This window comes from Balearica regulorum, chromosome Z (assembly GCF_011004875.1).
Source record: "Balearica regulorum gibbericeps isolate bBalReg1 chromosome Z, bBalReg1.pri, whole genome shotgun sequence".
Classification (NCBI taxonomy): Eukaryota; Metazoa; Chordata; class Aves; order Gruiformes; family Gruidae; genus Balearica; species Balearica regulorum.
This window is the reverse complement of record NC_046220.1, coordinates 20143545-20387922: the sequence shown is the minus strand read 5'-3', so window position 1 is coordinate 20387922 and position 244378 is coordinate 20143545. Positions and strand designations below refer to the sequence as shown.

General features: G+C 39.8%; 3 protein-coding genes across 6 annotated transcripts; 1 reads left to right on the top strand and 2 right to left on the bottom strand.

Moving 5' to 3' along the window:
* Window positions 1-23437: 23437 nt before the first annotated feature.
* On the bottom strand, window positions 23438-53352 carry ZNF475 (zinc finger protein 475). Of its 3 annotated transcripts, none has more exons than XM_075740573.1 (3): window positions 52439-53303; window positions 44903-45083; window positions 23438-23574 (listed from the first exon to the last, which is right to left on the bottom strand). In XM_075740573.1, exons 1-3 carry the CDS (start codon window positions 53138-53140, stop codon window positions 23504-23506), a joined length of 954 nt encoding a protein of 317 aa, XP_075596688.1. In that variant the 5' UTR covers window positions 53141-53303; the 3' UTR covers window positions 23438-23503. The 3 variants fall into 3 exon arrangements, with proteins under 3 accessions (XP_075596688.1, XP_075596686.1, XP_075596685.1); XM_075740571.1 differs by lacking the exon at window positions 23438-23574 and adding an exon at window positions 29446-33447 and having other exon boundaries at window positions 52439-53352; XM_075740570.1 differs by lacking the exon at window positions 23438-23574 and adding an exon at window positions 41204-41436.
* A 46103-nt stretch (window positions 53353-99455) lies between these two features.
* Window positions 99456-113105, top strand: LOX (lysyl oxidase). 2 transcript variants are annotated; one of them, XM_075741211.1, is made up of 7 exons: window positions 99459-100656; window positions 101124-101232; window positions 102516-102653; window positions 104938-105094; window positions 107403-107498; window positions 107648-107763; window positions 109278-113105. In XM_075741211.1, exons 1-7 carry the CDS (start codon window positions 99927-99929, stop codon window positions 109282-109284), a joined length of 1353 nt encoding a protein of 450 aa, XP_075597326.1. In that variant the 5' UTR covers window positions 99459-99926; the 3' UTR covers window positions 109285-113105. The 2 variants fall into 2 exon arrangements, with proteins under 2 accessions (XP_075597327.1, XP_075597326.1); XM_075741212.1 differs by lacking the exon at window positions 109278-113105 and having other exon boundaries at window positions 99456-100656; window positions 107648-107767.
* Window positions 113106-117429: 4324 nt separating this feature from the next.
* SRFBP1 (serum response factor binding protein 1) lies at window positions 117430-207273 on the bottom strand. The gene is made up of 8 exons (XM_075740068.1): window positions 207005-207273; window positions 179055-179143; window positions 178038-178110; window positions 148319-148390; window positions 126254-126335; window positions 124574-125312; window positions 124112-124149; window positions 117430-118189 (listed from the first exon to the last, which is right to left on the bottom strand). Exons 1-8 carry the CDS (start codon window positions 207032-207034, stop codon window positions 118002-118004), a joined length of 1311 nt encoding a protein of 436 aa, XP_075596183.1. The 5' UTR covers window positions 207035-207273; the 3' UTR covers window positions 117430-118001.
* Between the last annotated feature and the right edge of the window lie 37105 nt (window positions 207274-244378).

Sequence of the window (244378 nt, the reverse complement as noted above, 5' to 3'; positions counted from 1 at the left end):
AAGTCTGCCATCTCAGATTCATGAAATTGCTACATCTGAAGGAACTGTGAGACCACATACCTGGGACTGCAATAAAAAGGAATTATTTTTCTGCTGTGTTTTCGTACTGTTTTCAGTGTTTATAATGTCTGAACCTGATCTGTTAGCCCACAATGGGGCAATCTGCTGTCGATAAATTTCAGAAAGCAAGACATTGCCTTAAAAAAGAATGCAGGTTTAATCCTCATCCATAAGAAGAAACAGGATTAAGAAAACTTGAATAATTAGTTTGAAAACATCTTTCAGTGCATGCGGTTCTGTTTCTGGGCTTGTGCAGGAAGGTATTTGCTGCAGTCTTAAGAGGCCATTTACTTGGCAGCTAGCATGAGGAGAGAGAAGTCTCAAGCCTAGGCTTTATTAAATGCTTACTGATTTGATCTGTTCTGTTGGGTGAACCATACAGAGAATTTCACAATGTGAATCCAACGTCCTGCTCACACATTCACCACAACCGTGTAGAAGAACTGAACGTAGTATGTATGGTTGGAAAGCTAGTACATGGCATTACTGGATGAAAAGTTCAGGGACAATTATCATCATCAGCTACTCTAATTTCTGGCATAAAGCTCCATAATCCCTGGTTGAAATAGAGAACGTTTTTCAGAAAGTGATCTAATCCTGATCACTACACTTGTAACAACATTGTTGTGATAGATAATTAGCTTCACTGTTAAATTATGTATGCTTGGTACAGCTTCTCATTCAGCTATTTGAGTTTTGAAATTCTGACACTGGCTTTAGTTTTGCCTTTGCCTGCTGTAAATAAGAAGCTCTCCATTCTCGTAGATTTTCTTGCCATCCATGTATTTCCAGTACATTTTCAAGCCCCATTTCAAAAGTCTTGCAGATGATAGATTATAAAGGATTTATTTTAATTCCCTGATATTTTAACAATCATAAAAGCCCACAACTTTAAATTCGTGAATATTTGATGTCATGGAATTTCATTCTTAAAATTAATGTTGACGAATTGGAAAGCTTTTAAGCATGGTCCTCAAAAAAATTACAGGTGGTAATACATCTTCTTTTTTCTATCTGTTATTCCTCTGCTATGTGTACAAAGACCATCTTTGGGTATGGCCACATAAGCAAGTTGCCAAAAGGCATGTGCTCTTCTTAAGGAGCAAGTGAGCTTGCACTCATCAGAAGGCGAGAGCATGCACAGAAGCAGATCCCATAAAGTAACTGAACCCCACCGGATCCTGTGTTAGCTTACAGCATTATAGTTTGCTTGTGGCATTACTCAACTACTGTTCTATACTAGGAATACATGGGCAGTTGGCTGTCCAGAATTACACTCTGCTTTTGTCCCATCCTGTATGTGTGACCTGCATTCTTTGATGTGACCTCATTGGATAAGAAAAACAAGGAAAAAAGGAAGAGTTGGTTGTTTATATGATTGAAATTTAAAGATGTTGTGTGGTGCCAATTTAGAGATAAGATAAAAAGTCAAAAGTCTTGGAGTTTAAGTTCAATGTCGATTTACACATATCCTTTTCAATTCAGTAGGGCTGTGAATGAGTCATTAGAGGAAATCCTGACTGGGCAACACATTAAATTGGATTAAGACCAAATATTATGTTTCACTTGAGCCTCAAGCAAAATCTGTGCCACCACAAACTTATTGTGCTAGAAGTGAATTCTAATCACAGCAACCCTATGAATTAATTAAAAACTTTAAAGCTGTAACCAATACATCACTATTAATTCAATTGGTTTGAAGATGCCCCCCATTGATAACATTATTCTGAGAAATTTTAAATCTGCACTTACTGCCAATCTCTTGGCAGAAGGCTGCATGTTCTCAGTTAGGTCAAAGCAAGACATTTGAAACAATCTTTAAATAATTGCTAAAATAATGATATGAAAAAAAACTGTCTGGAGAAATCTCTGGAAATGAGCTGACTGCATAAGAAAGGCCTACGAGGAAGGCAAAGTAAGACTTCTAGTCTACTTCATAATAATTATCTACATGAGAAAGGAAGATTGTTTCTCATCAAAAAATTAGGGTGGAAAAGCTTCAACTTTGGGAGTTGACCAAATGCCTATATTGGGGCCTGGTACTTCTCTGCTGAAATAGAGAGTTCTGCAGTAATTCTCTGTGAAGGCAACTTGGGATCCACAGAGACAAGACGAGGAGTTTCTAAGCAGTTAGAGAAGTGACTGTTTCATGTTTTCTTGTTCCGTTGGATCTCAGACAACTCATGCTGATACAGACATGCACACAGACATACACATCTATTTGCATCTATGTCTATATGAAAGGAACTTGTCACAGTGATAGCTAAAACTAGCCCTGAAAATCAGTCCTTGGAAGTAAACACCAATTCTTTATCCCTCTTTATTCTCTGTGAATCACTTAGAAGATAGGATCATTTGTTGGGTTAGCTCAATAAATGAGAGTATACAGGAGTCTGCTTTTCTTCTTATAAAAGTAAGGGTGCTAGCAGTGGCCACACTACACAGTTACAGATCACTCTCATTGCGATGCCTTCTTAAACAACCTCTCAAAATACTCCAGTCAAAATCAAAGGACTACTTTGGGTAAAAATAATAACAGACTTTCAACATATTGAGATGGATGATAACAAACAAACATGGCAGTTGCACAGAAATTGAGTACAGGCATTTTTGACACTCCTTTTGAAACTCAGGCTGGTCAGTCTCACCTCCATGCATAGCAAGATTGTGGAGCAGATCCTCCTGGAAACTATGCTCAGGCACATGCAAAATAAGGAGGTGATTGGTGACAGCCGACGCGGCTTCACTAAGGGAAAATCATGCCTAACGAATTTGGTGGCCTTCTATGATGGGGTTACAGCATTGGTGGATAAGGGAAGGGCAACTGACGTCATCTACCTGGACTTGTGCAAGGCATTTGACACTGTTCCACATGACATCCTTGTCTCTAAATTGGAGAGACATGAATTCGATGGACAGACCACTCGGTGGATAAGGAATTGGCTGGATGGTCTCACTCAAAGAGTTGTGGTCAACGGCTCAATGTCCAAGTGGAGAATGGTGAAAAGTGGCATTCCTCAGGGGCTGGTACTGGGACCAGCACTGTTTAACGTCTTTGTCGGTGTCATGGACAGTGGGAGCGAGTGCACCCTCAGCAAGTTTGCCGATGAGACCAAGCTGTGTGGTGTGGTCAACACACTGGAGGTAAGGGATGTCATCCAGAGGGACCCTGACAGGCTGGAGAGGTGGGCCTGTGCGAACCGCGTGAAGTTCAACAAGGCCAAGCGCAAGGTCCTGCACGTGGGTTAACGCAATCCCAAGCGTGACTATCGGCTGGGCAAGGAATGGATTGAAAGCAGCCCTGAGGAGAAGGACTTGGGGGTATTGATTGATGAGAAGCTCAACATGAACCGGCAGTGTGCGCCTGCAGCCCAGAAAGCCAACTGTGTGCTGGGCTGCATCAAAAGAGGGAGGTGATCCTGCCCCTCTACTCCGCTCCGGTGAGACCCCACCTGGAGTACTGCATCCAGCTCTGGGGTCCCCAGTACAAGAGAGACATGGAGCTGTTGGAGCGAGTCTAGAGGAGGGCCACGAAGCTGATCAGAGGGCTGGAGCACCTCTCCTATGAGGACAGGCTGAGAGAGTTGGGATTGTTCAGGCTCCAGGGAGATCTAATTGTGGCCTTCCAGTACCTGAAGGGCCCTACAGGAAAGATGGAGAGGGACTGTTTATCAGGGAGTGTAGTGACAGGACAAGGGGTAATGGGTTTAAGCTGAAGGAGGGTCAATTTAGATTAGATATTAGGAAGAAATTCTTTACTGTTCGAGTGGTGAGGCACTAGAACAGGTTGCCCAGAGAAGTTGTGGATGCCCCATCCCTGGAAGTGTTCAAGGCCAGGTTGGATGAGGCTTTGGGCAATGTGGTCTGGTGGAGGGTGTCCGTGCCCATGGCAGGGGGGTCGGAACTAGATGATCTTTGAGGTCTCTTCCAACCCAAAGCATTCTATGACTCTGTGATTCTATGATTCTATGATTTTGTGGATGAGTGTTGACAAGAGGCTACAGCCACATTCACTAAAAGTGTTGTGGAAAACAGCCAGTTCACCTGTAGCATCAGAATAAAAGGAGTCTCATTTCTGTGATCAGATGTTGAGGGTTTTCACCTCCTCAGTGGCTGACAAGATGCTTCTGAACATTAGAGTTCACTTTAAGAAAAAAAAAATCCCATTCCCATGACTTCTTATTTAGCAAATCTGTATTCACCAGAGATTATTAAAACCACCTCCCTGCCTGAACTTCTGTGTATAAGATCTGAAATAGTAATGTGAACAAAGAAAAGCACAAGAGAATCATGCTTTTATTTACCATAATTAACATTTTGAATTAAAGATTTTTACTTGGTGTTATCCTTATAAAGTTAATTGGTTTGTGAATCTTCAGACTGACAACCTGACTGCTTGATGACCATATAGGGAAAGCCTGTTTTTCTTACCCTTGTATAGAGGCAGTTACAATCAATCTTATTTCAGATGGTGTTTTCCTTTGGCTATACTATGTTGTATTTCACAGTTGTTTTCTTTCACTGTTGTAATTATTTATCTGTTTGCCATCTCTGATGTCAAGCACACATTTATTTAAAGTACTTTGAACTTAAGAAGAAACAATTTGTGTTCCTTTTTCTACAACTCTGTTGTTGCTACTAAGTAATAAATATTCCTATTTGTCTGCAATAAAACATTTATAAAAGAATCACAATTATAAAGGCATATTGGATTGTAGTACTCTTTGTAAATATCCTTGACAAGTAGATAGAGACTGTGGGCAAAATAGACCAAAACCTAATTAAGAAACAACATGTTGTCCTCCATAAGGAAGAAAGCATATTTTCAAAGCAAAAGCTGATCTGAAGTCTAAACTAACTCCCTTTAAACTCAGAATATCAGTTTTCCTGACATGACCAATGATATACAATTTAATTTCTCCCTCTCCCAACACTAAAACGTGCAATTATGAATCAACAATAACACAATTTGGTAATTATCATTTGAAGTCATCCTTGAGTTGTTCTGATACCAAATAGGGTTACTGCCAAAGAAAACTTTGTTAGTTATTCACATAGCATTTCATTAAACACTCAAAAGACCTTGAAAACTCGAAACAGCAGACTTATCCCATGGGATTCACAGCTCGTATTGTCAGTCCATCCTCTGTCCCATGATCATCACTGTGACTTACAAAAATAAAACCAGAAAAAACCTCTAAAAACCAATATGGGCCAAATCACAGCTGTGCTAAATTGTCATAGCTTTTTGCAGTCAAAGAAGAATGATGCTGATTTACACCCGTGGAGATTCTAACTCTGATCTTTCATTTTTTTCCTTCCAGTATGTCAATAAGGATCATAATAGTAGCCAATGATAACACATCTTACATTGTATTCATATTTGCTTTGTATTTGTCCTCTTAGTATTGTGCACTACACTAGAGTTATTTTTCTCTACTCTCCAGACATTTCCTTTTCTCCTCCTCTTTCTTTTGTGTCTTTTCCTTTGAGCTATTATTGTTATTTGAACTGGCAAAGAAACAGGTTCCAATTTTTTTTTCTTCAGAAAAAAACAGATTTGTCTGAATCTCTCTTGGTAGCATGTTCACCACCCATGGGCCACCATGAAAGTACCAGCCTCTGTGCTTAGTGACAATCCCATTGTTCTAGATATTTGTTGTTATTGTGGTGTGCCTGCATGATGAGGACAACTCCAGAGTACTTAGCCTGTTGAGAACTTGGAAAATGAAGATGTGAAATTATATCTTCTCTCCTTCTAGTGTCTTTGCCGTATTAGAGGAGTACAAAGGGACTTGAAACTTCTCAGCTGCCAGGACAGAATTTCTTAATTTCCAAGGAAACCTCATGTTAACATCTACCTTGTTTCTTACATACAATTTGTCCTCCCAGTGCAAGAACTGGAAGATGCATAATCAAGGCATTGGGATGTGGTAACCTGGCAGATGGTTCCTCTAGTGCAACTAGCAGCTGGTGTAGTTTAGAAATGCTTTTTGGTCGCTTTAAACTGTTTAGAGCTGGCATTGGACCAACATGAGGATCAGGCTATTCAGCCCTCCTCCCCACACACCCCTTTATGTGATTGCCAAGTCTGAACTGAATGCCTCAGAGAATCTGCATCAAGAATTTGGAGTTTAACCCAGAAACCTACTGGATCAGATGCTGTGTCTGTACTATCAGAATTTGTACAGTGATAGGCTGTCACATCCTTCACCCTGTGGAAAATTATTCTGGGCCAGATATGGTACACTGCAATAATGAAGCCTGAGGGCTCACAAGGTCATTGGTCATCCTAGCCAAATCTTCATCTGCCAAAACAGGCTGTCTCCTGGCCAGCCACAAAAAACAAGGTACTTTTGCCAACTGTTGCTTTTTGGGTATCTAGTAATGGTGAAGCATGAAAAGGCCAGGTTTAGAACCAGACCTAGGGGTCTGAATTCAGTTCTTGCACTGAAGGATGATATCAGCAAAAGTAAAATGTAAGTGAAAGTTCAAGCATTGGATATGGATATTGTTTCTTCTTATGTTCAAAGTACTTTAAATAACTATGTGCTTGACATCAGAGATGGCAAATGGATAAATGATTACATATATAACTGTGTCCTGGGCTGCATAAAAAAAGAAGCATGACCAGCAGGTCAAACGAGGTGATTCTGCCCCTCTACTCTGCTCTGGTGAGACCCCACCTGGAGTACTGCATCCAGCTCTGGGGGCCCCAGGACAGGAGAGACATGGAGCTGTTGGAACGAGTCCAGAGGAGGGCCATGAAGCTGCTCAGAGGGCTGGAGCACCTCTCCTATGAGGACAGGCTGAGAGAGTTGGGATTGTTCAGCCTGGAGAAGAGAAAGCTCTGGGGAGATCTAATTGTGGCTTACCAGTACCTGAAGGGGCCTACAGGAAAGATGGAGAGGGACTGTTTATCAGGGAGTATAGTGACAGGACAAGGGGTAATGGGTTTAAGCTAAAGGAGGGTCAATTTAGATTAGATATTAGGAAGAAATTCTTTACTGTTCGAATGGTGAGGCACTGGCACAGGTTGCCCAGAGAAGTTGTGGATGCCCCATCCCTGGAAGTGTTCAAGGCCAGGTTGGATGAGGCTTTGGGCAATGTGGTCTGGTGGAGGGTGTCCGTGCCCATGGCAGGGGGGTTGGAACTAGATGATCTTTGAAGTCGTTTCCAACCCCAACCATTCTATGATTCTATGATATCATGGAGGTAATTATGAATTAGCTAAGAAGGATTTGTGAATTTTAAGGATAAAATAGACAAAACAAGACTAATTTTGAGCTGACATTGATAGGTGCCAGAACCCCTCATCTCTCTTTGAAGCCACCTCATTTAAGGAAAGCAGGGGAATTTACAGTCTCAGCACCTATCCAGGTTAAACACTCTGACTTTGCAAAAATTTTCCAAACATAGATTGGAAAATGAACATGGAGAGAATCCTGAAAGCAGAAAAGCAAGGCACAATGAACAGAAAAAATAGAAAACACCCAGGAGAGGGATTGTACTGGGTCTAGTGTGGGTGGGTGAGAACTTGATTATATCATGTAAGAAGGCTGGGAGTACAGTCAGCAAATCCAGAGAGAAAATAGGTCATAGTGGTGTTAACTGCAAGAGAAATACCTTCAAGGAACTTCAGACCATATGGAGTAATTACAAAATGTCCTGTTCTTTTGTTGGCAAGAACAGAGTAGTGCCTGCATAGATACCCAACTGACATCTATAAGGTAGAGGAATTCTTCCATGTATTGTTTTTGTTTGTCTTTTTACATGAAAATCCCATGTCATTGCCAGTGTTAGCTTGTTGTTAACCGTATATTCTGACATTGCACAGAAATAGTGTGTCCCTGGCCTGCTGGATGGCTTATTGACTTAAAGGAAATAGTGAAACATTTAATGCAGTTGAATGTGAACTAATCCTGACCCAGGATGGAGATGCATTGTTCTGCATGCATCTCTGCGTTGTTCTTCCCCTTGCCAAACATTCTCTCAAACAGCTGCTATTTTAGATTTAATATGCTTGACTTGACGTATCCCTTCTGTTGGCTTTATTTGCTTCTTGTTTTCAGTTCATGTCATCCTTTCATATGTAACACTAACCAGGGATAAACAACATGAAAGGAACCTCAACAAGATTATCATCGGGAAATAGCAAATAAAGAAAATCACCTCATCTGATCCAAAAACCTATATATAACTACACATGTAATTGCTGTGTAGTTACATAAAAATGAAAACTTACTTGCCACTTTTAATTTCCCTGGGGTGGTCATGATCTATTAATCACTCATCTTCTCTCTCTTTTTCCTTACTTTAGCTCCTTGCATTTTGATATATCAGTTGTGGAAACCTGCATTTCCATACTTTCATTTTGTATGCATCCTGCATTTTCCTGCACAGTTAGCATCATGACACGTCATGTAATGATGAAGTACGCACGCCACTTAGAGCTGAATCTCTACTTCATTCTCATTTCAGAGTGGCTTAAGCTAAGTGTGCTAAGGATGCATAAAGTGTTTGATGAACATGCTGCAGTGGAATTAATTTAATTTCTAACCTACTTCAACTATTCCATCAACTATCTCATCAACAACAGGCAAGGCAAATTCATCATATTTTTAGATACTCATGTCCATCGGAAAGCCCTATCCATTATCACCATTTCTTTCTGAGTTAGAGGCAAACTAGATTTCCAACATAAGCAGTTAGGGGTACAGAATGTATTACATATATTGTGAACATCATGATACACTGAAAAACTATCCCATTAGGTAAGTGCGTGAAGGTTTAAGGTGAGAATTGTGGATGGCTACAGAAACCTGACTATTTTTAAGATTTCAAGAAAAAAGTAAGTATAGAAAACTAATATAAAGTTTCTTTGAGTTCTCTTAATCTTCAGTTGGTGAATTTTAGTGCACTGTTTCTGAATATTTTCATGCTTGAAGGTAATGGAAGAGTTTCACTTCCCTTTCCCTTTCCCTTTCCCTTTCCCTTTCCCTTTCCTTTTCCCCTTCCCCTTCCCTCTTCCCCCTTTCCCTTTGCCCCTCCCTTCCCCTCCTTCATATAGTAACATAGCTCCATCTTCAATATTTTATGGACCAATTCAACCTCTCAAGGACTACCTACTATCAATTTTCTGTTGTTAATTGTTGTTTGCTTTGTTGTTTTGACACAGCTGTTCAGAGTAAACTGCACACTGTCACTAAATCCATGGTGAAAAGAAGTGGGGCCAACTAAGTGAAAACAATCCTTTTTGGTGTGCTTCTCTTTTCTTTTTCTTTTCTTTTTTTTTTTCCTTCTTTTAAAAAAAAAAAGAAAAAAGGGGTTCAAAGTGGGTTGTTGAAGTGTTGCAAGCTCACATGCAGAGCATAATTCTGTCTCTACTGAAAAGAAAAAGACAAACTTTCCATTGGCTTCACTAGGGTCAGAATTTTACTTGAAAGGTGACACGTTTCCATATTGCAAAAGTCACGTCATTTGCCACTTAACCTGTATTTGCTTTTTGCATATCCTGTGAGGCAGACCCACAAAGTTCAGATCTTTTTGAGGGATTCAGAGAGTGCAACAACTGCTAAAATAGGAAATCTTTTATTTGATGTAATTCTATACTTCTGAAATCAAACTGTTGTCACTGTTTAGAATAACACATGTTCAGGTTTGTAGGAATGGGGTTAGCTTGCAAATTAATCCTGAGTTTCTGCTAGACAAACAGTTTTTAAAAAAATGCTTTATTTCAAGGTGAAATAAGTCTAGGTGCTCCTTTTTTTATTTTTATTTTTTTTTTAGATTTAGGGAGGACATTATGTGGTATGACAGAAAAAGCAGGTAATTGATGGAAATAGTCATTTATTCCATGAAGCTGTCATTCCTAAAACCAAGGAATAAGTTCTTCACCACTATATTTTTTTGTTCACGTACTTTTGATGTTACTGCGCATTTTCAATGTACATAACTCAGCCTACAATCTCACACAGCTACAGTTATAAATATCTATGTGCCTAGTTTAGCTAAAGCAAATTGTTTAAAACACATATATTTATGAAGTTTAAGAGAGATAAAAGAATAGGAGGGTGTTGTTGAAAGAGATAAGTGTTGGGAGAAATGCTGACAGATTTTTAGCTACAGAAGTATTAGGGAGCACTGCTGTGGTAATAGTATAAGCTATGCTAACAGAGTCTATAACAGGATCAAGCTGGATAAACCTTTCTCCTTACACATGAAAGAACACCTTTATAAGTCAGTGTTTTTCTCAGTTATAATCCTGGAAGTCCAATTCATGAAAAGTTTATCATATAAGGTTTTCACTCAAGGAGACTAGCACAGTCTGAAAAGTAGGGCAGGTGTTAGATCTATCAGGTCATGTTTGAACAAGTAAATTATTTGTTTAAAAAACAAAACAAAACAAAAAACCCCCAACAAAACAGAACATTAGACCAATCTTTTATTTTGCTGCAATGAATTTTGCTTTTACATAAGAAGAGCAAACTCAAGAACTTGTACTCTATGATAAGCTGAAATATTTGAAGACCCTAATGGTTGGGTGCATTAGGGGTTATTGGGGGTGATGAGAAACAACAAAAAGAACACCACTACTGCCTCCCCCAGCTCCCCTCCTGAAATGTTAATACCCCTGAGTATTGAGGTGTTGCAAGCACAGCAGAATTTATGTACTTTCTGGTCAACTGTAACAACCACAGCAAACTGGTGTGCCTTTGGAAAACAAAAATGCAACGATGGAAAGTTCACCTTTTCTGAAAGTATAAAATATCCAGTTACAGTATCCAAAAAATGACTCATTGTGTCTTTCACTATATTCTCCATGAAATTTGATTCAAAGTGAAATCCATGAAGTACACAATCACAACTCGGTTATTATAGACTAGAGAAGAAGGGGTCTCTGTTATAGGACGGTAGAGAAGACTAAAGGGATAACCAGCCAAAGTAAGCAGGCCACAAGCAAAATGGGCAGAAAAATGAAAGAAAAAATACCAAATAAAAAATGCATTATAGAAGAATTCAGACCAAAGTTGGACAGTATGGAGGTTAAAATATCCGCATTGCTGTTTGTGTACTACCCTTTGGCACATGGAATAAGTCTAGATTGAGGCATGGGGGTTTATTCTCTGTTCTTATCACCCAGCTTTTCTTCATGCCTGTAACTGGAATGAGTAAGGCTTTTCCATATTTCAGAACCTAAAGCTCTTTGCCTCTGGAAGTCTTTGACATGTTTTCTTTGTAACTTAAATCTCTCCTGTTACTTCCCCATTTACAAATGCAAATTTAATGTGATCTATTCTTTTTCTGTAAAGATTGTCATGCTAACTCCTTTATATCCATGAAGAAAAGATGATGAATTTTGTCTTTCCTCTGCTGCTGCTGGCCAATCTTCATTATTTATTTATAACAAATAATCATCAAATTTAGCTCTTTTTTGTTGGTGTGAATTTCCTGTTAAAAATCCTATGTGAATATGCCTATTGTTCAGGAGGTAACCAATGCAAAATGATTTGTAAGAAGTCATTACGGCCAACAGCTTATTTGTGAATTGTCCTCTGTAAAGACTGCTGTAAGCATTTGACAGTCACAGTCTGGTGTTTGAGTTATGCGATCAGTCCGTTCTTTTGTCCGTTCACAGAGAGGTCTAGAGCATTTAAGTGAGATAAAATGGAGGTAAGTACCAGAAAGGACACAACATGCTTTTCCTTTGCCTTTTCTGCAGATGTACTATATGCTGTCTGATGACATGATTATTAGAATCAAAAGCACCTTTCTACCTCTCAGATGAGAGAGACAGAAAGTCAAGTATCACTGAAAACAAGATTTAAAAAAATATATGGAGAAAAAATGTAAATTAACTTTTGTCACATTTATGAAAATTGGTAACCTTTTCTGAAAGTGTTTGGTCATTTTTGAGTGAAGTGCTCACCAATTTATATGTCTTGTGATTCATCTTTTCAGTACCATGTCTCTGGCCAGAGTCTGGGGTAAATTGTCTTATTGCTATGTAGGTTAGCACATGGTTGATTCACTGAAACTTTCTGCTCCTTCCACTGCTTCTTGTCCTTAAAATAGAGATATCTATCTGTCTGCATGTCCAAATTACTTAAAGCAGCAATTTCTTAAGAGTTGGCAAGCCTAAAAAACTCTTCATGTCCACCTCCAGAACTCACTTTCAACCTAAATTATTCCCTGTAAACCCTTTCCACTATTCAAATGGTTTCTGTTCTTTCTTACTCCTGGGAAAATCTGTGATGTAATAGTTGCAATTTCTTAAAGTTAAAAATACCAAATGAATGGCAAAATTAGGTCTACATTTCTGAGTTTGACTCTCAGAGCATGCCTGTATGAGAGGCTGCAAGGAGACCAATACTTGCTCTGGTTACTCTGGGTAGCTGAAGCTATATGGTGCTTTAGCATGGCAGTGGGCCTGAGATAATGTTTGCCTTTAAGCAAAACTCTCAGCAGGCCCTACTGAATTAGTTACAGCACTTGACTACCACTACTAAAATCACTTCCAAATTGGAACAGACCCATCACCATCTATCCTGGGTCACAGGCAGTGGGGTTTGCACCTGCATCAGAAGACACACTTCTCGCTTTCTTTCTAATAAGTGTTACGAGCGTCTGCCATTTCCAGCTACTACTTCTAGCATACCGCATTATGACACTTGAACCTTATAGTAAACACCAATTTAAACAGATCATGCAATTTTATTATAATTTTTCTTGTCATAATATTTGTAAAGACAAATTCTCATGCTTAAAGAAAAAGTATTTTGCAAGAGTCAGAGTTTTGACTAATATAATTTCATTGAATGTCTAGAGCTTGATGATGGTGATGAAAGGGTTGAGTATTTATGGGTTAGAGTCAGGGAAAAGGCGAGCAAGGCAGATATCATGGTGGGATGCTTTTATAGACCACCCAATCAGGATGAAGAGGCAGGTGAAATGTTCTGCAAGCAGCTGGGAGAAGTCTGATAATCACGAGCCTTTGTTCTCATGGAGGACTTCAACTTGCCAGAGGTCTGCTAGAAATAAAATGCAGCAGAGAACAAACAGTCCACGAGGTTTCTGGAGTGTGTGGAAGATAACTTCCTGAACTAGCTGGTGAGTGAGCCAACTAGGAAAGGTGCCTCACTGGACCTGATGTTTGCAAACAGAGAAGAACTTGTGGGTGATGTGATGGTTGGAGGACGTCTTGGGCATAGCAATCATGAAATGATAAAGTTTTTGATTCTCAGAGAAGTAAGGGGGGGGGGGGGTGTCAGCAGAACCTTGTGCTTCTGGAGAGCAGACTTTGACCTGTTTAGGAGCCTTGTTGACAGAGTCCCTTGGGAGGCAGTCCTGAAGGGCAAAGGAGTCCAAGAAAGCTGGACATTCTTCAAGAAGGAAATCTTAAAGGCACAGGAGCAGGCTGTCCCCATGTGCCAAAAGACACGCCAGCAGGGAAGAAGACTGACCTGGCTGAACAGAGGACTTTAACTGGAACTCAGGAAAAAAAGTAGAGTTTATGGCCTTTGGAAGAAGGGGCAGGCAACTCAGGGGAACTACAAGGACGTCATGAAGTTATGCAGGGGGAAAATTAGAAGGGTCAAAGTCCAACTAAAACTTAATCTGGCTACTGCAGTAAAAGACATTTAAAAATGTTTCTATAAATACATTAGCAACAAGAGGGCTAAGGAGAATCTCCATCCTTTATTAGATGTGGGGGGAAATATAGTGAGAAAGGATGAGAAAAAGGCTGAGGTACTTAATGCCTTCTTTGACTTAGACTTTAATAGCAAGAACAGTTCCCTGGGTACCCAATGCCCTGAATGAAGTCCCCATAATCCAAGGAGAAATGGTTAGAAGCCTGCGACACCACTTAGGCACATGCAAGTCTATGGGGCCAGATGGGATACACCCAAGGGTACTAAGGGAGCTGGTGGAAGTACTCACCAAGCCACTTTCCATCATTTCTCATCAGTCCTGGATAACCAGGAGGTCCTAGCTGACTAGAAGTTGACAAATGTGATGCTCATTTACAAGAAGGGCTAGAAGGAGGATCTGGGGAACTACAGTCCTGTCAGTTTGACCTCAGTGCTGGGGAAGGTTATGGAGCAGATCATCTTGAGTACCATCACATGGCACGTACAGGACAATCAGGTGATCAGGCCCAGTCAGCATGAAAGGCAGGTCCTGCTTGACTAACCTGATCTCCTTCTATGACAAGGTGACCTGCTTAGTGGATGAGGGAAAGGTTGTGAATGTTGTCTACCTGGAGTTTAATAAAGTCTTTGACACCATTTCCCACAGCATTCTCCTGGAAAAACTGGCTGCTCATGGCTTTGATGGGTGCATGTTTCACTGGGAAAAAATGGGCCAGATGGCCAGGCCCAAAGAGTTGTGGTGAATGGAATTAAGTCTAGTTGGTGGCTGGTCACAAGTGGTGTTCCCCAGGGCTCAGTATTTGGGCCAGTTCTGTTTAATGTCTTTATCAATGATCTAGATGAGGACATGTAGTGCACCCTCAGTAAGTTCACAGACGACACCAAGGTATGTGGGAGTGTTGACCTGCTTGAGGGTAGGAAGGCTCCGCAGAGGGATCTGGACAGGCTGGATCGATGGGCCAAGGCAACTGTATGAGGTTCAACAAGGCTCAGTGCTGGGTCCTGCACTTGGGGTCACAACAACACCAGGCAATGCTACAGACTTGGGGAAGAGTGGGTGGAAAGCTGCCTGGCGGAAAAGGACCTGAGGTGTTGGTCAACAGCTGGCTGAATATGAGCCAGCAGTGTACCCAGGTGGCCAAGAAGGCCAACAGCACCCTGGCTTGTATCAGAAATAGTGTGGCCAGCAGCACAAGGGAAGTGATTGTCCCCCTGTACTCTGCACTGGTGAGGCTGCACCTCAAATACTGTGTTCAGTTTTGGGCCCCTCACTACAAGAAGGACATTGAGGTGCTGGAGCGTATCCAAAGAAGGGCAAAGAAGCTGGTGAAGGGTCTAGAGCACAAGTCTTATGAGGAGCAGCTGAGGAAACTGGGGTTGTTTAGCCTGGAGAAAAGGAGGCTGAGGGGAGACCTGATCACTCTCTACAACTACCTGACAGGAGATTGTAGCCAGGTGGATGTTGGTCTCTTCTCCCAAGTTACAAGAGGAAATGGCCTCAAGTTGCACCAGGGGAGGTTTAGATTGGACATTAGGAAAAATTTTTCACCGAAAGTGTTGTCAAGCACTGGAACAGGCTGCCCAGGGAAGTGGTTGAGTCACCATCCCTGTAGGTATGTAAAAGATGTGTAGATGTGGTGCTTAGTGACATGGTTTAGTGGTGGACTTGGCAGTGTTAGGTTAACAGTTGGACCTGATGATCTTAAAGGTCTTTTCCAACCTAAACGATTCTTTGATTCTATGATTACAACATATGCAATGAAAATAACATTTTCTAAATTCTTTCAAGAAAGCACAGTTGGCCAGCCCCTCTCATTCCTTTTCTTTACACAGCTTGACTAAATGTGAGAATTGATGCCATTTGTATAACAATGACAGTCTGATGAAAAATTACAAGTTTCTTTTGTTGCAACATATTTTCATAGGTTTTGCATGAACCTTGATTTAAAAGAAGCCCAAGTGGATTTAACTTCTTAATATTCGGTATACTACTGAAAATTTGATTACTTAAAAAACCCTGACTTGACCTGAGTTATACATCTTATAACAATAGTAATAAAGTCAATCATCAGTTTATCCATATGAGGCAGAATTCCCACTTTTACTCTTCAAGCCCTGTTTTGAGGGCAGTCCTCTGGTCATAGGTGATGATGGGTACATTTCAGTCTCACATGAGGGGTTGAGCAAGTACATCAAATGAACTGTAAAGACAAAGGCCTCCATTCTCTGCTGGCAGTCTCTGCTAAAGTCTTTTCACACAGCACAGAGAAAGGAATTAGTGTCTGGGCTTTTCTGGTGCCTGTAAAGGTGGCAAGGCTTTCCACCAAGAGAGGACTTCTGAAGCAAGGTGGTGTCTGTAAGCTATTCACAATCTTTTTAAAGTTACCTTGTTGACCTCTTGCTTTATATGCAGACACCATTGTTTTAAAGTGGACATCTCCTGCCATTAAGAGTGTCATACAAAAAACAACTGACCAGCATCGGCTTGGGTTAGACAGAGCCAGGGATGCTTTGATACTGTGGATTCTGAAGGAAAGGAAACATTTACATCCAGACTGCGTCCAGAAACAACATGCTTTGTTTGAATTCCTGGGGGAAGGGCAGGCGGGGGGAAACCGTGACCTTCTGCTTTGCCTGCTTCTGTACAACCTAAATTCAATCTATAAGAAGGAATGAAACAGTCAGCATTTCAGAAGCTTACCAAATAAATTACTAGTGCCAAGTCTATTTGTAATTATAGGTCAGTTTTTAATACTATTGTAAACCTTACATTCCAGGGCTTTGCAAGCACTTAAGAGCATATTTTAATCTTTTTGCATAAAAGAAGCTGCCATTGGCAACAATACCAGAAATACAAAGTTCCTGAGTTCTTATTACAAAATTATGCTTTTCACTATTTTAAACAACTCCCCCAGCATACAAGCTGTGTGCACTCACATACCACCCATACTAAGTTATTTCTTGTGACAGTTTCAGCTACGTTATGGAAAAATTCAGTGATATACTGTATCACAGCACCACATTGACAGTGCTCTCATGATATCATGTCTGGAGAGCCTGATAATAATATCAGAGGCAATGTCTCATAAAAGGCACTCACTGTTAATGGCTCTACAGATGTATCAGATCCAAAGAAGCTGCAGGCAGGATACGGTGTCAATAGCAGGGGGTTTGCTTCCTACAGATATAACTTATCCTTCTGGATTGTGGAAGTTGTATCAGGACAATAAGAATAGTTTTTTGTTTACTGAAGATGCTATGTGCAAAAGTAAGGAAAAACTATATTAATTAAAGTTGATTGTCTCTTTTAAACCTAAAAAGGGAAAGCCATATCCTTAACTTACCCTGGTCTGGCAGCGTATTTCAGTATACACACTATATAAAATTACATCCTAACTGAGATACTTTTAATGTCAATCATTTTGGTACTTGCATGTGGAATATCTACAGTGCCTGGTTATATCAGGGCAAGTTAAAACAGCTTTTACTTCCTTTATGTGTTACTCACTACATTATTGTAATGTTATTATTTGTCATGTTTTAGTGCCTCTGACCCAGCACAGACCAGAAATCCCACTGTGCAGCCAACACAGGGACAGATCCATAGATCAAGGTGGAAAGGATGAGAGTGGGAGAAGAGGAGATGGATGGTGTGGGACGCGTGCAGGAACACCACCACCTTCCTGCTGGTACACTGAGACTTTCCTTTGCCCTGAACTCCCTCACTTCCTAAAAGCAGGCATGGGAGGCCACAAGTGGACTTGTTTGGGCTTCTCTAGCTCTGTCAGATGCTGCTGTCACTGGTGGGAGTGGAAGGCTCATTATGCCCAGCAGCTTGATAGGGGCTCAGGATCCTCAGCCCAGCTCTGCCTGACACCCTTGCTGCTGCTGTGCCCAGGGTCAGCACTCCATGTCTGTTGCCCAGGTCTGCCGCTGCCCACCTATTCCTGGTGTGAGGCAGCCTCCCAGCTGGGCTCCCTCTTGCCTGTGGGCATTGGTAAGGTGTCAGCTGGCTGGCAGGCAGGGCTTAATCAAGACCCTCATTAGTTTCCTTTGGGTTGAGAGAAAGAAGCACCAAGTTAATATGCTGGCTTTTATGTTAGAGACTTACTGAAGCCCTGAACACAGAAAATGAAGGAAAAGATGGACCTTGACATTTTAAACATCTAGTTTATCAATGCACTGCCTATTTAATAATATAATAAAAGAGGAAAATGATAAGTTTTCAACTATGTTTGAGGTCATGCAAAATCAGAAGGAAAAATAAAAAGCAGAGTACTTTTCCATCCTTTGTTCACTCCCCGTTTCCAAGGTTTGTTGTGCCTTTCCAGCATCCTGTGAGCACAGGCACCTGGCTGCTGATGTTACTGGCTAGTAGGCATAATTCTAAAGATTTGATCAGTGGTTGCAATGTCACAATTAGTGTGGCACTAAGTGAATAGTAGTATCCTTTTCCCTCAAGTATGATGTAGCTCATCCTGAAATGACTGACGAGTTCAGCTTGACACTATTCAAGCAGCAAATAGATTTGAATTTGGGTTCAGCTGAGCAAAGATTAGCCAAATGAGAAAGTTCATCTCCTCCCAAGAGAGATCATTCATGTTGTGTGAATGCTTGCTTCACAAAGGAGGATGCAGATGCTGTTTGCATTCATGGATGCCTTTGACGTTCTGTTGGGGGAAAGAACTTTTGTCTTCCAACAACTATTTCATGCTTTGTATGAAGTGGAAGACTTCGAAATAAGACTGCTCGCAAACCCTTTTCCAGCCTTCTCAGGTATTGTATTGCATGGTGCCTGGGATACACTAAAGGGAACTGTTGGTTTCCATCCCTGCAGGCAGGCAGTATGACTGAATGTTGAGGTGTTATGTCTTGGTGGATTTTCTGCTAACTGAGCTGCCATAAGGAAAGGATGCTGTCAGCCAGCCCAGCCTGTCATATCTTTTCCTGTTTTTTTAGTTTTAAAAGCACTCCAAAATGGAAATCCATTGTTTCTCACAAGTGTGGGTTTTGGTTTGATTTGGGTTTTTTTGACTACAAAACACACCTGAAATATTAAACACTGAGTATGGAGGGGTGTGGTTTCTTTCAAGAAAACTCCAAATATATTTGTCTTTATTGGGTTCATCTATTTTAGGTCCATCCAAGCTAGGATGATGTCAAGTCTTGCCTATCATTCTTAAGTATTAGAGGCTGGGCTTCTGTGATAAGCTACAGCAACTTTCGAGTTATTTTGTATCAGTACTTTGACACAAAGGAGCTGCAGGACAGGTTTTACTGTCTGGTCTTAATGTTTTATACAATAAGTCTAATTCTGTTCACACAAAATGCCGTTGGCCACTCCAGGGGAAGACATTAGCTGGAGTAAAGATAACTGCATGTCTCATAGCTTAAATGAGGGTCATGGCAATAATATAAAGTGTCATCTAGGAATCTTGGAAATGGTTTCCAAATCCAGGAAAAAAAAAAGGGTAATTTATTTTTGTGAATTATTTTCCATGTAATTATTATTGAAAGTCTGCCAAAATCATAGAATCATAGAATCATAGAATGATTTGGGTTGGAAGGGACCTCAAAGATCATCTAGTTCCAACCCCCCTGACATGGGCAGGGACACCCTCCACCAGACCACATTGCCCAAAGCCCCATCCAGTCTGGTCTTGAACACTTCCAGGGATGGGGCATCCACAACCTCTCTGGACAATCTGTTCCAGTGCCTCACCACCCTCATAGAGAAGAATTTCTTCCTAGTATCTGATCTAAATCTCCCTTCTTCAGCTTAAGCCATTACCCGTTGTCCTATCACTCCATGCCCTTGTAAACAGTCCCTCTCCAGCTTTCCTGTAGGCCCCTTCAGGTACTGGAAGGCTGCTATAAGGCCTTCCTAGAGCCTTCTCTTCTCCAGGCTGAACAACTCCAATGCTCTCAGCCTGGCTTCATAGGAGAGGTGTTTCATTCCTCTGTTCATTTTTGTGTCCCTTCTCTGAACTTGCTCCAACAAGTCCATGCCTTTCTTGTACTGGGGACCCCAGAGCTGGATGCAGTAGTCCTGATGGAGTATCACGAGCGTAGTGGAGTAGGTGGGCAGAATCACCTCCCTCGACCCGCTGGTCATGCTTCTGATGCAGCCCAGGATACGGTTGGCTTTCTGGGTTGCAAGCGCAGATTGCTGGGGCATGTCCAATTTTTCATCTACCACCGTCCCCAAGTCTCTCTCCTCAGGGCTTCTCTCAATCCATTCATTCCCTAGTCTGTATTGATAACGGGGATTTCGCCAACCAACATGCACGACCTTGCACTTGGCCTTGTTGAACTTCATGTAGTTCACACGGGCTCACCTCTCAAGCCTGTGAAGGTCCCTCTGGATGGCATCCCTTCTCTCCAGTATGTCATCCGCACCGCACAGCTTGGTGTCCTTGGCAAACTTGCTCAATCCCACTGTCCATGTTGCTGTCAAAGATGTTAAACAGCACCGGTCCCAATAGCGACCCCTGAGGAATGCCACTCATCACTGGTCTCCACAAAATGCAGACATTAGTCACAACTATAAAACTTGTTATTCATATGCTATAAATGGAGTGTTTCAAATATGACAGGCTAATGTACATGCACAATACTGCATACAGAGAAAAAGGGTGCTATGACTTCTGCTGTGCTAACATTTTCTTGTGGGTTGGTGCCTGAACACAGAGCAGTGCAGAACTGAGGTCTTAGTGGGCATAAATTCAAATCAGAAGAAAGGAACATGAGTTCCTACAAGGAATGAGTCAGAATGACTGAACAGTGAAATCAGGTACTTTCCACAGAATGTTTATATTTTTATTTTTGTTGATGCTGAAAAATGATGCTGTTTGGTTTGCCCTCTTCACTGAAGGAAGGACCAAGTGCCATTACCATTTGGAAACAAGTATGCTTTGGATAAACATTCCAAGGCAGCAGAAACACTGTATAAGCATAAAAGGAAAACAAGTCTTACTCATTTCCAACCTTTAATGAATACAATTCCTATACACACTGGTAAATTAGTAATATAAAAAAGCCTAATAAAAAGGATGAAATCAGAACTGTATTTTACAGGCTGGCATGAATCATACAGGGCACTGGTGCATTGAGAAAATGCTGAGATAATCTTTCACCACTGCTTTTTTGTTTTGCCTTTTAAAAATGTTATTTTTGAAGCTTCTTAATGTGCCACAAAAACATTTTAATACAGACCAGTATTGTACATTTATCTCACATAGCAGTGACTCGTTTGTGTTTTATTGCAAAGCAATTTAGGGATTATAGCTGTGCAGCATCACCAGTTGTTTTATTTCTCTGCCATGAAGGAGAGAAAACTAATGCACATGAAATACGTTAGACAATAAAGAGAAGAAAGGAAGATTGTTCAAAGGTACTGAAAAATCTCTTGCGTAAAATGCCAGAAAATAATTAATATAACTCATTGTCTTCTAACAAAGAAAAGGGCATGAAATTCTGGTTTGATTTGGAAAGAAGAAGTGAATTGATGCTTCTAGTATTTGAATTTGTGGCTTAAAGGGACAACTATTCACTTAGGCAAAACAATTCACATGTCTTTATGAGGTAAGATAATTACAGCAATTATTAAAAGACTGGTTGAAATGATATGGCAAGAAATTTTGGCCCACAGGAAAAAGGAGAATTTGAACCTTCAAAAATAACCAGATTATGAGTATTGTTTTGCAGATCTAAAGAGTTGCTTCACTTAGGCATTTATTGTTAACACATCATAACTTTTTTTGTGTGATGAGCCAAGATATTTTGCAACTCTGTGCCACAGAAGAAAATGATAGCTATTTCCCTGCTGGAAACGCAGAATATTATTTTAATGTTCACAGAATAATCAACTAATACAGTACAACTCAGTTAGAGAACTATGTTCAGGTAAATGCCCTAGAATCTTTTGGCTCCAACAAAATCAATGGCATTTTTTTTTTTTTTTATTGGCTTATAGGGTCGGGATTTTAGCTTTAGGGGTTTTTTGCTGCAAAGACTTATTTACACAAAAGCACAAGAGATACAAAGATAAAATTCAAGGCCCTAAAGAATGGCAAAGGTCATTTCAGTGGCACCAGAAAGTGGTATGACTTTAGCTTGTTATGCTTTGTGACTCACAGCAGCAGCACTGTAAACAGAACTTCTGCAATCCCCTCATTAATGTATGTGAAATAAGATCACTGCGAAGGCTGAGTGGTAGTATCTCACTTGGAAACTGAAGCACTACATTTCTGTAAAGTTAAATGGCACCCTAGTGACAGAGCTGAGATCAGAATCTCCTGGAGTGCTCCAAACAACCAAAACTCAGTCTCAGCAAACAGCCTTTTGCTTGCCATGGAGCTTTTGTCCTTGTTTTCAAACTACTGTATCCCTTCCCAGCAACGGCATATAGCTCATGTTCTACCAGAGCAAAAATAAAATGGAGTTGGTATTATAAAAATTAATCCACTAGGGAATGATAATCTTTTGGCTACTGATACTTTGCAACTTGCCAGGCTCGCCCAGTCCTTGTTTTTGATAAAATCCATTCTTGTGGTGTTTCCTGTTATATCAGCTTTTCCTATATATCAGCTTTTAAAGAATGACACATTTGTGTTGCACCCATAATTGTGAGCATATTTCATACTCTGTGAAAATATAGTAAATTTACTATATAATAAACAACTTTGGAGATGCTGAAACAAAAGCCTACCATACATATTTCACCTCCTTATTTCATTTCTGAAGTAATCTTTGGTTGCTAACATTTTTGCCTGACAGGCAACCTACACAAACATACAGAGGCACACTACTGCTGTGGATTAACTTGTTTACAAGAGTATAGCTATTAAATCTGGAAGTTGGGTGATTTTCTCTTTAGATATTTACTGGCTTTTAGTAATAATTGATTAATAAGAATATACATTTTAAAGAAAAATTTCTATGACTGTAAAGAAAAATATATTTCTTAGCCATAAGATAGAGAACAGAAAATAATACTTTTGTGTATTCCAAAGTCTTTCATGAGAAGTTTTCCATATATCCTGCAGTTATTAAATACATTAGTGCTGCATAGCGCTTTGTTAAGTAGTATTATTCCTAGAACATTTCACAGACACAAAGATTGGAATTCAGAGCTTGTGATATGGAAAAAGATAAAAGGTGAGTGTTTGGGAAAAGCTAGCTGGTAATTCAGTATTCTTAATTTCCAGTCTTCTCAGTTGATTTGTTGCAAAATATTTAACTGGTTTTCACTGGTAAAATCCTGACATTGCCCATTATATTTGTGGACATGTTCTTTCTTCAGAAACTCTTACAATGGAGTTAGAAGCATTCATCTCCACGTTAGAGGATAGTTTTTTTTTTTTCTCAAATATATATTTTTAGTGGTTAGGTCATGTATAGTCAACATTCTTGTAGAGGAAGAGGATGCATTTTATTTTAAAATATTTATTAGTTCTTTTTTGGAATCACTTTCAAATTTTATAGCACTTGCTTTTGTCACCAAGTTAGAAACATGACCAGAAGGCTCTGTTCCAGTGCTTGATCATCACAAGAGCATGTGCAGAGTGTCTGACTCTTGGAGACAGAGCCTGGCTGATGTGTATGGTGAGAAAAAAAAACAGCTGAAACTGACATACTGGCTTTAGCATCAGGGCGAGGTTGACACAGCAAATCAAGGAGAGCATTAGTTTGGACACCTGGTGAATCAGGAAAATGTCATCTCACTAGAGGAGACTGTAGCGTGGAGACCGAGGCCAGACATTCTCCCCATTTTAAACCGGTGACAGCTCTCAGAAGTGAAGTTGGTTAATGCACGCCTGTCTCCAACAGCTGCAGCTGCTCTTCCTGGCATCCTGAGACACTGGAGAGGAAAGGAATACAGGAGGACTGTTGGAAATTACCACTAATCCAATATCTAGCATTTACTTCTTCTAGTTAGATACTAATCCAGTATCTGGCATGTTTTTCTTCTCAAAGCCAGATTCAGGGGTTCTTACTGTATGTGCTCAGATTTCTTAGAAGTTTGTGTCTATATTCTTGAAGCAGAGTCTGTGGGGCCCTGAACTGGCCCTGCCTGTCTTCTAACACATCACAGGAACCACATCCTCCATTCCTGTCTTGAGTATGTAAATGGGGCAGAGATTGGGAAGGCTGCCTTTTAACTTTAACTGTATCTCTCACCACCCTTTAAAATAATATTCAGCTGGGTTTGCTGCAGGTATTAAGAGGTGAATGGCATTGCCAGGATAAAAATGAACCAGCTCTGTTCTTCAGTACAATGCAAACATTTTCTTCTCTTTGGCATTACTGCACAAGATGTGCTGTGTTTCTTATAGTAACCGAGAACTTGTAGAAACAAATATCAGGTGCATAGAGGAAACAGTGGAAATGTGGTAATCTCTGATTCTATCCAGTTGCTAAAAGAGGAGGTATTTCTTTAAATGAACCACGTGCAATTTTGTACTGGCTTGCATCAAACTGCAATATGTCACATCTGATATTTACAGTAGTTTATGTACTGAAAAAGGATGAGGTGAATTCAGGGTCAGGAGGATACTGTAAATGCTATTCCTGCTGTTCTCTGTAATCCTGCATGCATGTGTGGGGAATAGTCCAATTTCTTTTTACACTTGTGAATACTCACACTGGGTCATACCTAAATTGGTGCTGAGCACCTGCAGACATTTGCAGGTGCCAAACATCTTCCCTCAATCCATTTCTGCTCCATATTAGTTACATGAGCTTATAACCTTATAACCAAACCTTCCTTCCCAGCCCCAGCTCTTACAATGGTCCAGTCTGTACTTGAACTCTGGGGCTTTTCGCTGATTTTGACCATTAATTTCTTCCTTGTTACAGAACAGCCCATAGAGAATGGGAAGTTTGTATCTAGTAAGTCAGATACTTGGGGAGAATAAATAGATGTTATGACATTGCACCACCTGCACAGGAAAGGCAGCCTGATGGCTATATAATTGACCATTATCCCAAAGCTGACTGTGGTCTTCTGCCTTTGACAGAATACATGGCAACAGCCAAAGTCTCATCTCAGTTACACACACAGAAATGAAAAATAATTTCATTGTATTCTCTGATGTAAACAAGACCAAGGTTCACACTTCAGCCTCCCTTTTTTCCTTTCTTTTTTTTTTTTTACTTTTTTTGCAAAATGATATTCCATCAAGTTTCTGATCCACAAAAATTCCAACTCTGTGGTAGAGCGTACACAATGAAACTCTCCCCATCAAGATTTGGCAATGTTTAAAGTATGTCTGCTGAAACTTAAAGCAAGCTAACATAGACATGGTCAGATAGATAGATAATAAATGAAAATAGGAGGGATGAAAGAAGAGATGAAAGAGAGGGCTTGAAGAATGTAGTGGGAAGATATAATCAATACATGGTAGAATCCAAAAAGCTCACCTCCTTGCCTGCATTACTAGTATATCTTTTTTTTTTTTTCCAGTAGACACCCAGGTTATCAAACAAATGTAGGTCGGGCACTGAGTAATTTGAGCCTTATGACACTAATCCAATGAGCGTGACTTGGATTTCCCCTTTTAGGAAGAGGTGGACTTTGTGATCCTGCGATATACTTCAAAACTTGGGAAGCTGAATCTCTCTGGGACGTTCATCAGATCCCTTGCAACTGCTCACTGCGCAGTCTCCTGTGCGTGGGATCGGTGCCAGGTCTGTGGCAGGCTGCAGATGCCTTCAGGGATCCCCACGTAGAATGGAAATTGTCGCTGTTGCTGTGCGCATCACTCAGGGCTGGGGGGAGCCAAGTGGCGACGCAGCGGTGGCAGTTCTGGGCATGGGAAGCTGCCACTAAGCCAGCAAGCTCCTCCATGCAGCCTGTGGGTGGTTCACAGCAGGGAGGAGTGATGTGGGAAAGCACTGGAAGCTGCTGACAGTTTCCATACTCCACCCAGCACCCCCCAAACGTGCTGCTTCTCCCAACCACCTCCCACCTCCTCCTTCCCCAGGTTGAAACACGTTAGCCAAGCTGCATCCTCACTGACGCAGGGCTCCTGCCTGGTAGCTGAGGGTCTACATAACACTGGATAGCCAAGGAAAGGGTGGTGACCACCCAGCTCTCACTGGGTGGCCTTGCCTCTGAGTTGTTTTCATCAAACCCAGATGCTGATGGTAGCCAGAGTCCTGGCGCTTTTATTCCACAAGGGGTACCATCTGAAGGCCAGGCCCCAAGGCCAGGGAGTCACAGACCACGAGTAGTACCGTGATGCAGTACTGGCAGATTTCAGCTTGTCAGACTGTGGTCTTTTCCCATAAGGGGCTGTCAGACAGTCTGATTTAGAAAAAAGATGGTCTTCATCTGTCTCACTGGCAAGGCCTCAGCTCTTGTGGTAGCCAGCAGAAGCAACCTGCTCAGGTTCCTGATGCTGTCTCTGGGAAGACCTCTTAACTGTAAAAACATGAGCCCTCTCCTGGCATAGGCTGGCCAGAAGGCAGACAGTGATCTCCTCTGGAACCCATGTGTGACTAGGACTGGGACTAGGCCTGAGACAGCACGTTGTTTTTTGGTTTTTGGTTTTTTTTTTCTTCTTTTTTTTTCCCCTTTTTTTTTTTTTAAAGGAAAGAGCAAAATAGGAAAGAAAAAATAAATTCCCATGATTAGAGGCAAAAGAACAAAAAAATGTACCAGAAAGCTAACAGCTAAATGCTGAGAAAATTGCTGTGTAGCATGTCAGATGTAGGTATTTATAGCATCCTGTGAATTGTTCTCATACAGCATAAGGATAGCTTCTGGCTTCCCTGGCATATGGTGGGTTGGGAAATTATTGAAGGATTCCTTCATGAGATTTAGGGCCATCTGGGAGTCAGGAGGAATGCTTGGAGTGAATTCGTCTCTCATTCGTACATGGTTTGTCTGCAGTAAAGACATCTTTCACTCCAGATGCGTGACATGACTGTAAGAAGCATGAGCGTAACTGGAGAATAAAGGACCTGTTGTTGAGCAGGTTACTCAACACATTTCTCAAGCAACTGTACCACTGTGAGCAGAAGCAACATGTTCTACTCTCCATAACCCCTGTTTAGGACTGTATTTGCAAAGACCTGTTTCTCCTCAACATCACAGAAAATGCCAAAGATTTTACATAGGCAGATCGGTCTATCTGCATCTGGCTTATTCTAGTACTGGTCTTGCAATATTAAACATGAATTTTAATTTCAAGATTGCCTGCCATAGTTCAGAAGATCATGCTTCTGGCAAACCTCAAGTACCTAGCAAACAGCTTAGTCAGGGGCCATTTCTTGGAGGCCAGGGTGAGCAGAGGAAAACAGGACTGATTTGTAACTTTGCACTCCAGCAATCAGTTTCCCAACTTTAAAATAGCATTAATGAGCCTTGCCTGGCAGAGGCTGTAAGCCTTAACTAATGGCTGGTTTAAAAGCACTTGGAGAGCTCTGAATGGAAGGTGCAATGGGAGTGCAAAGTATTACAGTTATTAGAGTCTGTCAGATCTCTTAGCAGTCCTTGCAAAGTTTCCAGAGGCTCTCCAGCACTTTTAGTTCTTAATTTCACCCTGGGGGACTCTCCAGTTACTTCAGTACCCAGAAGCCCGGAAGAAAGCTTGATGTCCACTAGGCTCACTTTCTCTATATATTTCTCTAAGCACATACAGATATTCACATCACTTGATGAAAGTAGTTTATAGCTAGAAACACCTTCTTTAAATAAATCCTTTGTAACCTACACATGACTTTTTCCATGAGCTCTTTGTTTGAGTCTGTTTAGAAGTAAAACATTCTACTCCAATTTCAAGTATTTTCACTCATCCCTAAACAGTATACATTCATGTACAACAGTAACCGGCAATCAGTTAGCTATCAGGAGACTTGACCTTGAAGTCATATGAGCTTTTGAAGGAAGTTGATTAATTGCAGATATAGAAAAACCCTTTGAAACCTTAACCAGATGAGAATATTTACTTCATGTGACTCATATGTAAAAACCACTTAGAACAGCATTTCAGGGGAAATCTCTGATCAGAGCTCACTCTGTCAACTTACAGAAATAAAGAAAATATCTGAAGTGTGTTTCTAGATGTAATCTGCTCTCTGCAACTGCAAGACAGTCTGTTCAACATGAGATGAATGTAATAGTACTTGGTAAATCCCAAAGACACAAGAAGGATCCAGAGATGGAAAGAATGCCAGATTGTCACACGTGGAATTTGCATTATTTTAGAGAATAAAATCATCTTCAGTGTTGAGGCTTATTTTCCATGCAAGTCAGAGCTATAAATGACTAAATCATAATAATGCTATTGGACGACAAGAGTTAAATGATTTCAAATTACGAGAAGTGCTTATATTGCCACCTGCTGGGCTTTGTCGATTCACGAGCAAACAAAGCACATCAACAAGATCTTTCACAAATGTGCGCTGTTTTTCAAATGCCTCTTGCAGATATAGAGTGGACAATCATTTAAAATTAAATGATCAGACACAGTCCCTGAAAAAAACCCCAAAATCATCAGTGCTAATGGCTCCAACAGACTACTTCTCCCTATTTTACACTTGGGCTAATCCCCAAACATCAACCCTTCTTGACAAAACATACTAATTTTTCAAATAGTTTTTTGTTAAAATGTAAGTAAATCCATTTTTAAGGTGCATGTTTGGCAACTCTTACCACATATGAAAGTATCTGTTTGCAAGAAGGGGTAAAATATATTTGATGTACTGAATAGTGGGGTGTTCTTGCTACAGTACAGTATCTAACACTATGAAGAAAAGGTAACGACAAGTACCCAAATCTTTTTTTCTGGAATAATTGACTCCTTCATGCTGAATATTTTAGTCACTTCTGTGCTTATACAAATATTGTAGAGTGCTGTGTGTGCTACTGGGAGATTATATCAGTTTCAAACTGTAATCAACTGTGTCAATGTAGTTATTGTTTTGTATTGTTTTATGCAATGCAGCTCATCTACAAGATGATGTGGCACATTTGGTGTAGATGTAAGTGATGGCCAAAATTGGTGACAAGTTTGCAGCAAAACAAAGTGCTTTCCGACCACCTTTTCTCTCTTCAGATTTGGAAAAATCAAGAGAGTGGGGACTAGTAGGAAACTGCTGCATGTGGGACTTTGCCATTAGTGTCATATGTTCTGTAATAATAATACTCCTTCTTCCACAAAAATAAGTTTTGGGAAACAAATGAAATTAAATCTAAGGAGACAATGTATTTGGGGAATTACTGAATCTGAAAGATTTTTAAAATGAAATTTAAAATAAGGTGCAAAAATAAATTTTTGAAACTCAAAAAAAACGTTGTAGAAATGGTTCGATCCTCTATTTTTTATCCTAAAGTGATTTTTTCTCCCTTCACCATTACGCTATTGAACAGGGACAGAAAACAATTTCTTAAACCTGGCAAAAGATCCAGCCCTAAGAATATTCACTTTTCACTGGTGTATTGCTTTGTTTCTCCCACACTCCCCAGTCCAGAGGATTTACAAATGTTACATCTTTTCTGGGAAAACATGCAATTGAAAAAAATGTTTCACATATTTGGCATTCTTCAAAGGGTTCTACCTTGCTATTGCTCCTAGACTTAAGGTAATTCACACTGTGAAATGTCACATTGTCATGGTTTAACCCCAGCTGGTAGCTAAGCACCATGCAGCTGCCCTCTCACCCCTCCTCTGCCAAGGGGATGGGGGGGAGAATGGGAAAAAAAAACCCCAAACTTTGTGGGTTGAGATAAAGACAATTTAATAGGATAACAAAGGAAGAGAATAATAAGAATAACAACAGCAATAACAATAAATATAAAACAAGTGACGCACAAATACAATTGCTCACCACATGCAAAAAAAATCCCCAATGCCTAGTCTGTTTCCGAGCAGCCATCCTGCCTCCCAGCTAGCTTCCCCAGTTATATCCGGAGCATGACATTATATGGCAGGGAATATCCCTTTGGCCAGTTTGGGTCAGCTGTCCTGGCTGTGCTCTTCCAGCTTCTTGTGCACCTGGCAGGGCATGAGAAGCTGTAAAATCCTTGACTTAGTATACACACAACAACTACCTAGCAATAACTGAAACCATCAGTGTGTTATCAACATTATTCTCAAACTAAATCCAAATCACAGCACTATAACAGCTACTAGAAATAAAATTATCTCTATATCTCAGCCAAAACCAGGACAGTATCCACCCCTTATTCCACACCATCTACATCATGCCAAGGTCCTATACTTTGCAATGCATTCCAATTAATCACCATCAATTTTCCTGTCTTTTGATATGTACACACAGGTATCATTCCCTTAGTCTATGGGCAATCTCTCTAAAATGTCTGTTGAGTTCTTTTAGTCCATGATTTTTGGGCTCCATCTGTCATAACAGTCTCTCAGGGCAGGAGAGACGTGTGTGACGTTGGATTGTTGCATGCTGCATCCAGAGCTTGCAGCTGGTGTATCTGGTGTGGTCCATGCTCACAATCTGCAGGTCAAAGTTGTCAATCTCAAGGAAGTTGCTCGGTGCTCATTGCTGAAGCCAGTTCTGGTTTCATCACCTCTGTACTTTGCTTGGTTTCACCAAAGTTCATTCTTCATTAGTCTGGGTGATTCTTACTGTAATACCATTGTTATGGCATATAGCAATCATAGTAGTGATGACATGCAATATTATGTAGCAGTTGACATCGTACAATTTAAGTCATTGGCTATTCTCACCCAAAATCAAACCTCCTTGAGGTACACATCAGATTTCCCCATCCTTCCACATCACCCATCAAGTGCACCCTGGTCCTTGAGCAAAAGCAAATCCCACAGATGGGTTTGCCTTTGCATGAGGCAGGAGTAACCCAGACTGTCTTCCTTCACGTATTCTTTATATGCACTACAGGAACTTTATCTCCTTCTCCAGTACGTAAAAGTTTTGATTGGGCAGGGCCAACTCAATCGGTAAATCCCGTAATGTTGACTAACCACGTGGCCTTTGCTAAATGTGTATCCCAATGTTTGAAGGTCCCACCACCCATTGCTCTCAGTGTAGTCTTTAACGGTCCATTGTATCACTCCAGGTTTTATCACTGGAGGCTGGTGCATGACAGGGTACGTGATACGCCCACTCAATGCCAGGCTCTTTGGCCCAGCTGTCTATGAGGTTGTTTTGGAAATTAGTCCCATTGTTTGACTCAATTCTTTCTGGGGTGCCATGTTGCCACAGTACTTGCTTTTCAAGGCCCAGGATAGTGTTCTGGGTGGTGACATGGGGCATGGGATGTGTTTCCAGACATCCAGTGGCTGCTTCCACCACTGTAAGTACATAGCGCTTGCCTTGGTGGGTTTGTGGAGTGTGATGTAATCAATCTGCTAGAACTCCCCATATTTATATTTCAGCCATCGTCCTCCATACCACAGAGGCTTTAACTGTTTGGCTTCTTTGATCATAGCACATGTTTCATATTCATGGATAACCTGTGCAATAGCATCTATGGTCAAGTCCACCCCTCAGTCACGAGCCCATCTATATGTTGCATCTCTTCCTTGATGGCCTGAGGCGTCATGGCCCCATTGAGCCATAAATAATTCACCATTATGTTGCCAGTCCACATCTACCTGAGCCACTTCAGTCTTAGCAGCCTGATCCACCTGCTGGTTGTTTTGATGTCCCTCAGTGGCCCAACTCTTGGGTACGTAAGTGGGATGTACCTTTACAACCAGCTTCTCTAACTGGGCAGCAGTAACTTGCCACAATGGGGCAGCCCAGATGGGTTTGCCTCTGCACTGCCAGTTGGTCTGCTTCCATTGCTGTAACCACCCCATGAGGTATTTGTCACCATCCATAACTCAGTATAGAGACACAGCACCAGACGTTTTTCTTATTCAGCAATGTCTAAAGCCAGCTGGATGGCTTTCACCTCTGCAAACCGGCTGGATTCACCTTCTCCTTCAGCAGATTCTGTGACTCAATGTATAGGACTCCATACAGCAGCCCTCCACCTCCAATGCTTTCCCGTGATGCGACAAGACCCATCAGTGAACAGGGCATGTTGCTTCTCATCTTCTGTTAGTTTATTATACGGTGGGGCCTCTTCAGCAGGTGTCATTTCCTCCTCTAGTGATATTCTGAAACCTTTGCCTTCTGGCCAGTCCACAACTAATTCCAGAATTCCTGGGCCACTGGGGTTTCCTATTTGAGCCTGCTGTGTGATCAGTGCAACCCACTGACTCCACACAGCATCAGCTGCATGGTGTGTAGAGGGGACCCTGCCTGTGATCATCTAGCCCAGCACTGGCAGTCGGGGTGCCAGGAGGAGCTGTGCTTCAGTACCAACCACCTCTGAAGCAACTCAACCCCTTCATATGCTGCCTGTGTCTCTTTTTCAGCTGGAGCATAGCAGGCCTTGGATCCTCTGTATCCCTGACTACAAAACCCCAGGGGTCGGCCTCGAGTCTCCCCTGGTGCTTTCTGCCAGAGACTCCAGGTAGGGTCATTCTCCCCATCTGCGGTGTACAGCACACTTCTGACATCTGATCCTGCCCAGACTGACCCAAGGGCTACTGCATGAACTATTTCTTGTTCCATTTGTTCAAAGGCTTGTCGTTGCTCGGGGCCCTTTTTGCAATTGTTCTTCTTCTGGGTCACTTCATAAAGAAGGCTTACAATCAGACTGTAATTTGGAATATGCATTCTCCAGAAACCCACAACACCTAAGAAACCTTGTGTTTCCTTTTTAGTTGGTGGAGACATTATTTTTTTTATCATATCCATTGGGATCTAACGGCATCCACCTTGCCATTTTATTCCTAAAATCTGGATGTCCTGTGGAGGTCCCTTGACCTGATTGTGTTTTATGGCAAAACTGGCTTTCAGAAGGTTTTGGACTATTTTCTTCCCTTTCTCAAGAACTTCTTCTGCTGTGTTGCCCCATATGATGATGTCATCAGTGTATCCCAGGTGCTCTGGAGCTTCACCCCATTCCAGTGCAGTCTGGATCAGTCCATGACAAATGGTGGGGCTGTGTTTCCACCGCTAGCGCAGTCAGTTCCATGTGTACTGGATGCCCCTCCAAGTGAAAGCAAACTGCGGCCTGCACTCTGACACCAAAACGATTGACAAAAACACATTCATGATACCAACCGTGGCGTACCACTGGGCTGCCTTTGACTCCAGTTCATACTGAAGTTCCAGCACGTCTGGCACGGCAGCACTCAGCAGCAGTGTGACCTCGGTCAGGCCACGATAGTCTGCTGTCAGTCTCCACTCTCCATTAGACTAGCGTGAGAAGCTGAGAAGTCCTTGACTTAGTGTAGACGCTACAACTACCTAGCAACAACTAAAAATATCAGTGTGTTATCAACATTATTCTCATACCAAATCCAAAACACAGCTCTATCCCAGCTACCAGAAATAAAATTAACTCTATCTTAGCCAAACCCAGGACAAACATGAGTAGAAATACCCAGGGTATTTTTAAAGTTCAGGCAGGTACAGTTCAGAATTTGACCTTAAGAGCAAGGAAGGTCACATATGCTGCAAAATCTGCCTGCAAACAGAATATATTAGCCTATTTGGACTATCATTTTTTGACTGCTTTTGAGGTCAGATCTTGGTATGTTGAAATTAGCTAGACATTTGAATGCAATGCTGCAGACTGTAGCATAGCCATGTTGTCAGTCAGCTTCAGTTACAGCTTTTCTCTCAGAAATTCCCAAACCTCCTCGTTGGCCCAAGTGGAACTGATCTGAAACACCTGCATAACCACAATGTAGAAAAGCAGTGGGTACGTACTGGAACTTTGCTCTCAAAAAATGCCATCCTTTTCCTGCTCCACTCTTTATTCATGACAAACATCTTGCTTGCATCGGAGACTGCCACTCCCAATGCCAGTTAAGCTGAATTTTCATGACAGTTTTCACTAATGAAGGAAGCAAAGCTTTGCCATACCTTCATGCTGATTTTGTCCCTAAAAAATATCTCTAAATGCTTCTGCAAGGGGTAGTTCATTTTACTGGTATGGTACTGCAGCTTTTGGATGCCAAAGAACAGCTATTTCATATGGTTGTTTTAAACTAATTAGCTCTATCACTGTAATTGTACTGTGCAGAATTTTCTATGCAATTTTATTTAAATGAATGAAAATACATCAAGAAAAGTAAATTTGAAAAGAAAATATGAAAGTCTGGCCCATAAGTGAGCCAACAAAGTCACCAGCAAAACAACCATCTGTGAAGAGAGGTGGTATAATCAGGTTTTGGGTATGAAAAAAACTGTAGGAGTCAAATGGTGGATGATACAGACAGATGGAGGCTATAAACTGGACTAAGGAAACTCTCAAGAAGCAGAGAAAACAGAATAAGGGCTGTGTTGTGTTAAACTTTGGCTTCAGATAACTATGAGTTAATCTTTCCCTGGATTGCTGGAACTGCATTATAAAGCAGTGCCAGCTATTAGGGAAGAGAGTCCTTGAGCTTTTTGGAATGCTGTGAAACTCCTAGGCTTGCCTGGAATGTGCTGATGTTCAGTGTGCACCCCAGACATGGAAGTTAGCACTAGCGTTCTTGGTCTGGAATCACTGATCAGGGACCTTGGGATATATGCTACCACCTCCCCTTCTCTGCATGTAGGTTTTCTTTAAAATAGCACAGTCTAGCAATATTTGAGAGGGTCACAGTCAGGAAGAAATCAAACTATAGCTCTGATTAGACTCCAGAAACCTTTTCTTAATTCTAATATGAAACTTCAAGACATCTATAACATATATATCCTTGCTGTGAGCTCTACTGGAGAGGAGCTCCCTCCACTCTTCACTCTTAGAAATACTATGCTGCCTAACATTATACTTGTCACTTGTTCATCATCAAGTCCACAGATCATCTTTAGCTCCTTCCTAACAATGTGACAAACCTTTGCACAAGCCAACAACTCGCTCCATCATTTAGACAACTTACAGTTCTCTATCTAAGGACAGCTGGATCTCTTGATGTTTGTAAGCACCAATCTCCTTTGACCACAGACTCACAGATGAAGTAGAAGAGCCTCTTACCTCCCTTGAAAAGAAACTGCCTGTCCAGACAACTTCATACCACAGTCACACTTTTACTAACTGACTGGGGTTAATCCCTCCTGCATTCAGGTCAGCTTCACAGACCATAATGTACAGAAAACACTAGAGGACCCACTGATACTTCCCATTGACTGTTTCAGAAGAGCTGAGTTAGCTGGCCTGAATGTCCTCCTTTGTCTTTTCAGACATGCAAGTTTTGCTAAACCAGATATTCCAGAAATTTTACTGGCTATTTTTAGTGCCACACCAGTGAGGAATTTGGTATCTAGTCAGCTATGTTACCTAAATGAGATGAGTTTATAATACATGCACAGCATCCTGGACATGTCAAGGTCAAGTATGCAGAACTGGAATTTTGTGATTGTTAAGTACTCATTTCTACCCTCGAACTTGGTTTGTTTTTTAAAAATACAGAGCTTAAATACCACATGCATGACAGATCAAGCAGCCTCTCTGCCTTCCCTTCGATAAGCTGAACAGACTGAGCCTCTTTATTCTCACAGCCACAGCTGTGTTTTCCAAGCTGCGTATTCTTTTTAAATCTTATCATCCCAATGACATAATGTAAATATTACATATTAAGGGAGTAAAAACCCTCCATGTGGTTCTGCTGTATCATTTTGGTGCATGCAGCTTATCACTTTGTAACATGAAGAGCGCAGTGTGACCCATGTCTCTGACTCCTTCTTCCATGCTGCACAGATTTTGCAACCTCATGGCAATACACTGAGAAGTGTAACTTCTCCAAGAGGTATTTGGAGAAGATACCTCTGTCCAAATGCATCAAATAAGGCTAAACAATGGAGGAGGAGATGCAGGGAGAAAGACAACTACAAGGAAGGCTATGGTGCTTTTTTTATAGCATTCTTTGTACTCACCTGAGTCTGGGCTGCATGAGGCCCATGAGGTTCTCTTTTATAAGTAAACTACCCAAATTGCACAATGGACTACCAAGTTCTGGTACCATAGTCTGTGCTCTGAGCTTGCTCCTGAAACACTCTGTCTGCCTCCTAGACACTAATACACCCAGTACTTGTGCAAAGAGGGAGTAGACTGAAGAAGGAGGTCTTGGAAACCTGCTTTCTGTCACAAGCTGCATCTGGCAGTGCCCTTTCTTTACATCTTTCCAGCCTTTAAACCGGGTATAAATAGACAGTAATAAATATGACTTATTTTGAATTGTATGTATTACCAAAATAAAGTGTGAAACTAACCTGAAAGAACCATTTTCCTAACCATTTATATTTAAAAGTCCTACGAGCTAACCTAGGTAAATCTTCCTCCCTTCAGGGCACCAGAGAAAGTAAGGAAGGCAAAGCTCTTACTTGTTTTGAAATCAATCTCCTCTTTCTGACCAGTCTGGGAGCTTATCTTCCATTTGAGACTGTATCTTAAAACTTTTTGTCCAGAGATCTCTCTCACTGCTGCTCTGAAGACCTTCTTAACCCATTCTGACTTTGCAGTCTGATTCAACTTCCAAATCCAGGGACAAATCATATCGCAGGTCAACTGTTCTTGCCTTCAGAAGCAGTTTTCCCTTATCATTTACACGAGTGATGGGGTTGGGATCTACATTCTTAGAGAAATGAGGCTCCTGAAGATGCAAAGACTTTTGAAAGATATGTATCTTTCAGTTTCTACTTTTTAATTGCTCCCTTTGAAGTCTTTACTACCTAACTCAGAGATACAATCTACCTGTAATATATTTCTTAGACTTTTGCAAACCGTTTTTTTTTGCCTGGGCAGACAGGACCCCTGCAGAAAACACTGATTCAGACAAAAGCCTCCCTAGAATTCCTTTTGCATGGACCAGCTCCCTGAACTGGGTAATAAAAACAAGCTTAATTCTCAATTATGAAATTCTATTGTTAAATATAGGCCATGAAAGCTTGTGCACCATCATAAAAAACCTCCAGGAACTAATTTGATTAAGGCATATATGTGTCAATATCTGATCGATCCCTTAACCTTAATGGCTCCATCCTATACCCATATGCTAGTGTGGGACTTGGCTTCAGTGAAACCAAATTTTATGTTTGCAAATCCAGAACTAAAGCTTAAGCATACAAATTGTCAGTGGTCAGGAGGCAGTGCTGAAAGCATAATTTCTATACAGCGCTATATATTTTCCAGGTCTATGCCATGCAGAGAGAATTCACAGATCTATGTATTTAAATGAATGAAATTAATTTCATCTATTTTTAGATAGAAACTGACATCGCATTTACAAATTTTTTATTCCTCAAGCTGTGGTCTACTCAGTGCTGGTAGTCTTTAAGAAAAAGTGTCCACAAAACTGTTTTGTTAAGACCTGCTAGGCATTTTTTTGCTACTGCCCTTAAAGATGTGGGACCTTTTGAAGCTTGTATAGTAACTAAAGGACTGTGGCTTTCTCAATTTGCTAAACTATACCATTTCACATATAATGTTTATCTGCAGTCATGGGTTCTTTCATTAATGTCCAATTTTTGAAGTTTGAAGTCTTTTAAGTTTTTTAAATGCATCTAACTTGACTATGATCTTCAGAATTACTTTTCTAAAATGTTTAATTTTTTTATTGGAACTAGTAGGTTCAACTGGCTAATCTAAAATGTCAGGGATTTTGTTTATGGTCTAAAAGTGGATGCTCATTTGTTTAATGTGATTGAACTTTGCTTGACAACCTATGTTCTGACTTTCTGTATATGTTGTCCAGGAATAGTTTTAGGTGCTGTCATCACATTTGAGGCAAACTAGATGGAATGTCATTGGTTTTGAAGTACAGGAAAACATTTTTCAGCTCTTTAGATGTGTTGTGCCAGTAGGAAACATGGGATTGAGATGGAAATCAGCATGAGCCAACAGTGGACAAGAAAAGGTTAAGTGACAAATCACTAAAGTACAGAAACAAAGGAAGCAAAGTAGCTCAATTTCTCATTTCCTTTTCCTCTTCTGCAAAAAAAGTCAGAATGCCAAGCAATAATGAAAAATGCTCTTCAGATCTCATTTTAACTCTGTTGAGTGCAAACCCTGAAGGCATTATCAGTGTTTCTCCCAGTGAAGAAATCTTGCCATAGAACTCATCATCAGCATTTGCACAAACCAACAACAGGGCTGGTGAGCTCAGCAGAAAAGCTCATGACAGAGTAACCTAGAGATGTGAGTGACAGAGCTTTCTTGTCAGTGTTTGAAATGGGATGATATGCACTCCCATGTCAGTGCTTTTTATATTTCTACATATTTTGAAAATAATTGTACCCACAATGTTATTGAGGGAAGGGGATGTTACAACCTCTGAGATCTTTCTGAGGGCTGTTGCCTTCTGCTGAGTTTCTGCATGCTCTGGTCTCACCATCAGTGCCCTCACAGCCCAATATTGACTTGCTTCTCTGAGTGGTAAGGCTCACCGTTTCACAGATCTCACATTAAGTTCAGAGCTCATCAGCAATCACCTATAAGCAGAGGCAGCTCTAAATTTGCCACATCCTCATTTGACTACCTCAAAGGCTTATGTGGAGGCTGTACTTCAGGCTTATGGCTTCAGGAACTCCCGTACAGTGGGCAAGGCACAACAGCGCACTGAAAGTACGGTTAATATCAGTACTCTTGTGATTGTTTATAAACATTCTGCTCAGCTCATCAGGCAGATTTTCTTGCTTTTTGGGATAATAATTCAGAAAAGAAAAAATAGACAAGAGTGGAGCTGACAATGAAACACACAAAAACTGCTCTGGGTGAAATTTCTGACAGATCTAAAGTTGTTAGGACCCCGAATCCAACTTTCAGAATGATACAGAGACTGACATCTGAATCCCACCAAAAGGCAGGGCTCATTTTTTAATGCCAAAGACTGCAGTGACTCTGCAAAGGCTGTTTAGTTTCTTCAAAACGTGTTTCTGCTCTTGAAGTGACTCTGCAATGAAGCTCAATGACTCAGTGAGGCAGATGTAGCCAAAAAATGCTTGTTATGTCTGACAAAAGGCAGAGGGGTCATAGAAGAGGAAGAGGGTTCCAAGGAGAGGAAAAGGGGACACAAAGGTGGAATTGCATGACATCCATAATCCTCAACTACCAAGCTGCTCTTCAGTAGGCCAGTACTTGATGTGAATTACAACAGCCTCCAGGGTCTTGTAGTGTATGTTGCCTGCCAACAGCTCCTAGGAGCCGGTCTGGCAATTACAAACCAATGCCCCTGTTGTTCTTCCCTCAGGCCACATGCCTTCTCCCAGCCAAAAGGAGGAGGGATGGCACTGGTTCAGCTCCACCAGCAACTCTCCTTACATTGGAGACACTAACAAGGACAGATCTGCAGGGTTTACAGAGCTTTGCGCTGTAGAACAGAAACTGAACCTTTGACTTCTGAAGATATCTATCTTCAGACAATACAATTCTCATTCTGAAGATGAAAGGGCTGCCGAGGTGCCGTTGATTGTTTTGGAAATTATTTTCACCAAAGAATGCTGGTACCTCTCCCAGTCTGAATTAACAGCCCGCCAGGGCTGGAGCCAGGAGCGTTCGTCTAATAACAGAACAATGATATTACTTCTTATTTCACTTACGCCACAAATCACACAGCTTGATAGCTTAGAAAAGAAAAGTTGCTGGTACCCATATTTCATCTTAGTGTGTATGAAGACATCCACTTCATCTGATTTGTGAGTACAATAGTAAGTGTGAATGCTCTGAGAAAAGTCACATTGGTCACACAATACATAACAGCCAGATCTAGGCCTTAAGCCTGAAGATGAAAACATACTTGAAGTATGCTTTCTTTTGTGCTATCAGAAAGCCTGCATTGCTGGTTAACAATCTGTACTGGATTTTGTAATGTGTTTTTAATAACCTCACTGACTACTTAATAAAATACTTCAGAGTAAGTAAAATAATACTAAAAGTGCTCTCTGCTGCACCTTGTTAAAGTGACTATTAATTCCTTCATGTGTTTAACCTATTCACGGATGTGCTTTGGCACTGGTTCTGCTATGTAACGTAATAACATTTCTCAAAATAGCACATTCAAACACCTTCCTCACTGCTTTCTTATGTAATACCTACTCTTCTTGCCCATACTGGCACTCTGTTATGGTCACATTTGGTACCGAGGGCAGCTTGGTATTTTATTGAAGACATCTGGCAAACCATACTTGTTTTGGCTTGACATAAAAATATGTTTTCTTTTACTGAGTTCATGACAAAGATGTGCTCCTCTAACTTATAAAATATTGAGCATGATCTGTTTATTGAGCTGCGATAAATCACGTGGTCGGTATCATTCTTAAGGAAGAAATGCTCCAAGAAGAAGGCACTTTTGGGGTGCTTTCTAAATTCAGCCAGTCTCTGCTTCCACCCAATGGCTGGATCCCTTTACATGGGAATGTCCCCTTGTAGCAGTCTAGGGCTTCATGAGCTGCACTGTCCCACAAAGGTGTGAACACTGGAGTGTTCCGTGGACTTAAGCTCAGAGTGGGAGTCAGTGAATAGTCTTGTGCCAAAGATGGACAAGGATACAAAAAAAACCCCCAAAACCAACAAACCCAAAGGAGCTACTTGATTTCTCTGATGAGTCAAGTTCAGCTGGAAGTCCTTACACTAACTAGACAAGTCTTTGATAGAGGGAAAACAAAATTTTCAAATAATTAATTTTCCTGATCAACATCACTCTGGCTTTGCTTCCAGTCAATGAGTTACTCCTCATCAAAACTCTCATTTCCTAAAAGTTGCCTGAAGCTTCAGTTTCTGAAACAGTGGGTGAATATATTCACTGAGTAGAAGGACGTGTAGCAAAATGTCCCTGTGGACAACAGAGCTCCTGACATTAAACCACCTCTCCCAGTCTCATAGATCTGTTGAAAAGCCAGATCACAGGCTGGATCCCTGTGGGATACTCTCTTGGGGATCTCCGCAGTGAAAGACCTCTAACAGCTGTGGCTCGTTTCTTTCTCACCATCACTGAATACAAAAAAACAAACATGCCATGTAAAATTGGAAATGCATGCAGAAGTTAAAACTTCTTTCAAAGGTCCAGATAGCTAAATCTGAAAGACTGTGAAAGAAGTGGGGCTGAGAACATCCCACATTTGACTGACAGAGAAGAAGACAGCACAGCAATTCAGAAAGCAACCTGGCAGAATTCTTCACTTGGGTTCTCCTGCACCAAACAAAGCATAGGGTCAGGAGAAGGAAGATGATAGTTAAGATCCCTCTCATATGCTATCCCTCTCAAACTGTGGTTTCAAGGTGATGCTACCTGACTGACAGAAATGAAGGGTCATTTTTGCTACTGCTGGGCTAAAAAAATCACCATATTTGACCTTACACTACCATTTTACACTGGAGGCTTTTGGATCATGTGGACACACTGCAGTTTTGATGCTCATGGCTCTCCAGCTGGATTTTATTTCTCTCATAGCTTGAGTGAAAGGTATGCGTGCGTGTGTGTGTATTCATGTATACACCAACACCCTCCCATCCCGACAGATATGTGTGCGTGGGGTGGGTGGGTGTGAGCATGCATGCGTATATATGCATGTGTGTTACATCCACTTCACACTGCGGGCTTCGGTTTACAGGACTTCTGGTGGATGATCAGTCTGTCTGGAAGAAAAGTACGCCCACAAATATCACATGGAACTAGCTGGTTCTGGGCGCTGATCCAGGCAGCCTCATTTAAAGAATCAAGATCATAGAAACCTTTGGCTGGAAAATAAATAAAATAAAAAAAAAAAAAAAGAAAAAGAAAGTATCAGCTTTCATTTTGGAGACCCACATTCAACTCTTCATGGAAAATATTTTCAGGAAATACCTGTTGACTGAGCCTTTCAGTTTAACCAAACCATATTGCTTTTGAAAATGAAAAAGAAAGAAAAGAAAGAAGCAAAAGAGTAAAAAATATATTAAAAAAACTCTGCTTTTTGTCCCAGGGGTTGAATTAAATTAACTTCAAACTGAATCATTTTGCATTGTATGAGAGTACAGAGAAAACATCATGCTGTGTGTTATGATATGCATTCTCAGCTAATTATTAACATCTTTGCATACATACTATTATCAGCAAATTTCACTTTTTGGCTTTACTTCAAGTTCTGTTTAATGAGCATGTGTTATCTGACCATGGCAATGGGTGGGAGCGTATAGTGCTTGAGAACATGTTCTTTGTACTGCTCTGGACAAGGGGTCCAATTTTCTTCCTGTTGAAGTCTATGCAATTTTTGCCAAGTGGAGTAAAGCTTAGGTAAGCCTAAAACCTTACAGACAGAACCTACTGTTCTTTTAAGCCACAACTTCCAGTGAGGTCATTGCACTGATGCATCTATTGTCATCTAAACACTAATCCAGTCTTACCCTCAGTTATTTTCCACTCTGGGAAGAGTGACTAGTCTGAAAGCTCAGGAGTATTCTTCAAACACTCACATCAGATGTATTTTCAAGATTTTATTTGACTATAAAAAACCCTCTTGTTTACTTTCATCTTAAAATGGACTTTTACATAGTGTTGTTTCAAAGTGATTTCCAAAAAGGCCAGGTAGGTTGCTTAACACCTGGATTTAGATCTTAAGACTTTTCATTTGAAGTGAATGCATAGAAAAACCTACCTGGCTTGATTTGAAGATGTATTTGCTTTGCCCTTCTCAAAGGGTATGACAGTACAGAAGACGACTAAAAAACTGATTTTGTCTTAACTGTTAACAGCAGACAATTTTTAAAAGCAAAGAATTTGTGCATTTAAAAATATTCCATGGTTTCTGTCATTGGCACATGATGGAGCTCTTCATTAAAGGCCCATACAGTTTTAATATGATTCATATCCAATGGTTCACATAACCACAATAAGCCTTAGATCTCTTAATATGCCTGTTCCTAATGTTCTTTTTGTTAGAAGAGCAACCAAGTAGTGTTTCTTTTCTTGGCTGAGACAAATATCCCCTTCGCTTGCAGGAAATGAATGTGTATTTTCTGTACTTTGGAAAGTTTATTGAATATTAAAAAAAAAGAGAGAATGAGAGATGACTTTCTCCTTGCAGGCATGTGTTAGGCATTCCACAAACAAAACACTGTAATCAGGGCAGTGGTTGTCTTTCCGTGACACTTGAGTTTTCAGAAAAAGATTTATGTAAGATATAAAAAGTTTTATGTAAGCAGTTAATATTTCTGAGCTTTTTTTGAACATTGGCTGTTCTATTCAACAACAGGGGTAACCCCTCCTCCGTAAGGTGAGAAACCGTGAGACATGCAGTACATGTATGTGGTCTCAAGGTCAGTTATAGCATTCACCAGATGATCGAGAGTAAGTCTTATGGAAAAAGAACAACACTGAGATTTTTTTCTCAAGGCCAGGAGCACGAGGCAACTGCAGGGGGAACAACAACTTTAGCTCAAGCTACAGAACTGATCAGACTTGCATCAGCAGGCATTTAGAGACAGATGCTGGAAGCAGGTCAGTGCCCCCTGGGGAACTGTGGGCACACAACACCTCACAGGAGATGTGCGGCGCCTGATATGACTCATTGCATAAATGAGACAATTTTCTGATTCATATCTGGGACCCTTCTGCTGGATTGTTCTCTCAAAGAGTGGTTGTCTTTCTGCTTCCACTCCCTCAAAATAAGAATAGCTCATTTCAAAATAACCTGATTTGTTCTTTCACATCCTTCTCTTTCAGATGGAATTCTCATTTTCTCCATCTTTTTTTACCACACAACATGCAATAATTAAAAAAAGCTTAACAACAAAAAGAGCATTTTTGTTGTTAACTACAATGAAAATGTCTTTTGAACCCATCTTTTACTGCAGATTCAACTGCACTGCTTGGCATCTGTTAACCAAGTCCTGATTTGATATTATTTGAGCTTTGCCCATTATTATTTTGAACAGCTGGTTAGTGTTCTCAGTGATCCTGCTCTCTTCTGTGTGTGTCTTCTGGGGACATATTTCTTTGTACTGCTGTAAACTGATCTAGTGTATGACTCTTTCACAGTGAGTTGTAGGAGAACTTGTCTACTTTTCCAGACATCAAGTTGCTGGAAATTATGGGGAATATAAAAAAAAAAAAAAGGGTGAATTAACTGCCTTTGAGTAAGTGGTCCAAACTTGGCCAAGCTGGTAGTTCAGACCAGCTGGCAGGGCCAGGGAAAGCATCCAGCTGAAATGGTGAAATAACTTTACGTGGGAATGGGGAAGACGTGGGAGCAGCTTCCAGGCAAAGCACAGATAAGATTTCCTTTTGGTCCTTCAGTGAGCACACACCTCTGGGATAAATATGGGAGCCCAGCTCTGTTGGGTGCTGGGGACTGTCAGTTTTCATTGATTTGAAGAAGTGGGATCTACGCATCTTACAAAACAGAACTCACAGCACAAGCACACATAACTGGCAGAAATAAAATGTTTGGTTTATAATGCATATATTTTTTCCCCCACCGTGTTTATATTATAATGTCTTACAAAGAAAGCATCTAAGGCTTGTAACTAAAAAGGGACCAATAACATCCACTGGATGTTCATTGTAAAAGATACTGCATTTTTATCTATAAATATATTTTAGTAAAACCTTGAAACTACAATAAATGTTATAGGTAAGTTTTAAAACTACCTTATTGTCTATCTAGTATTGTATTTCTTATTTTACCACAGAACTCTTATTTTTGAGGCCATTCACTGTTTACCATTGCTAAGTGCTAATGTCAGGCTTTTTTTATAACTGACACTGTAGGTGTAAAACCTGGCTGAAGTATCTATCCCTATGTTGCCTGGAGGGTATTTTATTTTTATGACTGTATTCATCAAGTCTGCACTTGGATGAAGTTTTGGATCCAAGTTCTTGGATGCTTTTACTCATTTTAAAATATGCCTTTCTACAGCATTGAAAGTAGTCAAAAGGTAGTGATGTAGCTGTGAAGCTAATCTTTTTGTGTTTTGATTCAGAACATATTGACACATAAAGAGGACTGTCCCAGGAGGCATGTCCCACAAGGCAACGATTACTCTTACTTCTCATGGATGCAGCACAAAATAAGAATAGGATACTTAGCAGGAAGCTTAATGGTGATGGCTACCTCCTCTTCAGAGTAAAATGGAGAAAGAAGTACTTGCAAACTAAGCTACTACTTAAGATTCTTTTTTTCTTCCACTTTCTTCCTCCCTTTTCCTCATTTGGTCTGTAGCTTACCTTGTATGAGACTAACTTCAGGCTTTTTGGGCTCTGGCCTTCTCAAGTGCTTGGGTAGCATGTCATTCTCCTGGTGCCATTTTTTCAGGCATTGTGGCTCATGGATACTAATAGATTTTGTTCCGTACTCACGGCCACATATGTAACAAAGCACTGCTGGCGGATGTCTTATCACTTGTGCCTGCAAATAACAATTGGGAAGAATATTAAATATTGCTTTCAACATTAATTTTGAATCAGAACTACTTCAGATGAAAACAATCACGTAGATTAAGAAACGGATGCACATCTGTGAAATCTGTGTAACTGTTTCTATCAGTTTCATTTTGTCTGCATTCAGTCTTGTAAGAGATATTGCTTCATTTAACTGGCCACCTGGAACAGGTAGGGTCCTTCTGCAGATACTGGGCTGAAAATTAATGTATGTCACCTAATCAATACTTAGCTATGTAGGTTTTAGCTCTTTTATTTTCACACCATCAATTTCATGGTAATGCTGACTCTTCTTGTGCAGAAGCAACTCCTCCGCTTAACCAGGTTGCTGCAGCACAGTGTCCATCTTAAATGTTGCAGCCCTTTTTTTATCAACCAAACAGAAGTAACATGGAAAGCAGCAACAAAAGCTTCCTCAGCTAAACTGCCAATGTCTAGTGCAGTGGCAGAAAGACCCCATGTCCAGGTCGAACACAGTTAAAGCGCTGTGTAGAGCCTTACCATCTCTCTTAAGTTGGACAGTGAGGGCAGCTGTCTCAAGCTTGTGATTCTGGTCCCTAACCCCCGCGTTACTTATGCCACAGATCAGACAGATGGTGGAATTCTTGGCCTTGGAAGGAACCGATCCAGGATAGTTCAGGGTAGGGAAGCAAAAGAAAGAGCTGTTGCTTGTTTATCCCAAAGGCCTCAGTGTGAACTTTGCCAGCGACTGCAGTGAGGGCAGAACTGGACTCTAAGCAAGTCATTGTTTCTGCACTGCAGATCTGCTTTTGTTTGCAGAGAAAACTAGCTCAACGAAAGAAAAAAAATCCCTCAACCCCAAACCCCACAAATACATATTCTAAGCTTGAAAAATATATAATTACTGTGGCATTGCAGATTATGGACTCAACTGTGCCCTTAGGCATGTCCTGGACTAGGCGTGGTGTCAGTACCAGCCCTGCTCCAGGAGTGGCATAAAAACGTACTGCAGAGACAGCTCTGAGGCACGCTGATGGGTCTCGCAACTGCCAGCGCTTCCTGCCCTCCTGACTGCAAATACCAGTAAGAGATGAGCTATTCCCTGCCTTTCTAAAGGTAGAGGGACAGCCATGCCAAGACCAAACACAGGAAGCCTTTCTCACTCAAACAAGAGAGGTGGGGGTTTCATTTTTTTCCTCTGCTGCTGTGTAAGACAAAGCGTAACCTGTTTCAGTATTTCTGACTCTCTGTCAGCCCATCAATGTATTCAAGAAATTCTGGGCAGCTCTTCTCGCATTTATGCTACAGTCTGAAAATGTCATTAGTGAACAATCTGCATAAGCTTTCTTTCCTGTATCACACATGTAAACTCAATTACATGAAGAAATACTACTCTACAAAGTGTATTTTTGCTGGGAAAAGTTGGACTTCATCTGGAAAGTTCTCACAGTGAATTGAAATATAACTTATCCAAAGAAAGTCTTTCCAAGGACATTTTCATCCTCTTAGCTTTCAAATGGAATTTCCTTAGCCATCTTTGATAATAAGGTATTTTATATATATATATATATATATAAAACTATATATATAAAACCTTCTCTTCCTATTCATAGCTGGATATAGTAACAGCTGTTTTAAGAATGCCTTCTAATTTTTCATTATCAGTTTTTGCCTACTTTCTTACTTCAGGTCTTGAGCTAGACATTGTCTGATTGGGAGATAAGACACTGGGTCCAGATGCAGAGTCTTCTGAAGACAGTGTATGTTTTTTTGTAGACTCTGGAGAGCTTTAGATAAGGATACTATAGTATAAACTCTTGAGGTCCAGGGACTCATTTCGGTGTGCATGCTTGTTATAGGTATGCTTACACCAATGATTTTCTAAAAACATTCTAGGTGTGCAAACACTGGGAACACATTTTCCTCTCTAGTTTTCATTAGCTGCATTCCTGCCGTTCAGTCAAATAGATTATTTACTAGCTGAAAATTAGGAAAGAGCAATTTGATTTACATTCAGTTTGTAGGGACACTTTATATGCTACCAGAATGGGAAAAAGGAATCCCAGTACAAATGGAAATCATACTTACTTAGCCTGCACTGTCACAATCATTTCCACCATATGGGGCAGTATAATAAAACCAAATGTATTGCTTCAAGGAAACTTAAAGTCCTGATATGAGACAGGTGAAAAATCACTTATAAATTAAATACTCCCAATAAATTCAACAGATGCACAGAAACATAGTTGTTAAAATCAAATAGTTTTTTATCTTAGAAATCTTTCCCTAGTGAATGGAGATAGTCTTTTATCTCCAACTGCTTTGTTCAAATCCGTTACTCTTGTCCTAAAGTAGTTGTGATGTCCTGCTATTGAACAGCTGCCAGAGACCTGCAAGACAAAAGCTAGTGATCTCCATCCAGTGCAATTTGGATACATTCCCACAGTTCTGAGATGGTCTTTTTGTTAACCTAAAGACTGAATGAGCAGTACTGTGATCCCTTGAGATCCTGACACACAGTTCGTAGGTGGGGTTTCTGATGTGACTGAGCAAAACCAGGGCTACAGCTAAATAATAGAGGATTCTGTTTTCCAAAGTGATCAGTTGGGATAGATTCATAAGTAAATCCTAGTTAGAAAAAAAAAAAAAAAGTTTAAGAAATCTGTTCAAGTAGAAATGTCTCTGTTTTATAACTTCCACAATTAAAAACTGTACAGAAACAATAGAAGAGACCAGAATTAATTAAAAGGAATCAGATCACTCTAAGAATGGAATATTTTTTCCAGGAATGTAGTGAGTTTGAACCATTACCACACATTAAATTACATATACAAATCCTTCTCTGCAAATATACATGTTAAAAAACTGAAAAATAAAACCTGATGGAGAATATCCTTATAATTAGTAGTAACAGCTCTTTCGTTACTTAACTGTGGAATCTGAGGTATGATAAGCTTTATTTGGAATTTCTACAGCTGATGATATTTATCCTTAATTTCTTTTTCTCTTCAGAGTGTGTCTATCCCAAATGTCACATCTGGAGGCCTGCAGTTTGAAACTAAACTATTTTTGGAATCACCACAATTTTCCAACCCAAACTACTCACAGGCCAGTGGCTAGGCTGTCTGCTTACTGCTTTGTTTTTCATTTTTTAAAAGGGTTGTAGGGAAGGTCTGTTCCTGAGGATATGTGTTATTATAAAAATACCTACAAATACCTAACAGTGCAGTTAGGCTTTCCTCTGGTGTCTCAGTATTTTCTTTTTTCTCCAACACTGCTAAGTATGTCTGTGTGACCATGAATGAAGTTATTTAGCTCAGAGGGCTACGCAACTATGTATTTTCAATAGACCTGGCATTACTTGAGGTTAGCTCCAGGCTGCTGTTAGGGTGTTACATGAGGTCAAATCCTCCCAGACTGCACAAAGCTTTTAATTTCTTCTTAAATATACCCCATAAGTCCTACTCCCAAGCATCTCTCCATAAATATTTATCATCCAGGACCGCACACACCCCTGCCATTCTTATTTGTTTAATTATCCATGTGTTTTAATGGGAAGAGGGGAGGCCACCTGTTCCAGCCCAGGGCTCTTGTCATAGGCTTGAGTTGCCCAAGGAACAGAGAGGTTCAGGAAAAGATTGGTACAAACACTTAGCAACAGGGTCGTGTTTTACGAAAGCAGCCCTTCCCACACATTCCCGTCTGGAAAGTAAGAGGCATTTTGCATAAGGGACAGGGACAAGCTGTGGCAAGGCTCTCAGGACCACCCAAAGATGTATTTCATAGGCTTCTGGAGTGCTTTCAGCCACTGCCTCAACAAAACAGCACACTAACATTAGGACTGGTTATAACTCTGTGTATGAAATTTCCTTGAACAAGAAGGTAATTCTGCCAGATGATGCAGGTAATTAAAGATTTTTTTTACTCCACTTGAAGCCCTAGAATATCCCATTTTACTCCTGATGTGCTATCTTTGAAAATAAATACATCAGTGTAATGAACATGGCATTAGTGTAAAAGCAGAAAGGCAGGAAGTTCAATCATTCCCAAGTTAAGTTTCATTCACACCATCCATTCACTGTCCATTCTCATCTAACTTTCTGTTTTTGCAAATATCCCAAGAAGATGTTCAAAACTGCTGCAACTGAGGCAAAGTTTATCATTGACTTCCCACCTTCACTGGGGGGCGGTGGCGCCAGATGATCTCAGGGGTCCCTTCCAACCCCTACCATTCTGTGATTATCTGATTAGAATTACACAGCATCTGAAGGAGTTTTCATTTTACTAAGTGACTAGATGACTCTATGCTAGAGCAAAATACATCATCAACGTTTTGTTGTTACACAAGTTTTTAAGACTTACACTGTGTTAAAAACACTTAAAGTTTTTAAGACTTACTGTACTGTGTTACAATACAGTAAAGGAAGATCACTGAAATCTTATTTGTAGGTAGTTAACTCCATAAGAAGAAAACAGCAGATGGCAGCACCAGATGCTAGTGATATGTCTGATAGGATTTCAGGATCAGCGTTATCTGTTGTCAAAAAACCCCTGTAACATATACCCACAGCAACTCATTAATACTCATTTACATGTAGCAGACATTTTGGCCTAAGAATAAAAAACACACTCTGCTCTAGTGCAAGTCTGAGTTTCAGTAGTTCTAGACATCACTTTCATTGGCTGAGGTATCACAGCAAAATCTCAAACGGAACTTCTGAGCTGAAGTGACCCTTGAGAGGCTCTTAAGCATAGTCTGTTGTTTGTTTTACGCAGACAGACGTGATTAACTCAGATGTGTTCATGCATTCTGAGAGCAAGGACAGTTAGTGGAAGAGATGGCATAAGGAGGCTGTTGAGTCTCCAGCTCTAAAGGCATTTAACGCCAATCTGAGTGTTTGTCAGAAATGATATGGGTCTAGTTGATCCTGTGCTTGCTAAGGGAGAGAGAGCTCCAGGACAGAGGCACAGAGGCAAAAGTGCTTGCAGTTGTAAATTTAAAATGCCTTTCACATAGTGTATGATCAAATCAGTCAGAACTTATTTTTAAAATGAGGAAAATACAGCTTTTTAATTTAAGACTTCTTTCATGGCATAAATTAATTTGACAATAGCATTACAGTTCTTAAATACACTTATATAAGGGTTGTTTTTTTTTCAGTTATTCCTTCCCTCTGATGTTTTGCTGAATTAGGACTTTAAAAAGGTACTTAAATAATTCACGGTCACAGTGAGTAGATCTGTTAAGTGAGACATGGACTGCCCCAAATGCTTTCCTGCCAGGATCAAAGCAGATGGCTATTTCACTCCACTACTAGTATTTTTAAACAGAATTAATGAGCAGCTGAGTAGCTGGTAAGGTGAGCAAAATTAAAACCATATGCTGGAAAAAGATGAAGACTGTAGACGAGACCCAGACCTTGTCCCTGTTCATAGTGAATCTGCAGTCCTTCCGTGGCCTTAGCGCTTTTCAACATCCTTCAATGTGTGGACCTTTCAAAATTTTCAACTGGAGGTGGAGATCCTCACATAGAGAATTTAAACCTATGGAAAAGATTCTTCCTTTGACCACTTCTTAGGAGCAGTCTGCCAGTCCTGCACAGCCCCTGGGATCACGGGATATTTATTTCACTCTTTCCATTCCTATCTCTGCCTTTAATGCACACCTCTGTACAAAAGTACAGCTCTAAAAATACTAAAATAAAGGACCTCAGAGAAGTAAAATCCATCATCCCTTCCTGAAAAAGTCGTTAATAATAAAGGCCTTCAGAGTCAATTACAAACTGCAAGCTGTACAGCCTCATTAGTTCTGCTGCAAGAGATGAACTGTAACTGCTTGGAAGTAAATGAGTAAACCTGTTGTTCATACGGAAGGAAGAACAGATTTGAACACATTTCACTCTGGCTCTGCAGAGCTCACAGAAGTAAAAAGTTGTAATAATGTTGTTCAACAAGTCAGCAGATGTGACTGAATCCGCACAGGGAGCAGATATGTTGCGCAAGAAGACAACATTTTTAGAGTGACTCTCAATGCCAAACCACACTCTGAACTCTTTTCTTGTGACATTTTAAGTATGGACATGCTCCCCATACGCCCCTCCCTTTTTTTTTTTTTTTTTTTTTAAACATACAGAATTATGTGTGATGGACAAACACCTCTGCTTCATGCCCATGCCTTTCATTGATCACCTTTAGAGCAATGCCAGTTCTTTGTTAAATGGTACAATATAGTGTAACACAACTAGAACATCTCCTTCCTATAGCTATAGATGCACCTGTGCGGCACTTTGAACTGTGGGTCATTTGAAATTTGTTGATAAAAGACCTGAGGAGTGGACCTAATTTGCCAATATCAATCAATCAGTGGCCTCAAATAGTATAATATAAAAATGCCTCATATTGTCGTTATCCTCATGTTTGTTAGGGGGATGCTATTATCTCCATTTTATTCATTGGCTGCAGAACTGAAATACAGCATGCTTCGACTTTTAAAACATTTTTAGAAATGCTCAGCATAGCACTGCATTCCTTTGGTGACTGAGAAAGCTAAATCCCATTTTCAAAAGTAATGTAGGCAATCAGGAATCCAACCCCAATTGAAAAAAAAAAAAAAAAAAAAGAAAAGCCTTTTATTTTAGACACTGGGCCTAAATTTAGACATCTATCTTTTTACAAAACTCCTGGCCAAAAGACAACTTGTGCAGAAACAAATGCAGAAAAAAATGCCATTTTCCAAAACTTTGTGTAGCTTTTGGATAATGTGAATCAGCTTCTTTATTCTTGGATCTTGAAATCTTGAATCAAATTCAGTGGAAATAAATGTGCACTCTTATTTATTTTGTTGTTGTTATACTCTTGAGTTGCTGCCTTTGAACATGCAGTCCTCAGTAAATTTGTGTTCCATGCCAAAGTTAGGAATAACGGTAAAAAATAAAAATCACTGGAGTGCTTACAGGATAATGAGACATTGTATTTCATGTTAACTAAATAAAAATACCTAGTACCTGCTAAAACACACAACTTTCAGAGCTTTCCTAAGCTTCTCAACAGAGTCTCCTAGGGAATTATAGCACACAATGATCCCTTTTGGGAGCATAACTCTCACAGGACCGCAGCGTATGAGAACCTAACTACTCTCTTTCAACAGGAAAATCAAAAGAAATAGGAAAAAGTAGTTTCCCTTACGCACACAGAATTCCCCCTTCCTTTACCCACTATTCAGCAGAGAAACATTTGAATAGACCCAAAAGATCCTTCTGATGGAAAGAGATTTTAAATTTGATGGGAACCCCATCTCCCCTGGACTGCCTCGCATCAAAATGCATCCACACCCTTTCATACAGCACGTGCATACCAAATTACCTTGTCTGATACAGCTGGTGCAGCCCTGCTCTTTTCTTGACGGGTCTTAGATGGATCCTCACTTGCTGAGCCAGACCCTGAGCTTGGGCCTTTACCAGATTTACGGGGGCTAGAGCTTGACAGCCCCACACCACTGCTGCCTCCTCTGCAGCTCCTTTGGTGCACAATGAGAGAGTCAGGAAGGAAGGTTCGGCCACAGTTTCCACAGGGCAGGAGCTGGGCTTGAGCACTATGATAAGCTGCCTCATTTTCAGCTGTGAGCGTACAGGAACCACCAGTAAGGACCTCAGGTTTCCTGGGCTGCGCTCTTCTGAGATGCCTTGGTAGCTGATTGTTTTCAATATGCCACTTCTCTAGGCACTGGGGTTCATGTATAGAAATAGACTGTGACCCAAATTCTCTGCCACAGATATAGCATACCTTGAAGCAAGGTCTTCTTGGTGGGATAATGGGCCGATTCAGTGGCATCCGAGACATGTTTGAAGAATCTGACTGTTTTGATATTGCAGTGCCTGGTCGCCTTTTCTGGAGTCCAGCTTCTAGATGTACTTCTGCAGGCAAAATTCTGGGAAGATCTGACACGTTAGATGGTGAAACCTGCTCTGAAGGCAAGATGCTATTGACACTAGCAGGGGTCTCCCCAGCACTTGGCAGAGCATTACAGGTTTTGTTCACATGCTTTTTCTTGATGTTTTTTTCCATGAAGGGCCCATTTCAAGAAACTTCTCTCTCTCCTACACACAAAGAGCTTGGGAAAATCTGTTATTCAGCATGATGCTCCATCTTCTTAATTCAGTTTCATGAGCTGGAATATACTAGGGACTTCAAAGCTGGAAAACTGCACCTAATGAGCATTTCAGTAGGAAAAGAGGGTTTCTGTGTGGGTTTGCTTTGTCTTTTGGTTTTACATGATCCTGAAACAAATTAAATCAGTATATATTAATAAACACCATCGCTTCTGTAAAAGTTACCAACTAATGGTTTATCACAAGGATCAGTTTACTTTACTACTCTGCCATATTTTTAAATAGCAGACAAATAACATGAAATATATCATACCCCTAATGACCAGCTGAACCATATAAACCTGAAATTCTAGCCTCAGAGGGTGTAAAGTCATGAAGAACATGAAAGACGATGCATTAACTGAAGCTGCTGAAATACATATGGGTTTGACTATAATCAATATGCTTTATTTTCAGAATCGGCATTTCTGACACAGTCTAATTTCTAAACTATTTATGTTGATAGCTAAACATAATTTCCCTGCCTCCAAAGAAATTAACGTAAGTCCCTTAGTAGAGGGATGTTAATGTCCAGTCTCCAAATGGACGTTCAGCAAGGAAAATGTTCCCAGTCTGTAGGCTGAAGGAAATTATTAGGCCCCTTTACTCAGCACTTTGAGGTGGCATCTCAAATTCTCTGACCAGTCTTGATTGTCCCACTACAGGAGAGATATTAATGAAATGAAGTTTATCAATAAGGGCTACTGAGATCCTCTGGGGGCTAAAGCTCATGCCATATGAGGAAACGCTAGGGGCACTGTGTTTGTTTAGTCTCAAGAAGATGGTGCTAAACATATTTCAGTTTTTCAATTTGCAGTCTATCCCTGTCTACAGACAACTTCGTGTTGTATCACTTAAATGTTCATTTCTCAGAGACAATCTTTTGTGTTGGTCCTCCAAATATCAGAAAATAAAATTCAGACTGTAAGCATGTTACAGCAGAGGCTATTGTTTTATTGCAAGAATACGAAATAACTAGCAGGCTAGCTTTAGTCATAAGCAAGAGGTTGCATAGACATGTGACCACCAAGGACAGCAAGGTCACCATTGTCTGTCTATAACAGAAGAAACAGCTGATTATGCTTATTTTGCCACCAAGGACAGGGTCAAAGTGTAACTGCCACTGCTCTGGGATTGGCAGCTCTTCCTTTGACTTAAGAGTCACCTTGCCCTTACCAAATATTCCAAACTTTATCTCAACTCTTCCAAACTTTTAGGGAGTTCCCAACTCCCTTAAACTTACCTGTGCAGAGATCCTACCGACCCATCACAGGTCACTTTCTCTGCTGCCACCAACCAGCCTGGGTCTGCTCTGAACTGCTCTTTTGTCATGTCATCATGGGAGACTGCTCCCACTCAACAGCCTTTTCACCCTGATCACTCCCACCTCAGAACTCAGGGGTTGAATTTTACTACACCCAAGGGTGAAGACACAGTTTTGTCATTACCATTGAGATGACAAACTTAAACTTTGTGTGTGCCACTGAGAAGCACTGATCTGATTCTAGTCTCTCATAAATATTCTAGGGCATACCTTAAGGATATGGACAACAGCGAAAAAACAAGTTGTCACCAAGTTCACATGATAAGTCATCCTCTTGCCAGGCACACAAAGATGTTTAGATTGCCACATTCACACTACTTGCTTAAATATTCACAAAGCTGCATATTCCAGGGACACTTGTGACACTTTCTCATTTTACAAAATCTCCTGTGAAGCTCAGATTTGTTTGTAGGCAAATTGGAAGATGTGAAGACCATCAGAGCCAAGCTGTGATTTGTACTGGAACAAATCTCCATGAAAAAGTATGTTGCAGTTAGCTGTTAAAAATAAAATTCTTGAGGGACATTATACTTAGCACTCAAAGTTAACACCTTTAAATATTAGATAACTGTAGTCTGTGGAAAAACATAGTAAAGGACAAGGCTGTAGCATCCTCTTGTAACTGTGGGATAGGGGCCGTGAAACAGAAACTATAGAATCAGTTTGAGATAATTAGTTTGTAACCAAGGTAATACGTAATGATGCTAACTGACCATGGCAAGGTACAATGCTGCTATGTTCCATGTACAGTCCCTACCAAACCGAACAATAGATTCGGAGATATTAATCTTATGAAGTAAGTTGTTATGGACAGGTCCACCCACAGCAAGGATACTGCTCATGCCTGCAAGAGGGTTATCCAGCGGACACGGGTGTGCAACCACTGACGACCACCAGAGACGCCTTGAAGACCACCGACACAAATCACTGAGCATGTGTGATGGGGAGAATATGTAGATGAATTCCAAGAAATGATTATCATAGGACTGCCTTTTCTGAGAAAAACAATGAATATGTATGTTTTGATCCTACATAACCTGTGTGTTGGTGATCACCTGGCATGCACGTTGGGTGGAGCTATCCCCGTGCATCCAGCGCTGCAATAAAGAATGCCTGCCTTTTAACACTACATTGGTGTCACGAGGTTTATTCCCGGGTTTTGGTGACAGTCTCATGTCTGAAGCTATCAGATAAGTGTATAATGTACTTATAAGAATGCACAAAGCTGGAATTTTTGTATAAAAAAACCCTTTTTTTTTTTTTTTTTTGTCTGACTCCTACGCAATGTATAATTGTGAAATATCCGGTGGAAAAGCATACTACAAACTAACAAAGAAATGAAGGTTACAAGCAGTACGGACAGTACCAGTTAATAATGCTTGGGCAGCTAGCTGGCTTCAAACTGTTAATATGCCATTTTAAAGAAATAAATTTTGCCCTCACCAGTAATGTTCCCTTAATGCAAAAAACTTCACTGCGTAGAAACTATTACAAAAGCTACTTGTACAACAAATCCCAAAGCCTTCCCTTGTTTTCCTCTAAGACGACCTAAATTTTCTGATCTTAACTTTACAGCAGGCTGATGACTTTGTACCACGACTTGCCACTGCAGGAGTTTGTCAGTTTTGACCTGGTTGTGCATGTGATTCAGTTAAGTGAGTGGTTCAACACTATGTGAAATTTAAATTTGCAAACTAGCATTGAGGCTACTCTACTGTAAAGCCCTTTCAAAGACTGGGAGAGTTTCCAAGGAGGGTGGCCTGTTGGATGAATCCAAGTTGGGAAGTAGCCAAGCTCTTTAGGAGGATGAAGGGAACGGAGAGCCAGGGAAACATTAAAGGGTCATGAAGGCAGGGGAGATAAGGGTTATTGGAGGGTCACAGGAAGGGAGCATCAGAAAGTTCAGCTACATTTCAGGGAACTTGTGAACTTTGTATGGTCCTATTAATGTCCTATTTGTTGATTTATGTCAGAATGCTACCTGAGACAATTCTTAAAGCAACAGTGGCCATTGAACTGCCTGCCACATGAAGAATGTTAGGTGACTAAATCTGTTAGGATTAAGAATGAATCAGTCAATAAAAGATGCTATAAACAACCTATTAAAAAATATAACCTATTGTTGGATTTCCAAGCTTGCTATTGTAAATACTTCATAAGAGAATTATGCTTCCTTGTGGGGATTACACCATTTGGTCTACATTTATTACTGCCAAGTTGACCGTTATTATTTGGAAAGTTCCTATAAATTCAGTGTGAAATGAAAAGGCATATGAGCCATTCAAATAATTTCTCAAGCTCAGTGGTAAAGATATGGAACTAAATCAGGTTTGAAGAAATGTAACATTTCTTCTCAAAACATAAAACTTTCTTACTTTTGTCTTTTAAAAATGTTGTGACATGTTATTTAATAAAGTGGGAAGGTACAGTTGATCATTGCATATAGCAGTTGGAAAACATTCCTCTCCTCTGCAGTTCCACTAGGTACAATACTTAAAAAACAATCTCATGAACTGCAGTGACAGGGCACTTGCAACTAATCAATGAGTTCAATTTAACTAAAAGCAAGTGAGATACTATGGCTAGTTCATCATGAAGCTGAGAGGTCCACTTTACCCAAAATAGAATAGAATGACAAGAGTGCAAACAGCTCAGTACATCTCTTACCTTCTTGTCCTAAAGAGGGAACTGGAACCCTTGCTCACTGTTTTCAAGCTTATCCTAACCAGAAACCGCAACAATAGCATTATTATCCAGGCTTCAGTAATGCTGCCTTCTCTTAGCTGCCATGTGTGATTCAAACTATACAGTCAAGTGGAAACTTCTCCCCTGAAATGGCCTTCTTTATGTCTTCTTTCATGTCAGTGTTGGAACTTGGAAGCAAAGTGGACACATACGTTTCCTATTTCCTGTATGCAGCCTGTTCCTGAAGAGTGACCCTCTCTGTTTTTCATCTCTCTTAATTCTCTCATGTAAACAATTCCTCAAAACCCATTATAAGGTCATTTTGTAAGCCTGGATTCCTTGACCGAATTGAATAAAACATACTCGTGCTAGCTGGGGGATTAAATTGGCTGTTTCCAATGAATCTTCAACACTACTGCTTTTGACTTAGCTAGAATTCCACATGGAGACCTCCCAGCTGAGAAAAACAGAGTTTACGTTGTGGTGGAACACATTACATGAAGTCTCCTGCTGCCAGGACACAACCGTGCTTATTCAATGGACAAAACACAGGAACAGTTGTGACAACAGTTGTGACAATTTGCAGAATCTGTCTATGAATGCTGACTGATATCATAGCCCCTCCATGTGCAGCTGTATCAGACTGTAAACCCCATTTAAACTGTACAGCTGGCTTACTGTTCCCATCTGCCAGCACAGAAATGGACAAGATAAATCCTTGCACCAGGAGCTAAAGCAAAGGTCACAGAGCTTTCAAGCTTAGACATCTCAAAGAAATACCCCTTGGACATGCTTGACTCCCTCTAAAGGCAGAGCCAATTTTCATGTCTGGATTTAGGAGGGAGGACTATAAACAAGCAAAATAAATAGTGGGAACAACTGACTCCTTTATTATTTTAAAAACAGTGCTTGATAAAGCTATGAAAAGGATTTATATGAAGTACTCGGTTGAGGTGGCAGTGGCTTACAGCCAGCAGGCTCTTTGGAGAGGTCATCTGTAATTGCAGAGTGCTTACAAAATCAGGACTAGCATAACAGAGTTATAAGAATGTCTGTGTGTGTTGCTCTGCCTGAGGAAGTGTATGATAGGCCACAGAGATACATTAAATAAAAGGCAAAACATATGGTTCCAAAATGGTGGCATCCAAATACAACAGCCTGGTAGAAGCCCAGCTATGGATCAGGCTGCCAGTGTCAAAAAAGAATAAACCAATTTTAGCTTGCAATAGATACTGGTTAATCCAGTATCACAGATTCAAGAGTGCCTGGCTGTGTAAGCCCTTATTTATGCAAACCCTCACTTCACTCTGAGAAGTTTTCCCTTTGTTTGCCTTCAGTGCTACACTTGATGTTGTATGCTCATTCTGCTTGTGACATCACAGTGGTTGTTATGTGGGTCATTTAATAAAGGTGGTTCATGTAAACTGGACTAAGTTCACAAGTATTCTAAAAGAAATGTTATTTCAATTGTAATACCTAACTTTACTGTTACATAAATTACAAATTTCTCAAACAGCTTTAAACGAGAAACAACTTCTTGCACTACAGTATTATCCAGAGATCCAGGTTTCTCAATCTGGGCTGGACTGTGTGAAAAGACAGAACAATTCAGTCTAAGAGGACAAAAGATACATAGAGATGAAGTAACCCACTCAGCAAAGCAGAGCGAGTCAGAGAGAGAAGGAAATTAGATTTTCTAGCACCCCAACACTAAATCAGTCCGGTCACAGGATCTTCTAAGGCTGATCCCTAACTTTATAGTCAAGGTAAGATAGTAGTTCTTTTTTTTTTTTTCCCCCCCTTTTACTGGTTTTCATTATATTTACATGTAAAGAGGTGCCAGAAAGGACCAAACTGACATCCCGTGTTGAGTGCCAAAAAGCCTTGCTTCAGGCTCTTTCCAAATAAAATATTTTCTATGAGGCTTCCCGTTATTCTTTAAGGGAAAGCAAATTAAATTAAACCAACATCTCAGGCTGTATTTACTCTTGTGCTAAATGTTGTTTTGTACTGCTCAATTATAAATCATTTTAGAAATCTGTTAAGACAAAGTACTCAAACATAAGTTGGACAAAAATATTGGATAATTTGTAGTATCTTACTGTTGGATCTGTTTTTCACTGAAAGATAAAAGGAAAAAATATTCTTATGTTTCCAACAATATTTTTAGCAAATTAACCACACATTAAAACCCTCATATTTTTCCAGCACAGCACTGCATTTTCTCCACAGTTCCTGTCTGGAGGAGTCTCCTTTGATTAGTCCTAGAGACTAATCTTTTCCTTCAGTCATGTTAAAAGAATAATCTATTATTTGATTTAACTTAAATAAAGACCACTGAGATGTAGTTTTCTACATTAGGATGCTTTATCTTGACAGAGCTGAGCACGACCCATGTTTTTAATGTGTCCTCCTATCTCAAGAAATTATTTGCAAGCTCTGAACACACAAATATTGGCATGTATCCCCACTTCTGGCAGCTTCCAGACTTTGTAAGTCTGTAAAATCTAAAATCACAGCAGCCTGGCTTAAATGTCTTATGAGTAATGCACACTCAGAAACATTCAAGTATGAAGCTTGTTCCATCAGAGGATCAGCTGCACGTACCCTCTCCCCCATACTATCTGCAGACCAGAGGCTGGTGGTTACATCTTCATTAAACATGGATGCAGCCAGCTAAGGACAAGGCAAGAATACTCAAACCCACATACACCAGGTTTCTGATGTATACAAATGAGCTAGAACTGTCTGGCAATTTTGTAACAAACATTTTTCTCACTGTTTAAAGTGTCAGTGAGACAAATCTAAAACTTTCTTCAAAGATGTACCTGTATGAATTACACAAGAATGAGAAATCAGTATTGTGTGTGTATGCAAAGGTTCATTAGAATATAAGAGAAGGAAAATATATAACCCTGAGGTTTCTATATGATTCTAATAAAGAGCTATTTAACATGTTTTCTGTGATGAGACAATCAACCTAGTCAAAAGTTTTTGTAATTTTCCTCTGACCTATTAAATGCCCACATCTATCTTTGGATCTGATTCTCTTCCTACCTAAAACTCCATGGGTCAATCCAAAATTGACTGACGTCAATAGCAGTCATTGTACACTTGGCATTTGAGGAGACCCTATGTCTAATTATGCAGTAATTAAGTTTATTTTATTTAATTAACTTTATTTGATTTAATTTTATGACAGTGTTACCAGAGAAAGCTGGAGACTGGTTCTAGTGACCCAGCAGTTCTTTTGCATTACTATGTCCTCCTCTGCCCAAACATAAGAAAGAATTCCCTTGATTTGATTGAAATCATAACCTTATATGAAGGAATTATGTCTGCCACCAGTTAAAATATATGGAAAAAGTGAAACGTGTTTAGTTGGAAAAAAATTAATTTGTCAGAATTTTAAAAAATCAGAATTCTGTACCTGCTCCAGTAATGCCATTCTCAGATATCTTTATGCTCCACAAGCAAGGTTCTTGCTTTTTATATTTTACTTAGTGATGCATTATCACTTATCAGGGTGAGGATTACCTTAGTTTTACTCACATACAATTATTTAACACACTCATCTCATATTTTAAATGAATAATGTTAACCTGCGTCCACACTTAATCTTGTGCAAAAAGCAGCATAGATATATTTCCAGTTTGAGTGACATTGGGGATACTATGCATCACATTCTTATCATCGTCACTTACTGCAGTAGATCTGTGATATTTAACACTATGCAAATCATAGAGGGCATATCAGATATGCATCAAATAATGAATAAACTGGACATGTTCACCCTGCCCACAGCACAGGAGTAAGATAGAAAGCAGATGTTGAAGTAAGTTTACCCAGCTCAAAGTGAGCTACATGTACTTCTTAGCTCAGGTGTCTTTGTTCAATTTTTCCATTTGTGGGACTGATGTGTGCAGAATCTGGCTGATTCACAGTGATTTTGATGGTAAGTATGCAATTTGTGCAATAATTTCAAGAAAGTAGGCTGACCTTTTAGGGAGAAAAAACAGGTGGATGGATAAATGCATAATCAGTTATGAGTCTGATATACAAAAAATAGAAGCTAGGCATGTCAGCTTGTACAAACTGACACAAGACAGTGGAAATCAGAAAGATGACAAAGTACGTGTGGTGAGAGCCTGTCACTAGATGTGTGGAATGATTCAGTGCAGGAAAGACACTTTTCTCAATAATCCACATTAAAGCAGTTACATTATGCAGGATAAAATAATCAGAAGGGGTAAATATTCTCATCTTCCACAGTGTAAATCAATCTTAATGATTTTTCAATAGAAAGTAAGTGCTCCTGCTGACAAGTGACTCTATAACTAAGGTTTTTGGTACTTCTATTATGAACAGTATTATAACGTGATTACCATAGCAATTCCTATGCTCAGTACAATACACTAGCTATTAAAAGTAATATGAAAACTAAACGACGAGCAGAAAGCTACAGTAACAGAGAACTGACAGAGGGAATCTAGACAAGCAGAGGAAATGATCTGAAGTGGAAAATGGCTAGGACAACAGAACTCTGGACATCCCATTATTTTGTGAAATGTTGGTAATCCTAACAAGTTATTAAATACTCATTGTTGTATCTTGCATGAACAATACAGCACATCCTAACACTTTGCAAAACATTCCCTTGAGGGCATTATAGCTCAAGGCTGATGATGGCTAAGTGGTAGGGGAATGCTCATTTTTAAGGGGCTTGTTGGTAACAAAACTTAATAACATCATTCTTTTACATTATTGTTTATCTTTTCCAGATTAGATCAACAGTCATTTTTAATTGGTGTGAGTGCACGTGGCTGATAAACTTTATCAAGTTTTACCTGGTGGCACTGTAATTTGTTATGTTTAATGGTGGTCTTTTTCTCAATTTATATTTGAAGCTGTTATCCATGTATCTGTCTATATCATCCTGTTTCCTGTTTTATAATTCTTTAGTTAACAGAATATTATTAAATCCCAATAGAAATACATATGGAGTAGGCAATTAAGTAAATAGGAAAGTAAATTTAAATAAAAAAATACATTTGTAATAAAGTCAATTTATAACTTGAACAATCAGTTCACTGAGAGTATCTTAAGAAGAAATTTTGTGAATATCAGCTTTGAGATAAACCACTTGGAAACGACAGCAAAGTTTTCTGTTTCACTTGTGCTTTCCAAGTTAAAAAAACCCTAAAATCTGGCTTTTATAGTAAGCCTTCTCATTACTGTTGAGCCCCACACATTTTCTGGGAATAGAACTGAAAGAGGTAATTTCTGTGATACAGGATAGGTAGGGTTATCTCCTACAGAGAGTAACATTTCTAGCTTTCAATATCTAAACAATTGCCCATGATTCCAATTGTAATCTCCTGCCCCTTAAAACACACACGTAAATGAACTTCATCTACTTCCCAAGAAAAGTGAGGGGGGAATTAGGAAATCAGAACATCTGACCTGGTAAATGCTGTTTACTCACACACTGTTTTTGCCAGGCAAATCTCTGTGGAAATGAATTCCAGACAATAAATGCATTATCCTTGCAGTAAGCACTATTACACACCCATTTATTACCAGCTAGCTGATCTGATGGGAGAAAGTCACTCAAATCTTTGCTCATTGACCTTTTTACTTACTTATAACTGGGCCTCTGCGCTCTGCAGGAACCCGGCCATCTGGTAGTTTGGTGTCAGGCACTGCTGCAATGGGACAAGGACAGGACACAGGACTCTGTTATTTAGTCCTTGGCTTACTGAGGTTCAGGCCAGGCATGCTGTCAGTACCATCACCTGAGTTTCACAAGGAAATCAGGTGAAAAGCAGAAAAACTAGGATTCCATGCTCAGAGGATCCCAAATGCCTGTGCCCACTGGCTAGGCAGGAGAGTTGCTTGGACTTCAGGACTTAAGGAAAACCACAGTGCCTCCTCACCCAACCATTCCTCCACCTTCCCGCCCTAAGGAATTCCACAGGCTTATTCAGATTCAAGGCAAGGCATCGCATAATTAATGTCTTCCTAGACATTACCTTTGCTCCAGAGTGGCTCAAAAATCCCTAGTTTTCACAAGATTTGGGCTTCTCTGATGTTGCCTTTGGTTCAGTTTGTCCTTTATGAAAGAAAAGAGTTGAACAGCAAAGTTAGGCGAACACATTTCCCCCGCCACACACACACACACGTATATTTAGGTTGCCCCCCATTTTTTTTTACTTTCCCGCCCTCCCGCCGGAGCTGTCGGGGTGTCGCAGGGGACCGGCCCACGGCGGCGGCAACCGTCGGCTCCAGCGCCCCAGGGTTGTCACGGCAACGCGTCAACACATGCAATTTTTCCTCCGGCTGCCCGGGCGCCGATTGGCCGACGCCGTTGTTGGGTCACCGAGGGGAAGGAGGAGCCTGCGTCCGACAGAGAGCAGGCAGAACGGGCAGCTCCGCCCGCGCCCCCGGGGCGGTCGTTGTTTTGGAAGGACATGCGGAGTTCCTCCACTTTGGGGGCAAAACGTGTCTTTTCCTGCCAGGCAAGCAGCGGAGGTATAGGGGGGGAGGGGGCGGGAAAGGAAATCTATGTAATCAGTTTGACCCGTGCGAGCTGTTCCAAGGGAAGGGTCCCCAGTCGGGCTCGGCATCAGTGGAAAGGATCTGCTCTCTCAAACCCCTTCCCCTCCTGACTTGGTGAAAAGGGACAAATGGCCTTGTTGGGAAGCCCAGGCAACAGAGAAGAATAAGAGCATAAAGAGCCGTAATTCCGTCTCCTACACAGGCACTGTTCTCATTCAAAAATTCACACGTTTTGGCTAAATTGTTTCAACCTTCTTCCAAATTTAACTTTTGCAAGCTTCATATTTTCCATGCAAATTAATTATACGGAAACAATCATAAATAATTTGCTACAAGAAAGCACCACTGGTTCAAACATTCACGTGGCAAGTGTTCTCTGCTGGCAGCGCCGAGTGCAAGCCCACAGTGCTTCTTCAATTCTACCCCTTTCTACATAAGAAACTTTAGTTGACGGTTACTGAAACCCTTAAAATACACAACAGGCACAATATGCTTAGAATCTTGGCAAGAGCAAGGTCTTGTATTCTGCTAAGCAACAGAGATCTACTGCAAACATTCTAGTATTTGTTTCACACTGAAATTTTTGGTGTGGCAGGTACACTGCTAAGACAGATTTTAAGCAAACCTGTCAAATGGGTTTTTACAACTTCACATTCTTTGAACATCTTCCCCGGCAGTTTCATCAAGTTCTCCAAATCACATTAATTCCCAAGCCTGAAATACAAAATGGAAAATGACAAAAGGCTTTCAGAGTAGTAGAATTGGGTTACCTGACCTGAATGAGTTGCGTTGCAAAACACCAGCCTATATAGGAGAAAAGTGAAAGGAGGACAGACCTTCTGACACTACTACCAGTATGCCAAACAATTAGTTCAACTTTATGCTATACATGGAAAAAGTGTTTATCAAATGAATAACACTTGGATCACAAAGCAAATGGCATTTAAACTTCACCTAGTCTTAGGACTATTTGTACTGCACAAAAGTTATTGTCAGCATGACACAGAGCTCCTGCCTTTTAATGCACTTTAGGTGCAGACTGACTTTTTACCAGTATTTGCAGGATGCTTTGATGCCAGGAAGAATATGTGAAAAAAAATATTTCACCTTCAGCACTGATTGTCACCCTTCATACTTAGCTTCAAGTAATTTGAGGTATACAAAACTGTGATGTGACAGACATGTGACAGACAGGCAAATAAATACTAAATATTGCACTAAAATCCAGGAAGTACTAAGATTAAAGTTACCCTTTGCTTCATAGATCTAAGAGAAAAATTATAAAAAGAAATAAAAATGTTTGCATTTTGTAAACACATTCACTTATGTGTCTTCAGAAAATAGAAAAATATTTTTCTCCATTGTAAGATTGCAAGTGGAACCCATTTTAGTGGTAGACAGATAAGACGGTTGTTTTCACATAAGCTGTCTGAGATATCAGTGGAAATGCCTGGAAGTGGCAAAGGAAGTATTCATAGTACAAGATGATTAGGAAAACCTGCCCCCACCTTACCTTTTTTTCCTTTGCAAAAACCCCCTGCCTTCAGATCATTAGAAATGAGGAATAAACTAAACAATACTTCAATTTAAAGTCTATTACAAATCCTTAAAAAAGTTCTCATCAAGGTGATGATGGAATATATTTTATGTTACAAAAACAGTCAATAAAATAGGATAGTCTTTGGATAAGTTACTATGGATAAAAAGCTTTGTAGATTTTTACATAAAACCATTCATACCAACACTATATTAAAAATTGGTGACAATGTTCTAGCTAAATTCTTGGTTGGCATTTTATGTATGTACGTATGCTTGTATGCGTGTAGATGTTTAGAAATTTGAAAGCCAAAAATGTACAACCCTGAAAAATGTTTGCTATATTACATATGCCATACATGTGGTTTACTGCAGCTGACTGGTACAGATCTCTGTGCTACTTTAAATTGCATGGTACCAAATTGCTTTTAATCTCTTTGGTTTGTATCTTTTCAGTACTCCATCATCAACCCTTGCTGACTAGAAAAAATACAAACAAAACACACAGGAATTACTTTTACCAGAGGAACCGAAACAGCAGAAGTTAATTGCTTTCCATTGCATATCTTCTTTAAGCCAGCCTAAATCACAAAATGGACAAGATACTCTGTAGAACCAACCTTATTATATGAAGTAATTTACATTCCATATATATATATATATATATGGAATTAGGGAGAATTTATATGGAGAAGTATACCGTCTACACATTTTTTTTTATTATTTTTCATTATTACATAATCAGTAATAATTATGATGGCCTTATATATTTTCCAAACAGGGCATTGGGCAATAACAGGAAGGGTCATAGAGAAGCCATGAGAAAGTAAAAGAAATAATACATAAATTCATCATAGGGTATCAATGTGTCTGAAAATTTCCCAAAGGGTCTGAGACAAACATCGATAAAAATATTTGTATCTAAGCAAGACAGGAACAGACCTGATATAATTACTTTGCACATATTTTTGTAACCATCATTCCAGCTAATAACTCTTTTGCTTCTGTTGCCCTATTTTGCTTCCTGCAAAACTCTGGGTGGGATCGTATCTGAAGGTCAACTTGGAAGCAGCAGAGGAACAATAAACAAACCAAGAGTATGAAAAATGCCTTAAAAAGCAGCTTGGATGGGATGAAGGTGAGAGGTCGTCAATTGCTAGGACTTCTTTATTTTTACTGTTTATTATAGCTCATTTGCTCACAGAGAGAAAATAAATGAGGGAAGTCCATTTCATTATACATTATTTTTACTTCCTAGCTTGCTTTTCTGAAAGTTCAGAAATGTTTGTTATATGGCTTTCCCATTACCAGTGTTTCTTTTCTCCTGTGTGTTAAGCAGTAAAGTTAGATTCACTGAAGACCTTCTAGTGACATGTTGTGGTAACTGAAGATTTAAGAACTTGACTATTCAGACCATGAAATCAATCTTATGGTTAATGTGATTCAGTTGTTGTGAAGGCATGAGTTAGGAGACCAATTTTTTGGGGTGGATTTTTTTTTTTTTTTTTTTTTTGACATTGCTTTGGTAGATCCCATCCTCTTGCTTTACAGATTAGCCTGCAGATGTTCCAACAAAGCGTACCTTCAAAGCATCTCAAAGGATGCCAGTAACTGAATTACCCTCTGGGTTGAGGAACTTTTCTTTCCTGAGAAAGAGAAAGGTTACACTGAGGCTGAAAGGACCATGTGCCATGTTTTCATTACCATTTCTAATGGACAGCCAGCAGACAGAAAAGATTATTTTGCAGCTAAAAACACAGTTCAAACATGTACAACCAGATTTCCCTTTGAAGCTGGAAGTCTTCCCAGGGAGATGGATATGGCTGCAGCTGAAGCAACAATAATTTTTCATGCAATGAAATACTGCCACACATTCCAAGCCTGGATGACTCTAAGCAAATTACACAGTGTTAATGACATTTCACTGTGTGACCACCTAAAAATACCTAGTGCTTTTTTTTTCCCCAAAACTCTATTACCTCACAATTATGCTCTTACAATACCCTTGATAATACCTGTCAGTAATGAGGACTGGAGAAATTTCAAATCTTCTGAATTAGTACCATTAACAAGAGAAAGAGAAATTCTGTGACTGAATTTTGAAACTACAAAATGCAATAATTCTCATGTTTGGATAGAGAAAGAACAAACCCAGTATTTAGAAGAAGCAACAGAAGAATAAATCACAGCATGAAGATCATGAGATGATGAGCTTCCCTGAAAAAATCTTGCATGAAGAAGAATTTTAATTAAAGCATTGAATTCCTCTCTCTTGGCAAAAAGGGGTAAAATCATTAGTTATGAGAGGCATCTATACGTAGATTTTTCCTGTGAATGGTTGTGCAGTGCTTTAGCCTTTAGTCATACACTGCTCACTCCATCACAAAGGAGGCTATTTATATTGCCCTGGATACTACTATTCGTTTACACTCCCTCTTCAGGACTGTTGTTGCAGTACATGGTAACCACGTTTATTGGCCTGCCTTCCCAGAAGGCAGCCTGAGAGTCATCACTCCTCACACACCAGAGCTCTCTGCTGCGAGTTTCCTCTCCTGACTGCCAAGAACATCAGATGAATTGGATTTGCAGAAATCCAAACTCCTCGCCTCCAGCTCAGGGCAGACCAATGCTCCTCTATACAGACTATACATTTCTTCCAGCCCCCTCGGAGCGGCTGACTCATTGCAGCCTCACACAGTCTGCCATTTCACTCTCTTGTCACTTCTCATTACATCCCACATAGGCAGCCATCGTTGCCAAAAGCTGTCCCAAGAGTTGGAATCACCTTGTCGCCAGGGCAGCCCGTTCTACCCTGCTATCTTACTGTAGAACTATTGATGAGCCTGTGCCCCTAGCTTGCTAGCATCACTACCTAGATGCAAACTGGAACACCACCACCACATCAGCCGCCGGGGAACCCAGCTACACACGGTATACTTCAGAATGAGGCAATTTTCTTGAGAACAGATGTTAACCCTTCCAGTCACTGATATTACTGCAGTCTGGACAGAAGATATCCTTGCTTTCACAGATCTTTTGTACCTAGCATACACCCTTCATTTCATAAGCATCTTTCACATCAAGAAAATAATAGGTAATGAAGACCTCCGATAAGGCAGAAAAAGCTTAACAAAACGATGACAAAAAAAGAGGCTGAAGCTGTATAAAGTGGAGTTAAATATAAAGCTAACATATTTAAAACAACAAGGAATAAACTGTCAGAAGAGAAACTGTTAACTGATGCATTCAATTCTTCATCCTCTCAAATCTCCAAATCAAGTCCACCAGACTTTAGGAAAGACAAGCTTTAGGCTAGCTGCAAAATTAGCTGGGTGAAATACTATGGCCCATGTTACACAGTAGGTCAAACTAACAATCTGTTGATCCCTTCTGGCTCTAAAATCTATGAGTCATGTAATTCTTCCTAAGTGGTCCCTACTGGGACTGAAACCTCAGTGACTTAAACCTCTACCATTGCTATTTGCAGTTACATGTTAAAGATTTTGATTTCTTTACCTACAAGACTCTCACTTCCAATTTCTTCACATTCCCCTCAAAATGGGTCTCCAAGTAGAACAGCTACAAGTGATTCACCATCCTTTGCCTTTTTCCATCCATTAACTGTATTGGAAATTAAATAAGCCAGGAATAATGCCAGCAGAAAGGACTGATTTCCAGTTCTTCCTTAAAAATCCCTCTTAAGCAAGATCCAGAATTTAATTACAGCCAAAAAAGACAACTGCACTTAGACCAGGTTTTATCCTGTACTTCTAAGTCAAGATGTCACTAAAACAACAGCTGCATATTATAAATGTGACGTGGGATCTAAAATCTCTCTGCACTCAACCAAGCAGTGAAGAAAGTCAGAGATTCTCCAGTTTGCAGATGGGTCTGAAAACACTTGAAGGCCTCTAATGTGCAGTTTGTCAAGCCATCAGAGTAAACATATGACACACATGTAAAACATCCACCGAGGCCTTTGCTGAGAACATGGATTTATATTCTGAAAGAGGCCAAGCAAAGTCTTGGTCTGAGAAGTAGGGAGTGGGCACTTTGCAAAATCAGCAGTCTCTTTGTATTAATAATAACCTGTCACTGTCACATCAGTCAGTATCTCCCTTTTTTTGCTTGGCCGCCTCTTTTCCATTTGGGAATCATAGAATCACAGAATCATAGAACGGTTTGGGTTGGAAGGGACCTCAAAGATCATCTAGTTCCAACCCCCCCTGCTGCGGGCAGGGACACCCTCCACTAGACCACGTTGCCCAAAGCCCCATCCAACCTGGTCTTAAACACTTCCAGGGATGGGGCATCCACAACCTCTGGGCAACCCGTACCAGTGCCTCACCACCCTCACAGTGGTCATCTTTCATTATCTTTTAATTTTTTCTATATCACTTTCCATTTATACTCTATATCCTCCTAACACTTGACTTTTTTAATGCTCTTTCCTTCTGGCAACGCTGCCAGTGCCAACTTCCTTCTTCATCCTCTTTTCTCTTTTCCCTAGTTTGCTTTCCCTTTCATTTCACTTTTCAGCATGCTCTCCCTTTTGTCTTTATTGCTCAGTTGTAGCGTTTGAGCATTTTCTCTCTCCTTTCTCAGCCTCTCATCTACTTCAGTCATATGTTCATGTTCCCAAACATCTTTACCCTCCATCTTTGCCAGGGATACTCTTCTAGACACCTGTTTTCTTCAGGCACATATGCATTTACTAATCAATATGTGTGAATAACTGGGAAGCACCATGTTGAAGTCCTGATTCACACATGCAAAAAACACTTTCAGTTCTTTTTCATTATTTCTGCTACATCCTCTCAGTCATCTTCTAGATTTCTCTCAGCCTCTCTAGATACCACCATAGCCCACAAGTTCTCTAGGATTTTCCATCCGCCTCACGATTTTGTTTTCACTTTTTGCGGATAGAAAGAAGCAGAGGAGTTGAAGACATAACATGGAAGCCATTTCCAATTGGTGTCACCTGCTTAAGTCATCCTTCTGGCCTGCTGAGAATCAGGAGCAGCAGCTGCAACCCTCTGTTTCTTACAATCTGATCAGGAGAAGTGGGGAAACCCACAGATCTGGCTGAGCATGAGGAGGGGAGCTGCAAAGAGATGAGGTGAGGGCTGTACAATGAGGTTTCTGAGAAGGTAGGGACCAATATACTAGAGGAGAAACCAAAGGGTCTTCAGGGGAATAAAAGTGGCCACAAAAGGCTTCTGAAAACCAGAGAGCTGGATGAAATGAAGGGGCACATCCCTTTCCTGTAGGAGGGTAAGCCTCATGGTACAAAGAGCCCCATTAATCTTCTTGCCATAATTAGATTTAAAGCTGTAGTAGTGGAAGGCAATTAAGTTAATCTTTTTTACTCATTTTCTCCTCTTAAGTTGATCCCCACATATTGAGCCCTCTCAGTACCTGCTTGAGCATTTTGCCATCCTGTATCCTCCTCAGCCCTCTGCATATTAAACTAAGCAGCTCACTTCACATTCCCTACGCTCAGAGATTTCCTCAGCCCTTCCAACTCCTGCATGATGCAAGCATGCCAGACAAACATTTAGCCCTCGAATGTACTTATGTGGCCTCTTGTTTTCCCCTTGTGTGGCTCTGAAGGGTTATGAAAATAAGAGGCCAAACAAATTCATGCCAGCAGTAATTCCAGCCCCACCCTGCAGAATGGGCAGACACCACATGGCCCGAGGAACGGCCAAATTTCATGATTACATTTAAATAAATGTTGACGGTTGAAAAGACTGCACTGTTTCCCCCAGTTTTTCTCTCTCCTCATGTTCCTTCACGGCAGGGGGCTATCAGCACCTTGGCTAACTTGGCTGCAGCATGACACGAGGAGACTTCGCTCTGTAGGAACAAAAAGTTCCTTCAATAACTTGAAAATACCCATGTAACAAAGCAGCGTTAGTAAACAGGATTTCAGTGAGCACCACAATGCTTAATGATTTTGGGGGTTAAGAAAAGGCACGGATGAGGTGGGAAGAACCAACTGTTTTTCCAAATATTTTAAGTTCAGTGTTTGCCAAGAGCTGCAGGAGGGACACACAAACAGTAATATTAATAACAAAAAAATAAAGGATTTAGAACAGTGTTTCACTTTATTTTGCAGGCGGTTTGGGTATTTTGTTTGTTTGCTCTGCTTTTTTTTTCTGGACTTGGCTGCAGGTACCTATAGTATTATCTAGCCACTCCAGGCAGGAATTTATAGTTGCCTTTTGTTGAATTGTTCACAAGCTGTATGGACACCACATCTCTGTGTCTCTTTATCTCCTTGTAGTTTTTCTCATCCTTAATTCTATGGCAGACTTCTGTGCTCTGCTTCTTGACTGTATATGAACAGTATATTTGGGTATTACCAGAATTAAACAGGAAGTTCCATGAGCCATTAGAAAAGTGGAATTTTTGATACCTGCTTTGGAAAGGAAAAGGGAGATACTGCCTATAAATGAAACCTATTTTTAAAATTACATATATTGAGGAAAAATCAAGACAATGCTCAATCCTATTGTTTTCTGAGAACTGAGGATGAGTTCTTTGCTCAGCTGTTTCACTTTAGCTTCACTGCACTATGATTTGAATGCTGTCAATACAGATTAAACAGTGCATGTGAGGTTATTTTTAAAGAACATTGCATGGTCAAGTAATTAGAAAAGTTTACTCTACATTGTTTGGAAATCCAGCTCAAAATTTTGCAAATCACATCTCCCTGGTTTGTTTTATGTTTTTTAATGGCAAATACTGTATGTGTTGTTTGGGTTTTTTTTATTGTGTTACTACAGAAACTTGCAGTGTAACTCAGACCTCATTTTAACTCATTACTATTACTTCATCTTGTATTACAAAGAACAAAAATATTAACAACCACCTTGTAATAGGTAGCTGCCAACTGTAAAAAGACTATGACTCATTTGCATTTTCAACGTCAGTATTTTTTTAGAGGTAAGAATGGGGCTCCTGTTCTTATTGGCCTGGCATCAGTTATACTATAAGTACAATACCATGATGAAAAGATTTGTGTCTATTAATAAGAAATGGAAGTTATTTGACTGCTAAAGACAGTGTATAAGTCTGGCATTGTTGGATACACACGGTAGATTAATCTTCCTTTCACATCTGTTTTCTCCTTCTCGCCTCCCATCATTCTCTCTGCTGCTTCTCTTTGAGCATGGATTGCCAGTGGCAGACTCTGGTGGCTTTGCCTTCAAGATACTTGAGGATGTAAAGGTAAAAAGAGAGAATAGCATGTATCAAGGTTTCATGGACAACACAGTGCAGTTTGATTCCCATATCCTTCTTGCAGGTAGCAAGACAGCAAGCATCAAGAAACCAAGTGGCATGAGCATAACATATTTCTCCATATATTCCTCACTTGACTATTTGTGAGTATTGGATCTGTACCACTGATTAACTGTGCCACAGAAGACAAGACAGTGCAGCTGGTTCTGCAAGAACCTATCCAGGCTCCTTGAGTTATTATCTTGGGGGAGAATACAGGAGTAGTGTGGCAGTTTTTACACAGAATATAGCATAGCCTTGGACTGGGATTATCTCATGGTCTCTGCACCATGCATGCTGAACCAGTACTGTGGAACCCTCTGGAGGTGCATCCAAGGGGCTCTTCTTTGCCAGCACGAGGCCAGCAGATTTTATTTATTTGTGTTCATGCCGTATCAAGCATGATCTGGTTCCTACTATGCTGCAGAGCATTCTGGATTCCTAGAAAGCTTGTTAGTTCTGTTGCAATGTGGTGCACTCAGAGAGTCAGTTCAGGTTGGGCACTGTGTCTGTATGAGTCCTCCTCCAGTTTGGAGTGTCAGTGGGGTGCAGTGCAGAGATACTCCTAGGTCTGGCCAGTCTTATGAGAACTGGTTCCGTGACTGCTCCCAGTACTTGCATCATCCCTGTTTTTCAGCTGTTGGGAAAATCTTGTTTCTTTCTGACAGATAATGGAGAATTCACCATAATTATTTTTGGCTGGTGTACTGCTCCTAAGAGCTATTTCAAAGTGGTGTAATACAGTATAGGCTCATGCCAGTGTATAGTTCCTTTGTTCTGGAGAAAATGGTGTAATTGAAGGTCAGATTAAGAGATCAGAAACCGCAGTAAAAATCCTTTCAGCCTGACACAGAGCAAAGGCTTGAACCAACGTCGCCTACTTGTCACACTGGTGTCCTACTACTGGGGCAGGCAAGTTCGAAGGAAGGACCTCTGTATATTCACACTTAGCCTACTCTGCTCAAAATGCATTGACAGCTACTGGGACAGACGGACTTTCCAGCCTGGCAGTGAACATGACCAGGTCTGTAACAAAGCAGTGTCAGGCCAAGGGGCTGAGAGCAGATCCATCTCAATATTTGATAGCCTGCTGAGCAGGGAGCTCTTCTTTGCTTCAGACTGTTCCTCCTCTGTCTTGAGAGAGGCATCAGATCTGCATCCTCCATGTCACTGACTGCTCTGGGCACTTCACTGATGATTAAAAAATACTGCTATCAGCATTCACTGTCTCAAAAGTATGTGAAACGCCTGCATGCTTTCTTTCCTGGAGGAGATGATTTTATATGCCTGTGAAAAGAAAGAACGGAACAAACAGAAGGTCACTAAATGCAGTTTGATCTGAATAACACATACAGTTTTACTTCTTTTGTTCAACAGAAGGTAAAAATATCTATTATTCACAATATAATTGATGTTTAAATGGCATGGTACCTGTCATCTTTTTTCTCACATGAATATCCCTACCACTGTGTTCTTAAGCCTACATGTAAAGACTTATATGATCATTGCTTACAGGCCTTTCTTTATGTTATGTGCCACAATGAATAGAATTTACTTTTATCTATTTTGTGAACAAAGGCAAAACCCCATCCTTTTCAAAGTCTAGCCACCAGACTCTAGCAAGGTGCTCCGGAGCAGTTCTGTTTCGAAAGAATGTGACAAAAAATGTGAAACCTTCTACACTGGCATAACATGAGAAGATCCAACAGAAATCGAAATGCCAGACTAGCGAGCTGGAATTTGCCTGTGTTGCTGACTGGGAAGGCAGAAGGGGGAAGAACAGCACACATTCCTACTCCAGAAGGAAAAACCTGGTTGTGACTCAGACAGGGGAGAATTTTTTCCAAGAACAGTTCATCCCAGTGAAACTAAGACACTCAGGTCATGTTGCCAAGGTCATTGACATTTTTGTTTATGTGATCCTTAAAGGGAAATTACCAAGTGAAAAGTTGTGGGCTATATCCTCCATGGGGCAAACTGCTGCAGCTCCAGTGTAGCCACTGGAGGCACTTAATGGCACCATGGGTTTCGTGATGTTTCTCAGGAGTTCTTTTCTCATGTTATTTGAGTTTTGCATTACATCCAGTTTTCATATCTTTCCACCTTTGATTTTTGAAAGTCAAGCTGTTTCAGTCTGGCTTTCCTATATGTAATCCGATAGCTGCGTGGTTGCAAACAGAAATACACACAAGAAAACTCACTTGAAGTAAAAAAAAAAAAGTAATGAACATGTATTATTTTCTAAAGCAACACTGGGCCATAACTTCCTACCACTTACTATCTCCATTCCCAATCAGCTCGTGTAAATGAATGCCTTTTTCCTCCTTTCATGTATCCCCCTGAGATACAGCAACTGTCTGAAGCCTAACATAAAACATTGCATTTATTAAATGTTGAGTCCATGTAAGGTGTAACCTCCCTACAGAAAACGCTGCACAAAAACATCTTTATTGTTTTTACAAAGGGCAATTCCTTGCTGGAGGCAGGCATTTGAAAATAACTTCTTACTCTAGTTCATGCCATTTTTGTTATCTCAATGTGATGACTTCCTTCTGTAGTTTAAAAATCATGGGCTTTAACTCTAGCAAAGTATCACTGTTGAGCTCTCCTTATTTGCCTTCTGAGTGGGAAAGCACTCCTCACTGACCAGTAAGGGGAGATACAAATGTAGTCACAGATTCACTGGCTGTACATTCGACCAAATGGCCAGTGTTTCATACTCCCTATTGCTTCAGCATTTTGCAGGCCTACAGTGAGCCAACAGGCCAGATTCAGCAGAGTCCTAGGATGTCTGGGTTTGTGTGGCAAGGTTGTGGTAGCGGGGGGCTGCAGAGGTGGCTTATGCAAGAAGCTGCTAGAAGCTTCCCCCATGTCCAACCTAGCCAATGCCAGAGCTCCAGGACGGACCTGCTGCTGGCCAAGGCCCAGCCCATCAGCCATGGTGGTAGTGCCTCTGAGATAACAGAGTTAAGAAGGAAAAAAAAAACACCAACCTCGCGGCAGCCAGAGAGAGGAGTGAGAAGATATGAGCCTGTGGAGGACCCCACGCCGGAGCAGGTGGAGGTACCTGAAGGAGGCTGTGACCCTGTGGGAAGCCCACGCTGGAGCAAGCTCCTGGCAGGACCTGTGGATCCGTGGAGAGAGGAGCCCACGCCAGAGCAGGTTTGCTGGCAGGACTTGTGACCCCGTGGGGGACCCACGCTGGAGCAGTCTGTTCCTGAAGGTCTGCACCCCGTGGGAGGGACCCACACTGGAGCAGTTCGTGAAGAACTGCAGCCCGTGGGAAGGACTCACGTTGGAGAATTTCATGAAGGACTGTCTCCCGTGAGAAGGACTCCATGTTGGAGCAGGGGCAGAGTGTGAGGAGTCCTCGCCCTGAGGAGGAAGGAGCGGCAGAGACACCATGTGATGAACTGACCACAACCCCCATTCCCTGTCCTCCTGTGCCGCTGCGGGGGAGGAGGGAGAGAAATGGGGAGTGAAGTTGGGCCTGAGAAGAAGGGAAGGGTGGTGGGAGGTGTTTTAAGATTTGGTTTTATTTCTCATTCCTCTACTCTGTTTTGCTTGTTAATAAATTAGGTGAATTTTTTTCTAAGTTGAGTCTGTTTTGCCTGTGACGGTAATTGGTGAGTGATCTCTCCCTGTCCTGATCTCGACCCAGGAGCCTTTCGTTATATTTTCTCTCCCCTGCCCAGCTGAGGAGGGCAGTGATAGAGTGGCTTTGGGGGGCACCTGTGCTCCAGACAGGGTCAGTCCACTACATAGGATCAGAAGTTATTTGATTTTTTAATGAAAGCAGAGAACCTCACACTCTCAGATAGCTAGGGGTTTAAGAACACTTTCGCTGATGAGAATTCTCTGCTCATACCTTTTGTCTCTAACCACACTTCTGAACTATAAGCTTGTCAGAGCAAGTTTTCTCTGCTATGACCAGGGCATGCAGGGACCTGTTCCTCAGATGAAACTTGCCAATGGTAGTGATATGCTGCCATTAGTAAAATATTAAATGGCTATCAATAAGGAGTAACTTTCTGTGCAATTGTCTGCCTGACTAAATCCATGAAATCTGGAGTCACTTTGATGCATCACATGTCCTCTGGAAGCATAATCCTCCCATGCATCATGGGAGAACCTGACATATACAGTGTAACTATAGACAGTTTTATTTACAAACATATTCCATAGTGTTAACAGACCAAAATCCAAGTGTAAGATTGATTTTACTCAGTATCTTTGTGTCATTTATCCTACAGAGTGCAGCATGATAGCTCCTAGCAATATTCGGCAGGAAAAATTCGGTTTATGTTGTCGTTTCCACATCTTCTAATCAGGACTAGGGTCCAGTTTCCCTCAACCACATAAAGCCAGTCAGTCAGAAGCCACTGTCATTTTGTGCCTGACCTCACTATTGCTTAATAAAACATTTTCCTGTTTTGGAAAACACTTGGCTATTCAAAGTACTAGCAGAGACCCTAGTAGTCCCTTCAAATAGCCTCACTGTGAAATACAGCTCAAGGGAAAAGTATACTGAAGGTTTAATAACAAACATATTTAGAAAACAGTAACTAATCACATGGGTAACCACATATTTCAGCACGTTATTCTATGCAAGATTTTTTGTTACAGAACAATTACTAAATCAAAATGTTGATTATTTAGAGACTTCTTTTATGAACTAGAAGTTCTCCTTAATAAAATTACACATCAGACCTACACCAAATACAAACTTTATCAGACAGCTCTGTCTACAAACAACCTCTGAATATTTCTAAAAAATCCAATAAATTCTTCTCCAAATTTATTGGAAGACCATGTCTATTAAACAGTCAATTTTTGCTGTTCCCCCAAGAGACTGCTTACGGCAAATTTTACTGTATTTCCTTCCCTCGTGGTATTGACTTATAATAAAAGAAAAACATTTTTTCCCTGTTTAATGCATTTTCCAAAATTACATCAGTATCCATCTACTTCAAACATTTCTAACAAAGGCCTTGTCCCCAGCTGGGTAAACAAAAAAAATTTACATATATTTTATTGAGCTTTATTACTTTTTAATTGTGAAATATTAAGGCAACACCTCTTGCCAAAACCCATCACTACTCAGATGAATAATTATTTACATGCTTAAACTGAGTTATACGTGCTCTTACTGTCACAGCAGAAGTTAAGAAAAAAATCCTGATGTATTAAACTTGCAACCTCACATGAAAATAGGGCATTAGTATGCCACACAGTTTAATGGACTTACATAGCAGCCCTAAGGCAACGTGTCTCTGAAACAATAAAGACTGACTGAACAAAAAGTTAAACTGCTCATGCTAATTCACCTGTCATAATGGGAAAGATGAGCACTATAACGTATCTTAGCTGGTTCTTTTTTTCAGCAGATTAAATGGAGATCATTACGAAAGTCTATGAAGAGATTTCCTGAGTGCACAATTATTTCCAAAGAAGTAGCAACACAGGCAACAAACCCAGTGCCCTGTAAGAGAAAACTGTTTTCATCCTTAGACATTGAGGGCATGCACTTTGAATACACTTAGAATGAAGCTTGAAGCATAGACTTTGGGGTTTTGTTTTTTTTTTAATTAAAAACATAAAATCCAAGGAAACAAACCCAATATGAGCCATTTGTTCTTTGGTCCTTTAGATTTTGTTTAAAGCTGCATTGGATTTTGACTGAATTCATATGATGTTGTGGAAAGGAAACCTGTTCCTGAGGGGAAGATGAGTGGCAGGGTGGGCATGGGAACAGTGACCACTGTTTATGGATTGGTGTCAGCAGCTCAGGTTCCTTTTTTTTTTTTTTTAAGGACATAAAGGCAGCTGAAAATAAGTTAACATTACAGAGGAAAGACCTCATTTGACTTGTTGCATAGCCCAGAAATCCTCTTCAAACCAAATCCAGCTTTCACTTATATTGTCATGATCTCAGTGGAGTCAAATTTTCTTGTGATGTGCTGCTATTCACTAGAGAAAATTGAAGAGAAAGGAACTCTTCCTGTACTGATTTTTAAACACACTGATGAGTGCTTATTGCTGCCAGAGTTATCCGGACTGCAGTGTCTCACCACAGAAGCTCCATGGAGTCCAGTTTTTTGAAAGCTGCAATGTAAATCAGTAATTACTTATTACATGAGGTACCAATTAAGCCTGTGTGTTTCTTTATGTCAAGATTTTGCTTTTCCCCAATGGCATGTGTTAAACCATCAGAAAGACTGGTGACAATGTAGATGTTTCACAATTGTGTGGCACCGGAATTCTGGGTCTGGCTCACTGGTGGTCTTCTTGTATGATCTTTACAGTCAAGGGTCATTCCTCATCTAATGGCAACAGAGACCTCTGCATTCCACAGTAATACATTGTGGCGGGTTAGCCTTAGGTAACAGCCAAACTTCCACCCAGCTGCTCACCACCCCACCTCCAGCAGGTCTGGGAGAGAAAAATAGGTTGAGAAAGTTCAAAGGTTGAGGTAAAGACAAGGAGATGGCCATGCACAAAACAGACTTGACTGGGGGAAAATTAGTTTATTGACAATTAAAATAGATTCAGATGGTGAGAAACAAAGATAATCAATAAACACACTCTTCCACCCTCCTTTCCCAGGCCCACATTCACTCCTTCATTCCTGACTCCTCTATCGACCCAGAGTGGCGCAGGGTGGTTGTAGTCAGTAGACAGCACTTGCCTCTCTGCCGCTCCTTCCTCCTCACACTGTTCCTTACTCCAGCATGAGTCCTCTTTATGGGCTCCAGTTTCAGGATAAACTTGTTCCAGCATGGGTTCTCCATGGGCTGCAGGGAATATCTGCTCTGCCATGGAGACCTCCTCCTGGTTCTCTGACCTTGGTGTTTCTCTGTGATATTTCTCACTCTTTTTGTTCCCTCCTTCTCTCTGGCATTTTCTTCCCTTTCTTAAATACAGTTTCCCAGAGGCACCACCAGCGTGGCTGAGGGGCTCACTGTGTCCTGTGGTGGGTCCATTGGAGCCAGCTGGAAAGGCTGTAGCCAGCATGGGGCAGCCCCTGGTCTTTTCTCACAGAGGCCACTCCTGCAGCATCCCCCTTGCAAAATCTTGCCATGGACACCCAGTTCAAATGTACACTATTGTATTTCCTAGCTGTACAGAGAGATGCTTACCATTTTTGCTATTTTACTGTGTGCTGTGACAGGTAATGCAAAGTGACAACAATTTGTGATTGGGATGTGGTATAAAACTTACGGTTTACCAGTGTTGAAGATTTGTAGAGATATTCTTCACGTTCTTTTTTCCAGAAAATTTCTCCACATTGCTCTCTTTCTTACCTTCCAGAAGACATTACACAAACTCATAGATTGAACCAGGTGTGAAGATTAAACAGAAAGGAAATATAAATAAAACAAATACTGTATCTACAGCAATTTAATAATCTAAACAAAGACAGGAGACAGATATATATGGATATGCATGGGTGTGTGCACTTGTGTATGTGAAGAAGAGAGAGATGAAGAAAGAAAAAGGGGGAGAAGGGGAGAGCATGAGTAGAAGGAAAAAGGGTAAGTTGGGAACTTGCATGCTCCTGACATTATGAGGCAATGCAAACAGCCGCAGATGCAGCTACTTATGGCAAAAGAAAATATATGCCTTGGTGCAGACTGAACTAGGCTCACACAGTGGTCACCTGCCTGTAACTTACCCAGTCAATCTGTACCATAAAAGATACCCCTCCATTTCTCCACTGGAGTGCCAAAGCTGGAAGAAACATAGAGGTAAAATAAAAAGGATTAAGGCAGTTGTACTGCATTTCAAGTGTGGAAGGCAATTTACGGTGTCAGATCTTGGCTGAAAAAAGCAGTCTGTTGTGGACAGTGGTGGTTATAGCATATTGAATTCAATCTGTATTACAACACATCACAGGAAAACCAGCATCTGTTTGAGATTACACCTAGAACAAGTATTCTAAAGAAAGGAATTCTGAAGGCAACTATGCAAACTACAGACATTAGAACAAGTTCTGAACTCTTGGGATCAGTCATCCTTCCTGTAACAGCCCCTTATACTTAATGGCCTGAGCTTTACGCAAAATATGAGCAATAAAATGCAGTGTATCATGTGAGCAAGGAAGCAGAAAAAACTGTTATTGGGAAACTTCTGAAAGTTAAAAATTATATATGTAATGCAAACACATTGTGGTTGCACTGGACCCTGAAGTATGGTGAAGTAAACAGGGAAATGTTTTCATATGTAATTGCTTTTTTGAAGTACATTAATGTTTTCACAAGAAGTGGTTTCTAGTCCTCATCTATTTGATTCTAGGAGATATTTATTTTTCCTAATATCCTTTTTTCTTGCCCTTTCAGAACTTCGTTATTTCTCAAAACAAGACTAGAGTAAAGATTACGGATAGGAGGAAATGAAAGAAAGATTTTTTTAAAAGGTATTTTTAGCCAATAGGTTTCAAGAGTGGTGCTGCCCTAGAGAAACTTGTCTGACAGTTTCCTACTGACCCATGATTTGTACTGGATCACTCAATGTATATATGAAACAAAACCTCTCCTGTTTTTAGTACTTATTGGCACATAAAGAGCGGGGCAGTAGATCAAGTACAAACTATTTTAATTAATTTTTAGAGGGTGCCTCCAGGTCAGGACAGGGGCAAAATGACTAAGCATTGAAGGATGCTGCTATGAATTCTTCTGCTGGAGGAAAGGACAATTTATATGGCTGTCAACCTTTTACGTTTCATAGCAGTACAGTTGTGATTTGTCTGTTTTGCCAGAATGTTTACAATCAAAAGAATTACTTTATTAAAATACAGTGATGATTCCTTAGCTCAGGAATTGTTGTGCCTTCAAGTCTTACTAAAACCATAATTGAAACACTTTCTAAATACATACAAATAATTAAATTGCTAAGTAGTACTTAGCAACTGAATTACTATCTATTGTATAAAATTATTTATTCACTTGCCTTGGACATAATGTGGCACCCACTTTTAATAAAAAATTACCGTTTCAGTTTTTCTGGGTTTCCTGTCTCTTCATCTCTTTTCCACATATGCAAGGAAAGAAGTGAAACTTATCCATACTTACATGGCATCACGTCCTGTCCTAGAATGAGGCTAAAGCATGATAGCTATGCTAGTACAAGATGTGCTCCAACATTTCTTGCTTCATGTGGCTTATTGGAGAGTTTCTCCATCTCATCCTTGTAGATCCAGCTAAAATAAGTGTGTTTTGCTTCACAAATAATATCTCATCTTTGCTTTGACTATAAACTGCAATAATATTTGGGAATAATGTCCTTTTCCTGAAAAATTGGACAGTCAACTAAAGCAACTAGTGCTTTAGTTTGTATGTTGGAAGAGGTTCATACTGACTAAAAGTCTGGAATGGCAGGGCCACCAGCTGCAGCACCCTTCATTGCCAAATTGTGGGAAGGGAATTGTCAGCAGGGTAGTAGAAAACAATGGGAAAATCATGTCCATTTAGCTGGGACAAAGTGGGTTTGATAGGATGGCTTAACAGTGATGCACACTTGGAGTGAATTATTCAAAAAAGTAGCCAGAGGAAAAAAAGCATAGAATCATCTTGATGAGAAATCATGGACCATCAGATTGCCAGGAACTCCCCCCCCAAAAAGCTAAGTACCATTTACAGGTATAATTAAAGCTTTATATAGAGTTATGTCTGGTTGTGACTATATAAAGATTCTTGAATTTAATTTGGGCTGGGTACATTTGAGGATGTAATTGTTTGACAGTTAAAAACACTATTCTGTTAAGTTATTAATTTGAATTTATTTATATAGGTGAATAATATGTGAATTATAAACACTATTGGCACATCAGCCTTGCAAAACTCTGTTTGTTCACTTATACATGATAAATATGTTGTTTTGATAAGAGTATAAATTATAAGCAGGTTTTGCATCAATCAGTCTGATGCAAGTATAAAGGGGAATTTACATGGGTGTAGTTGTTACTTATTCATATTATAACTTGGCTTTTATGCCAAGGCTAACATCCTTTCTTTCATGAACACTTCTAGATATATAACGGCTGAAAGTTATTTAAACCTTAATTCCACCCTCATCTCATGTAACATACTGTCCCTCAAGCAACACAGCACTTCCTACCTTTGTGCTGGATGACAGGGTTAGTTAGCGGTGACTCAAAGGAAGCTGTCACCCACTGAGTTATTATCACCATATAGTGCTACATAGTATCCTTTCAAAGAGTTGGAGAGCTGACCATATATGATCTAACTTCTTCTAGACTACATTTAAGATATTGCTTCCCACCTATTGTCTTGTGTTGCATTAGATAATATTCAGCTCTCCATTGCTTTATATTTACGGTTTTCTAAATACATTAAAAATCTTCATAAAGAAAAATACTTTTCCCACTTTTCAATCTCCAGTGGGTTTTTTGATCCTAGTTAAATAAATCATATACTTTACAAATGAGCTTGGAGCACAAAATGCCATGAAAAATATAATGTTTTAAGAGCATATTTAAAAAATCTCTGGATATTAATATGGTGCTACCATTTGAAAAATAAAATTAATTGCTCCCCCCCCCCCCCCCCCCCCCCCCGTGCCTGGAGGTAAGAGGAGAGAAGCAAGTGACTACCTTATCAAAGAATAAATGGCAAGATGATGATGATGATAAAAGCCAGTTTAGCTTATAAACAACTTTCTACATAGTAGAAGCAAAATGAGAAATAGATGTGAAACTACACAAAGTCTTTGGGTGATGAATTCGAGCTGGTTTCACCAGGGTATATTACTGTCTTGATAGAAATTAAGACTACATTCTGATCCTCAGTAGAAAAACTACTGTATAAACAGGAGGATTTACTGAAGGAAAGACAAAGTGATGCTTACCATTCTAACAGTTTGCTATAATGTATAATCTCTCCTTAAAAGCCAGGAAGTTTTTCATGGATTTGGAATACTTGATCTGTTCTGAAAAAAGTGTGTAGATATATAAAGAATAATCTAAGTGTATCTACTTCTGAAATATCTCCTTATTTTCAATTTAAATAACAGGACTCTCCCACCTTGAACTTAAAAACACTTAGGTGCCTTAGATATTGACTCCTTCTGCCTCACCCGTGATGTAACCTTTTTATAATCTGGTTGAAGACCTACCTAGTACAATATAGCATATGATGCCTAGTGACGTGTGTATATTGCTTAGTATACTAACAGTCCCTTTATTTCTTTAGTCATAAGGACAGCCAAAAGTCCTAACTCCTTTCAGTGTTACCATGTTATATAAAAGCCAGATTCCAGGATGTGGACATTTCCACCAAGACCTACAAGAAAGTCTGCTAATTCAGGCAGACAGATTATTTTGGGAGCACTATGAAGTTATTTTATACAAATTCTTTAGTCTAAACATTCAGTTTAAGTCTCATCTCATCACAAGTTAGAGACTTCTCTTATGCCTGGGAGGTCCCAGAACCACCAACATTCCTCCTGGACAATTTGGGATCTGAATGGAATTATCTTCAAATGGAGAAGATTAATAAATAACATAGCTAAAAGACAAGTGAAGTTTCAAGAATGTCCCAGTATTCTGGCTTTCAGAACAACACTGTATCGGCATGTTCGTGAGAGTTTGTGAGATCCTAAATTTTGCTTAAATAATTGTAGACCTTCATGTAATTGTTCTAACAACTTGAGTAATTGACAATTTAGTAAATTAAAAATTACACATACGAGGAACTAGATTTTGCATTATAAAACACTGGGCCTTGCATTCAAAGCAGAAAAATATGGGATGATTTAGTACTATATGCCTGTCACACCCCCAGGCTTACTGCTGATGTGACCCTTATGAAGGTGTCCTTACAAGACACTGGGCTAGCTGGCTGTGCCTCCTGCTTCCTTGCCTATGAGGGTCTTTCGCCAGGTGTGGGACTTTAAAGTCTCTTTTACTGCTCCAGCATTCTCATTTCACAGAAAGAGAGGACAGCAGATCAGAGAATAACTTTCTAAATGAAATGTAGTAATTGTGTTTACATTTTATACATACATACGCATGTGCATGCACGTGTGAATACTCTCTCTCTCTCTCTCTCTCTGTATATATATATGTATATAATATCCCCATAAGAGTATCTGTTTGCAGAACATGTGAAAACAAACACCTGATACATGCAACAGGATATACACACCAGTAAGAAGCTTCAGACTGTATGGGGAACGAAGATAATTTCCTTCAAGTTTATAAATATGGAAAATTAGATCCCATGCTCCCACGTAACACAGGCCAATAAACACAGGCCTTGGGCTTCCTAATTAAAAATATGGTAGCACATATGCCACCTGTATAATGTATGCCGTCCCTGCTGGTACCCAGGACAGGATGGCTAGCGGGGAATATCCCAAGAGGCTGTGTCTAGGGCGATCTACCTTGGGAAAATATTCCTAACCTGCAGAAGTGAGCAAGCTGCAGCCCTCCTGAGCGCAGCTGCTTTCAGACCACTGGGTTTAACAGGTGATTACAGTTCTGTCTGTCTTTATTTTCTCAATTCCTTGCACAACTCCTGCATTGTGCTCTCTATGTTATCCAGCATTAGTGAGTCCACAAGGTAATTATATCCTGGTGAAAAAAGATTTTCCTTTGGTTTTTGGGTTTTGGTTTGGTTTTTTTTTTTTTTAATGTAAACTTGGCAATGGTCTTATTTTTGAGTACTAAAAAAAAATTCTCCCTAGTCCCCTTCTCTCTACCAGTCATGATTTTTAACCTCTGTCCTTCCTCTGTCTTCATCAGTTTTCTCCTTTATAAAATGAAAGGTCTTATTATATGGAACAAGCTCATTAAATTAGAACATCAGAAACTCTGACTTAATATAAAGAAAAATAATTTACTGTGAGGGTGGTGAAACTTGAATGGGCCCTGAAAGCATGTGGGATCTTCATCCCTGAAGATATTCAGGACATATCTGGGCATTGCTCTGAACAAACTGCTAAAACTGGACCTCGTGAAGAAACAACACTTCTGCCCTCTGAGAGATCCCTACCTGTAATGACCTATTATCTCATAGCGGCTTCTTTTTGTTGTGAGTGTATAACGCAGGATGTTATCAAAAGCAGTTTTTTAAATTCAAGCGTTGCCTGGATTTCCATAGGTGCGTGCCACAGATAACTACCGTAACAGCACAGGGAGCACACAGAGTTCACCAGGTCTGACCCCAGCGCTGCTCTCAGCTTGTTTCCAGTGCACTGGTGAGAGAGGTAGTTTGTACTACCTGAAAAAACATGTTCACAAGTGATATATTGGACTGGGAGAAAAAAAAATCTGGCAGAGGAATGTATAATGTTCTCAGGAGACCCATTTTGGATATTTTAAAACCAAAAATAATTTCCAGATTAAACCAGGAGAGGGCAATGAGCACACATAATATTGTTGATAACTAGAAAGGCTAGAGTTCCTGAATGGTACGGTGTTTTCCTTTTTCTTAGTCAAGGGGTAAATATTTATTTGCCCCATCATCGGCTCTGAAGAAGCTGCATTTCTGAGGTTTTGTATCATCGTATTGCACACCATAGGTTTCCACATCAATATTGCTAAAATAAAAAACAATTCAGAATTGCTGCCGAGAGTTTCCTCTTGGGCTAAATGGAAGAATGTGTTTAACTGGACAAATTCCCAGAATTAATGCCACAGAAATTTGCATTAAAAAAACCAACAATCAGCATTTAGAAGTGGAAAAACCATTGCACAGAACTGTTCTAAGAAATTGTTTTCACAACAGTCTTCACATGAATGCACTCTCTGAGTTGCTTCTTTCCCAACACATATTATTTTTTAAAGAAACCTATTTAGTGCATTTTTGTCTCTTTCAGAATGTTTAACTTTTGGTGAACTCTGAAAAATCTATCTGTTCATTAACAAAATGAGGACATCATTTGTTTGGTTTTCCCAGAAAGAAAGCTTGCTGCTCTATGTGTTGCTGTTAGGTCCACTGCAGACATAAACAACAATAAATTGTCCTGCTGGACTGAGGCATATAATTTTCTTCGTTCTCTTTAACAGGAAACTCCCTTTAAAAAGACAGGGTAAATTCTAACTTCAAAGATGCTGTAACACAAAAAAGAAAGGAAAAAAAAAAGAGTTGCTTTGGCTGAAACAAAAATAACCTTTTCCAAAAGCAAATGAATAAGGTACATCATTATTCTCAGGTGTAAACAAGTGCAGGGGTTTAAACTGGAGGTTTTTTTACAGCTGAAGTAGAAATATATTCCATTAAAAAAAAATTCTTCAGAAGCTTGGGTTCTGATTTTTTTTATTTTTCAACCTTAGTAATTTAGGTGGCATGTGTTGGATTCTGTTTTTGTGCTAAAGGTATTGGTTTAACATTTTATAACATAATATTTAAAGTCCTGAGGAATTCAGAATACTTTCAGTATCCACAGGACCAAACACACACATATTGCCTGCATACCTCGTAGTCTAGTGGTTTACCGTAGTGAGAAACTGCCCACTACATTTTATGGTTTGAGCTTGGTGCTTAGTTTTTTGTAGGTTCAAATGAGTTGAGATTGTGTTTCTCAATGATGTCACTAACTCACACTTAACATACATAGTTTGTTCACTGTTTGGAACATCTTTCCAAAGTAATATATTTTCATTATCTGTATAGTTTGTGAAAACATGATTTCATGTGATATGAATAACAACACAACCATTTTCTGTCACAGAAAATTACTGAATTAAATCTTATATTCTTAAACATAACAAACTTTATTATTTATGACAGCATTGCTTTTATAATCGGTGTGCTGCCACAACTAACAAAATAACAATGAATGCAAATTTATCTCAATGGTATTTTAAAACCTGAAGAGGTAAGAGATGCTCTCTAGATGCTATGTGGCCACCAATGATTCAAAAGAACAGGAATGAGTGTTCATTTTGTTTGCAGGCTTCCTGGGAGAAGTACATCTCGATAAGAACTTGATAACATAGAGCATGGAGGTGCACCAGAGAGTCTGGTGTGCAAAGGACTCTCTGGGACTGCACAAGTGAGACAGGACTGACTGGGTCACACTAGCCACAATGGAAATTTATCCTTTGTTTCTGGCCTCTGTTTGCTGTCTTTTAACCCCAAAGAAAGGAACCTGGCCAGTTTCTTCAGGTATGGGATATAGCTTACCTGATAGATTTTAAGCCTGGGCAAAAGCAGCAAATCATGATGTAGGACTGAATACATGGAGCTCTGCGTTCCTCTATCCCCGGCTTTTTATGAGCAGTCCCTCCACCCAGAATGCCTTTTCACTAGAATGTGGATCTTAAATGTGGGTTTATAAACTACAACTATGATTGTGTGTTCTGAACATAAATTTTGAGTGGTGAAGGAAATATTGAATTTTTTAAAGTGATACAGTATTCATTCTGATCCCAGTGTTTAGAAAGCAAAAACCATGTAACAAAACAGAAGACTTAGCAATTTCTCTTAATTAATGTGTTTGATGATTTCTTGAGAAAAAAGCATCAGACTTTCTTCAGGTGCTTGGATATCCAAACTTCCCAAACTGCTTCTGGGGGGTAAGCATGTCTCTTCACCTCAGCTGTCCCTCATGAAGCAAGCATCCAGAAGGTGAAAGCGAGGGACCTTACAAAGGTGAGGGAACAAGAGCAACAAATAAAACTTTTTCTTGCTTCTCCAGTCACTGCTTTTCATGCTTTTGTTGGTAGGTGATTTCTTACTACAGGTGCTGACCTGAATGACAACTTCAGTGGAGGTGTTCAATTCAAATTATAAATAAGGCATTGTTTTGTTTTATTTTGTTTTGAAGGGGAAAAAAACCCTACTGCATCAGCTGACTTTGGGATGTGGTATGTTCTCTATCATTTGACCTCTTTAATCCAAAACTGTCTTTCTAAAAAAGATATCTTAGCTCAGTGACTAATTATGACCTTTATGCAGAAATTACTGGGTGAAATTCCATTGCCTGTGTTATGCAGAAGATCAGACTGTGTAGGTCCTTTTTGGCTTTAAAATTTTGTAAATCCAAATTCCAGTCCAAATTCTAACACATGTAATCTTACTTACAGATTTCCCCAGTGGCTTCTATAAAAGAATACTTCATTTTCTTCCTGTCCCACACTGCTCATTAACAGTACTTTAACAGAGATGACGTGTTCTTCCTCAGTGGTGTGCGAAGAAAAGTGATGGGAGAGATTTCTATAACATGCTTTTGAATTTTCCACGATGTCATGCAAACTAAAGTTACTACTTGTATTTTTTAGTCTTTGGCAAATACTAACCTTCAAGGACAGCACAGTAATGATGGAAAGGCAAATAGTAGTTTGAGAAAGACAGTATCTTGTCCTTCTGAATTAACTCAGGCATTTTAAATTGTGCTTTGCTCCTACTTCCTACCACAGTCAAATTTAAACTTTAATTAACCGAAGTTTTACAACAGGAGCATTGTGCTGGAAACCATTCTAATTTTAATGCAAAGTGAAATGAAAAGCCAGAGCCACAATTAAAAAAAATGTGAAAAATACAGTGTCTGGAGGAATTTTCATTCTTTAAAAAATACATCACAGGACATATACGAACATGTTAAATGCTGTACTGTCAGCTGCTAAGCCCCACCCTCGAGTAACTCAGATGATGTTCATGGAAGTCGTTCACTAGAATTGAGTATTGTCCATGAAACTTTAAAGGAGAATCCAGACACACTGTATTCCTTATGTGTCTGTGGGGGAAACACCTGCTTCTGGAACCAGACATTAAGAAAGCTTCATCTTCCTCAAACAGCATCTTTGCTTTTTAAACTTGCCTATGCTTATTCAGGTTCTCTCTTCCTACAAAGTCTTTTCTGCTGATATGATTCCTAGAGAAGGCCTATAGGAGTTCCTGTAGGCTCTGCTCTTTATTCCTGAAGAGGTCCATGACAGTGAGTAGAACAATGCCATGAATTCAAGATTTTCTTATTCCTTGTTGATTTCTCATGGCTCTTTGGAGAAACTCTTTCTGGCTTCCTCTGTGAAGCTTGACTTCAGTGGATCAGTCACAGTAACCTTTCACTAGGAAAAGCAGAAAACCTAGGAGTAGGCACACCTCTCTACAGTCCTTTCAGATTGTTGTGCTAGAAGGTGTAAGCTGGTGAGATACCCCATTCTGCAGAACTGCTATCCCCCTATTGAGTTCCCCATAAAAAAGCGTGGACAGTGACCAGAAATACAAAATCTCCTAAAGCTTAGGAGTGTATATATTTGTTTATGATGGTCTGTGTATTTGTATAGATCCAACAGTTTGGTTTTGTTCAAGCTATGCAGGAAAATGGTACTTTGTACCTAGGTACAATATTATATTGACAGATACATACAGGAAGTTTTGCTAAACAAGAACAAGTAGAGAAAGAAATTAGCATGGTAAAACTAGACTAAAAGAAAAACTACCATGGGCTTATCTGTAGATTTACTGGGAAACATAAGTAAGGGGTTTAATTGTTCCTGTTGTTCCCCATCTCATGTCCTCATGGCCTGCTGCCACGCCACCACACAGATAACTCATACAAACCCAGCCACTGTGTGAAACCACAGCTTTTCCCTAGTGCCTCCAAAATTACAGAGAAATCAGTGTTACACCTGAGTCAAGACTGTTTGCCATCTGTTCTCTTCCTCATCCCATTGCCTAACTTCTTGTAGACCCTATTGGCAGCATCACCCCATCACCTGACCTGATGCAGTCACACAGCCTGGACATATATTGCACCAGACAAGACAAATCAGCTGGAAGGATGGGGAAAGGCCTCCACTTTCTCAGATAAAGGCAGCAACTACCTCTGTCACTACAGTATTCAACTGAAATTAACACAGCTGAGTGTATACATTTCTGAATAATGTATCTATTTTCATGGAAGTTTCTGTTTGGGTATGTGACTTCAGATGTTGGGATATTTTTGAATGCTTTGAAATGACACACATACAGTGCGGTTTAAACCAATTACTCTGTTAGGCTTCAACTCACATAGAATAAACCCAATGAAATCGACCTGGCATACCATGACAGTTTCTGAGCCTGCCCTCGAAGATTGGTCTTCAATTAGTAGCTATTTTAGTCTATTCCCTGTGAGGAGAAAATAGTATTTACCATCAACTTTTATTCAGCTCATTAAAACCAAACAAGCACTTTCTGAATATATCTCTTTTATTCTATTCTTGGTAAAGCAAATATTACAGTCATAGCCATGATACACCTTCAACATCTTTTTATAAACATTCCTTTCAATCTGACTGCATGATTAAATGTTTTACTTGAAATAACTTTTCCAATCATCTAAGCAATGAGAAGATCTAAAGTAAAATCTGATAATTACCTGGGGATGAAAACAGGAATTAGATTAGGAGTGTGTTTCAAAAAGGAAGTACTATAGAGCAGAATAGTAAAAGAGTTCATAATATTGGTATGTAAGACAAAATATTATGATGAAATTTAGACCAAAGGGAAAACCACCATGGGTATTTTATTTGAGTCAGAATTGCTGAGTGTCAACTTTGTTCAATAATACACACAGCTGCATGGGGGCTTTCACATGTTCTAAATGTCACATCTGTTCAATGCAGCATTCTGTATTCAGGGCTGCTCTTCATATTGCAGTGGTGGCCAAAAGTAATAGTCAGACTCAGTGCCCTACTCTGAGCATCACTGAGCCTGTACAGAGGAAGCCATGGTGCCTGCACTGGAGAGCTTACAATCTGGCTTGAGAGAGGACATAACTGAAAAAAACAAGAGAGTACTAAGGAGAAAAGATGAGACCAAGACCATGTACTTGGATAGAATGAGAATATGAACAACAAACCATTTTTCAATAGGTTTAGTGTTTACTTCATCTTAAAAGGAAAGTAAATAAAGTCAGTTCTTCCCAAGATTCATTCCCAAGACTCAGTAATTAGACACTACTTTTTTTCAGTCTTCCTAGAACAGTTATACTTAGCTATGCCTACAGAAAGAAATGTTCAGCAGCCAAGAAATGCTCACTACTCCAGACTGTCAATTTAGGCAAACTGATGTATCTCCACTGTTGCATGTAAGCTGATTTGTTTCAGGACTGGAAATACACCTATTTTCCTAGAATCATAGAATGGTTTGGGTTGGAAGGGACCTTCAAAGATCATCTAGTTCCAACCTCCCTGACATGGGCAGGGACACCCTCCACTAGACCAGGTTGCCCAAAGCCCAAATCCAACCTGGTCTTGAACACTTCCAGGGATGGGGCATCCACAGCTTCTCTGGGCAACCTGTTCCAACTTCTCACCACCCTCATTGTAAAACATGTCTTCCTTATAGCTAATTTAAATCTACCTGCTTTCAGTTTAAAAGCATTGCCCCTTGTCCTGTCACTACAGGCCCTGGTAAAAAGTCTCTCTCCATCTTTCTTGTAAGCCCCCTTTATATATTGAAAAGCCACAATAAGATCTCCCTGGAGCCTTCACTTCTCCAGTCTGAATAACTCCAGTGCTTTCAGCCTGTCTTAATAGTAGAGGTGTTTCAGCCCCCTGACCATTTTCGTGGCCCTCCTCTGGATTTGCTCCAACAGCTCCATGTCTTTCTAGTACTGGGGACTCCAGAGCTGGACGCAGTACTCCAGGTGGGTTCTCATGAGCATGGAGTAGAGGGGCAGAATCACCTCCCTTGACCTGCTGATCATGCTTCTTTTATGCAGCCCAGGACATGGTTGACTTTCTGGACTGCAAGCACACATTGCTGGGTCACGTCTGATTTTTCATCTACAACCGTCCTCAAGTCCTTTTCCACAGGGTGGCTCCAAATCCACTCATTCCCAGATACTGGGGACTGGCCTGACCCTTGCATTTTGCCTTGTTGAACTTCATGAGGTTCATGTGGGCCTGTTCCTCAAGCCTATCAAGGTCCCTTTAAATGGCATCCCTTCCCTTAAGCGAATTAACTGCTTGGTGTCATCTGCAAACTTTCTGAGGGTGCTCTTAATCCCACTGTCTGTATCATCATTAAAGATACGGAGCAGTAATGGTCCCGATACGGACCCCTTAGGGACAGCCCCTTGTTACTCAACTCCATTTGGACACTGAGCTGTTGACTGCAATTTTTTGGATTTTGCCCTTGGTGACTCTGTATTGGCTGTCTCTAATTACCTCTCTGTTATCCATATGCATTGACATAGCTTCCAGGTGCATGCACCACATCTGTTTATGTAATCCACACAGAAAACCTTTTTCAGGGTTTACAGATGAAACTTTCTGCACGTAACTGTCTGATAAGTAAAATAGAGCCTATGTGTCTTAATAATATCGAACATTTGCTTGCCAATACCAAGCTAGGAAACAAGATTGAGTTGCAAATGTGAGGGTATTTATTTTAGAAACATCCTGCCCCCTGATCAGACATTTACATTTTGACAGCATCAGAAACAGCAAAACACTGCTGGAAACATCTGGGAGGGATTAAGGACTGACAGTTGCCTATGTTGACTGTTTTTCTGTGCGAACTTGGCTAATATAAGGTACCTATACCTCTGAACCTGCATCTCTATCAGAAGACCTTTTGTCAGGTAGGTGTCTGTGTCCTGTTAGAAGTAGATCTTGTTGTGGCCCATCCATCTGTTCCTATTCTTCCCTCATTTCTTTTTGAATGCAGACTGCAAACTGTATTTCTAATGTCTTTGATAATCACCTCTAAAACATTCTCTCTAATGCAAAGATGTGGAGGTTTTTGTTTGTTGTTTACTGTATACATATTTTTCAGTGAAAACAAAGTAGCAGACAATTAAAATCCTAGTCATAGGGATATGGGAGTTCCTCTGCCAATTCTTTATTACCTTCATCATTATCCCACCTTCTATGCATTCACATTTGCATTACTGATTGCTATTTTAATTGAGCCTTTGTATGTATCTTATCAGTATAACAATTCTCTTGCAATATCAATTATGAAAATTCACTTTGGGATTTGATAGTGGGCTCTTCTCTGATATTTTTCCATCAGATATTGAGGTTCCACAAAGAAAATTACCTGTCTCTGTGACAGCCTTGCAAATTCAGGGATGATTATGAAGACAAAGATATTATGCACTAGATGGAAAAAACCTATCAGATCCAGGTATATAAGAGAGTTAGGAAATATATCTACTTGTAAACTAAGCAACGTAGATATGAATGAGACACAATGAATGTGAAATTCCTTTATGCTATTTTTGCAAAGTTAGCTTTGTTTTAGAGATATTGCTTCTGCATGTCAAACTATATTTGATGAGATGTATAGTAAAATCACGTTCCAAAATTTCTGCCAACGTGTTCTGGTCTTACATTATGTTGGACAGTGTTTCACTTTGTGAAAGATTTACAAGGACTTCTCTGCTGAAGAGGAAAGGAAAATGACAGAGTTTTCCCTTCATACATAATGTGCTTAATCTCAGAACAGTCTGGTGAATGCCTCAATTCAAAACTAATTATTTTCTCAAGTCTTCCTCAGCTTGGACTTACTTGCTGGTTTTCTTTTGCTTTTGTGCTAAATACGCAGAAAGAAAGACTCATTTTGGAGCCTTGCCACAACAAAGACATGCCTGTGTATAGAACTGTTCAGCCAAACCTTTGATTTTTTCTGAATTTACTTAGGTTTTTGAGGTTTATCATGATAACTTCTTCTCAGTATTCAAAAAACTTCAATAAAATTAGGTAGTTGTGTTTGAGATGGTAGGCAGTTCTTGAGCACATGCTCTGCTTATGAAGACAATTCAGGACTGAACTCCCCAAACAAAAAAGTAATGTTTACACATGCACTGTACAAATCTACTTTTAATTTTATTAACCTTGTTAAATGAAAGTAACTGGTACCTATCACAGGCATTAATGCACAGACAGCGGGCTCTTTGAGTGTTTTGGATTTCTTTTTCTTTGTCCATGTCACCATACAACTTACTGAAATTAAAACAAACATACCTGGTTATATGACTGATGACAAGTTCTGCATACCATTGCAATGAATACTGCAAAGACAATACTTAGGGAAACTTTCATTACAGACGCTGACGTGTAAGAAAATAAATAACTTTGGTGGATTTTCAAATCTCTGACTGAATTTGCAGTAGGTGCCTATTTACCTATTTATCTTATTTTTTTAGAAATCTCACTTGTTATAGAAGCCTTTGGGAGACCAACAGAAAATAAATAGAAAACAAATAGAAAAGTTAGAAAACAATATTCAGAGATGGAACACACTATAAATTCAAGAAGGGAGACACTTTTTGTTTAACTTTCACTACAATCTTTTAAAAATCTGGGTTCGAGTAAGAAACCACGTACCTGCATGCTGTGAAACCATTCATATTCAGCTTTACTAACATATCAACACTTCACACTTCAAAAATACTGCTACTAAAACCTCACTGCAAAACCCTGATTTGTCAAAAAACCCATCAGAAGGCTTTTGTCTTCAGGTCTCATGCAAGAAAAGAACAACAGATATCTCAGGTCCTGTAGCTGCTTTTCTTGATAATGTTGTCAGATCCTGTAGAGATAGACAAGTGTGCTTAATTTCCTTAACTGGGCTTAGATATGTGCAATTCAGTAGTTCCACCCAGAGTGTACAAAACAAACTATGAACTCAGTTCATAATGCAGATAAACCCAAAATATTTGCTAGGGGCCGGGTGGTATTTTGGCTGATAATTTTCAACTGAGGAGATTACCTACTAATAAAATTCTAACCATTTTCTTTCTTCAACAAATTGATAAGTTCAGTAAAGCAACAAAAATCTATATGTTCCTTTATAAATTCAGAGCAGAAAAAAAGTCTGAAAGTTTACTTTGGCACTTCACTTATGGTGAAAGAAAGCTGCCTGATTAAAGACTTCAAAATCAGACCTAGAAATGGTAGCTAAATTTAACTAGATTAGCTTTTGTGAAAATAAATTCTTACATTCTGCTCCAAAGACTACTGATGTCAGAAAAAGTCTATAACCCTAGCCTTTAATTACGTTGGTTTGTTAAAAAAAAATAAAAAAATCTCATTACAGACCTGAATCTTAAAATACTAAGTGTTCTTAGTTTCTAGTGAAGTTCACATACTGTAAAGAATATCTTAACATCTTAATTGCAACTATTAAGGGGAATTCATTATAATTAGGAACCGTTTGATCCAATGCATTTACCAGTAAGTTTCTAAATAAATACCTGGGCCTGCTATAATATGTGCTTCAGAAAAATCCAGTGTTCAAGTGCACAACAAAATTACCCAGTTTTGAATATTTGAATGCAAAACCCAACAAGTTATAAAAATAATGTAAGTAAATCTGCAAATCAAGATACATTTGAATAATCTAGATGCAACTCAGTGTTTATGTGAACAGAAAAATCAGAGTATGTTCCTTCGTCTGCTGAAGCATAACTTGGATGAGTAAACTTTTCTCAGATATAGAAAGCTGAAACCAATCACTACTCTTCAAGATTTTTCTCATAGTGACTTCTCAATAACCAGCCCTTCAATCCCAAACAAATAAATACCAGCTTCAAAGAAATGTACTTAGCACGTTAAGTTTGTCTAGTTTTATGTTAGGATTTGCTAGTTATTTATATTTCTTGCTTCACATATGTCACTCTAGCTAAGCATCCCAATTTAACATTAAACAAGAACACATATTAGCTATCCTATAACAACAATTTTAAAAAATAACATTAAAAGTAACAAAGAATGTGATTGGGATAAACCATCTGTCATTTAAAATAAGTTCCCCTTTTCTACACTATCACACTTTTTTCATCCAGGCATTAAACAGTAAGCTTAGAGAACCTGAAACTATCTTAGGACATGTACTAAGACATGCCAAATTCAAATATCTTTGGTTGTGTTTGGGGTTTTTTTCTTTTGGTTTTTTTTTCAACAACAGGTAAATCTTTTTCCATTTTCGACATTCACAACTGCTGTTAATAGTGGTGTACACAAAAGGAGGTCTCCAAATACTACACATGCCATCAAAGACATTTTTCCATTTGTAACCTTTGACTGAGGACTGTGACAATCTACAAGTTAAATTTAAACATAAAATACCTCTGATCTCAGGTTTTGAGAAATTACTGTGATTACTTACAGATATCTGCTTCAATTACTGTCATTTTCTGGTGAGAGAAAATTTAATTTCTTGGTTGATATAGACTGTATTTATTTCTGTAGGTGGTAGAAATCAAAATCCCCAGTGCAACAAGTACCCAGGCATACCAGTCATTCCAGTCAAAAAAAGAGAAAGAGGTAGGCAAATGCATAAATAACTAAATTAACTGCAATCCAGTATCAGAACTGGGCTTTAGAAAGAAGCTTAATACCAGAGTACTCAACAGTGTTCAGGGCATTTTTAAAGCAATCACAGTACCTGGCTTGCTTACAAGACTTTTTTAAGGTAGTGCAGAGATTTTTCACCTCCATACTTCTGGTCACAGATACTGGTGGGCTTTTTGATGGTCTAGACAGATCCGAGGTATAAAAGCCAGGTATAATTGGGTAACCTGTGAGGAGAGGAAAGTAGTTGAATGGGCATAGGCACCTAATGATGACTGAAGGACGTGACTCTCTAGGGATGCTGATAATGCTTTTCATGCTTTATGAAACCTAAATTCATTGACAAATAAAACTCGTGCTATGGAAAAAATGGCAAACAACGTGAATGGCTGCTAAAAAGTCAGGACTAGCCTCAGCTATGCTTTCTCCAGTTTCATGAAAAATAGTTACTTAATCAGGCAAAAAAAAAAAAAAGTGGCTAGAATCCCACTGTGTGGAAAAATTGTCTAATATCACACATTGGGAAACAACCTACTGTTTGTAACACTAGTAAGATTTAGAGGACGATTAGAAAGACAGAAACCTCATTCCTTCGGTGTTGTATTTTCCCTATCTTCAACCTTTCCATTTTACTCAGTCTTTACTTAGTCACTGATTGTTCCAGGCAAACTCTTACATCGAGAATAATATTTTCAAAGCCACAATGAGAAAGATCAGAGGGGATGGATGAACAGAGTGGATGAATGAGCAGTCTGCAAATACGATGAATAAGAGAACCCAAACCCAACCATCTCTGTAGCAGGCTGCCCAGACTAGTACTAACTGGCGTGTCAGGCACAACCTGCTTGTGGAAAGACATGAGTTACTCGTTCTGGTTGGGGGCCCAGTCCAGCAGATGCTCCCCACCAGCCTGGGGCTGGCTAGCACTGGTAACAAACACCCACTTTGCTATTAGTGGTATTCCCAAGTAAGAAGACTTTGCTGTCTTTGATGCATACCTATCCTGTGCTCCTTGGTGTTCTCCAGATTGGGAATTTTTACAGTTAATTGCTGATTTCCCAGTGATTTTAACCATCTCAGTTGTTTGGGTGACTGCAGGGAAGTGAACAGTGCATAAGTCAGTCCACTAGGCTGCACACTTGTCTGCAGCACTGGTCTCCTGAGGTCAAGAGCAGAGCAAGCAAGCCTGGCTTGGTGAGCAGCTGGTACAAGGCACTGGCCACAGCCTCTGACCCACCTCTCCACAGGCATAACTTTGACTCCCAGGATGGCACCACTGATTTTAGGGGCTGTAAAGATCTACTACAGCTACTACTAATTGGATAGCAGCGTAAATCAGCATTCACAATCCATCGCAGCCACAATGCAGGACTGCATTTTGCAGGATTTTGATTATTAAGTGTGAACCCTTTGAAGTAATATACAACTAAAATAAACTACAATACAAAAAAAAAAAAAAAAAAAGTAAAAAAAAAGTCAGGAGAACTGTATAAAGACCGTAAAAATGCAGTGGCAAATATCTGCCTGACCAGTAGTGTGTGGACTGGCAACATGACCTGGGGTAGCTGGGAAGTGCTTTGCATCTGCCTCACGAGGGTAAAAACTTCCAGCCTGGGCTGATTGTCTTTGACCGGAATCGCTTAAGAAATATCCTCACCACCAAACTTTTGATGAAGGAGAACTGTTGTGTATTCTCCTCCATTCCTTTGCAAGGATTCATAAGCAAACAGCCGTTGGAAAAATACACCCAAAAGGGGTTTTGGCTGAAATCCACGGACCTTAATTCGTTTGCCTCGCTGGGTGATTTGACTTATCAAAACACAGCGTTGATGAACTCTTGTAAAAGCAGGAAAAGGAGGCAGAGGCTTTCGGGCCACAGACTGCATCTCTTCTCCAGCACGATTTTGGGGAGACACTGCCCGAGCCAGGTTTATTTGTTCTGGTGACGGGGCTAAGCCTCTCCCATGTGAAATTTCACTTTTCAATGAAAACTTACTCCGGGAGGAGCACCGCCAGTATATTTCTCGTGTGACTCATACGCAGAAAACCCAAAAGTCAATAGTCAAGAGTTTATTTGATGGAGGTTTTCTCCTAATTAAGAGGTCATTAAGGGGATCCGACTGTTACTCAGCGCTGAGACGAAGGTCCCCAGCAGCTGGTCCAGCCCGGGAGATGTGCCGGCCAGCAGATTTTCCAGAAACATGTTTCCTCTCTCGCTAGCGGCCCCTTCCCCCTCCCCGCCACCCCGTTTCTACTCTCTCCAGCGCTGATGAGCTAATAGCATTTTTCCTTTGCATACTTTGGCGCTGCCCCACGGCATACTCTGGCAGCCTACGTGTGTCTGAGCGCGCCCGCCCGCCGCAGGCTCGGCTCGGCGCGGCTCGGGGCGCGGGGGGAGGCAGGCAGGCAGGGAGGGAGGAAGGGAGGGAGAGGAGGGAGGGACGGATGGAGGGAGGATGGGGAGCCCTCGCCGCCTCCCCCCCCCCCCCCCCCCCCCACCCCGGCCGCCCCCGCGCGGGGCGGGCGGCGGCGGGCGGGGGGCGGCCGTGGAGGAACTGTCAGGGCCGCACGTTTCCAGCCGCATTACGTGAACAAATGGCGGGGGCGCAGCCAGCCCAGCCAGCGGGGCTTGTGTAACTTTGCGAGCGTGCCAGCAAGTTTAAAGTCCCTGGTCTCTCCTCCTCCTTCCCTTGCTCCAGACACCAGCGCGGGCCGGAGGACGATGAGAGGCTGATTGTTTGCTCCGGCTCCCATTCGCATCCCCTCGCCTATAAATACCGGGGAGAAGAAAAGCCGCTCCCGCCGCCTCCCCCGGGCCGGGTTTCCTTGCCGACGGCCCGACCTGCACGATGGCACCGCCCGTGTGCCGCCGCGCCTGAGACCCTGCTGCCCGCCTAACCCTTCCAGAGGAGCAGCCCGCACCCCCCGGCCTCCCCACACACACCCGCCCCCCCCCACACCCCGCCCCATCCCGGCCAGGAAGGCGCCCCTCGCTCTGCGCTCGCCCCAGGTTTCGCCCGTTTCTCTCCGCCGCCGGCACCCAGGAAAGCGGAGAAGATGCATTTCGCGCCGCCGGGGCTCCTGCTCGCCCAGCTCCACGCGTGCATCTACTGGAGCTGCCTGTGGCCCGCCGGCTGCCAGCAGCCGCCGCCGCGCCACGACCCCCCGCCGCCCCCCGCCGCCTGGAGGCAGCGGATCCAGTGGGAGAACAACGGGCAGGTGTACAGCCTGCTCAGCCTCGGCTCCCAGTACCAGCCCCCCCGGCGCAGGCAGACGGCGGAGGCGGCGGGCAGCCCCATCGTGCTGCTGCGGAACAACGGCACGCTCCCGCGGGGAGCCGCCGCCCGAGCCGCCGCCGCCGCAGCGCAGCCCCAGCCCGCCGCCGGCAGTCGGGGGGGCTCCGGCGCACGGCACTGGTTCCAAGCCGGCTACCAAGCTCCCTCCGGGGGTCGCGCCGCCGCCGGGCAGCGGAGCCAGGGGCCCGCCACCCCCGCGGCCGCCGGGGAGGCCAGGGGCGCCTCCGCGGGGGCGTCGCGACCCAGCGCGCCCACCAGCCCCGCCGGCGGCACCGGGACCGACGGCAACCGAAGCAGCACCGGGACCGGCAGCCTGCCTCCCCTCAGCAGCTTCAGACCCGGGCGAGAAGATGTCATGGTAGGAGACGACCCCTACAACCCCTACAAGTACACGGACGATAACCCCTATTACAACTACTACGACACCTACGAGAGGCCCCGCCAGGGGAGCAGGTACAGACCCGGCTACGGCACCGGCTACTTCCAGTATGGTAAGAGCCCTCCTTTCCCGTCCCTTCCCGCCGCCCCGGCCCCGCCACGCCGCCCCGCTCGCTCCCGCGCCCGCCGGTGCCAGTGCGGCGCGTCCTGACGGGATGCAGTGCGGGGATCGGCGGCCCTGCCCGCCCCTCGCTCGGGGCAAAACCGGGCCGGGCAGGCGTTTGCACGGTTCCCGGCCCGCGGGGAGCCCGGTGCCGGCAGTACCCGCGGCTGGGGAGGGCGGCGAGCTGCGGGGGGGCACGACGGGAAGCCCACCGCGGGGTTCCGAGCGTCGTGCTTGTGATGCGGTCTTTGAGACAAGCCGAAGGGCCTCAAAGGGAGCAAAAGGGAGAGCGAGCTTAATGGGGGACAGGGGTCCATAGCAAAATGAGGTCTCCTAACTACTGGGATGGAAGCCAAGTGTTTGCAGACGTGTCCTGGGTTGATCTTGCTGTTATGTGGTTGGTTTGATGAACTGCAGGTCTCCCAGACTTAGTCCCGGATCCCTATTACATCCAGGCGTCCACATATGTCCAGAGGATGTCCATGTATAACTTGAGATGTGCTGCTGAGGAGAACTGCCTGGCAAGGTAGGCATCGCCCTGGCTTTTGCCTGTTCACTGTGGGTTCTTGTGCTCCTGCACCCACCACAGAATACCTGAGGACACGGTGAAGGGTGGAGAAAAGTGAGGCTGGAGGGCCCGAGGAGCCATAGCCCAGTTCATAACTTTCTTCTAAGCCTGGCAGATGGTAGGGTGTGCACATAAGAAAACGAGAACACCATGTTAGAGAGACAAACTACAGATGATCTGAAGAACCTACATTTTGTGAAAAGTTATATTCCACATATCTGTTATCAGGCTCATTTGAACATAGCTGAATTTTGCAAAATGGAGGCACCTAAAAAACCCCATTGAATCTGCTGATTTTCATCTCCCTCCGCTAATCCAACCAGATCATGTTCTATTCCATTTAAAAAACCACCCTATTCTTAACCAGCACAAGTTACTATCAAAATTATAACATTATAATTGTTTCTGGGCCTATGCCTTGTAATGTCTCTTAAGACTAAAATCTTCCTGAAAAGTGTTTCAAAGTCTTTTATTGGGTTGAAATAACAGCTTTGCTATGAAGTTAGGTCCTGTCCAGTTGGCAAAGAGGGATTTTTCCTGTTTTGTTTGGAAAGAAATCAACATGGCTGTTTTTAACCATTTTAACTGTTTGATACCTTATCATGCAAACCAGATTTATTTATTTACCAGCATCATTAATTGATGTCAGACTGTTTCCAAGGTCATGCTCTTTCTTCACTTGCTGGAAAAAGAAAACATGGCTTAAGAAGAAGTATTTTTAATGCTAACTTTACAGTGAAGACTAATGGAAATGTTCTTGCTGGTTATAAATTGATTAAAATATTCCAGTATTTAAAAGACTGTAGATAATAGCTATGTGAAATAGGAAAATATAGCCTAAGGCATATATATATATAAAAATTATTTTACAACAGAAACAAACATCTGTTGTGTGATCTTACATATACAGTGAGTTATTTTGTTAACAGCAACTATTGAAATTGCATTTTTGGTACCAGAGTAATTTTACAGCTAAGTGGTGATCTGCTTTGGAGACAGACGCAGAGAGTCAGTGATCAAACTCCTGTTTATATTATTAGAAGCAGATCTGAATCTTACTCAGGTCTTGGTCTGACACCAGGGACTCCTGAGCACACCATGTGGAATTCCTGTGCGTCTCTAATGCATGAGCTTTAAGGGGACTGAAAAGATCTGTGCTATCAGTTACTTCTGAGACAATATAAAGTGTTTTTTAAAGTGTTTATTGCATATACTTATGGCTGGTTTTTGCATTATTACAGCTCAGCTTATCGAGCAGATGTTAGAGACTATGACAACCGGGTGCTCCTGAGATTCCCCCAAAGAGTGAAAAATCAAGGCACATCAGACTTTCTACCCAGCAGACCCCGTTATTCGTGGGAGTGGCACAGCTGTCACCAGTGAGTGAAGTCCTCAGTATGGTACCTTGTAATTATCTTTTTCACTAACAAATTGTCACTTAAAAGGCGACATTTTCTAAAGCTGCAGTGAAGCAAGGGGAAGCCATGGGGAAACTTTAGCATTTTACTGCTGCTTAATTTTATGGTAGTGGTAATTACTCTTTGTATAGCCACATGAAACCAAAATGGATATGAAGCTTATCTATAAGTATAAAACTCTTACAAGTATAGATTCATTATAAATACAAGTCTCAAATCAGTTTTGACAGTGGCACCTTCTCCCTTTCAGTATATTTTACATAGGTTATAGTCCAGTTACATTTAACTGAAATCAGTAAATAAAAGTCCAAATCATGTTAAAATAACTGTGGAAACCCTAAAATGTACATTTGCTAGCATGTTCCCTATAATACATTATTGTAAACGTTGACCCATACTTCTTGACCTGAATTTCAAGGTTAAGACAAGCAATGGGCTGGTCAATATGGAAAAGAGAAGATACTGGGTTGACTGATTCCATTATCATGTCATGATAGCTTCACATAGCAGTATTGCTCTATAAATAGCAAAATTACTGGAAACCTGGCAAGGCAAATGTGGTAGAACATTTTCAACATTTTGGGAGCAGGTAACACTGCAAACTTGTGTTTTTTCAGAAAATTCACCTGCAACAGTTTGCTGGTTTGTTCCAATTTTCACTATTTCATAGCAGGACCAATTGTAAAATACTAGAAAGCTTACCTCTCTTCCACCTTACTTAAAATACAATTCTGCTGTTATGGGTACATCAGTGATAACTTAATATTATTCCATTAAAAATATGTGTAATGTGGGCTTGATCTAAAGGCCCCTGGACTCAATGGAATATTTCTCTCTAGCTTCAGAGGCTTTAAGCTTTGAATGAAAAATCAGTATCATTAGAAAAAATTCTTTCAAAAACCAACTGATATTACTAGTTTATAAATCTTGTAAGGATGAAAAAGCTAAAAGTAAATCAAATCAAACAAAAAAAGCCTCCATAAATGCTTCAGTTAACTGCCACCTCTGAAAAAAACACCACCAAAAAAACCAACCAACCAACCCTTTGTGCTTACAAAGTTGGTAAATGGATGAAATGGATAGATAACAATTGAAATCTTCCATTTGTAGAGAAGCAGTTTCTTACTCTGCCACGACAGCCTAGCTATCGCTATCCAGATGCAAAGTGTCTCTGATGTTGATTCAGTTCTTGGACAGAAAATACATTGCCTAAAAAAAATAAATGCATGTCTTGTGATCATTTCCATGACAGTGAAACAAGCTCATTTGGAAATGAACTACAACTGCCAATTAGTTTGGCTAACCATCGGACTTCAGTGTTAGTCATCATTATCTGTGGACCAGTTTTAGTGTTCTTGACATGCATGCTTGTGAGACTTGTGTGCTCCTCTTTGTTTTCACAGTACGTTTGAATTCTGTTTAATTACATCTTTTTCATATACCTCTTGAGCTGAAAGCATTCATAAGTAACAGCAGCCAAAAGCGGCACTGACGAAGTGCGGGTAGAGAGTACGAGTTTAGTTTTTCCCAGTGTTTGGAAAAAGTGAAATTACAAGAATAATAAGTGTCCAAGTCATAGTAAGAGCTGGAACTCACTTTGTGTGAGAGCAAGAAAATGCATCACTGTGCCTAGATCAAAAGCATACACACTTTTGAAATAGAGACTACATTAAGTGTAAACTACAAAAATTGTTGACATCAGATGAGCTTTGCATTGCCAGTACACAGAGTCTGATTTTTTCATGCAGATTTTGTTTTCACTAATGGTATGAATGTGAATTGAGGGCCATGGAAATGTGAAAGTAAATTGTTGGGTATTTGCTAGCAAGTAGCAAACTTTCCTGGAATTTATAGTATGTAAGGTAAGCATTCCTTGCAAAACTCTGGCTAAAGGCAGTTATAAGATGTACAATTCAAATATGAGCTCTTTAATATTTGCTATTGTTATTGGAAAAGAGCTAAAACAGGAAATTTTGGAAAAACAGTGCTGCTATGGAGTCTTTCCCTTAAATTAAAATCTGTTATTTATTTATAGAAGATGGCATTTTTATAGTCATTGAAAATTAGAACAATGTAAAGAAAACTTAATTGAATGGCTAGTGATAGGAAAATATACTAACACACAAGTTCTGTGTAATAAAAAAAACTTGGCCAAATCTAAGAGAAGGTAGATCAAATAGGAATATGTTAAAATGTTATTGACAACATCTGATCCATCTCTAACAATGTATATATGGTTTAACAGACATTATCACAGCATGGATGAATTCAGCCACTATGACTTGTTGGATGCAAGCTCACACAGAAAAGTTGCTGAAGGACACAAAGCAAGTTTTTGTCTTGAAGATACCTCCTGCGATTATGGATATTATAGACGGTACGCATGTACAGCGCATACGCAGGTAAGAGTTGGTTTGGAGACAGTCAAGTTTCTTTTCCCACCTAATTTATCTTTGGATATTATAATCATCTGATGCTTTAACTTATCTGATGCCCTAACTAGCTCTGAAATTCTCCATCACAGAGGCCAGGATAGCAACTTGGAGACTTACAATTTACTTAAAATTTATAACTGTGAAATTTCTAATTTGCCCAGGTGCTGCTAAATGTGTCTCATTAAAATGCAGGGACACTCATTAGCCTAGTATCACTGGTAACTGAACTATATGAAAACACACCACAAGTTCTTGTGGTTATGGGACTGGTCAAGCAAGCCAAAGGGAACCCCAGACAGAGTCAGTAAAGAAGTAGTTTCCAGTATCTATCCCCCACAAACCGCTTGGTGGTGTTCCTGACTGGTCCCAGAGACCATAGCTTGTATTTTCTCCCTTGCAGAGCATGAAGCTGCAAGGTGCTGAATTCCCTTAATGCTTATAGCTACTGGCTGTAATATAATGGAATGTACCATTGTGATATTATACAAACCTATGATGGACTTCTACCTTGAATATTGCATGGAGTTCTGGTCACCACCTCAAAGCTGCTACAGAAAAGCTTAAAAAACCAAACCAACCACCCTCAGGAGAACAAGGATGATCAGCAGCGTAACATGGCTACCACACCAAGAGATTTCATAGACCATTTGGAAAACCAGAAATAAAACCAAATCTTGAGTGGTCCTGGATGGAAAGAGGAAATTGTTCATATTCACTGTTTCTCACAGTACAAGAATTTAAGAATATCCAAAAGAACTGTCAGACAACACCTTCAAAACAGAGAGGAGGGGTCTTTTGACACATGAATAAAGTACTAAATTCCTTGTCATAGGATGCTGCAGAGACCAGAATTATCTACATGGGTTCATAAAAATTTAGACAAAGTAATGGAGGCTATTAAACACAAAAATCTGATGGTACCCCTGTCTTAAATACAGTTAAATGCCTGGTGGAAGGACTTTGCCTGGGTAAAGGACATTACACACCCCATTTCTTATGTTTTTTCTCCTCAAGCATCTGCTGCTGACCACTGTCAAAGGCATGACACTAAGCTTGATGGATCTGTGGTTTAACTCAATGTTTAACTTGTTTCCCTTATTCTGCAGTTTTTAATCTACGAGGTAGTTATTTTATCACAGAGAAATGACAGCTATGCTTCACTGGCTGACGTGTCCACATTTGAATTTTAAATATAATGAATGATCTGCAATACATAAAGGCTTTGAAGAGGTTTTATAAATATCTTTTTCCCTTCTGTAGACTATGACATCTAACTAAGCAACATATTTTACAGCTGGAGTATTTGTGTCACTAGAATCATGGCTGTGTCAGCGTTTCCACTGGAAGCCCATATTTCAGGGGTTTGTAATTGGACTGTAAAACTTTCCTCCAGCCTCAGACTTGGCACATACACGTGATAGTCTGAGCTGATCACCAGCTGGGCCCAGGGGGAATTCCTGTAGGACCTGGGTTTTGTGCACTTTGTGTGTCACCAGATCAGCTTTGCCTACAGCAATCTGTATTGGCCATAGTTAAAGACACCAGATTTGAATGACCAATACATTCATATGTGGAGATTCTTAATGTTCCTAACAGCAACAAAGTTTTCAGAAAAGATTAATCTGGAAGAAAGGCTACATTTTCAGTTCTCTCAGATTTTTCTGTCACCATTTGCCCAAGGAGACGCCATTTCTGTGCAAAACACAATGCGAAAATGGCTGTAGACTCTACTGTTTAAAGATGGCACTTTGGCAGAGTACATCTATAGGAAAAAGTTGCATCATTTCTAGGGGTGGAGACAGGTTCCAACATGGTGATCAAATTTGTACTCAAAGACCTCAGAAGCTATTTACTTGAGATTTACAGATATTTAGGTCCAGTCTTTGATCAGTTCTGATTTTATATTTTATATTTTATATTTTATATTTTACCTTTTGTAAAGAACAGTGCTTAATAGCATCAACAATATTTACATAAAACGAGTACTGTAACAAATGGTAATAAAATACAGATAAAATATAGATATCTCACACTATCAATAGCATAGGTGTTTCTTATGCTGTAGTAATACAGTGCTGTCTATGAAAGTGATATGTGAGACTTGGGAGTTCTAGTTTAGATATTCAAATAAAATGCCAAGAAAAAATAAACCTCATTTCCTGCGGTAATTTTCTTAGTGAAATGTGATGGTTAATTGAACTTCAGTCTGAGTGTCCCTAATGACTGGAATGTTACTATTCCTAATGATTTTTTGACATCCATCTCAATTTTTAAGGGACTGAGCCCTGGCTGCTATGACACTTACAATGCCGATATAGATTGCCAGTGGATTGATATTACAGATGTGAAACCTGGAAATTACATTCTGAAGGTAAGGGTATTGAGAGTGGAGAGGCTTGGTGGGTTTTTTTGTTGTTGTTGTTGTCTTTAAAATAAGCAAATTGTATGCATATGTCCTTTTGAATGTAAGTTTTCAACTCAAACCTGGAAGTAGACAACACTGTGCTTTTTCCCCTTAAGGTGAGCGTAAACCCCAGCTATTTGGTGCCTGAATCTGATTACTCCAACAATATAGTACGCTGCGATATACGCTATACAGGCCACCATGCATATGCCTCTGGCTGTACAATTTCACCGTAAGTACATTCCTTTGTCTTTGCAACTGTTTTATATTCATAGTACTAAAGTTGACAAACAGATTTGTGAAGCTTAGAGATTTACTTTGTATGGAAGAAATAACTCCCACCATTAATTTTAGTGATAGCAATTTCTTCAGTATGTTGTTTCTTGGGTTTCAGGATCTAGTGTGTTAATTCAAAATTCAGATGGTACTTTTCAAAGGTCTTTTTTGGCAGGAATGATGGGAGCAGTTGCTTTGCTGTTGATAACTGCGTAACTTTCAAATCCTGACCTCTGGTAATTGAACTATTTCCATAAGGCTGACTTTTAAAAATTAGGGAGGCTTGAAAAAACAATTGTAAGTGAGAATTTTGCTCTTGCAGTTGTACCATCATGATATATAGCACTTTCAAAATTGCTGCTAGTGTCTGGGCTGCTAGATGGCTCATGCCTTCTTTGTATTTGCACTAAGCCCTTTCTGTGCTCATTCAATGCTCATTTATAGCATCCACACAGAACTGTTGAGCAGTTACAGAGCTCTTAAAACATTCTGCAAAATCCCACACATGCATGTTACTTTGCTGCTGCTGCTGACACAGCAGCCATCCTCCCTGAAACAGTTCTTCCAGACACACTCCATTTACAGTTTGGCTTTTTAAAAGTTTAAACAATGCCTCATTTAGGCCTTTTAATTTTTTTTTCCTCCAAAAAGGCAAATTCATTTAATTAATGTTCTCGCAGTAGATCTACTGTAGCTTAGTATCTGTGAAACACACACGCACACAAAGCAATCAGTCTTCTGTAACACAGAGGTAAGCAGTTCTAAGGATAACAGTTGCTTATACAAAATATTTATTAAGTGGTTTCATTTGGTTAATACTCAGGAGTGAGTATTAACATTATATAGAGGTTCATGTGAGATAAATTCCAGAGCAGTAAATGAAAAGTAAAATAAATGACCAGTATAGTCTGCTATATAGCATAATTGAAACAAACATTACTGAATTAATGTGACTATTACTTAAATAGTGTTTAACATATTAATCCCTTACTTTGTATTAGGAAACCAGTAGTTAAATAAGGCTAAAATGAGAAATGTTCTTTCACGCCCTGCAAGTTTAATGGCTTCAGCAAAATCCTCTATTTGTTCTCGCTGTGTGGTGGTCAGACTTGCAGGAAACGGAGGAGAAAGAACAACAGGCGTCCTGCAGGTCATGAGCGATCGTTTTTGGCAGACCTGTGTCAGGAGCTTATAAAGCATTTCTCTGTAAGAGGATTGACTAATTGGTACTTCTAGGAACACGGTTTCTGCTCACATTCATGTGGAAGGGAAATTCATGTGTCACACCTTTAACTTTTAGTCTCCCCATCTTACCTCTGTAAATGTTACCAAGTACATATATTCATGCAGGTGAGGAAACAAAATTTCTGTTATTGTTTGTTGACTTGCTGACAAAAAGGTACTTAGCAGATATACTCTTTTTCTATCTACTTGGCCATCTGCATAACATTGTTTCTTTTCTTTTGACAGATACTGAGAAAGATGCAAGAAAATGGATGAGACGGTGCTAAACGTTTTGAACTGAAGTATCATTATATAAACTTCAATAGGATGTAAACACTATAGAAACAAAACTACAGAACATACACGCATACACCCACATGCCTTATGTGATTTTGAAGCACTTCAGCTGCTTCTCAACCAAATCTGTAACTGGATTTTAAGCATTTAAATTGGCATTACTTTTATTACTGTTGAAATGTGTGGAACTGGTGATTCATGCACAGATACTTTAAATTTTGAAAGTCTAACTCATTCACAGAAACACGAGCATTTCTTAACGCCTGAAAATTTGGAGTTTAGGTGATAACAGACTTCAGTGGGAGTATTACTGGTGAATGAGTTGAACGTATTTTAAAAGGTAGCAAAAATTTATGTAACGTGAATTAAATAAAATGCAATAGAAAGTACTAATGTCAGCTATCTCAGAAAATACCAAAATGAAAAAAAAAACAGATTAAGAGTAATGCTACAGTACCATTAAAATAAAACTTGCTAGGACACGTTGATATGAATGAGAAAAGTATGTTCATTTTTCAAGGAATATTAACATATAGCAGAGAAATACATATATATATATATATCAGTTATACCCCTGCAAGAAACGTTATGTTTACATTTTTAATACATTAGAAGTTTTTCCATTTTCTTAAGTAAAAAAGCAGATGGGGTTTGGAAAGAAACCTTTCATCTGTGGAAATGAATTAAAGAACTTATCCACCTTTCTATGTTCAAGAGATTTTTCAAGGTGGGGCTTTTAAAAGACTTCTGCAAACTTAAAGTGGATAAAAATAAATACCTGTCAAGAAAAGGGCTCTTGGAGATGATGAAGAGTCCCTGATGTAGTCATCTGTGAAAAACATCCAACTTGAACAGGTTAACCATCAAAATAATCCAGGCAATTAACTCAGGTGGCACCACAAACAGAAGTAGGTCAGACTCCAACAAAATGTTTTTATCGTGAAAAAGCCTACTACGTGCTTCCCCCTTAAGTACTGTATTTGACTTTTAAAATGTATATCTCAGTATGCAAACAATGAAGTTGAAAATATACTATATATAGAGGGAGAACAAAAGTCAATGTATTTAACATCCTACTTTAGGCTGTTCAGGAACCAAATACAACATTGTTAAGGGGAAAAACTTCCAGCCCAAATTAAAAGTTTTTGCTGAACTGCTTAACTGGTGCTGGGTACACCACTCCTCCTCCCATCCCCAAATTATTTTGCTTTTACAGTGCACCCTGCTGTAAGCTACAGTAGCTGTGATTTTGTTTTTAAACTGTGAAATAACATATCACAAGGGGATCTGGCATTTTTTTTCAGAACATTTCTGATCATGTAAAATGAAGGATCTACTTTTGAAACAGAGGGACCTAGAAATATTGATTGGTATTGGTTAAGTTTAATCAGCAGTTCAAAACACCAAATTAAACATGGAAAGCTCAATATATTTAGAAAAAAATTGAAAAATACATGTGCTGTTCAGCATAGTAAAAAAATTAAAAATCTGAGGAGTATAGGGAGGTTTTATTATCTTCTGACTATTAAGAAGACGTCAGGCAGTATTTGGAAGTATTTTATGCAATAGAACCCTATGAATTCAATGTGGAAGTTTTATGAATTGTAATATCCTTTATGGATTAGTTTGTTCTTTACAACATATATTTAAGCTTATTCCACGATGATGAAGTATTTCCACCTTAATCATAACTTAGTTACAAATACTTAAAAAGAATCTAAGAACCAGCAACCAGTGATTATTACCTGAGACTGGGAGTGGGTGCAGAATGAATACCATTTATACCTGCAGGTCCCTTTTTGTTTGCGGAGAGATCCATTTTAGCAATCAGTCACAAGTATGGGCAATGAACAGAAGCAAAATTTGGAAACTAGATTTATTAGAAAGCCATTTATTATATATGTCTGCAAAAATGAGGCTCTGTTTAAAGCCCAGGCTTCTGAAATCTCAGCCCAAGGAGTTTTTTTAAGATTAAAAGGTGTTAAGGGATGCAAGTGCATTCACCTTTCTATAGACTTAGGTCAAAACTTGGGTGAAAGTCCTGACAGCAGCTTGGGCGATGGACACAAAAGCTACTGTAACGGAAGCTAGGCTGTGGGCACGGGCTGCTTCCTGGTAAGAGGTTGTGCTCGTACCTCATTGTGCCTGATGCTGAATGTGGGATAAGAGAGCACTAACTGGACACGGAGCAGCCACAGAAATTGAGTTTATCCCTCGGCTTACGAGGCAGTAACCTGCTCACATGTCTGTACCCAAACTTCTTGCAGAACTCCACTGAAGTCAGCAAGGAGCCAGAGGACCTTGAGCATCTGTGTAGGTGGAGCAAGTCGTAATACTGGACTTAGTCCTTTCAGTGGGAATGGCCTGGTTCAGAAAGGTGTTGAACGTCATAACTTTGAATATTGGGGATATTGTAGCTACAAAAATGTGGCTTTTTTTCCGTAGCAAAATATTGTATTTGTTTTGAAATGTGTGTTAAGCAACATGACAGTGATGTACAATAGCACAAAAATTGCCTAAGATAACATGAACAGTCTATTTAGAAAAAGAAAGGATTTTAGGATTAAAAAAAATGAAGGAATGTGACTTTAACTTCCCCTGTTTAACAAGAGTAAATCACAATGCAGTAGAGGTAGAAAAGTTTATTATATAGCATGTGTATAAGTAGTTCTAAATAGGGGAGTGCCAACCAGTATTTTCAGTATCTTGGCTCTGCAGTTTTGACCCAGACACCTTAACTTACTTTTTTCATACTGGAATATATTTATGAGATTACGTGCATTTTTGCTGAGAAACATTTATAAAAACTGTTTTGATAAAAACTTACTTTATACAGCAAATTATACTTTAGAATCCTTTCTACCAGACATTGGGCTTATTCCCATCATCTTTGAAAGGCATCTTGCCAATGGTCTCAGTGGGAGCAAAATCAGATTTAAATTTTGTGAGAATTCTAGTATGAGTTTGCTGTCTTGCAGTCTTTAAATTTCCTTTGAAAAGCCAAATCATAAAAATGTGTGTGAAGCAATTACCTCCCACATTTCAGATCTTTAGATAAAATTGCACATAAGAACATATTGTATGTCAGGCTCATTACAGGAGGGGTTTGTTATATATTTTTTTTAATCCTGAAATACATTTGATATTTGCATATTTCTAGACAAAAGTGTAACAAAAATGACAGATTGGTCACCAGTAGAACCAACATATTGTGTAGAAGATGTTTTTGTGTTAGTAAAAGTCTACTCGTTTTCTCTCTGCTCCAAAGTTTACTATGCAGTGTCGAATGAGTGCAAACACCAAACATACCTTCCTGTAGTCAGTCATGCATTGTTTGCAGTCTACTCATTCAAAACCAGCAGGGCGAATTTCATAAATGAGACATTAGAAGGTGGTTTATCCTGTGTCTCACATTTATGCCAATAAGGCATTTTCATTTTCTCCAAATCCTAAAAGGTGCTGAAAGATTTTAACTTGAATTAAAACCAAAGAGTATGTTATTGGGAGGTTTTTATTATGCAACTAAATGCTACAGATACAGTGAAATGCCACTTGTTTTTGCAACTTTTTTGAAGGTTTTTCATTATTTCCTTCACTTTTCTTCCAAGAGTCTTAATTTCAATAACTTTGCATCTTTATCTGAAGAGCTCTAATTTATAATATTCAGGCACTAGCTTTGTATTCTTCATTGCACTTTCATATTCTTGTGTTACATGCCCGTATTATGGTTGCAAGTTTATGTGAAAATGACTTGAATAAAATGTTTCAAGCGTTCTACTTGTCGAAGTATGATACTTAATGCATAGGACAAATCCATCTCTCTGTGAGAAAGCTTCAATTAAAGTTGTTATGTCTGTATGAAAATGAGGACGATTCTGTCACACTGACATGGTCTCAGAAAAAATGTCACAACAATTTAGAAACAAGCAAGAAAAAGTTGCAAAGCAGGATAAATTACCTCTTACACTACACAAAGGCTTAACATCTGAAGGCATAACAGGACGAGGTATGGTTCATCTGGATACAAGATTTCATTACCATTTTGGCTGTCTCTCTAGGAACAGGAACTTGGAAACCACTTCCAGAGTTTCTGCTCCAAACCCTTTACTTTCATGGAAAGAACATTTGAGCAGTCCACGGTAGGAAGTCAACATACTCTAGAAAACTGACTAACACATTTAATACTCAGATACTCCAAAAAACATTTTATCCCATTATTTACATTCTCTGAGTACAAACCAATGTCCTGCTGCCTCTTCAGTCTGTACACTAAAATGATGAAGTAGGCTGAATTGTGAAGCATTTCTTGTCCCTTCACCAAGGGATTAACACAGAAGAATATGGCTAAAAACTTTGGAACGTTAACTTCAGTAAGAGGTTGTCAAACACTTAAATATCATCTAATGGCACTCTTGGCTTTCAGTAAATGGAGACAAAACTGATGTAGTATCTTCTAAAATTCATAAAATAAATATAGAATTATTTCAGATATAAACAATGTTGTGATGACATTTCTATAATTTATTTAACAAAATTATTCCTGTACTACATATTAGAGCTAAGAGCTTCAAACTGAGGATATTCCTCCAAGTGCTATTCCCAGAGCGCAGAACTTGGTGTGGATCAGAATCCATACAAATACAAAAATGCAGTTAAAAATGCATACAATTATTGCAGTCAGTCTATTCAAACTTAGTGAAAATAAAGCATCTCCTAGTTTCCAAGTATCTTCTACCTGCTATTGTACTATTTCATTTTCACATTAGATCACCTGCCTAGTATCGTAAAATGATCTATCACCAGTCTGCAGTTAGAAAGCAGCCCAACACTTTCAGTTAAGAAAGTACTGCTGTAACTGAATTTTCATTCAAGCCCTATTTCTCCTGATCTCATCAGTCTATAAAAAACAATGAGAGAAATATTTATGCCTGTTTGGAAATCTTCAAACTGGTGCTATCAATAGTATACTTGTCTTCCTTGGGAAAAAAAAAAAAAAAATCACATCTAAACTAATATTGACTCTCTTAGAAGATACTGAAAAATCCAATATTGTTTTGTCAGTAAGTCTGAAGTGAAAAAATTGTGAACTTGAAGCACTTTAGTAGTATCTGACAGTATGTACCCTGCCTGTGAACATTTATTCTATGGAATGGTACTGAATTGGAAGGTATGGTTCTCAAGGCTTTTTAAATCTAATCATTACAGAATGAAATAACTTTCCATATTACTATAAAATTAAATTGGTATACTTTGTGAGAGGTCTCTCTCTAAACAGTCTTACAGATATGTGTATTGGGTCTGGCTGAGATGGAGTTAATTCTCCCCACAGCAGCTCCTCAGCCAGACCCAATACAATATGTTAAAATCATGTGTACACTGAAAATGTTATAGTGAGGAGAAAATGTTCTGAATGTTATCAACAACCTCCAGGCAAGTTAATTGGTTTTATCAGTTCACAAAAAATTGGCCAGTTGCACCTAAAAAATATTATCAAGTCTCAACCATCACTACTCCTTTGTATAGTCCATTAAGGCTGTGATCCAGGTGAGTCACTAAGCACCAGCTAAAAGTAGTAGTAACCCATTAAAATATGAACCAATTTCAGTAACGTAATCTCTCTTCTCTCATTCATGTTCAGTGAGTTATCTTTTTTCTCCAAAGTAAGAGCTCAGAAGTGTTTTTGAAGACAAAAAAAAAAAAAAAAAAAAAAAAAAACCACCAAAAAACCCCAAAACCCCAAAACACCAAACATGTTTTGATGTCAAGCTTCCTTCAGGAAGAATTCTATGGCCACAAATTACAGCTGTAAGAATTGAGTAAGAAACTTGCTCAAATGCCAAGATAAACCAATGCTCCTAGATCTCTAAGCACATGCAAAAAAGCATTTTAGAACATAAGCTCCTTAAAGAGTCTTTTTTCTCCCCCCAAAGCTATTTGCAATCTTTAACTTTTTGGTCTTTAATGTGAATCAACTCTTAAAATAGGGTGCTCATCTGCTAAAAGGAAGGTAAGCTGTCCACAAAAAAACTGTATTATAGCTGATGACATCTACCAAAAGAAATTTTTCTTGCCTTTTATTGGAACCAGAGAAGTCACAGACCAAACATTTCTTTGGCATAGGATTTATTTACTTATTTATTTATAGCATTAAGGATTAGCATTTGCATGTGGAGAACTTAAAGAGTTTGTATATAGCAGGTAAATGTGTGGCTTTTTCTGCAAAATATGATCCTTCCCTACAAAACCACTGTAAACATGTTTCCATGTTTTATTTTGATGCTGCTGGCCTTAAATGTTGTTCCATATGGTACAGTAAAAATAACAACAACAAAAAAAACCACTGGGAAATTGAAGGTTATTTGAATTTCTAATTCCTCTGAGTGGCGATGCCATTCGGGAAGATAATACCACATATACTGACGTTTGTTTAGGAGGCTAAAAAGAGAGCCTAACCGAGTGGGGGAAAGACATGCTTAGATAATAAACATAAAATGGACCAACCAGAATGTTTAGCCTTCAAGAATTTAACACAGGATGGGAGCACGGGCAGAAATTGCTCGGCTATATACATTAAGATACAAAGTCTGCAGGAGAGGTGGCCATACCAGCAACAGAGTAACACCACATTAAAAAAACTAAACTTCTTCCTAACATTTGACTCTAATTAGTCATCCCAAGTGGAATACACTGAGGTATTACACAGTGACTACACATTTTAGACGCATCCCATAACTTCCCTGTGGAGTCGCTGATGGTTAGGGAATCATTGCTTGACTCCGTCCTAAGTAGTAGAGGTAAGAAGAGACTATCATTTAGGTCAAACCCACTGTCCAAGCAGGGTCACCTCGAGATGGTTACCCAGGACTGTGTCCAGTCAGATTCTGAGTATTTCCAAGGATGGAGACTCCACAATCTTTCTGGGCACCTGTGCCAGTGCTCTGTCACTCTCACAGTGAAAAAAGTTCTTGTTTAAGCAGGTTTATTGTTTCTTGTATCCGTACCTATTGCCTCTTGTCTTGCCACTTGGTAGCACTGAGAAGAGTCTGTCTTGATCTCCTTTACACTCCCATTTCCCTCTTGTATTTATACACATTGACAAAATCTTGAGCCTTCTTCTGATCAGCCCCAGCTCCCTCAGCCTCCACTCATATGTCATAGACTTCCAGCCCTCAGTCACCCTTTGCTGGACTCATTCCAGGCTGTCCATGTCCCTTGTGTACTGGGGAGCCCAGAACTGGACCCACCACTTCAGATGTGGCCTTACCAGTGCTGAGCACAGGGCAAGGATGACCTCCCTCATCCTGCTGGCAACACTCTAAAGCAGTCCAGGACGCTTCTGGCCTTCATTGCTGACGCATAGAAAAAGACTGTTTTTCATAAGAGCGTAATACATAGGAAGGACTACTACACCTTAAGGGACTACAGATTCTGCAAGTTTAATAGATTTAAGAGCAGACAAATCTGCAAAACAGAAAGCCACTGAGGATTATTAAACTCAATAAGCTACAATATCACAAGATATCACTGAGCTATAAAATGGAAGCTTGACATGTTGGAAGTTGTATGATATATTGTATGCTTCCTCTATCCTTAAAGCATTCCTTTTTGACTACTGTTGAAGATACTAGGCTAGATGGACCTTTGTTTTGATGCAGGGCTATTCTTAGGCATTACAAAATGCTACATGAATTGTACAGTGTATTATCTTACACCCACTGCAGTAGTTTACCAAGTTTCTGAATTAATTTGATTATGAAAGACACAAGATTATGAAAGGTAACTATATTTAAATAAACAACTTTGTTAAAGATTAATTACAAGCTCAGAACTTGTTTCAGTTAAGCAGTAGGAAAAGCCCCTGAAGAAAAATACAATGAAGATTTTACCTCATATCCCAATCAAATGAACTTCTAAACCCAAGCTGCCACTTAAAAGTCCAATGTTTCTTAGTGTACAAAGATCTTTCATTTATTCAGCATTCTTTCAGAAAGTGCAAGACAGACATGCTGAAGCACCCAGATATATCCACCAGGACAATAGTATTAAAGACACTCTTTCAGTTCTTCAAATTGGCAGTATAATCAAAGAACAGAGATCACAATTTAGCAGGTCTATATTTTGTTATCTCCAGAATTTTTCATATCATGCATACTACTGATTGGCTTTTCCACCTACCTGAGAGATTCATGAATTTGTGAAGTCTGTTTAAGAATCTTTTACTTTTTCTCAGTTAAGATGTATTTGATAATATAGTCCTAGGATCATCACCTCAGTATCTCTCTCTTGACATCCAAGTCCTCATATAGTTTAAAGTATATTTTTACACAAAAAAACAAGCTCCAAAGAATCTGCACTATTCCTACAGGGCACAAATCATGGTCCTAAGAAGCTTCATTCATGTTAAGGTGTATTTCATAAATGGTGACACTACATATTGGGATTTGTGAACCAACACCATATGACCATACATTAGGTAACAGAAAACACACTGAATAAATGAAGCAATCTTCATTATTCACAGATGGCAAGTTCTAGCAGTTGCTATTTTATAGGTTGCAAAGGATAAGAACAGTATAACAAAAACGTTCAAACAGTAGTTGTTACTCCATAAGAAAATACCACAGGATGCAAATCTGCATGAATCTTTTTTAAAAATCTCAATTTGCACACAGTTTAGTCATCAAATTTAATCTTTTTCCCCTGGAATGCTGTAATTTGAGACATTTGTTCCCGGCGTCTCCTGCTTGCTTCCCATGAAGGATGAAGAGGCTGCTCCAAACGTGGTTTCTTATTGTCGCATTTAATACCTGCAACTTTTGCAAATGGTTGCTTCTTGAACTGTGGTTCCTTTTTAAGAAGAGCTGTGCAAGAAGTACAAAATAAAACATTCAATATATCATGAACTTTCATAAAAATATGGTAAAACTATCCTGGGATTGCAGTTATTTTCAAGAATTTCTTAATGAGTGTCCTGGTTCTGGCAAGGATAGAGTTAATTTCCCAAGGAGCCAGGACAGGTGAGCCAAGCTGGCCAGGGGCTATTCCATACCATGTGACAGCATGCTCACCATCAAAGGGGGCTAGGCGTGTAGAGGAGGGGCAGCGAAGTTTCAGCACAGCTGAGTGTCTGGTAGGTGGGTTGGTCATAGGTGGGTCGGTCGTTGGATCGGTAAATCGTTCTCTGTTATCACCCATTGTTACTATCTGTTATCAGCACTGTTGTTGATTGTTTTTCCCTCTCCCTTGTTGTCCCAGTAAACTGCCCTTATGCCAACCCTTGAAGCTTTTGCCACTGGGGAATGAGTGAGTGAGCAGCCGCGTGGCGCTCAGCTGCTGGCTGGGCCTAAACGGCGTCAGTCCTTTTTGGCGCAATGTGGGGCTCGAGGGGTTGTGATAACGACAAGTCTGACCCAAGTGTGTTAAAGAAAAATTGTCATAAGAATTTATGATGTTATTGAAACAGTCACTGGTCATAATGATGTTCTGTTTGGTCACATGGCTCTGGTTTGTAAACCCGTGTTTACTCTGTGCAATCCCTGTGGCGCTGTTTATCACCTCTGGGAGAGGGGTTCCTGTTCTCATATTGTTGTACTGTGTGATAACGACTTATGATAAGATATCATTGACAGTCATGGGTCTGAGCTGGTACTTGTACATAGCATTTCGGTCAGGCCCGTACCTCGGTCAACATCCTTCAGAATCGATTAATAATTGCACCGGATCTATGGGGAAGACAGGAGGGGGATACCTTCTCCCACTCTTTCACCTCCCCTTTTCCTTTTCAGTTGGTCACAACAATTTTTGAGAATTTTGAATACCCTTGGAATGTTCAGGCCAGTATATTCCTATTGCTAGGTCTCCTGAATGTTTTCCCACTCCTGTTCAGGGTTAGCAAAAATTATTTCAAGAATATTACCCAGGGGTCTTCCCCCAGGCTGAATGGTCAGGGCTGGCATGGCATGTGGGAGAGTATGGGCGGGTATCTAGAGACCTTTTCACCCCCAATGGTTTGGAGCTTCACTCCTGAACAACTGCAAGACCCTGATAAAATGGTAGAATATTTGAAAGGAAAATGCTGTGGGGATTCTAAGGAGACACAACTTACTGCGCTGTGCTGGGCCCTGGCCACAGTCTATCAAACACTGCTTGATAGTAGACAGCACTATCCAGAGGGAGAGAGCAGACCCACAGGCACTGCGGCTGCCCAGGCCCCCGCAACAGGCACTGCAGCTGCCCAAACCCCCCGCAATAGGCACTGTAGTCGAGCCAAAAGATCAACCCATACCAGTATCAGTAGCCCCTATACACAAAAAGAAATACACAAAGAAATTGGTTCGCTTAGTGAGAGATGATGATGAACCAGGACCATCACGAGAACAAGAAGAAGAGCCAGAACCAGAAGTGATCAGTCGATCCCTGTCCCTGAGTGAGCTGCGAGATAGGCAGAAAGATTTCAGCTGCCTTCCAGGGGAGCACATTATTACCTGGCTGCTCCGCTGCTGGGATAACGGGGCCAGTAGCCTGGAACTGGAGGGCAGGGAGGCCAAGCAGCTAGGATCCCTGTCTAGGGAAGGGGGCATTGACAAGGCAATTGGGAAGAAGGCGCAGGCCCTTAGCCTCTGGAGGCGACTCCTGTCAAGTGTGAGGGAAAGGTATCCTTTCAGCGAAGATATTGTATGTCGGCCAGGCAAGTGGACCACTATGGAGAGAGGTATTCAATATCTGAGGGAATTAGCCATGCGGGAGATGGTTTATTAGGATCCGGAAAACGCACAGTTGCCCACAGACCCCGATGAAGTCCAGTGTACCCGACGCATGTGGCGAAAACTTGTGCGAAGTGCACCATCATCGTACGCCAACTCACTGGCGGTAATTGACTGGAAGAGGCACCCATGGTGGATGAAGTTGCTGGCCGACTCCGGCAATATGAAGAGAGCCTTTCTTCCTCCCTCGTCTCGGCTGTGGAGAAACTGTCTCAGGACATCTGACAACTCAAAGAGGATATATCTTACTCCCCACCTGTACAGACCTGTATTTCAGCCATTGGGAGTAAGTGTTTTTCTGCTCCAGAGAGGGGATAAGGAGCATACACACCACAAGGTATCCTGTGGTTTTACCTGCGTGACCATGGAGAAGACACGAGGAAATGGGATGGGAAGCCTACCTCAACCCTGCAGGCACGCGTACATGAGCTACAAGGCAAGACAGCTGTACAAAGGGACTCTTCCAGAAAGAATGCTGCTCCAGTTTCCACCGGGCAGCCCCCCAGATCAAGTGGAAGGCCTGATAACACTTATGATCCTCTTGAAGGGACTTCTAAGTCCTTTTTGCAAGAGGTGAGTAGTGACTATGACGAGCAGGATTAGAGGGGCCCTGCCTCCAGCCAGCTGGAGGAAAGGGACAATAGGGTTTATTGGACTGTGTGGATCCGATGGCCTGGCACATCGAACCCACAAGAGTACAAGGCCCTAGTGGACACTGGTGCACAGTGTACCCTAATGCCATCAAACTATGAAGGGGTGGAACCGATATGTATTTCTGGTGTGACGGGGGGATCCCAACAGTTGACTCTGTTGGAGGCTGAAGTAAGTCTAACGGGGAATGAGTGGCAAAAGCACCCCATTATGACTGGGCCAGAGGCTCCGTGCATCCTGGGCATAGACTACCTCCGGAAAGGGTATTTCAAAGACCCAAAAGCTTTTGGCATAGCTGCCTTGGAAGTGGAGGAAATTGAACCATTGTCTAGTTTGCCTATGAAGGGGTTCGAGCTGCTTCAGAGGTGATTGGCACTGAAGCACAGCTCCCCTTGGCACCCCGACTGCCAGTGCTGGGTTGGATGTTCAAAGAGAGGGCTCCTTCTACACATCACACAACCGATGCTACGTGGAGTAAGTGGGTTGCACTGATCACACAACGGGCTCGAATAGGAAGCCCCAGTCGTCCAGGGATTCTGGAAGTGACCACAGACTGGCCAGAAGGGAAAGATTTCGGAATGTCGCCAGAGGAGGAGGTGACACGTGCTGAAGAAGCCCCACTGTATAATAAACTAACAGAAGATGGGAAACCATATGCCCTCTTCACTGATGGGTCCTGTCACATCGTGGGAAAGCATCGAAGGTGGAAGGCCGCTGTATGGAGTCCTACACGGCGAGTTGCGGAAGCTGCTGAAGGAGAAGGTGAATCGAGCCAGTTTGCAGAGGTGAAAGCCATCCAGCTGGCCTTAAATATTGCTGAAAGGGAAAAGTGGCCAACACTGTACCTCTACACTGACTCATGGATGGTGGCCAATGCCCTGTGGGGGTGGTTACAGCAGTGGAAGCGGAGCAACTGGCAGCGTAGAGGCAAACCCATCTGGGCTGCCCCACTGTGGCAAGATATTGCTACCCAGCTAGAGAAGCTGGTTGTAAAGGTACGTCATGTAGATGCCCATGTACCCAAGAGTCGGGCCACTGAGGAACCTCAGAACAACCAGCAGGTAGATCAGGCTGCCAAAATTGAAGTGGCCCAGGTGGATTTGGACTGGCAGCGTAAGGGTGAATTACTTATAGCTCAGTGGGCCCATGACACCTCAGGTCATCAAGGAAGAGATGCGACATATAGATGGGCCTGTGATCGAGGGGTGAACTTGAGCATGGACGCCATCTCACAGGTCATCCATCAATGTGAAACATGCACCATAATCAAGCAAGCCAAGCGGGTAAAGCCTCTGTGGTATGGAGGACGGTGGTTGAAATATAAATATGGGGAAGCATGGCAAATCGACTACATCATGCTCCCACAAACCCGCCAAGGCAAGCGTTATGGTCTTACAATGGTGGAAGCAACCACTGGATGGCTGGAAACATATCCTGTGCCCCATGCCACTGCCCAGAACACTATTCTGGGTCTTGAAAAGCAAGTCCTGTGACGACATGGCACCCCAGAGAGAATTGAATCAGACAACGGGACTCATTTTCAGAACAACCTCATAGACACCTGGGCCAAAGAGCATGGTATTGAGCGGGTCTATCACATCCCCTATCATGCACCAGCCTCTGGGAAAGTTGAAAGGTGCAATGGGCTGCTAAAAACTACCCTGAGGGCGATGGGTGGTGGGACCCTCAAACACTGGGACGCACATTTGGCAAAGGCCACCTGGTTAGTTAACACTAGGGGATCTGCCAATCGAGCTGGCCCTGCACAGTCAAAATTTCCACGCCCAGTAGAAGGAGATAAAGTTCCTGTAGTGCGCATGAAGAATATGTTGGGTAAAACAGTTTGGGTCATCCCTGCTTTAGGCAAAGGCAAGTCCATCTGTGGGATTGCTTTTGCTCAGGGACCAGGGTGCACTTGGTGGGTGATGACAAAGGATGGGGAAGTCCGGTGTGTACCCCAAGGGGATCTGATTTTGGGTGAAAAGAGCCAATAAATTAAATTGTATGATGTTAATAGCTATACACTGTATTAATAGTATAACTATAAGAATCACCCAAAACTAATGAAGGATGGACTTTAGAACTGACTTCAACTGGTGCCCAGGAACTTCATCGAAAATTACATCTGTGACGTCCAGACTGCGAGCATAGACCATACCAGATACACCAGCCATGAAAAATACTCCGGATGCAGCATGCAACAGTCCAGCAGCACGCACCATTGCTCCTGCTCTGAGAGACTGTAATGGCAGATGGAACCCAAAGCCATGGCCTAAATGAACTCAATGGACACTTTATAGAGCGATGGCCCATGGAGTAAGAGAATGGTGTCAGTGAAATAATCGGGGCATGATGTAGATGGTATGGAATAAGGGGTGGACAATGTCCTGGTTCTGGCAAGGATAGAGTTAATTTCCCAAGGAGCCAGGACAGGTGAGCCAAGCTGGCCGGGGGCTATTCCATACCATGTGACATCATGCTCACCATAAAAGGGGGGCTAGGCGGGTAGGGTAGGGTGGCGCAGTTTCAGCGTGGTTCCAGGACGGGCTGAGTGCCCGGTTGGTCATTGGATCGGTAAATTGTTCTCTATTATCACCCATTGTTAATATTTGTTATCAGCACTGTTGTTGATTGTTTTTCCTAACCCTTGCTGTCCCAGTAAACTGCCCTTATCCCAATCCTCGAGGCTTTTGCCGTTGTTTTTTTTTCCATTCTCCTCCCCATCCCGCTGGGGAAGGAGTGAGTGAGCAGCCACGTGGCACTCAGCTGCCGGCTGGGCCTAAACCACGTCAATGAGCCATGGGGAACACATTCATCTGAATGTTGACAGCAGGATTTCCTCATCTTGCAGCCTAGTAAATTGTCACTTGGTAGACCGCAGATAGGTAAGGTTTATCACTGACCATGTTCAAAATTTGTGTAGATAAATATTCAGCACAATCTCAACTTTTTTCTTTACAATAAACAAATGAGATATTACATGAATTAAATCATATCCTTGGTCCAATGAATTAAAAAATGGAAATATATACTGTAAATGGAATAAAATATTGAAGGAGCTATTGAAAATCTGACACTTCTTTGCCTGTGCACAGGCAACACTAATTGCTCAATATGAAGACAGATGGAAGAGCGCTTTCCTGTGTAAATCCTACTTTAAGTATTTCTAATATTCAAAAATAGAAAATAACAAACGATATCAACAGATTAAAATGAAAGCTCAACAATTTGACTATTTTAACAATAAATTTTAAAATACATGCCACAAAACTGAAATGAAACAAAAACCAGCGTATCATGATTAGACTGCATGATCTAATCTCAAGATGTTTTTACTCTTATAACCTTATCAGCTTAAGTAATACATACCTGTTCTTCCATTTTTGAAAGGCTGGTCTTTAGTATTTCTAAAAATAAAAAGAGAATTTAGGATTTTTCAAGAAACTTGTAAGATAACGTACACCTGTGAATAAAGAATCGTCATCAACAAAACACTCGTGCAATGACTTTTCAAGCATAAGATGCAAACCCCTTATATATTGTTTCCTATTTGTTAATAAAGAAGTAAAAGTAGAAGTATTCAGAAGTGATTTAATTTGGACGCATGTCTGGTTAGGAATCCTATGTATAGGTCAGCGCTAATGTGAATATGAAAAATACGTAAGTGTCAAGAAAACACAAGAAGATTGCAGAGTAGTTTATTTGAAAATGTTCTAATCTTTAATTGGCTGAATTTATCCTTGTTTGGTAAGGGCTACTAAAAATCATAACAATTTCCATTACTGGGAAGGAGGCAGGGAATGGAGAACATAACAAAGGGAAAAGGTTTACCTTCTTCCGTTTTGAGACTTCTGATTAGACAAAGAACTGCAGAACATTGATTCTAGCTTGCTTGCTTTTGCATGTGGCTTTCCCTCTTCCATGATCAAGTCTTGCACTGTCCCAGGCGCTGTGTTCTTTTCTTTCTTCACTATGTTTTTCTGAAGTCCATCCTTCTCTGTTGCTGAAGAAAGATCAGTAACTGCTCCTACCTTTTTCTTTCTTTTTACTTTGCCAATGAAGAAGTCATCATTGCTGTCACTGTCAGAATCTGATGACTGGTTGTAAAACCTCTCTTCAGTACTGTCATCAAAGTACTGCTCTTCATTAGGTTGTTCCTGATCACTATCATCATTAATTATTTCTTTTTTTGCATTTAATTTGTTCATGCTCATATTTTCTTTCCTTTTCTGATAGCCAAGAATCTTTTCTGTCTTATTCTGAGTGACTGCTTGCACTTCTACCGCCTGAAACGAAGATTCTTCTGGAGCATATGCCTTCTCCATTTCCACAGTTTTCTGGTCAGATTCACTCTCAGACAGTTCTTCAGCCACCCTGCCAGTTTCTATTTTCATACTCATTTTTGCTTTGTTTTCATGTCCTTGCTGGTTTTGAGCTAGGTCAAGAGCTTGGTCATCCAAATTGCTACTGAAATGTTGCACTGATTTAGGCTGTTCTTCTGACTTAGCCTTTTTCGAAGGAGTGGCTTTGTCTGTGTTCTTTCTTGCATCCTTAAAAGCTTTTACAGCAGCTACACAAGGGGCAGAAGAAAAATCTTTTGTTGCAGCTACACGAGTTTACTTAAGTTATCTTACTATAATAAAACATTTTTGCAAGTTAAATATCTTGCATTGAGTAACATATTTTAAATGTCCTTATCAATCATTTACTGAACACAATGGGGCAAGAACTACCTTAGCGTACAGCATCAACGAAAGCAAGGAAAAGAACCTGAAATTATTGCCAACTGAATACACTGTTAAACTTGGGTTTAACTGTGAACTTTTCTTTCTGCAAATAATCTGCAGCTGATAATCATATTCATTTAGGGCATTACTTTGCAAAACTGCAAACAAATAGTAAATTGCTCAGATATAATTAAATGGGTATTTGACATGCTCTGTTATTAACAAAGTAAATTTGTGACATTATTATTATAACTTGACCCTTTTTAACATCAATTTTAGTTGGAAAATTTCAATTTAAAGGAAAAAGGAGATAATCTGAAGAACCAGGAAAGATTCCCTAAGGAGTCTGGGGACAGTTTCCAGGGAAGTTTAAAGGAGCCATTTGCAAAACCTTTTAGCTGCCTCTGGAAATCTAGGTGTAATGCTCCTTTTACCTTTGTATTTGCATGTTATTGTGCTCATTGCCAGTTCAGTCCTATTTAATTTAGAGATGCTCCATTATATCCATTTGATTTTTAGCCTTCCCATTATGAGCCCTGTTTGTCCTACACCTTGTATCTTAAATGTCATACAGCATACTGTCATAAGCCCATTTCAACCAATATAAATGACTACAAGCTTGTGACACTTGGTTCACTGCAGCTAGTTAAGGTTCTTTTCAGGACCTTTTCAGTTTTTTACTTTTCTTTTTATACTGGTTGTTCATGTCAGGAATATACAGGAACAAGGTAATTTACCGAGTAAGCTACTGAAGTAATGAAAAAGTTAATATAAGAGTTCATACCTTTAAGTTCAACAAATCTGGGTTTCAAGATGGGGTGTGTTGCAAGTCTTGCAATGGCTCGCTCAGTTGGAGTACAATTTGGCTATACAAAATAAATTCAAAGGCATTAGGTCAATAAAAAGATGAATACTTACACAGTTCTGTATCAGTTAGGCTACAATGCATACTAATGTGATTCTGGAGTATTAACTAAACAAGAGTAAACTTATGACACTATGATATTTGAGTATTTCTTATTTTTCCTGTATTTACCGTTATTCTAAATGAGGAAAAATCTGACTGCCCAAACATTGACAGAAACATAATAGACAGGTAAATCTGCTATTTCTCAGGTAATGAATAGAGATAACATGATTTTTATTTTAAAAGCATACCAGACACATCTTTCAGAGCTAACACGCTGATTTTTACATTCACTATTTTTTACACATGCAAAGCAAATTCATGAACCCCCTGAATAAAGAACATCATATTGCTAGAGGCATTCTGCATGAAGGAATACAGCAGCTTGCAAGAAGTGCAGTATGGATGCTATAAAAGTAGGCAAAATAACATAGCAAGTATTGCAGGAATATACATTAGATGTGGTTGAGAGGCAAGGTCTAACCTGATCTTAAAGACAAACAACCTTGAATTTGATGTAGTAGAATACTGGAACTCTGTAGACTGATTCAAAGAACAAAAATGATCTTCATGCTTTAATTTGAAGAAAACGGAGAAAAGTAGGAAATTCTTCCACTTCTGACAGTATATGACTCTTTCATATACTAGAAGTCACAGGTATAACACATTATAAAAGCTATTTCATTTTCAGGTTCTTGTCATCACTCTTCTTGAAGAACAAAATGAGAGGTATCCAAGATTTTTCCAGACAGCTTTGTCGTCTTTTTTTTTTTTTTTTGAAGGTACAGAAAGAGGATGTGTAACAGGCTTGCAAAACACAAATTTAGCAGTAAGATTTCTTAAAGCCCGCAGTGGAATTCTTTGGGAGACAGGAGAAAAGACACACCTCCCTCCTAGTGGTACTGTAACAGATATATTTTTAAATTGTTGCTACCTGTGATTTGAGCTATATGCTACAGGAAGTACTACAGCAGAAGCCACCAAAACCAATAGATGATGAGCCTAGTAAAGAACCGGGCAAGTGACTGAATCTGAGCTGGTTTTGGTGCCAAACAACTCAACACAACATGCTGCCTTTCCTGTCCTGAGCGATCACTGCAACAGATGGAGCCCCAGTCACAGGCATCTAAATAATAGTGAATAAGGGGTGGAGATTGTACAAGCTCTGCCCTGGGATGGAGTTAACATTCTCCACAGCAGCCAAGATGGTGCGGTGCTTTGGATTTGTGACTAAAACATTTTAAAGTTGGTAATACACCAATATTTTAGTTATTGCTGAGCAGTGCTGCTTCTGTTTCTCACTGCCTTGCCAACAAGCAGGCAGGGGTGGGCAAGAGGTTGGGAAGGAAACACACCTGGGACCGCTGATCGAAATTGACCAAAAGGATATTCCATTCCATATCAAGTTGTGCTCAGCATTAAAAGCTTGAGGAAAGGAAAAGGAATGGGACTTTGTTTGTGGTTATGGCATTTGTCTTCCCAAGTAACCATTACGTGAAATGAAGCCCTATTTTCTGGGATGTGGCTAAACATCTGCCTGCCAATGTGAAGCAGTGAATAAATTCTTTATTCTCCTTTGCTTACACACACAGCTTTGCTTCACTTATTGAACTTTGTCTCAAGCCACACGTTTTTCTCACTTTTGCTCTTCTGATGCTATCCCCATCCTGTGGGGGGTGGGGTGAGCAAGCAGCTGCTGGGTACTTAGTTGCTGGCTGGGGTCAAACCATGACACAAACACTACCTAATACATCAGCAATGCATTTTTAAAGTATCTGATTTGCTTGACATGAGTGCTCAGTGGTGAGTCTTACTTGTTTGTATGTCTTTGTATGTTTTATTTTCTTCCATCAGAATTATGCCACTTAATATAAACAGTTAGGTATTCATTGCATAAAGACAGATGGACACCTCAATGCCAACTACTACTGCAGGAGAGACACTTTGAGTGCTTTGGTCTGAAGTAAACAGCAGAAGACACTACAGCTACAACAGAGCCAGTACTTCTAAATGCAGAAACATTTAATTGGTTGTTCCTCAATCAATGCAAAGCAAATCCCATTGGTATTTCTTTTGCCATAATTCTAGAGCTTACAAAATATAGTCTGGGTACGTCTGCTCATATTTCATGTTTGAAGAGCAGAGCATCTGGGAATTCTAGCACTTTCCTTTCTCCTCAAGTCTCTGGTATTACAACGTTATTTCTTCAGGTCAAGAAAAACTGGAAAAATGTTTTCCCTGTAGACTGTCTACAGGACTATGAACACTGGCCAGAGGAGATGGGTCAAAAGATGGGTCCATTTCCAAGGGCCACAGACTGGCTTACATTCAAGCTAGCCTAGCTCTGAGCACTTGAAATCTGAATTTGGATCTCCATGTGACAGTGCTGCACACTGCCACCAGATTCCAGGGACAGCTCACATTTCTGGAGATCAAACGCTGTTTTTCTATATCTGGAAAATCTATTTCTGACCTTAATTAATACACTTTTCCCCTTAGCTACTTCCTGTGGGTTTTGAAAGAATATACCATGAAGTTCAGAAAGCAGCAGCAGCTTCTGTGCAACATCTGGTGTCCTTTAATTCAAGTATTTATAGAAAGGGTTTAAGCATATACATGCCAAACCATATGGAATAACCACATTTTTTCCTTATAGCAAAATACTTCACGAACACTACTCACACTGATAGACAGCAGCCAACAAACATACAATATGACATTCACATTCTTTAAAATTTCCCATTTTTCTGGTTTTTTTTGGCACATCCAATGCTCAATTAATTTTTCCTCAAGTATTTTCCAGTGTATAAAACCTTGGTAGAAAATAAAACTAAACAGAAAAAGGTCAACCATATTTACAGCAAGAACACCCTTTCCCCTTCCCCTAGCCCCCAGTATGTTTAATTATACAGATACTGGTATCGCACATATTTATTCTCACATGTTCCCGCTACTTTTTGTATTATTTTGCACTATTCATTTTTTTACACGAGAATGTCCTAGTACTTCCCACAGAACACCCTCCCTTGTTCAGTGGGCACTGCAAAGTGAACAAAGCAATTGAGCAGTGCAGTCACACTTTTCAGGGAGGAGTTGTAAGCTACATACAGAACCACCTGGAAGTCAGAGTCTCCTCAAACTTTTTATCTTGGGAAGTGCTGCATTCTATATATAGTATTAAAGACAACTATCATCACTGTCATGTTTCATTAAACTCCATGTGGACATTTAACTGAATTAACTGCATTGATTTCTATTTTCAAATCTGTTAAAATGAAAGGAAACTGAAAGCACATAGACAAGCATTCTTCAAACTCGATTGTAGATGTACACACAGATGCACAAACCTCAAAACATAACTTGTCAGTTATAGCATAATAAAGCAGCAGTTGTATAACTTACAAATGTGGAAACACATATGGGAGACAAACTTTGTACAATGTCGCAATAACTGGGAAGAGAATGGACATTACAAGGTTGCTAAGATAAAAAACCACTCATGATGTAAGTTTTGAGATGTGCTAGAATAGGGGTCAGAAGTAGTACAGACTTGCTCTGAGAGCTGGCAGCACTGGGTAAAAAAAAAAAAAAAGGAAATGTCAGATAGAAGTTGTGTGGGCAGTACCTGCTTCATACAACACAGGTGATAAAGAGATAGGAAAAACTGAGTGTCTCAGCGCCGTGGGGCAGATGGGACTGCAGGAGTTGAAAGGGATACCTTGTTAGCATGCTTGAGACAGTAGAGCTTCAAGAAGAATTAAAGGGCAGAAACCTGGGATTAACTCAGGAACATGAAATGGAGACTTCTGACCATTGTTTCATTCTGATTACTCTTCCCATTCAAGTCTACTTTTGTTCATACCCTCTCTGCTGTAATTATAATCAATAATAGGAAAGAAAGATCTTAGGATCACAGGATCAGATCCTGTGATATCCTGAGTTGGAAGGGACCCATAAGGATCATCGAGTCCAACTCCTGGCTCCACACAGGACCAGCCAAATCAGAGCATATGACTGAGAGCGTTATCCAGATGCTTCTTGAACTCAGTCAAGCTCGGTGCTGTGACCACTTCCCTGGGGAGCCTGTTCCACTACCCAACCACCCTCTCGGTGAAGAACCTTTTCCTGATATCCAACCTAAACCTCCCCCATTGGCAGCTTCATGCCGTTCCCTCGGGTTCTATCACTGGTCACCAGAGGGAGATCAGCGCCTGCCTCCTCGCTCCCCCTCATGAGGGAGCTGTAGGCCATGATGAGGTCTCCCCTCAGTCTCCTCTTCTCTAGACCAAACAAAGCAAGGGACTTCAGCCTCTCTTCGTATGTCTTCCCCTCTAGACCCTTCACCATCTTTGTTGCCCTCCTTTGGACACTCTCCAATAGTTTTATGTCCTTTTTATACTGTGGTGCCCAAAACTGCACGCAGTACTTGAGGTGAGGCCGCACCAGCGCAGTGTCACTTCCCTGGACCAGCTAGCAATGCCATGCTTGATCCACCCCAGGATACGGTTGGCCTTCCTGGCAGCCTGGGCACCCTGTTGACTCCTGTTCAACTCGCTGTCGACCAAGACCCCCAAGTCCCTTTCAGCATGGCTGGTCTCCAGCGCCTCATCGCCCAGTCTGTATGTATAGCCAGGGTTGCCCCTTCCCAGGTGCAGAATCTGGCACTTGCCTTTGTTAAACCTCATGCGGTTGGTGACTACCCAGTTCTCCAACCTGTCCAGATCTCTCTGCAAGGCCTCTCCATCCTCGACGGAATCGACAGCTCCTCCCCAATTTGTTGTCATCTGCAAACTTGCTCATGACACCTTCTGGTCCTACATCCAAGTCATTTATGAAAACATTAGAAAAAACTGGCCCTAAAATGGAGCCCTGGAGAACCCCACTAGTGACTGGCCGCCAGCCTGATGTAATCCCATTTACCATAAGAATAGAAGTCATATATCTATTCTTCAATTAACTTTTGTACAAAAGGGGATTGTCTTGTTACAGGTCTCACCAGGATCAAGAATGCTACTAGAAAAGTACACTGCTATAACAACTACTACTAGAATTTCAACCAGGTCAAAGGACAGTGCTACCAAACTGGTAATGCTTGGTGGTCCTGCATGTGTCACATTAGATCATCTCTCAGTTGTTTAAAATAATGACATTCAAATGGAGACAGTCAGAAACCCCACTGACAAGTATGCAGTACATCGCAAAAGCCAGAACACAAAAAGAAATTTCGAAGTATGTCATACTCGTTTCTAAATTAGCTAGAATTGCAGTTTAATGTCAAGGGTAACTGTTTTGGGTTTATGTGGCAAGGTTGTGGTAGTGGGGGTGGGGGGGAAGGGGTGCTACAGGGGTGGCTTCTGTAAGAAGCTGGTAGAAGCTTCCCCCATGTCCAACAGAGCCAATGCCAGCCAGTTCTAAGAAGGACCCGCTGCTGGCCAAGGCTGAGCCCATCAGCCAGGGTGGTATTGTCTCTGGGATAACAGAGTAAAGAAGGAAAAAAAAAAAGGAGCAGCATTTTGCAGCCAGAGGGAGGAGTGAGAAGATGTGAAACAGCCGTGCAGACACCAAGGTCAGTGCAGAAGGTGGGGAGGAGGTGCTCCAGGTGCCAGAGCAGAGATTCCCCTGCAGCCCTTGGAGAAGACCATGGTGAGGCAGGCTGTCCCATTGCAGCCCATGGAGGATGATGGGGGAGCAGAGATTCCATCTGCAGCCCATGGAGGACCCCACGCCAGAGCAGGTGGGTGCCCAAAGGAGGTTGTGACCCTGTGGGAAGCCCACGCTGGAGCAGGTTTGCTGGCAGGACCTGTGGACCCTGTGGGGGACCCACACTGGAACAGTCTGTTCCTGAAGGGCTGCACCCCGTGGGATCGACCCCATGCTGGAGCAATTGGTGTAGAACTGCAGCCTGTGGGAAGGACTCTTGTTGGAGAAGTTGGTGGAGGACTGTCTCCCATGGGAGGGACCCCAGGCTGGAGCAGGGGCAGAGTGTGAGGAGTCCTCGCCCTGAGGAGGAAGGAGCAGCAGAGACACCGTGTGAGGAACTGACCACAACCCCCATTCCCCATCCCCCTGTGCCACTGGGGGGGAGGAGGGAGAGAAAATCGGGAGTAAAATTAAGCCTGGGAAGAAGGAGTGGGGGGGGAAGGTGTTTTAAGATTTAGTTTTTATTTCTCATTATTCTGCTTTGCTTGGTAATAAATTAGATGATTTTTTTTCCCCTAAGTTGAGTCTGTTTTTCCCGTGACTGTAATTGGTGAGTGACCTCTCCCTGTCCTGATCTCGACCCCCTTTTGTTGTATTTTCTCTCCCCTGCCCAGCTGAGGAGGGCAGTGATAGAGCAGCTTTGGGGGGCACCTGGCCTCCAGCCAGGGTCAATCCATCACAGTAGTAACAGCCTGATTTTATACCAAAAAAAAGGCAGAGATAATGCTAACCACAGTAAGCATAAAAAACCCCAAACCCAAAACCTCAGTTCTGGGCCAAAATAAGATGTCATTGCAATACCCTTTGTAGCAGCTTAGGAGAAGAGCTGTCTCTCTACTAAAAAAACTCCCAGAAAACCTGTTAATCCACACGTTCTTCCTGGAGCTCTAACTACTTACAGCTGTCCTTCATAATACCAGATGTGGATAATGTGGAGTCACAGGGTGGCTGAAGGTGCCAGAACATGGCTGCCACCCAAGTCCGTCCCATGACCTCATACTGCTTTGGAATAAGACCCTTGAGAAAAATTACTTTCTGACTGTGAAATGCTGCTAGTTCTCCCTCTTTATGTGTTTAAGGCATACAGTATGTGATTTATGGCCATCAGACATGGTGAAGATTTTGGAATGACAGGCAACTGGTTAACGGTATCACTTGTGGCGGTGCTGTTGTCTCTCAGCTCCTGACAGCAAGAGATTGGTGACTGTGTTTCACCCTGACAATAGAAGAACGGATCAAGTAGGGGATGCAGTAAACAGGTCTCTCTTAGATATGGCAAGAGTTTAAAAGAGAATGGTTCTCTCAAATACAGAAATAGGAGAGCAATCCCACAGCATTCAAAGGACAGAAACAGCAGCACTAAATGCTTCAGACTCTGCACTGGAAATAGATAGCGAAAACCTGTCAGATTTATAATCAACTGTTACTCAGTTTCTATTCAAGCCTTCCCAGTTTTCCATGTAATCAAAATGATTGTAGAGGTGTTACGAAGTAGTTGCTGCACAAGCTTAATAACAATACGGGTGGGAAGTTCTTGCAGCAATTAATTCTGTATGGATCTCAGGAAATCATGCAAGTGTCATCAGATTTTTTATTGGACTATATATAATTTTTAAAATACACCGATGAAAAATTTCCATTGAAGCTAAAATGCATGTCCTAACAGATCTAAACCCTTTACAAAAAACATCAGCAGGATAAGGTTTTGTAATAGAACAATACAAGAAAAACTGAACAATTTCTTAAAAAACATCAAAATAGACAAGGAAACTTGAAGTCCCACTTGGGTTCTTGTTTATTATTCTTTTCAATGCTTGTCACAGTTTATACTAATTTACACTGTTTTCTGTTACTGTGGTAATTCAACCATGAAAATATATGGATATTTATTTATCTTGCAAGCTGTGGTGGGTTGACTGTGGCTGGAGGCCAGGTGCCCCCCAAAGCTGCTCTATCACTGCCCTCCTCAGCTGGGCAGGGGAGAGAAAATACAACAAAAGGGGGTCGAGATCAGGACAGGGAGAGGTCACTCACCAATTACAGTCACGGGAAAAACAGACTCAACTTAGGGGAAAAAAAATCATCTAATTTATTACCAAGCAAAGCAGAATAATGAGAAATAAAAACTAAATCTTAAAACACCTTCCCCCCCCACTCCTTCTTCCCAGGCTTAATTTTACTCCCGATTTTCTCTCCCTCCTCCCCCCCAGTGGCACAGGGGGACGGGGAATGGGGGTTGTGGTCAGTTCCTCACACGGTGTCTCTGCTGCTCCTTCCTCCTCAGGGCGAGGACTCCTCACACTCTGCCCCTGCTCCAGCCTGGGGTCCCTCCCATGGGAGACAGTCCTCCACCAACTTCTCCAACAAGAGTCCTTCCCACAGGCTGCAGTTCTACACCAATTGCTCCAGCATGGGGTCGATCCCACGGGGTGCAGCCCTTCAGGAACAGACTGTTCCAGTGTGGGTCCCCCACAGGGTCCACAGGTCCTGCCAGCAAACCTGCTCCAGCGTGGGCTTCCCACAGGGTCACAACCTCCTTTGGGCACCCACCTGCTCTGGCGTGGGGTCCTCCATGGGCTGCAGATGGAATCTCTGCTCCCCCATCATCCTCCATGGGCTGCAATGGGACAGCCTGCCTCACCATGGTCTTCTCCAAGGGCTGCAGGGGAATCTCTGCTCTGGCACCTGGAGCACCTCCTCCCCACCTTCTGCACTGACCTTGGTGTCTGCACGGCTGTTTCACATCTTCTCACTCCTCCCTCTGGCTGCAAAATGCTGCTCCTTTTTTTTTTTCCTTCTTTACTCTGTTATCCCAGAGACAATACCACCCTGGCTGATGGGCTCAGCCTTGGCCAGCAGCCGGTCCTTCTTAGAACTGGCTGGCATTGGCTCTGTTGGACATGGGGGAAGCTTCTACCAGCTTCTTACAGAAGCCACCCCTGTAGCCCTGCCACTACTGAAACCTTGCAATGCAAACCCAATACACAAGCGTTATGGAAGTTGAAGACCCACGGCAACATGGGGTACTCTACACAACCTTTTTGTGCATTTGCAGAACTGCACACAATAGAAGGCAGAGGTCTGGAGAATCTGCTAGGCTTGCATTGACAGCAGTAGCACTGACTGCCAACTCATCACTGAATTCCACAGACTCATACCCAGCATCAGGGAGAAGCATGAGATTCTTCCAAATACTATCAAGGTCTTTACACTGCCCTAATTGCATTTGAATCCCTGGACAAAAGCTATTATTTTCCCCGTAATTTGTTCACTTAGATTTACCTTCACTCCTACATCCATTTTGGCTTGTCTTCTATCAAAAAGGGGTATGAAGTATAAACAAGTTTATATCATTGTTTCCTCTCTTTTTAAAATAAGAATTTCAAAACAGGCCATAAATTCAAACAAAAATAGATTTCTTACTGTTCTTTGCTACATGCACGATAAAAAGACCTACTATCTAAGCATCTGAAAACATTTAAAGGCACTTTAAGAAGCCTAGCACTTTACCAGTATTAGAAGACCACATTTAATTGGAGTATAAAAGAGTCAATAGAATTTCTCTGGATTAACCTGTCACAACTAATTTAGCCAACCACACAGGTGTGAGGCAAATGCTTATTTTTCAGATTGGGAAATGGTCAAAGAGAAATGGAGTGTTTCATCCCAAACCACCATAATGATCTACAGCAAAGCCTGGCATAAAACCCAGACATACCCAAGTACAAATTATGTACTTAATATTCTACTAATTCCTTCCTCCTTCTCTTTATGCACAAAATAATTTCTATGATTGTTTCAATAAAGAAAAGTCAAAGAAAAAAACCAGAATAAAGCAGGCATGGATTCTTAATTATCTCCTCATGGAGAAGACTGTCAACTCCAGGTGTAAGCTGAAACAGCAAGACTGTGGGAAAACTCAAATGCTGTTAACTCTTCTCCATTTATTCTGGGGCTAGTAAGAACATGTGTCTATAATTCTCTCAATTTGGCATCCCACACAAACAACGCATATATTTTTTAAGAAAAAAATGCTAACCTCTTAAGGTTATGAAAGAGGACATAAGGTGAATACCATGCCAACTCCCCCACACAGTTGTGGTGGTCTAACTCATTGTGACTACCAACACTGAAACCCCCGCTGGCCGGTGAGAAAACCTAGAAGCACGTTGAACATTACTTTATGCTATGGACAAACCTGTGTATGATGTGGACAAATTCCCAGTGGAAAGCAATTGTGAAGATAGTACTACGCGTACCAGATTCTAAAAGAAAGTATTAAGAAATATCTGTAATGTAAAAATATTACTTAATTTGAATTCTACACCCAGTACAATTAATCAGTACAAAATATGTACAGTTCTGATTTATAGGAATGAAGAACAAATACACAAAACTTCATAGTATAAAGGATAAATTTTTGCTTTTTATATATAGGTTTGTATAAAATACATGCTTTTCATATATTTTGACATTTGAACAGTTGAGGTACTATATCCCTATAAAATATATGCATCTTGCCAAACTAAGTAAAAAAATTTGGCACATAGCACAGCAAAACAGATGCCACAAAAAAACCCCAAACATAAAAAAACAACCACCACCAAACCAAAAAAATCGCCCCTTCCCAGTCCCAATCAGGTAAAAGACAATCATATTGAGAAAGTAAACTGGAAAGCAAAATAGGATGAAATAGAACCCCTAAAGCAAAAAATGTACTTCAGAGGGAACAGAAACAAAATGCATCTTAGATAACAGGCAGTAGCTGTGAACAATACAAAGGGAAAGGTCTTCACTGCAAAATTCAGACAGACTTTTTCAGAGGACATTATGAAATTTGTAGGAAAAGTCATATATAGATTAGTTTGACAACCACTACAGATCAGATCTGAAACCATGAGTGACTTTTGCAGAGAAGTGAAATTGACAGATCATTTGCTTGTAACTGGCCATCTAGAATGACGGTTTGGAGACTCAAGATAGGCAGTTGTTTATTAGCTCCAAACAGGGAGTTAAGCTGGCCAATCTCAAAATGAAATTTGAAACCACCATGATTTGGGAAAACAAAATTTAAAAAAATAGATTACTTACACAAATTTGTGATAGAAAAGAGAGCAGAAACACAAAACAGACCAACACCACTCAGGCAGTGCTGCAAACTGAGCAGGAAGCAGAATTCTCTGAGTTCACTACAACCTGAATTCATCTGAGCTCCCAAGATCCAGCTGTGCATCATGGGCATATCCAAAGACTGAGTGGAAGCAGATGGTAGCAAATACATTGGTGAGATACATGGATGAGTTCCATATTATTAAAACTATTTAATGGGCCACAGAGTTCATAGTATTTTGCCTTGCATGAACCTGAGAAGTTTCAGAATTGAGATATCCACCAGGCTCCTTATAAAGTCAATTTGGTGACAAAACTCCGTACCAAACTTTTAGGGATGTAATCTTGAGACATCCTTACAATATTTCACTGTAAAACAGATGCTCAAACCTCAAATTATCACTTGTCAGATGCAGCCCAATACAGCACCATATGTATAAGCACATATGAAAGGCCCTTTATAAGAGAAAGTAGACATAGTTCAGATCTTCAAATTTAAAACAGATGCAAAGCTTCAAAACTAGCTAACATTTGAAAAACAAGCTCCAATTTAATCAAGTATATTTCAGATAATTTATGACGTAAAGGTAAAAGATTTATCCATGCCAAACAACCCTGTCTTGCCCAGACCTTTACAAGCACTGCCACCAGGGAATACATCTATATATAACTATTGTCAGGTTAATGTCTTCAGATGAAACTCTCAGGGGAGATGTATTTATGTTCAGAGCACTGTTGAAGAAACCAAATATGAGAGCCAAGGATTTGGAGGCACAGATGACTTAAAGACTTCATGAACACAGTACACACTAACCAGAGGTAGGCCATTTTATAATATGCTATTCAAAATAAGACAGAATTTCTTGGCATACCACATTGCAATTTTCATGCACAATTGAAAACAGATTTCTTTTAATCTATATGTTTTTTCAGCCACTTTCTGGAAATGGTAAGACAATGGAAATACAAATTCAGTTCACTGAAAAACTATTAAAACATCTGAGATAAACATACCAGTTCTTTGGCAACAAAATGTAGATTTTCCATCATTAAGTCTATTGAGGGAATATATGCATTCAAAACTTACTTTAATGATAAACACATGTCAGATATATATGGAAGCCCTGATATTACTTGAGCATATCAGCAGATGAAGGATGTAAAATAAATGGAAATCCTGGATGTTCACATTTTATAGCAGGTATTTAACCATATGGCACACAAAACAGTCACCTTGATGCTTAGAGGTTCTTGGGCATCTTCTAGGCGATTACATTATTATTAGTGAACTTTGGCACACAGAATTTTTGTAATGTGTAATCACTCAACCATTTCAATCGTCACACAGATATTTATATTCCAAACCCAAGAAAAACTAGACCATCACCCTTTAAATTTAATGCTGTTATACTTTCACTATGTGACTAGCTACCTCACGTTTACCATACTTTCTCTTACGTAGTAACCTTACCATAGAGGGGCAATATGCTGTAAACTTATGCTCTCATTTTACCAAGCTGTAACTTCTTAATGTAGCCAGTCTTAGCAGCTACGTTCATTGACATCCCAATAGGTGAAATTTTTCTTTAAACAGAGTTACAATAATTCAAAACATCTAGCACTTTTCATCTAATTTTCCAGCGTTAACAGACTGATGGGCTTCATATTGAGCTGAAAGACTTCTCCTAATTCTATAACTCCTTTTTGTTTATTTTTTTTTTTACTTTTATAAATCTCAATTTCAGAACTAAGAGTTGCAGCACTTCAAAAACTGATCTGGATAATAAAGAGAGGAAGAAATCCATATGTTTTTATACTTTGTATGACATACAACAAAAAACTGATAAAAGTTTAATTTATAAAAATAAAAAGAGCAAAAGACAGCAGCAGCTGTTTTTAATTGTTAAAAATATCAGGAATGTCAGACATTTTTTTCTGATTTTGTAATGCAATTTTGAGTCAGATGACAAAAAATACACACAGAAAGAGCTCTTCCAATTAGTAATGCGTTAGTAGCTGTCAGTCTTTAACATAAATGATTACAATTGTTTACATAACATTAAAGACAACTTAACACTTCAAGTTTTCTAAGCTTCTAACAAAAGATTCCAACTCATGTATGTTCTACCTTACACTCTCTCTCCTTGCACTTATCTTCTGTGCCAACTCCATGGTACTTCTCAAAACAAGATCAAAAGGTAGTGAACTATGGCCACATCTCCCTTAGTGGTACACCGATCTTTGTTTCTCAGGCACAAAAAAATCTGTTAGAAGTTTATGCTTTTAAAACCACCTCCAGCAACCTTGGTTGAAATTGCTCAATGGGTACCAATTGAGTACTTGGGTACTTAGAAGATTAGCAGATAGATGGCAAGACAGGGAAAAAATTTTGCTTCCTCATTTGGTTGAGCCTATCCTTGCAATTCAAAGATTGTGTCTTTAGTACCCAAATGAATTAAAGGTAACCAAAAACTCTCACTACTAATACTGGTCCTAAATTTGTAGCTTCTCTAATCTCATTTAACATTTTTTGTTCACCACCACCATTCTGACTGGAGGCTATAGCACATTACTAGCAGCAAACTTTTGAATGCAAGTTCCAATGTTCATAAAAGGCTTCTTAGTGCTTCTCTTTTCCTGTAATACAATTGTGGTGTTAGACTTAAAATACAGTGCTTCACAACATAGCACCACTCATGTGTGTGCAGCCTACCCCATTACCCCTGTAAAGATGGTACCTTCCATTATCTCAAAGACCCGGTAGAAGGAGGGTATCTATTATATTGGTGATGACGTTATATGTCAGGTATTCTAGTTTTCCCCCATTCATTTTTTTGGTTCAAGGATTTGTATGGAAGCATTCATAATTTACACCCTTTCTCTGTAGCTTTGTATCAGAGGTGCCAATCAATTGGCACTGTAAGCAGTCTGATTGACCTTCATTATTTATTGGATCAAACTGTTCCTCTCCCTTAAGAGACATCCTGAAAAGCAGCCACATGCCTCCTGTCGATCATGTCATTGGCAATCAAATGTTCCTCCATGCATATAGTTTTCCCCATTTTCAGTTTAAGTATTTGTTTATGACCTTTAAAATTTTCAGTGCCAGCAGCCCGGCACAATTTCGATTATGATGCAGCTCATCTTTCCTGTCCAGCTTCCTCTTGCCCAAAAGGTTTCCCAAACACATAAATCTCTCCTTTCTATACCATACTCTGATGCATGCATTGAGATTCAGGACTTCTACCTGCCTCTCGGGCATCGTATGCAAGTCTGAACAGTATGAACAGTATTTTGGAGAAGGATACCAAGGAGATTCTGGACATCAGCAACTTGGCCTTCCTTTTTTTTTTTTTTTTTAAAAAAAAAGCAGCCCAAACGAACCACCATACCTCGAGAACCTCTTGTTACACTACATTTTCTTCAAGGAAAGCATAAAACCAAGACTACTTCTAACATTTTCATCTATTGTTCCCATGACAGCTCATATTCAGTAAGATATTTATATATGTCACTTAAATATTTCAGTTAAAATAGGAATGTAAGTTGAGAGTTGCTTGTCTTTCGTAAGTGCTGTGATATAAATCTTTCTGGGACTGCAAAAATACAGCCATGTGCATGTAAAACACCATGCATCACAACATTACTACCCCAGGCATATCTGAGCTTAAAACCACTGCTCTTTTCCACTTGCCTTTTTATCCATTTATGCTCTTGCAAGTGTGTTTATTATGTCTAAGTGTCTAGATGAGCTGATTGCCTACAAAAATGTGAATTGACACCCTCTGACCTTTATTGACAACAACATGCCTGCCACATTCTGGTGTGACACACCAGGTGAGTGAAATGAGCATATTCAAATCAAAAGCAATCACATCACTTTTGAGATTGAACCTTGTCTAAGGACAGGAATACACTTTAATCTTGAAAAATCAGTCCAGCCAGGCAACAAAATTATGTAATACAGTTTCACAGGAATTCAAATGAGTGGTAGAAATATCGCTGGACTAGAATTTGAAAATTTTACAGGAAAACATAGTGTCTCTGTGAAAAAACTGCCAAAGTTACTAGCAGTTTATTATACTGAATAAATAAATACTGATTTTTAAATACTGAACTTTAAAAAGATTCTTTCCAGAATGGACAAAATCCAAGCTGTAATTAAACTGAGATCACTACAACTACTCTGCTGTTGAAAATGATGGTAACTTGGGTCTAGTTTATCTCCTTGCTCTCAAACGGTGACTCTACTGAGACGTGTGGCAGCCTAGTCCGAATGCAAAGAGGCCAATGAAGAAGACATCTACCAATTGGCCCACAGAAAGTAAGGGGAAGAGTGTGGCGGGGGAAGGCATGGCTAACCAAAGATTTGGGGGCAATGGACAGAACATAGCAGACAGGAGCCTGAACTCTCCCAGTGGAAGCCTGGGAAGCGATTCATACTGGCTGGGCTAGCAGACAGACGGACAATTTGGTGGAGAAGTAAGTGGGAGAAGAGCGGAGAAATATTTGTCAAAAATTGACAGACTTAGTTTTATACTGACATAAAACTTCAGCTGCAGCCATTGCAATGGATTCTAGGCTCTAAAATATAGAGTATATATAAAAGGCACGGTAAACAGCTCACAGCTCAAGTGATCAAATTTGGAAGATGAGGAACCTTCACGAAAAGAAAACAAAAACAAATCAAAACAATCAGTCACACAGAGAAAGTATTTACGCCTGAATGTGATATTCATCACTGAATGCAAAATTCTTCATCAGTAGTCTTAGGAAGACCACAGACATTCCTGTTTAACGTTAACATCTGGTGTTTGACACGGAAAATTCTCAGGGAACAGTGGCTTCATACATTCAGTGTAACTTCCATTCAGACAGAGTCAAAATACTCAGGACAAAAAGAATTCAACTCTGCAACACTGATTCCCAGCATCAAGACAATTATTTTAGCCTGTGTTACAGGAAATTGTGCTACTAAATCAATTGCAACACATTTCCAAAAACAGACTGACAGATGCAACTGTTACCTAGAGAAAAAGTGTATCTGGTATCTGATATGCAAATGAATACCTTTATTTCCATACTGAAGTAAGAAAGGAACATAACATAACATTTTAACGTGCATGAAAATAAATGGGGTATTATTATTTTACTGTTCTCAGCATAAACACTTTAGTGGAGATGGAAACAGCCTTGCACCTACAAGGCCACACATTCATTGTGAAGCAAAAGTTGGTAACAGTGTTTCTAATAATTGATACTTAGAAGGAAGGGGATATGGGGGAATGAGATGGAGATTAAAAATCCAGGTAGGTGATCATTAAGATATTAAATTATTGCATATTCTTCTTATAATTATGCTCTCATTGTCTATACACTATTTCTAATTTAACAAGAGTGTAACAACCAGAATTTAGATAAAAAAGAGAATGAAGTTATTCGTGGTTCCCTCAAAAGCACCAGCCATTCGCTCCCACATTGCCAAAATCAAACCACAAAAACAGCAAAGAACTACTGATAAGCAGATTATACAAAGCTGAAAGACTACCACATAAGTATTACACAAAAGACTGATTCATACAGTAGTCCTCTCCCTATGGTTTATATTTTCATAAGCAAAGAATGTTAAAAATCCACGTAAGTAATTATCTAGTCATGCTATTAAAGACACTAACAACAGAAACTGAAGTTTTATATCAATAACAACATTTATCCTAATCAGAATGTTTTTGTAGTGAGTAGAATTTGTTGGGGGGGCTGAGGGTGGGGGGAAGGAGGAGGTTGTTGAAATATCCCTGAAAACCCAAGCAAAAGACAGCAACTATTCTGTACTTGATTTAGTGCCTTTGAAGTTAACAGAAAGTCTTCAATTAAATTGCAAGAGACTTTGCATCAGGCCCCTTTTATGATTTAGTGCATTTCCTCAGATTAAATCCACAGAGAATACAGAAGTTTTGTTTTTATGTATTTTCCATTATGAAGTACATTTTTAACATAAATTAAGGCAAAGATCACTAGTGTACATTTAGGATTGTCAGCTAAAATAGAAACCTTCATATTTTTCAAAGTTAGAAAATACAGATACGACTATTCCTCCTCAGATGGAGATGTGTTTAATAAAAAGTTCTGCTTGATTCAGAAATTACATCTTCCTTTGCGTGTCACACAGTTAAAAAGTACTAGCAGTATCAAATTTACAATTTCCTTAATAAATAAGTGCATTCATTAGAATAAATATTATTATTACTTATTGGTTGTGTAACCATGTCTTGTATGTGTTAGTGTGTTATAACCAAAGATTACCATCTAGTGATATACTCTGGGAAACCTGATGCTTCAAATAATTACTTACTGACTGTTAATTAATGCCTCAAAGTTAATAGCCTTTCATAAACTGCCTTTCACAGATTGTTGGTGTGAAACACATTTTCAGTGTAAATCTACAAAGAAGAACATAAACCAGCACAAGCACTGTGATTACCCTATCCTTGGTCTTTTTTTGGTTACTGATGAGGGGTTGTGGACTGATAAACAGACTAATCTCAGGCCATCACCTGCACAGTTTAAAAAGAAGGTGATATGAATCTGAGAAATTCTATTTTGATAACGTGATTTAAACACTCTTTCAAAAGGAATAAGGGTAACACAATCAGTCCTGTAACTCCATCCTTTTTGTTCCTGTCTGTCCTGGGCAGAATATTACATCTTTCTCATGTCCTTCTTGCCCAAGAATTTCCTTAGTCCCGCACCAGAGATCCAGTGAATTCACAAGAGTGTTTGGGAGGTCTTCTCATGTGTGAAGCTGTAGAACTCTCATTTGATAAATCACAGAAAACATTTTCTTATTACTGTTAGTATTTTAGCTGGTTCCCCAATCCCAAAGTCATTTGAGTCATAGGTAAAAAGCCACAGATAATCAATTCCCTCACTCCTGAAATAACCCCCAGAACTTTAACTGCAGTGTCACAGCCTTTGGGCATCCGTTAAAAATATCTAGACTTGAAGCTACACACCATTAATGTCATCCCTCCAAAGTCATTTTAAGTACAGCTGTCCTCATCAGGCAGCTTAGACTTCTAATGATCAAAATTTTACTGCGCACCAGGCTGCTCAGTCAAATCCTGGCACGTCTCTCTACAGCTGAGCACGAGCTGCCTAAGATTCTATTTCAAAAGCCTTCGAATTCCTTTTAAATTCCAAACAAGACAAAGTTCGTTCCTGAACATGAAGCAATCCAAAATAAGCTCACCAGGCCTTACTAAGAGCTAGTAACGGTTTACCATTTCTGGTCTACAAGAAATTTCTCAACACACTTGGAAATGGTGGCAAGCTTTTCAGTAATCTTGAGACTCAGAAAGATGTGGCATGACCCCAACAAACTTTGAGGATCAAAATATACTCAAAATTTGCTGTGCAAAATCCTCTTCGCATATAAGCATCTGCATGATTCAAACACGACAGGATTGAAGTAACAGGGGAAAATATGCTCTGACAATAATGTATACTGGTACTCTATTCTCCACTGAAAGAAAAATACAATAGTTCTTTGCAGTTTCAGTTTCATTTTCCCCCTCCCCCAAAAAATCTGAAAGCTGCTGCATTTTGAAGCACATAGACTTCATTATTTAGAAAAAATAAGAAGTATTTTGACTGAAGGCAAGTTGGCACACCAGATTATTGCTTGTAGTACAGAGTTCCATTATGCTGGAGCAGAATTCTGTCATTCTCAGTGTTTTGAGTGTTACTCTCACTGAGTCTCAGTGTTCTCAGATTTTTTTTTTCTCATATCCTATATACCAAAGACTATTGGAAGAAAAACTAAATGAGATGCTTCAATAAGTTAGTCAATATCTGTTAGTGCTAGTGCAAAGGCAACAAAACCAACTGCAGTTATGATGAAGGCATTCACAGGTGGACCGATGTCCCCTTTTCTGGAGAAATGTCACAGATAGTACACATAATTTCTCTAATACTAGAAAAATACTAATACATATTAACCTATCCATCCTGCCTATCTTAATCTATTTAAGTTACCTTAAACCTATGTTAGCAATACATTGAAGATAACAGTTAAGACCTTTGTCAGTTCCCAAGTCAGTTTCCTGCATGTAATGAACAGCATTTTTAAGATTAGCTTCCCATTTATAACTTCAGTGTGCTGGAGCACAACACTAATGAACCAAGCCTCCCACAACAGTTCAGGTACCTATGCTGTAAGGAACATTTCAAAATGCAATCACAGCTGGAAATACCAGTTTAAAAAAAAATAAAATTAGACAACAGAACTACAACTTTTTTAATTTTATTAATGGCTGGCAAATGTATTTGTTGCAGACAGTACACAAATGTGTACAGAAAGTGCACAAAAACTTAGCTAAAACCTAGAAAATAGAGGTTCCATTTTTCAACAGTTGTAACTAAGCACCAACAATATAAAGTCTAGTTAAAGTTGCATGGCAACAGTCATTACAATTTTTACAATAGAATTTATCACTTGTTGATAGCCATGGTACCAGCTGCAGCAATATTAAAATGGATTAAAAATATTTCAGTACAGGCACACAAAGAAAAACTGTTTACCTACTGATTCTTGTCTTACATTAACACGGCAAACCCTGTATCATTTTTATAAATCAGAAAAGGAGGAAGTCTTGTGTTGTGTGGCTGGTGACTCTTGCCAACTCACTCTGCAACTATCATAACTTGGATTTGCTTGTTAGCAACCAACAGTATAGCAATATTGACAGCTAAACCATAAGAACTCAAGTTAGAGTGCCACTTGCTAAACACTTTCAAACTCTTTTTAAATAGAAAAGTATGCTTATCTTATTCTGAAAAATATATGGGGAAACATAGTAAGGGAACACAAAATCTCAGTGGGCAGAAGGAATTAAACAAATATCTTGACTACATGTCCACTACACAAAACTAATATTCAGCATTCCACAGTGAATTAAAAGCAGATTGTCTTTTATCAATGAAAACAAACTTATTCTGAAAACGAAAACAGCCACAGGATGTTTTCATTCAAGTATTTCGAAACTCAAGTTAATGAAAAGGTAAACAATGTGGTCTGCATTTCATGTGACCTACAGAATATTGCTAGGGATAGAAAAATCAATGAATTTTTAAATTGTATGTTTAATAACTAACTGTGGGAAAAGAAGAAATAATATATTGAAAATTAACTTCTGTTAAAACACAGAAGGGATGCCCTTCTTTAGTTGGGGATATGCTCTGGGCAACCAATAGCAACCAATAAAGTTATAATGGCTTAGCCACCACTTGTCAACAGTACTGTAATAATTAATTGTGCATGTTGTTCTACTGCAGAGAGGTTAAAAACCCTATATAGCTTTAAAAAAGCATCAGCACCCACCCATAAACATGATTTGAAACATGAGACCCATTCACTACTAGGTGTGAGATTAACGGACTTTCATGTCACTGAAAACCAGGACCAGCAGCAGAAAGTAACAGAAATAACAACAGCTGTAAAAACCAAAACAATTCCATGAAGATAACTGTATTATCTGTTTTCAAGCATTACAGCTAAATGAAAGCCTATTTTAAGTAAATATGGAAAGCATACAGTAGCCATGACTATGAATACATCAAAAATAATGAGACAAAATAAATTAGTACGATCAATATTTCTTCTGTATTCTTGGCAGTAAAATTGTCCTCTAAGAATATAAAATTCTAACTGTAAACCTGTAAACTTCTTTAAAACAATAGCATCGATTATTTCATTTTGGGGCTCCTATACTTTAAGCAACCAGCATAAGTTTGGTGCATTTGAATTCTTGGCAGAAGAATCTCCTACAAGAGTGACAAAATGTCTTACTGTTTGAATCCAACATCCCTCTTCAAGCATGAAATCCCTCTTTTCCATGCGTTCTCACAAAACCAGAACCTCCACTTCTGCACCATTTCTAACATTACAGTAAACAGTTTCTGATTAGCTTACCTTCAGACTGGAAAATCTTAGTCAAATAAATTTAAAAGAAGAATGCTGCTTTTTAGCTCCATGTCAGTATATTTCTGACCTTTTCCTTACTCTCTCTTATCATTAAGAGAAGGAAAAGCAGTGAGACACTTCCATCCAAACACTGCTCCCAAAATACCAAATCTCTGATATTTTCCTATTAAATTGATTTTGCTCACATAAAGCATGGAAATCCTGCTGCACGCTATGCTAATAGCTGAATTACATCACACATGACTGTGCTTTGCAACAGCATACTTATATTACGAACTAATGATGCCATTATAGGAGGAAATGATCCAACTCTACATTCAAACTTAGCCTGTGGACTATAAACATTTTAGATTTCAGAGTCCCTCAGTGGACCATCCATAGGAATTTATGATAATGTGGAAGAAAACATACTATTTCATATACATTGATATTTTTTGATTCAGAACTGCTTTTTGGCATCACTTCTGCTGCACAGCCCTTAAAATGGTACTTACTTCTGCTCTTCTTCACTCCTCTTTTACAGTGTCCTCTCTGCTCTCAACCTCAACTGCTTATTTCAACAAGTATCTTCCCACTTGTATGTCATCATTTCATCTCTTACAGACATCATTAGTTAGACAGTTAACACTTAATAATGTACCGTCCATGGGCTCCAGAAGAAACATTGCACTGAAATTAATGAACCACAGGGGTGTTAAAATTCCACCTTTATTTCAGGCTAATGTTTGTCATGTTTTGTTCACATATGGAAACTTCTCTCTGCATATAAAAGTGTTCAGAGCCTTTTTCCAATTGAAAGTTTAGATTATTTACACTAACTGAACCATGCATATGTACTATATAAACAAAATCCATTTATAAAGACTCAAAACCCACTACTATGGTCCCCAGTATTCCATTCCAGTTACTAGGGACTAGCCCACCAGCCTAGATGACAAGTCACTTGTAGTAAACAGTTACACAATTTTTTGTAGATATGTCCTAGTGGATAACTTTCCTTAGAAAGGGAAGGTCTACAATGAAGATGCAATATAACATACAGAACACACTGTGCAAATGCATGCAGTCCCACCCACAAGCATGCACCTTTTCTTAAGGAGTGCTCTCACACCCACACAAGCAGGGGAAAGAAAACAAAAAACAAGACTTACCTTCCTACAGACACTTTCAAAATTAACTTCTGTCCTAAGAGCAAGTCTGGTAACTTCATCTGGCTTTATTTCCTGCGGACGAAAGATAGATTTATTCTTCTTTATGAAATCTTTCTAAGGTTCGCCTTCCTCATAAACATTCTAACTTCATGGCATCTCCCACTGATTTCTGAAAGGAAGAAAATCTGCTTGTTACATAAAGATATTTTTTGTGTGTAAATACTGCATTTACTGACTTCCAAAATGTTACTTACACCTACTCTGACTGTATCAACTACTATGGAAGGCAACAGAGATTTTCAACAGCAAAGTAGGCAGAAAGGTCATTTTATTTACAGAAATGATTAAATGCTACAAATAAACTTCAGAAGGTTTGAGATGCCCCACTTATCTTAGCTCTGAAGTTACATCAGAACTTATCAACATATGTGAATATATAAGTTTAAGACAATGAAAATGAAGTTGAGAAGAAAAAAAATTCTCTTTTCTGAAGAGACTGACTACACATGCAGTTTTCATTCCTGGACTTTCCATTGGCAGCTGAAATAGAGGAATGAAAATACTGGACAAGTGGATTTTGTTAAAAATTGAATATTTTAATAAACATGGCCCCCATCACTGATTTCTTGTAATTTTAAAATACATACTTTAGATATGCCCTATTAACCTTATCAATTGAATGCACTAAATATTGTTTTTTTCCTCCTAGGGCATTGTGTCAAATAAATCATGTTACATACCAGTTGTTTGCCAGATGGCCATTTTAAAAGCAGTTTAACTACTGTTGTGCAGAGCTCAAGCAACTTCCACATTCATAGTTCTGAAAAATGAAAAACTTTGTACAAAGAAACCTAGATATTGTGATAGCTTTTGTCTAGATCTAGCCTGTATCACAATGCTGGTGGATTCAACACCTGAAGAAAATTATCCATTTGCTGAATTTCTAAAGGTCCAGGAAAGCAGATGACTTGAATATAAAATACAGTAATTTTGCAACACTTGCGGTCAATAGAGAAGAAACCCTAAATTAGAAGTGCCCATGCAAAGTAGTATAGTTTGAGAAAATGAGACATGTCCAGGTGGTTGGGCTGCACCTATAGTTAACATTATGCTCAGATTAGGACAAGAAAGACACTAACTGAAAACCCTTAAAAGCAACTACCATCACTATTGGCTCAGAATAATTAATGTATTAGTAAAGATTCAAATACAAATCAAATTACAGGAGATATGATAATTTACAAGTGTCTAGAAAAAAAATGTACCATAAAATAAGGAAATATTTTCATGTCCAATAACTAAATTATACTTGTTCCTTTCTCTCTTTTCCCTTATTTAATCATCCTTGATAAGTAATAAGTATTTCATTTAACATCCTGCTCCATTGTTAAGTTTCCATATTCTATCCTGTTTCTGTCCTAAATCTGGAGCAGTCTGCACACTTACTTAGATAGAATTTCAAGAACCAAGTAGCTTATTTTCTTACAGAGGGCCATACCTTGCATTTCAAAAACTTATGTTGTCCTTCCTTCTATACATTAGATACCCTACAGAGAGTTTGCATCTTACCTAGATCTTTATGGTATTGTGAAAATTGCATATGTCTTAAAACTTTAAGCAAACATATAATAATGGGAATGAAGTAACAGAACAAAATTAAATTACCAAAAACTAAAAATTAATCTCTTTTTGTGAATGTCAGAAGAGCTTCCTGACAATGAGGTCCAGAAGTCTGCAAAATCATCTCCCAATGGTACTGGTAAAAGCCCAATCACTTGGAGGACAGAATCCAGACTGGAAAAACACTGGTGGATGTAGGAAACAATCTCCTACTGGCAGAAGGACAGTTGGATGACCTAATAGAATCTAGAGATGGAAAAGACCTATGATTCAGTTTTCCACGACTTTTCAAAGCATTTCACAGATGGTGAAAGTAGGACACAGTGGTTAAGCGACATGCTTACTGTCACATAGTTGGTTGGGGGCTATGAGTAAAGCTCTGGAAGCCAATACTATTCATAAAACCAAGCTATTGCTTTATTAAAAAAAAGATAATTCATATGATCTTCATCCCAAATAAAACTGCCTATTTCCTGTCTCTTCAAGATTTAAACACAGCAACCTGGTTCAGAGGGGAGGCAGGTAAACTTCAGCAATCCCTACACTAGAATGTTAAAGTCTTAATTTTTATATGACAATATTGCAGAATTCCCTTAACATTGCAGAATCATGGATAATAATGGAGAAAGAATTAAAGTTTGGAATGTGAAGTTATGAATGGAGCTTCACTGAAATGCTTAGTATGCAGAATGACGCCAAGAATCACCTCCCATTAAGGCTTAAAACCCCGAATTTATAAAGCATCTCCTTCACTTCTTTTAGATTTAAGGCAAACCAAGCATTTTTTACTTACATGGTCTTCAACAGCACCCTCCTTTTGTAAAAACAGCCATCTAAGTCAAGTTATTGGAATAAATAGACCTTTCTTCTGCGGCCATTAACCATCAGCAGCAGACAGGAAAACACAAAAAGGATATAGTGATATTTTTCCCAGCACAGTTTTCTCAACTTTGAGATGCACATAGCTTGAGAATGCCTGAGTCACAAAAAGAACCTCTGTATTGTACATCTATTATGAAATCTTCTTTCACCAATTATATTAAGGGATGTTATAAGTGGCTGTCACCTTCAGTATCTCTGAGACCAGTCCAGGGATTTCTCCTGCCCTACTGCTGGAGCCCAGCCTGGTGCATCCAGAGACCTGGAGACCTCCATTCCAGGTCCATAGATGGGGTAGTTGCTTTCTCTTCAGCAGGTTCAACCAGTAGTGAAGCTCAGCTATGCAGATAGCTGCCACAGACAAGGTACTGCCTTCGACAGCACCCACGTATAACATTCAAAAGACTCACAGGAACTTCAGTTCAGCCAAGACCTCTTCCTCCTTTTTGTCAGGTCAGGATTGAAGCTCACTATTGAGAGTATGCCCCCTCCCACCCCCTCTAGATTCACGAGTACATGCACATTCATGGATCCCTCAAATATCAGCACAGCATATCCTTCTGTCCATCTAATACCCCTCTGCCTCAGTCCATCTTACAGGCCTCCTACTTGCTGACTGGCAGCAAGTCACTAGCAGGCAGATGTATGCACTCACATTCTTGTCTTACAGGTTACTTTTGTCTCGCAGGTCCCTCCCGAACACCAGGACAGGCCCCCTATGCACCTGACACCTCTGCCCAGACCCAGCGCCTCCCACTCACTGCTAGTCCAACTTGAAGTTTACTAGTGAATTACACACACCAAAGAGACACACAAGTGGGGTGAACCCACACCACCAGGTATGGTGAAAATACAGACACTCTGCCTGCCCCAGGTGGCAGCAGGCACCAGGCACATGAGCTGTGACCTGCGGTCCCAGTCCAGATGCTGCGCCAAGAGCCTCACTGCTTCCCTCACTCCAGTCTCATCCTTTGCTGTACCCAGGACACACACTGTTCCCATGCTCCCAGCTGGGACATGTCCTGCTCCTGCCCCTGTGGTTGGAGCCGAGATCCACATCCACTCCTGCTGCTGACACCACAGGCTCGGGGCACCTATACCCCTGGTCTGACTCCAGTTGCTGGCCCCATATCCACTCATGATGGTTCTCCCAGCAGCTGGCACCTACTGTTTACAGTGGTCACACATGCAGGATAGAGAGTGAGATTACAAGGAGAGTTAAGAAAAGATTTACAAAAAGATGACAGACTGTGGTGATCAGACACAGGGCTTGGTCGGAGAAGTGTACTGACTGGCACTGGTTAGGACTGGCCCCTCTGATACTCACTCCTACCTATGGCCCCTAAACATTGCTCAGTAAGTTTCACATAGTCCACAAGTCCCCCTATATCCCCAAATCCTCATGTTTATCTTGCTTCTTCTTGTCAGTCACAAAATCCAGGCTGGCCTTCCCCAAACCAATACCCATAGTTTCTTAATGACCTGTTACTTAGCAACTGGAAACTTTTTGTCTTTGTCCCTGTCTCTGTTATCCCTTGTCTACCAGCTCTCTTCCTCTCCATGTTTTTGTTCACCCCTTCCCCCTTCACTTGTTATCCCCTTAGTATTGAAAAGGCCCACAAATAGACACTTGTAATGAAGAATGCTCTCACCACCTTCCACATGCCCTCACAGATTATAGCTGTTTTCTGAAATCATGTTAATACTCAGTATCATAACATCCTGTGCCAGTAAATTTCCAAGATTAATGAGGTGTTATGTTCTAAGTGAAAAAGGGAATACAAAAGGTAGTAAGAGAATGAGGTAAGTATGCAACTTTATGAAATATCTGGTCCACAATAATCCCAGATTAGGTAAATACAGACAAAGTCTGCCTACCAACCAACACATACACTCTCCTTCTCCCCTTGAAAATCATGTCTGACATTTTAAACTACCCCCAGATACCTGAAAGAAAAAGAAAAAAAAAAGGCCTTAAAAATGAGCTATGGAAATACTGACTGCCTCTTGAGGGGTGATGAAAAACAACTGTTGGGATCAACAGACCCTTCTCCCCTGCATACTAACCATGTTTTCTCTTGTGGGAAAGAGACTACAACTACAAGAGCTACTGACTTTCAGATATACTGCCAGCACTCATGGCACCAGTGTCCTAGCTGGCAAACGCTGGCATACTGATGGATAATGGATAGTGAGCAACAAGGGGACAGATAATTTTCTTTTAGTTATGGACTGCACCCGTATCTCAACTTCTGTCATGAAACCCTTTAAGGGACAGGGGTGTGAGCAAGGGAAGACTCTGCAGGTCAATGTACACAAATACAAAGCACAATGGTGTAGCTCTCTCTCTTTGTCGTGGTACCTGGCAGCCAACAACCGCCACAGGAGCAACCAAGATGAGACTGGAAGGTGGTGGCAAAGGCAACAGAGCAGCAGCAGCAGCAGGATCAGCCTGACTCTTGGAGCTGGGATTTGCATGATTTTTCAACAATTTCCACGGTGTGGGGAGCTGAGGCTCCTCCAGGCGTTTGCCACTCGAGCAGCTGCTCTGCGCTCCGGTGGGGGGACGTCAGGCGAACCAACCCGTCAGCCAGTTGGACCTCGTCACAGCTGCAGGCGGATGACTAGGCCTTGGCCTGAGATTAAGCTGAATAAACAGGATGTGAAAAACTACTGGACATGACATAAGAAAACTGCTGGATATGACAGATAATGCGAGAAGCTGACAGAGAGGCTGCATTTTACAGATCATTAAGGGAGAGTTACGTGAAAAGCAGACAAGCTCCACGGAAAGCTGAAGAGGAGTACAGGGCAGCTTCTGGGGTTGGGGCGGGGGGGCGTCTTGTAAGGCTGATGGTACTGAGGTAACCGTACTGGAAATAGCACACAAAGTCAAGACCACCTATGAAGTCACATTGAAATATGAAATTTTGGAAAAAAGGAACTACAAATAGGCAAAGACTGGCCCAGACTGGAAGAAGGGAGTACTGGGGCACAGGAAGGGATATGGTGGCACACAGCGGAGTAGCTGTGGGGCAGCCACGCAGCTCTCCTGAAACAAGTCCCAGTACCAGAGGCAGAAAGCTCATCCCACTACTTCCAGAAACTTTAGAACAGCAAAGTTTGGTTCTTCTGTTTTTTAAGCCATTAACTTACTTAAATAAACCGTAACTATCTTACACAGAAAGGCAAGACTGTATTGAACAGAAGTATGTCAAGCATAAATGGCATCTGAAAATAAAATTTCATGCTGACATTGATCGTGGTTGCTCAGACAATACGTTATCCAAGTGATACTGAGGAACATACAGTTTCCAACTTAACGGGCATGGAAATGTAATTTATTGAATAACCTTTGGAAGAAGACAGGAAAGACAAAAACCCCTGTCAGATGATGCTTTGACATATCTCAGAAATGCAAGATTATACACATAAAAATGTATCCCCAGCTATGCTGTCTAAGGCAGTTTTAGATGACTCAGGGAAAAAAGTCTGCCAGTAGTGGCCTGTGGAAGTAATTTAGGAGTCCTCACACTACTAAAACCTACCCAATTCCAATTTTACTTTGACTAGTATTTTCCTTTTACCTTTATTATACAATTAATTCATTTTCTGCATTATTTTTTCACATTTACTTAGCTGTACATGTGTTAAGCCTTTCCTTATTAAATCACTCCATATACACCATCTTTGTAAGATGATTTTTGTCTTAAAATGGAGGATTTTCTATAAAAAATAACTAATCAAATCAGTAGTATATAAGTAGGTAAGAGGACACCCATCCCAAAAATCACATACTTCTGGTGAAATCTCAACTGTAGTTTGTTACCCATTACTGTACTTACATTTCTTAAAACATTACCATAATTTTTACCCTTGAAGAGGTGTTTGAGACTACTTTCTCTCAAAGTTTCTTGTATTTTTCCACAACAGTCAGTCTCATTTTGCTGTTTCCTGTCAATTTTTCTAGGTTCCTTAGTGAGGAAAAGGGGATAGCAAAAAAAAAAAAAAACTTCATTTCAGATTCTTCTTTCTATAATTTAGTAACTGCATGCCTTCCTGTCACAACCAATTGTTTCCCTAAGTCTGTAAAAGTTCAGTGTTTTAGTCCTTCAGAGCAAAATAGCCTTTGACTCAGTGTAAATACTAAGTGATAGCACACAAAAAAGAACTAATTGTGAAAGTACACAAAAATGGGATCACGCACTTACACACAAGATATCTTCAAAGTAGTGAAATAAATCAGCCATGGTTCACCTGAAAGTTTATATGCTTTTCAAAAAGAAACTAAATCCATGATAAGAGTACAAGTTCATTCCAGTTATGAAGGCCTGTTTTCAAGAAATGCAGCTAACTGGTTATACCAAACTGTTTATGAAAAAGGGACACTTTTTCCCCTGACAGTTTACAAATCTAAATTGTTTCTCAGTACCTGTGACCCCAATATATATATATGTATGTGTGTGTGTGTATGTATATATGTACACACACACACACACGAATTTCTACAGATGTAAGTCTCATTGGAGATTCATATGGACCACCATAACAAACTAAATGGCACTCTGCCTATGTAAAAAATAAAATAAAATCCACCCCCTAGTCATATCCCCCGCCAAGCCCCAATTTTACCAGATGTGAAGTAAAGATTAATAGTATTGCCAGGAGGGGAATTTGGATAAAATTAATAAACAGAACAGTAGGAAAGAAAATTTAAACTGGTAAGTAAAAGTCTGATATTGTCTAGTTAAGTGTGGCTTATACTTAAGTTTATTAAACAGATCAGTGCTACACTGAGATATTTGCTTTATTATAAAATCACTACATAATTTTATAAACAGACAAAATTAAGCACTTTCGAGTGGCTGTCTGTCTTCCTGCCAGTGCTTACAAAGTATTACCAAATCACTTCTCAAGCTGCCTTTTTAGTAATTAAATTCCTGAACTTCATCTACCACAGAATGAAAATTCGACCATATATAATCTCGGTAAGTCTTTTCTGCGTTTGCTCTCATTTAACTGCAATTTTAAAAACAGGAATAACATGGGATGCAGTATCTGCCTTGGTAATATCCTACAGAAGGAGAGAACTCTCATTCTAGACAAAAAGCCCAAGCCTTCCTTACTCCTGGAAATTTAATCTTCCATTTGGCTTTACTTTTTTCCTCAATGGAATCCAGGCAATCCAGGTCACTCTCATCTTTATCCATCACCTTTAAATTACATAAAATGCTTCCAGACAGGTCTACCAATTTGTCTCAAATTTCCCTAACTGTAACCTGATGTTAGGTAAACACAGAACACTGCATTTGCTACTTGTTTGTGACTGCACCTTCTGCAGTAAAGCCTTTGACACCCAAAGCCTCAGACTTTTATTTTAATGATTTCCTGCTTTGTTGACTGTGACAAGTAATCCTGAAAACCCATTTATCTTCTCTGGCTGAATGACAACATGAGAACGCCCAAATGATGCAACTGCACCATTTATTCTACTTGATCCTAAGAAATATATTGGAGAATTAAAATGTTTCATTCCTAATTAACAAAAAAATAAGCTGATACATTTATTAAAATAGATATAGTAGCACTACTTTGACACTAAAAATTCTGTTGCCAGCAGCCCCAAGAAGTCTCCAGTCTTTGCATCCCTGTATTAGTACTCAAAACACAGCAGAATCTGAAAGCGTGGCAAGTAGAACAGATTTTTTTCATCAGGAATTCAATCCAGCATTTCAGCATTTCACTTCTAAAAGACCCGCCATTGTCTCCTGTTGCAGCAGACTGCAAACAGACACTTTACATAATGCTTCACATCCGTGGATGTAAGCGTTATGCCACAGTTACCAAGAGTTTCAAATTACTGCTGAGGAGGTCTGAAGTTTTCAGTCCACAGGTGAGAACCCAGTGAGGGCCAGTAACAGTCTCATTAGAGGTAGACTGACTCACAGGGAGTCTAGGATGGTGCCGTCCCCGTCACAGGTATGAATTTGACTGATGCCCAGAAAATTAAGAAGGTATATAGACTCCCAAGTCACTTGTTCAGAGTATTATTGGCCTTCATGAGTCAAGTAAATATCTAGATATTTCCATACTAAAAGCTTTCCTGACTTTTTTTTTTTTTAACAGTCATTTGGAAAAAGCCTGCACCCACCATTCCGGGAAGCGTCAGCTCACCTGGCGGCCCATGCAGCTAAAATGTGGATTCATTCTTGGGGTTCTTGGGTGAATCACACTTGGGGCTCAGGGCAGAGGACTTGCTCAGAAGCTTCAGCACTTCAGCTCCCTCAGTTTACAGAATCCCCTGTACTACACAGAGAAGGGCCTTGCTGTGCCTCCCAAGCCACACTCATGCTAGATATAATAAAAAGGAATTAAAAGCATTTATTTCTAACACTCAAAACAGACAGAAACATATATAAAATGCCCAGGTAAAGAAATGAAAAACAAGATATGCTTAATCTACTCACACTAAGGTTAAAGATCTCGCTGCCTTGCTCAGGTTGACTCACCATTCTTCCTAGCAAGATGACACTCAGGATTTTCAATGCTTGTGCATAACACGCCACAGCCTGCACCTTTCAGACAGAGAAAGGGAGTCTATTTGGGAGCTACTGTCTTGGTTTCTTTGGTGACTCTCTGGCACCTCACTGGCATAAATCCTTGCTTTTTAAATTACAAGATGTAAGTGGTGCAAACATACAAAGTTTATAAAAATACATAGTACTCTACTGGGTGCTAACAGAGACCATAAAAGACAATAATTAACCACTGTGGGGGAATGTGTTTGGGAAGATGGATTTCCAATCTTCTTGTCTAGTACAATGTAATATACTGACAAAGTAAAGACTGCGTGCTGAGGCATAAGTGCACTGAAAATTAATATAAACAAGACAAATCAGCATATTACTAATGTATTCTAAGTGAAAATGACATGTCACATTACAATGGAGGTAGGAATGTCTTTCCAATTAGCAATGCTCTGCATGTTGTAGGAACCTCTTACTATTAAATTGTTTTCATAATTATCAGTCTTACAAATATTTACTAATATCATTTGAATAAATACCATTTCAGAAGTATTCACATTTTCAGGAATGACATCTTCTTCTAATAAATGACTTCCAAGAAGTTAAACTTCTGCTAAGCTTACAGTCAATGTAGTATGATAAAAGTATGTGGATGTACAGATTTAGCTTTCCACAGAAGTCAAGTTTTACTGTAAATACCTGTGTCATAAAGAACAGACAACTACAGGAAAGCAAAACCACAACAAAAAAAAGATTCCATAGATCTTTTTTTGTTCCACTAGTCTAGCCAACAAAGCTTTTCCCGGCAACCTGACTGGATGACTTGATTCTATATCATCACATACTGAAACCAGAGATTTTAGCCTGTAGAAATGAAGACATTTTCTCTCTAATTGCAGACAAATTAAGTGAATTATAATTTAAATACATTCCCCTGTGTCATTAGGGTTCAAGTTTATTATTATGTCCTACAGTAATTATAGGGGTTTTTCAATTATCAAATATCTAGATTCTGTATTACAAAGAGGAAGAAAAACATAAAAAGGGTTCTACAGTTGCTACTTTTCCTAAAGTATATGCTGAAGAAAATTTCATGTATTTTTAATGACTTTGTACGTTTCATTGAATGCCTTATTTTCAAAACCTTTATAGAATGTAATGTTTTAACTTGCCTTTTACTTTAATATATGACTCTCAAAAATAAATAAAAAAAACATCTGTAATTTTTAGCCTTGTTGGTGTAATAACAACTTGGGCAGGAATACTACAAAATAGATTAGGAAAAAAAAATAGTAAAACTTAATTCTCATTTTAAAATAACAAACCAAAGCAGTCACTAGAGGAAATTATCAAAATAGAACTTCCCCAAAAAATCGAAAGCTGTACAACTGTCTCACTTTAGATGAATATATGGAATTTGATTTTGATGGGAATTAACTATTATTAACCTGTTAGAAAACAAAGAACTCCAAAATTACAGTTAATCATTGGAAATGAAAGAATGAATTTCAAGTGGAACTTGTCTAGCAATTGTTCTTTTTTGTAAACTACACTGGTGTCAGGTTTTTGCTGGCACCAATTTTAAACATTACTAAATGTCTACAGTATTGCTGTCTCAGTTTAGATCCAAGTGAAATTCAATGTCAACCTGTGAGTTTTCATCTACTAAGTTTCACACTACAAAATTTTATAGTTTTCTGTTTTTATTTTCTCTGGAAAATTACAGTTATTAAAATACTTAACAACCAAAACTTCACAATATTCCTATAAACACAGTTCTGTCCAAACGGTTACCTTGCTCTAGTTAAATAACCTTATTCTGCTATGCTGTACAAGCTCTCTTAAAAGCAAAGCATGCAGCTGAAGCAAAGACTACTTATTCATGCAGTTTAATAACAAAACGAAATGAAAAAACAACTCCCTAAAACAAGAGTTAACATGGCTAGCTTAAACTGTTGTAAAGTACCCAAACTTTATTTGGCAAGTATAGGCTGCTCTTTTCTGCCACGTTTATAAACTAATTTAATATTTCAAGAGGTATGCAAGTCAAATGCCAGCAATTACATCAGTCTACTGAGATGAACACTGTGAACTTGGCATTTTATTTAGTCAGTTAGATTAAATGAATTGTTTAATTTTGGAGGTTCCCATCTGATTCAGTAGCCACGTTCAGTGAGCAAGTCACTGTTTTTACCATAGGATACAAAAAAAAGCTAGCAAGTCTTAAACTTGTGACAAGTTCAGAAGTAGAAGGTATTAAGAAAGTAAACTACAATTAGAAGCATTCAAAAGAAAAGTTACAAAAAAGGAAAAAAAAAAGCTCCCTGGATTATTCACTACAGCAAGCTTGATGATGCCAAAATTATCATTATTTGAATATTCTTTCACTTCAAACATCTTTTAGTTCTGACTGTCAGTGTTCACTTGGACTGGTACAATCTGTAATTTCACTCTGTACTGGCAATTTGTTCCACGCTGCTTTTCTAATATTAAAATAACAACCACATGCAATTTCAGGGTTAACATATTTCCAGGCAGTCCTGTGTTGGCTGGAACTATCTTTGGTTTTGAATTACTATCCCCGGTATTCACAACCGTTGCCAGTATTGCTGGTTGCCAGATGAACTGTTTTTGTAAAATTTAAAGAAAAACAGCGTTACCCGCCAGAAGGGGACGCTATGCACAACTGTCTCAGTTCAGCCTCTTTTCTCCCAGCAGGAGCTTGAGCCAGCAAGACTGCCACCAAAGCAGCCAGGAAAAAGATGTGCTGTATTCTCACAACGTTCCCAATGAGGACAGTGACTGACAAATGGGTACAATCCAGCTAATAATCCTCACACACTAGATGTTGGTTTGAAACAGATATGGAAACAGAAATGAATAATGAAGACAGAAGAACCTAGAAAGATGCAGAAAGAGGTACGAGTGTGAATACACAGAGCCGTATTACACAGCCCCTTTGTCTGCTTCCAGAGGGCTTAAAAGAAAGAGAGTTCAAAGATTAGACACAATGGAGAAAGAAGGAATTTCCTTTTTTCATTCCCCTTCCCAGTATGCATTATGTCCAGGAAAAGCACTCCTCCTCCAGTCTTTTCTTAAAGCACTGTGGGGAAGAAAATAAATTACTTTTTGTTCTTTCCCAAGAGATCTTGAAACTTATGCAAGATAAACCTGCTTAAGGTGAGGGGTAAAAGTGGAAAGAAGAGATCTGGAAACAAATGACAAGAAATACAATTTTTGTCAGTATCTGCAGATTTCCAAATTGGCTTCTAAAAGCTTCTGAGTAAAATATTGGTATACAAAGTGCAAAAGAACTATCCAGGACAAATATATAAATTGTGTAAACCTCCAATATCAGTAGATCACCTTGTATCCCAGGAAATCCTATTCCAATTTTGTTATACCTTCTGTAGATGCTATGCCATATCTCTGTCATCACTTTTCTTTATACTTTTACTAGTTTTCTTCTTTCTTTTTTTTTTAATACACTATGATGCAGTATATGGTAAAACAATTGATTTAAATAGGAACAGATTGTCTTCTGTCTGAAGACAGAATAGCAACATATCATTTTCACAGAGCTATCTATGGTAACTCCCATATCCACCACCCCACTGGTAATAGTGAATTTCAACCCCATAAAAACAAATCATTGGAAATGTAATTCTCACCACTACAACATGCATTACTTGGCATTTATCACTACTGAATTTCTTTAATCATTTTATTTCCTAGTTAGTCAGTTTTGTAATATTATTCCTCAGTGTCTTAGTATTTTCACTGTCCTGAAATTTTGGATCATCAAGCTCTGTCATTCATTCTCTTTTTCTGAATCATTTCCAGCACTGATCCCCACAGAACTCCACTGTTAGCTTTCCAACACTATGAAAGCTAACCATCTATTCCCCTCTTCCACTTACTATGTTTAACTCTAATTAAAAGAAGAAAATGCACATCCATGAACAGTCTTTAAAAAAAAAACCAACAAAACCAACCAAAACTCAAACAAACAAAAATCATAACCACTAGAGGTTTTGGTAAAAGCTGGACAATGGCTTTTTTTGAAAATTTAAAACAATATACAGACTCAATGAGCAATATCCACTGTACGTATTTATTCCTTCAAAGAACTCCCATTGATATCCAAGGCACGACTTTCATCTCCTAAAGGTACAACTATTCTGCCTCATCCTATTCATCCACATGTTCACTAAATCCATTCTTTAATAAAACTGCCAATGAGTCTGTCCAGCACTGAAGTCATATTTACATTAGTATTACATTCCCAGAACAGACTTTTTATATATATATATATTTTTTTTTTTTTAAGCAGGAGGCAACCATGGGGGAAATAAGATTTTATACACAAAAGCATCAGCTGGAATAAGGAGTCATAGCAGCTGCAGTCACCATTCTGAATTAATTAGTTTCCAAGTGACTATAAAGATATCTACAGTAGGTCTCCAATTTCTCTTCCCTCCCCCAACCCTCCAATTAGAAGAAATAAGAATAAAACCTTTACTGCATTATTCAAGAATAATTTCTTTTACAGCTATGAAGACCAAAAGACCTAATTTCTGTTGGGAAATTTCTTCAGAAGACAGACTCCCAAAAAGAACAGTTGATTAAACATATTGAGACAGTTAAACACTGATCCACCATACTAAGTAGATTCACTATTTACTGGAGCTACTTTTTAGCTTCTCCAGAATAAATTAATTACAAAGACCAGCTAGTCTACAACAAGAAATTAACTAGAACTGCGTCAGAGATTTCACAAGGACCATCTTATTTGGCTACTGTTAGTACACCTCAGCATGGGATGGCCAAAATGTAAAGAAAAGGTATGCAGTGCTTACAGAAACATTCTTTTCTACCTCAGGTTCAGATGAATTATGGAGAAGGTTAACAAAGAGGCCCAAGTTGGTGCACTAAAGTGAAATACATGTTGGGATGATGAAAGAAGTCAACAACAAGACCAAGATATCTGTTTGGAATATACATAAATATTTTCAAAATAAGCGCAGAAACATGCTGACACTTCTGTCATTATTTTGACTAATAACAACAATAAGTGTTTTGGTTTTCTGTCACTGCTCAATTTTCAAATAAATTAAGGCATATGGGTTCCATTAATTTGGTTTTTTGTACTACTGCAAAGGTTGCCTCTTTATTAAAATAAACAGTAAAAATACTTATGCAGAATTCAGAAAGGAGATGGAGTGTCATCTGCAAGCCATATTTTTTAAAAAGTGAAAATAGCTTATTTTGCATCCTTATAAAAAAATAAATGATAAAATTCTTACACAAGACTTGAGGAAAAAAAAGCTTCATCTGCAAACCATATTTTTAAGATAGTTGACAACCTTTACTTAGAACTTACTTTAATATTTTCCTTAAGTTGTCTCAAATCCATCAAAAAGCTGCCTTTGTGATCTGTTTTCACTTTATAACTAAGAATCTAGTGCATAAGAAAAAAAGCACACGATAACTGCTTTTATTTAAGTATCTGGTCAACGATGAAGTTTTGAAAATGAAGCTGGTGATATTTTTACTGACTTTCATATATAAGAAATGCAGCCCATCTTTTTTTTTTTTAACGCAATCCAAAGCAGTATTTGGTGTAAATATAATCATTACTTCTGTTATCATAATGAAATAAAACAGTAGGAATGACTATCAATTGTTTTCTCATTCAAAATTAAAATTATGCAAGATTTTACCCCCACATTTTTCTCTGTTTTCCTTACAATTCTAAGTATTCTTTTATGCTTGCTATCTAGAAAAAAACCGTATCATATTCTACAGCTTTCTCATGCTGACATTGTTAAGCTTGCTCAGTTAAGATATTCTGACCCTGCAAGAGGAGCAAACAGGAGACTGACTTGGAAAACAGTTATATTAAATGGGGGTTTTACTCACTTTACCATAAGCATGAATGGAAGCAATGTAATATTTAAGATTAAGAACAGAACTGAACTCAGCCTGTGAGTATACCAACCTGCCTTCTCACTATTTTAAGAATCATGTCAGGAAAACGTGGTAGATAGGAATATTCACAGAAAGTGGGTATACTGAGGAGACATGGTTATGTAGTCTCCTGACATCACGTTCCTCCCTCATATTAACCAAGAATATCAAGAGCCAAGCCTCAGACCTCATAAACACTGAGAAAGGCATCCCAACAGACATTCATTCAGCTTATCACTTCTTCTGTATACTTTTACTCCACCTCAGCTATGAAGACTAAAACATCTATGCTTTGATAAAAGAGTTGCCATAATTTGCTTCTAAGGATAAGCGCATGTACGTATCGGTAGACAGGCATAAGTGCAACTTCCATGAAGTAAACTCCATTCGGAAACAACATCCTGATGCGGTTTAGGATGGTGGTTTAGCCAGTAGCTAAGTGCCACGTGTCGCTCGCTCACCCCTCCCCCGGTGGGATGGGGAGGAGAACAGGAAAACAACGGCAAAGCCTCGAGGGTTGGGATAAGGGCAGTTTACTGGGACAGCGAGGGAGAGGGAAACAATCAACAGTGCTGATAACAGATAGTAACAGTGGGTGATAACAGAGAATGCTTTTACCCATCCCAGGACCCACCGAACGGATGCTCAACCCCTCCTGGAGCCAGGCTGACATGCCGAACCCGCCCCTGCCCGACTAGCCCCCTTTGATGGTGAGCATGATGTATGGAATAGCCCCCGGCCAGCTTGGCTCACCTGTCCTGGCTCCTTGGGAAATTAACTCTATCCTTGCCAGAACCAGGACATTATCCATCCCTTATTCTATACCATCTACGTCATGCCCAGATTATTTTACAGAACTCATTGCCTTACTGTATGGGCTATCGCTCTAAAATGTCTGTCGAGTTCATTTAGTCCATGGTTTTGGGTTTCATCTGCCATTACAGTCTCTCAGAGCAGGAGCAATGGTGCATGCTGCTGGACTGTTGCATGCTGCATCTGGGGTTTTCACAGCCGGTGTATCTGGTATGGTCCGTGCTCACAGTCTGGATGTCACAGATGTGATTTTTCGATAAAGTTTCTGGGCATCAGTTGAAGTCAGTTCTAGTTCCATCATCGTGGCACTTTGTTCAGTTTCAAAGTCCATCCTTCATTAGTTTTGGGTGATTCTTATGGTCGTACCATTGATACAGTATATCGCTATTAACATCGTACAATTTAATTTATTGGCTATTTTCACCCAAAATCAAATCCCCTTGGGGTACACACCGGACTTCCCCATCCTTTGTCATCACCCACCAAGTGCACCCTGGTTCCTGAGCAAAAGCAATCCCACAGATGGACTTGCCTTTGCCTGAAGCAGGGATAACCCAAACTGTTTTACCCAACATATTTTTCATGTGCACTACAGAAACTTTGTCCCCTTCTACTGGGCGTGGAAATTTTGATTGGGCAGGGCCAGCTCGATTGGCAGATCCCCTAGTGTTAACTAACCAGGTGGCCTTTGCCAAATGTGTGTCCCAGTGTTTGAGGGTCCCACCACCCATCGCCCTCAGGGTAGTTTTTAGCAGCCCATTGCACCTTTCAACTTTCCCAGAGGCTGGTGCATGATAGGGGATGTGATAGACCTGCTCAATACCATGCTCTTTGGCCCAGGTGTCTATGAGGTTGTTCCGAAAATGAGTCCCGTTGTCTGATTCAATTCTCTCTGGGGTGCCATGTCGTCACAGGACTTGCTTTTCAAGACCCAGAATAGTGTTCCGGGCAGTGGCATGGGGCACAGGATATGTTTCCAGCCATCCAGTGGTTGCTTCCACCATTGTAAGAACATAACGCTTGCCTTGGCGGGTTTGTGGGAGCATGATGTAGTCGATTTGCCATGCTTCCCCATATTTATATTTCAACCACCGTCCTCCATACCACAGAGGCTTTACCCGCTTGGCTTGCTTGATTATGGTGCATGTTTCACATTGATGGATGACCTGTGAGATGGCGTCCATGCTCAAGTTCACCCCTCGATCACAGGCCCATCTATATGTCGCATCTCTTCCTTGATGACCTGAGGTGTCATGGGCCCACTGAGCTATAAGTAATTCACCCTTACGCTGCCAGTCCAAATCCACCTGGGCCACTTCAATCTTGGCAGCCTGATCTACCTGCTGGTTGTTCTGAGGTTCCTCAGTGGCCCGACTCTTGGGTACATGGGCATCTACATGACGTACCTTTACAACCAGCTTCTCTAGCTGGGTAGCAATATCTTGCCACAGTGGGGCAGCCCAGATGGGTTTGCCTCTACGCTGCCAGTTGCTCCGCTTCCACTGCTGTAACCACCCCCACAGGGCATTGGCCACCATCCATGAGTCAGTGTAGAGGTACAGTGTTGGCCACTTTTCCCTTTCAGCAATATTTAAGGCCAGCTGGATGGCTTTCACCTCTGCAAACTGGCTCGATTCACCTTCTCCTTCAGCAGCTTCCGCAACTCGCCGTGTAGGACTCCATACAGCGGCCTTCCACCTTCGATGCTTTCCCACGATGTGACAGGACCCATCAGTGAAGAGGGCATATGGTTTCCCATCTTCTGTTAGTTTATTATACAGTGGGGCTTCTTCAGCACGTGTCACCTCCTCCTCTGGCGACATTCCGAAATCTTTCCCTTCTGGCCAGTCTGTGGTCACTTCCAGAATCCCTGGACGACTGGGGCTTCCTATTCGAGCCCGTTGTGTGATCAGTGCAACCCACTTACTCCACATAGCATCGGTTGTGTGATGTGTAGAAGGAGCCCTCTCTTTGAACATCCAACCCAGCACTGGCAGTCAGGGTGCCAAGAGGAGCTGTGCTTCAGTGCCAATCACCTCTGAAGCAGCTCGAACCCCTTCACAGGCTGCCAATATCTCCTTTTCCGTTGGAGTGTAGCGGGCCTCGGATCCTCTGTATCCCTGACTCCAAAACCCCAGGGGTCGACCTCGAGTCTCCCCTGGTGCTTTCTGCCAGAGACTCCAGGTAGGGCCATTCTCCCCTGCTGCGGTGTACAGCACATTTTTTACGTCTGGTCCTGCCCAGACTGGCCCAAGAGCTACGGCATGAACTATTTCTTGTTTAATTTGTTCGAAAGCTTGTCGTTGCTCAGGGCCCCATTTGAAATCATTCTTCTTCTGGGTTACGTGGTAGAGAGGGCTTACTATCAAACTGTAATTCGGAATGTGCGTTCGCCAGAAACCCACAACGCCTAAGAAGGCCTGTGTTTCCTTTTTGTTGGTTGGTGGGGACATGGCTGCTATTTTGTTGATAATATCCATTGGGATCTGACGCCGCCCATCATGCCACCTTATTCCTAAAAATCGGATTTCCTGCGCAGGCCCCTTCACCTTACTTCGTTTTATGGCAAAGCCAGCCTGCAGCAGGATTTCGATTATTTTCTTCCCTTTCTCAGAAACTTCCTCTGCTGAGTTGCCCCATACAATGGTGTCATCAATGTATTGCAGGTGCTCTGGGGCTTCACCCTTTTTCCAGTGCAGTCTGGATCAGTCCATGGCAGATGGTGGGGCTGTGTTTCCACCCCTGGGGCAGTCGATTCCAGGTGTACTGGAGGCCCCTCCAAGTGAAGGCAAACTGTGGCCTGCACTCTGCTGCCAAAGGGATTGAGAAAAATGCATTAGCAATATCAATTGTGGCATACCATTTGGCTGCCTTTGACTCCAGTTCATGTTGAAGTTCCAGCACATCTGGCATGGCAGCACTCATTGGCGGTGTGACTTCATTCAGGCCACGATAGTCTACCGTCAGCCTCCACTCTCCATTGGACTTCCGCACTGGCCATATGGGACTGTTAAAGGGTGAGCGGGTTCTGCTGATCACTCCCTGACCCTCCAGTTGACGAATTAGCTTGTGGATGGGAACCAGGGAGTCTCTGTTGGTGCGGTATTGCCGCCAGTGCACAGTTGTAGTAGCAATTGGCACTTGTTGCTCTTCAACCCTCAGCAACCCTACAACAGAAGGGTCCTCCGAGAGACCAGGCAAACTAGACAATGGTTCAATTTCCTCCACTTCCAAGGCAGCTATTCCAAAAGCCCACCTGTAACCTTTTGGGTCTTTGAAATACCCTTTCCGGAGATAGTTTATGCCCAGGATGCATGGAGCCTCTGGCCCAGTCACAATGGGGTGCTTTTGCCACTCATTCCCCGTTAGACTTACTTCAGCCTCCAACAGAGTCAACTGTTGGGATCCCCCTGTCACACCAGAAATACATATCGGTTCCACCCCTTCATATTTCGACGGCATTAGGGTACACTGTGCACCAGTGTCCACTAGGGCCTTGTACTCTTGTGGGTCTGATGTGCCAGGCCATCGGATCCACACAGTCCAATAAACCCTATTGTCCCTTTCCTCCAGCTGGCTGGAGGCAGGGCCCCTCTAATCCTGCTCGTCATAGTCACTACTCACCTCTTGCAAAAAGGACTTAGAAGTCCCTTCAAGAGGGTCATAAGTGCTATCAGGCCTTCCACTTGATCTGGGGGGCTGACCAGTGGAAACTGGAGCAGCATTCTTTCTGGAAGAGTCCCTTTGTACAGCTGTCTTGCCTTGTAGCTCATGCACTTGTGCCTGCAGGGTTGAGGTAGGCTTCCCATCCCATTTCCTCACGTCTTCTCCATGGTCACGCAGGTAAAACCACAGGACACCTCGTGGTGTGTATGCTCCTTATCCCCTCTCTGGAGCAGAAAAATGCTTACTCCTAACAGCTGAAATGCGGGTCTGTGCAGGTGGGGAGTAAGATATATCCTCTTTTTAGTTGCCTGACGTTCTGAGACAGTTTCTCCACAGCTGAGACGAGGGAGGAAGAAAGGCTCTCTTCATATTGCCAGAGTCGGCCAGCAACTTCATCCACCATGGGTGCCTCTTCCAGTCGATTACTGCCAGTGAGTTGGTGTACGATGATGGTGCACTTCGCACAAGTTTTCACCACATGCGTCGGGTACACTGGACTTCATCGGGGTCTGTGGGCAACTGTGCATTGTCTGGATCATAATAAACCTTCTCCCGCACAGGTAATTCCCTCAGATATTGGATACCTCTCTCCATAGTGGTCCACTTGCCTGGCCGACATACAATATCTTCGCTGAAAGGATACCTTTCCCTCACACTTGACAGGAGGCGCCTCCAGAGGCTATGGGCCTGCGCCTTCTTCCCAATTGCCTTGTCAATGCCCCCTTCCCTAGACAGGGATACTAGCTGCTTGGCCTCCCTGCCCTCCAGTTCCAGGCTACTGGCCCCGTTATCCCAGCAGCGGAGCAGCCAGGTAATAATGTGCTCCCCTGGAAGGCGGCTGAAATCTTTCCGCATATCTTGCGGCTCACTCAGGGACAGGGATCGAGTGATCACTTCTGGTTCTGGCTCCTCTTCTTGTTCTCGTGATGGCCCTGGTTCATCATCATCTCTCACTAAGCGAACCTTGGGTATTTCTTTTTGTGTATAGGGGTGACTGATACTGGTATGGGTTGATCTTTTGGCTCGACTACAGTGCCTGTTGCGGGGGTTTGGGTAGCTGCAGTGCCTGTTGCAGGGGCCTGGGCAGCTGCAGTGCCTGTGGGTCCGCTCTCTCTCCCTCTGGATAGTGCTGTCTACTATCAAGCAGTGTTTGATAGACTGTGGCCAGGGCCCAGCACAGCGCAGTAAGTTGTGTCTCCTTAGAATCCCCACAGCATTTTCCTTTCAAATATTCTACCATTTTATCGGGGTCTTGCAGTTGTTCGGGAGTGAAGCTCCAAACCATTGGGGGTGAAAAGGTCTCTAGATACCCGCCCATACTCTCCCACATGCCATGCCAGCCCTGACCATTCAGCCTGGGGGAAGACCCCTGGGTAATATTCTTGAAATAATTTTTGCTAACCCTGAACAGGAGTGGGAAAACATTCAGGAGACCTAGCAATAGGAATATACTGGCCTGAACATTCCAAGGGTATTCAAAATTCTCAAAAATTGTTGTGACCAACCAAAAGGGAAAAGAGGAGGTGAAAGAGTGGGAGAAGGTATCCCCCCCGTCTTCTCCATAGATCCGGTGCAATTATTAATCAATTCTGAAGGATGTTGACCGAGGTACGGGCCTGACCGAAATGCTATGTACAAGTACCAGCTCAGACCCATGACTGTCAATGATATCTTATCATAAGTCGTTATCACACAATACAAAACTGACGCCTGTTGACCACCATCCTTCCACTGGACACCTCTGAAGAAAGAATGGCTCCATCTTCCTAGGCCATCCTAGGTAGCTACAGGCACTAATATGGTTTGCCCTTAGCCTTTTTTTCATTAAGGATGAGCAAACAGAGTTCTCTTACCTTGCACATCATATGCTCCAGCCCCTAACCAGCTTGGTGGCCCTCTGTGGGACTTGTTCCAGTATGTCCATGTCTTTCCCATACTGGGAAGCCCAGAACTGGACACAGCACTCCAGATGCAGTCCTATCACAACCAAATAGAGGGGAAGACCAGTGCCATATACCTGTCACAATTACACTAACATAGCCTACAATGCAGTTGGTGTTCCTTTCCACAGGGGCACTTTTTTCTCTTATGTTCAACTTCTTGTCCACCAGGGAACCCAGGCCCTTTTCCACAAAGCTGCTTTCCAGGCAATTGGTTCCAGCCTGGACTGTTGCATGGAGCTATTCCATCCCAGATGCAAGACTATGCATTTCCTTTTCTAGAACTACATGTAGCTCCTCTCAGCTCACTTTTCTACCCTGTGCGAATCCCTCTGTACAGCAGCCCTGCCCTTAGGCAAATCATCCACATGCCCCTATTTGGTATAATCAACAAATCTGCAGAGAATGCACCCCATATCATCATTTATGGCATTATTAACACACTAAACAGTACTGGTACTAGTACAGACCCCTAAGGGGTAACTTGTAACCAGCAACCAGTTGAATGTTCTACCACTGATTACAATCCTTCGAACCTGACAGACCTGACAGTTTTTCACCCACTCTTACTGCCCAGTTGTCCACTTCATCTCTCTCCACACAATTTTAGAACTTGGAAGGGAATCTCTGGACTCCAGCTAGAGCTTGGATCTCTAGTCAACTAGACAACATGTCTCAGGGCTATGTCCAGACAGGTTTTGAGTATTTCCAAGGATGCGGACTTCACAAACTCTCTGGGCAACCTGTTCTAGTGATTAATCACTCTTACAGTGAAATAGTTTCCTCTTAAGTTTAAACGGAGTTTTTTGTATTTCAGTTTGTCCCCACTGCTTCTTGTCCTATCAGTGGGCACCACTATTTCCATATGAAGTGTAAATACCTGATGCCTCTCATCAAGTCTGAGTACCAGGGAAGGATCATCTCCCTCAAACTACTGGCAGCGCCTTTCCTGATGTAACCCACAGGAATGCTGGCCTTCTTTGCCATGAGGGTGCATTGCTTGCTCATGGTCAGCTAGTGTCCAGCAGGACACCAACATCCTTTCCTAAAAAATTGCTTTCCAGCCTGTCAGCCCCCAGCACAGATGGGTCAAAGGCTTTACTCCTTCCCAGGGGCAGTACTTGACATTTTCCATTGATAAACTTCAGGAGATTTCCTCGTTGTCTGTTTCTCCAGCCTGTCGACGTCCCTCTGAATGGCAGTACAACTATCTGGTGTACTATTCCCAATTCTTCACCCTTTTCCATACTCCCTCACTGAGCGGTGGTCCCTTATTTTCATTTAGCTTTACTTTTGCTCCCAGCGTACTTCCAAAAGCCATTTCTGCAGACCTTCACATTCCTCACTTGTTGGAAATTCATCTGAGTTTTGTATTTTCTAACACCCTGTGCATTCAGGCAGTGTCTCTACATTCCTCCCAGGTAGTCTTGTTCTTGCTTCCACTTTTGGTGGACTTCCTTTTTGTGTTTGGTCTCAGGAACACACTATTTATTTATGTTGTCATCTTCTGCATTACACTAGGTGCTCTTTATATTGTCTTTCCTACTTGGAAGAGCTTTCTATTTCAGCCCCGACAGAATTTGAGATATCCATTAAACGAATATTCAGAGTTTGTATAAGAAAAATAATCTTACTAGGGCATGCATTACCTAGAAGAGCCAGGTAATGCCATTGACAAAGTAGAATGTGCTGTTGAGAACACAAGCAGTAAAATTCAGTGTTTCCTAAAAGCACCTGGCTTCTTGCACAGGTACACCTAAGTAACGCACACATGGATCTATCCACCACTCAAAGCACCATGCTTCCTGCATTGCTGCAGTAAAATGCATCGTGCATGGATAACAAGCCAGACACTTGACACAGCAAGGGTCTGCACTGCTCCATTGAAAGAGGGCTGAATGACTGAGTTCTACGCCTTCTTCCTTCCCTGAAAAGATCTGTAAGCAGCATCTGGTCCATACCATTGTGAGGGCTGGACCAACCCTGCCCCTGCCTTTTGTTGAGAAGCATCAAGGACCCTTCCTAAGCTGATTACACAAGAGTTTAAGAGCTTCCATTACTCTTGAAAAAACTTTGCAGGTTGAAGATTCTATAACATTAATATGCATATTGAGTTTGCATGGCAAGATTTTGGTAATGGGGGGAGCTACAGAGGTGGCTTCTGCGAGAAGCTGCTAGAAGCTAGCCCCATGTTGGACAGAGCCAATGCCAACCGGCTGTAAGAAGGACCTGCTGCTGGCCAAGGCCGAGCCAATCAGCCAGTGTGGTAGTAGCTGTGGGATAACAGAGTTAAGAAGGAAAAAAAAAAAAAAAAAAAGTGGCAGTCTTTGCAGCCAGAGAGAGGAGTGAGAAGATGTGAGAAACTCTGTGGACACAGAGGTCAGTGCAGAAGGCGGGGAGGAGGTGCTCCAGGCACTGAAGCAGAGATTCCCCTGCAGCCCCTGCAGAAGATCATGGCGAGGCATGCTGTCCCCTTGCAGCCCATGGAGGATGATGGGGAAGCAGAGATTCTACCTGCAACACATGGAAGACCCCACGCCAGAACAGGTGGATGTCCCCAAAGAAGGCTGTGACCCTGTGAGAAGCCCATGTTGGAGTAGGCTCCTGGCAGGACCTGTGGACCGAGGAGCCCATGTCGGAGCAGGTTTGCTGGCAGGACTCGTGACCCCGTGGGGGACCCACACTGGAACAGTCTGTTCCTGAAGGGCTGCACCCCGTGGGAGGGACCCACGCTGAGCAATTGGTGAAGAACTGCAGCCCGTGGGAAGGACTCCTGTTGGAGAAGTTGATGGAGGACTGTCTCCTGTGGGAGGGACCCCACGCTGGAGCAGGGGCAGAGTGTGAAGAGTCCTCGCCCTGAGGAGGAAGGAGCAGCAGAGACACCGTGTGAGGAACTGACCACAACCCCCATTCCCCGTCCCCCTGTGCTGCTGGGGGGGAGGAGGGAGAGAAATGGGGAGTGAAGTTGGGCCTGGGAAGAAGGGAGGGGTGGGGGGAAGTGTTTTGAGATTTGGTTTTATTTCTCATTGCTCTACTCTGTTTTGCTTAGAAATAAATTAGATGAGGGTTTTTTTAAGTTGAGTCTGTTTTGCCTGTGACGTTAATTAGTGAACAATCTCTTCCTGTCCTTATCTCAACCCAGGAGCTTTTCATTACATTTTATCTCTCCTGTCCAGTTGAGAAGGGAGAGTGATAGAGTGGCTTTGGTGGGCACCTGGCCTCCAGCCAGGTCAACCTGCCACAATACGAAAGTCTCCTATCTATTAGGAAAGAAAATATGTAAGACCCTTGTTGGAAACGTGTGCTAGGAGAAAGGAAAAGCAAAAAAGTGCATTAGTCCTTAATCCAACTGAAGACAATTCTACTGTGAGATGTTAACTAATACTAAGGCTACAGAAGATGAAAACATTAACCAAAAGAGAAATTGCTGTTAGAAGAAAATTATGGGTTTTTTTTGAAAAAGCCTGGTATTTCAGGATAGAAAAATTCTATGCAAAATACTAAAAATAAATAAATAAATCAATCAAGGTCCTTAAGCTGACCTACTCTAAAATCGTTACCCAGTCCTGAGCAAAAGTCCCTTCTGACCCATATCACTACTACTTTCAGGAAATTATATGATTTTTGTTCCAAGGCCAAAGACTGTAAAAACATCCTTCAGACCGAAGCTCTACCTTTACAAAACAATTTGGCTTTCAGAAGTTTGACAGTAGTACTAGAGTTCACACTTAAGTCTACTTCTGTTCATATACATAAAATATAAATACATAAAATACAAATTTGAGAGAAAATAATTCAGAGCAAAGCATTATCTTTGCCTGTATCTCTTCTACTAAAATCATTATTCTGCAATAAGTATTGTGTTTTAAGTGTATTAAAACAAAAACATTGTATTGACTGAACTATTTCTCCAGTGATAATTTTCAGGATAGAGAACGTATCTTTCCAAGTCATGTAACAATGGCTGTAACCAACTGCTGCTCATTCCCAACCACTGGAAGACCTTTTGCCTTCAAACACTGCAAATAGCCTTTCTTCCATATTTCATTAACGGGCATCCTCCAAACATGATATTGCTGTAGCAACACCTGCCATAATACCAAGGTTTTCGTTGTAAGATAAAGGCAAAAACTACTCCTAAATACACAGTAAAGCAACTACATGAAGTTGTATTGAGATCTAATGTCAGCCATGAAATTTAGACAATTCAAGATAAACTACACATTGCTAAGAAATCACTAGCCAATTAGTTATTTTTGTGTAAAGAAACTTTTAAAATATCATAGCTTCCTAAATAGGGTAAGAAGTACTCCACAATGGATAATTAATCCATTTTGACAGTACCATCAAGTCTGACAAACCAATAAAAAAATTCCTGTAAGTATACACAATTTTATATTTTAAAAAGTAATATCATAGTAGAAGGACTAGAAAGGATCATACTGTTCTTTTTTCCCATCTTTCATGAATTGTTAAATAAATATTTTATACAGTTTTGGCAAAATGAAATCTGAAGAACTCAAAAAACAGTGTACTATTCCAATAGCTTTGAGAACTCCTGCAAACAATTAACCCAGTTCCTGCATCCACGTAGCTGGAATTTTTAACTGCTCTCATTTCCCACAATGTTTACTTCTGATTGTTGTGCTTGAGACAATATTAATTGCATTTGCCAATTATATTATTTTAAATTTCCAGTTCTAACAATGAAAATATATAGAATCAAAAATTAAATGTCATTCCAACAATAACACAACAATATATGCTATTTGAAACTCAAATTACAAAAAAACTTAATACAGCCCAGCACCAACATTTCTTAGGTTTTCAATATATGCAGAACTGTGGATATATGAGTGTATATAGGATATTAAAAAAAAGTAGACACAGACAGTATTTAACCTGAAAAGTGAGCATCTAATCATGTCCTAATCCTAGGAAACAGTATATTTAAGTGAAATTATGTCGGCAGTGTCTGTTTAGAGTCTACTTGAAGACAGGAAAAAAGCATCTCCAAGAGATAAGACAGGAGTGCTAATAGCAAGCATTTTCTCCCTCCTATAGCATCAGGCTGTAATTAGTAAAGATCAACACTAGAAAGGAAGGTTAAGAACTTGTAACTGAAAGTTCGTATTTGTGTCATTCAGGACCATAGCACTTACAAGTCTTGCCGAGCTGCAGGCAGCCAGCTTCTAACAACATACGCAGCATCAGGCAATTGATTTTTTTTGTTGCTGTTGTCACAGTCTGGATGAAAGATAATAGCTGTTCCATGAAGTGGCAGCAACAATACTAAAACACTGTGCTGACCAAGAAATTACACTCCTTAAGTGAACTAGTATAAAAGGTTTGTGGGTTTACAGGCAGCTGAATGTAGAAATGTAATTCTTAAGGCAGCAATTCTCCCTCATTGAGATTTCAACCCCTCATTTTTTTTTCTGCATAAGAGAAACTTAAGCCATCACATTAAAAACTTCAGTAAGACAAACAATTATGTCAAGGTTCCAGAGTTCCAGTTGTTCTTTCCTGATCTTGAAACAAATTCCTTGTGAAATAGAATCCTCCTCTTGTGCCTTCTGAGGTCATCAGGATACACAAAGTCCTTCACAAAAGACCCTCTTCATGCCAGCAGTCCCCAGAAAGCTTTTTTTTTCCTGGTTATGTAGTAGGGGAAAGGTGGCCTGGGTCTGTTCTTGACAGATGGAAAAAAAATGCATATTTAGAGAGAGATGTGCTGCCTTCGGCAATGGGGAAAAACTCAGGAAAAAACTGTACTATTTTCCTTTTCTTTCAAATATGTATTTTCTTCAATCAACAGCAACTCCTTATGTCTTTGTCCAACCAATAAAGAAGTTCTAGAAGTTGTAAGTAGCCATCTCAAAAAACCCCTTTTAATCTGAAAATACACATGCTATCAGACTCTGGTGTAACTTCCGCGTTCTGGCTCCAAACCACTTCAGCGGGTGTAGTTGTTTTTGTTTTTTGTCTTTTCAACTGAACTTCTCTTTGCAGCTTGCTGTATTCCTTAAGCTTAAACATTCAGTAAAAGTTTTATTCACATAAAACACGTAAGTAAAAGTTTATGGACTATTTCTGCCTGTTCTATGGAAAATGACCAATTCCTATATTCTGCACACAGTCAATCCGTTTTGAAAGGATTTGTGTCTCCTCTGACAAGTGTTTGGAATCCACACACTAAAACTGCTGGAATAGTCTGGATAATACAAGCCTGCTTTAAATTGCAACTTCGTGGGCCGCTTACCATTTTTATTCTGTCCATTCTTTCCTAAAAACTGTAAAATATCCATTCAGGTTATTCAAACCATTCTTTATGAAATTCTACGATCAATAACTTAAGACAAAAGGTTGCTGGGAGTGACATTTCACCAATATAAAATCTCCTATCTCAAATTTCTGTAAAAGCTGTTGTGTTACTCTTCCATGCTGAATGAGGAATATTTCTACACCAACTCTAGAAAGCTCTCTTAGTGCAGAAATCAACAGTGGTGAAAAAAATATGTAAACAACTAGTGCCTTTTAGGCTGTGATTCATAACAAACAGGAATTTCCCTTTTGTCTATGAAACAAACACACTGTAAAGCTAGTATGTGTCTATTTGTTCATTTTGAAAGATTAAGAAACTTCAAGAAAAACAACTTTTTTGCTATAAAAATATCATTAATGTAAAGGTGTGTTTCTTTTAACAATAAAGACCACTTACAGCACAATTTCAGGTAACCAAGCACAGTTACTAGCTATTTGCCTGAAAAGTGAGAGACCTTTTTCTCTTTCTCAGCTGATCACTTTGAAGACTCCTCCCTTTCTATAAGGCAAAATCTGTTTGCCTTCAGCTCTCGAGATTTTAAATCTATCCTCCCTCGACAATTGTTCTCAAAGTTAACACAAATTCTGCACTCATTAATGCCAAATGAAGAAACAGCTTGAATGTACTTGGCCAATACAGCCCTGAGTGCAGGCAGCCTTTAAGATGTCTGCACGAGCCCGTCGTGGAAGGAAAAGCACAATGTGGGCAAAGAGAACACTTCTGGGAAAGGTGCACAGAATGGATCTTGCAGTAAAACCCTCACAGAAGCCCTGTAAAACATGGTTTTGGGAGCTCAGTGCTGCACCACACCTGGTCACTTATATATAGTCTTACAAATTGAGATATGTTTCCAGAATCATCATCATGCTCCAATAGACACATAAATGTGTCATCAAAAAAAGAGCAATCACAAGACCAAGTTTAAAACTGACAGTAAGCCAAAAAAGCAGAATGCCTCAATATGAATGTCATGCTGCTTGACCAGTGCTTTACTCTTCAATACAGTGCTGTGCAATTTCTTTTCCCCTTTACTGATTTGTAAGGACTCGTTTTGCAAGCACTGTGCTAAAAATCCCTATGATTCCACCTGATCTATCTGGCACAAAGCACATCTAAATAGGTCAATGAAGCCTTTCAATTTACCAGGTTTTTTGAAGACTAAGATATGTGCAAGGATCAGGAAAGAATAAAAAAAATAATACGAAAAAAGGCAGGGGTGATTTAATTACTAAAGTCATCATGGAAACCCAAGCAAAACAGTAATTTTACGTGAAAACAGTCTTCTTGGCCTATACAGTACTCTTGTGCTCAAGCTTTATGACTGGAATTTGTACCTCATTTCAACACACACAATTTTAAGCGGTATCAGTTAAAACTGAGATATGACTAATACAAAACATCAGAAAGTTATAAAATTTCTGAAGCATTTGCTGATATGTCATAAGGTATAAGAGACAAAAATTGTATCACTTGACAGCAAGGCTGAAGATTAAAAAAAAAGGCCTGACTCAAGCATTAGCAGTCCCTTGCAGCTAAAATTTCAATCTGCTACAGGACTTGTAAGTTGAAAGTAAAATACAAGTAGCATCACACTTAAAGGTAAGAGAACTGACAATGAGGATACTGTATTGTCAGACTCACAAAATGCCTTCCACACTCCTGAGTGGCAGGAGAACTTTAATTTCTGTGCTTTAACTGTTACAGTAAAAACTTCGAGCAACATACATTTCTACAGAAACTCATATTTAGTCTGGCAAGCTTAAGACTCAAATTGCCTCACACCTTGACAGATGCAGCAAACAAAAATGGAAATATGTAAATATTCATAATTTTCCAGCTGTGTCACTGCAATGACCAAGCTGACTCTGGAAATATTTCAGTTAAGTTTCAGTATGCAATGCAATCCCTGAAGACAAACTAAGCATTTTGTTACTAAAATTAATTGCATCTCATACTTAAATCTCTAAACATGGTATTACCTTCATGGCATGGATTTCTTCTATTAATCTCTCAACTCGTTTTTGGTTCTTCATTTTCAAGTCTTCTGAACCCCTGCAAATGAAGTCTGTCTTTATTAAAAAGTTATTTTTGTTACCTTTAGTTCCCCCCACACACACACCGTGTGCTAATACTAAGTAGCAAAATAAAAATATCACAAAAGCAAGCATAAACACCCTTCCCTTGTTGTTAAATGAACATTTTAGCAAAAAGTTGAACATAATCTAACACTTCTGCTGATCTGAACAGAGGAGAAAAACCTGAGGATTTACCACAATAATAAGAAAAATAAATGTTACTGCATTGGAAAATAGTAGTTACAATTCCTATCAATAATACATAGGAGACACTGATACTTCAAATATAAATACATTTTAAGATCTGTAGTATTTAAATATAAAAGATCATTGGGCTTGCTTCTCATTTTGCACAATTTGCTGAAGTTGTGGGAGAAGAGTACACCTGATTTACACTTTGAACACAGTAACAGATGTATCTTCTACTGTCTCCAGTACGCCACATCATAAATTACTTTGGGCCAGTAACCTTTAAAAATACAACCTGCAAAATGTTGCTTTAACTATTTACTTAAATATTAATTAATAGCAATTATTAAAAAGTCAAGTATGACCTGTATTTCTTTGCAAACTAAACAATGTTTTTTGCTATAGAACCTTGCAGACCACTGCAGTGAGAAAATGTTGCACAACCATGTTCAACAGCAGAATAACCTAAAATATTAAGTCTGACACCTATAAAAGTGCTGTAAAAGGTTCTGTAAGTGATTGGGATTAGTTTCCAATACACTAAATCCCTTTAAAAATTTATCCCAATTCTGCTTTATGACATTCCTTTTTAGTTAACATTTTTAGCCTAAAGTGATGTAAAAATAAGACATAGAATTTATGCATCATAGTGCCTTAAGTTTTAAATGTAACACATATTTCTCACAAACAAGACAAAACACACAAACAAGAACACTGATATTTAAAACTCACTTTTTCAACTTTAATTTCCCAATGTGTCTCGTTAGTCTGCGAATAGTCAGGACTCTGGCCTTCTTCACATCTTTTCTCATCTTCACAACCTGTCAGAAAGATGGAAGACATTATAAAACTTGTTTTCCTTGATTAGCTTCCATATACAATACCTTCATTACACTGACTTAAATTTTAGAAATTAGTTCAACAAAAAGAACCATTTTTGAAAACAGAATGCATTCCCCTGCTAACCAAATCCCAGTTTAAATGAATTCAGATTTCATTTAAAATTAAACTGCTTCCATAAACATCAGAGGAAGAACAACCAACAGTCTAAAAATGTGTCTGAGGTCTAAACAGAAGACAAGACATTCCTAACTACCCATACTTTAATATTATTCTTAGAGCTAGACTAAGCTAGAGATTTGAAAAGACTCACCTTTTGCCTTCACTTTGTTTATTTTTGTCCCAGCGAAAAAGCACCAGTACTTTTCCATTAGTACAAAATATGTAAAAGCATTTTCATTATGAAACATTTTGAAAGATTAAGGAAAGACTCCCAAATGAAACATTATTTATTATAGAACAGAATTTGCGATATGAAAATCTTTTTATGTATTTGAATTGACTTTGTTGAAAATAAAATCAAAGCGATTTCCAACTCACTGTAGTCTCTTTCAACTTCCTATCCTACCCAGTAACCTGCTCCCTGTATTTCAAAGTAGACAGTATTAAAAAAAAACTTGACAATGATGTTTTGGTCTTATTTTGTGCCTCGAAATAAAAGAAACAGAAATCTAATTACTATTAGACAGACAGTACAGATAGCCAAATCTTTGGAATCTTTTGCTGTTAAATTCCATCATAGGGAACCCTAGGCCTAGGCATTGTCTTGTCAATGATGCACATTTTGGAGATGCAGGGAGTCAATAGTGACTTTTGCTTTTTTACAACTAAAAAACCTCCCTTATTTATTTGGACATATCTTACTATCACTCTTCAAATTTTGTATTTAACAGTTAAACTTAGAAAATATAAAATATTAAAACAAACAAAATATTAGTCTTCCCAAGAAAAATCCAAATTTCTCTTAAATTCATCCAGTGGGATAAACTTCAAAGTTGGCACCTCTTTCTCAAGGAAGTTCTTTACCTCAGATTTCTATTTTAGAATAACAGTATATAAACATGCATTAAGCTTGACCGAAAAAAAAAGAGAAAAAAAAAAATCTTCAAAGTTCACAGAGGAACACTTCACACCTATGATGGGAAGCCTGGCTAGTATATATCCCCCTGTGCAGAGACCATACAGGTGAAACTATATTACTGTCCTGGTTCTGGCAAGGATAGAGTTAATTTCCCAAGGAGCCAGGACAGGTGAGCCAAGCTGGCCGGGGGCTATTCCATACCATGTGACATCATGCTCACCATCAAAGGGGGCTAGGCGGGTAGGGGTTGTCCTAGTAAACTGCCCTTATCCCAACCCTCCAGGCTTTGCCGTTGTTTTCCTGTTCTCCCCATCCCGCCGGGGGAGGGGTGAGCAAGCGGGCGTGACACTCAGGTGCTGGCTGGGCCTAAACCACTTCAGTCCTTTTTGGCACCCAACGTGGGGCTCAAGGTGTTGTGATAACGACAAGTCTGACCCAAGTGTGTTAAAACAAAGTTGTTATAAGCATTTATGATGTTATTGAAACAGTCACTGGTCATAATGATGTTCTGTTTGGTCACATGGCTCTGGTTTGTAAACCCGTGTTTACTCTGTGCAATCCCTGTGGCGCTGTTTATCACCTCTGGGAGAGGGGTTCCTGTTCTCATATTGTTGTATTGTGTGATAACGACTTATGATAAGATATCATTGACAGTCATGGGTCTGAGCTGGTACTTGTACATAGCATTTCGGTCAGGCCCGTACCTCGGTCAACATCCTTCAGAATTGATTAATAACTGCACCGGATCTATGGAGAAGACGGGGGGGATACCTTCTCCCACTCTTTCACCTCCCCTTTTCCCTTTTGGTTGGTCACAACAATTTTTGAGAATTTTGAATACCCTTGGAATGTTCAGGCCAGTATATTCCTATTGCTAGGTCTCCTGAATGTTTTCCCACTCCTGTTCAGGGTTAGCAAAAATTGTTTCAAGAATACTACCCAGGGGTCTTCCCCCAGGCTGAATGGTCAGGGCTGGCATGGCATGTGGGAGAGTATGGGCGGGTATCTAGAGACCTTTTCACCCCCAATGGTTTGGAGCTTCACTCCCGAACAACTGCAAGACCCCGATAAAATGGTAGAATATTTGAAAGGAAAATGCTGTGGGGATTCTAAGGAGACACAACTTACTGCGCTGTGCTGGGCCCTGGCCACAGTCTATCAAACACTGCTTGATAGTAGACAGCACTATCCAGAGGGAGAGAGAGCGGACCCACAGGCACTGCAGCTGCCCAAGCCCCCGCAACAGGCACTGCAGCTGAGCTAAAAGATCAACCCATACCAGTATCAGTCACCCCTATACACAAAAAGAAATACCCAAGGAAATTGGTTTGCTTAGTGAAAGATGATGATGAACCGGGACCATCACGAGCACAAGAGCCAGAACCAGAAGTGATCACTGCTGGCTGGGGCTAAACCACGTCAATTACTTATTTAAAAACAACAAACAAACCCCAAAACAAACAAACAAAACCAAACAACACAAAAACACCCACATATTTTACACAGCTGATTATGTCTGCCTCTGTCATGGCAAAGAAGGAGCATGTGGAGCAGCACTTTCCCAAAAAGTAGGGGAGAGGAATTGTACTGGGGCAGTGTTACTGGCACTTGCACAGAGAGAAGGGAAAAGGCAAAGAAGGTTTTTGGGACAAGAATGGCTGACTTAAAATTGGTCTCCTCTTTTAAAATTTGTACAGCAAAGGTTGGTACTTAGCTTGGTTACCCTACTGAAAGTAACTGTGCATGCAGGTCTACCTACAAGCATTTCTACTTCAGTTAACAGCAGAAACCACGTGCCAAAAAGCATCTGTGCCAAGTCTCCGCTAGACAGCAGCACTGTGCTAAGTACAAAATCCTTAACATTACAATTTGCCATCTAAGCATGCAAAAATTTATAAGATATTGAATGGAATTATCACAGCTGTCCATATTACATCTTCTTTTATATGGAAGAAAGAAAATAAAGCATCTTCAGGTTGAATACCTCTTAGGTACTAAGAGGTAGCATGTTCAAAGAGTTTGACACTTCAGAAGCAAACTGGGTATGCCTTTTTAGAAAGTTTGGGGGGCGAGTTGTTTGTTTTGTTTTTTAAATAACCATTAAAAACATCCACAAGCTACAAACACATTTGAATTTAAATAGCTCATACTTTACATATTAGTTACTGTGTACCCAACCACAAAGTATATATAACTTTCTCAAAAAAAAAAAAAAAAAAATTGTAATGTATTTTTTAGTAGAAAAATTAAGGCAGACACAGCATGTTTCCGGGGCTTACCAGAGCCAAAACCCAGCCTCCTCTGCTGTCAGCCAATGAAGGGTGTATAGACATATGACAGCAGGAATGAGGGAAGGTATTCGCTCTTTGGCAGACTAGGAATATCAATTTATATAATCCACAGTCACTTCTTTCACACGGGACAGTATGCATCAACTGTGTTCTTGGAAGTACTCACAAAGTTCTCAAGAAAGCAGTCAGCTCTTTGGGACAGAAATCAAAAAAGTTTTGCTTTAGATTTACAATGTGCCTGAAACAATGGGGCTTAGACCACCAGGGTGGCTCCTAGGACTCGCTGGACTATCTGCCTCTTGGTTACAAAGTGAGATAGGCAACTTCCTCTAGAGGAAAAACAGAAACAAACAAACAAACAACCCAACAACAAAAAAGCCCATCAAAAACAGTAGTAGATTTTGAAAAATAGTAACAAACATTTACTTATAATAAGTAAAATAGTATTTCTTATAAATAGGTTAAGAAAAGACAACAAGAAAAGAAGTCTTTGCACTGAAATTTAGAAAGGCTGCAGTAAAAGTCAGGGTCAGACTTACCAATGCTTTAAGACAATAAGGCAATAAGGACTTTTAATCTACTTACAGGTGGCAGTAAATGCAAAAGAATAATTATAACCACAGGCAAATCTCAGAGCAAACTATTTCTTCTGTCACTAGGAGGAACACATTCTAGGATCCCTGGAAATTCAGGAAGCCTGCAATTCTAAGTGGAAATAACCAGTTCAAGGATTCTTTGCAACAAAGAACAAGAGATGCTTTCCTTTGTTTTAGACACTTCTTATTTTGTAGGAAAAATTATCTATAAGGCAATTAGCTATTACTATTTATTAATACTAACATATATCTGTTTATTAATGATTAGTACATATTTATTAATTACAATTCTTAAATAGTAAGACTAGGTAGTGTGTAAGTAAGAATAGATATAGACAATATATAAATTATTAAATCTAAAAGAAATCCTAGGGGAAATGAATTTACTTTTGAAAACAAGCCTAGCCTGAAAGCGCATGAGCATTTTTCAAAACCTATGGTTAGGAATAAAAATCACATCCATTCTGCATTGTGCCTTCCACAGCATATTATAAGTATTTATTATATTACTACAAATCTTAAACAAATGTGAAATGCAAAAAAATTCCAGGACTGCAGGTATTCCACACAGAGAAGACTCCATCAGCCCAATAGCTTGCAACCTACAGTAAGCACAGCCACAAAACATGACAAGTACCAGCCAACTGCACACAAGTCATTTCAAGCCACAGACAGACTGTAGCTGCTGCTGTTTCAAGGGAGAAAGGGCAAACAAAGAGCACAGAATAGGATCAGTAGAATACTAGCCAGACAAGAACTAGAAACTCTCTCCTGCAAGTTACCTTTGTTCAAGGAATGCACATTACTGAGGGGGATTATAACAGGAATTGCTGACCTCAGCACAATCTACATAGCTCCTCATACTCACTGTTAGCAGCTGCAGTATCTAGCAATAAAAAGAGCCCCAATTTGGACAGATGGGTATACTTGGCATGGTACAAAGGCACAAGAGGGTATATGTCAAACCCAAAGGGTGATTTCCAGCAAAAAATGCATCTAACAAGCGTTTAAAGGAATCACAAGAACTGTATTCAACCAGCTGAGGAAGGGAGAAACCAACAGCTTCATCCACTTTGCCTTCTTATTCTAGGTTGTTCCTGCCTCTGAAGGGTGAATAACCATTCCCAGAGATTTGTCCTCTTATGTGTTGTTAGTCAATGAAGCCCTTCCCAATCCCCAGCACATCCAAGGCCTTCTCATGCCCAAGCAAGGGGAATAAAAGTAGAGAAACTGACATAGCATTCTTTAATCATACCTTTGATCTCTAAGTTTCTTTCTAGCTTTTTGCAAGAAAATAGATTGGGTTTAATACTGATATTTCAGTCATAGTTACAAATTGCTTAATTTCAACTAACAAAAATCTTGGAAGGGCTGAGTCAGTGTTGGACTGGAATGGGCTTCTGATCACATACATATCCCTTTTAAATTAATGAGACATGGTTATTGTATATAATACAAGACAAAACACACGTGTAATAGAACGGAAAGCTATTTTAAGAGCCTCCCACACAATTAAGCTGCTGCAAAAAACCTTTAATGAAAATTTTCAAGTTTTTTGAAGAGAAAGCTGATGTATTTTTAGATCAAAAAACTAAAAAAATACCTAGTTTAGGTTCCAAAAACCTAAATCACTACAGAACAGTCCTCATACTGGTGATGGCAACAAAACCACACCAAGCAATGTGGACAAAATGACAGAATAGGCACAATATTACATTCAAATTCACATGAGTAGTCAAAGGTATTTGCCTTCACATTTTTAAGACAACAGCAGCAAAGTTCTCAAAGGAACACTACATTAGAATAAAATGTTATACTTGGCTACTTCTGAAACTTGTTTTGGGGTCTGTACAGGCAACATGCCTCCAAACTAAGCTAGTGTTCAGCCAATTAAAAAAAAAAAGTGTGACTAAAAATTCATAGATGTATCAAGAAAGGTATGTGTCTATTCTGAACTACAGTATCAACTATATTTGACCAAAAAAACCTCTCAAAACCAAAGCATTCTTTAAAAAATATTAATCCAAGGGATTAAGAGAAAAAATAAGCAATAACATGTTTCTGCCCATGACTTGAATATACTCTATTCAAAATCACTGAAATACTAGAAGAACTGTGTAGGTTTACAATATGAAAAGTGTTTTTTTCATGGTACCATGTACAAAAGCTAGTACTGTACATGCAAATACCTAAAAGACCCAGAATGTCTTAAATTCTTCTTAACTCAAAGTTAGTAAGTTTACTTATGCAGTCAGCTCCAGCTATCTAAAATGCATGAAAGCCAATAAACTGATGGCCATGTCTTTTTCCCCTGAGCAGCCTGAAGTACATACAACTGTTCTCCTTGGGCTTCAGCCCATGAGGTGCTGAACATTTTGGTCCTGACCCAATAATGCACTTAGACAAATTATTAAATCCTTAAACAACCAGCACTAGACAGACTAGAGTTTCTTCATCCACTTCTGCTTTATGCCAGCACACAGTCTAGTCCTAGTTCTTGTACAAGTAACCAGAGAAGATAAATCATTCTGTTCTCCAGGAAGTACATTGCACCTAACCTCATCCAGTGAAAAAACTAATTATAAGAGATTAGACTGCTCTGAAACATCCATAATGCTATACAAACACACGGCCATTAAACAGAAGCCTCCCTCCTCTCCCTCAACATGAAGTCTCTCCTATATGAAGATTGTCTTCAAGGACCAGACACAACTGCAAAAAAAATTCATTTACAGTTTGAAGATATCATTTCTAAGAACGTTCTATAATTTTACATAGACATGTCCACATCCACTTTGCAATACAGGGTCTCTTCTTTTTTATTACTTGATACTTCGGGGAGGGGGGGAAGAGGGTAGTTCCGAATTTGCTTTTCTGCTTCAGTTTCTTCCTGTGCTCTCAAGCCTTTATCCAACATGAAGCTCACACCTGAGAGTGGGATGACAATGAGAAAGGATCAAAATCTACCTTGTAAATTCTGTCTCAGGAAAGAATCTATTTTAAATATACCTCATTATATTGCTATCAACAAACTACCACATACTTGCACAGATGGGGTCTAGTGAGTGAATGATAGTGATAAATAAAATTGTAGGTACAAGCTATATCTCAGTCTTACTGAAGTCCTTTCATACCAAGTGAACCCTAGCAAGTTGAAATGAGAATCTGATCCATTAACATAAAAACGTCTTAAAGTAAAATGAAAAAAATATGTACACGTGCCCAAAGGTATACAATAGCTTCTTGATTTTAATGCATTAACAAATTTGCTTCTGAACCCCCTCAAGTTTAAGCAGCATTGTTAATGTAGAAAGGGAAAAAGTTGTTAAAACCACACCAAAACCAGTCACATATGTTGCTTAAATTATGCATCAACAAATGTCCAAGCAAGAAATCTGGCTTAAAAAAAAAAAAAGTGAAATTCAAGTTCTCTCTAATACCTACAAGAAAAACATGGAACTAAGTAATGTTTCAGTTCTCACTGATCTTCTTTCCTTTCCTCGTTTTAGGGCACACCAAAAGCATTGGTTTCATTTTATAGTTACTTGGCAGTCTTCTAACCAAGAAACTACCATGGCAACAGAGTATTCTAAATGTTAATTTTTGGTGCTGTTTGGCAACAGAGAGTTTTAAAATTCAAAACACCTGCAGCTGGATCCCATGTTAGCCAGAACTAACAATAGTACATAATCTTTTGAGTGAATAATCTAAGTGAAAAAATGTTTTTGGAACTTCATTACAAATATTTCTCTCTATTATCTGGAATGTCAGTTTGAAAGATCTAACGATTTTTAGATTCTTAGGAAAAGTTAGGAATTGCCAAGTTTATTTTTTTCTTTTTCAGAAAAAGAATCACTATATTACAGTGTATCAAAGTATATCTGGAAATAGCCAGTCTTAGACTTCTTATAGCTTTATATATTTGCATTATAAAAACATATATAAGCCATCAAGAAAACATAAATGCACCTATACGGTGTATCCGGGTTCAGTTGTTCAGTTCCAGGTCAGTTTTACACAAATATATATCCACAAAAAAGGAAAATCCCACCTATCCTAACTTTACGAAAACCAAAACAAGGTGCGTTTTCAGCCAGATCAGTTTCCTGAACTGTTTCCCCTCATGGCCACACAAACACTAGCTAGTTCCAGGGCAAAAGAGCAAAGTGAGAATGTACAAAAGGACACAGAGAGATGGGCTACAACAAATCACACTACAATCAATGAACTATCCCCTCATTTAATGTAAGGATGAAATCTCAGCACAGAGTGCTAAGAAACATACAGTTTTTTCAGCTAGTGTCTGTGTCATACCACTGTAGTCTTCATCTTGCCTTTGCCATCTTCAGCTACATGCAAATAGGTTCAAACCAAGTGGACTGAACTGTATCACAATACATCTAACAACATATAAACAAGTTCATGAAACGAGGCAACTTTTTCTGGTTTAAAATACACCACCCTGCTGCCCAAAGCAGGCAGAAGCACCATCACCAGCTGGAGGTACCCGCAAACCAAAACACCTGCAGCCTCTGGGCACTCACCCTGTCAGGTTCACAAGAGGGGTGCCTAACGATGAATGGGAAAAAGCACACTGACCACTTGGGCATGTTTCCACCTGTCTCATGGGAGAAGTAATGCAAACACTCCTCATGAGCTACCATCAAACCCTTCCTCCACAGTCTGTCCATGTTGCTTTCTTTGTACTTTCTCAACTGAAGCACTGAAATATGAGTTTCTTTTTTCAATATAGCACTGTATTTCCTCCTGCATGGAGAACAGTTGTCATTTCTAGCATAACTTCTCCAAGTGGAAACCACAATGAGTACTCTGACTGCTAGCAAAGATCATTTTCATCTAAAGGTTTTGAAAAGCAATTCCAAATATCTCAGATAGTTGGGAGGGAGTAAGGCTAGTCTAGAATTACTTGCTCATTGCCAAAGACTAAAATTTAATGGATTTACTGCTTCAAAGTTGGTGTCTCACTGTATGGACTCAGGCTCTATGTAGTACTTCAGAAAGCACTTCAGCTCATAAGTCCAAACGAGGATCATGAGCTGGCTAGACACATTTCTAAACCCTAAATAAACAGCAGTAGTTGTAAATGTCCAGGTAAGAAATAACTGTGATAAACTGGCCCAAAGATGCTATATTATATAAATCAGCTCATAGGTCACTACATGGAAATAAAAATTAGATTCTAAGCCTGTATTTAACTGATGAACTGGACATGAGTTTGAAAGACCCCAGCTAGCACTCTGCTAAAAATATTTCCATGGAATGTTGCAGGGCGATGTGATCAAGCCAGTCAACACATCCAAGCTCAAATCAATGGATTTCTATGTCTAGGATTTCTTAATTAGACCAGAGCTCTAACTAGAAGCCACATGTGAATTTCACACTCCCTTACACTTTGATTTCACAGGAAGACAGTAATAGCAAAAGTTACAATAGTGGCACAAGAATTATCAGGATGAACACAGGTAAATAATGAGCGTGGTGAGCATTTTTTCCCTTCTCTTCAAATTGTGAACTTTTTAAAAGCAAATGAAAAAGAGAACATCGCTTCCATGGCAACACTAGAAATCTCTATTACACTTGCATAATCTGAGGCATAACAGCTTACCTTGACTATACTAACTCACAATCAATCTGTGTATTTTTTTGCATTAATTCTAAAAATTGCAAACACTACCCAAACCTGTAGAGTTGAACTGCTATCATGAAAAGAAAATTGTGGCAAAACTGTGCATGACACCTTTCACATAACAAAGTCAGAAATGCAACAATGGTGTTTCCAGTATTAATTTGGGGGGGGGGGGGGTGGTGGGGTGGTGTGTGTGATTGCTTTGGCTTTTTTTTTTTATTCCCCTCCTCCTTTAAAGATCCACTGTCATGTGGCTACTCCCTCTTCTTCCACTTCAAGATAGGCACTTATCTGTAGAAACTGCACAGTTGTTTAAAAAAAGACCCAGTCAAAAGATGCTTACAAACTTACACCCCTGTTCTGAGCATATTTTAAAAATATAACATGACTCAGGTTAATGTATAGATTTTAAAGATTAACCTCCTTTTATCTGAAAATGAGCCTGAGTAACACTGTTGAGCGTTCACCACAATTCACGAACCACAGTATTGGCCTAACCACCATCAAGGAGCCAGAACTCTCTCTTCTAACTGCCTGGTACCAGATCAGCATGTGCTTTAAATTCAAGTTAAATTCAGTCCATCTGTCAAAGCCCCAAAACATCAAGGGACCGGTTTGTCTGACAGAACTAAGAGATGCAAGAATCCCTGCAACATAAGACAGGAAGAGGTCTATTAAGTACCAATGCCTTTGCAACAGAATGTAGAACTAAAGCATCTGAATGGATACCACTCCATCTTGCAAGAAAAGCAGCAGCAGAACAACCAGTTGGCAGCTCAACTGAAAGGACAAGCCAGTGCATCAGATCATTTTCCCTTATTCTACCTCTGTTTGATTGTCTCAGTCATAGGGTATCAGTCACTTCAAAAAGTGCACTGTAGAAATGTTTACAAGAGGGGAATGGTAAGAGAATGACTAAACTTTGGCAAACTGTAAATGCAGTGCTGCTTCCCTTATATTTTTCTCTACCTTCCCTCATTTACATGCCACTTTACTTCCATATAGCATTTGACTGTTGAATAGTCATAAAATCATAGAATACTTATGGTTGGAAGGGACTTTTAAAGGTCATCTAGTCCAACCTCCCCTGCAATGAACAGGGACATCTTCAGCTAGATCAGGTTGCTCAGAGCCCCCATCCAACCTGACCTTCAACGTTTCCAGGGATGGGGCATCTACAACATCTCTCGGAAACCTGTTTCAGTATGTCATCACCCTCACCACAAAAAATTTCTTCCTTATATCTAGTCTGAATCTACCCTCCTTCAGCTTAAAGCCATTAGTCCTTGTCCTATCCATACCCTTGTAAACAGCCCTTCTCCAGCTTTCCTGTAGGCTCCTTCAGGTACTGAAAGGTTGCTGCAATGTCTCTCTGGAGCCTTCTCTTTTCCAGGCTGAACAACCCCAACTCTCCCAGCCTGTCCTCACAGGAGACGTGCTCCAGCCTTCTGATCATCTTCTTGGCCCTCCTGTGGACCTGCTCAAACTGGTCCATGCCTTTCCTGTACTGAGATCCCAGAACTGGATGCGGTACTCCAGATGGGGTCTCACCAGAGCAGAGTAGAAGGGGAGAGTCACCTCCCATGCATTTGTTTTGGAAGTGCTTTGGACAACATCCACTGAAAGCACTTACTTGCCTCTAGGAGGGTGGCACAGCTTATGACGGGCTTTTAAAGCAGAGAATCAGCACCTGAGCTGAGTCAAAGCTTAAGAAGGAAATTCTGAAGACTGCCAGCCAAGCTGATTATTTATAATTTTGCTTTTTAAGAGTTTATTTAGACTTGAAGTTCTTTAAACATGACATCAATGTGTATAACTACTTTTATGTAACATTGATATTATGATAAATCACTTTCTTTACATGCTCAAAAAAATGAAGGAAAACATATCCTATATTTAAAACATATTGTGTTCGTATCATCTTAAAAGTACCACTTTCTCAACTTTGTTTCAAATTTAGATTTTCAGAATTTATTTGCTGCTCAGTGTTTCCAAATGAGTTTAATTAATGATTATTTTTCCAAAGAGATGGTGTTATTGGCTTCTTAAGTCACCACAGAAAAACCTCAGAGTCCTTAGAGCCAATACATTACAACTTTTCTCAGCTATCCTGAGAAAATGGAACATTAAAACTTTGTATATTCTGGAATCAAATTTGTTAACCTGGTTTCTGAGGAAATTAAGTTTGTCATCACACTGTTTGCCTGTCAGTATCACTACCCAGTAACTTTTGAGCTTACTAAACAGAAACCAGCTTTGACAAATCAGCACAGGCTAGAGCTACTGCACATTCTCTGAAAACTGGTAGCCAAGCAGGAGATAATGACTAAAATTAGCATGCCTAGCATGTAAGAAATACATAAACAGAACACAAATCTTTTCCATTTTGGCTGACAATTAGTACATCCATACTCACTTGCCAGCACGTCTGGCTCTGAACCAGCCACAGAAGACCAGTCATATCTCCTGATCAGCCAAACAGGTGGGAAACATGGGCCATAACTACAGTTACCAATTAGTGCTCAAAGAGAGCAACTCCAAGGATAATACAGTAAAAAAAAAATGTAGAGACAGAGGAATAACTGAGGATGCTTGCATGAAGTTTGGACTCAAAGCTGTAAGATGCCAGGAATCACTGGTTCTGCAACTTGAACATACATTTTATTCTTACCACACTCGTTGGACTGATGGTTTTAATCTGGTGGTTGAAAGTTCAAGGGAAATTAGAATACTGATAGTTAAAGAAACATGTTTATAATTACTGCAATTACCTTCAGCTTACACTAGTCTCACACACTAAGAAGCCAAGGAATGAATGGGAAGCCTAGGCAGCATTATAGCAGCATAACATTTTGCAAATATTCATATCTTAATATTACCGGAAAATGCATTGTTTTTGTGAATCTGTCATTCAACATAACCACTCATTTTGTACTAAGCCTCATCCACTTCAAAATTTCTGTTTCAATGTCACTATATAGTTGTGATTATGCAGGCATAAAGGAATCAAAGGAAAAATGGTTTCAAGTTGATTAAACAAATAAAGCACAACTCAGCATCAGCTGAGGAATAAGTCAATGAGGAATAAGTCATTTCTCCATTTCTCTATAAATCTGAATGATTAAAAAAAAAAATACATACCAGAATTTTTAGATTGCCTATAAAGTATATGTTTAACCTGGTTTTGTGAACACTGAAAACAAAAGTAACTGATCTTACTATGACAAGAAAAATAAACTTTGTTTTAAAATCTAAACTACTTTCCTTCAAATTGCTCTTCAGTAAAATTTGTCCCTGTCCATTCATGCAAGAGAAGGAAAAAATACTAGGAAACCAAAAGGCAGTAAAGTTCTTTAGGTATATTCAAAATCCCATCAAAAAAGGGGAAGGGCTCAACTATCAACTCCCACTGCTAAAGTAAAACTCAATATTAAGTTTAATTAACTTTTGGATAGAAGCAAACCATATCTGAAGTTAAATCTTGCAACAAATCTAATTTTCATTGTATTAGTAACTATCATCAGTAGTTACTGATGCAGGAATAAGAAGGTCTCCCTGTACTACACTCTTGTTGCAAGCTGAAGGAATTTCTGTTATGCAAGTAGACTTCAACGATAAAATTTTCTCCTGTTGCTAATCTGTAACTCCCAAGAGTGTCTACTTTTTTTGTCTGATGCTCAAATATAACACTTCTGAAGTTTAGACAGAAAAAAATGTTCATATAACTAGCATCACAATATCATAACAAAAACCATCACACATAAAGAGGCACGTTATGGAATGAGGGAATATAAGGAAAGCAAGGAATGATGTCTAGTCGAATCAAATGGTCAAATAAAAGTTACAGTGAATGAAGTTCTAGGAGAAAAAAAGAAAAAATCATAAGCAATTTTTTGTATGTCTAGAAAAAAGCTATGGCAATAAACATGTAATAAAGATTTAACATACATATTTTCAAAGGAAGAAATCCTCTATTAATAAAGAAAAGAGAGAACAAGAAAAGACAGAACAGAAGAGATGCATATGTAGTTTTACACTTTCAAAAAATTTGGTACCTTTGCATACCTTCTCACAAAAACTGTCTTCTCCTTATTTCAAAAATGCTAACAAAAGCAGATTTCAGACTTTTACTAATGGACTATAAAGTCTAGCATAAGGCTTTTCACATGCCCTATGCTGCCCCTAGCACAAGGCCATCTAGCATGCATATAAAATATACGTATCACAAAATATCCAATGAGTACAACCCCTGTTCAGACCTAGGGTACTCCAGTGCCTGGCATTAAGTCCTCAGGGACCACACTCTGACAGACATTGATATAAGGGAAAACCAGATTTGCATCACAGATTTTTCTAACTTATTAACACAGAGTGAATATTCAGCCTGTGTCCAAAGACTGGTGACTAAAGTCACCAGAATGCGAGGTGAGCTTCTGCTGGCTTTAAACATGTTTCAGTATTATTGGCCTGCCAGACTCTGAAACAGTATACTACTTTCCACAAAAAACCTGCTCTTCCATTAAGGCGATTTCTGCTTAATGTCATCATGTCTCTATGACTTATGTTTTTTGTGGGAACTCTTTCTCTCTCACAAAGCAGTCACAGATTAGGAAAAAAAAAAAAAAAACCAACCAACCAAAACTGAAAAAACCCCATACTTAAAAAGTGAGGTATTTTAACAGCACTACCATATAACCTACTTTTCAGTCTTTTTGGAAGGACAGGAAAAATTCTTTCTGGTGGGAATAAAGAATTACTTGCTACACTAGTTAGTGTTCTTTATTCCCCGTGAACAGTTTAAAACAAAAAAATCGATTTCATGATGAGACTTTTTCACGAACACAAACACATGGGAAAGTATTTAGAAAAAAGAAAAATTAGAGAAAAATCTAAAAATCTGCATTCTTCCTGGAAGTTTCTTCATGACATAAAATAGAAACTGGGGACAAGGACAAGTATGAAAAGTAGAAGGAATAAAGAGCTTAAATTATCCCTGCCAGATGTCTGACATACACTAATCTTTTACTTAAAAACTATACCTTCAAGAAATTAGGTCTCCATCAGGCAGTTGCCAAGATACCAGATATACAAGTGGTTGTGTAACTATCCCAGTATTAGTTGCTAACTACTTGGAGCAGTGCACAAAGGTTCCTGCAAAACTTCTTCCTTGTAACAGGACAAGTACTCTCACATTACTCATCTGTTTCAGGTATGGTATATTTATTGACCAGCCACTTACAACTTCTCTCCCACACTAATTTTGCTGATTTTGTTGGGGGATTGCCTTCTTCTGAAGCTTGCTACTTTCTTCTTCAAATACCCCGCTTCTCCATAGCGAACACACTTCCTCTCCTTATGAGCTCTCCTCATTCCCCATCCTATTTCCTCTTGTCCAACACACCTCCTTACTCACCTATCATTTTTGACTGCTGCAATATTTAAAGAATTACCAGCTATCTCTCTCTTTCATTCCTTTCATCATTCTTATTATTTCTGAATTGTTCCACCAGCAAGCAATCACCTCAAGTGCCCTTTTGCTTTGTATCATCTGGAATTCCTATTTCATCATGCAACTAAGCGTAAGATATGCTCTCCTGCTCCGATGGTACTCATTTCCTTTGCAGCAGTCCCCCCAGTGATTTTTGCCTCTGGATGAAATCCTTTATTCATTCCTTTGAACCAGTTGCTATTCAAAACAATTCTAATCAGCCTCTCATGCAACCAGTCTCTATTCATTCGTCCCTTCCTACATTAGCATATCTGTATATAACCTCAGACTTTTTCTAATGTACTCTCATAAAACAGCAAAGAAAAATCATAGAATCATTTAGGTTGGAAAAGACCTTTAAGATCACAGAGTCTGACTGTCCAAGGTCAGACCCCTAAACCATGCCCCTAAGCACCACATCTACATATCTTTTAAATACCTCCATGGATGGTGATTCAATCACTTCCCTAGGGCAGCTGGTTCCAGTGCTTGACAGGTGTTTTGGTGAAGGAATTTTTCCTAATACCCAATCTAAACCTTCCCTGGTGCAACTTGAGGCCATTTACTCTCACTCTATCACTTGCTACTTGGGAGAAGAGACCAACACCCACCTCAGTACAACCTCCTTGCAGGTAGTTGTGGAGGGTGAAAAGGTCTTCTTTGGATGTGCTGCAGCACCTCAATGTCCTTCTTGTAGTGAGGGGCCCAAAACTGAACACAGTACTCTAGGTGCGGCCTCACCAGAGCCGAGTACAGGGGGACAATCACTTCTCTCATGCTGCTGGCCACACTATTTCTGATACAAGCCAGGATGCTGTTGGCCTCCTTGGATGCCTGGGCATGCTGCTGGCTCACATTCAGCCAGCTGTTGACCAACACCTCAGGTCCTTTTCCACTGGTCAGCTTTCCAGCCACTCTTCCCCAAGCCTGTAGTGTTACAGGGGGTTGTTGTGACCCAAGTGCAGGACCCGGCACTGAGCCTTGTTGAACCTCATACAGTTGCCTTGGTCCATTGATCCAGCCTGTCCAGATCCCTCTGCAGAGCCTTCCTACCCTCAAGCAGGTCAACACTCCCACCTAACTTGGTGTCATCTGCCAACTTACTGAGGGTGCACTCGATCCCCTCATCCAGATCACTGATGAAGACATTAAACAGAACTGGCCCCAGTACCGAGCCCTGGGGAACACCACTTGTGACCAGCCACCACCTGGATTTAACTCCATTCACCACAACTCTTTGGGCCCAGCCATCCAGCCGGTTTTTTACGCAGCAAAGAGTACACCTTTCCAAGTCATGAGCAGTCAGTTTCTCCAGGAGAATGCTGTGAAAAAACGTGTCAAAGGCTTTATTAAACTCCAGGTAGACAACACCCAGTCTCCCCCTCACGCACTAAGCGGGTCTCCTTGTCATAGAAGGAGATCAGGTTAGTCAAGAAGGACCTGTCTTTCATAAACCCATGCTGACTGGGCCTGATCACCTGGTTATCCTATACATGCTGTGTGATGGCACTCAAGATGATCTGCTTCATAACCTTAGCTGGCACAGATGTCAGACTGACAGGCCTGTAGTTCCCCGGATCCTCTTTCCACCCCTTCTTGTAGATGGGTGTCATATTTGTTAACTTGCAGTCAACTGGGACCTTTCCGGTTAGCCAGGACTGCTGAGAAATGACGGAAAGTGCCTTGGTGAGCACTTCTGCCAGCTCCCTCAGTACCCTTGGGTGGATCCCAAAAGTATAGCTGATTCTGAAAATAACAAAGCTAGCCTGTTATCACAGTAAGAAGTTTTACGATGCCATCTACCTGACACCTCATAATGGCTACAAATTTAATGGAAAATGTTCCCCTAACCACTTAGAGATTCAGACATCCATACTTAGCACTTACTGGTGGCTCTATGTTAGTGATACTGTATGTGCAACTTGCATAGAAAATCTCATTTCTGTTTGCCTTGCTCCATCATTAGCTTTAAATAATTTGCTTTTTTAAAAGGGGTGCGCTTTCTTGCAAGCGCTTTCTTGCAAGACAAAATAAATGTTCTTTCAATATTTTTAGTTTTAAAAGTATTAAGAGCTGCACTCAGAGCAGTAAGTTTTGTTTTCCATTGGTCAATTTTATTTTGATGGCGTGTTCTCATTCTCTACTGAAATTATCAAGGTGAGAATCTAGGGAAAGGAGCTAAGAACTCCTGAACTGCAGAAGAAAAAAAGAACAGAAATAACAAAGGAATAAACACAATTTCATAGCCTTTTTAAAGCATGTTTGGAGATTTTTATTTGAAACTTAATGGCTTATTCTCATTACTATAGTTATTTGGAAACTGAGTAAGCCAAATCACAAGATGGCATTCTTTTTCTAAAATAGCTTCCAAACAAAGAGCTACTCCAGATTCACTGCTTACATTTGCACCTAACACACAGTGTCTTTTAGGAGAAAGACAAACACTAATTCCAACATTTGACTTATTAAAAACAGGAAAGAAAAAGTCCCTCACATTTTACTCCTCACTCTGGACTAGTACTCGTTTCTGCTCCTAGTCAGGGCAATGAATTTTTGAGGCTGAACTCTCACAGTGTATGAATTTTAAAGACCTTGCAATCTAACTTCTCATCACACCAAGATATAACAGTATCTTACCATAAATTTATATTTGTCCAATTCAACTGCTGAGAGCCACTTTATATCCAATATTTGCCTGACCACAGATAAAAACAATTTAAACAAGTCTACAAACATATGACAAACTAGGTTCCAACACAAATGAATGAATCCAACCAGATGTCTAGATAGGACACTCAAATTTGTGAATTAGAGCCCCTAGCTTACTTTTGGTGTCATAGAGATCTCAGTACCAAGCCTACTGATGACTTAAATGGAAGTTCTGATATCCATCACACAAATATTCTACTGGACCTAATTTTGACCTGTTTGCTCAACACAAAAATTACAGAACAGAAATGCATGACTAAGTTGACTACAGAACAGAAAATACACCAAAATAAAAATGAACAGAATATTTGCACTCAAAAAAAATGATAATTGGTTTACATTCTAAGTAGCTAGTTTTGAATATATATATACACACACACACATACATTTCACTTGGTATTCAATGCCATATGAACAAACATGTATCGTTGTGACCCATCTTTGCAATGGAAATAATGTAATGGTTTTTGTTTGGGTGGGGTTTTTTTTTTTCCATATAAAATCAGTAGAAGAATTTTAAATTCCTTTCTCTTCTATGATTTAAAATCAAAAAAACTCACTGCATTTAGTAGCTGGCCGTTTTTGTGCTGAAAACGCTAACTAAAAACCTTTTTCCTTAATTGCTTTTCACTACTGACCTCCACAACATAAGACAAACTGAAAGGAATTTTATCATTGCCATACCAATTGGCAATTTGCAATGAATTCACAATTGATAGTATTCTCCTTCTAGGAACTCTCCCTCCCCCAAGCCCCTAAATTCTATTAGGAAAAAATCCAACACTACCCCTTCCCTTCTACACCCATTTCAGCCTTGCTTCCTTCTTCATTTGGCAGCAAGCTTCAGGCCCAGCAATGCAAAGGTTGTGGATAGATGTCTGCAATGACATCAGTAAGCAATTAAGCACATTTACTGTAATAGAACCAATTTTTAAAACTGTATTTTATGCATGCATATATACCCATAAATTACATATGATAAAAGACTACACTGTGTACTGCAAGTATCTCACAGTTCCTTTAAAATAAAAGTTACAAAGTTTCCCATGACTGTGTTTACATGCTTTTTTCATTATTGTACACTACCACACCAAGGAACCACAGATGTTTTGTTTTATGAGAGCATCTTACTAGTCTACGTGGCCTACCACACACACTTTATATAAACCACTTGAGCTAAGTTTTCATTTCTGTCCTGAAGTACAGTAGTTTGATAACGGGTGTATATAGTATTGCCAGAAGCAAAAAACTGCATAGTTTGCTATGTTTAATTGCTTCGGTAATCTGCGGAAACAAAATCTGTGTGAAGAGCAGATCAGAATTTACTGTTAATATTAGTACAACTGATGATGTGGCAACTCTAGAAACTTTAGAAACAGCTGCTGGAACAGTTCCTAGGCATACAAAAAAAAAAAGCCACAATTCCTCAGAATTCTATCTCACAGAGTATAAGTTTGGAAATTTCATAAGTTTTCAAAAGACCTTTTCCTTAGGACATTTACATGGTCTGTAAAAGAATGTCAGTAATTTAACACTTGAACTGTTTTAAGCAGAATTCAAGCCCAATCTAGCATAATTTTCTTTTCCTTCAAGAAACTGTTGTCCTTAGAATTATTTATTAGTAACACAAGCAATGCAAGAATTTTTACATGCATTTCCATAGAGCTAAAATGACTGCTGCCAAGTATTCCGGAGTTTAAAGAGAAAGTTCTATTTGCTTTTTAACTTTGCACAGACTTGTAATTCATGGCAAATGCAGTGATTTGCCAGTATACCAAGAAATAAACTCATGGAATAAATTAGCTATTTGGTTTTGAATTGTGTAGAAATTTACTTTTTTCTCAGTTCTCGTAACTTGTTTGTATACCTTTCCAAGACTTCGGACTGATTTCAGCAACTATATGTAAGATACTGTATGGCCAGCTTCAAGGAAGTATTTAAGACCACATGCAAGCGAGGGATATGCAGATGTTGGCAGTGCCAGAATTCAACCACAGCTTCAATTTTGACCACAGAGTATCCTAGGCACCTGCATTTCTTCAACAGTATCTAACTGCTAACCACTGTACCATAAGAATAATTTTGAAGTGGTCAAAGTGAACCTAAAGCTGACTTAAATTGCCCGAGAGACAAAGTCTCTCTCATATAGCTTAACCATACTGGCAGATAGCTGAGAACAGTCTCAGAACTCATGTTCTGAGGAACAGTCCAGATATTGGGGCACTTACCAGAACTGAAAAGCCTAAAATTACAGACCTTTTTCAATGTGGGGGAGCCTAGGACAAATGTTTCTACTTCAAGTGAGGGGCTTGGCCAGCATACTGGATGCTGGAACAAACAAGGCTCATAAGCCAGAGACAAAATAGCAACAGGGAACTCATCAGTAGACCAGCAAGAAGAATTTCCTCAGGAGTAAAAAGTTCTGAGTTCCAGTATTTCCTTTGAGGGAGTTCATGTATTTTATGTTAATTGTTGGATAAGCAGCCTTTGGAGCACTGCCAAGGACTTTTCCTACGGAAATGCTCCCACTGGTGAAATACACCACCAGGCTCCCCTCACCCCATAAAATCTCCCTTCTTTGCCGGACAGTAGCCCAGCGTTAGCATTTGTTAGTATTCGTGATTAGTGCACTCTGCTGGTCATTGAGATCACAGGATTCAACTCACCTCAGAATGAGGGAACCTATACACCAGCTTTTTCAACTACTGGAAAGTTTTCTAACAGCTGCGCCATTAAACAAAAAAATGTAGCATTTTCCCCATCAGACAGAGACATACCTTGAAAGAAGGCATGATATTTTGAATTATGAGCAGTAAGACATCTCACAGCTCAGTCCAGTACCGGATAACTGGTCAGACATCTCATTTCATGCCTTACCTCTACTTCAGGCAGCTATAAAGTCAGTACACAGAAATATTTAATTGCCCTAAAGGACTCCTCTATTCCCTCACAGCCCACAGGATGGCACACAAAACAGATCTTTGGGGGTAGCTACTTTATTTCAAAGAGTAGCTTGGATCACCACACTGGACTGGCTGCCCAGTATTTCAGACCGCTTTAAACACCGTAATGCCTACAACACTCAGTCACTGTTACCTTGAAAGTTTCCATCTGGGAATCTTTTTTTACTGCTGGTAAAGAAGGACCAGGTATGCACTTAAAAATAGCACAACATACCTTAGGTAACACTAGCCATTTGGATATAATACACTAAAAACTGAATGCTCATATCAGCTTGTTCATTATAGTGAAAAGCAATTTTAAAGAAAACTGAATAAAGAAGTCCTAACTGTTCATTTCTCTGATTACTGTGGGAAATACAACTCCTGAAAATTACATTTTGCTTTACTTATTACTGGACTGCAACTTTTTTTAAGAGTTCTTTTGCAACAGGTAAGAGCATTTTTTCTCCCCTTGATATACCCTTCATGATGTTCTAAAAAAATAAACTTATTTAGAGTATAACAGTGACATTATAAGATTCTTCTTTCAATCTGTTTTGCAACTACTTTCCAATGAACTCATTATGTAAAATAATCAAGATCAGACAAATATAAGGACTCTTCTGGCTTTCTCTTTTAACCCTCTAGTTCTCCTGCCCTTGTAGCCTTGACCATCCATTAATTTCTGTAACATAAACACCTGGGAGACAACACAATTGCACATCATATAATCATCCTGACTATTTTAGGTTTTGCTGGTTGAACCCCCTCCCCAAATCTTATGCTTATTTCACAGAAATGCCACTGCCTAAAGACAAACACTTAATTGAGATGAAGAACAGCACAGTTTTACCAGCCCCTCCAAGCCAACTGAACAGGTTGCTGTGCCGGAAGGGAACAGTCCGTCTCCATTCCTCCTCCACTCCTGTTTGTCCCTGGCCCCATGTTCCCACTCCTCTCACTCCCTCTAACACCCTGCTACCTTAAAGCAGTAGCTGAAAACTACCCCAGCAAAAAAATTTATTCTGCTTACAGAACAGGGAGGCAGGACCATGTAGCTGGAATGGGCAAGGAGCAAGGAGAGTGAGAAGCCACAGCTTCAGAAAAACTCCCCCATTAATAAACAAAATCTTGAATTATATGTCCAAATTATCATCTTAAGTCATGAAAGCACAGAGAGGCGTATCATATCTGACTGATGTGACAGTCATCACGCTGAAGAAGGCTGAAAATAAGGAAGATCTTAAGTAACTGCAAATAAATACCACAGAGAAGTGTTAAACTCACTTTGTATGGAATGTTTCCTGACAAAAATGGTGATCATTCAATGACAAAAAAAATTTAAGTTAATTTCATTTTGGATCAATTTTAAACTGACATTTATACAAGCATGCTGGACCTACTGTATCAATAACAGAAACCTATACTGCACTGAGGACTAGCAGGGGTAAGTAATCTGTTTTTTTCACATTTAATGCACCTTACAAAAATCATGATGCAGTTCCTGACTATACAAGTCAATTCAGCTTCAGGAGGAATGCATGACCCTCTCAAATTCCTCCCTCCCCATTCTTTAATAATTGCACTTGATATCCCAGTCAGACCATGTTTTTTTCATTGCTATATAGAAACTTTGGTCACCAAAAGTGATTTACTTTTAAAAGCACATACTTGGTTTTTCAGCAGTTTCTGAGTGAAGGCATGTATAAATGCAGTAACTGGTTTTCTATTTACATTTGTTATCTTAGCTGTGTCTGACCACCTAATGACAACATGACAAACATGACACCGACCCATGCTACAGCAGACCAATGCAGCCATTATACAACCATCTCCAAATATACATTTACTTCTGGTTTCCCCGTGATAAAAGATGCAAGTTTTACAGGACTACAAACATAACTCAGACTGCAGTTTCAGACACTGTATGTCAGTCTTGCTTCACGAGTTCAGGCTATTTCCCGAGGCTTTTTGTCATGGGAATTTTTTTCATAATCTGCCATGCTATCTATCTTTCACTTTCCTGTACACCAGTCTAAATCCTTAGCCATATGTCCAGATTGTTTTGTGAACATATCATTCATCTAAATTGCAGACCAGATAACTCAGAAGTGAGGAAGTCAGTCCTAAGTTTAATGAGTAAATAAAAGAGCTTGAGTATTGAGTATCACAACACACTACTGAATGGAACTTGCCACCTTGAGCTTCACCGTGAAGCTCCCCATGTAACGTTTTTTGAACCTGCACTTTGTTTAGCAGGCTGAAAAACGTGTGTGCACATACATTACTCTGAAGATATGCTTTTATCTTGACTCTGTCTTTTTTAGGAAAAAAAAAAAGAACAATCATGGATGACAAGCATTATGTAGACATCAGCTTTTATTACCTAAAAAACATAGCTTTGTAAATAAAGCTCAACCGTATCTAATTCAGTAAGAGGTCTGTAACATTACATAGAGAAATTATTTTGGACACACGCAATTGATTAATAAATACAAATTTAAGACAAAAATTCACCTGATAACAAAGTTTCCATACTCAAACAAGTCTGGCAAATTCAATTTGTATGTCCAATGGACAGAAACAACTCTGAGAAGATATAAGTTTGCTTTACATAATATGATGCCTTACTAATATTCAACTTCAGCCATTACAGCACTCGTGTAGATAGAACACTTATTTTTAAAATAATTCATACAGACATCATTTGCACTAGCTTCATGTACTTTCTGTAGCTCAATTCCTTGAGGTAGTTGCAAGCAGAATTTAATTACAACAGAAAAAAAGGGGGGCAGAGAGTTATGACTCTATTTGTTGTAATCATATGATATGGGTAGCAGAGCATGACTGTAAAAACAGAACAACGTAATTTAAGAAGCACAGGTTCTGAAAAAAACCACAAATCTGGGTTGGTACCCATTCAAAGGTTTCAGTTTCATACTATTGTATATTGCTGATCAACAATGACCATTTTTCACATTAAATGTGAACTATCTCCCTTTAAACTTGCCCTTGTCCACGGCAGTTGATGATTATATGCTGCCATCTAGCAAATGTTTCCACAAAAGTTTATCTTTGGAAGCTATTCTCTGACAAGACACCTAAAATTCTTTTAAAATAAGAAATGCATGGAAGACAGCAATAGTTTTTTTAAAAAGATTCCTTCAGTCCGCATGCCTATAAATTAAACACAAAATCAGAATACAATTAAGGCTTAATATAGACAAACCCTGCAAAAGCATGATCCTATGCAATTGATACATAATAATTGCAAAACTGTACGTTTTCATTCTACAAATTATGTTTTCCCTTATATAAAACAATGTGATGAGTAGAAAATGGTAAGAAACACTGCATTTAACTCCTCTTTCTGAAAAATTCTAGTCTTCACTGTTTCACTTTGTTCTAACTTTCTGCAATCTGTACTCCCTCTCCCTCTGCAACTCTTCCTTGGGCATAGAAATCAAAACGCAATAATCCCATACGGGAATGGGGTGTCCGAATTACAAAAACATTTGTGTTTTTTAACTCTCTTCAATCTTAACTTTTCAGTCATGCAGTCACACTGAAACTGTACCACATTATTTGCCAGCAGCAAGATGGTGGCTTCTTAAAATTACTGGACCTTGTAAACTGTGGGTTCTGCTAAGATCTTTCTTTCTGCTGTTATTATCTAGGTACGTATGTAATTGGAGAAAAAGAAAAAGAACATTTATACACTTTTGGCTCAATACCCATTTGTTCACATGGAAATAACGTGAGTTTCTGAAGTTGTTACACTGATACAAACAACTTTACATTAAAAAAAATTATTAATAGTGTTTCTAAACTAATTATTCTGTGAATAGTTGAATAATTATGGCCAATTTCTTGTATTTTTCTGTCTTATTTCACCTCATCACAACTGCAATTCCCACTTATTTTCACTCAGGATCCTTACCACTGTACAGTAACTTCAGATCCTATTCATACAGTCACCTAAATAGCATGACATTTTCATTCTTTCTTCCCTGTTAGATCAGAACAGTTGGGAGCATGTTGCTTCATGGAGGCACTACTCTTTTACCAAATGACGTTTTAAAAAAAACCAAAACAACCCCCAAACAAAAGACTTTTGAGGACTACTTTCCAAATTCTCTGAAATTAGCCAATGAAATCAAAAGCTGTCAGAAAGGAGACACACATCACAGTCCTTTATTTGTCTCATTTCCTTGGAAAATTAGATTTACATAATAACAATATTCAATTTTCAAGTTTCTTTGGTGATATGAAGTTAAATCATCACCCAAGTAAATGTCCTTTCATTTCAAAACACACAGAGACTTCATTTTAATACTGGAACCAAAGGCTTGATTTTTACACTGTACTAACAAAATTTTCCATTAAGAATGTGAGGGTGTGTTTTGTTTTCACCATGACAGTAATACCAGAACAACTCCTTCTGTTGAATTACACAAAACTGAAGCTACCTACTAAAGCAGTCAGGAATTATCCTTCCCATTCAGAAATAAGCTAAACAGGTATATCTTATTTGTACAAAGCAGATGCTGTGAAACTTTTACCTACAACAATACAGTTTACAGGAATGTTGTAGACACTTCAGAACAAAGAAGTTTTTGGACATCAATAACTATTTGTTTTGTTACTAGTTACTAGTATCAAACACATAACAGAAAGTAAAGAAAATAAAGTTCAATTAACATTAAGAAAGGTGACAATCTACATTACCAAGAAACACTGTTCTTGGACTATTTGTTCTTCCTGTAAATAAAACATGAATTGGTAAAAGAAATTTTGAAACCTATCATCCTATAATTTCTTAAGATGCTATCATTTAGCACGCCATTATAGTTTATAATATTAATTAATAGCAGAAGTCTGCCTTTGCCAGAATTAAAATCTGAAACACGTAACTATAATACAGTTGAATTTATAAGACCTTACACAGAAGTACTGTAAATCCAGCTAAGACAAACAGGTATATCAGATACAAAAGGGTAACAAAGTTGTTTCTGCCACAACTAACATCATGCCTGTTTGATATAGCCTAATGGGGGAAGAAATTTGTATGATCCCTAGCATTGGTTGATTGTGGAATTCCACAGGTGCACAGTATAACACTGCTTTGTAATTATAGTAAATCTTTCCCTTAGTAAATTGGAATAATACACAAGAAAGTCTAATGTTTTAAAGAAACTGTTGAATTTTTCTAAAATCATTACATTATTGGTGCTCAAATTCCACCACTTCAGCTTTATTAGAGGAAGATAAATATTTCTTACCAGTAAAATGCATTCTTACAAGAGCACCTCCGTAACTTTAATAAATGCATAGAGGATATCCAAATATTGGTAAAGAAAATACCTATTTCAGACTTTATGACTAGTCACCACAGTAATTAATACAGCTCTGATGTTTATGAAAAGGCATAGGTGATAAAATGGAAAAAATTGTTTAATCTATTCACACTAGGTCTCCATACTACTCTTAGCCAGCCTGACCTTCTGTCCCTCTTGATGACATGGCATCCACCATTTCAATCTCTGTACTACCTTACATCTTAGATGGACCTGTTATTAGAGAATGCCTACTTTTTGTTCGAGCTCTGATGAAAGCTCCCACCTCCAGAAAATCTAAGAACTTACTTTCAGATTCCTCTTAGGATAGGGTGATGTTTGAACTATAAGAAGGAACAGCATCGTCAGTGTCTTTACTGAAATTTTTCTATCTTTTGTACAGAAACTCACTGTATTCTATCTTCTTATGAAGAACAGTTTGGTCCTTCCTCAGTCAAATAATGCTTCTTTGTTCATCCCTTGTTATACGAGTACCTCGTTGGTGAAAGATTATGAATCACTACCTGAACTTGACCAATCAAAAAAAAATCCCTGCTTCAATAATGAATTAAGTACTCTCCTCTTTGGTGATCCACTGGCATATTTCAACGTGAAATCACTAACATTTGACCTTACATTTGTAAATACCAAGAACCAAAAGCTTGTAATACTTTGCCAAGTAAATATCTTTATTTTACGTATTATCAAGCTACATTTTTCTGACAAATAGGCTACCTCTCACTAAATTCTTGACTTGCAAATCCACATCTCCCAGAGTTACTATGTGCCTAGAACATAAAACTTACTTTAAATACAAGTGTAATCTGAGAATGCTTGTATAACCTGTCATTTTGGTTCTGCTACTGACAAATAGTAACTTTAACCATAATGTGTACTATCTAGGAGTCCTGGAAGTACACAATGCCATTCTACAGAAGCTGATAGGCACATGATCTGCAGAATTGTCAGCTGCTCTTTAGGTGCTGCAACAATAGTTTAAAGAGGCCAGTTTAGTTGTGTCAGAGCTATTGTACACAATGAATTGCACATGTGTAGTCAAAACCCATCACAAGTGACACACACACCTAAGTAATTTAATCCACACTATAGAACAAAAAGAAATTCTGAAAGAAATATGAAACACCAAGCTTGCTACTGAACAAGAACTTAGCTCTAACCCATTAATTTCTTATTCTCAGCTCCTCCACCTCCAAGAAAATAGGGCGACACCATATATTTGCTATCCAGGAGACAGGCAGCTGAGAGTTTGGTAGGTCCGCTAAAATCACCTGCAAAACTTCAGTGCAAACCCAGTAAGACACGACACGACGATGATATGACACTAATTGACAGGATGTTGAACCGAGGCACACATGTCGACAATCGCGTAGCACCCCCCTCAAGGTGGTTTACCTTGGCAAGACAGGTCTCTATCGTCACCACACAGCCCTTCCGCTGAGAGCCGGCACGGTGCGCAGCGCTTCCCGGGGGCCGGCGGCAGCCGCCTCAGGCCACATGGCGACAGCCACAGCCACGCCGGACGCAGGGAGGCTCCGGCCGCCGCCGGCCCGGCCCGCTCGCAGGGTAACGCACCGCCGCCCAGCTCTGCCACTTCCCTCCCCTCCCGGTGCCCCGTCCCTCTCCAAGGGCCGCTACCTCCACCTGCCCCGCCGGGCCCTCCGCGGCCCAAGCCTCCTCAACCGGCCGCGCCGGCCTGCTCCGACCCGCCGGACACGAGGGCGGGTGGCTCACCTCGTTGTTGAGGTTCAGCACGGGAGCCATGGCACCGGCCCGTGCTCGCAGAAGTCCGCGGTCCGCCGTGCCCTGGCCCGGCCCCCGCCGCCGCCTCCCCTCCGAGCTCTCCCCACGCCGTTGCACAGGCAGCGCTAAGCGAAACCGCGTACATGCGCCGTGCGCGCCACAGCAGGCCCGCTCCCGGTTGAAGCTCTATGGGTAGAGCCTCTCTAGGCCAGATCTCCAAGGCCTCGGTCCTCCGACTCCGCCCTAGCCGCGCGACTTCCGGGCGACTCGAGCGCGCCTTGTTCCGCGGGGTCCCGCCGCCCCGCCCCGCCCCGCCCCCCCGCAGCCGCGGGGCCTGCGCTGGCCTGGGTGCCGTGCCGGGCCGTGCCGAGCCGCGGGTGGGCCCTGCGGGTCCCGGCCGCCCCGCAGCCTCCGGCCCCCCAGCCCGGAGTCCCGTTTCCCTTCGAAGTGGGGGATGAAATGAGTTTTCTTCTGGTTCAGGCCGGGGATAAGGAAGAGGATCCCGATCCTCGCCTGAGGCGCGTGTTTGGGAAGAGCTCGCCTCACGTGAGGTTAAACCTGACACTTCTCGCTGTTGCGTTGCGTTGCGTTTCGTGCTGCTACATTGCATCATCAGCTGGCTGAATCAAACACCTGAAAAGATGTACACCTCGAAATCCTAAAATAAAGACACGTCTGCCCCGAATCATTCATAATCTCAGAAATAATCTGGGATTTTTGCTTTTCTCGTCGTTACTGCCATTATGGACCTAGTCTAAGAAAGGTTACATGAGTGGACAGTGAACAGTGCCATATTTCAACACTTTGCTTTATCCTCTCCCACTGCCCCCTTTTCCTTATGACACAACATTTTCGAACTGCTTCAAAATTTTGAGATTGATTTTTCCATTTGTGCGGAGAGCAGAGTATGGATTGTGCAGAAATTAAGTTGTCTGAAGCTTTAGCCCTAAAGTGTTATATGCACAATTCATTTTAAGTTGCTGTAGTGAAGTGGGGCTGAGCATGTGGTTTAGCCTTTGCGAGATCTTGGTCTGAAAAGTTTGGCAAAGTTTCATCAGAACTTTTCCTCATTATTTCCAGTTCTTTGTGCTAGGAGGAGTTGTTGATTTAAATTGTTATAAATATTTTTCTATTTTACTGAAACGTGACTTTTACAAAACTCATGCCTAAATGTAAGCAACTCTTAGCACGTCTAGAGAGTGAATCAGTTATTGTTTCACATTACTGTTTATCTGTTGCAGCATTAAAAAGAACTGAGATCATATTTGAAAATATTTGGGGAAATTGTTTTAAATATAAACCCTTTTTGTTTATATGAATAAAATCAGTTTCAGGAAATGCTTTGGACATTCACCAGCAATTAGCTGGCCCCTGGATGGCACTGTTGTGCCTGGAACGCTTCTTTGAAGTCTGAATATTTAAATAAATACAGCTGTTGTCAGCTGTCTCTGTAATGCATTTTGTCTGCAGGATTTAGCATTTAGATTTTCATGTTTGGTTTCTAACTGGTGCTCAGGTATCCCTGAGAGTGAATTGCAGCTAAATCACCTTTGGCTGTAGTTTTTATCAAGTCTTGCATGCAAGTGGGATCAGGCCAGGCTAGTCCTTCAAAGTAAAACTTTGAAGTTCCATTTAGGATGTTTGAGAAAGTGGTACCGGTTGTTCAATATCAGTCTAGGTTTCATTTCAAATAATAACGAGCCAACTGAAAGTACTTTGAACCCATCCTTTCATAATGTAGTAAAGGTATTTGGTTCCACCAGGAGCTGAACTTCAGGTTAAACATATAGTTGCCGAGAGTGCTTTGGCTCTGACTGCAGGTGAGGGGTATTTACTGCAGCTGCTGTTTCACAAAAATTCTGACTTGGGCAGTTACATCCAGCCTACCTAAATTCAGCCAACTGTCATACAGTATTTGCTTTTTATTACCACTGATGCAAGCAGCTATAGTGTTCTACATAAGAAGTAGCTGCATTTGATTTTGTCTGCATATAAAGTAGTCTTGGATGTGATGCACTCAATACCATCAATGTATTTTTAAAAATTAAAGAATATGATGTCAGATCTTGATGGGATTTGTATGCACTGAGTGTAAAATTGGAATCAGAAACTAAATAAGGGAAGATTTTCCAAGGAAAATAAAGAGGTGCTTTCCTTTGTCTTGATCTTTCATGCAAAGCTAATTCCTAGATATGCCAGTCTTAAATTCCATTGTGCACCTTAGCAAAGAGATGGAAAAAATTGGGATCCAGGAGCCAGCTACGGTTCTGTGACTCCAACCAGTGCCAGCCTGGCCTCACATCAGTTATGGTTGTTCCCTGCCCGTGTAACCTACTGGGTCATAACTTCAATTTTCCTTTCCATTTCCTCTGGACAGTGAAATAACTTGCTTTGGAAGGTTCTCATAGACCCTGATGACATACTTCTGGCCGTTCTTCCTCCAAATATTTTGTCTTCTTGTTACTCAGTCACTGATGAAAATAAGTATTTTTGTTGCTTTCATCTTTTTAAGCCTCACTGGCCTTCCAGAGTTTAGAATTGCTGTGCCTCACAGATGGTTCATTGGCTCTTTGTCATACTATTTTTTAACTTAAATTCATTCAAGTCAAGATTTTCTTGTCAGCTTGTCACAGTCAGGATGCTCTGAGGCATTGCCCCATATAACACTTTCATACTTTGATGCTTTGTTCTGACCTTTCTTCCTTTCATGTCAGTATTTCACTCAGATATTTTGGCATGCTCTCTCAGTGTTTGAAAGCATTTTTCCGTACCATCTTCTCTATTTTGAGAACAGCTGCCTGTGTGTGCACGTGGTAGGGCAGCATGTTTACGTTGCAGAACAACACAGGGAAGTCAGAGTGCTAAGCTTCTTGAAGAAAAAGGGGGTTATGACTGGGTCCCCTTTGTCTTGGCACTCTCCAGGCTTGTGTGATGTGGTAGCAGCTGTGTAGACCATCCTGCAGCTACATCTGCCCTTGATCCCAGAGGCCATGCATATAAGTCATGTTTTTGGAGTGCTTGCTGAAATTTGTGATGATTGCACACACTTTCACTCACATGCACAGTACAGACCTAATGAAATATGCATTGTTTGTTTTGTATTGAAAATTATAAGTAAATTTTAGCAATTTCAATTAATTGTTCATGTTTTGTGTACCAAATTTAAGAATTTAAGAAGTTTCACAGTATGAAAGTGCCAATAACATTAACTAGATACTGAGGACCACAAAACCAGGAGGTGTTCTGTGACTTGTAACTTCCTGTATAGCAGCCAGTGCTCTGACTTTTCCTGGAGGAGTTCTTTTTACTGATACCAAAGCATCTGTTCTGGGCTTCCTTGCTTTCTTGTATTGGAAATTACTTTTTTTTTTTTTTTTTAAATTATAATAAAACTTAACGGATCTAGCTGACATTAGGAGCCCTTTTTTTTTTTTTTTTTTTTGCTTAGCTCTCTACATATACGCAGTAAGAGAAAATTTCAGCATCACACAACAAGCAACTGAAATAGCCAAGTGAACTACTGAAACTGCTTCTTATAAAAGGAAAACATAGGATATAGGAATTAAGTGATTTATGATAGGTTGCAGAAGTAAACAATGTGATTATGCTTTTAAACTTAATGTCTCAGGTTGGAGTTCACCACAAGGTCATCTTTCCGGGCTTTATTTTTCATAAATATTTATTAAATTCATAAATATTTTTGAAATTTAAGTGCTCATAGTATGGCTGAACATTGAATGGATTCTAAGTAGGAAGCAATCTCAAAGTTAATTCAGCTTCTTTAATACAGGAGGGATCTGATCACTTCAAGTTGAAATACGTTGAATTTCACTGAAGACCCTGTTCTAGTGTGTACATAACAAGGGAAGTAGCCAGTAAGCATGTATGAAAACACAAAAACTGTTAGTAGTTGAGAAAGTAATAAGAAAAATAAGTCTGCAATAACAAGCGCATTTTTTTCTTTCTATCCTAAAAGTCAAAATAACTCATTTCATGAAACATGTTTGTAGACTACCAAGGAATTTTTTTACATATATTTTTCAGTCTTTTTCTTATGAAAATAATAATTCACATTTCAATACAATAATTAAATTATTAATAAGATTCACTCTGTATTAATATTGTCTTGTTCATGTGTTAAAAACAAGGTGAATTGCATTTTCTGACTAATCTTTTTCTAAAGGGCATGTTCACTGGATTTTTGGTGTGAATTAATATAATGAAATTACCCATATTTTAGCAACTACATGGCATTCACAAAACACACTGTTACAGTAATGACATTAGCATTTTGCAGCATGTTGGCTTGACTGGAATAAGATCCAGCTATAACTGGGCTCATACATATGGCATAGTAGTTTCTGTGCATTGAGAATATAGTACAAGAAACTTAAATGGAAAGCATTTCATATGTTATGCATAATCTTATTTTTTTATATGATGGGCTAAGAGTTTGTAAAAAAATATTAAATACATGAGAGCCTAGAAACACTCCACCCGAGGAGTAACATTGTCTAGCATAGCAGTTTTTGCAACTGTGTTGCAAATCGTGGATTCTGTTAACTGAAATTGGTGTTAAAAGGTATTCCAGAACAGTGGCAGTACTCACCAAACTTCTTGAGAAAAAGGTGATAGCATTTTAATAACATTTCTAAGACAGCAAAAAGCCTATTTCAAAATATACTAAATATGCTTTCTCAAGTAATACTAAGAAATTGAGATTCTTCGAAGTATAAATGTAGTTTGACATCTGACAGAGAAGAGCATATAATAATTGGTTTTCTGCAAAGAATTATTGTCATCTTGCATTTCCTAGTTTAATGCCATTTTAATGTATCTTTGTCCTCCTTTTCATAGTACCTTGTAAATACAAATACAAGTGTTATTTGCTTGCATTAGTGAGCAGCACTGAGAGACAGACCTCAAGTTTGACACTGCTTGCTCCCTCACCTCACCATGATAACTGTCTATACACAGTTTTCTGTTGACTCCAATAGTGTCTGGGAAAGAATATTAGGGTCCTTAAAGTAAAGACAAGAAGCTTGTATTTAATGCATAAGGCAGGCTGCAAAGGGAAGGATGGTAACGTGGAAATTACTTTCTAGGAAGATGATTTATGCGTAGAGTGCAAAGGCACAGAACCGTGTTAGTCAAGGCCATGGACTATGATGTGACAATAAATACCACAAAAATGGTAACAGAAACCTGGATGAGAGTATCAGCTCCATGAGTGGATAAGAAAGACTGTATTTTGAAGGCAAAATTATTATGCCTTAGACAAGGAAGTTCTCTGAATATTCAAGGCCCAGTATACATCTATAGAAAAGATGGCAATGGTGCTGCTGTCATTGTTGATTCAGATAGGAGGTGGGAGAAATGGCTGGAGGCTAAAATTAGGGTATTAGCCTAGTTGATGATTAGACCTGACAAGATAGCAGGAGGACAGGCTGAAACATGAGTTTGACTAAGGGGCAGTTTTGGAGTAGAAAGCTACATCTGTATGTTTCAGTCCAGAAATGACTGCTGATTTTGTGATAGCAGAAATGATTACTCAGAGGTAAGATTCAGGGGGAAAAAAGGACTAAAGACTGAGCTCTTTCCGATCCCTTGCAGGAGGATGACTTGACAATTAAGCTGCAGAAGCACTCTAAAGAGATCCCATGAGCAGAAGCTGTGTGAGCATAAAATAACAAGATTACAGTGGGTCTTTGTCACAGATAAAAAACAACTGACATGCTGGGAAAGATGAGAATGGAGAAGCGGGTCTGATTCTTCAGAGAGAGATTGTTGGAATTCATAATAAAAAATGCACTGGGAGTGTATATAGCATCTAGGGTGAAAGCTAGACAGGATGAGTCCTAATACCGAGTCCCTGGAAGGGAATTCAGAAGTGGGTGATGGAGCTTGGAGGTAGACAGGGAAGGGGTCTATGGGATAGTAGCTGGAGTACCTGATGGAATTAAGTGGGGCTGTCTGCTGATTATTGTGAAGAAAAAGCTGCAGAGAATGAGTGGGCAAGGAAAGGATAAATTTTAGTATGAAACTGAAAGTAAGTGGGATCAGGAATATCATGGGGTTGCTAGTGCAAATGTGGAGGTCTGCATAGGCAAGTAATGAGAAACTTCTTGTCTAAAATGGAAGAGAATTTGGCGTCCATAGAATAATGTTAGTTACTTATGTGAAAATAGAAAGTGAAGAATCATAGTTTAATTGTACTCTGATAATTTAGAAAATATTTTATTCCAGAATTTAAATTCTATAAGAATAAATTTTCTGTATAGAAAAGTCTGAGGGCCAAAGTTCATCACACCCAATGTTAGGCTTTTACACAGGATGTTTAACCAGGAGTCAAATTAACATTAATTGTCCCTTCCATTCCCTTCAGAGGGAGACAGAGGGATTCTTCCAGAGAGCACCTGAGCTTACCTAGGATCTTGCTGCTGAGGATAATAGGATGCTAGGGTGACTAGGTTCTTAACTTAAATGCTTCAATTAAAGTTGGGTAGGATGAGTCTTGGCATTGGTATCATTTTAGTTGTGAGGCAGGGCTCAAAAATGTGAACAGTATAGTTGGTATTTACTGTTTACCTAAGTCTGAAATCATAAACAGATGTGATTTACTGCAGCTATCATAAGGTGTTTCTTGGGTACTCCCAGTGGTAATTAAAAATCAGTGTTTGAGTCAGTGTCATCTTTCATCAGGTTCATGTACAAAAGCAGTTGGGAGATGGGAGTCTTACAGTGTGTTTCAAGGGGCATCTGACTAATAAAGCTCACTCTCTGTTTTCTTTCTCCTTTAAAACTGATCTAGGAGTTCAGTCTGTGGAGCTGAGCAGAATTCAGCCACAATTCCTCTCAGAGGAGTCAAATCAAAGGAACTCATCAAACTCCACAGACCAGAATGTGACTTAAAGCTGTCTGGTGGAGTCTGCTCGCTTTTTAAGTGAAGCCTTAGTTTGGTAACTCAAATGATTAGAGTTTTTCAAAATCAGACTTTGGAAGAGTACTGTTTTGGAATTGCATATTTGCACAATATTGTTAGGTGGTGATTAATGAGAATCCCCTTTCAGTATTGATACTAATGATAGTTTTGATATATCGAGAAAGATGACAGACATACAAGAACAAATTTGTAACGGTGTGAGTCCTCTAAATTTCTTTCAGTCTACTAATTAACATTTGTTTTTACCAGAATTTGCAAAGGGTTGTTGCATTTTAACCTAAGCTTCTTAAAGGGATTGTTTCCTCATTTGCTGTTCTCAAAGTAAAGTAAATTTGTACTAGGAAAAAAAAATACACTTTTTTTCTTTCAAAGAAAAAAAGCAAAATATAAACAAAAGTCTAGAATGCACTATAAGTCTTCTTAAAGTAATTAGTTACAGTAGTTCTTGGAACAATCATATTTTCTATCACTGGTCTTCTGCCATTAAAGACACAGCTGCTGGCAGTTGTGAGCATAATTACTTACAGAACTAAAGTAGGTTCTAAAAAGTTTGGGTAGCTAAGAATATGAACAACTAAGAAAAGTTGCAGTATTAGGTACATACTGTATTTTATGTTCTCATACATATTTCATAAACTGCCCTTCTATGTCTTCACCTGGTCATCTGGTACAATTCTGAATAGGAAAGTACATTACTGGTCAATTTAAAGATCTGTATAATATAGCAGATGGATTGTAGCAACTTCAGAGCAGTAAGTTCTACTGATAAGCATGGGACCCTAATCAATGGATACCAATTTGTAGTAAGAAGTTTTCAAAGATGAATGCATCATTTCTTTCACCAAAATGAGCAAAAGGTTAAAACTAAAAATTTTGGATAATCTCTTTTCAAAATGTGGTTTATAACACAGGCTGCTTTTTGTTTTATACAGCTTGCTGGAACAAAAAAACTGGGAGATGTTATGCTTTTTTTTTTTTTTTTTATGTGGTCCTGGCTTAGAAATAGTTTGCAGTTAGTCTTAGAAAGCAATCTGAAGTTAATGTTAATACCTAAATGCAATTTATGATGTAGCTTTGAGAGTAAGAGTCTGTAGTGGAAATTCTGACTGATGAATCTGTCACTGCAGCAGCATTAGCAGAATTGTATTTTGAGGTTTTTATAAATGGAGTTGAAAAATACAGCTGAAAAATTAGTAAGTCTTCTTAATTTACAGGGTTGTTGAACCAGCAAAAAGTGTTTCATTTAGAAGCACTCTGTATCATTGCAAAAGAGCACATTGTGTGATATACCGAGAGTTTACATAATGTGATCCTTTGGCAAAGGTTAAACTTACTGAGCTCTCAAGCTGCAAAATGATGGAAAAAATCTGCTGTCTTTCTAATGTCAAAGCAATTGTTGAATGTTTGCTGTGAGACCAGAAAAACTGAAACTGGACATAATTTTCTGAATTCTGAAGACAATATATATAATTTTTAACTTCAAATACTTTTCTCTATTATAGCAATGTTTCAAAGTAACATCAGTGGCTACACAGTAATTTCTATATTCAGTTTGAAAAGAAGTGTTTTTGGTGTGAAAATGATGATAAAGGAAATCACTGCTGTAATATTTATGCTACAGACACAGATATTCCCTGTTTTTGAGCTTCCAGGGAATTTATGGTGCTGACTTAGTGTTTCAGTTTTGTTATGTTTTCACTGACAAAATTAATTCTTTGTGGGAACTTATATGCATAATTTCTGGCAAAATACAACTTGTAGTTCTTAATCTGTTCCACAGATTACTTCTAATTTGTGAGATAATGAAATCTTTTGGTTATAATTTTCTTTGGAATTTGGCTGGTTTTGCAATTTAGCAAAATTACACATTAACAAGCTCACTGAACTTTTAACTCACATTCAGTATTACCAGCAGAATCCAAAAACTACAGACTTGTTTTAAAAATAATCTTTCAGAAATTTCCAATTAGGAACCCCCACCTTTTTTTTTTTTTTTTTTTTTTTTTTAATATCAGGAGAAGAGAACTGTTCTGGGATTCATGAAGCGTGAATTCCGAATATAGCCAAGTGACCTCTCAGGTACGCAGTATTTTTATATTTTTTTTAGTTTTGAGCTTTGTTCGCTAGGTAATTAATAGAATCATATAATCATTTAGGTTGGAAAGGACCTTTAGGATCACAGAGTCCAACTGTAAACCTAACCCTGCCAAGTCCACCACTAAACCACATCCTTAAGCACCACTTCTACACGTTTTAAATACCTCCAGGGATGGTGACTCCACCCTTCCCTGGGCAGCCTGTTTAAGTGATTGACAACACTTTCAGTGAATAAATTTTTCCTACTACCCAATCTAAACCTCCCCTGGTGCAACTTGAGGCCGTTTCCTTTTGTCCTATTGCTTGTTACTTGGGAGAAGAGACCAACACCCACCTGGCTACAACCTCCTGTCAGGTAGTTGTAGAGAGCGATCAGGTCTCCCCTCAGCCTCCTTTTCTCCAGGCTAAACAAACCCAGTTCCCTCAGCCCCTCCTCATCAGACTTGTGCTCTAGACCCTTCACCAGCTTCGTTGCCCTTCTTTGGACACACTCCAGCACCTCAATGTCTTTCTTGTAGTGAGGGGCCCAAAACTGAACACAATACTCGAGGTACGGCCTCACCAGAGCTGAGTACAGGGGGACAATCACTTCCCTCGTCCTGCTGACCACACTATTGCTGATACGAAGATGAAGACACCCTTCCAGATGACCTTATGGTCCCCATCCCCTCTGCAAAACACAACTTCCCCATGCCACACAGCTCCTGCCACACAAAGGCTGCCCATGGCAATGTGCACATGCCTCATGCTGTGGGCCAATGCACCATAGCAGCGTGCCCTCTTAGGGTGCCCTGTACCAGCAAGGCCCAGCCTTGGTGTAGTGTCTGATTTCTGCCATGCTTCCCGCCACACCCACAGCACTGGTGCTCTGCCTTCACTGTCCTGCCTGCCTCCTCCTGCCCTTGCCTCCCACCACCTCCCAGCACACTGCACTCTCCATCTGCCCCAGCTCTGCAGAGGGGCTGAAGGCTACCCACCCCCCTGCACCACCTTGACGAGGCAGAAAGACCTCCTCAAACTTCAACCCACCCCAAGGATGTGGAAGATATGTCTCCCAATCTCACCAGAAGTGCTGACACTGGCAGGTCAAAAAGGAGGTGGGAGGATGGCCCTGCACCATTAGCACCCATCCGGTCAATTTCCACATCATGTGCGAGGAGGTTATAGAAGGAGGACCACAAAGTCCAGGGCAAGAAAGGAAGGGGGAAAACGCAAGACGAAAAGGGTCAGAGACAAAAGGGTGTCCCCGGGTGGTCTTCCATCCCAGTACTCACTGCTGGCCTGAGCCAGCACTGTCCTGAGTCCCCCACCCTGCCACAGCCCTGCTTTCCGCACCACCAGCTTTCCCCCATGGCAGCGCACACCCTCCCTGGGGCATAGGTGAGGTGTTCTTCATACAGCTGAAAGAAGCCTCACGTCCACAGCCTGCAGACTTGAATCACCCCACTGTCTGCTGCAGCAATATAAATCACAGCTGTCAAGCACTCCAGGAGATTTTTAGAGAGTGCTGATAACTCTAACACAGATGACTGAGGAGCCAGTGACAGAAGATGCTCTGCTGAACCTAATATATACAAACAAGGAAGAGCGGATCAGCAATATGAAAGTCAAAGACAGAATTGCTAGCAGTGACCCCGAGATGGTGGAATTCAGGATCCTGAGAGAGGGGAACAAAAGAAAAAAAAGCAGGATCATAACCCTCACCTTCTCAGTCAGCTGCTTGGAAGAATCCCATGGGATACAGTCCCGGACGGGAGTCCATGAGAGGTTGATTTTTCAGGTATCACCACCTCCAACCTCAAGAATGAACCATTCCAACACAAAGAAAGTCAAGCAAAGGCAGCAGAGGCCTGCAGGATGAACAAAGAGATCATGACCAACTCAAATGTAAAAGGAAAGCAGACAAGGTGGAAACAGAGGCAGATGGCCTGGGAGGCCAACTGTGCACCTGTAGTTGAATATGGTGAGGGACATGAAGGGTAACACAAAGGGCTTCTGCGGGAGTATCAGCAGCCAAAGGAAGACTAGGGAAAATGAGAGCTTACTGAGTGGGGAGGAGATTTCTGATAAAGGACCTAAAAAAGGCCAAGGCAATCAACTGTTCTTCCTTGCAGTCTTTACTGGTAAGAGCAGCCTTGAGGAATCCTTGGTCCCTGAAACCAGTTGGAAAGTCCAGACCAAGGAAGACTTATCCTTGGTGGAGGAGGATCAGGTTAGAGAACATGTAAACACAGTGGATGTACACTAGTGATCCTTCCCCTCAACTCAGACCTGGTGAGAGGCATCTGAAATGCTCGGTTCAGTTCTGGGCTCCCCAGTGCAAGAAAGATATGGACATCCTGGATCAAGTGCAGTGAAGGGTTATGAGGATGAGTACGGGACTAGAACATCAAGGAGCAGGTGAGAGAGCTAGGACTGTTCAGCTTTGAGAAGGCTCAGGGAATCTTATCAAAGTATGTAAATACCTGATGGAAGTAGTGGTGCCCACTGACAGGATGAGAGGCAATGGGCACAAACTGATAATAATAACAAAACCAGGATGTAAGTACATTTATTTTTCTATTTTGAAACAGAGCATAGGTAAGTGATGGAAAGAAGGGTCTATGCAGTTCCTAATGATCAGTGTTTATGATGCAAGTCTCAATTCTTTGGGGTTTCTCGAGCAACTTTAATGTCATGTCTACGGGAACACCAGTGGCAGAATCTAGTATTTTCATCATCTGGCTTTCTGCTAGAATGATAAAGAGACGTTAGTCAACAGACTTGAATGATTTGGACAAAAAAGAATGCTTTCCTCTTTCTTATTTTTCAGTTTCTGACATGTAATTTTCTAAGAAGGTGGACTTTCTGTAGCAAGTGAGTGGAGGAACATGCTAGGACATGTAAGAGTCATGGAAGGTATTACTGCATAAATAGTTTGGGAACCTGCCATGGTTTTCTTCACACACTCCAAATTAGGCCTGACTTTTCAGTCCATTGAAGAGTAGACTGAGTACAGGCTCTGTCTGGTGATTGTCAGGGATTTCTTGATTTTTCTTACTGTCTTTTTTCAAATTGCTTAAATTACGTATGTCTGGTCTTGGTTCTAACTTGGCCTTTCATTTCTGTAATAAAAGCCTGCCTTTGAAGCAATAAGCTATGAAACAGAATGTGTAAGTAGTAACATCTGTTGGGTTGGGTTTTTTCATTTTCTCTTGCAAATGCATTGAAGTTTTCAGCTCTGCATTTTAATTTATAATAACTATAGGAAGAATATTTTAGAATATTTTGTAGTATTAGCAAATTGTTAAGCCTGCTAATAGATAAGTTATCATACATTAGTGTTTCTTTTTTATCACTGTTTGACTTCTGTGTGTGTGTGTACAAGTGTGCCATGGATTTGTGACTTTGTTTAGCTATTGCATGAGAGAATAAATAGAAAAGTCTTTTCTACTGCTGAGAAAAATTTACAGGAATTCATTCACAAGGTCTTCATAAGGCTGGTGCAGCAGCATCTGCACGGCTGAGTTAGTGCAGACACAGATCTGCTCAGATTTCGTTTCTTTTGAAGCAAATAGAATAGCAAGTGAGTTACTTGGCCTCTCTTTTGCTTCTGTTGCTACAGAAAACTCCCAAAACAGTTGACAACAGTACCAGGTAATTGTTCAGTCACAATACCTTGGGATTGTTGTAGGCTCTTGGTTTTTACTGGTTTTGAAAAGCAATGACTGGCTTGATATAATAAGTAAATATGCATATGAGTTCTCCTGAAAATGGTCACCATAAGTGAATATCCGTAAGTGGATGGCAGTTATGGTGATACAAGGCTCTGAATGAATAGCAGTTATTTTATATGCATGCACATAGTGATCTTGTCTAGTTCTCTGCCAGTGAACTTTGAAAATCCCTAGTCTGAAATAGTATCTTGATTAACACCTGATTCTTCCATTCATGTCAGTCATGCCTGGAAAATGAAAAGTATATTCATTTTGTTCCAATCAGAAAGAAGCATATTTCAACGGCAATGAATATATGAATAAGAAATCCTGTGAAATGATTTCACATCCTCTGATTTCTTGCTGTCCAATGATGCATACCCACCTCTGGGATAATTTTAGAGAGAAGGATGGCCATAACAGACATGTTAAGGTCTTTTCAGACTGGTAAGGATTTAAGAATTTTATTTATTAAGGTCCTAAGTGGCTTGCTCAAAGTTCTTGCTCAAATTTGTGATCAAGCCAGGGAAATAAATTTGGTTTCTGTTTTTCAGCTTCCTGGCCTATCTACAGCATTAACAACATTTTAATCACTGGTTTCCAAAGGAAGGTTACATCAGTCCTTCTTCTGGTTCCTCATTTGTTTATTTATAGGTGGAAAGGCCTGACTGCATGACTATTGTGCAATGGAATAGTTTTGGAAAGTAGACAGAAAGTTGATGGCTCAGCCTCCATATGACTTCTCTGCATAACTTCTAGAGGAGTAGAGAATGCTAATGGATTCTGATTGTACTCCTTACCCTGACATGGAAGCTCCTGGGGAAAGCAAGCAAGGTCAGGAGAGTCCTTAGCCACTGAATTGTTCTCTGCAGTTACTGGCAGCAGGCTATCAGGATGCTTTAATTTATGTGAGGGTCAAGTAAGCCAATTGCAGGACTGCTGGCAGTTCAAAACTGGCAAAACCTCAATTGCTGAGCACAGCTCAACTGGGAACCAGAAAATCTAGGCTGAAATCGGTGTATCTGAAATCTGCAGCGCATAAGCACCCTTGTGCGTAGGCTTCACACATAGTTTGGCTTCAGCTCATGTAAGTAATTCATCCACTTAGCCAGACCTTTTTTATACAAATTAATTTCAAGTCTCTTGTTAAAGCTCACTAATTAAGATTACTCTTGAGTCCTGAGTGGTTTGGGAGGGGCAGAAGGTTAGTCTCATTATAATGATCTGACTGATGGGTCTTTTTCTACTACCTCTAGAAGGTATTTCTTTTAGAGTTCATGAGTTTGTTTATGATACCATTAAAATGAAAAATTGGTGAAGAAGACCAGAAGCCAATTTCCACACTGCTTTTTGAATGATTATACAGTCATTAAAGTAATATATGAGCCTCAGTGGACTATGCAAGTAGAGCGAAAAGAATGAGATTCACCTTGCATACATAGTCTGAAAAATGCTGTGTGAATAATTTATTTTTGTGGCCTGGTGTCAAACCTGGAAACTTGAAGAAAAAAAGTTCAAAATCATATTATTATGAATTTAAAATCGTGGCCATTTACACCAATTTTGCACTTCCCATATAAACCACATATTTCCTATTGTGTAGAATAGCATTTGGAAGAGCATCTAGAAAAGAACATTTTTTCTTGCTTCACCTTTCTTTGTATTATTGTCTGACAAATTATTGAAAAGTTATCAATAAATTACCACCGCTTTATTCAAATAAGTTGCTGTACAGTCTTTGTTTTGCCATATTGTTTTTGCAATGGATGTCTCAATGGTTAAAAATCCCCAGTTGCTGTCATGTGTGATGCTTTGAATGATTCTATTATTGACTCATAAAATGCCTGCTCCACCTGAGGTCCTTGATTTGGGTTGTCTGTGGTAGATTACTCTTGTAACATTGTGTGGTGGGTTGACACTTGCCAGGTGCCCACCAAAGCTAAATTTTATTTGCTTTATGAATACAAATCCATGAAAATGCTTGTTAAAGTATGGTGAGCAGGTGTGATGTTATGTGTCTGATGTGTGGTAATTCCACATCACAGCAAAAGTAGCCTGTGAAAATAGTTAGCCACATGATACAGCCATGAGGCACACCACATGTATTGGAACAGTATGTGTTTTCTTTCTCTTAAAAGAAAGAATGAAAATGTAAACCTGATACTTGTAACTTTATGTTATGTAACTACTAATTAAGGTGGATATGGAAGGAGAAATTCTCCAGCTTTTAATATCACCGAGCAATGCCTTAAGCCATCACTCAACAGTCAGATCTAATCATACATTACAGCTGTTCTTACATATTTTGCCCACTAACAAATAAATAGCCTGTCTTATACTACCAAAAACTGGAAGCTCCTTTGGGAAGGAAGTATTCACTGATTAAAGGAGACTTCTAGGTGTTTATAAGCCTGTGTGTCCCACCTTTTGTTGTGTTGATACTAAAATCCTTTTATTTATAAGAAAGAAGACTACTGCTGGAGTTATTCAAGGGCTCGGCACTGCTAGAAGGGACAGCTATCTAAAAGTTCACACTATTCTTCTGAAAGTTCACACTGTTTAAGAGAATTACTTCTTTTTAGTCTGCAAGGGAAATCTTGACAATGGCGGGGAGATGTAGAGATGTTCAGGTCTTGAGAGATCCATATTTCATCAAGATGACAAAAACTCTTACCATTTATGTATCATTAACTGATTTTACTGCCCTGGCGACCCAGAAAATATCTTAGTAAATGAAAAATCTATGAATAATTTTTTGAAAGTTAAATTCAATGACAAGATCCTTAATATTATTTAAAGTTAGGAGAAACTGGTCACATGTTTTTACATTGCTTTGAAAGTGAACATTCTCAAGTTTAATATCTGTTCTTCCAAAATTTAGGCTCTAGTTTATTTAGAATATATAATATTTGCAGATAATATACAGATACAAGCACATATGTATAAAATACATATATGCATATAATGCAATGCTTAGATATTATCTTGAATTTAAGGATGTATTTCACAGTTTTTATGAATAGGGAAGGACATAGTTGTAAAAGTGCTTTCTTTCATGGAGACCTTGTAGCTTTGTATATTGCTAGAAATCAATTTTGTATATACATCCTTAAATCCTGTGCTTTCTTGGGAATATAAAACTTTTCTTTAAAAAGTCCACCAAGGTTTGTCTAAAGGTTACTTTAATATTCACCTCCTTATAAGTCAAAATAAATTACAATTAGAATTTTGGGATTTTCTGAAATATGTAAAATTGATCCTTTTATCTACAAGCCGCTGTTATTCAGGTTTAGATGTGAACACCAGCTCATGTCTGCAATTTCTAGTTCTTGATAAAACAAGAAATGTGAGGAACAGAATTATATTAACAATAATATTATTGTTGATTCACTCCAAATTGCTTGATACCAGGGTGATTATTGCAGCAGTCTTCTGTAGGAGAGCTATCATTACAAATGTTTGTTGCCAATATGGTTTGTGGCAAAGAGTATGATGGGCTGAAAGCAAAATTGCATCATAAAATTACAGCAGCTGAAGTTAGATGGTAGAGTTTAAAAATTACTCAAATGTTAGAACTCTTTTAAAAAAGGCCTCTTTACTACTGCAGAAAAGGTGCCAAAATTCAAGATTTGTTATATATGAAGTAGTGAGATATATACTGTAATAAAGCTCAACCAGTATAATAAATATATGAATGTGAATATGAAGAGTCATATATATAACTAGATACAGCTCAACCAAGATAAGAAATATGTTTCTCCAGTTGTTCTTTTTGACCTCTTTACAAAGTATGATAGGAAGCAGTAATGGGACTGAGGTGGCATTCCCTTCAGAAAAATATAACTGGACAAAGTGCCCTTGAAAACCCCTTAGACAGCCTAACCAACTACCTGCAGCCACCTGGGTGGAACATAGTATGACAAAGACCTCTTGCTGGGGAAGAAAATGAGGGAGCAAGTATTCTCTTCTCTTCCCAAACACATGTATTGTACGGAGCAGGAAATTTATAATGGTGTGATAGAAAATCTGTCTTCCTATACATGCTCTGAGATCCTCATTGGAGACGTCACTGTGTTCACCTAACTAAAAAAAAGGAAGTTAGCTTGCCTGTAGAGATAAAAACTGTGCATGAATATCCTTAGATGGGTCAGTCTACATTGTGACTTTTGAAACAAAATAGGACTTCCCATTCAGAAAAGTCTTGACTATCATTGGTGATTTAATATTATGGCACTTAGTTTACTCTACAGGTACTGAAACCGTGGTAGTCACAAAAGCTTCTGCTGGAGCTACTGGAAAGTTGGCATTTCATTGCTAACTCTCAGTTATATTTTTGCCCATGAATTTAATTTCAGAATAATTTGCTGCCTAATAACTTACAAAATCGTATTGCCAAACTCTGTATTGTTAGGTTAGAATGTAATTATGTAAATCATAAATTAATTAGTTTATGAATAATTATTTAAATATGGAACGCTGTTTTCAGTACTTTTTACTTTATAAGGTTTCTTTTAAAAGCTGATGTAGTATTAATTTCTATCACCTTACTGATATATGCTTTGTTGTAATATATTTTCACGACATTCTTGGGGTATTCCGGGTGCTGAAACAAATAGCTGTTGGGACATTGAATATTGTTTCAACACTTTTTCCTAACATCTGTTTCTTATTTGAACTTTCTTTACTCCATTATTTTCCTGCCCTGTCTGGGCCTCACTGAAATGGAACTGCCAAAAGGAAAAAGAAATAAAAAGGAGTTTCTGGTCCCCTAAAACTGTGGTCAGGCAACAATGTTCTGCAATGTTTTCTTTTTACACCACCAGACATGCAAATGTGCGATCACCTTTATTCTACATTTTTTCTGTGAGGAAAAACTGTAGCCAACTTTATGATGGAAGAAAGGCAGCAAAAAAGGCTAATAGATGATTATCAGGTTCCAAAAGGTGTTGTAGAAACTGTGGTCTGCAAATAGATCTGACAGTCTATTGATCTGGACTAAGTCATCCTTCACAGGAAAATCACTTACCAGGACTCAGTGGGCAGCAATCCTTTTCAGAGCACTTACCTTGGAAGAGCCAAGATGCTCCAAAGACTTGTCAGGATGTGGCACTCTGCTAGAGTTGGTCCAAGTTTCACTGACAAGAACTTGCAGTACTACCCATCTCCCACCTCATCAAGTGTCCAGTGGAAACATTTTGGGAACATGTTGTTTCTTAAGGAGATTTAGTGAAACTGACATATCCCTGGATTTTCTTAAAAAAAAAGCCAAAAAAACCCCCCCAAAACCAAACAGATGAATATTGGCCAAAAATTCTAAAGGTTTTTTATATATAAATGAGGTATGAGAATAAAATTGTATAGGGTATTTTTCTAAGAGAGTGAAAAGTTTTCTTAGAACTCTGTGAAGCTGCAGTTTCTCTAGAGCACATTGGCAGGTCACTCATGGGCTGCCAAGAAAAAGGACTCTAACACTGTGAGTCTGACATGAGCTACTCTGACACTAAGAATGCTCAAGTGATAGAAAGTTGGTGTATTTGCAGCATGGTCCAACACAGAAGGTGGAATCTGTGCTAAAAGAGTGTACTGTGCACAAAGTGCGGCAAAGGAAGTTTAATGGAGGCTATCATCTATTTTGTCCAGACAGAAGTTCAGATAGACACGCTTTGAGAGATACCAGCCAGCTCTCAGGTGGTTTTTTCCAAACTACTATACGGTGACATTTCGGTGTTTCAGTAGTCGACAAGGGAAGAAAAGACTAAATTGAACATGTTATACAATGCCTTTACATCCAGGGTCTTTTCTGCTTTCCAGTTCCTTCTATAATTAATTCAAATTTTTCTCTCATGTACCACCAGCCAGCTTGAACAGACAGAAGTTCACATTGCATTGTGGGAAACATTATTTGGAGAGCCTAGGCCAAAATAGAATGGAAGCTTGACATATAATTTCCGTAATACAATACAGTGCCTGGGAAATGCTATTCAATATTTTGTTATTTCAAAAATAAGAGTGTCCTTTTTGGCATAGCATAAAATGTATGACTTGGAGAGACCTACAATGAAATACTTGATTTTGACTTTACATCAGAAAATCAGGTTTTAGATAAAATCATTCATGTGGAAAATTCACAATGGGCTTTATTATTAATATTAATTAAACAACTTTATTCACTAAACATGTGGATATGTGGTAGCTCTAGTAGATGTTTAATATGAATCCAACAGCCTTCAGGAAGACCAACATAGTAGTAGAAACTGGTGTTCTAACATGAGACATGTTCTTTCTAGTAAAAATTAATAAGAAACTTATTTCTAAAGACTACATACAATTTTTGTCATAAACATGTTTATACTATGAGCGTTGTAGGTACTTACACTGAATGGAAAATAGAAGAGTTTTGCATGTCAACCATAAACATGTAAAATAATGAATCACAGCCTTTTCTTCTCCCCTTCTCTCAGCCCCTGTGTATAGAATTCAGTTCTTCAGAATTTTGATCTTGAATCATTTATAGGCATCATTTCCTGTACAACTACTTAGTCTGAAAGTGTTTTTAACCAAAACCTGATGTTTTCAGGCAATAATCCAATCCTGAGCTGCTGGTCAGTCAGTTGCATAGATGGTATCTGCCTAGTTTCATGCTCAAATGTGGATCACTATATACCTTCACACTCTGAAACATTTTTTTTCACAATACTGTCTTGCAAGCAAGACAGTACTGTCCTGCGTAGAGGTATGCCAACATTGTGTATTAAAAATCATCTGCACAATTTAGAAGCAATAGCAGACAAGGTTAAAGGATTGTATTGGTAGTCAGTAATCCTACATTACTGCAATAAAATACAGAAAATGCTGTGGAAAGTGGGTAGGGCCTTCACATCTTCTGCTCAGAGAAGCAGAAAACTGAAGTGATACTTCAAAAATTGTTAAAAATGGGAGAGCCCAGGTGTCAGTCTCAAATATGTGTAGACGTGAACCCAGAAGGAAAAGTGGTCATGCTGCCAGATGTCATGGTTCTTATAGTCCACTGCACGTGAAAGAATAGTGTTGTGTACTTCATTGCCTTCTGACAAACACTTCATCACTCTTAAGAGCACTGGAGAATGAAGCCTCACAAGTACTTTTCAACGCTGTTAAGCAGTTATTATTATCATTGTTTTCAGCTGTGGAAAGCATCCCAAAGTTATTAAGGACCTGAGAGAGAGGTAGGGAAAAGACTGAAATTTGTTGAGTTCCAGTCCTTTGCCTTAACTAGAGGACAATCTTTTCGAGACTGTATCTCCTATTTCTGGGTGGTTTTTTTAGTACACGGCCGAAGGAAGAAAAGAGTTGGTTTGATTTAGTTCATTACTTCAAACTTTTTCTGTTAGGTCTGATCTCCTGAAGGTAATGTGTGGGCTGACTTGTGTATCCCATGTTACTACATGGACATAGGAAAAAACACTGGGAGGATGTAGTAAAGAAAGAGTAGAAAGACTTTTAAAGAGAACTTGCTTCAAAAGTTCAAGCCTCAGTAGCTTCTGTGAAAATACTATGTGGTCAAAGTCTGAGACTTACTACACCACACATAACTAAAGTATTGCTATTGAGGCTACTGTTAGGTGTGCAGGAAGTTCCTTGCTCAGTGCTGTAAGTTTAATGTTATCAGACACAGCCTCTTGCAATTCTTAATTTTATTACTGCCTAGTGCAGACTAGCAGTGTTGTCAGAGACCCCATCAGCAGTTCTGCTCAGGCCATTGTATGCCAGCTTTCCAGATGGTGTCAGCTGTATCACTGGAAACTTAAAATTCTCACACAGGATCTGAAACACGAATGGTGACTTTTTCTACTTTAGCACTTTCTATGACATGGAGAAGAATGTGATTTTAAAACAAGATCTGTGTTGCAAAGCTAACTTTTGTGAGATAGAGCTATGCAAAGAGGTTTAGCAGTATCACCTGGAATTTCTTCTATTGTTCCTCTTGCTGAAGAGCTGCTTTACTAGTTTTTGAAATGAAATGAACTAATACCCCTGTCTGCATGCAAAGATACTGCTGATGGCAGCCAAATACAGTCTTTTTCTTCCGACAACCTAGGGTTTGTGATTTATTATTAAGACAAATGAGTGGCAAAAGGAGATTGCCCTCCATTTATGTTCATGTGCATTTAATGAGCACACAAAGTACTGCTGAAGCAATTCTCTTATAATTGGGCTAAACAGTTACATAAGCCCAAAAGAAGCTCTTAAGATGTTACATACAGTAGCTTTACAGTCAAGAATTATAATTTTTTACATCTATCAAGATTTTTAAGTGGAAATTTTCATAGATATCTGTTGAATTATAAAAAATCTGGCACAGAACAAAGATGTATCCATGCTCCATGGGCTCTAAGTTTAAAAAAAAAACAAAACACCAATTTGTTTGTCTTTTTAACTTGCTTAAATACTTGATTGCACATTGCCAATGTTGGAGAGCTTCCAGTTCAGCTAAAGACACTGAACTATTGCTTGAATAACAATAGCTTATAGGAGGTTTTGAAGACTTCCATGGTGTTTACATTAATAGAAGTTGTGACTACAGTTCAAGGAAAGAGCACTCTTCACTTCCCCCTACACTTGTGCATAATGATGAAAGTCAAAAAGCCACATTTTTCTTTAGAAACCAATTAAAAAAAAAAAGTGAAATGCAGTATTCTCTTGTAGTTACTCTTAGGTTGACTGCCTGTGTTCTTTTACATGTCAGAAAATCCGTTCATCTGGGAGTCATTAGTGTAAAATTTAGGCAGGCACCTAATGTTTCTGATGATGTGTCATTAATAGCTTCAAGCAAGCACAGGTTATAAAGTATTGAGTTAGTTTCAACATGCTCCTAAACTCCTTTGCTCTCTCTCTCTGGCAGAGATGCACCAAAATGCAGTACTAACAAAAGCAAAAAGATAAAAACTTCATAATTCCCAAACAAATAATGAATCAGAAGTCCAACACTTAGATTGAGTACTGCTGAAGTGCCAAAGATTTCTTGTATTTCAAGGTAAACAGGAAATTATGCCACACAATTTTTCTACTTTAGCAAGAACTCTTCTATGTTGCTATGCATTGAGGTAAAAATCATCAAGTCAGTGGTTAGGAGATGTAAACCATATTTTATAGAGACACTTCTATAAACACCTTGATGGTATACTTACAGTAATGCACTAGAAAAGATGATAGAGTTACAAAACATCAAAAGAGAGGAAACTTGAATATCCTTTCGAGGCCATGAGGCTAATTTATTATAGTATGTTGAAGTGCTAAAGCAGAGATGTGATACAAATTCTTCTCTGTCATAATATGTCACAATGAGTACTTTGTCAATTTTAGCTAATTACCATTGTCAGTAGTCCTGGTAAGACACTACTTTAAAAATAGCTGATGATCTCATGGGTACTAGAAAATTAAACTCCTCTGCTGCTATATCCATCTATTTTTTCCATCTATCTACATGCAATTTGAAAGAAAACTTTAAATTCCTGTAATTTTTTGAACATAATTGTAGCATCTTAGTGACTGCACGTTTCACTTCTGGCTGACAAATTTGAATATAAATCCATGCTGTCTTCTCTCAGCTAGTAGACTCTGAACATGCTACATAGGGAATAAAGCGGCAGAGGAAGTATTGCCTTTTGCTTCTTATTTTGAAATGCTCAGTTCTAACTAATCTTAGAGGTTCTTGGCAGTCTTTGCTGAGGGATTAATTCAGCCTTTGTTTGACTTTTATTGTCATGTATAAATGATCATGAGTGATATGCTCATGATAAATCTAATGAGCATATCACTCCTTTAAAAGAGCACCTTTCTATAAAAGGTAAATCCACTACAAGTTGCTTTCTGTATGCTTTCATTCATTTGGGTTCTTTTTTTTTTTTTTTTATGAAGAAAACTACTGCAAAAAGCAAACATATTAACCAAAACACCTTCAAACATTATTTTGCATTAAAATGGAGCTCTCTCACTCTGATGGGAAATAATAAAAGGGAAGACTATTATTTGGAGAAGGCTTTTCAGCAGCTAATGGGAAAACAGACTCTGGAACATCAGCTCTCTGTGTTTGCATTGAACCTGAGTCAAGGAATTAATTGCTAGCTAAACAAAGCCTTGAAAAATAAATTAAACAGTTTCAAAGTAAAAGTAAAACAAGTGAAGTAGATTAAAATGAAAGAACAAAGGTAGAAGTCAAGAAATGACATCGCATTGCCAATGAACTTTCTTCCATTATTTAAGTGCAAATGAGTAAAGAGAAGAAGTTATTAACAATTCAAGGTGAAATCTAAATTAAATTGAAGGGGATAGTAAAAAATTAAGTGGTTACAGTATTAAATCTAATTTTCCCCAGAGGGAAGACATGACTAAGCCATACTGGCTTCATGGGTAGTAAAGCATAGGTGATAAAGGAGGTACAGTGAAATAGAGTAACATAAATGTCAGTAAATGCATATACTTTTTTAAAGTGGTATTTTTCTTTGTTTTGTTTTGGTTTGAAATGTATATATGCACTTTTGGAATAACAGATTAATATTTTAGGCTTGCTTACTATGATTTAATGTTAGAAGGTAGGAAAGAATGAGTCATGCCAAGAATATCCAGTAGGAAAGCAAAAATCAGAATAACTTTTCCACTTGCTTAATGTTCATCCTGAATAAAAGGATTGCAAAACATTAAGGGCCAAATTCACATTTTGTGAAACTGTGCTGATTTATGCAAAGAGTAATTTTTAAGCAGTAGTTACAGAGGTTCAGGTAGAAAAGGTAGGTTGGAAAACAGCTTAATCCTTTCACATATATAGCTAAGTCCAGAACAAAATGCTGATTAAAGCCAGCAGAGGAACTTACAGTTAAATTTTGCATTACAGCTCACTGCAAATGAAATAAGCTTGAAGATCTCACCTAAGACCTTAGTAAATAATCACAATCAGTACATCTGTGTGGGCAGCTATAAATGATACTTTTATCAACATGAGTAAAGTGTGTGTTTCTTGTTCCAAAGATTTTGCAATTTACACAAGACATAAGAAATAGCTATATCACTCAGAACAGCAATGAAGAACATGAGAATGTGCAGTCAGTTTCCAAGGTAGCGGAGAACAGGCTGACTATTCTAGGTGTTTGAAGCACAGATATGCTATCTGGCACATTTCAAATATGCAGCATGGTTTTTATGGCCAGTTGTCATGCACTGACAATTATAGATCTTGTGTGTACTATTGCACCCATTTGTCTGAGGTGGCCTTTTTCAGTAGACTAGAACTGGTATTGGAGCCATGTGTTGGAAGATGTGAAGGCTTAAGCAGGCAAAGATGTAACACTGAAGAATTGGTAAGATATTGAGGGTGCTGGGGAAAAACAAACAAGAAAGGAAATTAAGCAGGATGACATAGGCTTATGAGAAGTCAGAAATTGTATCACAATAGATAAGAAGCCAATAAACAGATAAAAAGGAAGATGTTCTGTGATTTGTAAGTGTGAAAGATGATTCTGACAGTGACTTTCTAAACTGAAAAGGGACAAAGGTAATCATAACCTAGACAAGTGGCAGTACTTGCTATAGGAGAAGACCAACAAGTAGCAGAAGTTTTAATCATAGACATTACAAAATACCCTGAATTCTGAGGTAGTTAAGGGCAAACAGCCACAGACTGGATATGGGAGAAGAGAAGGCAAAAGATTGTAGCTAAGGAGCTCTATGGAAGAGCTCTGTTGACGATTGAAACATGTCAAAACTTTGTTTGAATTAGGCATAACACTGCAAACTCTTGCTATATGCTGACTACATACTATAATGTATTTGGTACTTTATAGGAGTGGGACCTTTGGAGAGCTCCAGGAGAGCTGGTTAAGGTGAAAAATTGTATAAACAAAAAAGTAATGCGAACATCCAGTTGTGGTGGAAGCAAATGTTTCCTGGGGTTAGCCGTCAAAACGGATAAAGCTGAACGTGCTCTTTACTACTTACATAGCTTATTATAATACTTTAATAGTTCATGACAGGAGATAAAAATGAACTTCTTTTCCAATCAGTCACAGGAATTTTCTCGGGTGACAGTGTAGTGACATTTTGTGCTGCAGTGGTCACTTAAATCTTTGTGAAGTTATGATTGATATTAATCTCATTTGCATTATTTGACCTTTATTACATTTGTGGAGTTTTTTTACTACAAAGCTACTGGGTTTGATTTCTTCTTCTTCCAAGATCCTGGACTCTGGCCTAGTTGTGACACCATGATTCTGAAAATAGTTACTTATCCACTTTGGGTAGCTGAGATCCACAAGTGGAAATGTGAACTGAATGAGAGTACGTGAAGTACGTGCATTAACTCTGGCTCATTTTCATTTGGCATTTTGGAAAATTTTGAGTGCTAGGATAGTCTAGATGAGGAAAATTATTTCTTGAATTAAAGGTATAGTGAAGTTTGACAGTGCCATAGAAAAGTTTCAGAGTTTGCTTAAGTCCTGTGCCTGTCTTGGGTTTCAGTCCATTACAGTGGCAGCAAAACCACCGTTAAGCAAACATGCTGAATTTCGGTGAGCCCCAGGGTCTTTTTGATTCTTATTATTGTAGATACTGGAAGTGTGGACCAGTTGAAATTGTACACAATTTTTCTATTGACAACAGGCCTGTGTTTAATGTTGACATATAGGAGATTAATTTAAAACCATGTACTTCTAGCATGTGATTTTATATTTTATCCTAATTTGTCATATCTTTAACAATCATAAATAAGAAGTCCACACCTGAAAGCTTTTGAGGGTATAAGACTAGGTTTGTTTTCGATACCAGTATCAGGCAGCAAGAAAGCAGGCAGCTCCACAGGGACAAGGAGGCCAGCAGTGGCATGCCACACCAAGGGCACAGACCCACCCACCCCAAAGAGGAAAGCAGTGCAGGGTTGGGATGATGATCAGGGACAGCCAAGGGACCTCTGACCACCGCACCAGCCATGAGGCCAAGCCAGGAAGCCAAGCCAGCGAGGCAGGGTCAGCAACGCGTGAGGCTGGGAACAAGCAGGCAAAGGAGGAGGGCTTGTGCTGAAGTGCATCTTCTGAGTGAGGGCAGGGAGGCCCCAGGGAGATTCCTCACAGGTTTTTGCCCTCCAGCTCTTTCCCAGCAGCTGCCCCAAGGCCACAGGGCTGCACTCTGCCAGGGGCTGCACCCTGCCAGGGCCAGCTGTGAGCACGAACCCCTGGGAGGGGATAGAGGCTGCTCTCCACCTCACCCCGGGCTCTGACACTACGAGCTTAGAAATTCAGATATGACTTCAGGTTTTTGTTCATTTTACTGATTTGAAGTGTGAATTTAGATGTGTATCCCAAGGAGAAGTGTAGAGTACAAGCTCTTTCAACTGAAATATGGACTGATAAGTTTTCATCATTGCTGGTTTTGCATGGTGCCTCAGTTTCTGTTTATGGTTCTCACGTGTTCACACATTTCATGCTCAACTCCCAGGTCTTGTTTTCCTCTAGCAGTCCTAATTGCTGTTAGGCATTGTAGAGGTCCCTCTGCTGAATAAACCTGGCTCAAATAAGAAGTTGCAATTGTGTAACTGAATGAAGCTCTACACATGAAGAAATCATTATTAACTCCATTTTGAGTTGACTTAAGTATACTTCTATTCCAAATTAAGTGTTAGTAAAGCAATGTTTTTTTTTTAAATTATCTGCATGTGTTCCAAGCTTTGTCTCTTTATTTACAGAAATATGGGGGTTTTTTAATGTTTGCTAAAAATGCATAGTTAAAACTATGGGAAAGTGGTCTGGAGTGGTGTGGATCTGCAGATCAGTTGGTATTTCTTCTTCAGTATTCACTATATTTCAGCTGCAGAATGGTAACTTTGCAGCATATAAACCTTGCAGCAAACCTATTTTACCTTAAAATGCATCTCAGATAGGTTATATTATTGCTGTTGATTAGAAAGAATAAAAGAGTAGTTTGCAGTTAGAGAAACATAATGAAACAATATATACAGATTCCCTTTTCAGAATAAAAATGCATTTTTAACTTTATGTTTAAAAATAATACCATTAAGCTAGAATAAGGAAACAAAGAAGTAACTGGGACCGAATTTCCTTATTTCTTGTAAGCAGCTGGTGGAACCAGTGCATTCAATTCAAATTTCTGTGGAAATGAGTCCAGCTTGTTTCCTCTCATCTTTCAGAACATTACATTTTGCACCCAAATTTAATTTACATATGACAATAATGGAAAAGGTTTTTTTTGAGATAATGTATACATTTTACATTGGTGTGATTATCAGAGTTGTGGATGTGCTATTTTACTCAAATAGTAACAACTATGATCCCTAGTAAGAATGCTGTGCTTTATCCCTGTATGTTCTGAGAATATACATCCCCTCTGAAAACCTTTCATACCATGAAACTGTGTTATATTTTGGCAGATTTTCCTTTTCCAGCTATGATGGTACTGCTACATCAGTGCAACTTGGATGTTTTACAAGTGGTGTTTGTCAATTAAAATCATGGTGACTGCTTTATGCAAATATTGAAAGCATGAGAGATAGATGGACACTGCCTATTAGTGTGTTTGCTGGCAAGGAACATGCTGACTTGGTTATTTTGGACAGACAATATCGGCTCTTAAACTACAGGTGATTGACATGTTCCTGTTTATGGAGAGTAATGTCTTTTCCTGAGTTCATCTATCAAATGTTTATGGTTATAAAGATTTTAGCTGTACTGGAATCTGATTAGAAGCTTTATGTGTGCCAATCTGGCATAATCACTAGATCTGCATGGAGACTGTGGCTTCAGGAATAATCAGATCTCTGGAAGGGAGATGTAAAGAAACAAGTATCTAAGACTGATACATAGTTTTGTACAGCCTGAAGAGAGAAACTTTGTTGTATTTTTTCAAGTATTTTGTTCATCACAAATTGATATTCCAAAACCCTTCACAAAACCAGCATTAAAAAATTTGTGTTATATTCTCAGTTCATCTTTTGCTGGAGTAAAATTGTCCCAGTTATCTGCTAAAGCTCATTTATACATTCTTGCAATCTCTAGTGCTCTTTAATTATGTATTTACACAAACAGTGTTATGTCAAACCACCTTAATCTAGTGTTTCTGATAGCCATTGAAGAGTGTTAACAGATGATTCTCATCATAAGTCACCATGACCAAATATTGACTTATGCATAAATGTTGTATACAAGTTTGTTAAGCACATTTTTTAAAGCAAGGATTTCACTAGAAAAGATTACATCACTCTGCTTTGTTCATTTGTTCATTCACACATAGATAAATCTCTCTCAAACTTAGAACAAGGCAAATTCCAATGTAATTTCTTCTTATGTATCAGAAACAAGGAAGCATTAATAACCCCTTGCAGAAGAATGCCCTAGGATATGTATTCCTAAATGGGCATCCCAGATTTGCAGTAAGATATTGTCTATTTTTTCTGTTTGGAACCCATGAATTTGGCTGTAACCAAGATCAGAGCAAAAAGGGCAAATGTTTAACCCTCCATACTTCATACATAACTGTTCCCACAACAGCCATGTCAGGAATAATGAAAAACTAGCAAAGTTTTTGCCAGGTATGAGTTGAAAAAGGCAGATGCTCTTTGGATAACAGGCAAAACAGAAGATTCAGAAGTGTAATGCCATGAGACAGATCTAACAACCCAAGATGATTGTCCTGGTTTCAGCTGAGAGGATTGTTTTTCTTCATAGTAGCTAGTGTGGGGATATGTTTTGGATTTGTGCTGGAGACAGCATTGATAATATAGAGATGTTTTTGTTCTATGGACCTGTTGTTGAGCAGTGTTTACACGGGGCCAAGACCTTTTCTGCTTCTTGCACTGCCCTGCCAGCGGGATGGCTGGGGGTGGACAAGAAGTTGGGAGGAGACACAGACAGGACAGGTGACCCAAACTGCCCCAAGGGATATTCCATGCTATATGACATCATGCTCAGTTTATAAGGAGCTTGGAGGAAGAGGGGGGGGGGGGCGGCGGCGTTCGGAGCAATGGCGTTTGTCTTCCCAAGTAACCGTTATGCGTGACGGAGCCCTGCTTTCCTGGAGATGGCTGAACACCTGCCTGCCCATGGGAAGTGGGGAATGGATTCCTGGCTTTGCTTTGCTTGTGCGCGCGGTTTTTGCTTTACCTATTAAACTGTCTTTATCTCAACCCGCGAGTTTTCTCACTTCAATTTTTCAAATTCTCTCCCCCATCCCGATGGGGGGAGGAGTGAACGAGCGGCTGCGTGGTGCTCAGCTGCTGGCTGGGGTAAAACCACGACAATGATGTTCCCTTTGTCTCCACTGTTGTCTTCCTTCTGATACCAGCCATGTCTTCCCATCCCCTCCTTCACTAAGTGTTACGGTTTTAAGCGATAATGTGATCTGAGTATTTTACTTGCCATGAAGCCAGTTTGCCATATAACCAGCTCAGCTCCAGAGATGGCGGAAAGGAGAGAGTCAGGAGCAAGAAGGGAAGGAGGTGCGAGAAGGGATGGTCAGAACCCTCCTGGGGTCTGGCGGCAAAAGCCTGAGCACATGGAGGCCTGGGAGGAGCAAGGCCAACATTGCTTGCACAGTGAGGTGGGCACCAGGCCAGGTGCAGGATGGGAGCCTTCTCCATGCAGGGGTTGAATGGCCACCTAGAAAGCACAGTGTTGCAGCCAACATGAGACTGACCATCTTGGAAGTGGCCTTCAACCTGGATCTGCCTAACTGCAGGAAGGACTGGCAACAGTTACAGAATGCTGCTTGCCTCCAAAGACCACTGCAGGCATCTCTTCTGAACTGTGGGCCTTGCTGGAGCCTATACACTACTTTGACCCGCCCTGAAGGCTCAACATTTTGTACAGGATAGGCAGGTGCCAGTTTGAGGATGGCTGCAGAGATCTCCAGGAGCTCCCAAGCTTTCTGAAAGGGTTTGGGGCACACTCCATGCTGCAGCCCACTGGCTCTTGCTTTATTTAGATTTCTACTTCTGCTTTTAGTTGCTTCTGTATTAGTCTGCATCTGATGGCTTCTGTTAGGTGTTCCTTGACTATCTGGTTCTTGATCAGGGAAAGTCTCCATCTTTAGACTTCAACTGTGCGTGATTTGCATATATCAGATGACTGGCTGTGTGGGAACATTTTTCTTGTTAACAGGAGTCCAGCAAACAGGAACAACTAATAGTGACTTTGGCAGCAAAGGTGAATGTAAAGGGCACTAGAAACTCTGTTTTAGACAGCATGAGATTTCTTGACACTGTGCAGTGATGCAGTGGTGATGTGCCAGGATGATCTCAGTGCTAGCTGGAGAAGCTGACCTGACACAGCAGAGACATTGACCTGGATGGAGTTCTGGAAGGACAATGTTGCTGACTAGGTCTTCGGGTTCAGGAATTGCCTGTTGGATCCCCTCCTCTGGAGGAAGTGGTGGTCCTGATTGAGTTGCAGAGGAAGAAGCTGTGGAAGAAGTGAACAGACTGTGTAGTGTCAGGGTGGGCAATGAGGAGGTTGACAGGGTCTTGAGTTTCCTGTGATCTTCATACAGACTCTGTCCATTTTGTTAGCTCAGGCAAGGTACAGGGGCAGGGGAAAACAAGAAGGGTAAATTCTTAAACTGCCCCATTGCAAATTGCCAGAGCTTATGAGTGAGGAATCTTAGGTAAAAGAGAGAGTGTGGACAGGTCTGACAAAACTTCTTGTGTTATTTGGAGCCAGCTTACAGTAACTCATTTCCAAGAGGTATGCCTGCCTTCTTCCTGCATAGTGAGGTGCCCTTTAGCTTCATCCTATAAAATGCTAGGCTGCATCTTTGAACATCTTCAACTTTCACTGGCCTTACATGGAGAAGAATATTCATTACTTCTGAAGTATCTACATACTTTAAATAACTGAGATGAGAGAGTCTGAAAGTCTATTTTTCCAAAGCAGCCAGAGTTTGGGAGGATAGGCATATAGCAAGATTTCTGTGGTACCATTCCCCCCCCCCCCCCCCCCCCCCCCTTCTTTTGTGCTTCTAAATGGCAATTAGAAATGTTGACATTTTCCCCCTAACAATGTATGAGTAAAGAGAGGTTTGTGAAAGACTGGAAAAGTCTTTGCAAATAGATCTTAGGCAGACAGGATCTAATAAATGGAGACTTAAATGAGACTCATGCATGATATTTCTACATTATTCAGTGTTCAATCATCCTGGCAGTGTTATGATGCTAATAATGATGTTCGTTTGTTACATACCTGACAGTTTTCAAAAGCAAAGACAATTAAGACAAATTGTGTTCAGAGGGAATAGTGTTGGTTTTGAGGATACTTGAGACTGCACTTGGATGCTCTAGGGGTTTTCAGAATAGTAACATGTTGGTCAGATCTGGAAAGTAAACAGGAATGCCCCCAGAATTATTCCCCTATTTATGAAATATTATATAAAGCATAGATTATAGAAATTGTTACATAAATTGACAAGAATTCAAATTAATTTTGGTACTGAAGTTCTGTTATGTGTTTCTTGGAATATCCTTCCATCTCAGCAGTTGTGTACTTGTCAATATGTGTATGTTTGAATGGAAAACATGAAGATATTTACATTTTGTTCCTTGAACTGTCAGCTTAAAAGCCTTCCTGCTATGATACAGTTGCATAGGCTTGTTAAGGTGTGGAGAGCAACTTTCAAATCAGAAATCAAATCAGTTTGGCTGAACAAAGTGAAATGTTTTTGACCTCTCCAAAGAGTACTTTATATTTCAGCATACTGTCAAGGAAAAAGTAATAAAATAATGTGCTTTTCACTAATACAATTCTGGTAAATGCCACTTTGAAATAATTTGGCAAATTACTCTTTTCTAGGTGAAGTTCATTATTCATTCAGCTGTTATTTAAGAATCCCATAAAGGTTTACCAAACAGAATAACAACTAAATGGTCAGGCATTAATTCACATTTCTCTAAAAGAATTTAATATTGCCAAGATGTTGTGTATCAGCATCATTGACAAACAACTTTGCTTATCAGTTGAAAAGACAGGAAATTGGAAGCAACACGACAATGTTATGTTATTAGAGTGCTTCAGTTCTGATTTGGAGAAGATATTATGCGATCTGTTAATATGTAGCAGTGTTGATCAGATATGATTAACTTAGCAGGACCCATTCACTGAGCTTTAGGTTGTTAATAGTTCATGCTAGACGGTGGCACAGATCAAAAAATAATTTCTCCCAACTGGTTTTGAATCTCAGGTGGGAACCCATGTAGGAAAAATTCTGATGCCTTGATTATAGGAATAAAGCTTTATAAGTACTCCTGCTGAGATAAACAGTATGTGGAACAGGTACTATTCATAGGAAGTAAGACTAGAAAATGATTACTAGATCATCAGTCTTAGTCAGTGGAAAGATATTAGAGTCTAGGTCTTTGTGCAGACTCATCTTCACACTTTCTGTTTTTTATTGGACAGACTCAGTTTTACTTGCAAAATTATCTAATTCTACTTTGATGCATAAACAATCACAATCTTTTTTTAAAATTTCTTTTAATTCTATGTATTGTGACTTGAACATTTTTCTTTCTTTTTTTCTGGAATTACAACTCTTCTGGATCTGACTGGGGTGAAGTTAACTTTCCTCATAGCAGCCTTTATAGTGCTGTGTTTTGGTTTTGTTACCAAAACACTGTTGATAACCTTGATGTTTTGGCTATTGCTAAGCAGTTCTTGCACACTGTCAAGGCCTCCTCTGTCTCTCACTGTGCCCAACCGGTAGGTTGGGGGTAGGCAAGCAACTGGGAGAGGACACAGCCGGGACCGCTGTCCCCAAATGGCCAAAGGGATGTTCCATACCATATTACACCATGAGCATCATTAAAACTGGGTTTTCGGTAGGTAGCCATTGCTTGAGGACTGGCTGATCATCAGTCTACTTGTGGGAGGTGGTGAGTGCCTTTGTACCACTTTTTGCCCACCTTTTTTTTCTTTTCTTTCTTCTCCTTTCCTTCACTTGTTAAACTATCTTTAACTCATTAATGGTATTCCAGTTCTCTCCTGCATCTTGCTGTGGGGGGAATTGAGTGAGTGACAGGGTGGGGCTTATCTGCCAGCCAGAGTCAACCCAGCACATATTTTGTTGGTAAATCTGAATGTCTTTTTCAGAGTTGAAATACCAGTAAACTTCTCTTCTTACTAAACAAGATTTAGTGTAATATTCAAAACTTAACCAGATTTCAGATATTCCATTGTCAATTTTTTAAATTTTTAGTGTCAATTATTTGTCAAGGAAATAGTGGAAATGTAAAAACTTTATATCTTATCTAGCAAAACACTCACACATATATTTCACTTCAAACTTAGCTAACACTCTCAAAAATAAGATCCAATTTGTAGATCTACAAATTAGAAGGTCACTTTGAAGTACACATACTTACAGGAGGGAAAGGAGGAATTTTAAGAAACCAAGTGTATTTAACCTTAATTTGATAAAAAGCATAAAAAGAAAAAAAATGTCTCCATGCAGTTATAGCCACTTGACTGGATTGCAAATGACTGTCTGGCTGAGCTCCATATCTCTTTTCATTACAATTTCAGCACTGTGGGATAGTTAAAGAGTAGAGAAGAAACAGCCCATGTTTAAAGTAATGTTGCTTATATTGCTACTTAGCCAAGGAATTAATAGCTGGCCTCTAGGGAATGTGGTTGGCATCTGGTTTATAGCACGATTGAGAGTGCTACTACAGAAGCTAGAATACTAGCTATCTTACTAATAAGTTGCTCGCGTGTGCATATTTATTATGTGCTACATCTTCTGTCAGAACTATTCTTCCTGTGCAGGAGCTCTATTTATGGTTTTAATTCCTTTTGCATTATTTATCTACAGTGACCAAAGATGAACACTGAAAGGTAGATGTACTATATAAAATAAGGCCTGGCTGATTGACTGACTGAATCAATATTCATATTTATGCTGTATATATCACTCAAGGTCCCCTCAGGGCTTTTCTGTAATTACGAGAAGTAATAAAATATTGCCTTAAAGAGCCAAGGTAAATGCTAAATCCTGAATTTATTAGCCTGAGAACTCTGCATCAGCACTCTCCAATCTTAAAAGTGCCAAAGCAAAAAACTTTTCACGCATCACATGGTTTAGAAATAGCAACCAGGGATTTTTAACAATCAGATTGAAAGATAGTACGGAAAAGTTAGATGTATGGAGATAAAATAGTAATATGACTCTACTTCAGATTTAATTTGTTGCCAAGAGGAATATTTTTATGGCTTCATTTTCATCACAACTCCCACCCCTGCCCATGCTGTCACAGCAGGTCATTGGATGTTGTTGCCATAGGGACAGCAAATGAGGAAAAAAATCAGCTTTTTGCAAAGTGGGTCTGACATTGACAATAATCATGTCAAAATAATTGGTTTAACTCTAATATAACTGCACCACTGTAAATCAAATTCAATTTCCCTGAAGCTAGTGAAGTTGTGCTGCTCAAAAATTTGTCAAAATAAGATCACAGCCAGATCCAAAAGTAGTAAGATTGGAAGGAGGAGAAGTAGACCCAGAAAAAGCATGTGTAATGGTGGAGTAAGTTTCTTAATGACAATGGATGCAAAATGATACCTTGAGCTAGAAGTTCAGAACCAGGCCCACGTTTTGCAGCTAGTCGCATTTTCTTCAGTGTGCCTGCCGGAAGTTGCGGATCTGGACCCTGCCAGTCCCTATGGCTGTGCTGCCTCTCCAGTGCAACACCTGGTCTGGCAGCTCTGCTCTGTTGTTTCAAGTATCAAATTCTTTAGAAGAAAGGGATATAAATAGTATAATACTGAAAACCTAACAAGTTGTTCTGGGCTAAGAATTGCAGATGCAGTTTTAAATAACCTGCTTCAGACAGGTATATGTGTGCCTAACAAGTTATCTCAGTGACTGGCTAGCAGGAGAGGTTTTGTATTGTAAACAAATGAAGTACTTGGTGCTCTACTGTAACTACAGATTTTTTTCAGTGTATTCACCACTTTTGTTTCTCAACTCAAAATCTTAGTATCTACTTTAGATTAAATTTTACTGTTCTTCTTGCACCCTAACAGTTATCTTGCACAATACTGAATTTGTGATGTTTATTATAACTTTTTATGGCTTTGAAAGATGAATACAGCTATCAACAGATTTCTTCGTGTTGCAGAAGCAGTGACAGAAGTGTCTGAATGGAGTGACTAACCACAAGTAGGAATGTGCTACAGGCTGGCTCTCATAAATATAATTTTCTTTACACATACATACAATCCTTTAAAACTTGTAATGCTCAATATGGAGGACTGTCAAGCTGTGTCTAACATACCCATTCGGGCTTATGCAGCCCAATGGCATTGTATTTCTACCCGACAAATCACTAAGTCTCTGATCAAACTATCAAGTTGTATAAAACCAATTTGAATGAAGAAGGAAGCAATTAGCTCAAGTAGAATCTCAAACAGCTCAAATATTGTCAGAGAAGGTGATAGAATCAAGGATTAATTTGCAAATTAATGAATTCAGACATGAGCACTTGTGGTAGGTTAACTTTGGCTGGACGTCAGGTGCCCACCAAGCCGCTCTATCGTTCCCTTCTTCTGCAGGACAGGCAGGGGAGAAAAATAAGATAGAAAAAACCTTGTGGGTCAAGATAAAGGCAGTTTAATAAAACAAAAGCAAAAGGCCACGCATGAAAGAAAAGGAAAAACCGAAGCCTGCAGCCCCTAGAGAAGACCATGGTGAAGCAGGCTGTCCCCCTGCAGCCCATGGAGGAAGGATGAGGGGGTGTAGAGATTCCACCTGCCGCCCATGGAGGACCCCACGCCGGAGCAGGTGGAGGCACCTGAAGGAGGCTGTGACCCGTGGGAAGCCCACGCTGGAGCAGGCTCCTGGCAGGACCTGTGGCCCCATGGAGAGAGGAGCCTATGCCAGAGCAGGTTTGCTGACAGGACTTGTGACCCCGTGGGGGACCCACACTGGAGCAGTCTGTTCCTGAAGGTCTGCACCCCGTGGGAGGGACCCACACTGGAGCAGTTGGTGAAGGACTGCAGCCCATGGGAAGGACTCACATTGGAGCAGTTGGTGGAGGACTGTCTTGCGTGGGAGGGCCCCCAGGCTGGAGCAGGGGCAGAGTGTGAGGAGTCCTCCCCCTGAGGAGGAAGGAGCGGCAGAGACAGCATGTGATGAACTGACCACAACCCCCATTCCCCATCCCCCTGTGCTGCTGGGGGGAGGAGGGAGAGAAATGGGGAGTGAAGTTGGGCCTGGGAAGATGGGAGGGGTGGGGGGAAGTGTTTTAAGATTTGATTTTATTTGATTTTATTTCTGTTTTGCTTAGTAATAAATTAGATGAATTTTCTCTCTCAGTTCAGTCTGTTTTGCTCGTGATGATAATTAGTGAGTGATCTCTCCCTGTCCTTATCTTGACTCACAAGCATTTCGTTATACCTTTTCTCCCCTGTCTAGTTGAGGAGGGCAGTGATAGAGCGGCTCTTGTGGGACCTGGCCTCCAGCCAGGGTCAACCCACCACAATTATAAACACACTGGTATTACAAATGATCTGAGACAAAATTCACAGTAGCATATTTCCAAACTATATCCAATCGTAAAAATCAATGACCTGTAAATAAGTGAAAAGACTGGTATACAAGACCTTGCAAGTATTGTTTTCTGATGTCAGAACTGATGCGGTTTTCAGAAATGTTAAAGTTTTATTAACTTCCATTATGAGAAGCTTTTTAATAAAGAGGTTCTAGGATGGTTTATCCAACACAAAATGTTGGTATTATTTGGAAAATACGTAAACTAATATATTTGAATGTATTTAATAAAAGCATGCAGATATTTCTGTATTGCTATTTGTAGAGCTTGAGTGTTTTTAAAAATCTCTTTATATTCATATGTGTTTTTCTATTTTGCCTTTGACTTCAATGTAAAAAGGAATTGACATGTAGAGCCAAGGGAACTGGTGTTTCTAAACATTTGATCTAAAACCTGCAAATATGGTTAACTGCACCCATATATGAGTTTTGAAAAGTAAATGGACTTGGTAGCTTCTTTCTAGATCTGCACTCAAGGGCTTAAAAGTTTATTTTTTTATCATAATCAGAGCATGAATACAAGCCTTCAAGTTAAAAATCTTGTTTTTATGAGGTCTTAAAACAAACACATTAATGATTAAAAAGAAGGCAAGCGAAATGTCAATGAGATACATTTTTATGACCTTATCATTTAGGAGAAATGCTCTTGTAATTAAATGGCAATGGATGATGATGTACTTTCTTTTATGGGTGTTTTTGTTTATTTTAAAATCTACTGTATTAATATTGTCTGACATTTTTCAGAATTATGGGTCAGTGATAAATCTACCTTTCACATTGACCAGGAAGAGCTTTTTCAAGAACAAATAGGTGGTCCACGTTGTGAGGGATTACAACCACTACAGTACAAACCCAATAGCATAGCATATAAATACAACTAGTTGCTGTGTAGTTTCTCTGTGACTATACTGTTTTAGAACAGATATTTACTTTGGATTGGGTACTGGTTTACTTGAAATTGCACCAAAAGTTCAAAAAGAAGCAGACCTTGTAAGAACTAAAGTTAATTAAATGAGATCTTCTTTGAAACTCATATTATAATATACAAGGGGTTTGAAG

Bases quoted from the DNA above. Each gene is read 5' to 3' on its own strand.
- ZNF475 (XM_075740570.1), bottom strand. From the start codon at position 53,140: ATGGAAAAAAACATCAAGAAAAAGCATGTGAACAAAACCTGTAATGCT. The intron at 45,084-52,438 runs GTAATTTGGTAT...TGTTATTTGCAG, and splicing joins CACCAGCTGTATCAGACAAG to GCACAAGTGATAAGACATCC. The intron at 41,437-44,902 runs GTAAGCTACAGA...TTTATTTTCCAG, and splicing joins TGAAGTTAGTCTCATACAAG to CCAAAGGTTTCTATGATCTT.
- LOX (XM_075741211.1), top strand. From the start codon at position 99,927: ATGCATTTCGCGCCGCCGGGGCTCCTGCTCGCCCAGCTCCACGCGTGC. The intron at 100,657-101,123 runs GTAAGAGCCCTC...GATGAACTGCAG, and splicing joins CACCGGCTACTTCCAGTATG to GTCTCCCAGACTTAGTCCCG. The intron at 107,499-107,647 runs GTAAGGGTATTG...TTTCCCCTTAAG, and splicing joins CTGGAAATTACATTCTGAAG to GTGAGCGTAAACCCCAGCTA.
- SRFBP1 (XM_075740068.1), bottom strand. From the start codon at position 207,034: ATGGCTCCCGTGCTGAACCTCAACAACGAG. The intron at 179,144-207,004 runs GTGAGCCACCCG...TCTTTCTGACAG, and splicing joins TGCTGAACCTCAACAACGAG to GTTGTGAAGATGAGAAAAGA. The intron at 178,111-179,054 runs GTGAGTTTTAAA...CTTCATTTGCAG, and splicing joins GGGAAATTAAAGTTGAAAAA to GGGTTCAGAAGACTTGAAAA.